Consider the following 284,052-nt stretch of genomic DNA (forward strand, 5'->3'; position numbering starts at 1 on the left):
GGTTTCATAAGAGGTAGCGTATTTTGTTTATTTTGGGGAAGAAGGACATTATTTCCCACATCTTTATAAAAGCTCTGCGTTTCCCAGTCCTGAGAGACTACTCTAACCATGAACTGCAAACAAATTAAATGACACAAGTACAGTATGCAGAAAATTGAAGTGTAGCTCAAGTGTAACACAATCCTTCTGAAATACAACCTATATATTGAATGGACACAAATATGCAGGGGAGCAGTGTTTCTCAAACTTGGCAACATTAAGATGCGAGGACTTTAACTCCCAGAATTCCCCCCCCAGCAGAATTCTGGGAGTTGAAGTCCATGCATCTTAAAGTTGCTGAGTTGAGAAACACTGCCTTAAGCATTTAAATACAGTGCTCTCAGGGCCCACAGCCAGATTTAACCTCAAGAAAGTCTAGATTTGCATAAATTCTACTATCTTAGAGACATCTCTTACTGTTTCCTCAGGTTTAGCCATAGAGGGATTTCATCTCTCGCTAAACCACGCTACTTTCCGGTGGCTTCCTCACCTCCACTCTTTTTCTTCAGAAATTGTTCTTTCTACCTCAGCGGTGTATCTTTTCCCCAATTTTTCTCCTTAGGTTTCTACAAATTCCCTACCTACAGCTTCCTTTTATTCAATTGTCCTTCCAAATCACCTCTAAGAAGTGGGACAATTTTGAGACTGAGCTGTATAATTGGCTCTTTGATCAACTATTTCCTTGGACCTTAAGCCCAGTAGGAGACCAACACTCACCCAACCTTAGTTTTCTGGAACTTCTTCCCCATGGCATGTTCAAATTTCACAATTTGTATGTCAAGGTAAATGCAAGGAGCCCTCTGCTCTGTCCTCTCCTTCTGCCGTAAGGACAACTCTCTCAGTGGACTGCCATTTGTACTAAATATTGGCTATTTTCACACAACTCAATTTACTGGAAATCTTGGACAGTCAGTATGCATGAGGAACTATTTTACTCTCTCCATGCCCAGCTCCTTAACTGACATTTTTTAAACCTAGATATTGTATCTTTGCTTCTTTAAAGTTAGGTTAAGATGATCCAAGATGGTGGCAATTTCAGGCTTGAATATCACCATCAACCGGCATTTCAGTTAAACAGCTGTGCATGGAGGTTGTAAAATGGTGGAATGTGTATCCTGTAATGGTATGTGGGAAAGACCTTGGGGGACTGGGTGAAGAGATGCTGCCAAGGGAATGGTCAGATAAGAGACAGCATAGCCGCAGCTGGATAGCGGGTGGGGCAAGAGGCTCAGAAGAGACCCTCCCTAGTTTCTCAGGCTGTAAAGGAGTTGGGGGGGGAGAATTGTAGTTTCAGACTTGTAAGATTCTGTCAATGTAGCTTTACAATAAAGTAGAATTAGCAAATCTGTTTTTTAAAAAATATTTTTATCCCACCTTTTTTTTCATATACAACTGATCCCTATCTGGTTTACCCCGCGAGGTGGACATCAATCTCGCAAACCTCTTGCCCCATCCACTATCCAGCTGCAAGCTATGCTGTCTCTTATCTGACCCTGGCAGTGTCTCTTGGCCCAATCTCCCAAGGTCATTCCCATATATTATTACACCCTCACAACATTTAGAGAGGAAATTCTTGCACTAATCACTAACTCTATAGAAGACAATCAAAGCTGAGACTGTCACACAGCCCACCTCCCAAACAGGTGACACACAATGGCAGAACTAGATAATCTGATACAGTATTTGATTGTTAGTCAACAAACCAATGCTGAATCATGATCTAAGATTAAATTGATGAATTCTTTTTTTTTTTTCACCCAGTGATATGCAGGGAGTCCAGTTTGGGGTGGGATCAACATATTTCCACATTCCTGTTAGAGAAGTTTTGACGGTTTTGGTATTTTGACTCCATCTGTGAGGTGATCTGATTTTTCAGATTCTCCTAGATGATTGCTAAAGTTGATATATGTTTTCAAAAAACTGTGTACTGTTTTTTAATAGTCAATAATTAACAGCATCCATCATTAACTAGATTTCCCCATTCTACAAAACTCTGATGTTAAAGTTGCAGTTTTGATTAAGGCACAGAAGGATAACGTATTTTGTTGTGAGCTAATTGGAGCATATTCTCAAATCTAATTGGAATGCATTCTGGGGTTGCCCGAGAAAAATAAAATCTTATGTTATTTCTGGTCAAACATTCTACACAAAGCACCAGTTTCATTAACTCAACTCTCTTCTTATATTATTATTTTTAATCCAAATGCTGTTGGGTTATCATTGTTTTCCAGTAGCTGGATAAATCAGTTAAATCCCTGTTGAAAGCATGATCTCTAATTGTGAGTACTGCAGATGAAGGTTTCTTTGTGCCCGATGCCATCTAAATATGTCTTAACCAAAAAAAAAATCCTGCCCCATTTTTCAGAAATTTGAGGTTTTTATGCAACAGTACTTGCAAAGATCAGCCATTAATCATGTTTCCAATTGGGGAAAAACCATAAGCTGGTGTTTCTTAACCTCAGCAACTTTAAGACATCTGGACTTCAACTCCCAGAATTCCCCAGCCAGCATGCTGGCTGGGGAATTCTGGGAGTTGAAGTCCACAGGTCTTAAAGTTGCTGAGTTGAGAAACACTGCCCTAAGTATTTAAATGCAAGGCTCTCAGGGCTGTACGCTAAGTCAAACATCCTGGGAAAAATAATTGGCAAATCTCAGTACTGTTTTTTTGCCAAGAAAACTCCATTAGGTCATAAGGAGCAGAGCCTGACTTAAAAGAAACCTGGCTTATACTGTATAGTAACTTCCTAAAATTTAAGCAATTCAATAGGCTAAGAAAACAGCAAAAGTATTAGCCAACATATTCTACTCCTAAGAACAAACACAAAACGTGTTCTTTTCTTTCTTTAAAAAAAACTGCTTCACTAAAAATAGCTTTGTCCATTTTACAAGGATTCCTAACATACCAAAAAATACATTTGACAATAATATATTCTCAACTAATCAAAAATGGTGTTCTCATTTTAAAGGTAAATTATTTTGGGGGAAAATAGCAACTGATTTCAGGTACCTAAGTAATCATTACAAGTGCTATTATGTGTCAAAAAAAGATTAGATTTTAATGAGCTCTCATTTCCTGCTGTTGTTTGAAAAAGTATGCCTTTATTCTAATAGTAGAAGCTTCACATTTTATAGTAAGTTCTTGATAAATTACTATTTTTTTAGTTGCAGTTCGTTAAAATACAGAAAAACTCAATACAAGTTTGCCATGTTTTAAGATATATACAGAATGTAGACTGTCCAAATATGTAAGGTAAGGGCCTATTAGTTCTTCGTAACAGGAAGAATATATTTTGATTAGAGCCATCTCTTAAGAAATGTGGCAGTTTGGCTCATGTTTGGAAAACATGCTAACCCCAGCAACCCATTTAACACAGGTCTTCACAGTGTCCTTACGCATCTCACATCCCTCTACAGCTCCAACAAAAATAATTTGCTTACATAAGGCTGTTATCTGGACCTGAAGCAACTACAGTCTCTAGTTAGGCATAATTTGAAACCCATGATAAATCCAAATACAGGTAATCCTCACTTAATAATGGCAACGGGGACTGGAATTTCTGTCACTAGGTGGCATGGTCGTAAAGCACGATGTCATTTGACTGCACTGCTTAGTGATGGAAATTCCAGCACTTCTGGTTGTCATTAAGCAATCACATGACTGCTGGGACGCTGAGACCAACATAAGTACGAGGATCAGTTGTACTATTCATTCAGCACTGTCATAAGTTTGAATGGTCGCTGAATGAGTTGTTGTTAAGCAATGATCACCTGTACAAATTCCACACAATGATCTAGCAAGACATTGGCTACATTGATATGGAATGATGGAAACTAAAGCCTAATGATTTATAGGATCTCTTGTATAGGAAAGGTTGGTCGGAAAAAACTGTCCACAACATTGAGCCACCTTGCTCTGAGAAGGTGAAGATATTTTCAATTTGCATGCTTTTTCCTGTGTAGTACTTTACATTTTATTTGAAGGTTGCATTCACCAAATCTGTGGACTCTGCTTCTACAGTATTTAATTGTATTTATTACTGAATCCAATTATTATCTATTTTATTATTTTACAGTCCAAGACTGAAGAAGACTATCATGGACAATAAAAGGGTGGAACAGAAGTTTTGAAACACTTGCAACAACAACAACAACGAACAAACAGAAAACATAAAAAAAAATTATCTGGTAAGATAAAAACATTCTGGAAAAGGTCTGTCTATGTGGTCCTTAAGAGAGCACATCAATTAAATAAATTAATCAATTAAAATATAAAAATCGACAGCCTTGCAATGCCCATTGCACAGAATAAAAGTGAAAAAGCAGCAAGAACAACTAATTCAGAGCAGAAATAATTCAGCTGACTCAGAACCTGAGCCAGATGAGGTCTTGCAGCTTGTCTGTCTTTTTGTGGCAATCAGTGTTCCACCCCACAACCACTTTTGGATTGTTTCTGACCTGGCATTTTGTCTCTCAGGAGTATCTTAAAGTATGCTTTTGTATTTTCATTGTCCCAGCAGACAGTTTGGAGTGAGTGAATGAGTGGGTGTATGTATATTTATGTATTTATTTTATTTATATGGCCACCCATCTAACATACTCTTGGTGGTGAACAGCAACCTACAAAAGCAATATAACTGTTAATACAGTTAAAGATTTGTAACTGCAACACATATGGTGGGTTTGTATCAGAAACTGGGTGTGCGTGTGTATAATTGGCAGCACCAAACAATGCCTAAATTCTGAACTTGAGGAAGGCCTCCAAGGCCAATGTCTAGTCAATTCAGAAAGGAAAGATGTAATTATCCACAGAATTACATCTGAACTATTAAAAGGTCCAAGAGAAACATAGGCTGCATTTAAATATTATGTCATAATTTCAGATTAGAAGTTCAGTAATGCTGGTAGACTAGCCACATAATGTATGTGTTGTCTACTTTTCTGAATCCTTTCTTTGTTGAAGAAACCTGAATTCGGAAGATTGATATAATTAAACAAAGTAAAATTATGGGAGTGGCAGAATGGATATCTGCAGTGGTATGCAGGAAAATACATGGTCTTTGTATAGCATTTACTCTAGAGTTCTGGGCATTAACTTACAGTTCTATGGCTGGAGTTAGGCATAAACCATAATGTGGTTTATCTGACTTTGGCTTAGCAAACCCAGCAATGGTGGTTTGTAAACCATGATTAATGCCTAGTGTGTTGTGTGAACCCAAGCATTTTTGGCTTTTTTACTAATCTGTGATTCAATAAATCATTAGTGCAGTGTAGGAACCTAATTAGCTCCATTGCTAATTTATATACTTAAATGAAACTGTATATTATGGCACATAAAGGAACTAATCCAAACAAAAAACAAGTATGTACATTCTGGAAGAAACTGTCTGCATTACTAGAAATAAGCATTTTTTAAATCTAAAAGCACCCCATTAGAATAAACTAAAGTCTTTTCTAACAAGTCTACATTTTACAAATTTGGATATCAATAAATAAAAGGGAATGATTTAGTTATATTGGGTGTATGTATAAATATTGCTAATCTACATCTTAGGCCCCTCAGCCAACAAAGCCAATGATGAGGGATGTTGGGAATGGCACTATAATCTATCTGAAAGGGACATATGTCTATTATCCCAACTATAATTACCAAATTAAATATAAACGCATCTGTACAACATGCTAGATTACTGCATTAATTCAGTTGATGGGGGGGGCAGGCTGAGACACCACAATTTAGCCATATATTATCTGGTGCAAGGGGTCTCAAACTGACTGCTTGGAGGTTCGTGAGCAACTTTTACTGCTAATAAGAGTTTGCAACATCCTATTTGAGTGAATCAGAGTTTTCTACAGTTGCTACTTTTGTCCTGTGTAGTTGCATGATCCACTTGTTTTTGCGTTATCCACACTTAGGTCTTATGGTGCATCTATCAACTGCGCAAAGCATTTCCTTTTTCAGCTGGCTTGCTGCAAAGTCCGGTACTGGTGAGGGTTGAGAGGACATGACTGACCCACAGCCACCTGGCAGGCTTCCCTGCTCCTAGTCCAGCACCTTAATTATCACACCACATCAATCCTCTTATAGTTGTAATTTTAGAACTCATTGCCTAGTGCAGGGGTCGGCAAAACACAGCTTGCAGGCCACATGTGGCCCGCTGCCTGTTTTGTATGGACCGCAGGCTAAGAATGGACAGGTGGGTGGGCGGTAGATCACTGGACTTGAGCCTCAGCCAAGCATCTCAGGCAAGGGGCGGGTGTCCTGGGCAGCAGTGGCAGCCTACAGGTAGTCCTCAGTTAACAATTGCTCTGTTTAGTGTCCGTTCAAACTTACGACAGTGCTGAAAAAGTAGGTTTACAACCGGTTCTTGGACTTATGATAGTTGCAGTGTCCCCATGGTCACATGATCACAATTTGGATGCTTGACAACTAGCATGCATTTATCACGGTCGCAGCATCCCGCAGTCACGCGATTTCCAACCCTTACAGCCAGCTTCCAACAAGCAAATTCAATGGAGAAGCTGGCAGGAAGTCGCAAGTTGTGGTCATGAGACGTCACACTTAATGACCCTGGGTGATTCGCTTAATGACTGCAGTGGAACTGATGTTGTAAGTTGGGTGTGGTCCCGTGATGTTTCACTTAACAACTGCATCACTTAGTAACAGAGTTGCTGATCCCAATTGTGGTCGTTAAGTGAGTACTACCTGTACTAGCAGCCTCCTTGCTGGCAGGCCTGCACTGTCCAATAGCTACTACACTCCTTGGCTGGCAGACCTGCTAGCTGCGCCCATGGAGGTGGGTCAGAACCTGACCCTTTACAGGAAGATCATCAACCTCTGGCCTAGTGCCTTGCATGAACCTATCCCATGCGCTTAGTTTCATGGTTCGGTGTCTGTAAGTATGGCGTGCCATAGCTAAGCCAACCATGGTTTATTCAATTAATTTGATAATTTATTAAATTTATATGCTGCCCATCTTCCAGTGATTCTTGGGTTTCTTGGTTCCAACAACACCCTGAACTATAAATTAATCACAAGCATTCCCATAGCACTAAAATAAAATATGGTTGTATAGGCATTTTTCTTTTTTAGCCTTACATTGTTTTTTCTAATCTCTGCCTTATCTGGAAAAGTCAATGGGGGTATTTATCAAATAGTGAACAACGGGCAAAACTTTATCCTTTTGACTGGTTGCCAAAAGGAGGGGTGCAATGCCATAAAAAATATCACATGTAAGTAGGTTGAGCTGTTAAAAAAATGGGGCTATGCCAAGCAAAAGGCCCATCAGTTCTTTCCAACTGACCAAACTGCAGTTGCTCAGTCACAATTAGAAGCTTCAAGAATTGGACTTGCACAATATATTCATTTAAAATATGGCTGGCAGGTTTGTAGATTAGCGTGCCATGTGAACACAACCAAGATGCACAACACACAGGGCAAAGAACATCACCCTTTTTCACACGCGTGCAAAACACCAGTTTAAAAAGGGCACCGTTTGCAAGATTGCACCGCCCTTCCTGACAATTAATGCCTGCGCTATTTAGACCACAATGAATAAAATTGGAGCCTTGGATGAAACACCGCAGATTTTTTTTCTGTTCTAGGGGGGCTACTTTAATATCAGGAACAGGAAGCGTGCTTCCCTCACAGACCGCACTACCAGCTAACTGACCATAGTTTAAACTAGCATGTTGGGCAAACGCGGCCTTCGCAGTTAGCAAAATGAGGTGGGGTGAGGATGTCGTGTGAATGCAGCCTGTCGCTGTACGAAGCAAGCAAAATACGAGTATGGAATCTGGGAGGCCAAGGTCGCTTCTACTCACCCCCTCACCGCTCTTTCTCTCCCTCATATCTGGGGACAACCTGAGGGGAGCCTCTTTGGCGCTCCGCCTTGAGCCTCCCACAGAAAAGGCGGGCTACAAACGCGCCCGATCAGCCCACCGCCTCGGACGGGGTCGCGGGCGCCGTGCGAACGCCACCCTCGGCCCGGGAGGCTGAGCTCCTTTCGCTCCCCGAAATGGTTCTCCTGCTATTTAGGAAATGATATTATTACTTAGGAGGCCCGAGATGTCCGACGGAGCCGGCATCTCCTAACGGTCCGCGGCTATTTATAGGAGCGGAATCGTTCGTGGCGCTGGACAGAAGCGTTCCCGAGGAAAGCCGGACCGCGGCCTCCCTCGGCTCCGCGCTTCTGCTCTCCCCCGCGGCGCTCCGGCCTCCGCTCCGGGGCAGGCGGCGGGCGGGCGCCCCTCTCCAGGGCGCTGGGAAGCGAAACCGCGGGGCCGCTGAACTGATTTCTCTCCGGCTTCTCCCGCTTCCTTCCTCCGCCTCCCCCCGACGCCGCGGGGAGGAAATGCCGGCGCCATCTAGGGGCTTCGGGCTTGCGCCGCGCGCCCGCCCGCCTTTCCTTCCCCGACCGGCTCTGGCGTCCCGAGGGGAGCGGGGCGGGCTCCCGACGCGGTCCCCGGGCGGCGTGGCTTCGGCTCGCCGGGCCCGGGTGGGGCAGGCGGCCCGAAGGGCAGGCGGGAGGCTCTTCGGGGCCGCGCAAGAGAGGAAATTCCCGCCTGCCCGGCGGGGATGAGCCGCCCGCGCCCTCGGCGGTCGCCTGCGCAGCCTTGCAGCCCGACGAGCGGACATGGCCAGCGGCGGACGCGCGACCACCGCCGGCCTCCCCTGCGGCGGCGCGGGGGACGGGGACGAGGAGAGGAGGGAAGCCGCGCTGCAGAAGCTGCTCGTCCGCCTGCGGAACGTGCAGGAGGGGAAGCAGCTCGAGAGCCTGGTCCAGACGCTGCAGGACCTGCTCGCCTTCGCCGCCCTGCCAAGCGGTAAAGCCCGGCGCCCCGTCCCCCCCTCCCCGACGCGCCTCAGAGGGCCTTGCTTGGGCCGGGCCGGGCCGGGCCGGGCCGAGCGCTCGCCTCACGGCGCGTTTGGCTTCTCTTTGCTCTCCTCAGGTGCCAAGTTATTCAGGGGCAAAAGCATCCACGTGCCTCTGCTGCTGGTGCTGGTGTCTTACATGAGAGTGGGGCGCGTGCAACAGGTAAACCAGCTCTCCTCCTCCTCCTCGTGCGTGTGCATTTGCTAGACTCACACCCGGACTTTCTCGCCGACTGCTAAGACGGCTCACTCCTTTCCCCCACAACAACAACCTCGCGGGGTAGGTCAGGCCGAGAGGGAACGGCCCAAAGTCGGGTACCCACTCAGCGTCCATGGGGGAGGATGGACTGGAAACAGGGTTTCTCAAACTTGGCGATTTTAAGGCAGGTGGACTTCAACTCCCAGAATCCCCTAGCCAGCAGATTTTCTGATAGATAAAAATGCATTGGAAAGCTTAAGAGAGGAGAGAGATCTGCTGCATCAAAAAAGTCTCCCAAAGTATCTCTCAGGATTTAATGGATATTCTGTTCTGAGCAAAAATTGTTACTGCTTTGAAATAGCTTTGACTGTGTAACAGAATTTCTGTTTTTTTAATTCTTATTTTCAAATAAGTTTGTCTCTTTCCCCCCCTTTTGAGGAGATACATAAAATAAAGATCTAACAGATGGCTTTTGGGCTGCAGTTTATTTCAGTTTCAAAAAAGTTTGATTAGAAGCATATTGCCGTAATAGTTACTTATCTATGGTGAAATAGTGTAAGGAAATGGTTTCGGTTTTAAACAAAACACTCAAATTTAATTATCTTTTTAAAAAAAATACTATCCAAGTAAGAATAGGTTGTGGGTGAAAAACTCCACTATAAATTCCATCTGAATAAAAACAGGCTAGAGTTGGACAGAATATTACAGAAAGGAAAGCCATTCGCTTGGGTATGTGTGTGTGTGTGTGTGTGTTTATATATATATATAATTTATTTGCTACTGAAACAGTAAACCATAAGTTTTGCCCAGATAAAATTGCTAGAAAGCATACGTATGAAATAGTTTGATATTTACCCTTTTCTATACAGAGATTCCATCAACTTATTTAAATAATTTCTATTTTAAGAATATATTTGCATGCTATACTGCATAATGAACAGGGAGTAGGCTGCCTCAAGCATTGTTTTTAACTGAGGAAGCAGCTGAAGCATAGAAATTAAAAATGTAATGAGAGCAACAAATGAACAGATTTCAAGACAGAAAGTAAGAGGTCGACATCCAGTATCCATTTTGTTCTGCCCAGAAGTCTGTGGGTGTTCTTCTTGTCCCTGTGAAAATCATTCCACTGTCAACAACAAACCCACATTTTTTCAGTTAAAAATAAAACTTTCCCACCTATTTATTATTGCAGCAATGATGAAACTGGAGGGTTTGAGTGAATTGATACTGCTATATACTTTACACTTTTGCACCTTTTTGGCTCTATTCCTGCATTACAAGCAGAGACTTATGCAGGAAGTCCAAAAGAGCATCTTGTATAAGGGAATTCAGCTATTCTTGCTTTAAAATTCCTGAATGTTTGGTGCAGTTTATTACATATCACTCGTTCAGCTGCAGGAAAATTTCACTTGCCAGCAGTCTCTGAGGGAGATGCAACGCACATAAAAAACAGAGCTTTGATTGCACCATCATGGCCACCATCTTGACTTTTTACCATATCTTGTAGACACCCTGATCCAGGAAAAGCTTCCTTTTATAATTTTATATAAAAAGTTTATAAACTAGCTCTCATTGTCACTTAGAAGACAACGCTGAATAGGCATTTGGGATAGCCCTCACATTCTCTTTGTGCCATTGTACTTTATAAATTGTTGGAATATAAGGCAGTCTGGCCATTTTAATGCCAGACTGCCAATCATTCCACTTTCAAAACCCTTATACTCACACTACTATATAGTAAGTGCAAGACACTTTGTACACTTTGTAGCTCAAAGCCCAAATTCACTCTATTTTTTTAACTTTTTAAACTTTAACTTAATATGTATGTTGTAGTGTAAGTTTAAGAGTGAGCAGGAAGAGAAAACCAACATTTTACAAAAAGTAGCGATAGTCTATTTTATTATTTGAAATTGATAAGAAACAACCCAAAAAAGGCCATATCTGGAATGCCATAGTTGTTTGAATTCTTTGAGAGTAGCTTTCCTCATCCTACCCAGGCTGGTTGTGGATTATGGTGGCTGTAGTCAAATAAATCAGAGGTTTCCTGATTGATACAGGCTGTCTTTAGGTAAACGGGAGGGAAGGTGTCTAACTCAGATGTTTCCTGAATATCTAGGGTGAAAAAAATATGTATACACATTGTGGATCAGTTGCAAATTATTTCCATAGGACCATTACCGTATTTATATATCAGGAAACCCAACTGTGCCACTTATATGAATGTTGTCATTAAATGGATATTCTTTGAACAAGTGATTTGGGAGTCATAGCCACTTTGTTTAGATTGACATTGCTTTAAAATGAGATTCTGCAGTCGTTCTCCATGTGGGGCTTACATCATTAATAAATTATAACTCTGAAACCTACAATATTAAATAAAAGTTGGAGAGTCCCTAAACAAAATAATTCACTTTCATTGTCATATAACAGCATGACAGTGATTATATTCTTTGGCTGTCAATCTGAATAAGAATTCAAAGGCAGATATAAACATCCAAATTATTCCATAGGATAATTAATTTGAGATTATATTTTGAGGGAGCTTTGATCTAAAAAAAAAGTTGAATTACTTTGCGTGATTGTGTGTGTAATATGTAATAATGTGTGTATAATATGCAATAATACTTAGAAAAATTAATTCAGGAATACTCAAATTGGTTCCTAGTTCAAAATTTCAAACTAGCATCAGTATAGACAATATAATGTTGGAAACCTGGACTAATCAGCCCATCTTAAAAATTTACTATTTGGGAAATCTTAAAGTTGGACATAAGGGAGATTGATGTATTCTTTAAAAACTATATGTATTTTCTGCTTTTAAGGTGGGCTGGTCACTTCTTTGCAAACTTATTAAAGTATGCCCAGAAACTCTGCATCATTTAGCAGCTCCTCAAGGTGTTGGAAAAGATTGGGAAGTACTTGGTGTTCATCAGTAAGTATATTGTGCACAATGCATATTATACAGACTCCAGCATACTCTGTTATTGCAGATATATGAAATATTATTTTGTGTGCCTTTGTTAAACTGTTTCAATTGCTGGACAAAAATGAATATTTAAGCTAAGGATTTTTTAGGTAGTATGTAATACACAAAACAAATAAACTAACAACTCACATTATTTAACATATATGAATTAAGTAGTCAGGTAGGTTTAGAGTTCTTTTTTGGCCCTAGAGCATTTTGAGCTTAATTTTTAGGTTTTCAGAAATGCACTATGATAAGAAATGTCCTGTATGACATGCCACTTAGTTATTTCTGCAGATGGTTTTAGGACACGCTCACTTTTTCGTGCTTTCGTGTTTACTTTTTGCTGCTTATAAAAGTAGTCAGTCTTTGGACAATCGGACTCATCTTCCCAGCTTTAGCTGGGCTGCAGGCAACCAACTAGGGGTGTGATTAATTGATTCAAACCATCAAGATTTATTTACAGTCCAAGACCAAACATGTTCTATTCAATTTTGTGGGAGACGTTTAACGGTGAGAAAGGAACAGGAGGCCTCTGGGAAGCAAACTATTCCTATTTACGCCTTTTTAAAAAGCCAAACTCTCAAAGATGGCTTGTCACTAAAAGTCAGTAGTAAAATGGCTGAACGACAGCACAGTTTCAGCTGTTTGGAGGAAAGCATTAAGGGTGGAAATGGAAGTGGATTGCCTCCCAGGGGCCTCCTGTCCCACACTTATTTTGGAAAAAGAACACATACACACCCCAAATAATGAACCCTAGCTGAAAATCTGTCATTTTGCTGTTGAAAACCTGTTGTGTAGAATTAGCTTTAATTTGCACAGAAGAGGTAACCAACTTTAACCATAGTAATAATATTCCAGAAGGCTCAAGAGAAGTGTTTTCAACACTTACTTTGTCACAGAGCTTTAAGAAAATAGGAGAAGTGAAAATGTCTAATTTTCAGAAGGTGGAGTAAAAGCTGGGACAGCTTCCGTTCTCTGAAAGTCTGTTGGTCTTGAGGAACTACAGTAGCTTGTTGAAATCTAAATGTGCCTCTTGCCTGACTGAAACAGGGTGGGGTGAGGGAGAAGGGTGACTAAACCAGTTAGCAAGTAAGACTGAGGATAAGTCTGTGTCTTTGGAGAAACTCCATAGTGAGCTCTATTCAGATGTTAGGCACCTATTCTAATAAAGAAAATACCTCCTCCCCCCTGAGTGTACATGGCATCACTGGCAATAAGTTGTAGTTACCACTAACATACAGTTAGCTTTTCCCTTTACCTTAGAATTATCAGGTAACTTATGAGTTTCACACTTCTTTTTTTTATTAATTAAACATTAATTAATGTATCTGAAAGCATGGTCTAAACATTCTTCAAAACATCTAATGCATCAAGCTATATAATGCTCTTTTTTTTAATCAGTGCTAATCTCTAGTTCTTTGCTGCTGCTACCTATCAGCTGCAATCAGTTTTATGTTTATTTATTTATACAATGTATATGGCTGCTGTAATGGTATGTGGGAAGGACCTTGGGAGACAGGAGGAAGAGCCACAGACTAGACAATGGTCAGACAAGCGGCAGCGGAAGCCACAGAAGGAATTGGGGCAAGGCAAACATCTCAGAAGAGACCCTCCCTGGTTTTTTGGGCTGTAAAGGCGAGGCGGTAGAGATGTACTTTCAGATTCACAAGATTCTGTTAATGTAACCATACAATAAAGATAGAGCTAGTACTCCTGGGTGTGCTTCTTGTCTGGACTACCTTGCAAGGCTGACACCCACCCAAATACATGACTGGGCTGACACCCACACTCAGATATATGACTGGGTAGCTAACGAGGAATAAAAACAGACAAAAACACTAACGAAAACAACAAATGACTTGCTTTAATGATAGTAATTGGGACTGCATCGCTTAGTGACGGCAATCCTAGTGGTCCTTGTTGCCGCTGTTAAGCGAGGATCGCGGCTCATTAAGCAAGGACCTCATATGACTACAAGTTGCGACTTCCTGCCAGCTTCCCATTAACAAAGACAGTGGGGAAGCTGGCAGGAAGTCACAAGTCCCCAGTGGCTTGCAAGCAGGCAGGCGGGCCATTGAGTACTGTGGAGTGAGGCAGGGTGGAGGGGTGCTGCGGCAAGTGCATGCAGGCTGGGGAGAGGATGCTACGGGGCTGCCCAAGTGCGTGCATGCTGGGAAGAGAATACTGTGATGCCATGCGAGTGTGCAGGCTGGGGAGAGGGTGCTGTGGTACAAGTGCATGTGTGTTGGGGAGAGGGTGCTGCAGCACTGCATGAATGCATCTGGGCTGAGCAGGAGGTTCTGCAGTGCCACACGAGTGCATATGCACTGGGGAGAGGGTGCTGCTGCAAGGTGGAAGTGTGTGTGCCCTCAGGAGCAGGTGGTGTGATGCCATGCAAGTGCGTGCGGGCTGGGGAGATGGTGCTGCTGCAAGGCACAAGTGTGGCTGGGCAGGGGAGCGGGTGCTGCAGCCCAAGTGTACACTATAGAGTATGAGACCCCCGGGATCTCGTACTCCATAGCAGAGCGCCTCGGGAGAAAAAGTGGTGGGAGTGACTTTGCTTGTGGGAAGCCAGCAGGGAAGATCGCAAATGGTGATCACATGACTGCAGGACGCTGCAAGTGTCCCAAGTGTGAGCCTGTTGCCAAGTGCCTGGGTCACGATCACGTGACCGCGAGAGTGCTGGGGTGGCCAGAACTTCAAGGACCAGTCGTAAGTGCCACTTGTTCAGCAGTGTTGTAATTTCAAATGGTCGCTGAATGAGTGCTTGTTAACTGAGGACTACCTGTAGCAGCTGAGATAAAACTAAGCAGCAAATCACTATAAATACGATACAGGCTCAACCCAGGCCCTGGGCTTGGTAACAGAACCCGGTGTTCAGGGCCTTACAGAAAGCCAGTAGGGCCGGGGTAAGTCTGATATCCAGGGGAATGGTGTTCCGGAGGGCAGGTGCCACGACACAAACGGCTCTCTTCCTGCGTCCTGCTAGAAGACGCTCCCTGACGGATGGGGCCTGGAGCGTTCCTCTCCTGCCAGATCCAACAGGAAGGATAGATACAGCCAGGGAGATACAGTCCCACAAGTAACCCGGTCCCGTGCCATGAAGGGCTTTATGGGTCACTACCAGTACCTTGAATTGAGCCTAGAAGCATACTGGTAACCAATACAGCTCACAGAGCAGAGGTGTCATACGCACCACATGAAAGTTACCCATAACTGTGCCTTACCTATTCATACACTTTTTTTACCACGTTCATTTATTATGTTTACTCTTCATTTAACATGTTGCAGCTCATTTACATGGATTGAAATTCGAAGCTAAGAATTAAATCCTTTGGGTAAATTTCATTCTAAAACATAACATGATTTTATGCTCTTTTAAAGTTTGCTTGGATTATCCCAGTATAGACAATGTAAAGAAACAAGCTGGCTGGATAAGCGACCGTTTTGCCCATGGAGTATGTTGTGCAACATAATAAATATTGACAATTCACCACAGCAACTTAAGAAGTACAAGCTTAACTAACAAGAGTTGCTGGGGTTTTCTTTTCTGTTGCAAACCTCTTTAGAGTATAAGGATAGGCCTGTTGGATCAGGCAAATGCCCAACTTAGCCCAGCATTTTATTTTTTATGATGGCCAACCTGATGCCAGTGGATGCTTCCAAGCTGCAGATGGAGACCTCTCTCTCCCAGTGTTGTTCCTTTGTAACTGGTATTTGGAGGCCTGCTTTCTCCAACCTGCAGGTAACATTGAGTCTTCAATATTAGTAGCCTGATAGACTTGTCCTCCACAAATTTATCCCATCCCCTCTTAAAGCCATCTAAGATACTGGCATCTCCACATTTTGTTTTAATATATTCCACAGATTAATTACGCCTTGTGTGAAGAAATGTTTCATTTTGTCTCCTCTGAATCTTCTTACAGTAGTTAAAGTGAATGCCTTAATGTTCTGACACAGGAAAAAAAAAACTTTTCCATGAAGATCTTTTTCATAGTTATAGACAGGTCAGACCCATTCTCTATATGTGAGATTTTTTGCTCTCGTGCATCACTTTACACACTCAAATAGAACTTGGATTTGCTTTGTTTTTTAAACCATCCAGTATAAAGAGATTCTGGAACTCTTCACAATCAGTTTCAGTTTTCCAGTGAATCATTTGGCATCATCTACAAACTTGGTCACCTCACCAGTTATTCCTAAATCCAAATAATTTGTGAACAAGCTAAAGAACCAGTCCAAACACAGTTCCTTGAGAGGCTCCACTTCTGATTTCTCTATGTGGAAAATTAAGATTAGCCATCTGTTCCCACTTTTTGCTTTCTGTTTTTTAACATGTTAATACTCTGTAAAAGGACAAGTCCTCATCCATTGATCACTAAGTTTACTTGAGCCCTGGTGGAGAAACTTTATCAAAGGCTTTTTAAAAATCCAAGCCAATGTTGAGATAACCTCTATGCATTTGCCTGTCAACGCTCTCAAAAAATTCTAGGTTTGTGAGGAAGGATTTCCAGAATCCATGCTGATTTTCCTTCAGCAAAACTTGTTCTTCTATTTGCATAGTTGGTTTTTCTCTAATTACAATTTCTGCTAGTTGGCCTGGAATAGATGCCAAGGCAATGTTTCTCAACCTTGGCTACTTTAAGATGTGTGGACTTCAACTCCCTGAAATCCCCAGACAGCTCTTCTGGCTAGAGAATTCTGGGAGTTGAAGTCCATACATCTTAAAGTTGCTAAGGTTGAGAAAAACTCTGTTAAGCTGATTGACCTAGGTCCCTTTTTAAAACTGTTCCTTTAAAAGAAATTTCAGTATCAACGATGACTAGATTACTTTTTCTCAACAACACACGGAGCCACTGATAACATGCTTCTACTGAAATTGGAAGGTGAATTTAAAGTGATTAAATCATTATGAAACAATATGTATGTGATGGCTGGTGTGGGTCTTCCGGGATGTGTGGCCGTGTTCTGGAAGTTTTGTTTCCTGACGTTTCAAACTGCTCCTGTCTGTGCTCCTGCACTCTGAAGATGCCGGTCACAGGTGCTGGCGAAACGTTAGGAAACAAAACTTCCAGAACACGGCCACACAGCCCGGAAGACCCACACCAGCCATCGTATGCCGGCCGTGAAAGCCTTCGACGATACAATATGTATGTGTCTTGTACTTTCAGATGCATTGTGTTTCACCAGTGTATCTTGGTAACTGAGAATTGTGATTTAATGAATATCGTGCTTTGTGGCCCCCTATTTGCATTAGTTGGGAAACATAAATTTTGGCTAAATGTGGCTAGGATAATGTTCACACAAAAAGCTAAGCCAAAAACAACAAACTACATTATAGTTTAGCATGATGTGTAAATCCAGCAATGGACTTTTAAAAAAAGAAAGAATGGTCAGTGATTGTGGCATAGAAATCAGGATTTGAACTGAGCTTGCTTGTTTGGAGGAAGATTATGTTTGCCTGTATCCATAAGTATGCCTATTCATTTATTGTTCTGTCTAACATTTTGGATTGCAATTCATATTTGTTCTACTTCTTTTCACTTTAGGCAAATACTTAAGATGCTTAAAACCCACAATGCAAACATACATCTTTCAAGAGTTGGCCTGAAAGCATTAAATCTACTTCTTTTGTCAGGTACTAACTTTTCTTAAAATATATAAGTACATGATATTGTTAGTGGTCCAGGAACTTCATTATTCTTAGCATGTTCATTGTTCGTAGAACCCTAGCATTTGAAATAATGGGCAAAAGATTGTTCTTTTTAGTTTGTACATTTGACTGGTTGATTAAATCCCATTAGGTCAGTATCGACTCTTAGGGACCACATAGATAAATTTTTCTCCAGGAGGATCTGTCCCCAACCTGGTCCTTCAGGTCCACCAACTGTGCATACTCATCTTCTTCCAATCGAGCTTCCCTCAACATATATTCCACATATACTGCATATTTGTACATTGGGCAGTACATAATCTCTTTGTCTCCTGACTCTTTTATGCTAGGTTTCAGAGGAGTCTAACACATAATATATGTATGACTCATTAAAGCAGCTGCATCCTTTTCCAGGCTTGTCCCTGGTTGTCACTGCAGGAATGTGTTTTTTTCCCAGTGAAGCAAAGTGATGGAGGCAGTTGGGAGCATTTTCCTCTGTTATAGGATATATTTTTATGTGCACTTCATATAATATAATTTTTTGAGTTGTTAGCTGCATTACAAGGTTTGGAAAAGCACTGGCTTGACTGTGGTTTACATATAGGTTCAGCAAGTACGGATTAGATTTAGACCCCAATCCCAAAAATTTCTCTAGCATGATCACAAATTGAGATGGTGCTTCCACTTTCCTTTCTGCAGAGAGCTGTCTCAGAACATACTGTACTTTACATGAGCTTTTTGATTCTCCCCCCCCCGCCCCGCTTAGATCTGAACTGTGCCTTGACAGATTATTTAGACATACAAAAAATTAGTCACAGCCTTTATGTTTCCAGTACTTTTGATATTAACGGTAGTGGTTTAATAGTGGAAGCTAAAGAAGAATTTGTTTAAAACACAGAGATGTCTGTTTTTCAGAAATGACATGAGTTTACCTATAAGATTTCCACTGTGCAATAATCTTGATTAATTCATGCAGTTCCTGATGATATTATCTTCACCTTGCAATGCTCCTGCATTTTCCCACTTGTCTTTTGCCCTTGTCTCTTCACAGGAAATTAGAGATTGCATAATGCATTTTGATTGGTAGCAGTAGGAAATGTCCTACATGGAAATATCCTTATTGGCTACTAAGTTATGCTGAATTCAACAGTATTTCTAAATAGAACGTACAAGAATAGTGTCATTTAGCCATCTTACATACCCTTCTCTGGAAGTAACACCTTTTATTTCAGAAAGACTGACTTACTGAGTAGATACATATAGATTTATATTGATGAAAATAGAATGAAAAGAATATTTGGTAAGCAAATGATCTGCAGAATTTTTCTTGTATTTTTAGATGAAATCACGCTTCTCCTCTTAGAAGAAGGGACTGATATATTTTTATTGATATTTGATGCCATGGATACATTTTCTGATAATGAAAAGATCCAGAAATATGGATGTAAAGCTTTGTACATGCTTTTAGAAAAAGGTAAGAAATGTAGTTGTATGTATTGATTTTCATAGTTTTGGTGTTGCCTAGTAAAGCAGGTAAGAAGCTTGTGTGACCTAGTGTCAAGAGGAAAAAATTGTAACTAAATTTTCAGTGGGACCCTTTAAATTTCAAATTTTCCAAGCACGATTTGTCTCATCAATTGAGAAATCAACATAAATGGTTTCTGAACCTGAGCATTTGCAATTTAAGTTAGTGTCAGAGTTAGTTCTCACCTGGTCAGAGAAAAACAACCTGCTATCAAATCTGGCCATTTCAAAAACAAGAAGCAGATAGAAACTGGGTCTCCTGTCCAAAAGAGAAGTATATTCAATCTTTTGCATAGGCCAGGGAGGAGAAAGAGAAGCAAGAATTTTAAACATTGAATTTACTATAAGTAGGACTGTCATTTAATACATAGCAGTCACTGGAATTATTTTATAATGGCTTCTTATTGATTTGTTTGATTTACATCTTGCCTTTTGTTCAGGAACTCAAGGCAGCATCATTGTGCACCCCTCTCTCATTTTTAGCCACAACAACCAACCTATGAGATAGCTTGAGCTGAGCAACAGTGACTAGTCGTAAATCACCTACAGGAGCTTCCATAGCTGAGGATGAACTAGAACCTGGGTCTCTCCATTGCATGTCTAGCACCTTAACCGCTGTAACACACACTGGCTCTCTTAATTTTTTAAAAATCAAATATATGTATCAAAAGTTCTTGGATTGTTTCAAGTCCAAGCTACCCAAGAAAAGCCTGTCAGCTTGTTTCAAGGAAGGGTAGATTCATAGCCAAAGTGACATTGATGAAAGAAATTGCCTGAGAGCATGGACTGAAAAATCCTTGAAATCATGTTAGAGCACACTTAAATATACAGTTCTCACTGTGTTAATAGATCATGCAAATATTAAAGACTGACCATTAATTAAGGTAGCAAATTCAAGATTACCTGCTATTAATTTAGATTCCACAGCAACGATCACCCTGCTTAATGTAAAAACAGGCTTCCCTTGTTTTCATTTCCAGCACATTTTTGTGCTGTGAGTACTGAAAAGCCCAAGCAACACGAAGCATATATTCTTTTATACATATGTATACACACAGACACACACACACAAACCATCCATCCATCCATCCATCCATCCATCCATCCATCCATCCATCCATCCATCCATCCATATAAATAATAATAAACTCTAATGGTTGAATCAGTGGTTTATTCGGTTTTGACTTAGTGCAATGTAGAATTGTGCAAAATTATTTGTTTTGAAATGTTCTGAGTGTAGAATTCCACAAAACGTCTTTCCCCAAGTGCAGGACTGCCTGCCTGAGTACCAAATGGTCTGCTTCAAGCATTTGGAAGTGTTCTGATCTAGAAACAGCTCTGTTCTGAGCTGGAAATGAGTTGGGCAACCCATTTTGCACTTGAAGCAGGAGAGGGATATTTTGGTGCTGAAAACCTTTCAAAATGAGCACTGTGTGCACCCCTAACCCTGTAACTGAAAAGTTTTGCTATTGCTATGAGCACTTGTAAAGCTTGCTGTGTTAATTGTGCTGTCTATACATGTTTTGGCTATGCTGGGACTTATTATAGCTTATTAAGCCTCTGCTCTGATCCTTCTCCATTGCTCTGCTTGGATAAATGTCTTTCTTAAAAATGCTGTTAGCCTGCATTTCCATGTGTCATTGAAAAGGGACTTCATTTCCTCAATGGCAGCATGGAAACACAGGCTATTAACAGAGTAAAAGTTACTTGCTAGAAATTAACTGTTGTGATCTTATTTGGTCAGCAACCTCTATACAATTGGTTTAGGTTTATTTAGCCTACTGTGATGAAACTCCAGTGTGCCTTAATGAAAACAATAATTTGCACAAAATTTCACACACGGGGCAGTAAACTCTGTTCAGCTGCAACACATGTATATTTCAGAGTTGTTAGTGCTTTGCTTAACTATAAATTCTTGGAAAGTTGAAGACACCATTCATTTTCTTCTGTCCTATCAATTGTATAAATTCAAATCCCCACAAAGTCACCTCACAAAAGGAAATAGGTAATGCTGTTTAAGAACTGTGATGTGTTAGAGATTCTTCTATTTCCCACCTGTTCATGTAGAGCCTAGGGCAAGGCCCAAAAGCAGCCCAGCCACAATTTTACAGTGTTGCAACCTTAACATGCATACCTAAAGGTCTTGACAGATATTTCACCCTGGACGAGAAATAACTTAAGAATTAAATGAATAGTTGTTCCCTAAGTATATTTGCATGATGATAAATGCACCCTCAAGGGAAGGCAGTTTCAAGAGATTCCCAAAACAGCCATGCAAAAGTTCCTGTTGTTGAGAGAAATGACTCAGCCCACACTATTAATCAGGCAAATAGTACCGTGCCTTGGGCCGAGGCAATACCTCTCTTGGTGCTCCACCTCTTTCTTTTTTTTTTAGCTTCTTTTGATTTAAAGGATACAATAAATCAGGATGTTTGGTATAAGAGCAGTTGCTGTGACACTAGGAATGTTCCTGAAACTGTCTTCCAGTGAGGAAGGAAAAATATTAAACTCAGTGAGTGTAAACACTCTGCAGTATTTAAGGGGAGTGAACTACTCAAGGTACCTTGCTGGTTTAGAATTTGAATCATTATTGCATACTACAATATTTGTGGAGCAGTTATCAGACTCTTTCTGTTATTAACATCTTCCAAACTTAGCTTTAGTGCAGCCTCTGCATTAACCCAGTTCTCTTAACAGTGGTTGAGAAACTGCATAGTGAAGCAACTTTTATTCAATCTCACAATTTCAAAGAGGATGTAAAATTGTCAACAAGTATTGAGTTAGGCCTTATGGAAAGAAAATCATTTTTGGACAGAAGTTGAAGATATTAATCTGTGCCCAGGTCTCAGCTCCCAGATATTTAAAGCACACCACAATATTAGAAGGCTGTACTCTAAAATATGAACAGGAAAATAATGTTACTGTTTTTCCTGGCTATAAAAGAGGAGAAACCTTTATATTATGTTGAGGATCAAAAAAGTGGGGAACTCAGAGGCCCTCTTGAGAACAAACAAAAGTCAATTATTTTTTCAGTGAAAGGGGGAAATAGGTAAAGAAAATAGGGGACGGATAGGGTGTAGGTAAAAACTATGGATTTTTCTTTGGATTTTTTTTCAGAGCCTCCTTTTCACTTCCTTGTTACTGGGTGAAGGCCTAGGGTCATCTTTCTCCACACCTTTACTCCAAAATATTCTTTCCTACACAACCAAGCTAGAATTGTATCTCTCCTTTCCTCCTTAAGTCTCAAAACACTCAGGTTATTTCAGGGCTGGCAAAACCTCATCTGGCTTATGTTCAAAAGAGAATATGGATAGCAAACAGGTGACAGTGAAGCAACTTTGACGTAGACTCCTTTTACCTTCTGAGTATTGAATTTGTTAATTACATTATCAGAGTGAGGTCTTTCCTTCATTTACGCCTTTGTCTTGTAATTCAGTTCCAGAGGAGCAACTGATTGAATTTGTCGAAGAGAAGGATTACATGATTATACTAAATGTGTTTAAAAAGTTCCCAGAGAAAGAAAATGTAGTCTGTTTTGCACTTCGGTCTTTGTATGTGTTAGCTGGGCCACGTAAGTATGGTTTTCTTAATAGAAGATGTTTGGGAGGGAATGAATACATTGGTCAGTAATCACTCCTATGTTGGCATTACAAATTGACCACTAGGGAATTCATTAAAGAGATGTCTTTAATGTACTATGAACTATGGTATGTGTTTGCAATTCTAAAATGATTTCTGTGCTTGGGGAAGGGTGCCACTAACACAAACCTACAAGTGTGTGTGTGTGTAGGCCCATTTCATTTGTGTGTGCACATATGCTCTGTATAGGTTAGGTTCACACCACAAGGACAGAGACATTGTTTGACAGGACATCTGATGTTCTTAATCGTCTTTCTGATTATTCTGTATCCTCTGCAAATCAGAATCTGAGAAGATAATTGAGTAAGCCACTTGCCTAATTTTAATAGATGACTTTCAGTTTCATTTTAAAGATAGGTGAGGTCTTGGCCGTATTGGCATATGGAAGTTCACTGATTGAGTGATGGATTATAAATAGTTTCCTGCAGAAGGATATATTCCAGTTCCCATCTTTATTAAAGAAGCATTCATTAGCCACTGTCATCTGTAGTGGAGTAGAAAATTCTTAGGCTGTCCCCCTCAAACTCTGATTCCTGGAGACCTCAGATTTGGAAGCCAAACACCAAAGTTTGACAGCTGATTTTTTTTGTTCCTGTTTTACATACGTAAGGAGCAAAATATTTTTGTTTCTGATATGCTCAATGCACCTACTTAAACAACTCCAAAAGTTAAAATTCTTAAAATTTAGTGAGTGGGGCACTAAAACAAATTAAAGAATAAAAATCCAGGCAGAAATGTGAGTTGCAGTTGCCTATGCTGATACAAATAGAACCTCATTTATAGTCTGATGGTTGTGGTTGTGGTTGTTTTAAACTCAGCTTCCAGATGCAGAAAATCTCCCACCCCCGATCTGATTACTGATGTCAGGCCTGGACAGGGTGATGGCTTCACAACTGCAGATTTCCTTGGAAGAATCTGATTATTGGGATGTTTCCCAGTCTGAGTTCATGCCTGTATAGGGAATAAAAGCATCTTTTATCATCTTGGTGGATTAATTATTCTGGAATCTCAACAAAGACAGCATATCACTGATAAATTTCATGGATTCTTAAGTAGCATTTATTACCTCTATTATGCCAGTCTTCCCCAATTCGATACTCTGTAGGTTCATAGGACTTAAACACTAATGAAGCTCCCAGGCTTCATTAGCTGGGTGCAATGTAAAATTAAAAGTGAGTGATAAACTAAGGCCTCAGTGGAACCAGAAGGAGGTCCTGTCCAGTTCAAAGATAGGGATATAACCTATTCAACATAGATTAGCATTTAGAATCAGGTATCTATCAGCTTAAGGCTTCTTCTTGGAAGCCAGCTTTGGCACTGACCAGACTGCATTAGCTCAGCTTTTACTAATGCACTAGGAATGTCGTTCTAGTGAAGGAGAATCAGTTCATTATGATATATGACTTATTTGTCTCTCCTTTTGACAATTACAATGCAGCCTACATAGAATTTCAAGTATTTCAAAACCACAAATGCAAAACAAGGCATGCAGATATCGTTGAGACACCTCGATATGCCTAATTATCTAAAGCAATTGGGTTGACAGCCACAGGGTCTTTTCTGAAACAGCAACTGGGCTAAGGAAATGCTTCCTTTGGGTAATCAAAGTAGCCTTTTTGTTATATTGTGATGGGCTGTCAAAGTATTATAAATAAATGAATGTTGTGCCTTCAAGTCAGTCTTCACTCTTGGTGACTGCCTGTTGCAGTTTTCTTGGCAACATTTTCAGAACCGCTTGCCATCTCCTCCTCCTCCCTAGGGCTGAGAGGGAGTGACTGGCCCAAATTTACCCAGCTGGCTTTCTGTCTAAGGCAGGATTAGAACTCAGTCTCTGACTTCTAGCCAGGTGCCTTTATCCAATATACCATTCTGTTAATGGTTTCTAACAGTTTATTTTATTTTATTTTATTTTGTTAATGCATATTGTCTCAGGGTATTCATTTTATTACCCTGCGGTGAAACGTAGCATAATTTGCAACTATTTCAATAATTATCATGATAATTTTAAAACTTCAGCATGCACATTTCAAATGGGACAGATGTTTTTCTTACTCAAGATATTTTTTTATGCTGTTTTTAGCTAGCAATGTGGAAGTTCTTATGTCTGGAAATGTGAGGTGTTACAATATCATAGTAGAGATTATGAAAGCATTCCCCACATGTGAGCCAATTCAGGAAGTCAGCTGCTGCCTGCTGCACAAACTTACACTGGGTGAGTCCTAAACAAGATTATTCTGCCTTTGGTTGGACAGGAACGTTATTATACTGGGGAAATGAATAATGCAAAAGAGGCTATAAGAAACTCTGTGCACTTAATGAAGCTTCTTTTTTAAACTCCTTTTTTAATTTATTTATATATACACACACACACACACATACATACATACATACATACACTGGTAGATCAGATTCCAATACTTTGGCATCCTGAATTGGATTGATGTCCCCTGAATTCAAAGCAAAATAAGTTGAAGTTAGAAAACCAATCTTCATGAAATTTCAGAGCATGCACAAAAGTGCTCTCTTTGACACATTCCTATGATTCTAGTACTTCTTCCAATATTTTATCCATAAAAGGAAATATGATAAACATGATAAAAACATTATTTTCAGGATTCCAGATTTGATTTTTTTTTTAAAGCTGCCAGCCTGTAGGCTATTCCTGGGTAAAGTCTAATTGACTCCAGTGTCCTTATTTCTGTGAAAAAACATGGAGGGGATTGTGGTATGAAATTGCATCTACTGCAAAACTCTTTTTTTAAAAAAGAAAACAAAACTTGTGTTTGCAGAAATCATGCTAAGTTTTAGGATGGGGTGGGCAATCTGTGACTGGCAGACCATATGCAGTCACCTAGCGTCCCAGGTTTAACACTTTGGGCATCTGCAGTACTCCTTAAGGGAGAAAGGCGGATTTGGGGGGCTCTGGGGATGGCTGGTTAAAGGTGCTTTAGACTTGTAAAAATTGGCTTCCTTCTCTGATGATATAACATAACCAAAAAATTACAGTGTGTTCCTGGCTGCAAGAAAGTCACCTTGCTTAGTGTCTTTGCTAGTTGATTTTTCTTTTCTGTTCATACTATTCTTTATCACTGCAAAGCATGTATCTCGTTTCTTACCCATTTGCACGAACACATTCTGAGAATAGTTTTGAGCTGAAAAAAAAAATTCCTTGTCAACTTTGTCTGTGTAAAATAATACATTCTGTTTTTATACATAGACTCAATCTATTTTTTTAAATCTCCTACAGAAAACTTTTTCAATATCCTAGTGTTGAATTATGTACATGAGGTTATTGTGAAGGCGGTGGAAAAGTACCCTGAAAATGAGAAGCTACAGGCAGCGGGCATCAGTTGCTTGGCTCTCCTCAGTAAGTAACTAAATTAAAAAAGATTAAAAGATTAAGTTTCTCAGATTAATTTGCCCTGATACCTTTTTTTATATGAACCCACAAAACAAGTACAGGCACACTTTGCTTTAAAACTTCTATTATTATTATTATTATTATTATTATTATTATTATTATTATTATTATTATTAAAAATAGGACTTGATAGGAGTGGGGGCCATCCTTATCTAGGGGAGAACCTCATTCCAGAGGGCAGGTGCTGCTACAGAGAAGGTACGCTTCCAGGATCCTGATAGGTGGCATTGTTTAATCAAAGGAACCCAGAATGCAACAACCCTGCTGGATTGAATCGGCCAGGCAGATGTTATGGGAGATGGGTGGTCCCTTGAGTAACCAGGCCCTATGTAGGGCTTTACAGATAGTCTTCATTTAGTGATTGCCTTGCACAGCAACCACAGTTATGACAGTGATGAAAAAGTAACTTTGCGACCAATCCTCGCATTTATGATCTTTGCAGATCTGTAAAGCAAAGGAAAGCTGAAGTAAGAACATAAGCACAATTGCAGTTTCACTTAGCGACCGCTTTGCTTAATGACTGAGTTACCAGTCCCAATTATGGTCGCTAAACAAGGACGATCTATATAGATAACAACCAGCACCTTGAATCACACCTGGAAGCAAAGTGGCAATCAGTACAGCTTGCAAACCAAAGGTGTTACCGAGGCTCGCACCACCACATTATGGACCAGTTGAATCTTCTGGGTTGTCTTCAAAGGCAGCCCCATGTAAAGAGCATTGCATTAGATAAGCCACAACAGGGCACGAGTGACTGTCTGAAGGGCCCCTTGATCTAGGAAAGGGCACAACTGGTGCACCAGATGGAGTTGTGCAAAGGTCTTCCTAGCCACAGCTGGCACCTGCTCTTCAAACAGGAGCTGCAAGTCCAGGAAGATCCCGAGATTGCATACCAACCTTGAAGGGAGAATTGCTACTGCATCCAAGGTGAAAGATGGAATATCCCCCAGATCTGATTCAGACACCCACAGCCACTGATGATACCAAATCCCAAATTCTCTTCTGCCGTGGCAACGATTCCCCCTTCTTTGGGGCCAGTGGGCAGATTTGAAATTTTGAGAACACATTATAGGTCTGCTCACAACATGGCTGCCCATCAGAAAGCAAATTATCTGTTCTAGCCTTCCAAGTTGCTTCCTGATATTTCATCTTACATTTTCTTCTTTTTTCCCCCTGGATAGATGGGCATGTTACCAGAGCACTGCGCTCAGGCATTCTCGGAAATGAAAGTGATGCTTGAGTCCGGTGCTTTGCTTTCAGTATCTTCCTTTGCTTTTTTAAATTAACGGAACCCTTTTCAAAAACTCCAGTGAGGCATGTATTTTGGCAGGTGTCAGAAAAGTATCACCAAGCATATTGGTGCTCCTGAGCGCTGTGCTGAGGATCCAGATTATGTGGTATACAAGCGTGTCCATAAGTTTATAAAACATATTTCTATCTAGACAGATTGAACACTAGTAATATCCTTGACTGAAAGACCATCATGATGTAACTTGTTTAAGATCACAATAATTGAGCAGCAAAAAAGTATCTGAGCTGGAAACTCTCCTAGTATATAGCCTGGATGGTTTCTGAGTTTGTTTTTCATTCTGATTGAAAGTAAAACAAAAGGTTGACTGTGGGAATGCAAGAGCTTAAATTAATAGCATTGTAACCAAGATACCAAATGTAACTTAGGTACTGTAGTTTAATTATGCAATGTTCTGTTACCTGTGAGGGAATTTCACTTTAAGAAAATTAATTTAGAATTTTAAAAATAACAAGTTAAAATGCTTGTTGGTCTTTTCTTTTGCTGATGACAAGTAACTGCTGAGAAAACAAATTGAATCATTTGTGTGTGAAGTTTAATGCGTTTTGTCGCGTTTGTTCATCTGTACTGTGAAAATAAATGGATCATTATGTTTTCAAAGTTCAATAAATGATAACTTTTCTCCAAAGCGGAAACAATCTTTTTAAATAGAGATTTGGAAGAAAAAAAGGAAGAAGAGGAAGAAGACAAATTATGTTGGCTAGAGGCCTGTTACAAAGCATTAAAATACCACAGAAAAAATAGAGATGTACAGGTACGAAATTGAAAGCATGGAACCAGGGCATTAAATATTACTTAAATTTTATTTAGAGGAAAAAGCTGTCAACGTTTATTTTATTTTATGTCATTCTTAAATACAGACTTCACTGAATATATCCACTTTAACTGGAAATAGATATTAGTTGATTTCTGTGCAGAAGCAATCTGGATTCTCGCTGCAGCAAAGAATTTTGTTTGCTGCAACTTTTAAAGCCAAAAGATTATATTAATTCCGTGTTTCTGAGAGTCCAGCATGTTTGCATCTCTACATATACGTAATTAACCTTAAAAACCTTAGAAAAAACTTTGTATAGATCTTGAAGCTTTCCTACTTAGCATCAGTCATACTAGTGCTTGTTGTTAGTATGCTTTGAAATTAGATGTGCTGGCCAGATAATTTCTTTTTCTGTTTTCATTTAGGAGGCTGCTTGCTGGGCTTTGAATAATCTGCTTATGTATCAGCCTACTCTTAATGAGAAGATTGGTGATGAAGAAGGAAGGTTAGTATTTTGAATGCAATTTTTTGCGATGTCTTTGTCAACTGTACATTTTTTTGTTTTTGTTGAAATTTCTTTTTCACATGTTTCACTTAATTAAGATGATCAGATTTGCTAGGAGAGAGAATAAATTGTGTACTCACTGTCACTTCATGGATTGTATTTTTGTGGTGGAATCTTTAATACTCATATTGGGAAAAGCAGAGAAAATTTTTAATCCATTAGGTGGCTTGTTCAGTGGATCCTTGGAACAAAACAGGTAGTTCTCACTAAGCAACCACAGTTGGGACTGACAACTCGGTTGTTAAGCAGAGCAGTTGCTAAGTGAAAAACCACAACTGTGCTTATGATCTTACTTCAGCTTTCCTTTGCTTTACAGACCTGCAAAAGTCGTAAATGCAAGGATTGGTTGTAAAGTTACTTTTTCATCACCATCGTAACTGCTAATGGTCACTAAATGAGGCAGTTGCTAAACGAGGACTACCTGTAATGATATAGGTGGCTCTTTCTGCTGTTATCTTTAGCAATATGGGTTCTCTGGTGCTTGTTCTTAAGATGGCAAAGGTGCTCTAGCTCAGTGGTGTTCAGTTCTGATCCAGCGGTGAACCTGAATAGAAGATCAGTGGGATTGCCATGGGAAGGTGGTGTGGCATGACATACAATTTTGGAGCATAGAGTGGTAGAGAATATCACAGAAATGAACTACCAAGTGTCTGTTTTCATGCTACAATGTTAGAAGAGGCCTGAGTGTGTTCCTCCTCCTCTTCTGTGGCCATTTGCACCTGCCTGCCACAACTCTCTTTGAAGGTACAAACAGTCCCCTACTTACAAACGTTCAAATTGCAAACTTTTGAAGTTGGGAGAAGGCGGGAAAGGGTTAGTTTCTGGCATGCCGCAAACTAGTCCTTACCCACCTTCTCGCATCTTCCAGGAGGTTGGAAGTTGGAGTTGGAGTTGGAGTTCCTGGAAGGGGTTAGCTTGCGCAGTGCGTTCTGCTGCCGGGTGAGGCAGGAGAGGCGGTGGTGGCTCCCTGGGCGAAGGGATGAGCCACGGTGCGCTCTGTTGCTCGTCCCTTTGCCCAGGGAGCCACTGCCACCTCTCCCGCTTCACCCAGTAATGAAGCACACCATGCCCCACCAGCTCCTCCCACTGCGCTCTCCACAGTCTGCAGGCTATCGCTCCTCACACTGGCAGCAGAAGGCAGGGCTCCTCTGCCCACACCACTGCCCTGCCTCCTCCTCTTTTTTTTACTTTTTATTTTTTACTTGATTGGACTTATGAACAAAACGGACTTACAAACAGCCTCTTGGAATGTAACCTGTTCAGAAGTAGGGGACTGTCTGTATCTCTTGAACAATTTGGGATGGGCACTATTTGCTCACATGTTAGTGAAGATATACCCAATTTTGAGTGATTCTGCCCTGCCTTTGCCACTCTGTGCCCAATCACACAATGTGGAGGAGTCGTCCTGACTATTTAGAGAGGTATTGTAGGAGGCCCAAATGGTTGCAGGATGTAAGAGAGGAAACAGTACTTCCAAGAACTTCCTTAAATTAGCTTGGTTAGGATCAGACCTATTATGTTTTATTTGCTTTCTCCACTATCAATTTTAATTACCATACCAGAAATGGTAACATTGAAAGGCAGCTCTTCAACATTCTAGATTATGCGGTTTTAGCAAATTGTTTTTTTTTAAACACAGTGCATTTTCATTATCAAATATAAAAGAGAGAAGCAGCTGGTAAGGCTGTACGTATGTTGAAATAAAACCTAGCCCATAAATTACTTTTATATTACCTTTAATTCCTAATCAAATAACTTAATAATAAAACATGTTGATATGAAGTTTCCATTGAAGTTACAGCTTGTAACTCTATTTTTCTCTTTGTGTTAGGTATCCAGCACACAGAGAAATGATGCTAGCCATGTTAATGTATTCTTCTTCCAAAGAAATATTTCAGGCTGCTGCAAATGCCTTATCTACTCTAGTGGAGCAAAATGGTAAAGAAACTGAATAATGCCTAAGTGAGGAAGGATGGGATTCCAAAATCTTGATACTTGAGTTTGTTCTAGACCCAAATGAGGCTTATCAATACATCAATTGGAGAATGAGTGAATGCCCTTTATGAATGAGACTAGGCTCAATTAAATTGTATTATAGCTAATTGTTTTCTCGACTTATATAAGTTGCAGCTCTTAATTAGGCAGCCCATAAGCCCAATAATTGCAAATAGCATTTTCGAGGTGCCATTGAAACTAAGACATTATTTTTAGTAAGTCATATTAATTTCAGTAGAAACTAGGTGCAATTAATTTAGAATGCAATCTCTATGCATACATAAGAAGAGCGTACAGAAATCAGGTCAGAACCCAGCATTTTGTGGCTGACTTTAGGAACCTGGGAAACTCATAAACAAGACATGTAGGTAAGGCATCAATGTTCTTTGTCTCCTGTTGCTTCTAGCAACTGGCATACCAACTCCAATTCTGTTAGTAATATATCAGGAATGCGAACCTCAGATTTCCAGATTTTCTGAAGTGCAGTTCCCAGCATCCTATACCATGGACTATCGTGGACTAGGAACTGTAGATCAGCATCTGGAAGCCACTGATCGCCTAGCCCTGCAGCTGGTAGTCATTCATAGCTCTATGTGGGGCATTTATAGGGTTGCCCAATTTATTTTATTTATTAATCAAATGTAAATGGCTGCCCATCTCACAAAAAGTGACTCTGGGCGGCGTACAACAAGCCTGTAAAACAATAAATATATAAAGCAAACATTGCCTAAAAACATTATATAATAATTATTAAAAACCATTAAAAGCTATAAAAGCAGAACTAGAATAGAAAAAGAAAATAGATGGAGGGATGTTAATAATACCAGAGCCACCTCACTAATTCACCCGTCCCCTGGGGTCCCCAGGCCAGCTGGCCTAGCCAAGTCTTGAGGGACCTTCAAAAGTTCAGAAGTGATGTAGCTGACCTCTACTCTGGGGGAATAAGATTCCACAATGGGGTACCACAGCAGAATTACTCTGGATCTACCCTCAAAGTGTCTGATTTGACATACAGCAATACTTGATTGTAAGAAAAGCACATTAAAGGTTAGGTGCCTGCATTTAGGGTATGTAATTTCTTTATTTTTTTTTTCTTACTATAGCAAGTGCTAGAGAAATTCTCTTGGCCAAAGGTATGCACATGAATGTGCTGGAGATAATGCGGAAACATTCGAATTCTCCTGAAGTTGCAGAAAGTGCTTGCAGATTGCTGAACTGTGCTTTTGAAGGAAGGTAACTAAACTTGGACTATGAGCAACTAGATCCCAAATCAACAGTCCTCTGTGTTGGTTGTTACCTACCTTCATGTTTTTCAGAGATCATTCCCACTTTCCTAAAATTAGGTCCTCACTGGCTAAATACTCAGTTGGGGTACCTCCAGGGAACACCAGGGCTGTGGCTTAGGCACCGGAAAGTTGAAAAGACATGCCAAAAAGAAGCAATGGGAAATCGCTTTTGTACTGTTGCCAAGAAGAACTGCATGTGTGTGCCCATGAAGTCACCAAGAGTCAGTCTCAACTTGAGGGAAGCTTGACCTTTAGGTAGCCAATGTAGCCAAATTGGTCCTGATGATCAGCTGATCAATGAGCTGTTTGAGTTTAAAGGACAATTAAGCTGGGGGCAGGGGGGAACACAACCTGGCAAATGCAGTGGGATTGAGTACAAGGGGACTAATGGACAGGTATGTGCAAGTGGGGGAAATAAATTGCTGATATCTGCAGTACTTTCAAAAAGCAAGAATAATGCAAAGGCATTATTAACAAATAGGTAACCAAGTATTTGGGCTTTGAGTATTTCCATGATTTATTTTCTAGTTTCCTCCCTCTGGATATCATGACTGTTGCTGCATCTGGAGTTGTAAAAGCTATGAGGAAACATAAAACCTTGCCATCGGTGCAGTTAGAAGCATTTAGAGTGATTCTACGTTTTACAGCTCCAGGTAAGAAAACTCACAGAAGATAGCAGCATACACTAATCCAAATTAGGTACTATGAATGAAGAATCTTGCCTATGTCCTTCTTTTTTATTTTTTTCTAATTATATATTTTGAAAGAATATAAGAAATTAGCAGTAAGATAGGAAAATCAGGTCCAGGCAAAGAAATACAGGCGGATAAGCAACAAATCTAAATATCATGAAACTAATATACTATACTAATGCATCATTAGAAGCTTATAGTGTTATAAGATGTTTTATATGCATTTTCTAATCAAAATCCATAAATTCCTGTTTAAGCTAAAAATGCTTGGTTAACACTATTCAATTCATTAAACTATAGGTAGTAAATAATACATTACAACAGTGTAGGTAGTTCTTGTTTAGTAGCTGCCTCATTTAGTGACCATTCACAGTTACGACATGATGAAAAAGTAACTTTACAACCAATCCTCACATTTACAACCTTCACAGGTGTGTAAAGCAAAGGAAAACTGATGTAAGAACATAAGCACAGTCGTGATTTTACTTAGTGACCACTTCACTTAACAACTGAGTTGCCAGTCCCATTTGTGGTCACTAAACGAGGACTACCTGTACTATGAATTATACATCAAGTTAAAATGTGAACTCTAAAACCAATATTTTGGATGTAGCATGATTCCATATGTAAGATTATAGTCCAAGAATGGTTTCCAGTTAACATTCAACTTGAGATCAGATTTACTTTTTAAGTAAATTTAAGTTATTCTAGACATCAGGCCATACTCGAACAATTTAGTTAGCCATTCTTCTGAAGAGGGAATAAAGGTATTTCCAGTAAGCATATAAAATTCTTGCAGCTGGTAACATATACAATGCTAGTTCAGGGTATTTTGTAGGGGTATATGCTTTAGTAAAATTCACTAAAAATATCTGAGGTTGCAACGGGATTGCAACTTTAAAAATTTGTTCTGCTCTATAGTAAATCATTTTCCAATATTGTTGGAGAACAATATTTACAGCATTGCCACCACGTATAAATGAATGATCCAACCTGTTCATTACATTTCCAACGTTTTTCAGGAAAAAAAATGCAGCTGTTAAAATGAATATCCAATCCAGATTAAACATTTTTTTCAAATGATTGCAGTACATATTGAAAATAAAAGTAATATTATATTTATTTATTTTTTGTGCCTTCAAGTAAATTTTTGACTCCTGGCGACTCCCTGAACACATCCCTGTAGTTTTCTTGGCGAGATTTTCAGAACTGGTTTGCCATTGCCTGCTTCCAAGGGCTGAGAGAGAGAGACTGGCCCAAGGTCACCCAGCTGGGTTCGTGCCTAAGGCAGGACTAGAATTCACAGTCTCCCTGTTTCTAGCCCGATGCCTTAGCCACTACACCAAACTGGCTTTCAGTGTGTTATATACAACCCAATAAAAGGCCAAGGATTAAATTAAAGTATTTGCACAATTCAAGAGAACTAGGTAGTCTGGCAGCTTTGAATTCAAGCTGTATTGTCATGATAGCTATTTAACATGGATTGTAGAATGTTTATATTTTCCTATGGTTCTATTACTTCCCTGGAAGGTGCAGGCCTTCCAGAGGGATTGCACAGATACATCTAGGCTAACACATAAAAATAAATAACCAATAAGAGTTCATGCAGTGCTAAGTAAGCTATTAAATATTTGGGATAACACAGGAAATGAATAAGTCAAGATTTTTCCCATCTTGCTTCATTGTTAAATGTCTGTTTTTACATAGATGAAGGCACTTAGAAATTTGTTCAGTAGAAAGATAATTTGTTTAGATTACAAGATTTTATTGACAATAGGACAAAGATAAAATCTTTGTATCTTGCCATACAGCGCCACTCTCCATTTAATTGGTTTCAGTATCTTCGGGAAAGCTGTGCATCGATAAAAAAAATTATGGAAACAAGGGAGAATATTGAGAAGCTTGACTGAATCTGAAAATCTTATAACATATTGATCATTTGTTAAGTATGATTTATAAATTACTAGTGAAGTGTGACTTAGAATCTGAACAAGTGAAAGACTGTATGACTAAACGGATGCAGAATATGAATATAGTCATTGAAATGCAACAATGGGATTTCAGTGGAAAAATATCATATTTACCTCTAGTTTTGCACTCAAAAGAAAATCTGTATAAGATATTTTACTGTTGGTATATCACTTCAGTCTTGATTGTTAAAATGAATAATTTTTTTTCTTTTTGAAATTTCCAATAACAACATTAAAAAGGAAGGATCGCTAGTTAATGAGATTGAAACCAAGTCCAGTCACTGTATGGCTTTCCACTAATTAAAGTGAAGGAAATTAAAAATTAATTATCCTCTACTAATGGAGGATAAGTTAATTAATTTGGGGAAAACGCTCTTTGGGGGTATACATAAAGTCCCATTGGATTGCAACCATTCAGTGACAAAAAGTTCTGTGCTTCAACAGAGGCCCCAATCATTGAAGAGGGAAATGGAATAGCATGAAAAGTGAAAAGAGAAGTTGTTTTTATTTAGTGATAAGAAAAACTGTCTTTTGGACATTTCTGTTTTGTTAGATAATGGCAAAAATTCATATTCTTCACCATTCCATTGACTGAAAGTTGGTGTAAGGGCACCCTTGCCATTGGGAAAAGTTTAGATGTCTAACTCTTCTACTGAAATTAACAGTACTTAATAGGTCATTGAATTTGGACTGATTAGATCTGTTAATTACATAGCTATCAGTGAATCCAATCAAGAAAAGCAGACCAGAATTATTTACAAATACAAATTAACATGCTATATAATATAATATCATATAATGTCATACAGTATAATATAATAGTAAATTAAACAGTTCCTTCTACAGCAACAGTGGGGAATTTGTCACCTTCCAGTGCTAAACTGATATTTTCATCATCCTTGAAGCTTGATCAGGCTGCTGAGGCTAATGAGAATTGGAAGGTCACATTTTCATTATTATAATGGACTGTGAGAATAATCTTGGAGGAGGAAGAGCCACAGCCTAGACAATAGTCTGATAAGAGAAATCTGAGTCCAAAGGAGGGATGGGGCGGAGAAACCGTCTCAGAAGGGACCCTCCTTAGTTTTGTGGAATGTAAAGGCAGCGGAGGGGGGAAGTTCTTTCAGACCTGCAAGATTCTGTTACTGTAACCTTAAAATAAAGGTAGGGCTAGTACTCGTGGTTTTGGTCTCCTGTCTGGACTACCTTGAAGGGCTGACACTTATCCTATTTCACGTCATACAATTGTCTATCTAGGAGATAGGCATGAACAACCACGTAACCATTTCATGACAATGTGATAGTAAAAGGTATCCCTCCATACACTTGTGAGCTGCCTTTACTACCAAATCTATGAGTACATGTGACTTGCTTAAAGTGCCCTTGTAAGAAAACATAGCAGGCTGAATTGATCCTGAGTGGAGATGTGGAAAAATCAGACAGGGACCATTGGCCCAGTAAACCAAATTGTTTATATTCACTCAAAGATCTTATAGCTGAAATTCTGGCCTAGTAGGAAGGGATGAATAATAAGATCACCCAGATGGGTTTATCAAAAACATCGCAGCATCATGCTGTAATTTACACCGTGTCTGCCTTTTTCTTTGTCTTGCAATGTGGTGGGCCAAAGGTAAAGCTGTGGTTCTGCTTTTCCTAACGTCTGCCTGGCAACCCGCCAATGCTTTACTGGGAGTCTGGTGTACACTGTTTTGTTGCTTGCATGCCTAACAAATTATGTTGTATCTTCAAAGCGGTTTGGTTGCTTTAGTGAGCCCGGTTTTGGCCACAACAGTTTGGTGCCGTGACTTGGATCAGGAGGAGGAGCAGGGAGGCGGTCAATCAGTTCTAGTGCACTCCTGCCACTTTGCAGGCTTATGGCTTCTGCTGCTTCCCTTTTCCTTTCCATTCCTGAACCCATTTGAAGAGACACCTGGGGGAATTCTAATTTAGTCAGGAAATGGTTTGTATGGGAGGCATCCTGCGAGGTGCGGGTTCCAGTTGAAAGCACCATGAGAGATTCTGCAGATGCAAGCCCAGGGTGGGTGCGGGTGTAAAGAAAACTCTTTGGGTGAGTTTGAATTTTTGCTGGCTGACTCTGTGAGTGGGTGCAGCGATGGTCAGGTTGACATATGTTTTGGATTCTGCTGACTGACTCTGGGAAGGGCGTGAATATGTGCAGTTTTCAAGTCTATATGAGTATATATGTAACCAATGTGTTTTCTGTTTGTAACCCTTTGTGTATATTTGTGTATTTGTCAAGGGAAGTGGGTGATGTGCAGCTTGCTTCAACTTTCTCTCAGCTGTATGTGGGGGAGATGGGTGGCATATAAATTTAATAAATTAAATAAATAAATAAGTATGTATGTATGTATGTGCACATGTATATAAAAAAATCAGGTTGAAAATCTGTTTCAACCACAACATGAAACCTGTTCCTGTGTTGATTTGCTGAAAATAAGACCCACTGTTTATTTGGAATGACTTGGAATAGTGTTTATAGAACAGAAGCCATAGGAACACTCATTTGAATGCATATTCTGTTGAACACAGTGGGACATTTATAATTAAGCGTGGTGAAGATCAAACTTCTCATCTGTTTTATCACCAAAACATAGTTTGCCATCAACTGTTATACAAATATGCAGTTTGCCCAGCATGGAACAACTTAAACAGAAATCACTGGTAGTAATTTATTTGTAATAACAGTTTCTATCTACCCTGCATTTTTAGCATGGTAGCAGTTTAATAAATTTATCTATTTCTCCTTTCTATTTTAGTGAGTACTTACCATGACTCTTCTCATTACTGAATCACAGGATACTTTTTTAAAACTATAGGATAGAAATGTACCATGTATTTTTGGTTTGTTATAGCTGGTGGTGCAGTTTGCTTTTTTCCTGTACAGTACTTATTTCATAAATCCATTCATAAACACCAAATGGTTGCCCAGCAACCTTCTTTGAGATAGCCTACCACCACAAAGTTAGAAATATGTTTAATAGTACTAAATAATTAAGAATTCATTACAGAGAGCTCCTTTATATTAATATTTCATAAGATTTAGAACTATGAAACTGAAACTCTGTGTGTGTGTGTGTGCGTATACACCATACACGTACATGCACACACCTTTGACATCTTTTAATTATAATAATTGCTTTTACAAATTAAGTGTTTCTGTATGTTGCAGGAATACTAAAAAATCAGCAACATGTTTGTTCGGGAGACGCTGACCTGGCATTAAAGTTAAAAGTTATTAAAAATCAATGTTTGCTGGAAGGGACTCATTCACTTGTCCTTGATGCTCTCAACATGGTAGGGCTAATTTCTTTTATGTCTGTTTTATCCTACGCAACATGCATTATAAGGTAACTGTTTAAATACTACAAGCTGGTGATAAGAGCTAAATAAGGACTGAGTTCCATATTCCTCCCTGAAATAGTCAGTCTTAAATGAATGAAATGCCTAATCCTAATTTTCTCTTCATTTTGCTCAAATTGGAATATTTGGTCCATGTTTTAAGATCTCATGTCACCTTGTGCATTGATACGGGACTTATTAAACTATATGCAACGTCTCATTTAATCATATTCTTGTTTAGAGAAGTCACTTGCTATTGGGAGTTGATGATGATGATGATGATGATGATGCTGTGGACGTCTTATCCTGGTGTCTGGAGGCTGTGAGGGTCTGGATGGGGAACAACAGGCTTCAGCTGAACCCTGGCAAGACTGAGCAGCTTTGGGGTTTGGGGCCTGCCAGTTCTAGGACTATGCCATCTTTGGTGCTGGGTGGGGTTGTGTGTCCCCAGCAGACCCAGTGCGCAGTCTGGGGGTCCTCCGGGATTCACGATTCCTCCTCGAAGAGCAGGTGGCAGTTGTAGCTAGGAGAGCCTTTGCACAGCTTCGTGTCATGCTCCAGTTATGCCCATTCCTGGATCGGGGGGCTCTGCTCATAGTTACTCATGCCCTAGTCACCTCCCGATTGGATTACTGTAATGCAGTCTACATGGGACTGCCCTTGAAGAGTATCTGGAAGTTTCAGCTAGTGCAAAATGCAGCGACACGGGCAGTTATGTGTGCTTCTAGAACAGCACATGTTACGCCTCTGCTCCGTGAGCTGCACTGGTTGCTAGTCTGCTTTTGGATCCAATTCAAGGTGCTGGTTTTGACCTTTAAAACCCTTCATGATATGGGACTGGGTTATTTGAGGGACTGCTTTTCCCCAATTACATCTGCTCGTCCATCAGATCTGGCAAGAGAGGCATGCTGTGGGTCCCGTCACTCAAGGAACTATGTATAGGGCTTGTTTTTGTAGTTTGACTTTTTAATTAATTAATTAATGGGGTATTTATTTTTTAACCGTTTGTGGGTTTTACTTTCATCGTGAGCCGCCCAGAGTTACCCACGGGGGGAGATGGGCAGCATACAAATTAAACAAACAAGCAAACAAACAAACAAACTACACTTGGCGGGCCCAAGAAGGTGGGCCTTCTCTGCCATGGTGCCCACCTTATGGAACATTCTCTCCACCAAAGTGAGGTCAGCTCCAGTCCCTCCTTACTTTCTGGAAGTCCCTCAAGACCTGGCTTTGTCATCAGGCCTGAGGGCTTCAGGGGACCGATGAGATCTTGAGGTGGCTCCATTGCTGATCGAATCTCTTGTGTGGTATTTTGTTTTTTGTTTTACTTTTTTAATACGACTGTGTTTGACAATTTATTGTTTTTGTACTTTTTTGCTGTACGTCGCCCAGAATCTCTTCTTGTGAGATGGGTGGCCATATCAATTTGATAGATAGATAGATAGATAGATAGATAGATAGATAGATAGATAGATAGATAGATAGATAGATAGAGTACAGTGGTACCTCGGGTTACGAACTTAATCCATTCCGTGACTCTGGTTGCAACCCGAATTGGTCACAACCCGAGGTAAATTTTTGCGGCCAGAGCTGGTCGTAACCCGAAAAGTTCGTTAACAGAGGCGTTCGTAACCCGAGGTACCACTGTAATCTGTTAGTTGGAATTCTCGGCTTTGCTTCAAATGGCTTCTGTGCACTTTTCACACCAGTGCAACTAGAACTCCAGTTCTGAAGGAAGTTAAAAGACTTGGCCTGTGTGCAAGGCTCTTTTAATTTTAAAGCACTGTATGCCTTGATTTTGCCAGTAGTTAACTGTCTGCAGTGATGCTGAGGAGCAAGGCAGAATTATAAATTGCAACCCAATTGTTGAAGAATTCATCTTGAAGAATAGACCCTTTCCTTTTTTTTTTTTAGTCAGTGTTCTCCATTGCATTCTGTTCTTACTCACATCTGTAAAAATAAATATAAAATCGCTTTCTTGTTTCTACTATTCAGTATATACAGTATAGTGAAACCTCATTTTAATGAAGTAATTGGGAGAAGGAGGAATATTTGTTATTAACAAACACGGGGAATACTTGTGATTTGCATAATGATATACATGCTGTTAATTGGTGCATAAAACTTGTCTGTTCCATGAAAACTCCATTGCATCAAGGTTCAGTAAATTGAGGATTTGCTATATAACCATTTGTTTTCTTTGCTTCTAGTTTATTGGAAATCCTAGCATTCAGAGATGTGGATTTCAAATACTTTCCTCTGTAATGGAATGTTCTGGTGCATTAGAAATGTTATCACAACAAGGGATGACAGATACTGTGCTCCATACACTACAGATGTATCCTGATGATCAAGGTAAGCAGAAAGTCATTTATTTTGAATCTGAAAATGTCCTGTCATCAAACAAACCTTTTGTCAACCTGGACAATCTGCAGACGTGTGAGCCAACTCCCAGAATTTTCTGTAATTGCCATGACGCATATGATGGATATCCATATTCCAGAAGGCTGATCTAGAATGTTTGCGTGCAATGCTTAGCCATATTTTAGATTTACGTGTATGACCTGTTGTTGGTTATTTTCAGCAAAAACTGAGTTCCTCACATTTCTCATTCTTCCACACATCTGAGAAAAGAATTTTGGTAGCGTTTAATTCAAGTAAATCCTATTTTTTGCTGCTGTACCAAAAGCTGTCAAGGTTTAAAACAAATTCTGGTTCATTAAGTGAGCTAACTTTGGAACATTATTTTGATGTTTAAAAACAGATCAGAGTTGGTCCTGACAACATGACAAACCAAGATTCTTTGAAGATGACTCCAGTGCTGGCAAAGGAGAGGAAGGGGAATATGTGCAGGCAGAAGTCTTTTTTCTGGCTCTCTCTAACTCAGTACATGTAATGCTAACCTATGGTTTAGGGTTATCTGTGAAAATAGAAATGTTTGTGAAAATGATATTAAATATAATCAATCAAAATTTATTTACAGTCCAAGACCAAACACAATAAAACACCAGCATACAATACAATAATTATAAAAAGACAGTTTAAAATTGCAAGAAGATCCTAAAGCAATTAGCAGCTAACAATTAATAGCATGAAGGAGGAACCAGGTGGTTTCTAACAGCTATAGCCATAGATGAGAATTTTGCAGCCTTCTTAGAGGTTTCTGAAGAGTGGTCACCCAGGAGAATGGTGGTAGCCTCCTGGTCACAGTGGCAATTAGAGTTATTAACAGTTGGAAGTATTAAACTTGATCGCCACTGGGTGTACAGTGGACATTTTAATAGCACGTGTGAAACAGATTCTGCCTCTGAGTCTGAACAGAAACAAGTTCAGCTATCATATGAGAGGCTTATATATCTACCAATTGTTACCCTAATAGGTAGCACCCAAATTTGGTCCAAAGTAAATAGTCAACTATGTGCAGCACGTAAGATGTTACAGATATTTCTAGGGACAGACCAGGGAGGAGGAGCGATTGTGCTGTAAAAGGGATGGGAGACTTTAGCTCTGTCATTTTGAACCCAAATCCTCTGCTTTTGTTCAGCCAGGGTTTTATCAAATCACAAAGCAGGTAGTACTGACAAGATAAGATCACAGTATGCCAAATTGTCATTAATTTATCTTCTTAGGTTGGAAGAGAACCTATCCAGCAAGGTGAGATGAACTAAAGAAGTTCCCCAGTAGACTTGCTTCAGCCAGAATCTAAGATGACAAATCTTAATTGGGCCACAAGGGAACTGCGGCCTAATTCTAGTCCTGTTATGACATTGGTAGTTGAATAAGGAACTCAGAGTAAGATTCTCAAGAATTTTGATTGGATTGCTTCTAAACTAGGAGACTCTATACATACACAACTGAGCACTATATATTATCAAACCCAGAACTTTGGATTAAATATAATTTTCCTGATCATTTTTTTTCCTGAAGAAAAATCATAAATTCAGCTTCAGCATATTGGCATGTTGACTTCTTCCTCCAGAAATTAAGCTATAAGTGGAAAAACTTAGAATATTGTCTTATGTTTCTTTTTGTATATATAATACAGGAAATATACTTTGCTTGAATAATGCTTTGTATTAACAAAACATACACATGAACATACAGATAATAGTTGGCACAGATGTGGAGTTAAGAAGAAACAGCAAATATTTTGTCCTTGAAAAATATTTCTACTGTAACATTCCTGACCATTTTTTTCTTTCTAGAAATACAATGCTTAGGTTTAAATCTTCTGGGATCCTCGATATCAAGAAAGAAGTTGTGTATTGCAACTGTCCATGTCCTGGCATCACTCTTGGTTTCGACTTTACGACGCTTTAAGGATGTTGTTGAAATACAGGCTCAGGTATATAGAAATGCAATACCTGTCTGGATATGAAGCTTCTTTGGGGATAGTTAAATTCAGATATTTGTTTCTTCTCCTTCACGTTGAACCAAAAGAATGTATGTGCCTTACTGCTGGCGTAACCACAGCACTAAATCATAAATTTTTATGGCTCTTGTTTACTTTAAATCTTACAAATAAACTCCTGTCATACTCCCTTTCTCTTACCCTTGTCTCAGGTTCAAGTTCAGTTTTCTTTCTGTATTCTGCCCTTGTCTTCCTGTTAAATGAGCAGTTCCAATTTTATATGCATTATAAACATATGTTAGAGATCCAGTTTGGTGTAGTGGTTAAGGCACCAGGCTAGAACCTGGGGGATGGTGAGTTCTAGTCCCGTCTTAGGCACAAAGCCAGCTGGGTGACCTTGGGCCAGTCCCTCTCTCTCGGCCCTAGGAAGAAGGAGGCAAGGGCAAGCTACTTCTGAAATCTTACCAAGAATACTGCGGTGACTTGTCCAGGCAGTCGCCAAGGGTCAACACTGACTTGAAGGCACCAAATATATATATGTACGTACGTATGTATGTAAGACAGTGTTGTCCAAACTTGGCCACTTTAAGATGAATTCTGGGAATTGAAGTCCACTCATCTTAAAGTGGCCAAGTTTGGACAACACTGATGTAAGATATTGGCTCAAATTTTTTTTACTAGAATCATCTCTGATTTGTATGTTTTGCCACTACATTTCTGCTCAAATGCAGCATAGATTATTGTTTCAAAGAAGCTTTTGGGGTGAATCTGCATAATTCCAGTTTGTTGTTTGGAGTAGGGTCATTTGAACTCAGCAGGTTTCTTCTGAATAGACTGTGTTGTAAGATGACCAAAATAATTTCACTCAATAGTGAGGACTGCTAGGAACTATGAATGCTTCAGCTTCAAGCTCTCCATTCCTGATTTATTAACTTAATGGTACATTTGAGCTGATGTCACATTTTCATTTAATTGTAGGGATTTCATATTATTATAATGGTACTTGACTCATCACCTTGGTTTGCAAAGCTGCTCATACAGGAATCATTTGACATGTCTATTTTCTACCAATTGTCCATGTGTTTTAATGAACAAAGAGATCAGCAGGTAACTTTCAGTATTTTCTCATTTGTGTCTTCTGATCAAGTCCCAGCCCCTGAACTCATTTATTTTAACAGTCTTGGGAAGGTGTTCACCCAAGTTTCAATCATCTGTCATTTCCATTTTAGTTTCAAAATCTTTGTTGTAAATGCTTTGCGAAAATAGCTGAACATGATGATTTAAAAAACCTGATGTTGGAGAAGGCCTGTGCTGAATACAACGGCATTATGGCAGAATGTTTGCTGCTGCTGGGAGCAGATGTGAATAAAAGGACAAAGGCAAAGTCTTTAATTTATCAAGTACGTAAGTTAAAAGCTCAAGTAAATATGCTAAAACATAAAATGTTACACATTTTAATACATTGATTTGAAAGATTTATATCTACACTTAAAGAGACAAGAACAACTTTATGATTAATCCAACATATTTGGCAAGATTGTATGGCATGTTTAAGCCATGATTTGCTGAATGAGCCATTGACCTGGTCCACACACAATGCTGAGCTATGAACTGTGGTTTACAGAATACAATGGCTCTATTTTCATATCCTGCTCTACCAGATCCAAACAAACAATATTAGTTTATCCCAGTGTGGAAAATCCAGGCTTTGACTATATTGAGCAGAAAAGTCTCCGTTTTTAGCTTCAAAGTTGCCCTTCCAAAAAAGCTTTTTTTAAAAAAAATTATCCACAACTCTGGGCAGCTTTATAAATTAAAAAGGCAGGAAATAACCCAGTATCAGAAAAGAACAATAGTCACCCACAGGGAACAACAAAACCCTCTTCTACATACAGTGCTTCATACAACGAACCTAAAGGGGCTTGATAACCACCCAAGACCTGGAGGAAGCAGTGTGGTTCTTTTCCCCCACTCCTCAAATACAAGCATCCTAGCTAGGTATGAGTGCCATCAGATATAAAAACAGAATTTCAGACATTCCATTTCTGTCCCCCCAGCATTCTGTTTTTTTCCCACATTGTGCTAAGCCATAGATTGCGTTAAGCATGCTTGTAGAATAAACCACACTGATTTGGTTCACAGACACTATTGGGAGGAATTCCCACCACTTATTAAAATTCTTCTTCTTTCTCCCATCATAGGTATGTGAGAAAGGAAGCAATCCAAAACTGGTAGAGCTACTGCTGAACAGTGGTGCCCGTGAACAGGATGTTCGGAATGCTTTAACAGTCAGCATCAAGAAAGGAGACAGTGAAGTCATTAGCCTGCTTTTAAAAAAACTTAGCCTGGATGTCACCAATAGCAGCATATGTCTGGGAAGCTTTGCAATTGGTAGAATTGAACCTTCGTGGCTGATCCCCTTGTTCCCAAATAAACATGCATCCTTCAGGAAGCAAACCAGTATGTGTTCGTAGAATGGATGTTAATATTAAAACATGTGCAATAGACACATTACCTCTATGCTATTTCAGAGCTAACTGCTGAATAGGATAAGCCATGGAATCTTTTATGGGCCATGGAGTTGATAGGACTATATTCTGGGAATTCTGAGTACAGGTAGTCCCTGGGTTAAGAATGCCCAGTTTACAGACAACCCATAGTTAAGAACAGAGTCTACTGTAGCAAAATTCGAGTTAAATACACAATGATTTGAGTTAAATACACAATGGTTTGAGTTAATTACACAATACGATTTATACAGTATTATACAATAATACTGTTTCGGCTTACATAAACATTCAACTTAAGGACAGACCTTGGGAATGGAACTTGTTCTTAAACTGGGGACTACCTGTATTTGATTATTAGATAAGGTAGTTTGGATTGTTCCCAGAACCTTTCATATAGAAAGGTAACCTTATAACTCTTGGCCATATGAAGATGTATAATGGTTGTATGTTATGCCATGCTTGATTTATACTGGTGCCAGTAGTTGTTTTGTTAACCCTGATGTAGCAGGGAGAGACTGTCAGGAAGCAAGAAGCTTCCAGCCTCTTCCTTATTTGTGGAATTCAGGAGTAAGTCCCATTCATTTACTCTGCGGTGGTCTTTCCCAGCACTTTGGTGCCACTTTGCAAATGTTGGAAATTCTTAGCAATGTTGGCATAACATTTTGAGAGTTGTAGTTCAATATGTTTGGCTAGAAAAGGCTACTCAAGAGTAAAGAAAAGAGGAGGTCATAATTTAAGGTAATTTAACCTTAGTTGCTAATGTGAATTATTACTGACTTCCTCTTTTGTATATCAGCTTGCAAAATGCAGAATTGCTTTTTTTAAAAAAATGTAAGAGACTGTTTTTCTGTTCTCTCAATGTGAACAGAATTTCCATTAAGACAAGAACTTCAATCCATAGTTTTACTATTGTGAGTTGTTTTGAAGCAGGTAATCAAAGCTTTCCAGTTGGTCTGAAATAGAAAACCATGACTGAGTAGGCTAATTTAAAAAATCTACTTATACAAACATTGCATGTATGTTCAAAATATGTATGGCTCCGAACACAGCCACTGTATACAGTATGTACTCTGTCCAGTATTTGTGAAATAGTATTACATTTCTTTCTTGTACATTAGATCCAGGTTCTGCATTGGCCATAATGGTCCTTCGATATCAGAGGACAAGTAGTTATGAAGATCGGTCAAGATCTAACATAAATAGCCATGATGATGAAATGGAGAAATGTGACGAATGGACATTCCTGCCTGACCCTTTAGTTGACAGTGTTTTCTCTTTGAGTGATGATGTAGAGAGCGAAGGTACATTTGCTTAATGAAATGAACAGATTTATCCCTCTGTTAATGTATTAGCATGCACATAAAAATATAGACAAGAGCACAGCCCATTGGGTGTATAAGCATGGGAATGATGCATCTATAGAGAAATAAATCAGGAGGATGTGTGGGAATCTGAAGTTTTCTACAGCATATTTTTTAAAACATTAAATATGATAATGTTACCTCTGTCACTGTTCCCCTAGTTGGAATATGCAATGTCATATTCATTCTTTTTTGTTCTGTTCTATGCATTATGGAAAAGGGACAACAGATTATTGTTTTAACTAACATCACTGCAACTCAGAATTTGTAAGTCAAATCTGGCAAGTAATTCTGTATTGCATAACAAGGGGTGACTTAGACGGCGGGTAATACATTTATATTTTTTGCACTTACCCTCTGTTGTCTGATGGTCTTTAGTAGGAGCAAAGAAGTCATAGTAAACTTTTAGCAAGGTACTTTATGGAAAGAGAGGTCAGGAGATGCAGCTCCTGCTATATGCACATGTAAGCTTTTCACTTTTAACTACATTTCCTGATTGTTTAATGTTAAATAGATTTCTAAAAAAAGGTTAAAAACCTTCAGATCATCACATATAATTGTGAGTTTTAATTATTGTTCATGTTCCCATGAGAGCTAATTTTTTTTTTATAAATAAATTGATTTGGAGCTACAGTATATTTTTGGGCTGTATCATGCTACATTTCTGACATGTGGATTGTTGTTATTAGTTGGAGTTTGGTGTGGGTTTTTAAATTTTTTTAGTTTCTTTCATTACTCGTTATGTACATATATGTGTAATTTATTTTATTTTATTTTATTTTATTTCTTTTACTTTTTGCCCCAGGGAGTGAAAGCTCATTTCTTGTGAAGCAAAAATCTTACTCTCTGGCAGTGGCAGATCTCCAGAAACCCTTTCAAAACTATTCTCCTCCCCTTCGAGAACATTCCAAATCTGTGGTGAGACAAATAATTTAAGTGGGCATAATTGTACAGGTAGTCCACATTTAACCACCACTAAGTCAGCAACTGTTTGAAGTTACAACAGCATTGAATAAGGGGGACTTATGATGAGTCCTCATAGTGGTGGCCGTTGCAGCATCCCCATGGTCACGTGATTGCAATTCGGGGACTTGGCAACTGGCTCGCAAATACAACATTGCAGCATCTTGTGGTGACGTGATTGCCATTTGTGACCTTCACTGCCGGTTTCTGACAAGCAAAGTCAATAGGAAAGCTGGCGGGAGGTCGCAAATGGTGTTTACGTGACTATGGGACCCTGTGACCGTGCAGGATTCACCTAATGACGGCAACTGGGATTGCTGGAACTGCCTTCATAAATCGGTGTGGTCATGTGACATCATGCTTTACAACTAAATCGTTTAGTGATGTAGTTCCCAGTCCCAGTTACCATTGGTAATCGAGGACTACATGTATTAAAATGTGTATTTGTATGTGATGAAGGAAACCAGTATTTTTCTCCTGTCTCCATAGCACATGGAACTAGTGCAGCATGCAGTATATATCAGTAGAACAGCTATGCAATAATCGGGCTTTACAGTTGAATTGTGTGGACGTGTAACGTTAGAAATGGCTTCTTATTTGAACTACAGGTAGTCGCTTAACAACCATTCATTTAGTGACTGTTCAAAGTTACAACAGTGCTCAAAAAGTGACTTACAACTGGTGCCCAAAGTTACAACTGTCCCAGCACCCCCGCAGTCATGTGATCGCAATCCAAGCACTTGGCAACCAGCTCACACTTAAAACAGTTGCAATTTGCATGATTGCCCAGTTGGCTTCTGGCAAGCAAAATCAATGGGGAACCATGTGATTCACTTAACAACTGCGTGATTTGCTTAACGATTATGGTGACTCGCTTAACAACTGCCACAAAAGGTCATAAAATCGGGTCCAGTTCACTTAACAACTGCCCCACTTAACAACCAGTTTTCTGATCCCTATTGTGGTTGTTAAGCAAGGACTACCTGTATAGGACTGCAGGCACAGTGTTTCATATGAGAACCATTTGTATGCATATTAGTCAGAATATCTGCCCTCTAGTTTCAAAGTGCACAGTATTCATGTATATCTTCCTTTTGTCAGTGGTGTCCTCTTCAGTTGGGGAGAACAAAAAATTCTCCACTCAGTTGAATTAGTTGGAGCACAGGTTTAGAGATTTAAGAGGTTTTTGCAATTGAGGAATCATGTCTTGAATGTAGAATATCCTTCAAATGTGTTTAGAAGTCCAGATTTTGATTTTTGGCATTGTTCAGGGAGCTGGATCATCTTATGAACAATTGAGGAGCCAAAGAAGAAAAATTGGGTCTTCTGAAGAATCATATAGTAAGTGGAAAATTACAATAGATTTTAAAGTTTAAAGTGTACTCTAATGTATCTTATAAAAGCGTACCTGATAAAAAATAGTTAAAAACAAAATGAAGCTTTTATGGTCAAGCATACTATAATGTGAGTAAGACTGCTAATAGTTTTACTATTATTGGGTTCATACAAGCGTAATGTGGTTTGGTTTTGGCTTAATGTGGTGAGCAATCCCCTGTACTGTGGTTTGCACATCATAATTTATTAGTTAGCTTATTTACTTCTTAATCCTTTATTTCTTAGTCCCTCTTGCAAATATTTAAATGTGTGAAAGTGTTATTTACTTTCAGTATTTTAAGGCAACTGTTAGATTTCTTCATTAGTGAACTTTTTCAGGCGTTTAATCAAAAGGTTTTTAAGTGTTTAGTCCTGCCAACAAATAATGGATGAAATCATAACAACAGATGTTGCTAATAACATTGAACATTTCTTCATTTATTTATTTTAAAATAGAAGGCACCTCTAAATTCCAATCAATCAAGTGCTCGGACAGTTGCTCTTCACTGGTCTCTGAAAGAGAATATATTAAGTCACTTGACCTATCGTCAAATGAGCTGGACAATATAGATCCCATCAGTCAAAGTTCTTCTTTAATTACTCATTTGGAACATCTTGAGAAATTAGAGCTGCATCAAAATGAGCTTTCTTGCATTCCAAAACAACTCTGTGAGGTGAGTCTCCATAACGTCAGAAGAATAGGATGAGAGAGTCTGAAAATACTTGATTTCAGTCCTAAAACAAATTAGACACAACCTGGAACAACTTTTCATTAGTCCCGTTAGTAGCATGATTTGTTACATTAAGGACATGGTTTATAAGAAAGCCACAGTTATCATGTATTAACAGCAGTTGGATTATGTTCTAATGGGAAGAATATTAACCCCCAATCTTGGACAAATTGTTTGAAAGAATATGGGAAATGATGTGTGTCATTAAACTCACCTTGTAAAAATTAGAGAAGGAAGACAATGAAAAAACAACCTTATAGAAAATTTGTGCTTGTTTCTTCTATAAAGGAATAAACTATTACTAAAAGTTCATGTTTTATTTGGTACAGTTAAAGTTATAAAGGACCTTTATAAAATAGAAACAATTCTAGATGTATGGTATTTATATACAGTGGTACTTTGGGTCACGAACGCTTCTGTTCACAACCAGTTCGGGTCACGAACAGCACCATTCGCAAAATTTTGCTTCCGTTCGCGAACTCCGCATCAGGTGACGAACAGGATCCGTGGCCATTTTCCCTGCTGACACACGTGGTTGTGGCTTCCTGTAGGGAGGGGGACTCTCCCTCCAAACAATAACCACCCACCTTCCTGTCCTCCACGCCTCAAGCAAGGTTAGCGTTCTCTCTCTTCATAGTGTACTGTACTGTACTTTGTGTCATATGGTTCAGAATGGATTAACCGTATTTACATTGAACCTTATGGGAAAATTTGATTCGGGTCGCGACCAGAGTCGCGGAACAAATTAGGTTTGTGACCCGAGGTACCACTGTATTAGTAACCATATTTGTTTAACAAAGAAAGTCTGTGTCCCCTTAAAGGGCCATGCTTCTTTGTATAATATAGAAAATATTTCCCTCTAGTGTTTGTAACTTTTCAGCTATAAGGTATTAATTGCATTCTTTAAGTCAGTGTTTCTCAACCTTGGCTACTTCAAACTGCATGGACTTCAACTCCCAGAATTCCCAGCCAGCATGCTGGCTGGGGAATTCTGGGAGTTAAAGTCCACACAGCTTAAAGTAGCCAAGGATGAGAAACACTGCTTTAAGTTAACCTGAAACTGTAAGGGAATGAGTGGCTTATATACTCCGAATAAATAAGTAAGTAAGAAAGTAAACATGGAACCATTTGTAAAAGAAAAGTGCTTTTTTAAAAATAATGTATTACTGGCTAGTAGACGTTTATATATAAGATGTCGGCTTTGTGTGAAAAATACATAAATATCAATGGTCCATGTAATGGAGGAATATCCCTGGGTTATCCTCCTCTGGATTTTGCTACTGTTATGGTCAAATCCAGATCACCCAGTGAGCAGACCCTTTGTAATTCACATTTCCTGGGTCAGAGAATTTCCTCCAGCCAGCGTGTGAGGGTGGCTAGCTTGCTCTCTCAGAATCCTGGGTCCTTGAGTTCTTAGCCTGGAGAGTCAATAACCAGACAAGAATTGGTCTAGCAAAAACTTTATTCTCTTAGGGCAAGACAATGGTACCTTCTCTCTTAAGGGAAGGCACTCCAAATGGTTACAAAAGCTATGTATTTATGCATTATCCAAGTTGTTCAATAATAGGATATGTCATTCTTTACAGCTCACGTCATAATCCATAGAAGGTAACAGTCTTGCTTCTTTCTATGCCATCACTTTGTAGCCATGTACACTGCCCACTACACCCCTTCTTTCTTCCTCTGAGTCTCAGTTACATTCCTAGACTTTGTTTAAATGCCTGTGTATCATTTTACTTAAAGCTCAGGAGTTCACTAATAGGGTAGTCAGTTAAACATTCAATAGCCGGTTATTCATGGCTACAGTATATACATGCAAAATGGCTGCTATCTAGACATTACATTTAGGCATATTTCCATCCATCCTTTATACTACCAAGTGAAGTGAGCTGGGCGACTACAGGAGGGAGAGGGGTCTTTTGGGCTGTGCAGTCCCTGCCGAGGCACACTTTCGGTGGTGGGGCCCTTCTTAGTCTCACCAGGATAGCACACTTCACCCTTATGTTAATGTTTTGCAGCATCAAGCAAAGAAAACACATTCATTCATTCATTCATTCGAGTAATTTAATTTTGCATAGTTTTAAGGGCCTGTTCTATGTTCAAATGGTGGCAGATCTTTTTTTGCTCCTTTCTGATTTATTAGTTGCATTTTATTATATAAATTATAAGGGCTACTCTCCACTTAACAGTATATAATCAAAATGAAATTAAATTGAATTGAATAAAAATAAGATATATTTAATTCCAAATGATTGGTTTTTACCCAATCTAATAGATAATTTGTAGAACCTGGACTGAGAAGAGATAAAGTGTTTGGGGTCAGTGAACAATCTGAAATTTCATGAAGGGGTCAGTGAAATGAAGAGTTTGGGGACCCCCAGACTATCATGTCTCACTAAGTTATAGTAAAACTGAGTTATGGTAAAACTGGGGAATCCATTTATGTTTTTTAGAGGAGTTCCCTGAGAGAATCGTGTCACACATATTTTACTGGATTTATCTTCCCAGATATGTATATCACTTTTAAGTGATACCTTAAATAATCTACTTTTTGTATCACCTTATCCATATATTTATTGTCTTATAATTTATTTACTTATTTATCCTAACTTTTTCTTTTAGACCTTGAAGTGTTTGACATATCTTGACCTACACAGTAACCGTTTGAAGTCTTTTCCACAATACCTCTTAGAAATGCCTCAGATTGCTCATCTCGATGTTTCACGAAATGATATCGGATCATCCTTATCTTTCAATCCGAACATCACCTGTCCAACTCTAAAGTTACTGAATTTATCATACAACCAATTGTCAATCATTCCTGAATATCTTGCCAATGTTTTAATAAAGTTGGAGCATCTTATATTGGAAGGGTGAGAACGATACACAGAGGTTTTTATATATGTTTCCCCAGAGTTGCTATCAATAGTGAACAGCAAGATGAGGAAAACGTGTCCTATGGCATAAATGCATCCAGTCTACATTCAACCATCTTTCTTCTGCCTGTCTTTTCATATGGACTTGGAGATAATCTTACAGGCATTTCCTCCTGTCCTGTCTTACTCAGTGGCATAGCTTTCAGAGTGCTCCCATTCTTTTTCATAAGCAGAATTCTAGTAGTAGCATTTTATACAATATGGTTCTGCTGTCTATATTATCAGAACCTATGACTGAACTGTGGGGATGTTGCAATAAAGAAAAATGTTATTTAAACAAATGCCTCTTCAGATCTTTGAACTGCATCAAAAGCTTCTACTTGTTGAGGATTAGAGTTAGGATTAATTGCATTCTTGGTTGCAGGAAATATTCCCATTTAGCTTTAGTGTGTCTAAGTCTGCTTTTCATTCCTTTTAGTCATTGTCCCTGATAAATTGTACAGCTGGGTGGCAGGTATGGGAGAAAAGTTCTGCAGGATGGTACTTAGCATTCAACACCTGACCTGTAAGAATACAGTTGTTTTCTTTTCCCTTTAATTCTCTTCTTTTCTTTTCTCCTAGTAACAAACTTTCGGGTATATTCTCACCAATATGTTTGAAAGAACTGATAGTTTTAAACATTAGCAAGAATTGCATATCGTTTTTGGTTGAGGAATTTCTGAAGGAGTGTTTGAAACTGGAAATGCTGAATGCAGGGGCAAATTTACTTGGTGAGTATGTAGTACTAGGTGGAATGGTGTTAAGAGTGGTAGCAGTATGAGGTAAAATTAAACATGTTGCTGAAACCTTAGCTAGCATAATCAATTATAAAAGTTCATGATATCTGTTTTTGTTTTATTTTATTAAAATCCAGTGTAACTTTGAGTGGCATACAGTATACAAAATTTAAATCAGTCCACACAATACTGCAATAATACAAAAAGAATGTTCAGAGAAAACAGCCACCATCGTACAGATCAGACAGCCTACAGGGGCCCACTGTCCACTCTAGCCCAAGGCCTGGGGAAAGAGCCGGGTCATAAAGGCTCATCTAATTAAAGTCATGGTGGGGACTGTACAGATCTCTCGGGGGATGTCATTCCAGAGGGCAGGCGCTATGGCAAGGCCCATTTCCTGGGCCCCATCAAGTGACACTGCTTAATGGATGGGACCTAGAACATGCCAACTCTGCCAGATCATATAGGGTAGCAGCAACTATGGAATACATGTGGTCTCTCAAGTAACAAGGCCCTATGCCATTAAGGGCTTTATTGGTCATAATCCACACCTTGAATTGCATCTAGAAGCCAACGGGTAACCAGTGCTGTTCCCAGAACAGAACACAGGCCTAACAAGATAGGCCATAATTGCCAATGCCACTGCTTTCTAACCAGCTGCAGCTTCTGAGTAGTTTGCAAGGGCAACCTCATGTAGAATGTATTGAAACATAGGTAGTCCTCGTTTTGTGACTGCCTTGTTTAGCAATTGTTTGCAGTTACAACGATGAAGAAAAAGTAACTTTACAACCAATCCTTGTAAGCTGAAGTAAGATTGTAAAATTGTGATGTTTCACTTAACAACTGCTTCACTTAACGACTAAGTTGCCAGTCCCAATTGCGGTCGCTAAACGAGGACTACCTATAGTCCAAATGTGAGTTGATCAAAGGCATATGGAAGGTCACCAATTTTCCCCTCCTGGTACAGAAAAACGACACGGGAAAATATCAAATATTCATGGTATGTTGGTACAATAGACCAGCTGAAGTATATTTATATGGGTAACAGCTTTAGCAATAGTACCTTTTAATTGGAGATTATTGTATTTCTAGTCTATGTATATTTAAAATCAAGTAAATTAAGTCTAAAAGCAGCCTGAAAAACAAGAAAGCTTTTAATAATTGGAATTGTGACCTGGAAAGGACCAAGACCCCATTTCTCTGTATTTTGAAAATAAGAGCTATAATTTTTGCAAAAATATTTGGAATTGTTTTAAATAACACAGATCTACTTATGCGTACAAAATGTGTTAGAAATGGCATTAAGTTCAACATATGAAAGTCTTCAGTGAAATTAATTTTATGCTGCCAATCTGACATATTATACCATGTATCACAGTTTCTATGGCTTCCCTTTCTAGAAGCCCCTTCTGTTCTGAGGATATCTCCCTGTTCTTTCAGTCAGTTTCATTTATGGTTGCTAGAAAAATTGGATTGTTTAGACTAAGGGAAAATGGATTTTCTGCAATGTAAATTTAATAAAGGAAACATATTTCAATGGTGAATCTTCTTCTCATGCACCACAATAATGGGGCATGACTATTCTATTCTCAACTGACCAGCTTTCACCCGTTTCTTTATATAAGAAATTTGGGTGGTCGATAAAATGTGATCATTGTACGGGCTTGTCTGTTTTTTAGGGGAAAAAATCTGTACTATAAGATATATGTTTGATAATTGCATTCTTAAGCTGTCTTATGACTCAGTAATTTTACAAACCAATTATGTGTTCATTTATATATGTTTTAGATACCATACCCGACTTGCCATTTAACATAACTACATTGAAACTATCTCAGAATGTTTTTTCTAGCGTTCCAAAAGCAATTCTTCTTCTACCACAGTAAGTTACTAGGCCATATAAGTTAAAATTTGCACCTGCTGTTCTTGTGACCTCCACAAATCCACTGTGTTCATTGCTTGGGGGAAAAAAACGTGCCTGTCATGTATCTTATTACTAATGAAAGATCTCTTAACCAGAATCCTTTTGGTTGGAGGTTTTTTTTTAAAATAAACCCTCCCCAAATGCATATAGTTGGTTCTGAACAGTTTATTATCCATGGTGGCAAACATTTCTAAAGCCACATATTTCATTTTGGGGAACATCTTTTCCTGTCCATCTCCAATATAAGCTTGGGCATAGCACAGAAAATTAAATGCCACTATAGTTTCTGCAAAGAAAGTTTTGCTGGCCGTGCTCTTCCTTCCTTTAACAATCTGAATTCCTTGAGACGGTGCCACTTTGAGTTGAGGACTGCATATCAAATAGCTTGCCTCTCTTGCTTTCTATCTGAGCAACTGCTATTTTTCCGCAGAGGCTGAATCTTTAACTGTCGTAATGATTTTTCTGGCAATGACATTTTACGCAGAATTCTTAAGATACGCTTGTCCTTTCTAATCTGGACAGAATCACAGTATGATCTTTATAAAGATTCTAACTGGTATCTGGCATTCTTAGGAATATAGAAACAAAGATGAATAGGGACTTGCAATCTCAGATAGTAAAGAATAACTAAGAAGTATCTATTCCAGAATGAATGTTTTATTTATTATTAAATAAATTATTTAATCATTTATTTTTTAAAAAGTCCTATTATAAAAAGTTTTGAGTTTGTAGTTCATCCTTTTTAAACATTTTCAGTGTGTTAGTAGTATGAATATCTACTACTGCTTCTCTTTTCTCTGTTTCTTGCCTTTAGACATGAATCAGAGCCAATCATGCTAGAATTATTTCAGTTTCCTCAGACATTTAATGTTGTGTAATGTTAAAAAAAAAAAAGTTTAATTTAGTAGCAATTGTGTTCATGTCTCTTTTTACCAGTTTGCGATCAGTGGATTTAAGCAGCAATAAAATTGTAACGTTACCTGGGCCTGTGCATTGGAAATCCTCCAATTTAAGAGAGCTGCTATTTAACCATAATCAAATAAGGATTCTAGACTTGAACAAAAAAGCTTTTTCATGGTCTCGGCTCGAAAAGCTACATCTGTCTAACAACAAATTAAAAGAGGTAATACATGACAAGATAGTGAATGTCTGGACATTATCATCATGCAGTGATACATAAATTTCTTCATTGGATCAAAATACTTCCAGGGGTGCCTGAAGCAATTGCTTTCTCCTGAAAATTACATTCCTTTAGCCTTGATTGTATTGGACTGGGACTGTAAATAAATTTAATAATAATCAGCCCTGATTTATTTTAAGACAGAGAAGCTAGATGGCCTCCCTCTAAATAACTGCTAGAGTATTTACCATAGAAGCAGATGAGAAAAATGTTTGATTTTCACATCTGTCTTAATGCAAAGCTTATGCTGTAAATAGAAGGTCAAGAGGCCAGAGAGGAAGGTCTCTCAAACTGTATTGCTAAACCTCAAGCATGCAGGTAGGTCTTCAGAAGAACCCATTAAGTGTGCAGAGGCATTGGGAATATAGAATGGACCTTACAATATTAGTGGAGCATGGGCCTCCAGAATAAACTTCCCTTCCAGATAAGCAGAGAGAACATACACTTAAGTGCCACAGAATGCTGAAACAATTCTTCATCAATCAACAAGAATTAAAAGCCAGTAATATTGGGTTGGAGATGGGGGTGGTAGGCAGACGCAGTTGGTAGAAGGGTATGCCGAAGGAAGGGAATTAGATGCAGGCTTCTTAGAAGAATTCATCCCCAAATAATGGATGGAACCCAGTATAGAATTCAAAATAATTACAAGAAGAACATTTGGATTCATTTACTATTTCTTTGATTAAATTTAATTCCTTCAGATTTCAGACACTTGCAAAGTTAAGTACAATTTTTTTTCTGAGAGAGAGATTTGAAAATGAAGGTTCTGTTTCTGACTACTGAAAGAATCATTCCATTAAAGAAGAGGCTACCCTGGAGAAAAATATGTGATAGAATTTTATGTAACACAGAACAGCATCAGATAAATTGCATTTAAAAAGGTTTCTTGGGGAATTTCCAGTAATTATGTTAAGGAAAATTATACAGAGAAACTGTGTGTTAAAAAAAGTAAGCAAAAATCCCAAGAAGATATTTCTTAATAGAATAGAAGGAATCTGTAAAGCAAAACTCCCAAAAGATAAACCAATATAGCTCTACTAACATGGCCAGCAAAATGGACAGGCTTTACTTTTTATATGTTGTAAATTGTTATATTCCCTGTAAGAATGATGAACTATAAACAGTGTAGAAAAGTGTGCTATTCTTATATAACTTGAACACTTAAAAAGAAGAAATGATTGGCATAGAATAACTGGCTACATTTTATTAGCTTGGCATTTAACTGATATTTAACTGATATTTATAACTGATAGATTAACAGTTCTGTTCTGAAAAAATATTCTTCTTTGTCTCTAGATTCCTCCTGAAATTGGGTTTCTTGATAACTTGACATCTTTTGATGTTAGCTACAATTCAGAGTTGCGATGTTTTCCAGATGAAATGGGAAAGTTGTTGAAAATATGGGACCTTCCTTTGGAAGGATTACATCTTAATTTAGATTTTAGACATGTGGGATGTAAAGCAAGGGATATTATCAGGTGAGTTTTCTGACAATTCTTTCTATAGCTTTTGGTGGCTATTTTCACTGGAAAAATACCAATAATAAATGGGTCAGTGTCTGGGCCTAATATGTACATTTTGGTTTGGACATGGGCTTTCCAAAATAGCTCATTCTGTGCATGGATCATTTTGCACATTCCTATTTAATTGAAACAAATCTGCTTTAAGTTGTGATTTACTTCAGCTAACCATAGTTAATCCTAACTATACTTGATCCTAGTTCAGATATATTTCTAAATTGGCTGGCCTAACATGAAGATTTTGGACTCCTTTTGTAGCTATTCCAGAAAAGACAAGGGAAACTCATCCTCCTAAGGCTCACTTGAGTTTATTTTTGTAATAATGAAATGACTACATCAAAACATCTAAATGCAGCTTTGTCTTTTTCAAGTTTTTGTCTTGGCTAAAAATATTACACAAATGTGATATTTTTTATTTTTATCAGTAGTTGTAATATTTGGATGGGTTCGCTTTTTCCACTTTTTTTTTCCTGTGGAGGATTATTTTTTTAAATGATTCTGTAATTAAAAAGGCTTTCCATCTCCTTATGCCAGGTTCCTTCAACAGCGTTTAAAGAAAGCTGTCCCATATAATAGAATGAAGCTCATGATTGTTGGAAATACTGGCAGTGGTAAAACGACCTTGTTACAACAACTAATGAAATGCAAGCGGCCAGACTTGGGGATGCAGAATGCTACAATTGGAATTGATGTGAATGACTGGAAGATTCCACTGAAGGGCAAAGTAAAGAAAGAAATAATTTTAAATGTCTGGGATTTTGCAGGTATTCTCTCTCACATGGGGTGAGACTGAGCAAATGCAAAAGCTATGTCCAGAATTTAGGAGAAGCAGCATGTATGTATCCCCTGACATTTTGGATAGCATTTAGCTGTCCATATATATGCAGAATGAATGAAGTGAGAGTAGCATTATGCATCATCGTGCTTTTATATTTGAAGACACTCAGGACTCTGTGCTTTTAGTGTTCCTGCTCAGAAAATGTCCCTGCACATGCAGCTATTTATGTAGTTGCTGCCTTTTGAATTCATTCATTTTGTCCAGGACAAAAGGTCATGTGACTTTGAGGGCCAAGGACTTAATATAACTCCCATCTCTATCTGTGTGTTACTGTTACATATGGTGAAGAAATGAGCTTATGATTGATCAACTATGCTTATTTTTCTTTTTATTCTAATTTGTATTACATTTTAAGACTTTGTGTGAATATATCCAGTCCATAGTGCATAACTATTTCCTGAATTTGATGGAAGTTAGTAAGTGCATGCTTGGGCCCTCTGTTGGACCACCGAGGAAGATTGAGAGACATACTTAGTAGTTACTTGAGATGTAAATGGTAACTCAGGCTGACCTTTCTTGGACTTGTTAGCTAAGCAGGTCAGGCTTGGTTAGTACTTGGAGAAATTCTCAGAATTTCCAAGGGCTATAGCAGGATTTCTCAACCTTGGAAATTTTAAGATGTGTGGACTTCAACTCCCAGAATTCCCTAGCTTGCATGCTGGCTAGGGAATTCTGGGAGTTGAAGACCACACATCTTAAAGTTGTCACGGTTGAGAAACACTGGGCTATAAGATGGATTGGGAGGTGGGATAATATCTTGGAAGAAGGCTGTGGCAAACTACTTCTATTCTATTGCCAAGAAAACTCTGTGGATGCATCCATGGAAGTTAGCATGTTTTGAGAGTGATTTGAAGATGGCTTGAACTCTCACCATGGAATGAACCACATTTCAGTCGTTCATTGAAACAATTGTAAAATGCATACGTTTGGTAATCTGAACTAACATCTATGAATGTAATGAATTAGTTTATGATATGAAAAATTCAAGAAGTCATTGAAAAATATAAGGAAAGGGTTGGCAGCCTTAATGTGTCTGGATTAGTATTCATGAGTAATGGACTATTAATTTAGTTTTAAAGATAATTTCCAGGGTCCCAAGAATGGATATGAGCTCACAAGAGAACTATGCAACCAGTTACCGTATTTTTCCGTCAATAAGACGCCCCCATGTACAAGATGACCCCCACTTTTCCAACCCAAAATTAAGAAATCAACATTTTAAAGATAGTGCAGAACACATTTTTATTTAGTAATTAGTTAACATTGACCTGATACACTCGGTGGGAGGAGGTCCAAACCGTCTCTCTGCAGCTCTATTTCCATGCTCTTTTGCATAACTGATTACATTCAAGCACGAGTGAAACTGCTGATAGCTTGTCTCTGCAAACAGACTTCCTCCAATTGGTTTGTTCAGCATCAGCTGACGTCAGTTACATAAGGCTCGTGATTGGAGGAAGTCTGTTTGGGAGACAAGCTATTTCACTCGTGATTGGAGGCTAGCAATAGGAGGAAGCCTCTTTGCAGAAACAAAGTATGGGCAGTTTTGCAACCGCGCGGTTCTCTCCTCGGCTGACTTCCTTGAATAAGACGCCCTTCAATTTTTAGGGTAAGGATTTTAGAAAAAAGTATCGTCTTATAGTCGGAAAAATATGGTAATTTCTCCTTTAACTTTGAGTTGATCCTGCTGTGAAATACACAGACTACTTTGCAGTTGTAGAAATTAATACTGCAGTGTGAATTGCTACAGAGGAAGGAAACCTGGAGCCCGTCTTTAGATCTACCATATATCTTCATGAGAATAGGGGAACACAGTTCAAGTTATTTTTCTAAACCTCCAAAACCTTCTGAGACATTTGGTTTTAAACCTTTCCTATGATGTCTATGTGTGTGTAGACACACGTAGTGTGAGAGAGCATATTTGAAAACACACTATTCCTTCATAATCTGTAACATTTTGTTGTTGCTTTTGATGGTCGCCTAACATGTTTTAAACTATGTTTAAATTCTCTTCTCACTTTTGTGAGAACTGGAGGTTGTGTAGGGCATACGTGGCATACACGGCCTCTGCCAATTACCGCTGTATTCACTGTTCTTTAGGTCAGGAAGAATTCTATAGTGCTCATCCCCACTTTATGACTCAGCGAGCTCTATACCTTGCTGTTTATGACCTTAGCAAAGGAGAGTCAGAAGTGGATGCTATGAAACCATGGCTGTTTAATATCAAGGTAACATACTTAACTGATCTTTAAAAAAACCTGATACAATAGAGAATTTGTGAGTCTGACTATGGCAGGAGAAATGACTTTGTGGCTCTCCTATGCTTGCGTAAAGACAAACTCCTGATAGCCCCAGTCAGCTAGTGGGGTTATCAGGGATGTGGGCTCCAATACCACTCATTAACCTTATACAATGTTTTAGATCTGGGAAATAACCCCCGCCAGCATTTCTTTTTTTCTTTTGAGATTTGGCTTTCAACCCATGTCTATAGGAATTTGTGAAAATCAGAAGTGTGTTGGGGGGATTGTTAAGTAAAAAGTTAGGAGTGTTTAATTTGGAGGAAAGATAATTAAGGGATTCCAAGAGACTATTTTTCCAATGTCTAAAGGGTTATCACACCTAATATGAAACAGACTTGTTCTCTGTTACTCCAAGAAAGAAAAATTTGGTTGAAAATTTATTTATTCACACACACACACACACACACACACACACACATATGTATGTATATGTATTTCTTCCTCCCCCATCTCTTTTTCCTATTGTGCCTTTTTTTTCTTTAAGTTCATAAACCTGAATGCAGTGACAACAAATTGTTGTTAAACTTTTAACTGTTCTTTGGGAACCTTTATGTCTGAATAGTGGGATATAGATGCTTTAAATAAATAATGAACTTAACAGTAAGTTGCGTTTAAGAGTGGAATAGACTGACTCTATTCGGTCTAGATAGGTGCTTTCCTTCATAGGAAGAAAGTCAACAAATTAGATTAGACAATTGTTGGAGGGGCTATAATCGCGTTCTTCATTGCCGTTATTGCATTAGACTAAATAATTTCCAAGACCACTTCCAACTTACTTAGAAGTAATGTAGGGCAAACTGTCTAAAATATGTCTGCAATTTCTCATCTTTTCTTGCTGTGAACATCTAAACGGAAATATATCCCTATTAAGTTTGGCTGGGACATCAGCATTCTAGTGCTCATAAAAACCCTTTGAATTCTTTGCAATGTATAAAAGATACCATAGTTAAGGATTTTTTGTGAAGTGTTAAAAACATGCCTTGAGAATAGGAACAGAACATTTTTCCTAATTTAGTAAGAAAAAATGTATTTCTGTTTGAGTTCTGTTACAGAAGTATATACTGTTCTGGTCAGTGATTGGTCAGTGACTGGCTCGTGAGAATAAGGAATTTGAGGACCTTTTGCTTAAGTAACTGAGACTCTACTTCCCATGTTGCCTAAAGATGGCACAGTGATTAGTGAGAACTCTAAACTGCATGACAAATCTAAAGTGGAATCCTGGTTCCAAGGTGGCTAGGAGGGATGCTAAGGTGGAATAAAAACAACTACAAATAAGAGGATGGTTATGGATAAGAGTCTTAACTGAGGACTTTGCAAATCCTGCTTTATAGGCCCGGGCATCATTGTCACCTGTGATTCTCATCGGTACTCATTTAGACATCTCTAATGAGAAACAGCGTAGAGTTTGCATCAGTAAAATTACCAAGGAACTGATGAATCAGAGGGGATTTCCGAAAATCCACGACTATCATTTTGTGAATGCTACAGAAGAATCTGAGACTATGATTAAACTTCGACAAATCATCATAAAAGAAAGTCTGAATTTCAAAGTAAGCCATTTCACTTTTATATAGAAGTATAAATACGTAAACTGTTGATACATTCTGTTAAAGCTGCACGTTCTCAGGTTTGCATATTTGTATCAAATCTTGCTCTATTAGCAATTGGAGAAGTTACTGCATAATTTGAGTGCAATTCTTTAATGTCATAAATATGGATTCGGTTTCTCCCAGATGGTTCAAAGAAGACATCTACACAGTGTCTGGGTTAACCACTGCAGAAAATATGGCTTATTTAACAATAGTTTGTTGACTAAGCTACAGCTGACCAGATTCACCCCACATTCTAAAGTCATGAATCATAGTTTAGAAGACACAATAGCTGGGTTTACACAGCACACTAAACCAAAACCAAATAAGCCACCTTATGGCTTAGTTTGAATGCCTGATCCTTCTTAATGGCTTAATCTCTTCACTGTTCAGGAAGGCAGAGAATATACAAGGTCTGGATTTTTGTCTGCTCTCCCTCTTTTTCATGTCATCACCTGCCTTTATTCAGGATGGTTCTGTTCTCTCAGTTCCTCCTTTCGTAATCTATATTTGTCTTCCTTCAAGGACTTCTTTAGTTCTTTGTTCTGACAAAGGCCACCTGCAGGGAATATCCAAGTTATTCCCCTTAGCATTATATCATCTAAGTTCAGCAGTCAGAGAAAAAAAATGAAGCCAGGTTTCTAAATAATGTATGATATCACTTGGGTTGTCTTGAGAGATTAGTAAAAAAAAAAAAAAAAAAGTGGTAATGCCCTCTCCTTTTTAGATGTGCCTTATTTCTGAGTACTTGATCAAATAGAAATGTGGGGTATAAATGGAATGAATGAATGAATGATTGAATGATTGAATGATTGAATGAGCGAGCAAACAAGCTGTATCTATTCCAATGAAGTGCAAAACAGTTAATCTAAGATATTTGGGAGATAGGGGAGCAGGAGAAATACTGCTGATTAGCATTTCAAAATTTAATAAACCGTGTCAAAAATAAATATCAGATAATAAAAGAATGCTATAACAATCCAGCTTTATAGCAAGTGTATTAACTCGGTTGGACACTGACACTTGTAAAAATGCTACACATGGTCTGAAAAATTTTTACAATCCAGAGTTTAGATTATAGATTGTTCCTCTGTAATTTTATAAGCTGTCCAGAGCCATTAGAAGAGTGACAAAACATACATATTCTAAATGAATGAATGATGAGTGCTGATGTGTTGGCTTCCCTAAAGTAAGATCCCTTCAAATTTCTTCCTTTTCCTACATGATACAATCTGATATACTTTTGAATCAAGAAAGTTGAAATCAGTGCATGGGTTATCTTGAACTATAATTAAGAGAATTGGAGTTTTATTCTTCCTAGTCCATTATACGTATCCATTCTATAGAGTCCCTGGGGCTCTCTGAGCTTGGTTGTTTTCTTGCAGATATTTCATTACCTGATTAGGTAACATCTTCAGTGCACTGATTCAGCACTGAAGATGTTCCTGGTTGGGTAATGAAATGTTTGCAAGAAAACAACCAAACTCAGAGAACCCCAGGAACTCTACAGTTCAACCCTGAGCTACATATATTCTCTTCTGTTGGTACATATCCATTCTTCTTTCTTCTCCCCATTGATAATAATATCAGTACCACTTTATCTCTGATTAACAGCCATGGAGGATGGTTTGGGATTTGCAAGCAAGAGTACAAACAGAAAAGAGGGAGTAGTGCAGTCCCATAGCCTGTAACTCTTTGATTGTCCTATGAGCATGGGCAAGAAAGAGGCAGCACATGCATCATGATGTCATCATGCAAATGACGCAGCTTATGTACTTACATGAGACATCATGACATAATTACATAATCATGTTGTTTGCATTTTGATGTCATGGCTTATTACAGAGAGTACTGTCTATGAAGTGTTAACCAGTGATCCTTAATTTTGTCTATCTGTACTACTAAATACTAATATTACAATACTTTATAGCAAATATAGCAACCATCAAATTTCTCAGGTTAGTCCTTTGCCCCACCTATGTACTTGCCAGTCTCAAAATTCTCTTTCTCATTATTGTAGCCCACTTACCTTTCTAAGTGCTTTGACAGTGGCAGCTACTGTGGTGTGGGACATCATTACTTTCCCAGTATCTTTGGGGGAACTATATATAATATGCAGCTTTTGCCCTTAATGCTGCAGCAATGGTTGGCTGAATTAATAGTGGACAGGCAGGTAGATTGGTAAAGACTCACAGGATAGCAATAAGCAGTAGACATAGTAAATTATGTTGCAGTAGTGGGAAATAGAGATTGAGTGTTAAAAAACACTCAATTTTTTATTCTCCCTTCCTTTCAGCTGTTGTCTGTCACTTATTACTATTAGAAACTGCTTGTTATGTGCTGGTAGAACACATTATGATTCCATAAGCTCCTTCACAGCTGCATTTAAAATTTACTTTTTCTTGCACTATTATACAAAAACGCTTCAGTCAGCTAACAGAACTTTCATTTGGAAGTTTCACTATATGTGTCTTCCCTATAGTTCTGGAAAGAGTAAATCTTTGCCAAAAAAAAAAGATGGATGTCTCATGATAAGAATGGACAAGGAATTGGATACCAAACTGTTTCTAGTGCTATAGGAAACATGATGGGGTTCAATTTGGCTTGAAATTATGGCCTGACTGATCCCATTGGGGTATAGACTGGACCAAACTCTAATCCATGTTTCAGGGGAAATTATTGACTAGGAAAGTGTGATACATTGCTAAGGTATTCATCAAAATACCTGAACAAAATGTGTTTTTTCTGCAGATCAGAGACCAGCCAGTGGTTGGCCAGTTAATTCCAGACAGCTATTTAGAACTTGAGAAGAGTATTCTAGAAGAACGCAAAAATGTGCCAGTTGAATTTCCTGTGATCGATCAGAAACGGCTGTATGAATTGGTGCAACAAAAGCAGTTGCAGTTGGATGAAAATGAACTCCCTCATGCTGTGCATTTTCTGAATGAATCAGGTAAAATGTGGCTATTAGACTGTTAGTGGGTCCACGATTATTTTTTTTCATTTAACAAAAAGATTACGCCAAGTTTGTAATTGCTTTCAACATTTTGTCATCCAGTGCACAGGGGAATTGCCTGGATTCTGTTGCCCTAAAACGATTTATCCCAACATGGTGCTCCCTAGAGGTGAATCCTTGGACTTGACAGAACTCAGCACCTCTGGAGTTCACCATGTTTGGGAAATGTTGCCTTTCTCTGAACCTGGTGGGTTGTCATCATGTTGGACTTGCTTTTTGAAAACATAATTTCAAAGGAGCTAGACATTCACTAAAATCTAGAGAGGAAGATGCTGATACCACTATTGTATACTTTGATGATATATGAGAGTGGTATGTATGCAGAACTCAATTTTGTTAAGTATTTATAGAGACAGACCATAAAAATGCCTCAAATAGTTTTATTCATCATAGAGTAATGACAAATGTATACATTATAGTATAAAAAATATGGCTTAAACTCATATATGCCAGTTAACCACATACATGCAGCCCTTTTCCCTAAAAAAAAAATCTGTATCATTTTTCCTCACACCTGAATTCTTGAGGTTTCATACCCTTATTAGGTGAAAGAATACTACGAAAGGGAAATTTGCAGGGAACAATGTGGTGATCAGCAAAAAGTAAAATTTCTACCAGCCTGTATCCCTTCAAATGCCTTTATCTTCCATTTGAATAGATTTAGTAAGTCTATTTTCTATTACAATATTCCTCTGTGATGATGCACAGGATTTGGTGTTAGAGATAAGCAAACCTTCAGATGGAAACCTTGGGGTCCTCCACTGAGCAAAGAGTAGTGAATTATAAAGTAATAAACCACACTGTTTTTAAATGTTCAGTATGCATTGATACGTACTAAGTAGACTATTTTTTATTTAGGTGTCCTCCTCCACTTTCAAGATCCAGCACTTCAGCTAAGAGATTTGTATTTTGTTGATCCCAAATGGCTATGTAAAATCATGGCCCAGGTCAGTTTCAAATGTTGTTCCAAACGGTTTTCTGGTTCACCCCATGTTTTCATCTTCTTATCCTCGGGTTATCTTCACTTATTGTCTGAATGATTATTTCTCTCTTACCTTCCAGGCTTGAGAAATTTCACAATAGCTTTTCATTTGGAATCTTGACAGGGGAGGGATAATAATGCTTTGGGTGTAATGTTATTTTAAAACTAAGGAAAAAAGCTTTGTGTGTGATGTTATTCTAAAACTAAGCAAATAATACTCATGTTTGTGAGACTGATTTCTTTTCCATAGATCTTGACAGTGAAAGTTGATGGCTTTACTAAATACCCCAAAGGAGTCATAAAGCGTTCTGATGTAGAAAAATTCCTGCTAAAGAAAAGTAAATTTCCTAAGATATACATGTCCCAGTACTTCAGGCTTCTAGAAAAATTTCAGATTGCCTTGCCACTAGGAGAAGATCAACTGCTTATTCCAAGCAGGTAAACAAACGTTAGAATTCATTGTTACATGAGCGTCTCCAGGGAGAGGGAGGGTGTGGGAATCAAATAACATCTCATACATTATGACTTCATTACAAATGATGTGGATTATTTAATTTGTATCTGTGGTCACTGAAGCAAATTATATATTTCCTGTCATTTGTGCAATGATACCATGGCACCCATGACATCAGTGGGGCTTCTTATAGATGCTTGTTCATTGTTATAGTGTCATCCATTAATTATAACTCAAAGAAGATATTCTACACATTTTGGCTGTAACCCCATCACCAACTTTGGGAAAAGTAAAGTCAGAAGAGGGAAAAACAGCTTTTTTTTTTTTTTCCTTTTCTTTTTTCTCTTTAAGCTTGTCGGATCATCGGCCTGTGATAGAATTACCCCACTGTGAAAACTCTGAAATTATTATAAGACTGTATGAGATGCCATATTTTCCTATGGGATTTTGGTCCAGGCTAATTAATAGACTGCTTGAAGTGTCTTCATATATGCTTTCTGGAAGAGGTACATGATTGGAAGGAAATTGGCTAAATCTGTACAAAGGGCCTTTGGGGAAAACTTTAGTTAGCTGATTTGCTACTGCTTTTGTCTCTTAGTTCAACTATTGGACTTTGGTTTTAAAGTCATCTAGGCACTTGCTTAATTCATGCTACGCTTTCAGCATGAGCTCTGCGAGGCTATAGGCTAAACTATATTTGATGCTAAAAACATTGCTTGGATTTGTATGTATTTTTAATTCAATGGGACCTACTTTCAGGTACAAAAGAGATAAAGATCAGGCTGTTACATGACATTTTTGGATTGCTATCCTGGTTTGTCACAAAGAATCTGCACGTAGAAAGTCACTGACATAGAGGTGTTGGGGAGGAGGTAGATAGACATGATTATGAATATCCATAAATGCAAAGAAGTTTAAGACAGGATAGCAAGGATAAGGGACTTCATTTAGGGAACTAGAACACATGTTTTATGAGTTATCGTGTGTTTTAGTACCTTCACAATATTAAGATTCCAAATGCTGTTAATTTATGACAGTAGAAGTATTCTCCTTGCAGATTTGCTAGACTCCTCTCACTACCTGATCCCTGACTTGTGAAGGGGTGTCTCCTGGAGCAAATGAATTTCTCCACTCCTTTTTGCACCAGCTGGTTTACATCTTTATCCAATCAAATGCATACCTTTGGTTTCTCTCCGGAATTCTTTTTAAAATCAAATTAATGCAAATAATAATCTATTATTTAAAAACAGGGTGCTGAATGTCTTTGCCCAAAGAAATTTGTTTAAATTATCACAAAATAAAATTGCCCCTTGGTACATACTTAATAAAACAAAATCGAACGCAGATGTTAACTGAGGTGTGTTACGATGCCATCCCTCCGAGAGGCACTTACAAGAACTTCTGCGGCTCCAGCAAATGACATCAGCAACTAGAGAGGGACACTTTCTGAACATCCCATATAATATGTGCTGCTGCCCTTGCTCCAAGGAAATTATGGAAGATTTTACCCATTATTTATTATACTGCCCTATTTCCGCTTCAGCATGTGGAAAATTTCTGGAGCTCCTCTTGGTAAGAAAATCATTTTGGCTTGATTGATATAAAATCGAATATCTAATGAATTTAGACAAGGAGACACTGCTATGGAAATTAGCAAGCTTTGCACAGGCTGCTGCTAAACAGAGAGAATATTTTATCAAAAGTTCCTAATGTTTTCTAATATTTTATTTGCTGTAATAACACTGTTTTAATGTTTTTACTGATTTCTGTACATTTTAATGTATTTTATTAATGTTTGGCCACTTCTGTGCAGGTTTAATCTTATTTGTTACAACTGGTGGTCAAAACAATAATAAAAGTGATTTTTTAAAAAGTGATAAATTTATCCTGTGCATAAAATGATGTCAAATAAAGGGATCATATGTGAATTTACATGGGAAAACAACATTACAGAGTTAACTTCCCTCCCTTTCTCCCTAGAACGAGCTCTTCGTCCTAACAGGATGTATTGGAGGCAAGGCATATATCTGAATTGGTCCCCGGAAGCTTACTCCTTGGTGGAATCTGCAGTTCTTGAAAACAATCTAAACAGCTTTCTAAAAATTACTGTGCCTTCTTGCAGAAAAGGTTAAATATGCATCAGAACCTTTTTGTGGGGGAGGAATTGAGACTTAGTTGGTTTTGCTCATAGGAAAACATTTTAGTGTGTTTCTAATTATAGATACAGCAAACCACTATTTTTGTAATCTTTTCTTGGCTTTCTGAAGGTTGCATCATTTTGGGACAAGTCGTTGATCACATTGATTCTCTTATGGAAGAATGGTTTCCGGGTTTATTAGAAGTAGATGTTTGTGGTGAAGGAGAAACACTGTTAAAAAAATGGGCATTATACAGTTTTGAGGATGGGGAAGAACATCAGAAAATATTACTTGATGACCTACTTAAAAAGGCAGAGGAAGGTAGGTCTAATATTTCAGCAAAGCAGTTCTTAAATACTTTTTTGGTATACAGTAATAAATATATATCTCTTATAGTCAATTTCATAGTATTTTTAAATCAAAATCATTTCCAGTATAACCTGGAGCCATTAGAGCTAAAAGTTTGTCTTTCTCATTGTAATGAATATACAATGAAATCTTTTTTAACAGACTAATTGGTTGGAGAAGATATCAGACATTCCCAAATGGACCATTGTAGCTATGCATCTTTCTGGTTGTGCAGATTACATCATTTGCATCATATATGGAATGGTATCATTATGTAAATGACATAAATTAGAGTGGGATTTGGTCTGTTGTATAGAGATTCGAAAATAGGTTTTACTGTACTACTTTATCTTTGCATTTAATCGATTACACTTCCATATGTATTCCTCTTTATCCATGAAGGTGACCTCTTGATAAATCCAGATCAACCAAAGTCTACTGTTCCAATAGCCCAGATTGCTCCCGATCTGATTTTGGCTGATTTACCTAGAAACATCATGTTAAACAATGATGAACTGGAATTTGACCAAGCTCCAGAGTTTCTTCTAGGTAAAGACAATCTTTTTGTTGCTTCCTATAGCTAAGACAGACTAACACTTTTAGTGTAGGAAAGATTAATAAATGATTTACAACAAAAGCTCTTGGGGTCAAAGGCTTTATTTAGATTAAATTAGGAATCCTAATGTATTAGTTGTTTATTAATACTGTTGGGGGGGAGGAATTCTTAAATACTTCATCTGTGCCTGGTAGTGATATTCCTTAATTATAATTGCTTAACCTTAAAAATAGCTATTGCAATATTTTAATATAAATGGTACTGTTACAAGTATGTTATGAAATTAGGAATTTCATTCAATAGGTAATGTATAATTGTTTTGGAATACACTCAATATGCACACTAAAGTCTTGGGCGTTTCCATCATATTGTTTCTTCTCAGTCTACTTTGTGTATGGTTGAATAAGATATCCAACATTTGTTCCATATTCACCGATTGATTAGGGTCAGTGCTAAGTGACAATTGCAACCTGTGCTTTGAATTGAGGATTCAGAGAATATTATTGGCTACATACTTGATGCTAGGGAGCAGTGTTGTGAAAAGTGGTGGCTTTAATGGTCAACCCCCCAGGCCCAGTTTTGAATGTTTTTTTTCCAAATAATTATACATTGCTTAAGATGTTCAATTCTTTTCATATGTGTAAGGCTGTCAATATCAGATATCTTTATGTAAATATAAGGAAAGTACTTTCACATCTAGACAGCATTTACTCATCAAACTAAGCCATGGTTAATTTTAATCGTGGTTTGTTGAATTAGCTAAAGCCAATCTTGCTAAATAAAGATAAGCTGTTTGCCAATTACTGATCGGTTGTCTTCCCCTTTTAACTGCTTTTCCACCATTGCAGACTGATCAGGAGCTTGGGTGGGCACCCAAAGTGTAAGCTACCTTAAGTACAGTAAAGGCATCTTTTGAAGATAAAGGCCACAAACAAATAAAATAAATAAGTAAAATATGACTTCTATTCACACATCCCATGCGCCAGCCACTGTTGCATTCAGTAAACCAATAATTAAACATTGTTCCCAGTTGTGATTGGTTGACCTGAAACAAACTAAAGTTTATAAACTATACTTTTTTCCCTGACTTTATTCACATATCATACTAGCATAATACAGTATGTTTTACAAATCCATTCTTTTTGGTTTGAGGTGAATTCTATTGAATTAAAAATTAATTATTTCAGATGTAATTGTCAGGCCTAGCCCAAGGAACTCCAAGAGACAATGCAAATTCAGTCCAGCTACAACCTCTAGCAAGAGTCTTCCCAGACTGAAACCCCAGTTCCCAAGTCAGCCAGCCACAACAGTGTGAATTCCTCAGGGAGGTGCCAGTCTCATCCTCTTGTTCCTCCCATGCTCTTCTGGGGAGCTAAGAAAATGTTTATCTCCCTGAGCCTGGCCTTCATAATTCCATTCCATCACAGTAATTTCTTAACTCAGAATATGCAGACACATGGAATTATACTTGCACAAATTCAGGAAGTGTTATCTATTTTTAATATTGTCTTATATTTTCTGTTGAAAAGGTGATGGTGGATTTGGATCTGTGTACCGTGCTTCTTATGGTGGGGAAGAAGTAGCTGTAAAGCTTTTTAATAAACATACATCTCTTAGGCTTCTAAGACAAGTAAGTCAATTCACAGTATGCTAATCAACCACAATGCCTCGTTTCACAAAGCCATAAACTACTATTTAGAAATCACAGTGGCTAGGTTAACCCATGTGAACCCAACCAGTCCGCGTAACTGGGGCTAACCAAATGGAACATGTAACTCCAGCTCTTCACTATGGAATGTCCTCTCCCAAGACAAGCCCTGTCTCCTGCATGTTTTTTTTTTCATAAGGCCTTTAAGGATTGCACAGCTTAATCAGCGGCTATGGATCTTATAGCAGAATACAGATTACTGATTATTTATTGCAAACATCCATATACTTCGTCTCGTACAAACAATTTTTGAAGTGGCCTGTACAGTAGTAGCATTATTTCAGAATAAAATTATGGTTTGCTTATTGGGGTTTTCCCTTTCTGATTTTGGGGATTGCTTGAGTCACTTATTTATTTTTAACTTTCACGTTTATGTCTACTTTTTAATTGTTGACTCTTAATCCAAAAGTCTTATCAGCTTCTCTGAAACTCTTTCTAACACTTTGGACATGTAAGGCAGAGATTTGTCTTGAAAATCTGCCCAATCTCCTTAGCATAAGCAAAAAAAAAAAATTAGAACTGCTGTCATTTCACTTTGATTTTGCTGTATCTAGGAACTTGTGGTGCTTTGTCATCTCCATCACCCTAGTTTGGTACTCTTGCTGGCTGCTGCAGTGCGTCCCCGGATGCTTGTCATGGAATTGGCACCAAAGGGTTCTTTAGATCGATTATTGCAGCAAGACAATGCATGTCTGACTAGAACCTTACAGCATAGGATAGCTCTACATGTTGCAGATGGCTTGAGGTAAAATGATATAAAATCCCTTCCTTTTTTAGTATAATTCTTAAAAACAAAGTAGGGTTCCTGCTATACCATGGTGAGCCACTGGAGAATTGTATAGCAATAGGTCCTACAGTAAGTAACTCTCTGATCAATAGTCATTATAACAACCTATTGCATTATCAATTCTTTATCTCTCTCACATGGTCTAATACAATGGAAAGTGTTATGCACTTGCAGGCCATAACATTTCCAAGCCCTTGCCAACGTATGATTGCCAATCAGTGTCTAAAAAGCAAATTTCCCAGCATCCAACAGCTTAAATCAGGGATATTTGCAAGTGTTTGTGTGTCAATGATGTCACAATGGGAGGTGCAACCCAGCATTGAAGTCCTGCCTCTTTTTACATGCATTCAATGCATGTTAGAAGGGGCAGGGCTTCAGTTACCTGATTGTGCAGTGCAACGCTGCTCCCCCTTTGGTATTATCTCTGTTTCTGGGGTGTGTGAGGCCACTCATAGCTTTTGTGGCATAGTCCATTTCTACCTTCACCTTTAAAGGCCCTGCCCGTTGTACGGCACACCTATTAATTCCTCAAAAGATCTGTTGTTCCCTTCAGGGTTACTTACTCAGTCAGTGCTTGACCTGTCTTCCAGATCAAGCCTTCCAGTTCTGTGCTGGGGTCATTTGCTATGTTGGGGCTTCCAACTGGCCATTTGCCCATTTCATCAGGCCAAAAGGCAGCTCACTGCTTGACTTGCTGATCTGTAAAATAATGGTCGCTGTACTTGGCTCGGACACATAAAAATAAATACAGTATTGTATGTAAGAGACAAACTTTAACCAGCGGTCAAAACGATCCCCAGATGTACAGGACACGTTTAATACAACAGATAGTTCTCATAAGCAAAACAATACTTCCTGTCTGCTGGTATCAGATTTGCCTGTAAAATATATCACAATTGTTGATTCATGTCTACTAAGTGCAGATATCACTGGGAAGACAAGGGTTGGTGTATTACATTGAGAACATGATATTTGGAGAAATATACCTTGTAAAGCATTATTCTGCAAAGCCTATAGCTGCCAAGGTTTGTCTTGTTCATAGTGTTACTGATTGAGATATTATCTTATAGTTTACTTGTACAATTGATCTTATCTCATCATCTTTAACTTGAACAATATACCCCTTATTGTATAGAGTAGCAGGCAAACTTTGACTGAGAACATCAGATGAGGGAAGGTAGCTCTACATTCTCTGCTTCTTTATTTTATTTCCACAATTTATATTCTTGGGGGGGGGGTGCCAATAGAAGGCTTTTTGGTACCACTAGTACTAGTTCATATTCCACTTGTAGTCCATATTGCACAGTGACTTCTTTCTGCGCAAAGAAAAAGATTAGCAGATCACACTTCCAGAAACGCAAAACCACCTACATTCAGTAGCTCCATATCTGGCCCACTTTGAAGTTGCTTCAATACACTCTAAATCTTTGGGATGTAAGCTCCCATAATATGTATGTTATGTTATCTCTACTATTCTCAGTGCATCTATTTTTTTTCATAATAGGTATCTACATTCTGCAATGATCATCTATCGTGATTTAAAGCCCCACAATGTGTTGCTCTTTACTCTGTATCCCAATTCAGCGGTCATTGCAAAGATTGCTGATTATGGCATTTCCCAATATTGTTGCAGAATGGGAATAAAAACTTCAGAGGGCACACCAGGTATAAACAACTCAGTAGCTCTTATATCTAGGTAACAGGGACTCTCCAAGATACTGAAGTTAAAATTGCAAGTTGCTTAGTTAGTTGAATAAACATGAATGGATTCCTCGATGTGACCAATGAAGAGAAATGCAAGTTCCTGAGCCATTTTCCATCCTGGTACAGTCCTTTAATAAATGATTTAGTAAATTTTAGTAAATTATTTTCTTCATATTCTGATAGACCTACATGTTAGGGCTGTGTAGCAATCCAGATTCAAAAAGAAAAAGGTTATTGGAGTGTGTGGGAGTGTTCCTGTGACACCTACTGGCACCTCTTTATAACAAACACATGGTTGGCTGAAGGAAGGGGGTCATAAAAGTCAAGATGGTAGCCACAACCATGTGTTTGAAGCCATAACCAATTCAATCATGTGGCTACGGTCACCCTCTTTACCTTTTGGCCACCCCTTCCCCCTACTGCCCCCCCCAAAAAAACACACATTTTCTTGGGCTCAGCCATGGGAGCCCAGGAAAAGATGCTTGTTTTTTAATCAATGGGTATGAGGTGATCAACCGTATATACTGTACTTCAAATCACTTTTTCTCCTTTGAATCCAGCTTGATGTGTAGCCCTACCGGACAGTTTCTGCTTTGTGGAACCTTGCCAAAGTTGGTGGTAATTGATTGGTTTCATAAGCATCCCTGTTAAGCAGAATTGTGTAGAGGTAGTTCTGGAATGCAGATCACACTAAGGAGAAATTTTTAGACCTGTTCAACAAGTCATAGTGATTTGGTTCACGTGTAACATGAAGCTATTACACTAAATTTGCACATAAAATGCAAAGCCATGACAAATCCTTTGTGCATAATGCTAAGTTAAAAGCAAACAAACTACATTGTGATTTAAACTTATGCGAGCAGCAGTCTGTCTTCATAAATTGGTTAAAACATTTTAATTGTAAAGACATAGCTCACAGAATGTTACATTCTCTTACGTTTATTGTTTCATTTGAGTATACTGATCTGGACTCCACATTTGTAGGTGAAGGATAATATGTTACTGTTGTTTCAAAATAAATACGTCTTATGACCTACAATTTCCAATCTATAATTTTGGCCATTGCTTATAGCTATTTCATGCATTAGGATTTGAAGGAAACAGATGATTGCCAACATACAAGATTTCTGAATCACTTGGGTATATTAGGGAGAAAGCACGTACTTACCGTTATTAACTTGTCCACAGTTTTCTTTTCATAATTACCTTCTGGAGAATTATGTATCTTTTAAACCATAAATAATATTTTGATATTCTTGTTTATGTGTTCCTAAGGCATTTAATATTATTTAAGGTTCTTAAATTAAAACAAGAACAGCATCTGCCTAGTAAAGAACATAACAATTAATGATTCGTGGATTTTTTTTTTTTTTTTTTTTTTTTTTTTAGGATTTAGAGCACCAGAAGTTGCAAGGGGAAATGTTATTTACAATCAGCAAGCTGATGTTTATTCATTTGGCTTGCTCCTGTATGACATTTTAACAGCTGGTGGGAGAATATTAGAAGGCATGAAATTTCCTAATGAATTTGATGAATTAGCTATCCATGGAAAATTGCCAGGTATGTTCCATTTTCTTTGTGCCTGGTTATTACATGCACAATGCATTTGTACCTTTGTAATAATCTATCTTATGTTAGTCTGTCTGGCAAATGTAAAAAGAAAATCCAGTTTCTTTATATTATGAAACATGTGAATTCTCAGTTCTAATTCAACTGTATTTGAATCTGATTTGTTGTTTAAAGTAAATGCAAAAGATTATAATGCAAAAACCAAAAACCCCAAACCCAGATTGCAAGGAAACTAGTATCTTAAGTCCTAAGCATTAACAGTTTAGGAACAGTTAAGTTACTGAATTTAAATACTGTGCTAAACTATGTTTTGTTTCAGTTTGCTTTCTTGAACAAACCACAGTTGACTCGTTTCACACAACATGCTAATTAAAAACCATGTTTTACAAAGCACAGTGAGTGGGTTTAACAGCCTTTTAAGCGAAGCTTAGCAAAATGTGAACCCAAATATTACAAAGTATTTTTCTTTTGAAAAGAAGAGAAATAGAATTCAAATATAATTGAATGTTTTCAGAACTGTGCCTGCTAAGCTTTGATGATTTTTTTGTTTCAAAGTATTTTTCACAATGCTTTTATAATATCTTGATTTTTAAAATATAATACTGTTTAATATTAATATAATATGGCAATTGCCTTCTGGAATAGCATTCTCCCAGAGCTCCCACCCTGATGTGTTCTAAACATCATTGAAATCTTGGCTTTGCTTCACGCCTGGGAGGAAGGCAGCTGCTGAGCCTGTCATTTCTGGGGCACTGTGTTTGTTCCATCTGGACACTGAAGGTTTTTTCATGATTTTTCTTTCTGTTTTTACTTTCTTTTATTTTGTAAGCCGTCCAGAGTTGTCTGGAGTCAGGCAGCCTCTAAAGTTAGTAAAATTTAAAATTTTGTAAGTTGCCCAGAGTCACTGTGTGTGAGTTGAGCGGCCATATAAATTTTCTGAATGAATGAATGAATGAATGAATGAATGAATGAATGAATGAATGAATGAATGAATGGCCTAGGGCCATTCTGTTATTGTTCCTCCTTGAGTTCAATAGCCTGTAACCTATTCGTTTTGAAGTTCTGCATTTTATATACCCAAAACTAATAGACACTGAGGCAATATTTTGGTTGTTCAAAATCTAATAATAAAATAGTCTTTTAGTTTTGGTAGGGTTGTGCTGTGCTTAGGGCATCAGTTGGCCTTAATCCAGCCCTGATGGTAGGGCTAAATTGTCAGAATTCTGTACTAGAGCGAAAGCTAAATTCTGAAAATATGGTTGAACTAAAATTCATTCCTCTTCTCACCCTCTGAACTGACATTGTATTTTCTCAGTGTACAGTAATACTCTGTATGGTCATTTCTCTTTATAAAGACTACATAATAAGCTATATAGTTGAAGGCATTAGTAGGAACCTCCCTTTATGAATGGTGTACAGTTCCATTGTGGTCTGATAATGAATAGCCAGATGAATCAAAACCCCTCACATTTTAATCGTATATGAACATTTTTAAAACAGTTTGTCCTTTTGCAAGACAAGTGTTGGTCTCTGTAGTGTGTTTCTTCAAATTAAGTTCAGAAATATACATTCTAGATCCTGTCAGAGAGTATGGCTGTGCCCCCTGGCCAGGAGTTGAAGATTTAATTAAGAAGTGTTTGAAAGAAAATCCTCAGGAAAGACCTACATCTGCCCAGGTAGGCTCAGTCGATATTTTCCGACAAGTGTGCAAGTATAATATTTTGTCTTGCCTCTCAACTGTGCCAGGATTTTCCAGGTTACAAGGATTCTACCAGATCGATCAAATCTGATATATGGATAAATTAATTAAATCATGGCACTTTTGCTTTCAGTCTTAAATGTGATGTTTCCAAAAGCCCTAAGATGAATTCAGGGTAATATTATTCAGCAGGTTAAATCATTTAAACATCTAGGATTTGTATAACATGCCTCAGGTTAGAAAAGGATCCAAGCTGAAAAAGTGTGTTAATAGGACAGAAAAATTCCTCTTCTTTTACTGGGGAGGTGGCAGTTTTATGCCTGCTGCCTTTAAACTGTTCAGGGTTAAGTTACTGCCTTAGCTTCGATATGGAGTTAAACAAAACGTACTCCAGTTATTTCCCTTTAGGAACAGCACAATCTAAATTCTGAGGACAAGGCTTCAGATTCTCAAGTGTGTTCCTAGCATTGCCTTGCAGTTGGAGAATGAACTACACAAAGGGGAGATTGTGCTGGTAATCTTTAATTTCTGGCTAAAGCTTAATAGTGGATCTCTTAACAATTCTGAATGAATCTTACTCAGTCTGGAGGAAGGATTTATTGGATAAACTGTTGACCCATGGTCTCTCCCTAAAATCTTTGCCATCCATAAAATATGATAAATCTGATGCACTTCTTAAGCAGCATGTTTTAGGCACTGAACTGCAAAGTGATGTTAGTCTCTGGAGTTTGAATCTGATTCTACAGCTGGATAAACGCCTCCACTGGCTTGGGATAAACACCTTACCATCTTAGTAACAGGATCAATATTTTGCTTTATTTTGAATTTTATAGACATAGGAAGAATATTATGCCCCTCTGTAATTTTGTTCAGGTACCCAGGTAAATTTCTTGACTCTTTTTTACTTCACATAGACTTGAACTTGGTTGGTTGTCTACTGGGTAAAGCAGCCAGCTAATTAGCAGCTGTACATCTGATTACAGCTGTTAAGACAAATACTTTCAAATTTTTCAAACATTATTCCATACTATTTATAAAAATGGGGGGGAAACTATAATACTTTGGGAAAAAATGTTACAAGGTGTTGCATAGCAAGCTATTCAATAAATACATATTTCATCCTAATCAATAAATGTCTTCCTAAATAAACTAATGTTATATGATATGAGATACAGATGTTCCTTACACTACGTATTTTAGTGCTAGGAACTTTTGCATGTAAAAGCATTTAGCAAAAGCTATTAGACACTGTTGTTATTTACTAACGTGGTATTTCTGCAGGTTTATGAAATGTTGAACTCTGCAGAACTCGTTTGTTTGATGAGATACATTTCAGTGCCCTGTCCTTCCGCATCAGAATGCATGGTGGCCACAAATCAAAGTAGCAAGAAGACAGGCATCTGGATTGGGAGTGGGAGCAGAGAAGGAGCCCACCTCTCATTTGTTGACTTAAATACCGATGAACACACCTGTCAAGTAGGTTTCAACGTAGACATTCAAACTGATGCTTCATTATTTGTCTCACTCCTTCTGCAATAAAGTGAATCCTTTAATTATGATTGCTGGGAAGTTCAATGGCACTGTCCTAAGTCTTATTAGTTTTCCTCTTCCTCTTGCTGGGAATTTTAGACTTGTACCCAGCACTATGGAGAGAACCAGGGTGTAGATGGGTGATATGTGTCATACATGCATATTGTAGAACTACCATTTTCTAATGAACCAGACAAGGTCAGGTGAGACTAGATGTCTGTTCTTCAGCATACATACTAGTTAGGTTTCAGCAACTGAATTACTTCTTAACAAACCGAAGAGAGAAACTATTTTAACCATATTAGTCTACCAAAAAGTAGATATAATGGATGCTGATTCATTAAGGGTTTTGTTGTTGTTATCTTGTATATAATGACCTGCAGGGCTGAGAATGTTTGACTTTTAGACGCAGAATGGGAAAAGTGAAGATTCTGCTTAAGTTTTTTTTTTCTTTCAGTGTTGCTCCTGTTGCAAGTTTTCAGAATTGTAATGAGCATGCTGGGGAAGTGGAAAATGCAGCTTAGCAGCTTTGGAGAGTAAATACATCCTCATGCCACATGCATTGGTTGGGTTCACACATTGTGCTAGTGATGCCATGGGCCATTTTAATAGTTTGTTGACTAATGGCTATGTCCACATTTAATGCTAAGTCTTAAACCATGGTTTACAAATCACAGCAGCGGCTTCACATATCACACTAAGCCAAAACTCAGCAAACATCTGTGGTCCTAGCCATTGTATGGCTGAATGATACTGAATCTCCTAGATACTTTAATTAAAAGAACCATTGTGGGTAAAAGCCATTGAATGCCTGTTAGGATTCATATTTCTGTTTTTATTTTTTATGAAGTCTTTATGAAGTTTCCTCTTTTTTCCTCCCTCCCCTCCCCTTCCCCCTACAGGACATTGAAGATAGTAGAATATTGTGTTTGGTCTTGGTGACTTTTCCTGCAGAGAAGGAGAAATGGGTTATAGCAGGAACCCAGTCAGGTTCCCTCTGGGCCTTTCACACTCAAGATAAAGATCGCAGGCATCAGTTTCACAAGATGTCAGATTCTGTCACCTGCCTTTACTGCAGTCCCTTGTCAAAACATAAGTACGGCTGAATTTAGATTCAACTTCATAATGTATTTTGCTTCAGGATGGTCTTAAAAAATGCAAAACTTTATTTAAAAGAAATGAGTTACCTGTTCATCAATATCTAGACATTACTGTATGATTTGAGCAGTGTGTGGCCAGAATTGTTGCTTCCTTTTGGCACAGGGCTAATTGTAGGTTTTGAGGTTACCATATTTAGCTTGTTTTTTTAGTACATGGGTGCTCAACTTCAACTTTCTTATCTCCGGGATTACACTTTAACTGCTTGGCAACAATGCTGCATGTCCTGAGGCCAGCTTATTTCACTGATAAGTTTGTATATTTTCTCCTTCAATTTCAGCAAGCACAGGAATTTCTTTTTGGTGGGTACAGCTGATGGACAGTTAGCCGTTTTTGAGGACAGAGCAGTAAAGGTATATATTCACTACTGTCTTCCAAAAAATATGCAATAATGAAGAACATATATTTGTAATAAACATTTCCTTTGCATTAATATAGAAAGTTTTCTAAAATCTTGACAGATGCTACTCAAATAACCAGGAATAGAGGAACCTGTAAAACAAAGTGGAATTGTATGTAATGTCCTTGAATTAGTAGTGTTATAGATTTCAGTATTATCATCATATTCCCTCTTTTTTCTCATTCATTTAATTCACTTTTTAAAAGAAAATATGGGCTAGTTTAACAATTACGTTGCCTTTTATTAAGAGACTACGAGCAAATTTTTTTTTAGGACCACCACATCAGTTCTTGCAAGTTACATTTTTCATTTTATAGTTACAGAGTTATGCTATGGATTACAATGTCTAGTTCTGATTATATTTGACGGTCTTCTGTGTCTATAGATCTGCATGGGTTATGAAGAAACCTAGCCTAGATTCCAAGAACTTTGCCATTAGTTTCATAAACTCATGGAATCATGTCAAACTATTCTTTCTGTTACAGAAAATTGTAGAAAACAGGGAAAGATAGCTAGGAGCAAGGCAGATCAATATTTGGTATGTAAGAGCAAGCCAGAAATTCTAACACATATGACATGTGCAAAAATGGGTTCAGCTTAGAAAGCCAGCATCTCTTCTACTTTAGGAATTACTTGGGATTTGGGGGTCAATTATTTTCAACCTACATGGTTGTAAGGAAAGCCTTCACTCTGTATTCAACTACCTATATGCATCTACCACCACTCTTAGGGTTCAATGCATCATTTCGGATAAAGATGGAAAAGCTACATTTATCCAAATTAGGTAATTGGTGGACATAACTTGCCTTATCATGGTCTGAGCAACCATGGCTGGATAGTTAACATGAAATGGCTAGTGGGATGTTGCACAAATGCAAACATTTTCTTAATTTCAGAATTGCTTTCCTAAAGCATAATACATCTTTTCCATCCCTCTTAATTTTGTAAATAATGTAGAAATTGCACTTAAGTCACATATTAAATCAACTTTGATTTTAATATGATTTTAATATATCTTAATATAACACATTCACAGTGTTATATTAAACTCACTGAAATAATTGTAGATCATGCATAGTAAATATCCTTCCTTGACTATTCACATTGCTCTGTTCAACAATTATTTTCATATTTGTCTCAATAAACGCATGTTGATTTATATTTAAGTGGTTTCAGCTGCATTTCTGTATTTATGAGTAAGTCCCATTAGTCTAATGAGACTTTTCTAAATAGACATGCACTGCATTGCACTGATCTTCTAAATTCTGTGTAGCATATAAATAATGTTACAATAAATGTGAAAGTGAGATTATTTGCAAGGGCATTCCAAGTTTAAAAGTGCTGAGTACATTTTTCTATACTAGCAATATCCAGTGCTTGGAGAAAATAATGCTTTGCTTATTTTCCTTTGTTGTGTTATCTCTGCTTACAGGCCAAAGGTGCTGCACCTTTAAAGATTATTCCAGTTGGAAACGTCAGCACTCCACTGATGTGTTTAAGTGAATCAAATTATTCATCTGAAAAAAATACAATCTGGGGAGGCTGTGGGACAAAGATATTATCATTGTCCAGTGATTTGTCTATCCACAAACTCATTGAGACCAAGACAAGTCAGCTGTATGTTTGTTTTACTTATGTTTTTAAAGTAATTTTGTCTCCTAAATTCCTACATTCCTAAAAATGCAATTTATTTTTAATAGCTTTGCTTTTCATTCTGTCTGAAAATCTGCTCTACAATGATCTTATTTATATGTTTCCCATGGAATTTTGAGGGTTCTTAAATTTATTTTATTGACTTAATATATAAAAAGAAAAAAAAATCCTAGACAAACAGAAATAAAGAAGCAATAACAAAAATATTTATGTTTAATCCTTTATTTAATTACAGGTTGTCCTTGCTTAATGATGGTAATTAGGACCAGCAACTCTGTCGCTAAGCAACATGGTCGTAAAGCATGATGTCATGTGACCACGCTGACTTAGAACGACAGTTGCAGCAGTTCCGGTTGCCGTCATTATGTGAATCCTGCACAGTCACAGCATCCGACGGTCACATGATCGCCATTTGCAACCTCCTGTCAGTTTCCCCATTGACTTTGCTTGTCAGAAGCTGGCAGTGAAGGTCGCAAATGGAGATCCCGTGACACAGGATGCTGCGACTATCATAATTGCAAGCCAGTTACCAAGTGCCTGAATCACAATCACATGACCGTGGGGATATATAGTTGTCAGTGGCCGCAACTATGAGGGCCAGTCATAATTCCCCTTGTTCAGTGCCGTCGTAACTTCAAATGGTCACTGAATGAGTGGTCATTGAACAAGGACTACTTGTAATCCCTAACCCTATTTCCATCCTTGTTAGATATTACTGCCAATATTTAATGGTGAATCTGCGATCTAGCACGGTAGAGGGAGAAACACAAAGGCTTTCCATCAAAAGGAAACTATTTTAGTGTAACTTTCAAACTAAGCTAGCAGATACCATTGATTTTTTTCTACCTAAATGAGGTTTATCTGAAACTGGAGCAAAATCTAGTGTAATCCCACAGTTCTGCTGAGCTTGTGAGCTTCTCCATCCCTGCTAATTGATATCCCCCCTTCCTCTTTTTAATGCTTCGTATTATAGCAACATGGAAGGTAGGCGCTGGGACAATATGCTATTTCCTTTTGAAATGTTGAGATTAGCTGATGCATATTCTCAGTGTCGTGCAAACAGCTAGAGTGAAAACGATTGCAGGTTGGCTTCAAACTATTTTGTGAAGGATTAACAGATAGAAGTATTGTAGTTCGGAAGTGGGCAGTTTGAGAAATGTTTGGGGAGAAATCATCACTTTTGTAGTTTCACAACTGATATGTTGCAACACAATTCCGTGTAACTCTAAGGTACCCTGTCTTTTAGGGCAGATTATCAGGGCAAGTGAGAAGAGTACAAGTCCCTTGTACAAGTGTCGCTTTGAAACCCAGCTACTAAAAAAGCAAACAAGAGAGAGAATTGCATTATACTGTCACAGGATGTTGTTTTTCTCATAAACTCAATCAGTTTATGCAATGGAGCCTGTGCTGTAAATGCCATAATATCATTTTCTGATTTTCTTTTTTGCGTTTCAGATTATGTCACAAGGCATACTGCGATGCCAATATTATTTCTATAGCAGTAGACAAATTCATCTACTTGGCAAAGAAGAATAGCTATTTTATTGAAATTTGGGACAAAAAGGCAGAGAAACTTTGTGAACTGATTGACTGTGTGCATCTTCTAAAGTGAGTATCAGATATCCTGCAGAGTCAGCAATATTGTGGGTGGCCAAGTTGATTAGGTCAAATAATGAGCCTGGTTTTCTGTGTCTTTTTTAATTAGGTAAGTTAAATTTCTAATAAAGTTAAGAAAAGCCTTAACTGCAAAAAAATAAGAAAAAGGGGTGTCAGATATCCTGGCTCTGCCCCTTCCAGTGATGTCATCACATCAGCATTTCTCCCCACCCCCACCCTCTGGTTACTCTTGGCTGGCTGTTTAAAATGAATATATCCCCCATGCATTCATGGAAATGTTTCGTGTCTTTGTTTTATAATATAATAAGGATGGATTGGTGGAGGAGATAAAGCATCATGGTTGTAGTAACTATCAGTTTATTATGCTCATGTATGCAGTAGAGATGTCCCCGCTTCAAAAATAATTCAGGAAAAGGGCTTTGGAAACTCTGGAAGTGCATCATCTCCGGGCTGCCCATTAAAGCAGCCATATCTTTATCAGGTTTCTGTGCAAGCATTCAAAATGATCTGGCTGCTTTAAGAGATGCATTAGTAAATTAAACCAGCTGTGTCATTTTTCAGACTTACACCTTTGACCTACAATTATTTTCATTTTCACTTGCACAGAGAGTGTCATATTCTTTACATCCACAGGGCTTCTGTTTATCTTTGCATTGCTAAGTGACTGCTTTTTGTCCAGATAGAAGGGTGACAAACAAATCCAATTGATAATAAGAAAAATAGCATTTGTATGTAAAGGAGGTGCATGGTTGCTAGTTCAGGAGCAAAGCATGTGATCACTATATCACATGGTTTGTTGAGCTGCAACTAAAGTTTACAAAGAATATGGAACCAATGTTAAAAGTGGAAAGTCCATGTTATTAAAGAATCATAAAATGTAAGGGAAGAAACCTTGGAAATCATACAGTCCAAATGTCAGCTGCAGTATATGTTGCATTGTGAAAACCCAAGTTGTGACATTGTATTTCACTTCATTTTACATCACTGGCTTTGCGAGGAGGAGAGTCGTAGAATGATGGTATTTCCAATACTGAGTAAATGTCAGAGGACAAACCATTTGATAAAACTTAAGCATGTTTAATAGTAGCTCTACAGTCTTCATTGTCTGTAGTTATGCCATTAAAAATTAGTTCCACAAATTAATGGAGCTGTGCAGAGCTTTAGATTTAAAGAGGAAGAGGTACCACTATATCACATTGGCTGATAAATACATGAGGAAGCTCATGTACCTGCCTAGAACTCCTTAAATCAGCTGCATCTTTCCCTAGGATTGTGTAGCTGCACAGCCCTACAAACTGAACTCTGGTAACAAAGCAGTCTTCTTGATGTTTGTGTATAACACTTTTAAGTATTTATCAGCCAATGTGATATAGTGGTTAAGATGTTGGATTAGGACTGGGGAGACCCTGGTTTAAGTTGCCTTGAGCCATGGAGATTCATGGGGTGCTTTTGACCCAACTGCTTATTTTCAGTCCAATCTGCCTCACAGGGTGGTGGTTGTGGGAAAAATTGGAGGTGGAAATCCTACGTATGATGTAACGTATAATACAACTGTATAATAAATGGTGGAAAAGGAATGGATGGAATCAGAAGAGTTCAAAGCATGACTATCCCTTAGCGAAACAATGGGTTTTTAAATCAGACCTTACATATGTTGCAAACCAAATGGTAGAACATTATCTGTTGCGCTTTCGATGTAACATGCTCTCATATTTTTCCAGAGAGGAGGTACCAAAACTGAATAAAGAATCAAAACAAAAACTTGCTTATCCTGGAAGAGTGAAGAGCATCTGTCTTCAGAAAAATACTGCACTGTGGATAGGCACAGGGGGAGGCCACATCTTACTACTTGACCTCTCCACACGCCTCCCCATACGGATAATACATGATTTCTGCCATTCGGTGAGACTCATGATGACAACCCAGCTAGGTAAATAGTGAAGCATGTATACAGAAAAACACTTTTGGTTTTAGGAACAAGAGGTTTTACTTTATTTTTTATTTGTTTGTTCTGTCTTTTCTTTAAGTGACATGTAGAAGTACAGTACATATTAGAAGTCTGTTAAGCAAGCAATACGTTAAGGTTACATTTTGGAGATATGTGTTTAAAAGTAGACAGGTTGTGTATAGGGGTGGGAGTGCCTGACATGTGCTTCTGCTTGACTTTCAGGAACAATACTTTTTCCCACGTCACAGTCTATCCTGTTTCCCAACTCCATGTGTAGCACTTTAGAGGGACTGGCAAGGGACTCTGCTATTCAGCAGGGCACATACAATACATTATTAAATGCAGCAAATCATTTTTAAAATCCTCAGTCCTTCTTTAATATGCCAGAGGAAAAAAAATACTGATCTTGTGTTGAACCATTTCAGTTACTGTTGTGGATAACAGCAACACGGGTCTAATTTTGCTTTATAGTTCAAAAATAAAATGTGAGGCAACCTTCTTTTGATTCCTTCAGGCCTTAATAAAAAAGTTTTAAGGAAGAGCATCGCACAGCATGTGTTCCTGCTAAAGGTTTTAATTAGCCACCTTTTAAACAGACAAGGCCAATTCATCTCTCTGTGTTTTGCTTTTATCCATCTGTGTAATGAAGTAGTGAAGAAAGAACAGCTTGAGACTTTTTTTAGGCTCCTCCAGTAATGGTGGAATTAGAGTGACTAAGGACTTCAGCAGCAGAAGATGCAAGAAGCTGTTTCATCTTCAGATCAAAATGGTTTTGATGTGTTTTCATAATACTGAAACATGTTTTCAAGCAAGATGGTTCAGCTAGGGGGGATTCACCAACTCACCCCTTGCTGATTTTAGACTATTGTTCTTAATGTCATTTTCATTATTTCAAGGGTCACACACATGGTTTGGAAACTTATTAATAAAGCATAGTGAAATTGTAGAAGCAAAATTATCTTTTAGAAGAAATGTTATATGAAATATATAGTCAGCATCATGTTTGGAAGGGTTTTGCTTTATGTGAAATTATTCTGTTTTTCTTTGCCTGCCACAGTTCATGGTTCCAACTATAGGCTATGGGTCATTTTGAAGTTCTTTTGGAATCAGTAGTGTATTTTAGTCTCCCTAATTTGTAGATTTCAGTCCCCAGAATTCACAGCCAGCATGGCCATTGCTGAGAAATGGTCTACACATCTAGTAGGGAAAGGCTGGTATACACACACACATATATATATGTACATATCATTCAGCCTTTTACATTGCAAATTCCCACAGTGATGGGAATTGAAGAAGAAAAAAAAAATGAAGAAAAAAATAAAATGAAAGTCTTTTAAAACCAAGTTAACAGCAGCAGAATTTACACGTTTCTCCATTTGGAACTCTTTGCCCATGGATGAGGAAGAAAGCTCCATCGCATTCAGCTGGATCCGCTGCCAACTGTAGACACCTCTGTTATAAAGGAAAGTTTAAGATGACTGTGCATTTTTTTAGTGGTTTTTTTTTTTTACATTATCCCACCTTTATCATTTTTATATAACTCAAGGCAGCGAAACATAGCTAATACTCCTTCCTCCTCTTATTTTCCCTACAACAACAACCCTGTGAGGTGAGTTGGGCTGAGAGATGGGGGCTGGCCCAAAGTCACCCAGCCAGCTTTCCTGCCTAAGGTGAGACTAGAACTGAGTTTCCTGCTTTCTAGCCTGGAGCCTTAACCACTGTTATTTCGGTCACAGAAGTAGTGACCAAATGTTTCTCTTGTCTTCCCTAGCTGTTTCTCCAAAACCAAAATCTTAAGTCATACTTTGCTAAAATGTAAAGCTGGATATACAGGTAGTCCCCAGTTTAAGACCGAGTTCTGTTCCCAAGACCTGTCCTTAAGTCGAATTTGTATGTAAGCCGGAACAGTATTATTGCATACAGTATAAGTAGTACTGTGTAATGAACTCGAACCATTGTATATTTAACTTGAATTCTGCTACAATAGGCTCCGTTCTTAACTATGAGTCGTCCTTAAACCGGGTGTTATTAACCCGGGGATTACCCGTATGTTAGGCTTGATAGTTTTTGAAGATAAAACTAGATCCAAGCTCTTACTTAAAAGGGGTGTATTAACCAAGAATTGGAGTAAAGAGCCAATTGTTTCCTTGGCTTTGAAATGAATCATGCCTCACTTCCAGTGGGAGGACATTTCAAATTAAGGTGCCATAGTTGAGAACGGTTCTCCCTTGATCTCCACCTGTTGCTCCCAAATTTTAAACACAGAAGAGCGCTCTCAGCTGATGATATGCTGGGGCTGGTATAAGCAAGATTTTCCTGCTTTCTCCAAAATGAGGAAAAGGACCTGCAAAATCTCCCCCTCTTCTGGTGCACGCATAGAAGCATTTCTGCTTTTACAGCGTATTTCCGTGAAGAATAAAGGATGGTATTTTAATTTGCTTTTCTTTTGACCAAAGGCACCCTCAAGAATGTTGTTCTGGTGTTGAGTTATAGCCATACAGATGATGATGAAGATAAATATGCTAAAGGTAAGGATTAGTCAGTTCTGCACCTGTTCCAATTCTGCAACTGCCTCAGTAGCACTTGTAGGGATGTCTGCAGGATGTGGTTAAAAAAAGGCGGAGCTTCCATCACACTGTCACGGCCGCCATTTTGAATATTTACCACTCTCTGCAGACACTCCTGAACACATGCCTTACCTTACTGCCCCCTTCATTGCGTTTGGCATGAAGATCTCTGATCCCCACTTCTTACTCATTGCAAGTTCCTGGCTTTTTACTTGCTGATTCTTCATCTGAATAAACTTGTTTTTTTCCTGCTGCTAATAAAATCTTGAAGTCTCCTTTGAATTGAGCTTGATTCCTGGTGATTTCCATGCAACAGTAGCATGGATGTGCTTTGCCCTCATCGTCATCTAGGTTTAGTTTTGTTTTGTTTACTTCCCAGTTTAACTTTAGCCATGGCGTTTCCTGGTGGTTTCCCATCCAGGTCCTAACCACATCTGGTCCTGCTTAGCTTTTTGAGACTAATCTTTTGGAGCAGAGAAATGGTCCTTTTTGCCTACATCAGAAATAATGCAAGAATATGTGAGAGAGAAAAGGTGTACAACAGGTAGTGGGAGAGGGGGGCGAAATAGAGCGTGTATTTGTAGGTCCTGGCCTACCTCAGCCATCAGCTCTCTATTTTGGGTCCTGCTTTTAAATACAGTTAATGCAGCAATTGAGAAATGTGCCCAATATTTATTTTTTTTTTGTCTGTAATATCTTCAGTCGTTATTTTTAAATGAATTTGTTCACAGGAATACCATCTTCTGTGTCTGTCTGGGACGTTAATCTGCCACATGAAGTGCAAAACTTGAGAAAACATATTGAGATGAGAGAAGAGCTAGCAGAGAAAATGAAGAATTTTTCTTTGGATTAACTCACAGCTAGGTGTTTAACTCACTAGACTTATATGGGACTGTTGTGGGGAGTCTCACTGAAGGACAGGTGAAATACTTAAAATGCAGCATCACCACTGGTTTTCTTTAAAATGAAAAGAATATTAATCATACAAAAGTGTTTAATATTCTAGCCGCACAGATTAAAAGGACAAACAACTGTAGCACTGAAATTTATTTCTTCTGGATTCTGATGTCATCAGGTTTGAATTAATTCTGTTGTCCTACTTTGCATATCATATTTATATCTTTATGCATGTATGTATAATTCAATATAATTTAACTGTTTTACGTACTGTATATTAATAAAGATATGGTATAGAGCTATACCACTATTTAAATGCCAGGAAATTAAATACATCATACGTATAATTTTTGGCAACAACAACTAACCCATGCACACCAGGTCCGTGCATGTTCGAAAATAATTTGGATGAAATGCTTAGGACCTCACACCAGCGTAGTGCTTTTCTCTGTTTGTTTTTTCAGCTCACTTTATTTTTTTAAGGGTGCTGCTTTAAGGATTCAACTTGTTAAAGTTAATGTGACCTTTAATGAAACCCCAACATTTTCTCAGGCTTGGATGGAAGCCAGAAAGAGGAGGGCTGCTTTAATGAATTGAGGGAAGCGCTGTGCTCACAGGAGGTCTGAAACACACCGCTTCCAAATTGTTTTCACAGTGGAGAAATAGGTTCACTGTTACTGCTGTTACGAATTTACATAGCTGAATGCTGCATTCTTGATCCTGCTATAAAGAGAAGAGTCTCTGTCAATATATTGGTTTTGATGTCTGGTATTATCCAGTTATTTATAATCAGTGTGCAAAACCTGGCTGTTTTATTTTTCCTAAATATATACCTTTACATGCTTTTGTGAAACCAACCATGATTCGGTTACTAGTGACCTGAATCTTTGTTGCATGTGACAACCATGGGGATCCTTTTCTGATATTCACTGCTTGTAAACTCTCTTTAATCCTGATGCTTCCAGAATCAGGGACTGATAATTGGAATTATCGGCGGAGGGAAGAAGAATGTGAAAGTCCCAACTCCTTTGATTTTAGTGATACAGCCTGAAGAGTGGGGTGTGCCCACAAGACATTCTGCACATTTAAATGCCTATCTGGAAGTACAGAAAAAAAAAACTATTGTCTGCAATGGCTGTGTGGTTGCAGATTAATAATTGTGAAGCTCTTGAGACATTCTTGCTTTTCCATAAATGTTTTATTTACATGGAAAAGTGTAATTTAAAACCATGTATGAACAGTATGTATTAAAATGTTATAAGCATTTCTATATCTTAAACAAACCAGCTCGTTGTATAAATTATTTGGGATATAATCTGTGCAGTTAACAAATTTTTATTATGCATGATTATTTTGAATCAAATAAAATATTTTGATACCAATACAACATTCTCAGTTACTCAGTTCACTGAGATGACATATGCCTGGCTATCTCAGCTCTAATAATAAGTGCTTAATACATCATATCATCCTCCCCATTCTGTCAGTTTTCCTAACAGAAAAGAAGACTATTAAGTGGTTCTGGAGAGGGAATGTTAGACTAATTTGGATGGATGCAGTTGCTGGTTTCGGTTTTGAAAGCAAGGGGTGCCTCAGAAAATCCACTGGAAATCAATAAAGGTTTTTCTCAAGCTTAAAATCCCTGCAGAAAAAGCAGGGAAGTCATAATCTAAGTGGGAGAGAGATTCAGGCCTCTCTGAATCTTCACTGGGTTCATTTGGATTTGAAGATATTTTTGAATGATGAGAGGTAGCGTATCCTTTTAAAGATAATTCAGTAGGCATCTCCAGGGTATTGAGCAGAACAGTCTGTTGTGTTCTTGCCTTTTTAAGAACAGAAGTAGGTATTTCTTTCCTGCATGTACTTTCCGCAGATCACATTGCTTACAGTAGCACAAACTTCTTGTGTCAATAACACAAAAACAGTAAATTACTGTTATTTTGCCACAAAGGATGAGTCTAAAAGATGCCATAAGTCACTAGTTGGGATCCTATCTATCTAGACCAAAGAGGGACAACTAAGTTGGTGTCTTCATCCATAAGCTGAAACTTTGAATGGCGTTAGATATTAGAAAAAGGGATTCCCATTTGGAGAATTAATCAGTGCAAGTTACCTTTCACAGGCTTGGTTTGAAAACCTGAAGATCTAGCAAACACGTACAGAATGCCTTTAAGCAAGCACACACTTCATCCTGCTCTTCTTTATGAAGTGACCAGTCCCATTGTCTTAGCAAATATGTATTTATGCTTTTGCTGTTTATTTCCATTTTTTTTCTTTTAAGTTCTTAAATTTACATGAAACTTCCTTCACTGAGGATTGAAGGAAAATCACCAAGTGAAGTAGAACTTGTCTTTCTGAAGGTTCTTAGTATCCAAAAAGCAATTTAGAAGCCATTTACAAAAGTGGTTAAGAAATGAAGTGGAGGAACCCAGTACCTCTTTGAAGGCTCCAGACCGCAGCTTGGGCAAGCCGACTCTCCCAGCTCCCAGAGCTCTAAAACCTGCCAGAGACTGCTGTTTAATGGTCTTCTCATGGGGAGCCTCTGAAAGGAGCCCTATGGGCGGTCCCAAGTCCTCCCATTTGTCTGGGGAGGAATTTTGAGGCACCAGTCCGTCAGCTCCTCGTTCTGCCGCGGTCATCAGCTCTGCTGGAAGTGAAGCCATCTTCAGTTCGCCCTTGTTTCTCCAGAAGTCAGCGGATGGGGTTTCTGTTGTGTGGTCCTGGCACCAACTTGACCCCCTGTGCAGATATCCCTATTCCAATTAAAAATCTAGAAAATCATATCCCATTCCTCATTCACAGTACATCCTCCAGCGCTTTGCATCCAGGTTTGGCAAACTAAGTAGCAAATTAAAGTGAGCAAGTTTTGAGGGGAGTGGGCAAGGATGATGGTACTGATTGAATTGGTAGCCAAGGGCACCACTTGCTGGCAGCTAGTCTAGGCCCACCACTTTCTACCTCTTGATCCATTATGGTCTTCGTCCTTGCTATAAAATACGTACTTATTACATGCAGAAAAATTACAGACTTGACTAGTCCTGAACCTGCTGTTGAATAGGGTTTGCACTGTGATGAGGGAAGAAAGATGAGAATAAGGTTTGTTGCCTTTGCAATTTATGACAAATTGTTCCTCTTCACAGTCAAATCCAACACGATTCAGGGCAGTATTTTATGCTCAGAGGCCCCTTTGGATCCTTGTTTGAGGAAGTGCCAGCCTTACTAGGCAGACCAGACAGGAAACACAACCAGATGGGCTAATTTTACTTTATTGTAAAGCTACATTAACAGAATCTTGCAAATCTGAAAGTACAGTTCTCCTGCCTTCACAGCCTGAGAAACTAGGGAGGGTCCCTTCTGAGCCTCTTTCTCTACCCATTATGCAGCTGTGGGCTAATTCTTCTCTTATCTGACCATTCCCTAGGCAGCATCTCTTTGCCCTGTTTCTCAAGGTCTTTCTCACATACCATTACAGGAAGGGCCAATTTTCAGCCTTCAGGGAGCAAAATTCCTGATGGCAACAGGAGATGCACAGGACAGGCATATGTTTTAACACAAAAACTAATGCTGTAATGAAATTGGGGATCTAATCCCAGCGTTCCACACGTGGTAAAAGCAGTTACACGTGTTCTCCTTTTTTATAGGGATTGCCTATTTAGATGAAGAACACAATTCTTCGGAGGATGAAACATTTCTATTATACTGAAGATCAGTGATCTTGACAGAACAGTTGGTAACGAGCCCTGTTTTAATCAGTGACTCTGGAGCAGGAATATTTTCAAGCAACCCTTCCGTTTGTATTACTGCTTCCCTAAATCTTATTAATCTATGAACTATTGGTTTACATTTATTGGAAGCTGCTGGTGAAATGTGCAGTATCTCGATCTGGGTGCAGTAGAAAAATATAAAGTTGAGCAGCCTGAAGAATTCTTTACAATAAGTAGAACAAACATCTGACATGCGTGACAGAGAAGTTCACCTTAGTCGTTTCAGAGTATTCACAGATTTTTTCTCTCTCAACAAGCCTGAGACTTGCCTACCATCATGTAAAATGGCATAATGGCGAGATGGTATAATATACAGAAGAAATGCAAATACATAGAGACATATAGGCCTCCTCCCTCCACACTACCTCTGTGCACATTCTCAGCACAGCCATGCTCTCTTCCACAACCCTGTGGCACAATAGCAGCCTGTTGTTTAACTGGCTCACAGCCATGCCCATTTCCTTGTTGCACTGGAGACATAATAAATATTAAACAAAGCCAGGATAGCCTTATTAGCCAACTTTTTACCATCTTATCTTTCGAAATGACGCACAATGGATAACGTATAAATTAAACCGAAATGAAAGATTTGCTCTGTGCTCAAACTATTTTATCTGAATTGCCCAGTGAGAAAAAACCAGGTTTCGTTAGGAGATACAGTAAGATAGGCACATTATACCAAACAAAACCATAATTTATACAGCAACCAAAATTAGTCATCTGTAAAAGAGTGTATTTTGAAAGCTTTGAAGATTCTTCACCTTGGAAGTTCCATTATTTGATTAATTTTGGACATGATTCAAAACAAGGCCATGTTCCTCAAGCTGGATGATAATTGCTTTCATAATGATTAGGAATAGACAAATCTGTTTGACAATCAAATCCTATCATAACGCTACACTAGCCATGAATAAATGTGGTGAAGGCTTGGCTCTTTTCAGGTTTAGAAGTAATTTTTATTATAAGAAGATTTTACATAGGTTTAAAAAACCACAGAAACATAAAAGGAAAAGGAGGGGAAAAAAGAAGATACAAAAGAGTAAAAGAAAAAATGAAGGATAACAACAACAAAAAAGAAATCTAAAGACTTCCAATCTTTGCAGCAGTTACAAGCATAGTAATTACCATCTCCGCTCATCCAAATTACGCATCATAGTTCCCTTCTTCCCATAAACAAACCTTTTTCATCAATAAATCCCCAAATCTCCAATTCATTTTTATCCATTCTTCGGCAAAAAGTCCACAAAGGGTTTCCAGTCTTTTATAAAAGTAATTGTAGTTCCCTCCTTAATCAGGCAACTCAGTTTAGCCATTTCTGCAAATTCAACCATCTTCACAATCCATTCTTCCATTATGGTATTTCTGTAGTCTTCCATCTTTGTGCATTCAGTATAATAGCCTCGCTGCAGTTACCTTATATAAAATCAGTTGTCCATGAACCTTTTCTAGTTGACTGTCCATAAGTCCTAATAAGAAAAATTCCAGTGTCATCTGAATGTTAATTTTTTTAAAGTTCTCTGCATCACCATAAGCATTTGTGTCCAGTATCGTTCTGCTCCTTCACAAGCCCACCCTGCATGATAAAATATCCCTTCATGTTTTTCACATTTCCAGCAGGGATTAGAAGTATCTTTATACATCTTAGACAATTTCTCTGGTGTCACATACCAATGGTACATCATTTTTAAAAAGTTCTATTCTAAATTGTAAGACATTGTGAGTTTCAAACCTTTTAACCACATTCTCTCTCACTGTTCCATTTGAATATTATAACTAAAGTCCTTGGCGCATTTTACCATACATTCTTTAACTTGCTCTTCTTCCATTTCAAATCTCAGCAAAAGTTCATACATTTTAGCAATCACATGTTCATCATTTGTAGATAATTCATTTTTAAATTCCATTTTATCATATTCTATTCCTAGTACTTTTTTATCTATATTAAATCTTCCTGTTAACTGTGCGTATGAGAACCATTGAAAATTATATCCCTCTACAGTCAATTGTTCTTTTGATTTCATCTTAAGCTCCCTGTTTTCTTGTACTAAAGGCCTGGGTATTTTCATGATACATTTTTTTTTTAAATATGCTGTAAATGTAGGTTACTTTTTCTAGCATGTCCAGGAATTGTATTGATCCTTCTCCATTTTTTCTTACTTTCAATCAGAAGCTGAAACTGTGTAAAAACTTGCTTTTCCTTACAGCAGTCTCCTTATTTCATAAAGAAATAATGGATTAGAAGAGGAGTTGGGCATCAGCTTTCTAGCTCAGACTGAATTGCAAGGTCCTTGTTTTTCCACTTCCGCTGCAGCCTAAAAAACAGCAGCAGGATGTGATACACAAAAACACACATGCCAACTTTTCTTTTAGCTGTTATATACTGAGCCTGTCCCTGATTGCGGGAGGTGGGGTGGGGGGGAGGCTAATACTGTATATGTCTGATGCACTGCAAAATTGAGTCTTACCAACCTAAATAACAGATTCCTATCTTTTCAAAGCAACCAGTTCCCTGAAAATAGATAGAGAAATTAAACTTCTCCTAGAGGTGAGCTGTTTGTAACCTCCTGTTTCCATTTCAGTAGCTCTTGCCAGAAAGCAAAAGGACATGTACAGAATCTTTATGCCCTGGGAGATGTGAAATGGAAGGAGCTTCCATCACCAACTTTGATGGCAGCTCTTACAGCGATGCCAGAGGCTGCCACTTTATAGCAATCCAGGTTGTTAAATTTGTGGCTTACATAAGCCATCTTTTCTTCTTGCAGTACATCCTCAACTTTGACTTCTGTCTGTATTTCTCAGCTAAATTTGTTCCCCAAACTACGACAGTATGATGCAGATGTTGGGTGAAAAGAAAGAAGATAATTTGTCAGGCCACAATTATTTAATATTAATTGGATTTAACTCAGAGGAGCAACCCCATCTGACATATTTTTTTAATCAGAACTGTGTCCTACATTCAGTGGGATTAGTTACAAAGTAGTATGTATGGGCACTGCAGCTTTTACCGTGCAATCCTCTATAAATTAACTCAGAAGAAAACTACTGGAATTGATGGGACTTTAGAAGAGAATATGCGTAGCTCATGGTTGAACTGTGGAGTCCTTGGGGTTCTCTGAGCTTGGTCGTTTTCTTGCAAACGTTTCTATGTAACATTTGCAAGAAAACAACCAAGCTCAGAGAACCCCAAGGACTCCACAGCGATGGGACTTTCTCTCAGAGGCATGGATATTATGGATGTATGGTGCTTTGGAAATAATTTGGACAAAGTGCTTTGGAACACATAACAGCATTAATTTAGCACCTGTCTGCAACTCTTTAAAGCAGCTGTGCCTTTTTCAAGGCTTGTGCAGTAGCTGCAGAGGGTAGCTGCATGATGCCATTAAAAGATGCAGCTGCTTTTAATAGGTGCTAGACTTACACTTCTGCACACCCTAAAGTACTGCTCTGGAATCAAACTGAAAGCATAGCTCAGCTCTAAGGAGCATATATTTGCAGCTACATTGCAATTTTCTGCCAACTTGCCCTGAAGCAAATCCTAATCTGTATTTAAGGACTGCAGCCTTTATCTCATTGAGTAATTAGGACTAGCCTACAGACCCTAGCATTTCATCTGTGTGCAATGCTAATGGAGCATTACATGGTTTCCCTGAAGCAATCTAAAATGTGTTTCATTATGTAGGATGTTATGTAGACCTGGCACATTGTTAGGATGGGAAGAAGACTGAGATATCTCCAAAAAGTATATCCTTAAACTTAATCTGGCTTTCAAGTCATGTAAAGTGCTCCTTAGTATATTTGGTTTCAAGTTCAGACATAAATATCACTATGCATGTTTCGATAGTTTTACATAAGTAAGATTTGAAATAGGGATTGTGCCATACCAGAACTTCCAAGATTGGCAACCATGTATCATATCAATTAAAAATGTAGATAAACTCATTATACTGACTATCTTGTTACAGTATTAGGTAAGAAAGATCTGGTCCATTTTTTTTTTCCTGCTAGAACTGTCTCTCTGCTTTGTGAAAAAGCCAAATTTCACACCTCCTCTTTGTTTGCTCATTGCATTGTAAAAGCCAATATTGTCGAACTGTTTTTCTCTGGATTCATGACCTTCTTAGCTGCCTGTGCTGGAACTGTTTTCCCAAACAGCAATTCCCATGTGACCTGATGTGCTTTTCTTGAACAACTGCCTACGCTTAACATTTCTATCCATTGGGCTGTTGAATATTTGTACCTTCGTGTGCATTTACGGCAGCCTACAGATGTTCGTGCCATTTCATCTCCCCCAAAATGTGAGAATAGAATCTTTATTGTCATTGTACTACTTGTACAACGAAATTAAATGCCACCCCAGTGCAGCTTTAAAAATATAAAAACCATAAGACACATAAAACACATAACACACATAAAACACTGGGGCAACCAGTGATCCTCTGGGCAGTGGTGGTAACCCTCTGGAGCGCTTTCCTATCTGCCACTGTGCAGTTAGCAAACCATTCACAGGTGCAGTAGGTTAAAATGCTCTCAATGGTACAGCGGTAGAAGGTCACCAGCAGTTTTCCATTCAGTTGTTGCTTCCTGAGAAGTCTCAGGTAATATAATCTCTGCTGGGCCTCTTAACCAAGGCTGCAATATGAGCGCCCCAGGTCAAGTCCTCCTTTATAGTAACACCCAGAAACTTAAAACTGGCCACCCGCTCCACTCGGTCTCCATTGATAACCAGGGGCTGGACATCTAATCTATTCCTCCTATAGTCCACTATAAGCTCCTTGGTCTTACTGATATTAAGAGCCAAATTATTGTCTCCGCACCACGAAAGCAGCCGGTCCACCTCATCCCGGTAGGCAGAGTCATCTCCTTTGGAGATAAGCCCCACCACTGTTGTATCATCTGCGAATTTAATGATAATATTGCTGAAGTGAGTGGGGGTACAGTCATATGTATAAAGAGTGTAAAGTAAGGGACTCAACACGCAGCCCTGTGGTGAACCAGTGTTGAGAGTAAGAGCTGAGGAGTTATAATTGCCTAATCTAACCCTCTGGGAGCGGCCAGACAGGAAGTCCAAAATGAAATTAGTTTGTCAATGAGCTGCTTTTTTTCTAGAAGATGGTAGGCTTTCATTGCCCTACCTTATAGAACTTATAAGAAATAGATGCTACTATTGTCTGCCTCTACTACATTATACACACTTTAACCATTCTTAAGAAATCTTCCTACATCCAAATCTGAAGTTGAAACATTTCCTCCTAGAACATATAAACAATGGTAGTGAGCTAACTTTGGTCAGCCTTATCTCAGTTTTTGCAATGTTATTTTGCAAATGCTAAATCCTAGTTCCTTCAAGTCTTTTGAGTATCACCAAGAACGTGTGTTCACAAAAAAGGAACAGCATAGATCATCTTTCCCTTAACTCTTCAACCCTAACCCCTAATCTCTATTCTTTCTATTCTTTCAAATTCATCTGGGTTTTGGACAAGGGCAACCACAGCAAGATTTGTATCTTCCATGTTCCATGTTTGTTCTCCCAGTCTTTTCAGCATCTCAGTTGAAAAGAGAATTTCATCAGAGTTGCCTGTCCACAATAGGAAGAGGGAATGGAGAAAGAGAGCTTGCTATCACTATAGTCAGAGCCCACATCCTACTATTGAATATGCTTAGGGTGGGGCGGGGGGGAGAAGTTTGAAGGACAGAGCAATATGAGCTTAGGTCTAAATCTGGAAAAGTCTATACTCATCTTAAATAAAGATAATACATTCTGAAGTAGAGACACTCACTTTCAGAACTTCCCAATTCAAACTTCACCTCCTTCTTCTACCTACTGTATGCTGTGAATACCTCTACTTCCAAAACTCATGATTAAATAAATATACACACCATGTAAATAAGACTGTTAAATGTTTATCTATTAATCTACAGTTTTAATTTACAACATTTGGTACCAATATGGGATTTCAATCTCACTATCATAAGCTACTTAAACACAACTATGTGTTATCCCACCCTTTTGAGCAATTAATATCAAACCAAACATCCTAGTTTATTTTTTTCAACCATTCATATCCCTGTTATGATTATTTATTCTTCTATAGATCATCTTTTTTTGATGAAGCACAAAGATTTCCATGATATGATTGTGTGGATATCATTTGGAGTCTCTCTGATCTACAAGAACGAGCTGTATGACTCTAATTAGTTGCATATTTTGTGTACATGATGAAAATATACATAGATAATTTTCCTTTCATAGAGCTTAACCTCTTGTGAGGTTGGAGCTCAAAATTATGTGCTGCATATTTTATCTTTAGCTTTGTTTTCTAATTAGGACAAAAGTTGGTCTCTGTGAACTGTGATCATGTTTCACAGTCTGCGTGAGATGTCCCTAAAGACTTTGTGACTTTGAATGTTGTGTTGGTGACCCTTCAAAGTCTGTTACAGTTTAAAACAGATAATCTCTTACTATAACAACTAATGGATAAATCAGCTAAAATCTTAGATGATCAGTCATTATGATCAATTTGAATAAAGACAAATTTTAATGAGTGGGAATGTAACCTTATTCTTGATCGTTGCTATAGTTTGTCTTACAGTACTAACTGAAATTTTACCTTTAAAATGTTATTTTTCTTTTAATTTCTCTTGTTTATTTTTTATATGTAACTTTATATGTTACATCACACTATTAGAATAATGTACTTGTAAGTACTGAAGTTTGCTAAGATTCAGATCATATAGTTGATTAAAATAGGAATGGATAACCCTAGGGCTGTCGGCAGTGGGCCCTTGACCTCATTTCCAAAAGCCCCTAATGTGGGTTAGTCCTTGGTGTTGGGGACACGTGTCTCACCTCCAGGTTGGTTTGAAGATTCTGCACCAGTCTGAAAGCAGCTGCAGATTTCTGTGTTTACAGACAATGTCAGCAGCATCAATGGGATTGGAGAACTCTTTATCTCCAGCTCAGATGCAATGTAGTTGAAACTGGTTTATTATTGTGGGTTTGTTTTAAGATATTGGGGCTCAGTTTCCTTATTGGGAAGAAACCTTTGCCTCATACCACCTCCTGGAGCTTCAGACCTTCTGTTCTATACAGTAAGGGAAATGCAAGATTGATGGCTTTGCATCTCCTCAGTGAGCCAGATCAAATTAGCATCGGCAGAATTGGCAAGCGCGGGTCTTTTTCCTTTCTTTTTTTACTGGAATGGAGATAAGAGAGTTGAGGGCATTTTCGTCACTGTAAGCCTGCAGCAGTTTGCTACGGAGCAGTGATTTTCATTTTGTATTTATTAGGCTTATATGCAAATCTGATTATACCTGGCTGGACAGCTTACAGACCTACCACTGGTTATAAGATTAAAACAATATTTTAAGTATCCATTATAATGATAGGAACAGAATCCCCAACTCCAAGGACTAACCCACAATGCAACATTCATCCTCAGGAAGAAACAAAGCCAAACCCAAAAATTCTTAGACCCCAAAGGCTCATTGAAAAAGCTTAATAGCTTTATAAGAGGCCAAGAAATGTTATAATGGTATGTGGGAATGACCTTGGGAGGCAGAACAAAGACATGCAGCCTAGGCAATCAGCTAATAAGAGGCAGCTCAGTCCACAGGTGGGGGAAACAAATGGAAAGCATTTCAGAAGGGACCCTCCAGAACCTAAGGCCAGGGAGAAAGTAGTTGGTTGTGTAGGCAGGTGAACGCAAAAGCTAAGGCTGGAATGAGATTTGGAAGGGGCAATTTTATCCTTAGAGGCACTTCCAGATCCTCATTTCAGGATGGGGCCATTTTTGATCCTCCAAGAAAAACATTCCTGACATCAGCAGTAAGCACACAGCCTGTAGGGGTTGGTTGGGCAGATTCTCAAACACAAAAATGAAGACCAGGTTGAGTTTCAAGGTACAATTTTATGGTTAGAAGCAATTTTGGATCCTTGTTTCAGGACAACCCGATTTATAGTCCTTGGGGAAAAAAAATTCCTGAAGCTGGCAGTAGGCGCATGGGCCAGAACTGTCGGTCGGGCAGGTTCTCAAATGCAAAAACAAGACCGGCACAAGATTCAGGGCACAATTTTATGCTTAGAGATGACTTCGGATCCTCATTCCTGGACAGGCTGAATTTTGGTTCTAGGAAAAAAAAAATCCTAATGCTGGGGGTAGGTGCACGTGCAGGTAAGGTCGATTGGGCAGGTTCTTGAATGCAAAAACAAAGGCCACAATGAGATTTGGTGTGCAGTGTTGTGGTTAGAGGTGAATTTGGATCCTCATTTCAGGATGGGCCGATTTTTGGTCCTAGGAAAAAAATTCCTGAAGCTTGTGGTAGGTGTACATGTGGGAAAGTTTGGCTAGGCAGGTCTTCAAACACAAAAATGAAGGCTGGGATGAGAGTTGGGGCACAATTTTATGGTTAGAAGTGATTTCAGATCCTCGTTTTGGGACAGGCCCATTTTCAGTCCTCAGGGAAAAAATTCCTGATTCTGGTGGCAGGCACCAGGCCAGAGGGATCGGTTGGGCAGGCTTTCAAATGCAAAAACCAAGACCGGGATGAGATTCAGTGTGCAATGTTATGGTTAGAGGGGGGACTTTGGATCCTTGTTTTGGGACGGGATGATATTTGGCCCTCGAGGGAAAAATTCCTGATGCTGGCGGTAGGCGCATGGGCCAGAGGGGAAGAAACTGCTGGAAACTGGTAGTACTGTAGATAAGCCCTTCTTGAACCGTCAATAACTGAAAAAGTTACAACCCAACCTTTAAGTTGCTTCTAGAAGCACACCAGCAACCAGCTCAGTGTCGAAGCAGAGTTTTTACCTGCACAAATTGAGCTCCCTCAGCCACTCCTTTCCTTGGACCACTTGGAGTCTGAGGTTCCAAGTGGTCCAAGGGCAAATCCAGTCACCGTAGCCCCATGTAGAGCCGTGCCGTGACTTTTGCTCCTTGTTCTCACCAAGTCAAGTAAGCAGACATGAAAGCAGTCATGGGTCACTTTCAGACTGTTCTGAGAGCTGGGGGGCTGAAATAGAAGTGCTCTTAAAGCAAGGAAATGTAGATGGCAGATGGGGAAAAAAGAATTGTGGATGATAGGGAAAAAATGGGAGAAAAAAAGGAACTCTATACCTCAACAGAGAAAAGGTTGTTCGCACCTTGTTTAGAAGACCAAAACATCATTTAATCAATTTACATTCATTCATCTGTCCAAAGTTACTGAACAAAAGTGTGCAATTCAGATGTGGCCTCTAATGTCATTTTTACAACATCCAGAGCCCTTTTGGCCACTAGAGCTGAAAATAGGTAACACAACTTCCTTTTGTGACAGGAAGGACACACACAGCAATTATAGTGTTAAGTCCTCAAACGGTTTAATACAGATTTAAAACAAACCAAAAACTCGCAAAAGTTCTCACCCCAGACTTCAGAAAAGAAACAGTAGATCTTGCTCCTACCTTTTTAAGTATGCCTCAGCAATAAAGAGTGCCCATTACTTCTGTAAACCATAGTTAGTTAATGTACGTTTGTACTGATAATGGTTGTGGCTATAAGAGTTCTTCAGCAGAGAAAGATTCTATAGCAATGGCAGCTTTTTGGACGTGATCAAGCAGAATTATTACATTTCAGGTGAGCGAAAATCTTTGGTCTACAAAATGATAAAAAAAGAACCTTGTAATCCAAACGAATACTGGTTTTTGGCAGATCTGGTGTAACTATTATAGAGAATTCAGATAAGGCATTGCATGACTCAAGATTTTATCCTTAAGGACTGAATCAAAATAACGCATCTCTTTGTCAGTTTGGAACATGATAATATATATGGAGAGGCCATTTTCAGACCTACAGGTAGCCCTCAGTTAACGACCACTCATTCAGCGACCATTCGAAGTTGCATCCGTCCCAGCACCCCTGCGATCATGTGATCACAATCTGGATGCTTGGCAACCGGGTCACAATTAGGCCGAAGTCGCACAATTGCCCTTGTGCAACTTCATGTGCCCTCCCCCACCCAGCAGCAGCAACCCCCAGCCCCATCGCACACATACTGCATTGTGCCAGCCCCCCATGCACCCTTGCGCACCCTCCCCCACCCAGCAGCCGCCCCTGCAACCCTCACACTGCAATGGCCACCCACACAACCTCCCCATCTGGCAGCAGCCCCTTACCTGCCCACCAGCCTGCTTGCGAGCCACCTGGGACTCTCAACTTCCTGCTGGCTTCCCCACTGACTCTGGTTGCTTAACGACTTCGCCTAGCGACCCACAGTCCTCACTTAACTGTGGCAACCAAGACTGCCAGGATTGTTGTCACTAAGCGATACAGTCATGTGATGTCACGTTTTACAACCGCATTGCTTTAGCAATGAAAATTCCGGTCCCAATTACCATGGTTAACTGAGGACTACCTGTATCAAAATGATGGCTGTCAGACTTCACGCCAGGTGTGATAATAATGGACTGGTCTTCTATATGACATAGAGACATTCTCAGTTACTTGGAGAGCGATCAGAGCAACCTCAACCATCTTTTCTCAAGGCTAAACTGTACACAAGTAGTTTAGTTTCTATTGCCCTGATTGTATTTATTGCTTCTTGTCCTTACTCCAGTTTGTTGAATCTTTAAGATTGGTGCCCAGAAATTAAAAAAAAAAAGTCTGACCAATGTAAGAGGAAATCATTGAGCTATTATTTCCCATTATTTTAGTTCCTTCTAAAAGAAGTCTTTAATTCAGCCATTCCCAATTTAGGACCATCCAAATATGTTTGAACTATATTTTCCAGAATTCCTAGCCAGCACAGCTATTGATCATAGTGACTGGGAATTCTGGGAGCCGCAGTTTCAGTACACCAGATTGGAGAAAACTGCTCTAACCTCTATCTGCTGTAACAATGCTGTATATATGATGTAGGTAGTGCCTTGTTTCCTCAAAGCAGAGAGCAGAGGATCCATGGGATTAACAGATGAGCATTTTCAGACATCATCAGCCATGCATTTATGTGAATAATGTACTGCTTGAACTGGGCTGACATCCTAAAAATCCTCTGAAACCTATTTTTCCAAAAAACTATAAATGAAGCTAATTCCTGAATCCTGGAAACTATTGCCAGGATATGCCAGTGGGACCCATATGTATCCAGTTCAAACATTATTTATCAGTACTAATATGTATCTGGATTGATGCTGCAACCCGTAGTTGACTCAACAGTGTTATCAACTAGCATGAAAATAGGATGATGGAAACATCAACAACAATGATTAATTGACCTGTGGAATATGTTGTCTTACATTATGGTGGAATCACCATTACCCGAAAATTTCAAAGCAAGATTAAATTAATATTAACCCCTATAGAGAATATGATTTCATACTGTGTGACATAAAGAACATCCTTCTTGGCAGCCCAGGAATTATGGAGAGCTGTGGCCAGAGCCACCGGGGGCATATGAAGGTCAGCAATGTGATGTATGAGTCATCCATTTCGTAGGCATCCAGTAGAAGCCATTTTGGGGTCAAAAGGTCCTGTGTGTCATGATGGCATTGTCCAACTGATGAGAATGATGTACTTGCATTATTTGCATAATGATGCACACAATCTCATTTGCCAACCCTGTGAACACCCATGATCTGTTGTCATTGCTGGTTGGATTAGATTAGCAGATTCCACCTCTGATGGAGAATGGGGAACCACTTGTGGGCAATTTCAGTTGTATATCGAAATGGTATTGAGGTACATGATCATTTATTTTGCTAAGATTACTGGCTGAAGAATTCTGGGAGTTGAAGTCCACACATCTTAAAGTTGCCAAGTTTGAAAAACACTGCCATAGATTTTGGTGAGAAGTTGAGTAATGTTGTTAGCAGCAACAACATTCTCCCTTTCTGTCCCCTGAACATCCGAGAATCCTTTATCAGAACATGATTGTGTAAAGCAATTACCAAGCTTCTAATACATAATGTCTGAATTATTCTTGCCTAGGAACAATATCTTTAACTACCTTGGTTTATTTATTTCTGGGACTTTTGTTTCTGGGACTCCATCATGAATCAGGAAATGGTGAGCTTTTTTTTTAAATAAAAAGCTTAATAAGAATGAATTATGTAAGAACCTGGTGCTGTTCCTCAAGCAATGAGAAATGGAAAGTCCACTCATTTCAATAGACGGGATTTATGTTTCATGGATTTCATGGGTCAACTCTCAAGTATCACTGAATATAGCTACAAATTGTACTACAATGCTGCGTGTATAAAATTTCATTTTACTTGCAGCTGGAATATGACTCCGCATGAGAACATTTAATGAATTCCAGAAAACTTCATATTCCTAAGTCCAGTCCAGTCCTGCTGTTTTCTGCATTATTGAGTAATATTGTAAATATACCTGAAAATTTATAAGCCACTTTTTGATCTACACACGCCTTTAAAATAGAAATAATATTTTAAATAATTCATACTCAAAATGCACGTGCCCCAGAATATAATTGTGGAGTAGGGATGGCATCTAGTGACTAGTAAGGCAAATGACAGCAGATAACAATGTTTAAAGAATACTTAATTTCCAGAGATCATTCTTCCAAAGCAAAGAATATGCCAAATTTCCCTACAATCTCAGCTATTGCCACATATTTAAAACTATGAATCATAGTTTCTAGATGAGTCAGTATGGCTTTTAAACAAGGGTATTTGGAGTGTTTCTTCTCAGATAATATCTGCTTGTACCGATAAAATAGGAACAGCAGAAATTTACCTAACTGGGATGTCAGAGGGACCAAAACTAAAACTGAGTTTTTCCTGATAACAATATACTATATAAAGGGGTTTCAAACTTTGTGATGCCTTGACCCCGTAAGATAATAAATGAATTTTTCTACGTCCATCTGCCATGAATAAAACCTAGCTTTATTAATTGATACTACACTGGAGGATCATCTCTCCCCAAAAGAAACCGTGACAGAGAAAAAAAGCTACAGACCAAAATCCTTTGCCATGTCCACCTCATCAACCTAGGATTGCTAACTCTAATTGAAACCAGTCCTGGAGATACCTTCTTCGCCATAATTGTCTGCATGGGACATACTTGCCAAATCCACATTCCAGAAAATAGCAAGACCTGGATTGCGACCGTCCCACACTTCCAACGCTGCCTGTACTGCTCAAATGACAAATCAGAAGTTTTGCTATTTGAGGGCCCACTGAGTTGGAAGGAAATCAGCTTGGCTATCCATCAGGGATGCTTAGATGAGAGCAGCGCCAAACCATTGTCTTCTATTTGCTTAGAAACTCTTCCTTGTTTTCACATTCTGCTTTGGCCCCTTGCCCTGTGTGGCCCCTCAGGTGATAAGTGTGGGTGTTCTCAGCCTTGGACCAAGGCGGGCTTAGCCTCTCCTCGTCACCCTTTTCCAGATGATGTTGCCAAGGCTAGTTTTAGCCCAACTCAGTTGAAGAAAAGGAAAGAGGCAGGAGTTCAGCTGCTGGAATAACCAGGCACCATCTTTGTGGGGCAAGCAGGTACCATCTTTGTGGCCAAGAGCTCAAGGACGAAGCTGTTCAAATCCCATCTGAGACCTGCTCATGACTCTCTAGGGGATTCAGACTCATTATGTGAGAAACCCTGCGCATCTGCATGTATTTCTTTTAAAAATAATTTCTAATCAATGTCCTTTTAAACAGAAATTGGTATGACAATTCTAAAACAGTGTACGGAAATGAGTTGATTTTTCCTCCCACTTCTTCAGTAAAATGATTGATGCTTAATTCTTCAGACCCCCACGGGCCAGCAGTTTACCACTCTGTCAGAAGCTAGGACTTCATCGGTTGAGATAATTTATTGGCTGAAGTGCCAGTAATTTGATCCAGTCATTGGTCTCTGCAACTTTAATTTTAACTTTAATGTTTAAACTTTAATTCACCAAATCATTACCTAAGTCAGCAGTATGTTTTCCTGAGAGTAAGTGTTTCCAGGCTAAGCGGGGCTTGCTTTTAAGATCAATAGGATTGTGCTGTTAACTGCTCCTTCTCTCAAACAATACTTCATGGGAACCTACCTTTTGAACAAAGGATGGGAAATCTGCTGCTCCCAGGGTCACAGGCAACCAAGAAATTTATTTTGCAGATCCTGCAAACATCTCTGACCCCGCTGCCAAAAAGTAGTGGCATGCCTTCCTGCTTTTTTGAGATGGAAAGACACAAAAGAGCAGTGAACATTCTATTATGACTTAGCTTGATTTATTAAAACACGCCCACACACCTTTCAGATCCTCCAACAGTGCATTCATCGCCACTCTGAGTCTAACCACTTTGCTGCTGAACATCCTCTTCTTCCCTTTCCTTCCACCTTTCCCAGCATTAGAGCCTTCTCCAGAGGTAGGTCTTTGTATAACATATCCAAAGTAAGATCATTTGAACTTGGTCATTTGTGCCTTGAGTAACACCTTGGATTGATTTGTTCTATGATCCATGTGTTTGTTTTCTTGGCTACCCATAGTATTCTCAGTCTTCTCCAACACCAAAATTCAAAAGCATCAATACTTTTTATGTCCTGCTTCCTCAAAATCCAACTTTTGGCTTCCATAAAGTGTCACAGGGAACACCACTGCCTGCATGATTCTGATCTTGTAGATATAGACACATCACAGCATCTGAGAATTTCCAGCAAAAATTCTTGGCTGATCTTTTCTTGGGAGGTACATAAGGTATGTTTGCCTTTTGAGAAAACTTTCGACTGGGTCCAGCTGTCGAATGTGTCTTTATCAGCAACAGCGTTTTTCTTTTTTATATGTTGCTTTTGATCCTGAGATTTTTAACATGTCCTTGTTCTAAATTTTGTCTTATTATTTACATAGTGTTTGCAAAGCTGAAGAAGGGTTTGCTCAGGTGAGTATCCAAGTGACATGTCTAAAGCTCATTTACAATATTAGCATTGCTGATCCTCTCTAAGTTTCTAAGTCTCCAACTTATTGTTCTTCCAGATGTGTTGGACTGTATTTCTCATTATTTCCAGAAAGCATGGTGATTATGGATATTGTAGCTCAATATTGCCAAAGGACAGCAGCTGGAGGAATTTTTGCTCTAAGAGAACAATTACAAAGAACCCAGTTCATATAACAAATTCTCAAAAGATTCCTGTCACAATGATCTCTTCAGGTTCTAACCCTATATCTGTTTCCCCAATGTAAGTTCCACTGAATTCAGTGAAATTGACTTCAAACAGATAGGGCTATAGATTGACTTATGAATTGATTGTATGAACGGATTTTTGGAAACAAAGTTAATAATTAATGTGTTAATGTATTTATATATATTATTTATTAGTGTATTCGTTATTTTGAGATGAATCTCACCTTGCACAACTTGGATGGATTTCACATTAGGTTATATTTGCATGTGTATATACGTAGGTGTATATAGGTAGGTAGGTATTCTCCTGTGTTCCTTCTCACTCTGATTATTGTGCATTTTCCACTTCTATTTTCTTTTGCATTTAAATACTTTTATTCCTGTCCCCCATTTTATGTGATGCTTTCTCATTTTACTCAGAATTTGTAGGCATTCCAATATTAGCTATGATACCAAGCTTGAAAACAATCAGATACAATCACCACTCTGAAACATTGGGTTCGACAAACATTACAGTAACTGGCAGGAAAGAGTCTGAAAAACAAATCTCTGGTTTCCATGGTGAAGCAGGCTGATTTTGGGAAGCAGGAGGAATCACTAAAAGTATTAGAGGTAGCACAGCTGATGAGAAGACAGGTGTCACCAGAAGAGTTACTGAATATAAAAAAAGTGGAAGCTGATGTGCCACTACAAAAGCAGTTAGCAGTTCCACTGATGCTCCTCATAAACTCACCACTAGGATTATCAATAGTGCTGCCACCACATAGATCACTGAAAATAGCAGTTTTGGAAGTTTGTCTAGAAGCAGAGAGAATGTCACTAGATATTCCAAGCTGACCACCAGAAGAAGCCATCAGGAGACAATTGTAGATGTCACCAGAAGAAGCAGAACCACTAAAGGCATACATAATCTTGCCAAAAGTCAGAGGGAACTTACCATCAAAGCATATATGAATAGGAGGACGTTGAGCACAGCCTTCCTCTTAGGACTGAAGTTATTCCCAAAGATGTTGGAGGACTATTCACTGAAGGCATGTCCCAAGAAGCCATGGGTACAGTTACTAATACCATGGTGAAGAGAAGATCAAGAGGTAGAGTATATAATATAGGACAGAGTTTCTCAACCTTGACAGCTTGAAAATGTGTGGACTTCAACTCCCAGAATTCCCCATCCAGCATGCTGGCTGGGGAATTCTGGGAGCTGAAGTCCACACATCAAGTTGCCAAGGTTGAGAAACACTGATATAGGATATTAGAAGCACTGGGCCAAGTCGTCCATATAGCCTGAAGATTAATAGAGTAGACATTGCAAAAAGAATCTCTGGAGATGAAAGGGAAACTTGAAAGATCCCCCAAAGCTAGGAAACTTTCATAAGTATGGAAGTAAAGGGTAAACATTCTTCCTCTGCATTTTATCTCTTTCCATATTCTGTTATACTTTTCCTATAACCTGTCAAGCTATAGCATGATGAAAATTGAGAGCCCAGCCTTCGAGTATCATTATGTAGGCATGGGGCTTCCAGATACATTGGGCAGCAGCTTCCGTCATGCCTCATTACTGGCTCTGCTAGCTAAGACTGATGGGATATAGCATCTGTTGTGCCACAGATTGCTCATCTCTGATTTAGGTGCTGGCTTAGTACACAGAAAGTCCAAAGTTTCCTTGAATCCTCTGAAGCTGATTGAACAGGCTTCAGCTTCGAACATGCAAAGTGGTGAAAACTACTGTATTCTTTAAGGTCCACAAGCAAATGACACGGCATCATCAAGGGAGGAGGCAGGTTTAGCAGGCATCACCCATTACCACCCCCAGTTTGAACAAGTACGTCTTGACTTTTCCCATTCATTCCTAACATTACAGTATGTACACTGTTCCTAAAATCAGACCTGGGAGCAGATATTATTCCTTTCTTGCCTAGAAGAATGTAGGTTAGGGTAGATGGAAACCCTGGAAAACTTTGCCTCTTCTATCTTGAGCAATGCAATTGGCTTTGTCCAACCATAGCTGTATGGCTAGTAGTTATACTTATTCCACCGTTTTGCCCTTTTCAGTCCTGTTAAAAAGCTTCCTCTCTTCAGAGGAAGACAAGGATGTAGAAAATTTCCTTGGTTGTTTAATGCTTTAGTGGATAAATGTATGAGGAATGTTTCTGGTAATGTTAGATTTATATGCTGATAATGCCATGCAGTCGGCTGAAAATCTCAGTAATTTGCAATGGATGTTAGATTGTATGATGAAATGAAGTGTACAGATTTGAAAATTAATGTACTGTAGTCCAAGACAGTTGTGTTTGACAAGGAAACAGAAAAATTACATTCATAGTGAAATAGTAGAGCAAGTACTATTACTAAAGCTGAGAAAATGGAGTCATTTTAAGACATGTAAATGCTGACTTAAAAGTAGTGGGTTATATGTGGCCTCCTGTTGCAAAGAAAGTTTGTTGAAAGAAGTGAAAACAGCTGTGTACAAGAATATGCTTATTTTGTTATATGGAAGAGACAGTTGGGTATGCCAGGGGAAACATAAAGATGAAATAGGTATTTAAGAAGTGTGTGCTTCTGTGTGTGTTAAAACAAAGAAAGGGTTGAGAACGAATGGTTGCTGAATGGAGGTGGCTACAAACATGAGTCACCAGTATGAGAAAGGAGAACTTTGAGATGGTTTGGCCTAAAGAAGGACTGATTTGCAAGACAACTACATGAAGGAAGAATGGAGGAGGAGGAAGAGTGTGACTGGATAGAATTCATGAGATCTTGAAAGAAGTGAGAATTATGAAGAACAAAAGGCACTCTATGAAGAGGTATAGAGTCATGGTGGAACCAGGGAAGATTTGTAAGGATAAAATGAACTTAATTCAAAAGGTCAACAATTCCCTAGTAATGCAGAGGCAAAGGGAAACTTCACAGTTTGATCACAAGAAGCGGAAACTACATCTTTGAAATCGCAGAAGCAATAACTAAGGGATTATAGTGAATTTAATTTCAGACAAATCTGTGTCCCAAGATCACCCCTTTAAACAGTCACAGGAATTGTGAATAGTGGGCTTACAGAAACTATGCTGGGCTTTTAAAAAAAAAAAATTAGCATGAATATAGAGGGATAATTGTTATGATTCTCACAGAAATATATACTGCAGGTATTTACCGAGTTTTAGGCTAATAAATGTTGTGAAAGCATCTGTGACGTTCCTTGTGGAAAAAACCACTTTGCACCGTGGAACCTAATACATATTATTTATTTATTTATTTATTCCATATTTGTCTTCTAAAATGAGAGGCCACAAGCGGCAAAAATCTCCACTGTGTAACACATTAAAATCACCCATGTAGTCTTGCTAATACCCTTTCGATATTAACAGCAATGTGAATGCTCTCAGACCATGTCCTCAGAGCCTGTCCCTGATAACTGGACAAAGCATTGGTCCCTCCCCGACAGCAGTGGTGAACTTGTCCCTTTCTTCCCACTTCATTTTGACAAGCGATGAATTCATTGCTTGGCTTCCTGAAAAGCATTCTTGCAACATGGAATTGTTGGCCAAGGTAATAGTGCCTGAAAGGCTTCCTACTCACTCTGCAGATCTCGGAAGTATACTCTGTACGGATCAGAGCCAGTACGTCACAATCCCAGCAGAGTTCTACATTCCCAGGAATTACAAGCACAAATACCCACCCTAACTCATAAGGAGGGAAAGCCAAACATTTTGGCCAAAAAAGGAAGACCACTTTTTGTTACAAAACCTACTGATTAATCTTTCTTAGCGTAATGCTTGCCACCAGCCTGTGAGTTAGGTACGTCAAAAATGGTTTCTGCAAGACAGTTTAAACCTATTAGTTTAGTGCCTGAAAACTATGGTGTACCTGATCTAACCATCAGAATGAGACACGTTCATCTCCCACAACACCACGTTGCTGGAATATGACAATTTTCATTGGCATCAGATTCTCACTATCTCTTCCACTGGCATTAAGTTCAGATCTTTCCTTCCACTCTGGTCCTTCCAGCTAGCAGCCATGGCTTTTTACTGTTCATAAAGCACCAAGCTGGTATGTTTTAAGTGTCATTACTGCATTTTCCATTCTTCAACACAGGGAACATTTTTGGAAGCTATGATGGAACCAACTGTGCATTCTACATTTTTCCTATATTAAGCTTCCCAAATAAATAATTGACATCCAGTTCTTATTGGTTACAGATGACTGTGGACCTTGAATGAAATTCACTGGCAACCAGAAAACATAGTGACTACCTCCAATATCAGCTAGATACACAAGACTCAGGATTTAGACTATGGTCCTGTAGCTACTTACATAGTATGGAATTAATAGCCACTGAATTCAATAAGATTCATAGAATTGCATTAATGTCCACTAATTTCAGTATTCCTCTCTTCCACTGTCTGCCAACAGAGTTCCCATAAATTCAAGAAAATTTTAATGCAGGGCACAAGGACATATGCACCAGCCTACAAAAACATGGAGATCAGCTTCATAATCCAATTGGATGGTACCTTAAACTCAAGAAATATTACAATTACCATGATGGATCCTTCAGGTTGTTGAGCCCCTAGAAAAAAAGGCTATCAATTACTCTCATCAAGTTACAATATGAAAAGCCCATAATTTTTTGACCACTCCATTTTCTTTTGAGGAAGAGTTTGTTTGAAAATAAGTGATATACCAAATGTTTTCCACATTTGTTTAAACAGCCAATTCATAAATCTGCATACATGCTATGCTTCCAGTACAAGATTTTAATTTTCTTTCTTGTGCTATGAATTCTCCATTTCCTGGAATTTCCATATTCTTATTACAGCAGTGACATTTTAAAAGATGTAGTAGGGAAAAAATAACATCTTGCATCCTGTTTTAAAAACAAAACTATACAACTTCTGGGTTTAAGCTGCAAATTTTCCTGCTATGCTACATACTGAAAATGCATTTCTTTCCAATTTCATTCCTTTGAATGTTAGCTTTCATGAGAATCTGTAATGCTTTGGAATCTAGAGTTGATAGTTTCATGGTGAACCGCAATTTCTGAATTACAGTCTCATCTAAACAACAATCCTGTTCATTCAGGAAGTAGGACTTAATTCATGGATCATCTTGGCCTCTTTTTGAATGCTTGAAAGGATAGACAAGTCACACAAAGAAGTTAATTGTTTTCCCTTTTTCTTTTTTTTTTTTGCAAAAGGCTTGTTTTCCTCCATCAGCACTGTATTTAACATATTGCACAATGTTTTGCTATAAAAGTGTCTTCTGCATCCGACAGAAAGAAAACAGTTTCTGAAGAAGGTGCTAATGGGTAGCATTGTCCGTCATTAGAGGTATGTGGTTGTTTAGGTGACCATCTTGAAGTTGGACCTGTCAGAAAAAAAGAGAAGTCATTTTTTCCTCATTCATGCATTTTGGCTTATTGTTGCTCAACTCCACCTATTCCTCTTCTTAAGAAAAATCATAAAACAGCTTTATTTGGAAGTGTTAAGAAGATGTATCACGGACTTTGTCATCATCTCGATATTGCTCCTGATGTTTATACTGACTTTAATTTATGCTATAAGAGCGCTGCTACTGGTTCCAGTGCTCCCTACAAACTCTATCATTTTATAAATGTCCCAATGTCAACTCTTGCAACCCTTCCACAAAGGCTACGGAGATGGTTAGGGAAGCACGAGATCCCTGAAAATTGGGATGCACTACCTTCCATGAGCAGAGCTGTGCTCCAAAAACGGCACCACTAGATTTTCAGGGATCCTTCCCTTCCTCTGGATTATAACCATATTCTGCTCTGCTGGCCCTCTGGGTAGCATTTCTGAGTGGGGCAGAAGGGAAAGTGGAGTCTTGCATAAAGCGAGATACAAACAAAGCCCTACGTGTTACTCAGAAGACACTTACAGATGTAGATTTATAAGACCCCAGTCGGAAACGGCAGCACATAATTTCCACTATGAATCTTCCAATGCTGTGTAAAATGCCTATAGTAAGAGAAGAAATTGAATATTTGGTGATGCTGTTTATTAAAAGGAAGCTTTTTGGGCACACGATTTATAGACCCAAAGAATATATCTATAATCTTGATGTGCTTTCCCCACTCCAGTGCCTTCTGGTTGCCTTTCAGACTCCAGTTCCTGTAATCCCAAACACTGTCTCCTTTTGGTTGGCTTGGAAATGGGGGAGCTTTTGATTAGACAAGACTGCTCTGTATTTTGAGCCATACATTGAAAACATCTTTAAAATACAGCTAAAATGTATATTTAGGAACTAGCCCTTAGAAATCTCTGAAATTCTCTGTGCTAGAATAGTGCTCCAAAAAGGAGTAGGAAACATGATCCCAGTGAAATCTTTATGATGTAGCATCTTTCAACTACAAATGGAAAGGAACTTAGAAAGAGTAACGATTACACTGATTACATTAGAGTGATAAGGGAAATGTAGTGGCTCAACTACACTGTGTAAGAAATACTATGGGGGGAGTGCAGTGGAATAGGGAACAGCAGGGAGGTGAAGTAAGGCAAATCTTAGACCGTTAGGATATGATGGGGGAGAGAAGTTGTGTGCTACACTGGATATTATGTTGGACTGCATTCTTTAAAAATTTCTGTCCTACCACAATGTCTCAAAATACAGGTAGTCCCCAAGTTATGTCCATTCGTTCAGTGACTGTTCAAAGTTACGATGGCCCTGAAAAAATGGACTTACGACTGGTCCTCAAACTTTCGGCCAACACAGTGCCCCCCCCAGTCACGTGATATTCAGGCCTAAATGCATTTATGACTACCTCCCCACCGCCCCACCGCTGGTATTTGTCATCTTCTTCACCTGGGAAGAGGCAGGATCCCAGGCAAGCAGGCCAGCGGGTGAGAGCTACAGATAGGGCGGTGGGTGAAGGCCACTGCCAAGGAGTGCTGCCTCAAGCCCCATGCCGTGGCAAGCCCCATGCTCCCTAGGGTCCACCCATGGCACTTGCCACCTGGCCCGTAACTCTCACCTGTCAGCCTGCCTTTTCCCATGTTGTAGTCACATGAGGTCCTCGCTTAACGACCTGCACGGTCCTGGGATTAGAACAGCAACTGGGACTGCCAAGATTTCACTCATTAAGTGATGTGGTCACGTGACATTGCACTTTACAACTGCATTGCTTAGCGACAAAAATCCCAATCCCAATTGCCATTGTAACCTGAGGACTACCTGTAAATTGTACAGGTATCATTGCTTAACAACTGCCCTGTTTAGTGACCATTCAAAACTACAACAGTGCTGAAAAAGTAACTTTATGACTGATCCTCACACGACCATTGTGTCCCCAAGGTCATGTGATCACCATTTGCACATTTCACAGCCGGCTTCCGATAAGCAGATTCATTGGAGAAGCAAGCACAAAATCACAATTTGTGGTCTTGTAATGTCTTGCTCAATGACCAAGTGGCGTAGTGACTTAGTTGCTGGTCCCAACTGTGGTTGTTAAGCGAGGACTACCTGTATTTAGATTTTGTGTTACTTTTGTAGCCAATGGTTTACAGACTTGCAGAACATGAGATTGGTTCCTCTTTAGAACTAAATAGCCAGAAAAAGGGTAGAAAGTGAGAGCAAGGAGGAAAGAGAGAGATACAAAGCGTGAATTCAAAGCACAAAGTGTACTTTGCTCTTTTGGAAATATAAGATGCTACAGACAGGGTTACAAATGCATATGGGTTTGGAATGGATCTTCTACGTCAGGGTTCCTCAACCTCAGCATGGCTGGCTGGGGAATTCTGGGAGTTGAAGTCCACCCATCTTAAAGTCGCTGAGGTTGAGGAAGCCTGTTCTAGGTCGTGCCCAGTCTTTGATTAAGGAGAACTTTTCTGTAAAATTAGTCCAGCTGACTTTGAACCGCAAAGAATTCAGACTGCAATGAAAAAAGATGCTTGTGCATTAGACAGTGATCACTGGTAGTACAAAGAGGCACAAACTATAACCTTTAGGTCCACTAACAAGTGTCTCATCCCTCTTGTTTTTATATTCTTGCACTCTAGTGTTTCATATTTGTAATAGATCAGAATATATGTACCTGTAGTAGAAAAAATTCCTCCAACTATGCCACAGAGTCTCACTAAAAACTGCCAGAAGGGCATGTGTTCCTCGGTCACGGTCACCATAAGGGAACTGATATCATATTTCATGAAAATTCCGGAAACCCCATGACTTCCGGCTGCATGGTTGATCACGCGTTCCTAGAAAAAGCAGCAGTAGGGAAAAATGAATCAGGTACAGTTTTGCAATATTAGATCCAAGACAAATGAAAATTCTGATCTACTTACACAAGGCAGAAAAGAAGAGTAACAGTCTGAATGGAAAAGGCATCAACGTGAACAATGAAATGTTGTCTACTTAAGATTAAAATGAAGACCTAAGTGAACTTTGCTTAAAATTTATTTTGGAAGAGCTGGCCTATATTAATGAATTTTAGGAAAAAGAAAAATCGGAAAGAAATTTAACCATGGACATAGATGTGCATCTGTTTATTGTAAGAGCACATATTTTATTTTTTTTATCATAGATAAAGGAAAACAGAACAGGAGAAAATAATGTCTATATTTCACATACCCAAAATATATTTCTAAAAAACAAACAAAAATTCATAGCCTTCCACTAATTGCTCTTTTTTAAGCAAGGACTTACCCTTTCTGTTACTGAAAACTGATGAGTTTCTGCTGAAATTTTGTGTGTTTGAAGTTTTGTTGGCACAACTGTAACAAAGTACTGGAACATCTGATTATCTGCAGAAAAAAACCCCAAAAAGGTATCAATTTAGACAAAATTCATCACACAGGAAAACAACAGTCTCAGCATAAGCCTACATTGTTGGTTTTATTCCATGTCAGACATTAAGTTTTAAAGCATGTCTAAAAATGGGATAAACTCATGTCTGATACAGCTGAAGTGGAATCACTGCTTCATAAGTTTCTCATGCCTTCATGTTCAGTTGTGTGAAAAAGTGAGTGAGCAACACATGACATATTATACCATGTCATCATTTATTTTACAAAAAGAAAGCCAAAATGGAGAAGCCATGTGTGAAAAACTAAGTACACCCTATGATTCAATAGCTTGTAGAACCACCTTTAGCAGCAATAACTTGAAGTAATTGTTTTCTGTATGACTTCTGTATGTCAGTCTCTCACATCATTGTGGAGGGGTTTTGGCCCACTCTTCTTGACAACATTGCTTCAGTTCATTGTTTATGCACAGCTCTCTTGAGGTCCCGCTACAGCATTTCAATCAGGTTGAGATCTGGACTTTGACTGGGCCATTGCAACACCTTCTTTTCTTTTTCAGCCATTCTGTTGTAGATTTGCTGGTGTGCTTGGGATCATTGTCCTGTTGCATGACCCAATGTCGGCCAAGCTTTAGCTGTCGGACAGATGGCCTCACATTTGACTCTAGAACACTTTGGTATACAGAGGAGTTCATGGTCGACTCAATGACTACGAGGTGGCCAGGTCCTGTGGCTGCAAAAGTAGCCCAAATCATCACCCTTCCACCACCGTGCTTGACGGTTGGTATGAGATGTTTGTGCTGATATGCTGTGTTTCGTTTTCGCCAAACATGGTGCTGTGCATTATGGCCAAACATCTCCGTTTTGGTCTTGTCTGTCCAAAGGACAGTGTTCCAGAAGTCTTGTGATTTGTTCAGATGCAACTTTGCAAACCTAAGCCGTGCTGCCATGTTCTTTTTAGAGAGAAGAGGCTTTCTCCTGGTAACCCTTCCAAACAAACCATACTTGTTCAGTCTTTTTCTAATTGTACTGTCATGAACATTAAGATTTAACATGCTAACTGAGGCCTGTAGAGTTTGAGATGTAACTTGGATTTTTTGCAATTTCTCTGAGCATTGCATGGTCTGACCTTGGGGTGAATTTGCTGGGACGTCCATTCCTGGGAAGATTGGCAACTGTCTTGAATGTTTTCCACTTGTGAATAATTTTCTTCAATGTAGAATGATGGACTTTAAATTGTTTGGACACGGCCTTATAACCCTTCCCAGACTGATGGGCAGCAACAGTTGCTTCTCTAAGATCATTGCTGATGTCTTTACTCTTTGACATTGTGTTAATACACACTTCAATGCTCAAGACCAGCAAACTCCTAAAACTTTGGATGTTATAGAGGTAATCACGCTTGCTGATGATCAACTGATCAAGGACATTTGATTAGCACCACCTGGCTGCTACTTAGCCTCTTCATACCCATGTAAGCAGTAAGGGTGCACTTAGTTTTTCACACATGGTTCCTCCATTTTGGCTTTCTTTTTGTAAAATAAATGATGACATGGTGTAATATGTCATGTGTTGTTGTTCATCTGAAGTTGTATTTACCTACTTTTGAGAACTGCTAAGGACCAGATAATTTTTATTATGTCCTGATACGTAAAACTATAGAACTCAAAGAGGGTGTACTTTCTTTGTCACACGACTGTAATTCCTTATGCTTATAGAAAAAGCTCACCACACCACAAAAGCTAAATAAATCTTTATGTAAATGTATTAATAATTTGGGGAAAGAGAAAGATATTCTACATAAAAATGTACCACCATTCTAGAGGCAAGGTTCCATATAAATGACATATTTATTTATTAAACATATTACACTACTGATTAAGATCTCAATGAAGGTGTGATTAACACCACAGTGGAGTTGTTAAAAATGCAACTGAAATGCTACAATAAATCCAATCCGATGAAAAGGAATCAAGATGAAAATTGTAATCCAAAAGCAACAACAAACTCAAAACTGTTATGCTTTTTCTGCCAAATAGAACCCACTTACGATCTGATGCAATCTTTTCAGTACCATCTAAAGGATTAATAATCCCCGGGATGAGCTCTCCAAAAGACAAATGATCTATCCTATGGGAAAAGTTGTATGCTAGAAAACACAACAGAAGTCACCAGGTTAATACTGTGATTTAGCTATAGGGACAATATGTATATAGGTAGTCCTTGATTTACGACCATTTGTTTAGCGACTGTTCGAAGTTATGATGGTGCTGAAAAAAATGACTTACAACTGGTCCTCACACTTACGACCGTCTCCACGGTCACATGATCAAAATTCTGGTGTTTGACAACCAGTATCTATTTACGATGGTTGCAGCTTCCTGGGGTCACATGATCGCCATTTGCGACCTTCCCAGCTAGTTTCCAACAAGCAAAATCAATGGGGAACTGTATGATTCATTTAATAACCATGTGATTCACTTAACGACCACTGCAAAAAATGTGGTAAAGTTGGGCACGGTCATGGTGCCTCGCTTAATGACTGCACTGCTTAATGATGAATTTTCTGAACCCTAATGTCCTAAGTCAAGGACTACCTGTAATTCAGTTTCAACTCAAGGCAAACTAAAAGCTTCACTCTTGTACACCAATCAAGCTGTATTACTTCGCAAGGCTTGTAGATTAAATTACTATGTCTTTTAACAACTTCAATTACTTTTTAAATGGCAAATCAAAATAGAGAATGAAATCTAATCATCTATGTCCATTGCATCCCATTTTCCTTCTAACACCCTAATGGCACTTTGAAATCTGCTCCAGGGGATCAGAGCTCTTGGAGCACATCTGGGAGAGGGGGCAGAAGATATTATAGGAGGAAGAAGATATGAAACATCTGTTGTATGACTGGAAGTCTGCTCATGCAATGCTGGAAACAGCCTGTGGAGTAGGAATGATAACAACAACAAGAAGAAGTTGGCTATCTTTTGCAAGCTAGCTTATAAAATTGTGAAGAGTCATAGCCTATTATCTTGTACAGCAGCAGTTATCAGAAACACTGGGGGAAATTCTTTATAAACGTTGCCAATCAATTTCATAAAAATAGAAGCACTCCAGTCACCACATTTCTGGATATTCTGTGGGGCACTTCAGTCCCATGATAGCAGCAGCAGGACTGCAACTGTAAAATGCCTGCAACCACCTCTTTATTTCTCTGATCCTTTTCTCTCGCTCCCCACTCTATCCGGTATCAGGCTTCTGGATGACTGCCTTCAAAGCAGACTCAAGAACTGAAGAGAAGACTTTGCACTTTTTTAACCCAGTGAACAGCAGTTGCACCCACAAGATAGTGGGGCCAGGTTCTACCTAACACTCGGTCATGCTGTGTTGCATTCTCTGTTTTTTGCTTTGGATCTAGCATGGAAACCCTCAATGGCTTGTTAAGATCTACAATCCAAGCCGCTAAGATTGGCTCAACAAAATACCATGCTCCAGCATTTTGTGAGAAAGCAGACAGTTGCTGGAGAAAAAACATCCTGGAAAACATTTACACGTGAGCCAGAGATAAGGAGAAGGGTGTTGTTCTCCTTCGGCTCAACCACACTGCAAAATCTAGTTGCAGCTATAGGGGCAAATTGCTTTAAACACACATTCAGAGGCAGGCTGCTCTTTCCAAATATCTCACACGCTGGACAAATTATTTTGGCAAGGGGAAAAGAATATGTCTAGATATATTTGTCCCAAACACCCTGCAACAGATAACCCTTCGGGGCAAAGAATCAGAGATGGCTTACATTCATGACTCACAAGGGCTGCCAAATGCGCGTGGCCCCTTGGGTGGGGAATTGCCCTAGAAAGAAAGAAAGGAAGGGAGAGAGAAAGAAAGAAAAGGGTTGTTTCAGAATTCAAGAATGCTGTAAAAGAGCAGACTTAAACAAGGAATGTATACATTTTTCCAAGGATACCACGGATTACAAGAATGCCCACTTTTACAGGCAGACTCCCAAATAAGCATACACAGGGTTGGGTTATTGGTCTGAGACTTGAGAAAAGGGCATCCAGCAACTGGGAAGAAAGGGTGTGTTGGTTTATAGTGTTTCAGTAAATGAAAGGAACATACTTGCCCACTGTAACGTGAAAGTTGCCTGCGACTTTATTCACATAGAGATGCCCGTGAATTCTGCAGGCATCTGCAGATTGGACAGGCTTGTCTTCCCTGTGCAGAGAAAAAAAAAAGTACAATTCTTGAAAGCAGTACTTCACACGACTGACATGGCATCACCTGACAGGCCATTCTAAGTACCGTAAAGTACAAGCTCTTGGAAAACGTAGATTATTTATTGCCCACAGGCTGATTTGTAATGGTCTCCAAAGACCACAGAAGTAAATACAAGCTTACAATGAACCCTTAGCACATTATATTGTTCCATTTCAGTAAGAAGCAGTTACATGCATTAACTCAACTTTGAAATTTAGTATTTTCAGTTCTGGATAAAGAAAATGGACTTAAAGTTAAGAGACTTACTGTTCAGTATTGGAAAGACAAACATATGGCCCCAACTATTCAGCAGTTTGTAGAATTAATATAGATCAGCTATAATAAATCATGGCTTCGGTGTATTGATGTCTGTAAATACAGGTAGTCCTTGGGTTATGACGGCAATTGAGACCGGGACTGCTATTGCTAAGCAATGCAGTCATAAAGTGTGACATCATGTGACCACATAGCTTAGCGATGGCAATCCCAGGGAGTCCCAGTTGCCATCAAAACCCCAAGACACGTGGGTCATTAAGCGGGAAGTGGAGGGAGTTCCAGGCAAGGAACGCGGGGGTGCCACAGTGGGGGGAGGACCTGGGAGGGCCAGCGGAGGCTGCGTGCAGGCAGGGGAGGTGTTGCTGTAGGCGGGAGAAAAAGTGGCAGCAACTTACCAGAGTGACTTGCAACCTTCCCTGCCGGCTTCCCCATTGGCTTTGCTTGTGGGAAGCTGGTAGGGAAGGTCGCAAATGGTGATCATGTGACTTTGGCTCTCTGTGATGCCATAATTGCGAGCTGGGCACCTGAGTGCCTGGATAGTGATGACATGACTGCAGGGTGCTGTGATGGCCAGACTTTTGAGGACCAGTCGTACATACATTTTTTCAGTGTTGCCGTAACTCTGAATGGTCACTGAACAAATGGACGTAAGCCGAGGACTACCTGTATATGTCTTGTATGCTTTTTTTCCCAGCTTTTTTTTCTTGTTTTATAATTTTGTGTATTAAAAACTCTCACAAAAAAGAGAAAGCTTAGCATGTTGATTCTAAAAATATGTTCATTTATGGCCTTTATTTCTGAATTGGCATGTTTTGGATTACATTAATTTTTTTTCATTAATATTTTTTTCCCTCACATGTCAAGGAGACACGGAAGGCACTCTCTCACCTTGGTGGCAGTGCTGTTGAAGCACTTTTAAAAGCACTTTTGAATATTATGTCTTGAAGAGAGTGTTCTTCCTGCAGCCGAGTCTGAATATTTTGCAGCATCCTAGAAGTAAAGCGAATGACGAAGAGTCAGCGCAGCACTTCCAACAACAGGGAAACATCTCCACAATAAAACAGTGTTAGTAGTCAATACTGCAGAGCTAAGGCTCATCAAGGGGCAGAGGATGATTTAAACCAGGGTTTCTCAACCTTGGCAACTTTAAGACGTGTGGATTTCAATTCCCAGAATTCTCCAGCCGGCATGCTGGAGAATTCTGGGAATTGAAGTCCACATGTCTTACAGTCACCAAGGTTGAGAAACACTGATATAAGTACTTGGTCAGTTTAATGTTGGAATAAAGTGGTCCTGGATGGACAGTCCAAAACAACCAAGCCTGTTAAGAGCAGCACCTCAAAACAGACTTAGAAATAGACTGCAAAACCCCCTAACACCCAATAGGGACCAATCAATCACTTAGAACCCGTACCATGGACCAGCAGAATCTTCTAAGTAGTTTACAGAACTGTGAAAACTAGGCCTCTGACAAGAAGCTTGTGGAGAAAATCTAAAATATGTTCTATGGGGTTAAAATAGGTTCTAGCGATCTTGCCTATCCCATCTTTCTTCACGTGTTGCTACTACTTCCTTGAAAATCCCTTTGGAATATAGCAAGAAGACTGTATATTCCTCCAAATTAACTGTGGAAAACCAAGTCCCACTTGTGTCTCTGCCTCTATAGATTAAGCTTCAGAGAGCTTCAGGACTTTGGCGATTAGCCCTAATTTGTTAAGATAAGAAGAAAGGAAGCAATAGGCAAGTTATATGGATGGGATCAAACAGATTATAGGGCTGTCTGGCCCTTTCCAACCTCCAGGCATTGGGACAGGACATCAACAGCATCTCTCTTAAAGCTGAAGTGGCAATAAAGGTGGGTGTCATTAGCAAACTGATAACTGCTGTCCCTCCCAACTGCTGGATGGCCTCTCCCAATAGTTTCATATGTGTGTTAAAGAGCAGAGGGACAGAGGACGCATCCTGGCATCATCCTATATATCTGGGGCCACTGGGCTGACCTCTCATCCCCACCAAGACAAACTGAAACCACCCACTGAGTAAGCAAACAGTGCCTCCAATCCCAACTTCTGTAGGCAAGTCAGTAGTATTGAAAACCACTGAAATGTCTAAAAGTATAGTACCCTCATCCTTGTCTTGACACAGATCATCCAAAAAACCATGCAATGCTGCCTCAGTCCCATGTCTGGGCATGAACCCTGACTGAGAAGAGTCCAGATAATCCACTCTTTCTAGGGTACTGTGAAATTGGTCCTCCACTACTGACTCAACAAATTTCCCCCAAAAGGTGAAGTTGGAGACTGGACAATAATTATTTAAGACCCCTGGATTTAGTGACCAGAAGTAACACAATTTGAATGTCACTAAATTATCCACTTTTTGTCCCGATCCTACCCCGTTTTGGAGGGCAACCTTGTTTGAACTCCAAATGAACTTGACAATCCATAGCTAAGAATTGACTTTCAGAATGAGTCACACAGAAAAAAGGATTGTGATATTTATCTTATGTAACTACAAAACTAGCTAAAAAGTCTGAACACTAAAAAGCCACAAGTGAGGTAGTTTACATCACCATTTATTCAGCAATGAGTTTATAACACTGAAAATGCAGAAATAAAGTACCTGCATCAGTGCTTCAGTTTTATATAGATACCAAATTGAACAAATATGGAAGCATACACAAATTATCCACATTAGTTTATATTACTTTTGAATTATTACCTTTGCCACTCTCTTTGCATGGGACTGAGTTCAAATATTACCTAAAACAAAAATAAATGATCAAAGTTTAGACAAATACTGTGTTTCTCAAAAACATTCTTTACCTCCAAGTCTAAGAAAGCTGCACAAAAAGATAATTCAGTATGTTAACCAGTTTGGTGTAGTGGTTAAGGCACCAACGTGTAGTGGTTAAGGTACCAGACTAGAACCCGGGTGACCATGAGTCCTAGTCCTGCCTGATGCACAAAGCCAACTGGGTGGCCTTGGGCCAGTCACTCTCTCTCAGCCCTAGGATGGAGGTAATGGCAAACCACTTCCAAATCTTGCCAAGCAAACTGCAGGGACTTGCCCAGGTAGTCACCAGGAGTCAGGACTGATTTGAAGGCATAAAATAATAATAATACTCATCCCAACTGGTTTTGATACTGCTGGTTACTGTGGACAGAAATGCCATAGATGATACAAAGGAGCTACTTGAAACTGAAGAAATAATTTAGCAATTGAGCACCTATTAACTGATAAACCTAAATGATTCAAAAATTATTTTATGCTTTGTCCTTTTGTTTATTTTCCATTTATGTTCGGCTGGAGAAGTGAAACTTGATTAACCATCACTGCAACACCATTTATTTTGGGTGCTAACCGTTGTCCTATCATCACTATACTGTGACAACTTTGGCAACAGAAGCCACTGCGGTTAGATAAGTGTGAAGTGGACACAGCAGTTTGGATTCCATGTTATTTCATAGAAGAAAAGTGTCTTGCTTCCTTCATGGCAGAATACAGAAAATATTAGGTTCCATATCTAGGGCTTGAAAGGAAAGTGGCATTCACCTACTTGCCTCCACTCTTTGCTACTCTTGATCTTCCCTTTGCTCCCCCACTTGGACTGTAAGATCTTTGGAACAGAAATCCATCTTCTGCTTATGTTGCTCGCTAGAGATACCATTTGCTCACAACTCTACATGGCATTTCATAGATATCATGATTATTGGTGTGAACTCCAGTCCTATCTTCTGCTACAGTGGATACCCAGCCAGGTCCAGGGTGGGATGAATAGTTTTGATGTTCTCCACCATTGGAATACATAGCAAGCCAGGGGTAATTGGACCTTTCACAAAGAAAATGAAGTCCACTTACTGGTTCGTAGACTAATCCATCTGCCGCAGCAACCATAGTTTCTGCTAAATCCAGCACATCAGCACCAATGTCTGTTTCAAAAGTTGAAAAGGACAGATAAGAAGTTTGTAAAATGCGATGTAACCTGTTTTTTTAACATCAGTCATAAAAAAAATGGAACTGGTTGATTCCATCTGTTCCTTTTATCAAGGTCTAATTTATTACAGCAGCCTTCATCTCTACACAGGTGGAAACCTGTGAAACATGAGTGTTTTAACCCAACCAACCGCAGCACCTCAAAAACACACGGAATTTACAAATCACATTTTCTTCCTAATGAGGACTACAGAAATATTGCAGCTTCTTCTGACACAGCAACAAGTTCTACCGCTTGTTAAAACACTGATGATTAGTACTGTAAATAAGGATGGTAATTTTCAAGATGCGTTAGTTGGTAAAAGGACTGGCAGAGACTAATGGATGCCATTATTTCAAAGCCTTTTGCTGAATATTCGTTCCAATTTGCATCTTGCTTCTCTCTTTTTTTCCCTTGTCTTTTTTGTACTATCCAATGTGATTTAAAAAAAAAAAAGACAAAAAGGAATGTGGCCATCTCACTTTCCAGCTTTAAAATAAATATCACAGTAACGACAGCATGAAGAAAAGAATTTGCAATACTGTTTTCCAAAGAGATAAACATGTTTATCTTTTCCAGAGCGAGAGGGAGTGAGAAAGAGAAAGCAAAGGTGGGGAGAGAGAGATCTGTGGTTTTCTTGGGATTAATCAATTTTAATTTAAACAAGCCCAAATCAGATAAACGGAGTAAACACCCATACAACTGTATAAACTTATACATCTTGTTCAAAGGAATTTACATCATCTGCTTCACAAAACAGAGCCAATCTCCAAAAACTTGTGCTACTATAACATTGGTCTTAAAGATGCTACAAATTCTTATTTTACTTTGCCATAGTTATTACCTGGTTACCAAAAGAAGTTGTATGCGTCCTGCAAGGCTCATGATTACCTAGCAAAAGTGACTTTAATGCCCAATACAAGTGAAGAAAGATTTACACTACTGAGAAAGCAAATACAGTGGTACCTCGGTTCATGAACACTTCTGTTCACGAACAATTCGGTTCACGAACAGCTCCGGCCACAAAATTTTGCCTCCGTTCGCGAACGCCGGATCGGGTTACGAACAGGATCCGCGGCCATTTTCCCTCCCGTGACACGTGGTCGCGGCTTCCTGTAGGGAGGGGGACTCTCCTTCCAAGCAATATCCGCCTCCCCACCCGCCTTCTTGTCCTCCATGCCAGAAGTCGCGTCGAGCAAGGTTAGCTTTCTCTCTCTTCGTGCTGTACTTTGTGTCATATTTTTGCGGTTTTTAAAAAAAAGCCCATATGGTTCAGAAAGGATTAACCGTAATTACATTGAACCTTATGGGGAAATTTGATTCGGGATGCGATCAAAAATCGGTTGGCGACCAAATTCGGAGGGGTCAGAACGGATTAACCATATTTACATTGAACCTTATGGGAAAATTTGATTCAGTTCACGACCAATTCGGTTCGCGACCAGAGTCACGGAACGAATTAAGTTCGTGAACCGAGGTACCACTGTAATTATATTTAACAATTTGGTGCAAATTAAGTTTCCTCCTCTGTACACTATAAAGACATTGACTTATTCATTCTTCCAACCACAAGTCAACCGTGTCAGTAACCCAAATACAGTGGAACCTCGGTTTACGAACTTAATTCGTTCCGTGACTCTGGTCACACCCCGAATTGGTCGCAACCCGAAGGAAATTTCCCCATAAGGTTCAATGGCGTGGAGGACAGGGAGGCGGCTATTGCTTGGAGGGAGAGTCCCCCTCCCTACGACCACGTGTCAGGGGCGGAAAATGGTGCGGACTACGTGCCAGGGGCGGAAAAATGGCCGCAGACCACGTCTCAGGGGCAGAAAAATGGCCGCAGACCACGTGTCAGGGGTGGAAAATGGCTGCGGACCACGTGTCAGGGGCGGAAAAATGGCTGCGGACCGTGTCACGGGAGGGAAAATGGCCGCGTATCCTGTTCGTACCCCAAGGCAGAGTTCACAAACCGAGGTAAATTTTTGCGGCCGGAGCTGGTCGTAACCCAAAAAGTTTGTTAACAGAGGTGTTCGTAACCTGAGGTACCACTGTAATTATTGAACTTATAAAAATCCAAAACATATGTTTTGTGTGAGTCACCCAGAGTCCCCCATTGGAGGGAGATGGGCAGGGGAGTAAATAAATAAATAAATAAATAAATGTAAATAAATAAATATTTTTCAGAGTCACTGATTGTACCAGCATTCAGACTTCTCCTTGAAAGCTGAATTGAAACCAGTTAAATAGGTATATGACAATCCAGGAACTTCTGATAAGTAATTCATTGTAGAAAATCTAAGAAGTCATTATGAAAGAATTTCAGTGGCTGCTGTATATCAAAAGCGAGTCTTATTTAAACTAAAATCAAAATTCATATTTTGCAACTCTTTCTCCTGCTCAAGCTATGCAACGGGCAGGATGGCCCTGTTGCCAACTGACTCTTGTTCTGGCAACAGACAAATCTTGTATCAGATTGTGTTCCTCTGACCATGTAAGAATGAACTCACACCAGCAATGAAACTATGTTGGAGAAAAAGAACAGTATGAGACAGTGATTACATGGATGTTACTGCTAAACATTTAGGAATCAAAGACATGTCCCAATTTGAGGTAAAGCCATCAAGGATCTACTAGCAGAAGATCTATCTTCTGCCGAAGCCTGGGGCAAGGAACCTGACATACCACTCTTTGATTTCAATCTTGTTTTCATAAGTAATATGTCAGTTTAGCCTAAATAACTACTGTAGTATAATAAAGATCTGGATCAGAATACTTACGTTGACACTTCATTGCAACTGTAATGTCTATATTTATTCTTAATTTACTAGAAAAGGGAAAACACAAATATGTTAATTTCATCATAGCACCATTATCATTCTACTTCGTCCTGACGTGCAATACAATTGTTCATAAATATTTAAGCTACAACTGTGTAACATTTACTAAGAGCAGCAGGCACTAAAATTTGAAAGAAGTGAAGCCGGGAAGACTAAAGCAGGTTCTGAAAAATGCCTCCACAATGCTTTTAGAGATCTGGTATAAGGAAGAGAAAAAGAAGCTCCTCCAACATTTACAATGTGGAGGCATTTTTCAGAACCTGCTTTAGTCTTCCCGGCTTCACTTCTTTCAAATTCTGAACAGCATATAATGGCAGTGCTTTTAGGCACTGGAGTTTAGCCCAAATAGTTGAAATCTCGTAAGGTTGCCAAATCTCAAGATACTGGTTTTTGTTTATTTTGCACTCTTTCACAAAAAAGTAAGACCTTGCCAAGTTATGTACAAGAACAAGGCAGATTTCAGCCATGATATTGTAACTATAGGTGCTGGGGCAGTGAAATAGAAAGCTATTTTTAAAAAAACAATAGCATGGCTGTTCAAGGCATGTGGAATGCTTCAGGCATCTACCCTTAAAGTATCATACGAGATGGTCTGGACTTCGTTAACTTGCACTGCAATGTGAAAACCTTAACAACATCCCCGATTCTTCAGAGTAAGGTTTGGAAAACTGGAAATGGGATGTTCAAACTATCCGAGATATCGTTTTTGCCTTAGCTATGTGCTGAATACCCTAGATTGCCTTAGCACTGCTTTTCTTTAGAGAAGCTCCCCAAACCAAATAGATCTGGATCCCAAATCTTTATGAACCTTTGCTAGGCCCGTATTCTCCAGCCTAGTATCTTCTAGATGTGCTATTGATGAAAACTAACATCTGGAAAGCAACAGGTCGGGATTTAATTAGATATGAATGTCAGCTTTTTCCTCAGAGGCCAATTAGAACTACAAAAGTCAACCTTGTTGAAAGCCTCAATTTGGCAACAGAGCGTGAAGCCTGTTGGACTTCTGCTTGTATTCGGAGAGAGAAAAATAAAGTAAGGAATGAAGCTTACATTTCCATTTAAAGAAAGATTTATACCTCTACAATATAAGTCTGCCTTGAGTCCCCATTCTATTTTTTTTTTGAAGAGAACAGAGAACTTCCGGTTTGAAGAAACCCTGTCTGGAGAATAATGTCTCAACTATTGTTTTAGTCTAAAGCAAGATATAAAGTGATTGCATAGAGCAGTGTTTCTCAACCAATGCTGGCTGGGGAATTCTGGGAGTTGAAGTCCACACATCTTAAAGTTGCCAAAGTTGAGAAACACCGGTGTAGAGACATGCTGAACTTTCCCTGTGTCTTTCTGAAGACACACTGGAATATTCAAAGCATTGCTTAAGGATGCAAATCAAAATATTGCATCCTTCAATATGCAATGCAATGTGGGATGAGAGCAGCATAATCATATTCAACTGTTAAAGGCAAAGAAGAGGAAAAAAACAATAAAAACAATGCTTTTCACTGGAACCTCTTACCAATGAATACTGTATCTTGAAATTTGCAAGCACTGACTATATGTTCCAGGTCGAAGCAGACATTGCCTAGTTATCTCCATGACAACAACACAGAGAATCCAAACAAACAACTATTATTTCCAAATGTGTTAAAATCACATCAGCTTCCAGCAGAGAAGGAAGGCATTCCTGATGCCCCGAAGCCACATATATAGCAGACCAGCATGAGACCAAGAAATGCACTGGTATGCATGTAAACTCCCAGCTTGAAAGATGAAAAATAGACTTAGGAACCAGACACGGATTGTATTTTCTAGCATGAATCTCTGTGAGACTTTTTGTAAGTTTAAATCATGGTTAAGGATCATGAAGATATCTATACCAACCAGAGATACTGCTAAATTAGGTTTGCCCTTTATCGGAACCATGTTTAAACCAAAGGCCTAAGAAGGCAAGGTTTCCACACAATGACCAAAAAAAACAAACCACAATCTAAGGTAGATACTAGACAAATGACTTTGGACAGATCATTTCATAGCTAAAGCACTACCATTGAACAGGCCCTTTCCCCATAGAAATTCTTCTGAGATGAATGTAAAGAAAAGTATCTGGAGATCTTCAGGTTCAGGCAGATATGTATAAGAATATAAGTGATCCCACTGATCTTCTGGGTCCAATCTATCTAAATATCCTTGACAATGGTTAATGTTGACTCCAGTGCGACCCCTACGTATGATTCGAACTCACAGAAAGGGCCCAGAGAATCCATATTTGAAAAGAAGGGCTTCATAATCCCATACCTGATTTCTAATTCTTCAGCAATGACTATGGAATAAGTGGGACTGGCCCCTGGCTTTGGCAGCAAAATCAGATGCAGCTGTTAGGCCATAAAAACCCTCCCTCCCAAAAAATCAAACGGTATTCCAGTGAAACAGAAGTTGCTCCCTTACTATCTAGGCAGCATATCAATGGATTTCAGAAGAACTGATGAAATGAGCCTGGGAATAGGAATGAGTGTTTCCAAAACACTGTCAAAGAACAGACGGACTTTCTATTTGTATCTTCTAAAAGGGCAGTAACTTCCCCCTTAAATCAAGAGGGGGAGAAGTTAGAAGGAAGATCATAGACATCAAGGAGGTCCTGCCTTAATGTACTCACTGATAAATGGGGGCTAAAGTACACACATAACCAGTTCCAAGACTCTGTAACCTAACTCCTTTCTTTTCCTTTCACTAAATCTCTCTAATGAGCTTCTGGAGAATCTAATTTTCTTGGTTGTAAGTGGCTTGACTGTGCCAATACTCTCTTTTAACTGCTTTGTTCCTAAACAAATCTGTTTGGATCCACCCTACCTCACTGCCTTCTAGGGTATAGCAAGCATGTTTCTTCCTCATGTCCCAGAAGACATATAATAATTTTGTTTTTGCTTTTCTCGAGCACCTGGTGTTCCTGTTACCAAGACCTCACAGATTAATATAGGAATTTTGAAACTGTGGCCTTAAGGCAGTCAAGATTTTTTAAAAAACAAATTAAGTCATAAACAATCAATATAAGTTTAAAAAGTATTACCTAGTAAAATCCTTATCTACTTCATACTCATATTTCATCCAGGTATCTCGATATACCGTAAACTCCATTATGGTTAACAGAGCCATAGTTGTAAAAGCTATTAGAGAAACTGAAAAAAAGAAGAAAATAATGGTTTAAAATGGCATTGATTGAGAGAAACTATACATTGTAAAGTATACATTAATAGATTAAGTGATTCTATTTGAACACTTTTTCATTTTGTCCTCTATATCAGCACTGCAAGTTACTCTTTTGGCTGTTTGGAAAATCCTTCCCAAAGCTGGACAATCTTCTGGACGCAGAAAGATACATATCACATGCAAAGGAGGAAAAGCTAGACTTAACCAAGATGTTTGCTGGCAGGATAAAGATAAAAACTTTATTATGTCCAGAAGCTAGCAAAACAGACAAACAAACAAACAAACAAACAAACAGAGAAATACAAAGACAAGCAAGGTTTATATGAGTAGAACATGATCTTTAAGAAGCATCTTGTCACATTCTTGAAGCTAAGTAATAAAACTTAGCAACATTATAGGTGACCTGGAAGTTTGTACTGCCTAAAGGGAAAGCTACATACAATAGTAATCATCTAACTGCCAGAAAAGGAAGAATTAAATTTTGGAGTAAATCCAAATAAAAACTGCAGTGTAGTGGCACATGTGTGATAGGTTCAACTTCTTCCATGATTTCCTGGGTGATCTTGGCCCAGTTCACACTCTGCAGTAAGCTATGGTTTATTTTAAACATTCTGTTGGGAAAAAAGCCTCATGCTGGGCCATAAATCATGACTGACAAAAAAAAATGTAACATGCTTTTACCATGTGATAATCCTGAACACATCTGCCCTCAAAAGAGTTGTTTATACTTCCTTTATTTTAAAAAGGAGCAAGGTACAGAGAGGAAAGCACAATCTGATGTCCTCCAGGTATACATGGATTATAATTCTCCAAATCTCAACCAGCAGGGCTATTCTAATTTGCCAAAGTCTGGAGGTATCTGGTTCAAGAAAGTTGCTCTTAACGGTATATGTAGAAACCAAACATTTCATTAAGGTTTGTATAATCACACATAGATAAGCAAAGTATGGTGGTCTGGTTATCTGGCCCATAAAGATCCTTCAGTGAGATATTTTTCTGCTCACAAAGTTCCAAAGCAACCGCAGCTATACAAAATTTCAGCAGAGCTATTCTGAGTCTTTCTCCAAATTCTCTGACTAGCTATGTGTACATATTTACAGAAGAGAACATACAGAAGAGAAGCCAGGTGGTGAGGTGGCAAAAGCTCAGAAGACCTCAGAAGGACCTCAAAGTAGCCATGCCTCCAAGCATCTGCTGCACGACTCCAAGGAGTAACTCCCAAAAGGTGCTTCTCTCACAAGGGCATGACACATTGGATGATATAACACAAGCCTAAAAACTAAGCAAAGTCAGACCTGAGGCTCCAGATTCTTACTGAGAAAAAGGTATACTCAGTAAGCATTCCACCGTGGTCCAGCTTCCTGTTTTCTCCCCACCGATACTTGTTGAATACAGTCTTTACATGCAACAGCTACTAGTCCCAAAGCAGAAAGCAAACTATCAGCCAGGCTTACCTGTTCCTCCACTTGCTGAAGTCTCTATGTAGCTTTCTGGAACCTTTGGAAAGGCATCCAACTCTTTCACTAAATTCAAGGTCTTCTTCCGATTCAGCCGCCTCATCTTCAGCAGATCCCTCAATGCCTTCCTTCATATATACACTGCCTTTACAGGAGCATCACGCAAGTGAAAAAAGTGACAAATGTTCATTTTCAGCACAACAACTGAACAGCTTTATGGCACATGAAGCTGAGCAAGATTTATTTTCAACAAAAAATACGATCAGTTTTCAACATTTTAGCTCTGTCTAAACTCTACCTTGCCCCCAAGAATATCAGAACATCAGCATTAACTATTACTTCAGCAGCAGCAGAAGATATTAATATTTATAGTATGAAATTAAATCAAGATTAAATCTGGAAGAAGGAGAGTCAGTTTGGTGTAGTGGTTAAGGCACCAGGCTAAAAACTGGGAGACCACGAGTTCTAGTCCCATGAAGCCAGCTGGGTGACCTTGGGATAGATAGATAGATAGATGTATCCATATTTATATAACAATCTGGAAGAGAGAGCCAATGTGATGTAGTGGTTAAATGATGGACTCACCCTGGGAGACCCAAGTTCTAGACCACCCTCAGCCATGGGAACCCACTGGGTGACTTGGGGCCACTCTCTCTCAGCCTAGCCTACTCTACAGCAATGTTTCTCAACCTTAGCAACTTTAATATGTCTAGACTTCAACTCCCAGAATTCCCCACCCAGTATGTTGGGTGGGGAATTCTGGGGGTTGAAGTCCAGACATTTTAAAGTTGCCAAGGTTGAGAAATACTGCTTTACAGGGTTGCTCTTGTTGTGGGGATAAAAAGGGAGAAGGTATATGTCACCTTGAGCTTCTGAATGAAAGGTAGGATATCAATCTAACAAATAAACTCAGGAATGGGAAACATTCTAAAATTATGGTCTACCACATAATAATAAACATATCCAAAAAAATAAATATTTGCCAAAATAGGAAAGATTCAATTGGATAGCCAGAAGAGGATCTTAAGAAAAGTATAGGATCCCCCCTCCTTAAGCCAATGTGTCACTGCCCAAGATCAAGTAACCGTGTTATCTGGAGAAAAAATGTAGCTGCTTTTATTTATTTGGTGCCTTCAAGTCAGTTTTTGACTCCTGGCAACTGCTTGGACTAGTCCCTGCAGTTTTCTTGGCAAGATTTGAGAAGTGGTTTGTCATTGCCTCCTTCCTAGGGCTAAGAGAGAATGACTGGTCACCCAGCTGGCTTTGTGCCTAAGGTAGGGCTAGAACTCATGGTCTCCTGGTTTCTAGCCTGGTGCCTTAACCATAACACCAAACTGGTTCTTTGTAGCTGTTTAAAGGAGCTGTAAATAGGATTTACATTTGCACCCCCATGTACTCCAAAGCATGGTTTTGCCTTTGGATTCAGAGTGCTGCAAACTCTTATTAATTAATCTTAATCTACGCTAAATCTCTGTCCTTGCAGACAATTTTATTCTTAATCTGAAATCCACCGGGGGTGGAAGTGGGAGGGGGAAGAACCTAAGCACTCCTTCTCCATCTGCTAATTTTCTCTTCCAAATGTTCACACTTCACTACAGCTCTAGTACTACTTGACAAACATGGATTTAGTAATGCCTGACTCTGCCTAGAATATTATAATTTTACCAGAACACTGATAAATGATTTCTACAATCCAGGTTTTTCAGACTATAATAAAGCAGTTAAAAAACTATCCCACAGACCATAACAATATTTGGATTGTGGACTGGCTTTCTTCCCTTTCTTTTTTCAACATGTGCCATGAATTATGCAAATTCCCCTCTTGGCTTTTTCCATTTACGGATGCCAAGCTGCGCTTAAAAGCACTTTATTTGAAATTTCACTGGAAAGTCAAACCCATTAAAACACAAGACAATTTCACTCATGAAAGCACAGGTTTGAAACGAAACAAAAAAAAATCAGAGTACTCAAATAATATTACCTCGATTCTCTGCTTCTTTTGTGTTAGCAAAGAGGGCGGAATCGGACTGGAGTGTAGGCAGAGATTCTGAAGCAAGAGAATACATACATTAATGGGTGAACCTACAGAAGGTCAGAAAAATTCTAAAGAAACAGGCACCCAGGCTAGACCCTCAACCTTTTCCAGCCTTGAGTTACTATCATGAGGCACCCAACATCTATTTTCAAAACAAAACAAAACACCATCAAATCTTGCAATATATTGCCGAGTCTTATGAGATTTCAGCAATTCGAGAAAGACCTCACCTAAGAATTTATCAGCACTAGTGCAAAGGGGCAGACATTTTGTAAAGTTTGCATGTTCTAAGGGGAGATTTTGCAAAATCATTCTTGTAAGATCTGTCATCTTTCAGCTCATTTCATTTCATTTTTAATTATTCTGATTTTAACTGAATTTAGGAGAGGTTACCGGTATCGTGGGAGGGGGTAAGGTAGGCCCTTTGCTAGCCTAATGGATTATGTTGCCAACTCCCACCTTAGGGTATGGGGAAAAACATTTTCCTAAAAGCACTGTCCCTCTGCTTTCAGACACTTCATTTTGACTACAAAGGATTTAGAACAAAGTTTACAAATTGATGGAAATAAGGATGTCAAAGTCAAAACAACCAGCCCAACAAGAAGAAGCTGAAACAAGCCAAGGGCGAAAAGATGGGAAAAGATTTCAAGACTTCACGAAGTGAGTGAAAGAAAGCAAATGTGTTAAATAACATGCAGTAAAAAGAGAGCATTAAAAAAAAGAACCCACAATAATGAAGAGTGATGCTTACACTGGAAGTCTGTGTGATGCCTTTCTCTACATTTCTTTCTATATTTAAGAAGCATTGTTCAAACTACTCAGCATGCAAAAGAAAGAAAGGGTGTGCCTGTGGGGAATGAGAGGGAAAGATGCTGTATTAATGCACTCAACTAGAGAGATTCAGATTAAAATCTCCATTTAGTTCTGAATCTCACTGGTAACTTTGAGTAGTCATTCTCCTCTTAACCTGCTCACAGGTTTGGTGTGAGGATAAAATGGCACAGGGACGTAATGGTGTGTCTACAGGGAGGGGCTAAAAAAAGTTACATCCCATGCAAAAGACATGGGGCTTTGACTGCATGGTTCTGGCCACCATCTTGACACTTTTGACTCCTCTGTAAACACCCCTGTGAGTTATAAACATTATAAACAAAGGGGTGGAAATCATTTCTGGTCCCCAGCACCATCATGTGATCTCTTGCCAGGGCACCACTCTCCCCAAAAGTAGAATTCCTGTAACAATCTGGAACAACTACAGCTTCCTTACACACAGTTTCATGAGATATCAATGCCTACAGGAGGTACACTGTTCACCATTATCAAAATAAACGAAAACCCAATAAAAAGAATTCAAGAGTTCGAACTAGATATGAGCTTGGCAAACTGATATCAATCACGGCATGGGGTAAATACAAATAATAGCAGTGAAAAAAATACACTTTTGCATAGATTCTAATTACAATCTGCACTAAATGCATATCACCTAAGTATTCTCTTTACTATGTAACAAATAACTTGAAATTGCATGCATTTAAATATTTGTCATTTTACCCAGATAACTCAATCTCACCAAAGCATTTTGAGTATGAATCTGTGCTAAATGATTCTCTCATGTTTTAGGCAGTGAATTTCTACTGAAGCCATAACATTTCTTTGAATAGATTTATCTTGGAGTACAGAATAAAGCCCACAACATTTTATACCTACTTTACAGCTAGAAACCTCTACCTTCTGAACCTCACTGAAGTTGAGATTAACTTCTGAATGTATAAGAATGTGCTGTGAACGTTAAACACAAATCAGTTTCTTTATTACCAGAAGTGGGCTGTGCCAGACTGCATCCCAACAAATATTTTTAAGTGTGGGTGAGGTTCAGATAAGGTCACTTTCAGACAACTCTGCCTCCAACAAAGGTGTGAGCAGATGCACTGTCAACGTTGCCACACTGAATGGATATGCTTTTGTTGGCAATTGCATGTTATTCTTCTAAAAATCGGAACCCCGCCTCTGATCTGAGATGTTTGTTTGCATTAGAGAAGAAAGGATTCTAAGGCTAGAAAATACTGTTAGATTTCCAAAATAAAATCTGAAACTCCAGTTAAAAGGCAGCCAGATCAAGACATTATTTACTCAGAAGACAACTGAACCTTTCACACAAATGAGTCTAGGGTGGTGAAGGGAAAAGATAACGTACGTCTTGCAAAGAGATGAAGAGGTAGGAGTAGTTTAAATTTGTCCTAGTTCCTAAAAGCTTTGGCAAGGTTTATAAAAACATAACAATAAGAAACCAATAGAATGGTTGGGGTTTGAAGAATCCAGACTCTCCTTCAGTCAAGTCACAACTTTTGCTCAAAAGCAACGGGATTTCAATCAATTCTGAGTCACTCGACTAACCACACTGAGATTTAGTCACTACTAACCCAGAAAGATTTATACTAACTACTTATTAAGGAACAAGTCACAACCACAGATCACACTTCCCACACAAGAAACTAAATCTACTTAAAGGTTGATTTGACTTGACATGTCCTACTCTGTACCGACAGCAGAACATGATATTGTATGCTCAATTTCCTGTACAATTGCAAAGTTTCAGCTAGTTTCCTTATAACCTGAGCCCATATCTTGTTACTACAAGATCAGGCATAGATGGTCCTGGGAAATATGACAATGAAGTTTATGCAGTAAGCAACAGAACTGAGATGGGGGTAATTTAAGGATTTTGATCTTAATACTGGTTTATTTCATAACATAGCTACAGAAAGGCCCATTAGGATCTAAGTTCGGGAGATAATTTTTGACCAATTCAACAGTTGCGTCAGGAGCATAACATTGCAGCAATAAAGAAATGGCCTGCACATTCCTACCAACCCTAGGGATTTTCATCCCTCTCTAATCCCCCTTTTGTAATGGATGAGTGAAGCACCTGGCACATTGCAACACTCTTTAAAAAGCAGTAGATAACTGTGATAGTTACAGAAGTGAAAAAGAGAGATTATGCCAACCTGTACAGCCATAAAGTTGCAACATAACACTCAGGTGTTAACCATGCTGGATATTGACTTTTCCCGTTCTGCAACAATACCTGTGTCTCTTTCTAATGTGCACCTCTATCAGAGCAGCCTATCAGCAACTGCCAGATTGCCTTTAGCAACCTATTAAATGAAAACGAGGAAAGAACTCTTACTGCTGGACACATCTAGGGATTCTTATAATTTTTTCCCCTGTGTATGATTCTCTCCCTGACACAGTATACAAGTCATTCTCCATATCTGAGATTCCAATATTTAAAGATGACTTGACTGTTCTTTCTTTTTTAATCTGCTTCATGAGAATAGGGAAGAAAACATTTGGATCCTACGCAAACCTCTTCGACAGTAAATCCCACTCCTTGATCAGCGCAGTCCAAAGTAAACACATTGAAAAAAGATGCCTTGAGTTGAAGGCCGGCAAACACCCTCACACAAGCGTCCCACAATTATATATTCGTTGTATTATTACACTGCCAACAGCTGTTCATGGAGAGCGTTGTCTGAGCACATTGCTTCCACATCAGAACTACAACTGAAAGAGAACAGCATATAAAAAACATCTCAGAGAAGACTACAAGTTTCCTTGGTAATCAGCAACTACACACGGGCTGCAGGTTGCCAATACTAAAGATCGTTACAGGATTTTGGGTGCTTCTGCACAGAGGGTTCCCAATGCTGCTAACCAACATGTGCTGCGCCACTCATCTCCCCTTCTCTTCATACGGAACGTAGCGCAAAAACTGCATCAGCCCCAGTCAACCAGGCAATTGCTCCTAAGTCTGGAAAGGACATTTTCACCCGGGATAACCGCGGCAACTATTAATCTCTCGGGCCTTCTTTGTAGATTCGTGAGAACGGCGTTACTGGAAGGCAGGAGAAATGACAACACCTGAAACACGCGGCTCCAGCTGACAGGTTTCAAGACCTGGAAATGCAAACCGGTTTCAGAGCCTTGCGGGAGTTTTGACATCCAAAATCCAGCCGAAGCGCGTGGCCGTCGCCGCGACCGCTTCAGCCCCTTGCGCGGGCCTCAAGGCGCAAGCCCGGGTCGCTTTGCGTCCTGCCCTGCCGGGGCAGCGCCAGGGGAGGGTTCAAGGCGCCGGCAGGTAAAGGGGGCTGAGGGCCTTCCGCACACCGGACGCAGCGCCCCGCTTCTGCCTGCCGGATCCAAACTCCGCCTGACGGGGGAGCCCCCTGAAAGCGCGCATTCTCCGCGGACAACATTCACACGTGCCGCGCACAAAGAGGGGTCCTCTCGGCGTCACGTGCGCGGCGCGGCTCCCGAAGCCGGGAAGGGGGCGACGGCCGTCCCAGCGCCCCGAGCGGCGGCCGGGCCAGAAGGGACAGCGGCGCGCGGGGTCCGGACCGGCCGGGAAGAGGGGCCGCGGCGGGGAGGGGGGGCGCCTCGGCCGCCCGCTGCGCTCACCTACCTTCCCGGCCGCATCTCCGCCGCCTTCCCCCCCGCCGGCTTCGGGTCCGATCGGGCGGCGAGCCGAGCGGGCAGCGGCGCCCCGGGACGCTCGGAACCAAGAGGCGCGGCGCGCGCGCGAAGGGGAACGATCCGATGTCAGGAGCCCGGGCCAATGAGAAAGCCGCTCCACGCCCGAGAGCCCCGCCCCCTCGCTTCCAGGAAGCGGCCGGGGAGAAAACTCAGACGATCGGAAATGCAGGCCGTTCTACCCTCCCCGGACCTCTATGGTCGACCTGGCTCCAGCTTTCCTCCTCGCCCTTTTCCGCCCCCGGCGGTGTACTTGGCCTCTCCGCAACGCTGCGGAGCCATTCCCCGGTAGGGGGCGCTGCTGCTCTTCCCGGCGGTGCTGCGAGGGCGAGAATCGGTGTCTTTCCTTTTGGCAGCGCTGCCCGTTGTTTTGTTTCGCTTCGTTTTTTAATGCTCTGTTTGCAGATGTCGGGACAAAATCCTGTTAGCGTTTTAAATTTTAAAATTTAGATGGCCCTGTTTTGGGGGGGCAAGCTAGGGTGCAATCTTTGGGCAGCTTCCGTAGTGCAAAAAGCAGGGAGATGCGACTTGATGCAACCCTGTTCTCAACCTTGGCAACTTTAAGAGGGGTGGACTTCAACTCCCAGAATTCCCCAGCCAGCCATGCTGGCTGGGGAATTCTGGGAGTTGAAGTCCACCCTCTTAAAGTTGCCACGGTTGAGAAACCCTGCCTTAGAAATTCCCTCTTGTAATTCAAAGGGAGAAATAGAGGGAGAAGTCTCAAGTTAGCTTCCTCTTTCTCCCCCACCACTTTCCTCTTCCAGCAGCTGTGTGAAGTTTGGGGACTCACAAACCCTTGTGCACAGCAAAGTAAGGGCTCCTTTTGCTGAGCTCAGGTCGTGGTGACGTCCGGTCATCTCCAGGCAATGTTCCTGGTTGCAGTACGGAAATCACCGTTTTTGCCTCCCCCCCCCCCCCGGACTACATTTCCTGTTCAACTACGAACTGGGCCTAGGTTAGGTTTTTGCCACTCGTGGAAGCTTGTGTCAACAGCTAATGACCCAAAAAGCCAGCGTTTTTTTCAATCCCCTTTGAGAGTTGCCGAACATCCCAGGATTTGGCTGCTGTCCAATTTAAAGCAATCATACAGCACGCCCAGTTTGCACAGGAGGACTGATTTTTGTACCCTGTATCAAGCCTTTGATTTTTCAGATATCGGCACACGCCACGCTCTACACAGACTCCAAAGCTCTCTGTTTGCTAAGAGCCTTTGTATTTTGGTTACTCGTGCCTGATGAATCATTTCGCTTTTGACTTTAGGGGTGATTTCAAGAGCCTGCCAAAGGAAAGCGACCCCACCTTCTTTTTCCTGAGTTGCGATGTTGCTGCTTTTTAACCAAATCCAATTTGACATTCACTACTCTGTTTATCAGCTGTTGAAAAACAAAACGTATGGCCAAGTGCTAAGGTTTTCCAGGAAACAGCCAACCATTAGAGCAGTGTTTCTCAAACTTGGCAAGTTTCAGCTGTGTGGACTTCAACTCCCAGAATTCCCCAGCCAGCTATGCTGGCTGGGGAATTCTGGGAGTTGAAGTCCACACAGCTGAAACTTGCCAAGTTTGAGAAACACTCCATTAGAGGATAAATCAGTGGTTTTGAAACTTGGCAACTTTAAGATGTGTGGACTTCAACTCCCAGAATTCCCCACCCTCATGGACCCTCCCCATGGATGGCCCTGCTGCTATTTCTGAGAGTTTTCAAACACCTCACTGCAACTCAACAATTTTTCCAAATAAAGAGATTCGACTGTTTATTTTAGAAAATGTTTTAATTGACACATAGAGGTTTACATGCAGTTACACTCCATACATGCTCCAAGTTATTAAGAAAATCCATATAGGATTGCTTGGTGTCTTTGACTGTGCTCCAGTTTATACAAACGGAGAAAGATCGATGAATCAAAAGAGTCATACACATGGAGTTAAAATGAGCTCTTATTTCAAAGACAACAAACCATCAGAACAGAAGAAGATATAACTTAGTTCCTTAAATATGGTATTTACAAAAATATTACTTTATGCAATTATGGATCAGACTGAATGCCACAATGAGGGGGATGGATAGATACATAGAGTTATACAAAGGAGATTCTGTTAAGAAACAAATATTAATCGCAGAATTTTAAAAAAAACCATAAATATAATAATACGAGGATGAACAAAACTTTAGCACTGTAGTGCAAAAGGAAAAGAATTACACTTGTTAGATATTAGTAAAATCCTGATAGTTTTGCAAAATGTGTATTAAACATTTTACAATTTTGATGACAAGACCCCTAGAATTGGGGGGAAATAGCCAACGATAGAGTGAATTCAGTTTAAAATACTGAAGGGGAAACTGTATAAAAATGAGATGTCTGAACAACTCAAAATACTATCCCATGAGTCTCAATATATAATGTACTCATAGCCACCCACAAAAAAAGAAATCTAAAATCATTTACATGTTGGACCGTGACCTGCTAACCTCGGAGGCTGTTTTTTTCAGACTTATTTTCCTGATATTGGGAAGAGAGAGAAAAAGACATGATACAGACTAGACAAGGAGCCTCCACTGGCCTTTTGGACCTTGTAAGCTGGGAGAAAATTTAAGCCAGCCATTGACTTAGCGGTGGAAAACATGGAAGGGAAAGTAATGTCTGCAAGGTGAATGCAGACTTACAATTCATATCCTGGAAAATAGATGAAAAAAAAAATTACAGGGATTTGATTTTTGAATTTGTCACAAAACAGGCAGGTACTTAAAAGAGCAACTAGGCCAGGGGTGTCCGTAGTAGGGGGATGTCAAAAAAGTCAAGATGGTGGCCGAGACCTTGCCATTGAAGTCCCACCCCTGTTCACATACATAAACTCCAACCCTCTGTGCATATGTAAAAAGAGGTGGGGCTTTAATCGCCCACCCACACGTGTTTAATGTTGTTGACCGTCTCCACAGACCCTCCTTTTAGTATTTAAGACATTTTCATTTTCTTGATTTCAAGAGGGCAACTCACATAATATTTGAAAGCGTGTGTCCAAAAGATATTTAATGAGAAGGTCTTCTTTATTAATCCTATATAGCAGTGTTGTCCAAACTTGGCCACTTTAAGATGAGTGGACTTCAACTCCCAGAATTCCCTAGCCAGCCATGCTGGCTGGGGAATTCTGGGAGTTGAAGTCCACTCATCTTAAAGTGGCCAAGTTTGGACAACACTGCTGTATAGGTACTAGGCATGTATGTTGTGTGTGTATGTATGTGTGCGTCTATTTCTGTTGTTAGAAAACCTTTCTTAAGAAAGAAAATTAAGAGTTATGTACTCCAGGTGTCTGTGGCCTAGGTTCATGCTTAACACTAACCCACAATCTCAGCATTTTGATGGTTAGACAAAATTGTGTTCCTTCTGTCTTTGCACCCTTTCAAATCTATTCTATTTATTCTTAAATTCTAAGCATTTCTCGTGTACCTTTTTTTCAGGCATAGCAAAAATTTGACAAACTCCCTCCCACACATTGCTGAGATCAGACGATTCAAGAAGATGGAACTTTTCAAAGGGAATTATATTTTTAATAAATTGTTTTTCGATGAAATCCTTTCCTTCCCAGTCAACATTGTTAAAGGAATTTAAACTCTAAAGAAACGTAGTTTCGTTCTGTCTTCTTTTTGCTACCCTACGAAGAGTCTTGTCCTGAAATGTTTCCATCAGTGCAAATTGTGGAGTAGGGCTTGTCCTAGCAGATTATGTTGAGGAATTTTGCCCATACAAAGTTTTGTAAGCAAGTCTACTCCTGCACAGCAGGTGTGAAATCTGTTTGGGAAACTTCAAAAGGGACGTTGTGTTCCATTTTTCAGTATTAAATATTTTATTTGCTGAGTTAGGAAAAAAAATCGAATACATGTTTTAAGATTAGATATGCAATTGTGCTTGATTTTTTATCTTATTTTATTTTATATGCAGTATATATATATAGAGAGAGAGAGCCAGTTTGCTGTAGTGGTTAAGGCACCAGGCTAGAGACCAGGAGAGAGACCACGAGTTCTAGTTCCACCTTAGGCATGAAGCCAGCTGGGTGACCTTGGGCCAGTCGCTTTCTTGCAGATTGTCAGCCTTGCGAGGTAGTCCAGACAAGCACACCCAGAAATACTAGCTGTATCTTTATTGTAAGGTTAGATTAACAAAGTCTTGCAAGTCTGAAAGTACATCTCTTCCCCCTCGCCTTTACAGTCCAAGAAACTAGGGAGGGTCCCTTCTGAAACGTTTGCCACATCCCCACTGCTTCTGCGGGCTCAGCTGCCTCTTATCTGACCATTGTCTAGTCTGCGGCTCTTCCTCCTGTCTCCCAAGGTCCTTCCCACAGACCATTACACAGCTCTAGAAAGCAGGCAATGGCAAACTACTTCCGAAATTTTATCAAGAAGATTGTAGGGATTAGTCACCAGAAATGAACAATAACTTGAACAAATATGCATACAGACATGCACACACACGCATAATATGTTATGATGTATCTTTATTAGGTATATTATGTATATCTTATATATATTATACCTTTCCCAACACAATTAGTGAACTCAAGATACTCTTGCATAAATAAAACATGGATGTGTGTGGGAGGCAATGCTTGGAATGCAAGTTATGACTTTCACAAAATCTGTACGGTATCTCTGGGTTCCAGTGAGAGATGTCTCTTCTTCCTATATATTTCTATAACAGTGTGAGATGCAAATATTTTTTAAAAATGTGCATAAGAGGTTCTCTCTTATCTTTCGAGGTCCAACAGACCCTTGGTTCTTATTACACCAGAAATCTGTCCACTGTCAATATTTTGAAATAAATTACTTTTGCTGCAAAGAAAAAAAAAAACCTGAGCATAATGTTGACATTATTTTTTATTTGTCAGGAACCAGCAAAGTTCTACAAACAGAAGTCTGGATCCTCCAGTTTTGCCTAATGTGCTGCCGTTGGTTTATTGTCTTAATGTGTTGGCGTGCTTTCGTGCTTTAATTTTTCACTTGTTAACAAGTAAGGACCTGCGTTTGTACGTAACGTAGAGCTGCTATTGGTCCTTCCAAAGTAGCTCACGGTTCAGATCCCAATTAAAGATATTGCTGCTTCTAATAACATGCTATTGTCTTCTGTTAATTACAGTAATTGTGTCAAGTAGTTCAGCTCCTCCTAACGTTTAACGTAGTCATGCACTGTGGAAGTTGACGTGAGCAACCTTCCGTGTTTCTTTGCAATGGTCACCTCGGAATAGACCGAGAGAAGACATTGCTGGCCTAGCCTGGGAAAGTTTTTTTTAAAGCACCCCCTATTGGAATCCTGAGGTAGTGCATTAAAGATGGAAGCTTGTTTACACGGTGGCAGAGACTGAGATGGCGGCTGATGCTCTAGGGTGGCATTTCAGGCCACGTTGCCCCCTCCCGCCCCTTCTGCTCCCTATTTTTAGCTTCTTTATTTATTTTTAGCTTCTCTAGTTAAAAGAGATCTGCAGCTGGCTGAATGGAGGGGGTGGAGAGAGAGGCTGGGAACCTCAGTGCAAAAAAGGGAAGGGAAGGGAAGGGAAGGGAAGGGAAGGGAAGGGAAGGGAAGGGAAGGGAAGGGAAGGGAAGAGAAGAGAAGAGAAGAGAAGAGAAGAGAAGAGAAGAGAAGAGAAGAGGGAAGGGAAGGGAAGGGAAGGGAAGGGAAGGGAAGGGAAGAGAAGAGAAGAGAAGAGAAGAGAAGAGAAGAGAAGAGAAGAGAAAAGAGAAGAGAAGAGAAGAGAAGAGAAGAGAAGAGGGAAGGGAAGGGAAGAGGGAAGGGAAGGGAAGGGAAGGGAAGGGAAGAGGAGAGGAGAGGAGAGGAGAGGGGAGGGGAGGGGAGGGGAGAGGGGAGAGGAGAGGAGAGAAGAGAAGAGAAGAGAAGAGAAGAGAAGAGAAGAGAAGAGAAGAGAAGAGGGAAGGGAAGAGGAGAGAAGAGGAGAGAAGAGGAGAGACGAGAAAAGAGAAGAGAAGAGAAGAGAAGAGAAGAGAAGAGGGAAGGGAAGGGAAGAGGGAAGGGAAGGGAAGGGAAGGGAAGGGAAGGGAAGGGAAGGGAAGGGAAGGGAAGGTGATATGACAAAGATTAAATTAAAATATTTTTGTTAAGTAAAGGCATTTAATACATTTGACACAGTCACGTATTTAATGTTTCCCTTAATACATAAATTTGCTCAGGGCTTGTTGCAGGTGAAGGTTATAGTGGGCCCCAAAATAGTGTGCATGTGCACGTGCGCGCACGCACACACACACACACACAGAGATCACACAGAGGCCTATGTATTAATCCAGAGAATAAAGATGCAGTGATGCATTGCAATAAATATAGGGATACTGTTGAAATGCTCCATTTATCTTCTCTGAATGGTTAATTCGCTTGTTCCACAACTTTAGATCAATATAGTGTAGCGTACAATAAGTACCGTTTTCAAATAAGCAATAATTAATAAAATGGAGCAGAGTTGGAGAAACGCAATATGCCACTGTGGAGATACGGAGGACGCCTATTATGGTAGCTTTCCCAGATTTGGTGTCTTCCATATGAAGGCCCAGCAATTCAGAAGGTTTCACATTGGAGAAGGCATGATTTATTTATTTGTTGCTTTTATTGTAAACTGCCTGGAGTCACTTCCTCGTGAGATGGGTGGTGTCCAAATTTGAAATATAGATAAATGAATGAATAAATAAATAAATAAATAAATGGGTGATTTTCATGCAATGTCTGCAGTTTTATCATAATATCCTTTTCCATTCAAGACATGGATTAGCGCTCTTTGTTTCAGAGCAAAGTACAAACATTGATGGATTTCCCCTCTCGTGTTTTTTGGCAACCTAGGAGCAACGTCAGGTTCTGTTGCAACTCCAAATGCATCTAAAGCCGCCAGCGTCAGGCAGCACGGCTTAACAAATCACCTTTTGGCAGATCTTAAACTCATTTTCATCTACACCCCAGGGCCTGAAGGGAAACACTCTCCTTGTTTCCTTCCAACTCCGAGGTACAACTTTCCTTTGCTGCTTTCATTTGGCTGTGTCTGTTTCAAGAATCGCTTATAATTGAAAGGTCAGGTAAGACCTTTTAGGTGCTTCAGAATTCTTCATCGATAGTAAGAATAAGGGCTGTCTGATGATCTCTGCATGATGGCTATATCTCTGGACAACCTTTTCATTGTATCTGCTGTGTTCTGTGTATTGGTAAACATAGATCTCAATGTAAATCTTAGCTCACAGTACTGAAATAATAACTGGTTTTTACAATTGATAGATTTAGCTTCCTAAGGTTGTGGTGGAAATCTAGATGGACCTGTGTCACACAGATTTGTGCCATGCTTTGCAATCTTTTGCTCCATTGAGAACTCCTATTTGTTAGACATATAACTGCTAACCCTTGATAACTGCAGTAGCTAGAGCTGCTGTAAGCCTTCTTTCAAAATCATGTTCTCTGTGTTCTTCTACCAAAAACATTAAACATGTCATTTCAAACTGGACTGTGAACTTCAAAAGTGATTGAAGATCATGTCCTTATTGGGTCTGAAGCAATGAAGCATCAGTTTCTGATGCAGATTCCCCACGGTGGTGCCTTCCCATTTGTTTTGGACTTCAATTACCACGCTAGCAGGAAATTTTAGGAGTTAGCCCAACGTATGTAGAAGGCACCAAGTTACAGAAGGCTAGTCTATTGCAAAGGATTTATGTCATTTGATATTGAATTCTCTCTCTCCCCAATACCTACAGTATATCAAAAAAAAGCTAGAAACTTACTTCTCTAAATGATTGTCCTTAGAAGATGGTTATTAATAAAATCACATAATTATTTTCTCATCATCTCACATGTATACATGCCTGAAGATACTTTCACTTCCTTATGAGTTCAAGTGTATCTCTTAATGCATCAGATGTTTTCAAAAAACTGTATGTTGTACTCAATTTAATAATTAATAAATAAGTGAAATAGGAATATAATTTAGCTAGAAATGCCTAATACTTAGGTCACATGAGACAGTTTTCCAAAACTGCAGTTCTGTTATGGCATATCCTCAGCTAATCCTTTTGGGAATGGAATTGTTTTCATGGAATATTAGGTTACCAAAAATTGAAATTTAAATGTTTGTTTCTTTTTCTGTTTGTCTATAATTACATCACCTTAAACTAAGTTTGAGTAGAATGTAAACATCATTTTGATCTTGGGAAGCATTAAATAAAGGGATTTTTTCTTTTCTTCCTTGAAGCTCAGACAAAGCCAAGGCAGACTTTACAAATATCTCAGTATATCTACATGATGTGTGTAAATATGTGGTATCCATTGGTAATTCTTCTGAAACTTGGTAAGTTCAAGAACTTGAAATATGCTCAAACATATTCCATATATTTTATTTTAGATACTCTGCCAATGGGTGACCAGTCTATACTATGGATGCTATAGCTAACAAACTTGGACATGAGTCTAGTTGAGGTCTAGCCAGATGTACATCTTTCACTACATGCCCTATACTATGCGATTGTCCATCTCTAACTCATTGTAGGAGAAGAGCTGGGTTAGTCTATGATGACAAAAAATCAGAAGGAGCCTTGTAGCACCTCCTCTGACTCACAAATTTTATTAAAAGGCATCAGCTGGACCATAGCATCAAATGCCTGTTCATATTTGCATGTCTAATACTTTGGATGTAGACCTATGCTTGCCATAAAGGTTGGTTCTTATTATCTGGAGTCATAATGAAATACTTTTTTTAATATTTTAATTTCCCCAGAAAACATTTCTTAAGAGTTTCATACCGAAATTCTGTAGCCCAGAATCTGGTTGTATACAGCATATGAACCTCAACAGGAGGCAGAAACCAACCAGGTTCACAGCCTAAACAGGCTGAGTAGATGGGTGGAAAACATACAGGTAGTGCCAAAGCTCTTGGCTAGACTGGGAAGTCGAAAAACATCCGAAGGCAATAGCAAGACACTTCTGTAACACTGCCAAGAAAACTGTGTGGGTGTAGTCACCTGGAGTTAGGCTGGACTTGTGTTTGGGGTGCCTGGAAGGGTTTTGCTGGTTTTTATGTTTTTTTACTGTTTTTATTGTTTTGTTATTGTTTGTGAGCTGCCCAGGTTTATGATACATAAGATGAGCACTATAAATATCTTTTAAAAAATAAAATAAGATAAAATAAAATGGGACTCAAGGCAGCATGGAAAGATAAAAACAAGACATAGCAACAAGGGGGAAAATGTACACGAGGGAGTTTCATCCAGCCAAACAAGTCAAAGACAACCAAGATGAGCTCAACACCTCCCAACCCACAGCCTGGAGAAAGCGCCAAGTCTTAAGAGTCTTCCAAAGGCAGGCAGGGCCAGGGCCATCTGGATCTTGGGTGGGTGGGGAATGCTGTTCCGTAGGGTAGGTGTGATGACGGAGAAGGCACTTTTCCTGGGTTCTGCCAGATGGCACTCCATGAGTGACAGGACCTGGAGCGTGCCTACCCTGTCAGTTTGTACTGGATGGACAGAAATAATTGGAGACAGGCAGTCCCACAAATGTCCTGTACCTCAGTCAGCTCAACTGGACCTACATAGCTGGAGTCCAACTTGAGCAAATCCAAGCAATTTTAGCTAACAGATCCTTTGAATAATCCTCACAGCTGCCCTTCAGATGCTTATCTGACCCATCCCTCCCCAAGAGAGATCCAGTCGTCTTAAACAGGGCTGTCAGACGACAGCAATCCATGGTCACAATAACAGCAGAAAAAGAGCTACGTTGTACTGTTCTTATTGCCATGGTCTAACCCTTAATACAGACTTTTGCCCATGTTCAGTCAGTTTCATTCCTATCTATCTATCTATCTATCTATCTATCTATCTATCTATCTATCCATCCATCCATCCATCCATCCATCCATCCATCCATCCATCCATCCTCTGCGTGCCTGTGTGTGTGTGTGTATAATATATGACCCTAAGTTCTGTTTTCTTGGTGTTTGTGTCCCCTTAGCTTCCTGGCATACCATTGGTTTGCCTTTCGGGCTCAGCAGAGAATAAACGTTCCTTATCCTTACTGCTTCAATAACTCATCCTTTCCTTTCACCAAAATATATGAGAAAATTGCTTTGAAGTTTTATAAATACCTGACTATTTCCGTTCAAAAGGTAGACTATATCTGGAGGGCAGATTTCAGAGAGTAGCCCAGAGAGGTCTGCAAGATGAAAGATGTCTCTCCTCATGATGAAAACAGCATCATATTGTTGCAGCTCGAGTTCTGCCCCTTGTGTGCATGTGTGCAAAGGGGGGGGGGGTCTGCTCGTGTTGTGATGGTATGACACTGCTTTTGTTCTTTTCCCCTGTGGACCCCTGTGAAACAGCTCTAGGGCCTGGAATTGCTAGCTATTGCCTTCCCTTGTTGTATCTCACTTTGCAACTCACTCACATGTTCCTGAAGAACTGAACATTGCTCCATGTACATCTTTACCTACCTGCATTCCCTGCCCTGCATTCTATGGCTAGGTTGACACTTAAGTGCAATAACCCACTTGAGCCAGTTTTGATTCTTGGCTTAATGGCCTTACCAAGACAGAAAGAGGGGCTTTGAGATGCTAAAGTGTATTAACTCAAATGGTCTTAGGGCATCTTCTTTTTCACTGATAATATGTGCTCCATACCATACTAAAAATGTGGAGCTGAGAGTTCCTCCATTCATTGTCCTATGAAGGAATCATAGATGAAAAAGGAAAGGAGCTTGAAGATCATCAAGTCCACCCAATACAGGATCCTATTACGACAGCAGGAGAACAGCACTGCCCTTGGAACTGATGTTCAAAGTATATGCCAAGTTTCAGTCTTCTCTTTCTTATTTCGATCCCGTTACATCTTTATTAAATCAATTTGCAATCATATCACCCTTTCCCAAACTTAGGGTGAAATTCAGCCTTAGCTCTGAATAAATGTACGTGGGATGAAATAAGTGCACAGTGATTCATTTAAATCCTCATGATTTTCATCAGTCTACTCTAACTGGAGCTAAGTCTGAAGTTCAGCTTTAGTCTCACATATGGGGTTTAGCTACCACATCTGGTCTGCAAAACTCCGGACAACCAGTTGATGACCGCAAATATTTTTTGCATCCTTTTGCTGCTATCTTGTGGGCATCCAGATTTTTGCACTCCAGATATTGTCGCTCTGCTATGGGGTAAAATGAGGCCATGACTTAATATAACATCTGTCCCTCCGTGTCTGAGAGCTTGTGAAAAGGAAGATGGAGTCTATCAACTCTTCTAAAGATAGTATGGAATAGAAAGTCAGCTTGCAAATTCATTTGTTCAACCAGAAGTTATGTGGCCTTAGGAAAATTAAAAGTAGGAGTCTTTAAATATGGAGGCTCTGCTCATGAAATAGGGAAGGGGGGGGACTTTTATGAGTACCTGGGGCAATAAATAGAAAGTGTGCAACTTCAGTGCTTCTCATGTCCTAAGCATTAAGCATTTGCATCTTAAATTATATGGAAAAGCACGTCTGGAGTCCTTCCCAACCAGAAGAAAAAAGAATCGCAAGACGTTCAGCTAAAGTAGGACTAAGCAGATGAAACCTCTAAAAGCGCTTTGCCTGTTTACAAAATGTCAGGCGAAAGCATATTTCAGTAGGTGAAAATCCTGCATGGAAAATTAACTTAGTGGACCAAGAAGGGGTTTATATGAAGTCATTTCAGGCAAAGGCTTTCCCCAGAGTTACTGGATTCTAATCTTCTGCCTCTCACAACGACCGTTCTTACATGGAAAATGGATGATATTGACATCAATCAGTTTTAGTGATGACTTAGATTTTCTTTCTCTTACGTTCCCTTTTTTGCAGAATTCCTAGCTGAAATCTTCAGATGTGTTTTTGGCTGCCTTATAAATAAATTCTTCTGTTTTTTACTTTGGTGTCCGGTTGCCAAACTGAGTAGCAACTAAAGCATAAAAATAGTGGAAGAAAAATATGGAGCTACTTGAGCAGGTAGCAGGCTTACAGCAGCTACACGTTGACCATGGCCATCACCATGCTGATGACCTTTTAGTTCTTCTCCCAGGTACAATCTGCCGTGCCTAATTCTACTGGGATTTGTAAAAGTGTTTTCATGGGTTAAAAGCTCCAAAAGTTCTTCTTTTCCATCTGGTAAGTCAAGAATTGCTAGCTTGAGGAAATATTCTCACAGCTCTAACTTGACTTTCCAGTGAGGGAAAAAACAATGAGGTTGTCCAATTTTCTGCTCTTGTACTGACTTGTACTTGTCCATCTAAAAGTTAGAGAATCTCATAATAAAAAAAAGTAGAAAAAAAAGTTAGAGAATCTTACCTTAATTTCACCTGCATCTGGGCATAGCTTGATAAGGAGGTATTCATCAAGAGTCGAATGGTAGGAAGAGGAAAGTGACAGAGCAGGCACTGAGCAAAAATCACCTTCAAACTTTTGAGATTTCCTCTTATAGCATGTTTATCTCATTTTAGAATGATTAATCCTTAACCAGAGGGAAAATCTTCCTATTTCCATCCATCAATGAAAGCATGGGCATAGAACACGGTATTATTTGAAATACCACTGAAGTTGTATCTTGTTTATTTACTTTCTTCAGGTTACTAAGTCAAAGTGACAAATTGGTCTCAGATTTTCCATGAGCTAAGAACCTGCTGGTTAAATGGTGGGTTCTCATCTACATATGAGCTATTAAGAGAGATGGTATAAGTAATAAGAGAAATATAAGTAATTTAATGGAAAATGCAGGGTTGGTCAACTTAAACTTTCAACAAGTAACCTAGACCAGCCTTCCCCTATCTAGTATTTTCCAGTTACGTTGGACATTAACTTTCAAAATTCCCAGATGATTGAGAATTAACATCAAGATGTTTGGAGTTATCAGTTCAGAGAAGCCTGTCATTCAACAAACTGTATTTCATCTTTGTTTTGTGCTCAGTACTACTAATAGACTTCCTGAGCAGTCAGAATAGCTGTCAGTACGGATCTTGTCATCCATCAGTTGGAGACCTGCTCGTGGGCCGCAGCCAACAGCTAACTGCTTCATCTACATGTGGACTGTTTGGTCCTCAGAAGTATTGCATTGTTGGATACCTTGAGGTGAGTTTACTGTAATGCCAAGAAGATATTTGGAACATCTATAAAACAGCCAGTTCTCCCAAATCTATCTATCTATCTATCTATCTATCTATCTATCTATCTATCTATCTATCCATCGATCTATTGTCTACCTCAGCAGATGGGTAGTCTTTGGAGATCTTTGGAGCTCCTTCAAACCATGATTGCTGAAAATTGATGATGCAGTTGCTTTAACATCATTTTGAAGCAGAAGCACATAACATTAGTATAAATTGTAAACTAAAGCTTGATATAATTTAAAAATAGTGCGTGAGAGAGAATTTAAAAACTGAAAACCTGGAAAACATTGAAAATCCTGGCCCCACTCATATGCATCATTAACCTACCTACCTACGATGATCCTCAGTTCCACAAAAATATTGAGTGCAGCCCCAAGTCATCTGAAGGTTACCCACACCTCATTTATATATTTTCTACATTTTTGTCCTGCTTATTGTTCCCCACTTCTTTTAAGTTATGCCTCCTGTCTTAAAATGGCTTTCTGTCTAACTCTGAGAACCATTCTGAGTTTCATAGACTGATTTGGCTATATCCTCAGTGCTTCCACTCTCTGCAACCTGACTCAACTAAGTGTCTTGTGCCATTTGTTTCCAATTTTTTAGGTCTTTCATCTTAAATTGCTCAAAGGTAGATGACTGATAACTCAATTATGTGTCAGGATCCCATTTCTGATGAAGGAGAACTTTTAGTGATGCAGATGTTTACTCAGAAGTCCATCTCTTTGGAAAGATGCCACTGGACTCAGATGGCATTTTTATAAAATAAGCTTTATTCACACATATGTAAAGGGTGAATATGAGGGATCATAGTGTTATCTGTTCTCATTAGATTTCTGAGAAATCCATCCAGCTTTCTGTTTGGTTTTCTCCCTTTCGGTATAATAAAGGTAAATATTCCCTTGAGTTGATCTCAACTCCTGGTGACCTCATGAATAAATCTACATAGGGTTTTTTTTGGAATATGGAAGTAGTTTGCCCATTGCCACTTTCCTTTTTTCAGTTTCCTGATCTAACCCACAGCTATGGTATTTTGTGATAATATTAACCAGATTTAGCCCTGATTAACTTCCTGAAAACAGCCAAAGTCAGCTAGGTGCTATTTAAGTCAATTAGCTGGACTTTATCATGGTTCAGCTAAGATGCTAGGCAAGCCTTCTCCCCTTTATTTTTGGAGGAGGGAGATAAAGTAATCACCATCTCTTTTGGCCCCATCTTGGCCCTTAAAACAACTGTCAATCTTCCTTTGTCAGGTCTGAAAAATCATTGCCTCAGGGCACCTCCTCAAATACTGAGGCAAGCGTTATAAAATATTTAGAACAATATTTGCAAGAAGAAAAACACCTTGGGGGTCATGTAGATCAATCTCCCCAGACCTATAACAGTAGTGTGGTAGTGGCCATTTGCCATTAGGGTTGGTAGGCCAATTGATGAAAAATAATAGGACTGTCTGGGACCATTAATGAGAGAGCTACATGGAAATGTTGGATTTATTTTCGGCTCTCATATTAACCATCACGTTCACAGTTTACAAAGGAATCCATTGCAACTCATCTCAGAGTGGATGTTATTTTCCACGTACTTCCTCACCGGTGACTTTTTTAAAGCCTGTCATGATATCTTTAGCTCCTTTATCTTGACAACTTCGTTTTGACCCCAAGGACCAAATGCAGAACTTGGTAATGAATCAAGGATTGTATAGGCATGTATTGCCAGACACATGCCATACATACATGTACACTTACCTATTCACAGTCCACACATACTGTTCTCTCTCTCTCTCTCTCTCTCTCTCTCTATTACACACACACACACACACACACACACAATACCATATTGAACACAGTTGCTGCTCTGAGATATCAGGAGTGGGGTTGTCTCCTTCTTTCCCGGGACCCTGGGACAGATTAACCAGCAGAAGAAGAAAAACATGGGACCATGCTCAGCTACTGGACAGAAAGAGGACCTAGGGCTGTGGGCATTTTGAAAGTGATTTGAAAGAAGGGCTTTGGATCTCATACAAGCAGAACACTTCTCTGCTATTCAAAGAAATGTTCTTCAGGCTTCTTCACAAGCCTGATCTATAGATATCATTTGGTAACGTGTCCTGAGACAGTGGGCTACTGGAGAAAAGTCTCTTAGCCCCACACCTGCCAACCTAGGAAGCACTTTCATGACAGATCTTAAGTTATAGGCTGGTTGGTGTGAATGATAACATAGTCTTTCTAATGACTTGGCCTTAAACTGCATTTTAAATTGAGCTTGGTTAGGAACTGATGCAAGGCAGAGCAGCTGAAACAATCTAGGACTTGAGTGAATCAACTGCTTAACGCCCTCAAATTTTGAAGAATCACAATTTTGCACCAGTTTCTACATCCAGTGATCAGTGAGATCTTTATTCCACCCTAAGGTCTAATTCTAAGGAATAGTCAATTGTCATAAGAATGTTAACCACTAAATCTGAACTTCACTCATAAATCAGAAATTACTAATATACGTTTGCAGGATTAAAACAATTACCTGAGAAGTAGTTCACAATCCAAGTCTAAACTTCTTAAATAGTTTTTCATTCCTTTGTCCCTAAAGAATCCATACATTTAAATGACAACGCATTCCATTCATCATTCATGAATACTTTGAATTTGTCATAAAGGAATTTCTTCTTTAAGCCCTGCCTGATCTGAAGTCAAAGCTGCTTCTTAGCTCTGTCCTATATTCAGACATTTGTCATCACTTTAAACTTTTTACTCTTCCAGAAAGAGAGAGAGAACAAGAGAAGAAAAGTGGGAGATCAGAACATTTGCTTTTAGGGCATTCAGTTTGTTCTCACGTTAGAGCTAGAAACTTTGCTGTATCATTTTCACATAAAGGGTTATCTTACTTGCTTGGGTCCACATGGACAGAAACTGTTCTGGATCACAGCTGGATCTGTTCCTGTTGCCTATCAAGTTAGTCCCATTGAGTTAAGCAGCATTGAGTCCCAAGGAAGCCTTCAGAGGATTTTAGGCTAATTTGAGAATAAACCTTTGTGACTGAGTTCAGACATCGTGCAAAATCATGGATTTCTTAAACTGTGCTTTCTTGAGTAAACCACAATTGCTGAATTTACACAATCTACTAAGCTAAAGTAAAGAGACCACAATAGCTAAATTCATGCCACGTGGTAAGCCTAACCATATTTTGGCTTAGTGTGATGCGTAGAGTGCCATACCCAGGCACTTCTTTCTTAGTAAAAATGCATAGGATTGCATCTTCAGACATGATTGTCTACAGAGAGAGGCAAATGAAGCTTCACCTCTTTTGTACATGGGTCATGACATTGCACCCACGTATATAAGTAGCACAGCCCATTTCACCATTTTGATAGAAATGTCAGATGCTACTGACTTCCAATCACTAAAAGTCTTGGCATCCAGTTTGCCCTGGGTTAATGTCTATAAAGGCCCCTAATTTGGAAAAAATGTAAGAAAGCAACCCCATTCTTACGGAGCTACCATTGACTAATCCCAATCATGCAGCCTTGAATTATGGAGCTAGTCTGTTTCCTCCATCCTTGGTGGGATTTTTCTGTAAAGAGAAAAGACAGAAATGTGGGAAAACACAGGAGGATTACAAATGTGGAGTCCTTGGGGTTCTCTGAGCTTGGTTCTTTTCTTGCAAACGTTTCATTACCCAGCTAGGTAACATCTTCAGTGCATGAAAAGAACCAAGCTCAGAGAACCCCAAGGACTCCACAGTTCAACCCTGAGCTACACATATTCGCCCCCATTGATTACAAATGTAAGATGACAACATCTGTCACCTCCATCAAAGTCCACAAATGAGGCCATTGTTTCCTTCCCACTTCCGAGGGCAAACAAACAGTTAAGTGTGGAAAGCCCAGGGTGTGTACAAATAATGCCTTTTTCCAAATTCATATCCTGATTCACAACATTTGGCACTTGCAGAAACCTTGAGTGGTTTCTGCAAGAGGGGGAAAATTGAAATCCATCGGTCCAATAAGAAATCATCCCTGCTGAACCCCCAAATCGGATCCGGAAAAAGATTTATGTTTGCGTCTACTGTTTTCTAGGATAAGCAGAAATGTTTCACCTGCGATTCCAGATATCCATATCATCCACTTTTCCAAACCAACAGTCACTCCATTGAAAACGTGATCACGCATTTTGAGCTTGATCGGAAGAAGTGGTGGCAATCGGAAAACGGTGAGTGGTTTCTGCTGGCTTTATTGCTAAAGCCAATTTGATTTGGCTGTTATCTGTCCAATTCCATTTTACAGTCTCGTTAGCTTAGCGGCAAAGCTCTCTCTCTCACTGTCTCTTGATGGTATCGCCAGGAATATTAATATTGGTTTGTAACAATGCCAGGTTATGAGATTATCCGACTCAACCAATTTATGGCTTGAAGCCTAACGTCAAGCAGAGCAACAGCACTTCCCTGCAGCAAATTTCACATCACGAACTACAGGAGATTTCAATTGTTCGCAGCAGGAATGCATATTTTATATTTAAAGACGCTATGGTGGCATTTGCCCATACAGTTGCATTGGAGTGCCAACGTGCCTGAGAAACCCTTATTTTAGAGTGAATCTGGGGGCGGGGGGTGTCTTAGGAGATTTGCCATTTCAGACAGATAAGATTCTGGGCCTCCAATATAAATCATTTCCAGAAAATAAAATATCTTTTCTGTTATTTGTGTATTACAAACTCCTTTTATGTCACCGAAGAGGCAAAATATTCAATAAAATGTTCAATTTTTTCCAAATATGTGCATTAAGTACAAGATTAAAGGGGTGCCTTATTTAATATCATCTCGGTTTTATCTTCTGTGATGCTATCACCATGGGGATCTGTGGTGAGTGGGTCAAAAAAGTCAAGATGATGGCCGTGACTGTGAAGTTGAAATCCTCCTCCTTTCACGCACATGTATAAAGGGTGAGGCTTCAATTGCACAGTCATGGCCACCATCTTGATTTTTTTGACACACACACACACACACACTGCAGATGCCACTGGCTGTCACAATGACTTCCTTTTGCTGTACATTTTCATCCTTAAGGGATGGAGTGTTTGAATTATGCACCGAATAATTGAAATAGCCTCACTGTACTATCTTATGTGAAAATTAGATCAAAATTATGACCAGGGATGTTTTTTAAATTCCCCAGAACCAGGTGGGAAATTGGTGTTTTCTGGTGATTTCCCACCAGTATTAAACAAGTCTTTGACTGCCAAACTTTAAAGATGCTGGCTATTTTATTGCTTTAATTCTCACATTTTAAACATGTTTTATTATGTTAATCTTATTTTAATAATATTACTTATTTAAAATTTCTCTGCTCCCTTGAATGCTATTCATGAGGAGAAATGCAATAAGCAGGAAAAAATCAGGATCAAAGAAATGTTGATTTGAATGTTTGTAATTTTTATTTCAATTATCTGTTTAGGACCCTAATACATCAATTCATTTTTATCCAAAATTAATGGAATCAGATATAGAAAGAATGTGTGCTTTGTAGGAGTTACACATTTGGGGATATTCCTTATAAAATCATGTGATCATTTTTATGTTAATTGTATTATGCTAAACAAATTAACAAAAGGGAACAATATAACTTCAGAATTAATAATCAAGATAATAATAAAAGTTGATTATTAAATTAATGGAGATAGTCGGAAGTCACTTTCCGTTTCATCTTTCTAACTATTCTCACTATTTTAGTTTTTGTCTTTTTCTTTTAGTTCTATCTTCTTTTCTTTTCTATACTTTTTGATTTGTATTTTAACTGTACTTTTTATATATCTTAATAAAAGTTTTAATAAAAAAAAGATAATAATAAAAATTGTTTGAGAGTTGGAAGCATAAGGCAACAAGCTGGAGTTAGGAACTTTGCTGTGCCCCTGAAAATTAACCTCAGAGGTACCACAAAATGTCAATCCCCTAGCATCAGTTTTGAAATTAAACTATATCCTTGAAGTGGCTTTCTATAAGATAAGCACTAAATGTAATTAATTCATCAGATAGAGGAAACGATCAATATCTGCTGTTCCTGTTTTTGTTCATTTCATATTATCTACATCTTGCTTATTCATTTTCAGGTGTTGACCATGTCAGTATTCAGCTGGACTTGGAAACCATGTTTCAGTTCAGCCACCTTATCCTGACTTTCAAGGTACTTTATACAAAACCACAAAATACAGTATTTAAATTATTTAATAGCCTAGTACTTATTGAGAGTAGGAAACATTAATTTAATTTTTGCTTTTGTGTTGTTGAAGATGGGTACTGTGTCTTTCAGAATCACTTAGCACTTGTTGACTAGGATCTGTGATCACCTGGAAACTAGTCTACCTTTTGCAGAAAGGACGTACGCTTCTTATAGTTCACTAGGAAAAAAAGGGGGACCTCTTTCAGCATTCCTTCATATGCCAATTTAAGATTTCAAAAGATGCACTTTAGCCTGACTTCATGATGCCAAGATCTGCAACAGATCCCCGAAACCTTTCATGCTTCAGCTAACATTTATAGCAGCAATTCAATGAAATGTATCATCTCCTGAATACGTTTTTTAATCTGATTAGGTATATATACACATGAGACCTCTGGCAACAGGTAATGGAGAGATTTGTAGTATATGTTTTAGCAGGGATGTCCAGACCTGAGTGTGTTTTACTAATGGCTTAGGGTGTATACCAATATTTGCAGCACTCGGTCAATCTATCTGCTCAGCCCAGAGTATCAGACGGGTCTATTTTTTGCTACCAGACAGGAATGTTTCTATATCAGACCCCAAATGAATATATATATATACAGTAGAATGTGAATGTTAGGATTCATTTTTTTATCATCATCATCATCATCATCATCATCATCATCATCATCATCATCATCAACGGCTTTACTGAAACTCTGGCTTAATTTATCTTTTGGTTCCCACTATGATATTAGATTCCACTGTGCATATTTGGTAAGGGTGCACCTATAAAAGAGTCTTAAAAGGTAATCCCGTTGAGTCTGGATACTTGAACTATTTCACCTTTCCTGATCATCTATCAGTGTAAAACTAGCCCTGGGCTATATCCTCTTTGTGGTGGATCTCTGGGAACCCAGGCTGGACTGTCTTAGGAAAAGACTTTGCCCATTTCTTGTTATGATTCTCATGCTTGGGTGTTCACCATGAAAAGCAGAAGTGGGAATGCTTAAGCCATCCTGAAAATCCACAGTTAAACTAATCCTGTACTAAACCTCTTTTGGAGAATTAAGTAACTTACATTTTATTTGGTTGCATCATATGCTCTCTATGTATTGTGGATAGAATTTTGGACTTGGGTATAAAATGACATTCATCCATAGGTTCATGTTTGTAACCCTAGAGTTTAGGGAAACTTTCTCCAGTTTGGTACCACCAGATGTCTTGGAACTACAACTCACAGAATTTACAACCAGCAAGGTGACAGAGGGTACCACATTGGAGAAAATATTTCTGATGGAAAGATGGCTTATAGTTGTGATAGATATGTAAGAGGAAAAGAAACAGGCTGGAGACAATGAGATAAATAAATATTGGGCACTGAATGTTCATTCTTAGTTAACTGTCACAAAATCTTCTAGGTAAAGGCTCAGTTGCAGAACAGTCTAGTGTTATCTGTGGTTAAAACTTTATTCCGACTGAGATCCAGTCATGTCACTTTCTGTCAAACAGATGTCAGTTTCATATTAGCCCATTGTAAATCTTTGAAAAGCAACTTTTATAGGGGCTTGCTGAAAGCTGATTAGTTCACAATAATAAATAGACAATATTTTAAGTAACATAGGGGTCTCAGATGCTGAAGTGTTCATAACACAAGTTCTTAAATTGGTAGCAATCTGAAGTTGCATCCTTTGTAGACTTTTCGTCCTGCCTCCATGTTGGTGGAACGCTCTGCAGATTATGGTCAAACCTGGAAGGTGTACAGATATTTTGCACAAGATTGTGCTGCTTCTTTTCCTGACATTCCTTCAAGACCAGCCAGAGCAGTTGGAGATGTCGTTTGTGACTCCAAATATTCAGATATTGAACCGTCAACTGAAGGGGAAGTACGTATATTATTTCACCTTAATGAGTTTGATTCTCAGTGCAATTACAAAGTCATTATGTACAAATCTTTTCAGAACTAAGTTTCCTTGAAATCAGAATGCTGCCAGACACTTTTAATGGTCCAGTCTGCAGTTAAGCATTGGCAAGGAATGTATTTCAGATCAATGTGTTGTTTTCATGTGCTTAACATTATAAATATTGTTTTGGATGTTGACAGGTTATTTTCAAAGTTCTGGATCCCAGTTTTGAAATAGAAAATTCTTATGGCCCATACATCCAAGGTAGGAATAGCTGGGATTTTAACAGTGTTTTAGCAATTCTTCTTTGCTTTGATACAATGTTTGGTGGCTCAGTGGTAGAACACAGTTGGTAAAGTGTTAGAAATTCTACCTTCATCATCTGGTAAAAGAAAAAAAGTTATTGGGTGGAATGGCTGAATAATGATTTGAAGAGCATTGCAGTTTGAATTAAGTCACTTTCTATATCTGGTATCTTCCTCATGTGATTCACTACATATTTCCTATTCTTCAACTAGAGGGAATGATTGTGGGGTTACAGTAATTATAGTCTAGCATATCTATAGAATATCAGTTGAGGAAGGATGGAATAGCTAATGTTTTGTGACATGAGGCCATTGTATTTCCTTGGCTTATAAGGTAGCTTGCCAAAGTTACGAACATAACTTTGAGCTACATTCATCCAACATTTCCTTACATTTTCATCATAGAGCTGGTTGCATTTACAAATCTGAGAATCAACTTTACAAAGCTTCACATGTTGGGAGACACTTTATTAGGAGAAAAGCAACACGATTCTCTGGAAAAATACTATTATGCGCTTTATGAAATGATTGTTCGTGGAAGCTGCATTTGCAATGGTCACGCCAGCCACTGTGGCCCGGGGCAAAATCTGCGAGGAGATGTTTTCCATGAGGCTGGGATGGTGAGTTGCAAGAGTTCTCTTTTCCAAGAAGACTTCATTTGAACACAAAGTCTGTTGCCTTGAAACATTGCAGCAATATTCCTAAATACAACCAGCAAATAGATACAGTATTTGGGTGCCAATAACGCTATCATGATATGTGTAGTTTTTTATAATGGATAAATCTAATAGTATTTACATTGTCAAGGAACAATATGTAAGAGGGAGAGAAAAGGAGTTACCCAAGATTATGGAAATAGAAAAGCATTAATGTATAAATGGGGTATGCAAGAAAGTCTTGCAAAGTAGAAAGTTCCCAATGTTGCAGTGTGGAACCAAGACATTTGACTAGCTTTACACAACTGGATAGGTCCTCAAATGCATTGCCTTTGCAATTTCCAGTCTGCAGTTGATGCTTGCTGGAAATCTTGTCTTGGGTGTTGGAGTGCCAACAAAGCTGGAGGATGCTAAGTTAGGGAAGGCTGCATTAGATCACTTAAAAGCAACATCTTTACATGGTCTGGGGTATGCCCAAGTCAAGTGTCTTTTCAAGATGTGCCCCAATAAATGTGCATCTTAGGTATCCTACTAGCAATATACAGTGGTACCTCGGGTTACGAACACCTCTACTAACGAACATTTCGGGTTACGACCAGCTTCGGCAGGAAAATTTTACCTCGGGTTACGACCAACTCGGGATACGCCCAGAGTCACGGAACGGAATAAGTTCGTATCCCGAGGTACCACTGTATATTATTATGGGTTTATGCTTCGATCAAGGTGATCACAGAGAAACATTATTACCTGTGTAGATCTTGTGTCCAAAATTTCTGCAAGTTGGGTGCTCTGAGATGATGCCTTTGAAGATAGCAGAGGGTCATAATGATGGGTAATGGTGTACACACTTTTACTGTGGAAATGCTGTTAATTTCTGTGGCCCTTACCCAAGATTCATGTCTAGCGGGTCACATCAAAGAAATGCAAGGCACTGATTCCAAAATGCACTTTCATAGTCTTCATTGATGTATTTCAGGTCCATGGAAACTGCCTCTGTGAGCACAACACAGATGGTTTGTCCTGTGAAAGATGCAAAGATTTCTACAATGATATTCCCTGGAGGCCAGCTGATGGATCCCAGGAAAATGCTTGCCAAAGTATTCCAGTGATTGGCTTAATTTTTACCAGATTTGTGAATAATAATTGGCCATTACACTGCAGTGGCTAAATGTGCATTGGAATGACAGACTGAAATTTTATTTTACAGGTAGTCCTTGATTAACAACCATTCATTCAGTGACCGTTTGAAGTTACGACGGTGCTGAACAAGGAGACTTACAGTCAATCCTTGACGTTGCAACCATCACAGTGTCCCTTGGTCACATGATCACCATTTGCAACCTTCACTGCTGGCTTCTGACAAGTAAAATCAATGGGGATCACAAATGGGGATCACATGACATCACGCCTAACAACTGCAACTGGAACTGCGGTTGTAAGTCACTGCGGTCACACATCATTGCAGTTTACATCATTTAGTGATGGAGTTTCCGGCCCCAATTTCTGTCGTTAACTGAGGACTACCTGTATTTTATTTTAATTATTTATATTGGTGCCTATCTCACAACCATGACTCTGGGTGGCGTAAAAGTATTAAAACCACAGCTGCCACATATAACTTAAGATGCCCAAGGTTAAAACAATAAACCCCGATCACAAAACCACGTCAGCAATACAGCTTACCTCATTCCCTGGCCCAAACACTTGGGGGAACTGCCAAGTCTTCAAAGCCTTGCAAAAGGCTAACAGGGTTGGGGTCATCTGGATTTTGGGGAGGATGCTGTTCCACAGGTTGGCACTGCCACAGAGAAGGCATGATTCCTGGGTCCAACAAGAGGACATGGTTTGACGGAAGGGTCCTGGAAGATGCCTTCCCTGCTAGATCTGGTGGGACAGGCAGAAACGCTGGGAGAGAGACTTTCCTGTAAATGGCCTGGCCCTGTGCCACGTAGGGCTCTATAGGTGAAAACCAGCACTTTGAACCATACTCAGAAGCCCACTGGAAGCCAGCACAGCCCTTGGAGCAGCTGTCTTCCATGAGTGTCATGAGAAATGCCAACAAGTGCCCATGTCTCTGGACTAGCTTTATGTGGTGTGTTTCTACTATGACTACAGAAAAGAACATTTCACTGTATGCAGACTCTGCTTTGGAACCTGGATTTATCTGGTTCCTGTTTGTGTGTGACTGTACCATTACGTTTGCTTTCTGTTCCAGAATGTGAATGCAACGGTCATTCTGAAAGTTGCCACTTTGACATGGCAGTGTACCTTTCTAATAATCGTATCAGTGGTGGAGTTTGCGAAGACTGTCAGCATAACACAGCGGGGCAACACTGTGATCGGTGCAAGCCTTTCTTTTATCAGGATCCCCAAAAGACAATGGCAGATCCTCATGCGTGTGTCCGTAAGTGTGAAGCTCTTGTTCTATGACCCACTGGATTAGAATTCTATGACTTTTCTCCTGAATTTCTGTGGGATGTAACTTCAGCTAATTTAGTCTGGCTCCATTTCACAGTGTTTATTTATCAGTCGAGAATTCATGCACAGAACAGGGAGCCAGCTGTACAGACTGTACGTAGAAGCAGATGTTGATTGAGATCTGGCATGAATTAGAAACAAATGGGTAGATACAGAAGTCTCAGACCCCTAAGCCAGGCTCCAGACCAGTCTCACAAAAAGGCCCAGCTGCTTGTACCCCCATTTTGCAGATCAGGTCCAAAGTGCAGCATAGCCCTATTGCAAAGTACAACAGACAACTTCTAGGGAATGTAAAATAACCCTTTTAAATTTGCGGATAGGACTTTATATAATATCCCTCATTCAAGTAAAGGGAACCCTGGTCTGTATGTACCACCCTGCAACCAAGCACATGCTTTTATTGTCATACACTCTATACATGATGGCTTATTCCTGTTGAATTACTCCTACTATTTCTTTGGTACACCAGGATATAAAACAAGGTGCAACTAATACTGCCTCTGTCTCACTCCGAGTAAGTACTTTATATTCTGCATAGTCTCCTTTAATAAAGAAATCAATGATATAGTAAGATTGCAGCATTCCACACAACGAACTTCACCCTCAGTCTTTCATTAACTGATTCACAAGATCCCGCTGCCACGAACTGCTCATACCCCAACCAGTGACCAATAATGGAGTGCAGTGGTTGGCAGCCAATCAGTCAACAACATTGATCCCCTCCCCGCAAATCCTTATCCTAACTTTGTGTTGCATTTGTTTTTTGAGTGATTGGAAAGCAAATGACTACTCAGTGGACAGGAGGCAGTAAAGCTGCCCATCTTGCTCAGTTTAGACTGGCAGAACATGACTGTGGCACCACTGTCTTTATAAACCCTGGGGGGAGGAGGGAGTGCCAAGGGGTCAGGAGGCGGGATAAGGCAAGAGTCCCCACCAATGGGAAACCACTCATCTCAAAGCTCCAATGCATCAGCTACATCAGCTGTTCAATCACTGCTGCCTTCTGGGAATACCCTGTGATCATGTCATTGCAGAGACAATCCAGAAATATGTGATGGTTTAAATCAGGGTTACCTGAGATGGTCAATATCAACCCCCAAAGGTCAATGGGACTATCCAAGGGTTAGGGTTGGGGGTCAAAAGGGGGTCAGAAAATGTCTGGGGATCAATAGGTGGTTGATAGGTTGATGTGATGGAATGGAATTATGAAGGCCAGGCTCGGGGAGATAAGCATTTTCTTAGCTCACCGAGCCTGGCCTTCATAATTCCATTCCATCACAGTTGATTAGATTCAATTCATCTTTTGGGGTCTCTGTAGAGCTCCATGCCAGCCCCTAGTCCTGAAGGTGAGGTGGCTAGCAGAGAGACAGTGGTACCCAGGGTTGGATAGTCAGCCACTAGCTAGAGCAGCCTTGACTTATCTTTATTATTATTATGGTTGATTGCACAGTCAGCCAGATGTTTAGACTGGATTTGGCATTTTTATGGACCTGGGACAGGCAGTTGTTTGATGGTGTTAAAGGTATCACTGCAGGTTATAAGCTGTTCCAAGTAAAGCTGCCTTTTGCAATTGACTGATGGTGATTTTGTCAATGTCGATGGTCTTCAAGTGCTGCTCTCCATATAATAAATGTTTGGGGGTCAAAGAACAATCTGAAACTTCATGAAGGGGTCGATGAGCTGAAGAGTTTGGGGATCCCTAGTTTAAATGAATGTTACAATAATGTAGCTGAATTTTTCTCCAGGAAGTTATTATACTCGGTTGTGCAAATTGTGGCACCAAAAGTACTACTAAAAGTTTGACTCATATTAGTTTGGATAATAATTCCAAGCTGTTACACTGCTCCCGTGTGACCTAATATGTCTGTCTTTGTCTGTCTGTCCCTAGCCTGTGACTGTGATCCAGAAGGCACTCTGTATAATGGGCTGTGTGAGAGTCATTCAGACCCTCCTCTTGGAACCGTTGCTGGCCAATGTCCTTGCAAGAACAACGTCGAAGGAGTCCGTTGTGACAAGTGCAAGCCACACTACTATGGAATAAGTGGAAGCAATCCCCTTGGCTGTCAGCGTATGGGTTTTTCTTTCATTTTCTTGCTGTTCAGATCTTGAAGACCTATGCCAGTGTGAAAAACTGAGTATTTCAAAATACTCAGTTGCCTGCCTTCAACCTCTATCATTTTACTGGTTCTGCACTGCAGTGAGAGGAATGTAAAGGAAACATTTACACTGCTCACGTGTGAATGAATATTTATGTTAACTTCAGTTACATACTGTACTTAAATGAAGTTAAACAAACATTTGACATTTTTTTAAGGGGAAAAGGAAATCTTCATGCTTCTAGGTTGTATCCTTAACCCATGTGTTACAGAATTGTTCTGAATGGTTACACTCTGTCCCTCAGCTCCTTCAACACTAAATATCAGTATCCTTATTGCTATTTATTTAGCCCAGTCAGACTTTCTTGTACTTAATGTCCAAGTGTGTTTGTTCTCTCATTTAGTCTGTGCTACCCTTTAAATCCATGTAGTAGCACTTCATTATTATGGGATCTGCAAAGGGATTGTAAAGGTCTCCAGGCTAAGCCTTCAGTTCTCTGAAGGTTTCAGACTTCAGAAGCAGTTGATCAGCTTGTAAATAATCAATGATCAATCAATCCAGGGGAGTCCACAGGAGGAGGTCCAAAACATGAAGGTGGCACCACGACTGTGTAATCGAGGCCTCTTCCTTTTTTTTACATGCATCACAGTCATGGCTATCACCTTGATCATGCAGTGACAGCTGCCATCTTGACTTTTTGATCACCCCATGCAGATATCCCCGAATCAATCAATAAACAATAACGGTCAATCAATAATTCATCAACAATAGTAATCAATGAGCTAATACAATGTTAATCGCACTGCTCATTTTGCAAATCTCTTTCCTTTTTCTCGTTCCATTTTAAGCTTAAGGTGTCAGTATCTCCGCATGAAATAATCATTAGTAGCAATAGATACTACTAGGTTTTTTAAAAAAATAATTCAGCAGTAAATTGGTTGCTGTGTGGTTGGCCAAGATCTGTTCAAGTAGTCCACTTACTTGTTTGTACTTTGCAACTATCAGCGCCTCCCGCACTGGAGGTGGGGTTGGCCTATGAAAAGTAGTTCCTCCCATCTAGGAATGTCCATGGGGGAACCAAATAACAAAACAAGCATTTCACTGTTACAACACAAGCTCTGGCCCTTTGGCATGTGCACAGTGATGTTGCACACAGGTACATACGGGATGGAGCTTGTGTGGCAACATCACAACTCTTATTACATTATTCTGACAAAACCATCAGGTTCTGCAGATGTTCTCCTCCCACCACTTCTCACACAGATGGTGACCCGGTGTTCTATCTTTTCAGCCTGCAGTTGTGACCCAGCTGGGAGTTTGCCTTTCTCTGTCTGCGACCCAGTGTCTGGAGAGTGTCTATGCCAGGAATTTGTCACTGGACAGCATTGTGAACACTGTCTTGTATGTACTGAGGAGTTTTTCAAACAAGGTTTCCTGCTTAGGACTTTTCTCGGTGGCCTTCCCTTTGTTTTCCCTGCCTTTTAATCCAAATATCCGGATCAATATATACGTATGCATGTATGTATGTATGTATATTGAACTTTCACACTGGGGTAATCCCTCCCCATTTCTTTTCTATTGTAGCAGGGATACTGGGGCCTTGGAAGTCACGTCTATGGATGTTCCCCTTGTGACTGTGACATTGGTGGTGCCCACAATAATTTGTAAGTTTGGAATTTGTAAGTTTCCATTTCAGCTCTTTCACTTAATATCTAGGAAAAAATCTAAAGCAAGCAAAGAACGGGACTATTATATTGCCCAAAGCAGAATGGCCCCGGAAGCCAGTATTCAGGGGTCAGAGGAGAAGAGGTTGCCTGCACCACCCAAAAGTAGCTGACAGATGCTGGACAGATCACGTCCTCTAAGGATTCCTGACTGTGCTACCAAGAGATTAGCCAACAAATTGAATATTAGATTGAATCCACAGCAATACTTGTGTTGGGACAAGGGGAGAAACACCGCTTTTAATACCAGGACAGCTAAGGACAACTTAAAGGGGTCTCAGGAATAGGGAAGGATTAGATGGCAACGTCTTGAGAACGCAACAGGAAAGAAGACATGCGTACGCCATAGTTCGATACAAGTGCGGAAAGGCTCATGATGTTATAGTTTTGGTTTCATGTGATCTGTAACCCTTGGGGTTATATGGAATCTTGGCCGCTATGAATCGGGCAGAAAACTATTTAAAAACTGTGGCTTAGTCTTCTGTAGCTTTTTTGCATTGTTTTCTCTTCCTGTCCCTGCCTCCAGGTGCACACCAACCGATGGACAGTGTGACTGCCGACCTAATATAGTAGGCCGTCAGTGTACTCAACCAGCTGCAGGCTACTTTTTCTTACCTTTGGACTATTACATATATGAAGCAGAAGATTCAACACCACTCCTTGGAGCTCTACCCTTGGTATTTTAATTAATTTGCACTGGATTGCAAAAAATTAGTACAGATTAATATGCAGGATAGTCCATTTCAGACCAGCAGGAAGCAGAGGACAAAATGGAAAACTAAAATTACAGGAAAAAGATATTAGTGCCTTTTATTTACTTGCTGCGGCCACATTGAGAATATTATTTCCCAACCTGGCCAACTTCCAGATGTGTGGACTTCGATTCCCAGAATTCCTTTAGCAGAGTGGCCATTGCTCTGAATTCAAGTCCATTCATCTGGAAGTTGCTCAAGCTGGAAGAATGGCTTTAGAGGGAAAAGATCTTGGGATTTGCGTCAAGAGGGAATAGCATGATGGGTATCTGAGCAAAGGTCTGGTTCAGTTCAGTGTATGCTGTATGAGAATACTGGCCAAGTGGCATGGACCGACTGTGCTCAGAACCAAGAAATAAGCCACGATCTAAACTGACTTGGCTGTATTTTAATTTCAATGAAAATTGGGTCCATTGTAATTTAATGACTTCCACATATAGGAGACAAGGGAATTAGTTCCCACAAGTTTATCAAGTTTTCAAGTTTTGAAGCAGCTCTGAAACTCTATTCTCTGCTTTTGGGGAAGAAAGGATGACATACTTTGCCTGTGACTGTAATGTTGTACCTAGAAGTTTGTAGTGTAACTGGGGGGGAAAAACTTTTGTTGGGGTTTCTTAATAGGGCTTTAGTTTCCTGTTTGCCCTCTGTGCTATTTCCATTCCCTGTACCAGTGTTTCTCAACCTTGGCTGCTTTAACCTTGGCTGTCTGGTCGATTCTCGGAGTTGAAGTCCACACAACTTAAAGTGGCCAAAGTTGAGAAACACTGCCCTATACCAATAAAACCAAAATAAATTATACAAAATATTCAACTTAGGCAATAACTAATTATGTAAATTATAGTTTTTCTTGAGTGTAATATGTAGGTTGGAAGTATGCAAATTTTTACAATGTTATATGCATGATCCTGGATTTAAAGAGTCCTTTCTGGTCTCTAGTAATTAATCCCCACATAGTTCCTCATGTAAGAACTTCCTTGAATGATTTTTTTGTAATGTTACTACATATAATTAATGAAGTTTATCTTCCTTCTCTTTTTCCTGATTTTTACTTCCCTTCATTAGCATGATTACTTCTGAAAATGGAAGTTTGATTTTCCTCAATTTGGATTTGTTTTTCAAAATGGCAGAAAGTTCCATTTCAACGTGGAAACCGAGATGCAGTTTAAATGCTGCCATTTCCATATTTGCCTAATTATTCATAGCATGATTGCATGTAATGTATTTCTAACAAGAACTCGCAGATTCTGATACTATTATCATTTCAATGTATTTATAAGGTTCAACCCACCACCATGCCACGCTGCGATGTCTATTTTCAGCAACGAGGCTATGATTTCACAATTGAAAATGGAAAAATCATCCTGAAGAGGAATAAGAAAAAGGGCATCAGGAAACAAACAGTTGGACAAGTAAATCTAATATTTTATTTAAAATTAAATAAATAAATGCCCCACACCCCTAGCATTGTCATCAGCAGTTTTCTTCCCAGGGACCCAAAATCAGCTGTTCTGGACATGACAATCCAGAACAGGTTCTAAGCACAAAATTCCACCCCAAAACTTAGGCTGCCCTCCATTTTTGCATTTGTGTTCAAACAGTTTTCACCCCCCTGCCCCGTGTCCTTATCGTCAGCAGCAGGAATGTTTTTCCTGGCAACCCAAAATCAGCCATTCTGAAAATGACAACCTTAACCCTAAGTCTTACCCTAATGAGAACTGGTTCTTAGGAGGCTCTTATACTTTTTTTCTTTCAGGAGACCACCTGTTTCTTCTTAAAATTCTCAGTGGGCATAAATTGACTCAAAGACACACAAATGGGAATCTGTTCACTAACAACGTATTTCAGAGTTGGTGTGATATTCTCTGGCACTTGCCTGAACCAAAATTGATTCTTTTCCAAGCACAATTCTTACTAAGGTTTTAACAATATTTATTGAGATGAATGGGATTGAGTTACAGGAATTCTGGCAACTGAACTGCTTCCCATCTAAAGATCGGTATATCCCCAAATACATTAGGGCAGAGACTTCTTCATATGTTGTAACTGCCTTATTGTGAGTCAGCAAAGGGGCAAAACTCTTCACCAGTAACACAGGATCTTGCAGTTGGTTATTTGTATAACCATCTCCTTTATTGGTCTGAGAAACAACTGCTATAGTTGGTCTAAAATATGGACACATCAAGAGTACAAAATAAATATATATTGATCTTCTTAGTTTGCCTATATTCTTGATTATATATGAATGAGTTCAGCTTAGATACAAAACATAAAGCTGAAAAGTGCCTAAAATATTTGCAAAGCTTAAATATCAGCTATGTCTTTAACTTACGGAATCCACATATGGGGGTATACTTCACCGAGGGCATCCCTAAGGGACATCAACAAAGTTAAGATAGTGGGCCCAACATTTTAACGTGCCCTGCATGCACAATAAAAATGGGTGGAGTTTTGATCATGTGGTCACCCTAACCCATCATATATAATGTTTTTGAATACCCCCCAACAGATGCCCCCATACTTGGGGGCACACCACATGATCAAAAGTGTGGCAACTAACAAATGTAGGGTCTACGTTGGTTATCAATTTAAGTGTCAACAGAGATTGTCCTGACTTGTTTTGTCTACTCAGACTAAAACTGAGGTTGCTAGCATCTTAATCCATTCTGGGTTTTTAAAAAGGATAAGAGAAGCAGAAGACACAGACTTTTTATTCCAAAGCGGTCCCTGAAGGTGATAGAAGAGAGAATAAAAAACGTGCTTATTCTGGGGAGGTATTTTGCTATTTGAATAGCGTTATTTTAAAATATTCTTTCAGAATTCAGTCCCATTTGGCAGAAACCCTGCTCTGAATATTGTTATTAAAGAGGCCATTCCTGGAAAACCTGTGACGTGGTCAGGACTGGGTTTTGCACGGGTGCAGAGCAGAGCAGGATTACGTTTTCTGATCAACAACATTCCGTTCCTGATGGAGTTTAATATCATAATTCGCTATCAGCCAGAGGTAATTATTATATACTTAATTATGTCAGTATTTTAATGGAAACGCAGACAAAAGCAAGGCCTCTGAAATAAAGTATGTGGGATTTATAAAATGTTTTCAAAAAACTAAACTGAATCCTGCCAAATTTACCTTGATTATCATGTTTATTCAATTTTCAACCATCAGTGTTATGGGAATCAAAGTTCTTTCCACAGAGTACAATCCAAGAATGACCACCATCAAAACAAAAGGCTTTCAGATGTGATACATATAAATAGCGTGATTTTGTACAACCATTGATTAGAGTGTGGACATTCATCCCAATGGAATGAGAACTCTAGCAGTATACATATCTCAGTGCTGAGAGAGAGAGGAGTATGTAATGCCCAGTCCCATAGCAAGTTTGTATCACTTACTTAAGGTGTTTTATATATTGCTCAATGGTCAACAGTGTCCACCAGGAAGAAGTGTCAAAAAAGACAAGACCGTGGCTGCAGAATCACCATTTTGCTTTTTGGACACACACTCCTGTGGATGCTAATGTCAATGAGGTTGGTTGTCTTGCAAAAAAAATTATTTTCTTTTGGGATAGCATTAACTGACCTGGAGAACAATTATTTGTAAAGGAAAGGTGTATCATATTTGAATCTCTGTAGAACAGCTGTTTCATTTCCTGGTCAAATAACTCAGTATGCTCTTGTTTACATGTCTCATAAAATCAGAAATATTTACACTTTGAATCTTATTTTTGTCTCACCCAAACATCCAGGCTTCAGCTGACTGGACAGCAACCATTGTTGTTAAGTCTTCTGGTCCTGTAGGAAGTGAACATTGCAAGAACCAAATTGCCCTGGAAGAACCACAGTTCCTTGTTCTACCATCCACAATGAGGTCTGGTATTCACTTAAAAAAATGAATATAAAATAAAATAAATATGGGAATCAACATACCAACATACATGCAAAGAAAGTCTAAAATGTGAGTCACTGTATAATATGAATACAGTATCAAAGATATATAAGACTCAATGTTCATTAAACTCCAGATTACAGATTACTCCAGATTGAAGGAGGGAACCGCTCACAGCAGTCCCACAACCCCAAGGCTTGTTTAAAAAGCCAGAGATACTATATTGGAGAACAAAATTCCAAGGGTGAAGGCCTCTTCTGTCTGATTACATCTCGGTCACTTCCTACTCCACCAGTCTATCCCATTTCTCATGCACACTAATATTTGCAGTGCATGAACAGGCACACCTCACATTAATTCATTAATGCTAAAACCACGATAACTATATTTTAAAATTCATGTTGACGTATTTCTTCTGTTAAACAGAATGCAGTTGCTATCCACTCCTATATGCTTAGAACCCAGGGCAGAATATTTTGTAGATGTCTATTTTTCCAAGACTTCAGACCCTGAACCAAAGTCTCAATCATCCATACTGGTTGATTCAGTAAGTTGCAGTGATATATAACAATTTGTCTTTTCTGTCTGATCTAATTTACTTGGGTGATCTATTGATCATATTATCTATCAATTCATTTTAATATTTATATAGTTTATTTCACACCAGAGAAAAATGGGCAATAAAATATATATTAAAAAGGAAAGTAGATTATATTTTATCTTCTTGTTCACATCCCGTTTTTTCCTATCTGCTCTTAATTTGCTCTTTTGTCTTGTTTTCTTTCTTTTTTGCTGAATCCCCAATCTTGAACAATTTAATTGTCTTCCATACTTTTATTTCTCGTTACATTTTTATGTTGTCTTTCCTCACAGCAATTTTAAATGTAACTGGCTAAACAGAATTCGTTTTACAAACTTCTAGATAGGCTCAGGATGGTTTTTTTGTTTAATTTATTGATGTAACTTGGTACTGAATCACCATGGATGATAGCCTATTAATTATTGTATCAATGGCATTGTTACCTTTGTATGATTGGTCAGAAATATGGAGGGAAGATGCATTGGGGGGGCATCTGTGCAGCAGTCAATGATGTTAAAATGGCAGGCGCAACCAGGCAATCAAAGTCTCTCCACTTTTAACATGCATTGCATGTATCGCATGCACATCAAGAGACAGGGCTTTGATCTCCCAGTCATGCCTGCCATTTTGAAATTGTTGATTGTCACTGCAGACATTCCTGTACCCAGACATGACTTATTGGAGAACACCCAATGTTGCCTTTAATACGAAAAAAAAAATTGGTGCTTTATCAACTTAAGCTGTGGGACCCAGGACCGGAAAATAAACATTCACCTGGAGCCATGCAGGTGGCTCAGACGGACACCCATCAGCCCCTTAGAGCAGTGTTTCTCAACCTTGGACATTTTAAGATGTGTGGACTTCAATTCCCAGAATTCCCCAGCCAGCAAAGCTGAGTTGAAGTCCACACATCTTAAAGTGGCCAAGGTTGAGAAACACTGCCCAAGAGGATGTAGGCAGAGACAGGAGAGAGTCACTAACCTGACTCATCCACATTAGCTAGTTTCAGCAAGAGTCTTCATTGATCATTTGCAATAATGATGCATTTATGTGGATTGTCAGGCAATAATCTTACCATCATTCCTTTCTTTCATCTGCTAAAAACTATACTATTCAATGTTTTGTGGTTTGTACTAATGTTACAGATTGGACTCATTCCTGTAATCGCTTCTGTGGAAAACTTTTGTGATCAAAATGATTTAGAGGAGTACCAGCAGTACCATTGCATTGAACGTGCCTCAGAAATCGGGCCACACATCTTACCAGAATCGTGCAGAAAACTAATAGCAAGTTTGTCTGCCCGTATTCACAACGGTGCAGTCCGTAAGTGCTTCTCTTTGCATGGTCTCCATGTTACAATTTCTTCCCTTCTAATTTAACTTAAAGGAAACTTCCAAAATGTGATGTCCTGTTTTTTTTCTTTCCTTTTGCATATGATGAGTCAGTTTTCCGAAGAGCTCTAGAAAACAGTTCACAATGCAACAGCCCTTCCATGTGAAGACACATTCTGCAGCTATATAATATTGACTTGCAGAATTCTGTACTGGCTTCCAGTTTTAGAAGGTGGTTTCAGTTGGTAACTGGCTTAGATCTAATGTATTTTAGAGAATATCCTCCCAAGGCAAAATGCCTTAGTATTGTAACACAATTAATCAATTCTCTTGCTAAATAGCAAGCTGGGGTCACTGTTTTTCCACTTGTTGCTACATTTATATATTAGGAGCAGAGAAGAAATCTCTTCTGGTTTTGATTTCTTCCAGTTTTGGGTTCTGAGGTTTTCTTTTTCTTTTACCTTGCAACCAGATACAAAATGTTGCAGATCTGGAAGAAAAAAACTGTCTGGATCAAAAATTGTGTTACCTGGTGGCAGAAGTAACAGATAACAATGTGAAAGTTTAAACTGCAGGTCTTGAAGATTGTCTTGTTCCGGAGGAAAAATGTGTTAATTAGCTGGCAGATGTGGAATGGCCCCCAAATACAATTAGGAGATGAGAACTTTGTAAGATAAGATCCACATGGATAAGAAGCAGAGTGGTTGTAGTAATGACTCTCCTCTCTACTCCTACTCCAGTGAACCTCAGTATCATTTAACCCTTCTTGGTAAAGAAAGTGGGACAGTACATGTTTGGTTTCCCATAAAAGCAGAAATATTTGGGTTGCTTTTTGGCTTTACTAGTTATGAATCAGGGCATCCACAGGAAGGAGTGTATGTCCAAAAAGTCAAGGTGATGTCTGTGACCATGCAATCAAAGCCCCACCCCCTTTTTACATGTTTCTCAGTGCACATTAAAAAGAGTTGGAATTTCAGTGTTAAAGACTTAGGGGTAGAGGACATATGGAATGGCCTTGAAGGACAGGAGGAAGAGATGCTACCAATTCAATGGTCAAGTAAGAGAGACTTGAGTCTGGGCCAAGAAAATAACTTGAGAAAACATCTAAGGCAAGCCCCTCCCTAGTTCACACAAAGATAAAGTGAGAGAGGGGGAGGCACATTCAGACTTGCAAGATTCTGTAACTATGGCTGTTACAATAAAAGTAGTCCTGACCTATATGGCATTAGTTTCTTAGTCTGGTCTATCTTGTTGGGCTGACACTATAACATAACTAAATAAACCTGGAATTTGATTCTTCTCCCTTTTTCTATGATTCTTTGGCTTCATAAATCAAGTGTATTTCTCCTGAAAGCCTGCAGGTGTCACCCACAAGGTTCTCTAAATTCTCACTGCACAAAACTTGGAGGCCAGTGCCAATGCAAACCTAATGTGGTAGGACACTGTTGTGATAAATGTGCAGCTGGAAGCCACAGCTTTGGACCCCAAGGTTGTCTTGGTAAGTAATGGTCTACATATGGTTCTACAATTATGGCATCTTTTTACTGAATATACACACAGATACAAAATGAAGATACTGAACATTTTCTATAGCAGAAGCAGGGCATCAGAGAGTGGGTCTCTCCTTACCACTTGCTCAGAAGGCTAGGATAATCCTGACCCTAATCCTAACCCAAACATTCATGTGGCCAAAACCACCTAGGATTTAGATTCCCTTCCCTCTTCCCTTTACCAACGCACCATTTTGTACTATATGTTTGGTGGACAGACCTAATTTTTCTTAAACTCATGAATCCTGAATATATTAGGTGCCTTCAGCAAGCAATACTTTATAGTCTGTGTTCCCCTCAGTCTTTGTACAATGAGCAACAGACGAGCATCAGCAACCATATAGACATGTGGATAATTTCATCTTGAGGGATTGCAGTAAATTAAATAAACAATATGCCATCTGAAACCATTATCTTTTCTTTTTCAATCAAGCATGTGAATGTCATCCTCAAGGATCAGTAAGTGCCCTGTGTGACCAGCTGACTGGGCAGTGTTCTTGCCGCCCGGAAGTCGATGGCCAGCGGTGCAATCAATGTCTAGCTGGATATTTTGGGTTTCCTCATTGTCGTCCTTGTCCTTGCAATGGCTTTGCAGAACTTTGTCATCCACAGACTGGATCATGTTTGAACTGTACAAGGTTTACCACTGGATCTAACTGTGAAAGGTAGGGGTAGACAGATATTTAGCAAGTGCAAAACTCATGAAATGTGATAGTGACTGACTTGAAAAAATAAACAAAATGGGGAACTGAGTTGAGGAAAAAATATACTTTAAGGGATATTGTAGTAGAGATGCATGAAAATCTGTGCTTTACCATTGTAAAGCCTTTGTGCTGTGATTGTGCATTCCCACATGCTCATATATGAAGAGGCAGTGAAGAGGAGACTATTGAAATGTGGCTGCATTGATTCCTCTGGAAATTTTCCCGAAGCAGATATCATACCAGGACTGCATTGGCTATTAGCAAATACATGGAAAGGGTGAAAATCATAGGCCATATCCCCTGTGCATCTAGCCACAAGAGAAGCATGACCTGACAACCTCTTTTTTCTGCTGTTTCCCCAGTGTGTTGTATTTGTCTCATTCCCAACCCATGCGGGAGGCAGCCTTAAGTCAGCCTTAGCACCATGCTGATGTTTACACAGTGTTTCCTCCTTACGGTAGCTGTAGGCCATGGCTTATACAAAATCTAGCAAGCTTTACTAACCAATGTGGTGGTGGTGCAGTTAAGTCATCTGTAAGGGATGGGAACAGACCAGTACCTTTGGGCCATTTGGGATGACCCTGCCCCCTCCATCCAGTTCCTGCGTACTCTCTTTTTCCTTTTTTTCCCAGTGGAAATTGCTGATCCTAGCTTCTCAAAACCCAAGCTCGAAGGAATGTGGGTCCTTCAAAGCCCAGCACCCGAGAACTACTAGATTTTGACAAAGCTGCATTTTTTCACTGTATCCCCCATAAACCTACTGAACAGTTGACTAGTTAGCTGGGTTCTAAGCACTCTACAATCCCACAGATAATGACAGTGATTGTTATCGAAATGTGAGCCAACACTAAATCTTAAAATAATGGTGTCAGGTTGGGATTCAACCTATCTATTACTACCCAGCTGGGTCCCAAAATGGTATTTCTAGAGTATCAATAAAAAAATCTTGTTTACACCAATAGGACAAAACATGTAAACACTTCCATGTTTCTTCTAGGAGGCAGGGGTCCTAATCTTTTGATCTACAGAGTGTTTTCACCATATATATTTATATGTTCTGTCTTTATTTAGATACTTATTCTTCAAGTATCTTGATTACATTTCTAAGAGGATGTTTTAGATATTTTATGTGATGTTATTTTTAAAAATATTAACTATGTTTGGTGCAGGTGTTTAGATGGATATTATGGAAATCCTCTCAAAAGAGATCCTTGTCGTCCTTGTATGTGCCCAGATTCCCCAACCAGCAAGAGATATTTTGCACATTCCTGTTACCAAGACTCTTGGACCAAGCTATTAATTTGCAAATGTTTTGTGGGCTATTCAGGTAGGAAATCTGCCATCTTTAGAGAATTTAATGTTCTTTGTTGTTAGATTGACAAAAATCCAAAATCATTCCATCTGTAGTCTGGGAAGCTATACCACAAATTATTCTAGCAGGCTTTTCATTTTCCATCATTTACTTTGTTCCACAAAATTCAGTACGTCTTAGTGGTACTAGGCTTAGAAGCAGTTATGACTCAAACTTTCCCAAAACCAAGGATTGTGGAAAATGAGGAGTGATCTCAGATGTTCCCTAGAATGAAAGATGAAAATAGGATGCTCTGAGATCTGAGAAGTAGCATGGGTGGAAATGGGAACTGAGAAAGCAAGAGAAAGTAGGAGGTAGAAAAGTCTGATCCAGTGAGTTTTTACTAGGAATTAACAGGTTTGTTTGTTTTGAAAAAAATAGTCTTGTAATGACCAACATCACTAAATTTAATTGGTTGTAATTGTGTGTGACTTTCACATTTGTAGGTGATCACTGTGATGAATGCCTCAGTGGGTTCTTTGGGAATCCAAGGGTAACAGCAGGTCAATGTCTTCCTTGTTCCTGTAATAACAACAGTGACTTGGCAGACCCAGCCTCTTGCAACAAGGACACTGGAGAGTGTTTAAAATGCTTATACAACAGTCATGGACCAAACTGCCAATTCTGTAAACCTGGTTATTTTGGATCAGCACTTCTGAGGAACTGTAGAAGTAAGCAAACAGGTTCTAGTAAATGCCTGGATAGCAAGGTTCAGTAAAAATAAATCTTGTGGCCGAATAAATTATGCAATTAATAATGCTATCACATATTCTCCTAATTGCTTAGAGTATTTCTGGGTAGGGTGAAATGTTTTGTTGGAATTAGTATAAGGAATGGGAAGGACTAAGAGTTTAGGGAGCTGGAGATGTACTCTATTGATTGTAACAGTCTCTAGAAAAAAATACACATCTTAAATAACATTAGAACTGTATATATTTGTAAGATATTTATTTATTAGATTTACATCCCATCTTTTGTAAAGGAGCTCAAGGCAGCAAACATAGTGCTCTCATCTCCTATTTTTCCCCATAACAGCAACCCTCTGCAGTAAATTGGGTTGAAAGTGATGGCCATAATCACCCAGTGAGTTTCCATGGCTGAGGGTTAAGAATTTAATTATTTTAATTTAATTTAATTTAATTTAATTTAATTAAGAATTAGTCTAAGATCCTAGTCCAACAGCTTCACCACTAAACCACACTGGCTCCTAGGCCTAGTTAATTCACACTAGATTGACAGGGTAGGTAATACCAGAGCGGAGGAACCTTCAAGACCAGAAGGTATGAAGGTGCCTAGGTGAGAGGATAACGAAGCTTTCTTCTATTCACCTGCTCTACATTCAGTTTTATAAGCACAGTAAGCATGATCTAGGCCAGGGATTTTTCAGACCACGGAATCTGTAAATTAAAAAAAAAAAAATCCCAGAACCCCAGATCAAGAGGCAAACCTCTAGTGACAGACAATTGGCTGGATTTCAGTGAACTTTTCTGGCCCTTAATCTCTCATGGAACCCCATCAACGTCTCGCAGAATCCTTGGGTTCCCTAGAACACAGTTTGAAACCCTGGTCTAGGCAATGGGAAGAACCATCCTAATCTATATATTAGCCTACCAATTTAATTATAACTGAATTAAAGATTTTAAAAAAGGATAGAGGAGAAAAGTAGTAAGGTACACAATGGTAAACAAAATCCTGCAACAAACCTTGGTACCAAACACTGTAGCTACTCTAGCAGTATCAAATCCATCTTAGAAGGTTCAGTTAGTCTGAGACTTCAGACAGAGCAGGAACATCAGGAACGAGACTGCAGGTAATTTGGCCAGGTTTTATGCTACTAGGATGAGATGACTTAGATGGACAGTTGCTGTTTGGGGCAGTGGGCAACTATGCAGATAGACAGCTGAACTACCATCAGTGGACAATTATTCTCAGTGTTGAGCAAAAGATGTGAGAATGAGTAAAGAAGAGGCACTCTTCGGGTCAAATTGTTTGGCATACTGGCAAAGGAATATGGAACAGAGTAGTTCTCTCAGCCAATTCAAAGGTGGTTTTTAAGAGGGCATGCCAATCAGGGCCAGATTTTGTCACATAGGTTTATCCATGATTGGGCCAAAATGCAAAGATCAAAGGTTTATAAAGAAAATAGCAGGAGTTGAAGGACAGAGCCTCATTCAAAATGTGTACAAACAGAGGATGATCCACCTTGAATGAAAGTATACAACAAGTAATGAGCAAGCTCAGGAACCAACTGGAACAGCACCAGGGATAAATGTCAATTAATTCAACATGGTAGTAGAATGTTATTTGCTAAAAACGATAATCAATCATTCCATCGCTATGTCTGGTATCTTTTCAGAATGTAACTGCAACCTTTTGGGTGTGAACCCAACAAAATGCCTGTCAGGAAATGACTTTTGCCCATGTGACCAGACCACTGGCAAGTGCCCTTGTTCACCTAACGTGATAGGCAAGAAGTGTGACCGATGTGCTCCTGGCTACTGGAACATGGTCCAGGGAATAGGATGTCTCCCCTGCAACTGCAATCCAAAACATTCCCCAAATAACATTTGTGATCAGGCAAGATTCTTGATCTAATTACATTATTTTTAAAAATTAAAGGATAAACTGGAATTCCAGGGGCCAAAATTTATTAAACTGAATCATCTTATAATATGTAATGGTATGTGGGAATGACCTTGGGAGACAGGGAGAAGAGCCACAGACTGGACAAACCAGCATGTAAAGGGTATGTCAGCCCGCAGAAGGAAGGGGGATGTGGGAAGCATTTCAGAAGGGACCCTCCCTAGTTTTCTGGAGAGTAAAAGGAAAGGTGGGAGGAAATACTTTCAGACTTGCAAGATTCTGTTAATGTAACCTTACAATAGAGTTAGTACTCACGGTTGTGCTTCTTGTCTGGATTACCTCGAAGGGCTAATGGGCGGCATACAAATTTGAAAACAAAATAAAATAAATAAATAATATTAGTGTTCCTTGGTTTGTAACAATGAAATAAGCTATTGTTTGCAACCATAGGTATCTAGTTCAAGCACAATGACCTCACTTGTTCCCCCCTTGCCAGGTTCTAACTACAGACTCTTTTTACAGCTTACAGGTCAGTGTCCATGTAAGTTAGGTTATACAGGAAGACATTGTGATATCTGTGCTGAAAATTATTATGGCATCCATTGCATTGGTAAGTGGAATGCAGTTTGTTAGACTTATGTGGTAATACAGGACAAAAGTCCTAGAATTTTTGCGTTAATTATGGCATAACACATAGCCCCCTGCTCCAGTCTGATGCCCTCCAGGTTTGTGGGATTGCAACACCCATCATCCCACAGTCAGTTAATTATTTATGCCTAGAAATTACGGGCATTGTACTCCAACACATCTGGAAAGCACCAAGTAAGAGAGGCCAATGTATGGTGCATTCACATAACAAACAACCTTAAACTATGGCTTTAATTTTTCCCCCATCTTTTCCCTTTCACAGCTTAACATTATTGCTTCTGTCCCCATCAGAATGTAAGTGTAACAAGGATGGAAGTCTGATACCTGCATGTGATAAAGACACGGGCGTGTGCCACTGCCGGCGTGGGGTCTCTGGAAAACTCTGTGATCAATGTGCTCGCAGTCACCACCAGGAATTTCCGTCCTGTTCCCGCTGTCATGTTTGCTTTGATCAGTGGGATAACATGATGATTTCTTTATCTCGGAGAATCCAAAAATTGCTGAAATTTACTGTAGCACTAGCAGATAAGAGGAAAGCGATGCCTGGCTGTGATTTAAACATTAAAGGCTATGAAAATAAAATTTCTGAAATGGAAAAAATCTTGAAAAGCCCACTCCTGTCATCCAAGGCACTCTTGAATATCGAAAAAGAGCATGACAATATTAGGTAAGTTGTGTTTCCTACTTTCTTTATTTAAGTAATTTCTTAATAGGAAATTTATAAAAAAAACTACATTGGATAGGAGAATCACACTCTGGACTTGCAGATTTTTCCAGCCACTTGACCTTTTCTTTACACAGATTCCGTAAAGCAATGTTTCTCAATCTTGGCAACTTTAACGCGTGGACTTCAACTCCCAGAATTCCCCAGCCAGCCTGGCTGGGGAATTCTGGGAGTTGAAGTCCACACGTCTTAAAGTTGCCAAGTCTGAGAAATACTGTCCTAAAGGAATGACTGATTTTAAACTCTGCTGAGTTCAACCGCAGTTTTGAGAGTTTCTGGGTCTTTAGCCCAGCTTAAGGAAAAAAGTAAAAATAATGTATTTTCTTGCCTCAGAGTTAAAAAGTCACAAAATATAAGACAATGTTGTGAAATATTCAAAATAGTAGCTTAGTAGCTATTCAATTCTGTTCATACAAAAGCTTCAGGTTCTTTTTCTTTTAAAAACATGCAGCCAAATATCCAGATATTTTTTTAAAAAATGACTTGGATAAAGAGAAAAAGAGAAAGTTTGAAGGGAAGCAACAATCACATATCCCAGATTCTATATAACAGTCAATAAACTGAATTTAACTGCTAGTAATGTGTTAACTATATTTAATTTCAGAGTAGATTTGTGTTCTACAAAGAGAGGGTAAGCTTGAGAGAAAAGGAAAACGTGTATTTTTAACTTCCTCTTTAGATGTTACTAGGAAGACTCAAATTGAGAACGAAATTGTGTGTTTGTGTGAAGCTGAGATCAGTGAAAGCTATTCTGTGAATGGAGCCCAGCTGTTTTGTCTCACAGGGCGATGAGCTGTGTTCTGATTTCAGTGGTCTTGCCAACAACTCAGAAAATTATTGAACTTTTCTCCTTAAAGACTCTAAACTTATTTGACCAACAAGCAGACTTGTTCCAAGTAAAGAAAGCTTTATGCAAAGGAGTTCAAATTTTTGATGTGTATGCAGTAGGAAACATAATGTAGGCTTCCCAGCGTAGATCCAAATTCCCAGATACTCTGGGGGATGCTAATGAACTAAATCAAAATGTATGGGTGTATGCATTAAATGTTTCCATCTTCTAAACATCTAGAAGGATCTGAAATGGTTGTGGTTCAGGTTCGCACTCCTTGCAAATCTATCATCTGTCTCTACGAAATTTGTTTTTAAATTCTGAATACATCATTTGTAAATATTGTTCATTAAATGTTCATGTCTATGTGTCTACACTCAAGTGCCACTCCTGAAAAACAGACAGAAATAAGATGGATCCAATTCCAAGTTAAGTACTAGAGGTCAAGAGCTAATCTTAACATTAAATCTAATGTAATAGTCAATTTGTTGTTCTTTTTAGACAAACAGTTTCTCACATGTTTATGCAATCTGGCTCTCTGGATCAGTTTCCTGATCTCCATGGTATAACTGAAAACTTACACAAAGATGTTGACAATCTCTCCGAAACCCTGCAGAAGAGAACAGAACTGCATCACAGGATGGAATACTTGCAATTGCAGGGTAAGAAGGCCGTGCATTTAAAAATTAAAGTTTTTACCAACTGGAAAGTAACATTTCAAACTACCTTCCCCAAATAGCTTGAAACAGAACTCTTTTGTAGACTGTTTGGGGACTCATGCATTTCACTGTTATTTTTGTTACTGTTGTTATACTATCTTCCATTCCATTTTTTAAATTTTTAGTGTGGATGTTTTAGTTGTATGCCTATCTGTGAACTGCTGAGAGTCCTTGATTGCAGGAAAATATAAAAGTAAATAATAAGTGTAAATAATAATGCATTGTTTATTACTACTACTACTACTACATACATAGGTTTAAATTTGCTCGATGTTTTGTGAAGTGCTATGTTTAAATGATATTGTCCTTTGATTTAGATTTTTTCAGCAAAATAAAGAATTATTATCAAATAATGTTGTCTGCTGAAGAGAGAATCAATGAAACAAAATCTATCATAGCTCATGGAGGAAAAACAAGGAACAATGTGTTTGCCATGCTAGATGATCTGGACATAAAGGAAAACATTACACTGAACCAACTGAAGAAGTTCACGATTTCAGATATTCAAAATCTAAATGAAAAAGTAAGATGATTCATTTCTTGGAGAAAGTGGGGCACCATCACATTCACTGGAAAAGGATATATCAGGAGTATAGCTAATGAGAAATCCTATATATTGTTCTTATATTAAGCTGTCCTAAGACATATTACGTCAATCATTTTAGAAGGTTCTAGCCAGAGATTTTAACTAATATACAATATTTTTAAAATTGTATATTAAAACTAATGAAGTAGTTAAGTATGAGCTAGTCTTGATCATCCCCAGTAAATTTGGGATGGAGAGTGAAAACATACTTAGCAATGTTTTTACTGATCGCTGCAGTATGAATGCCTCTCTTGTGTTTTGATGCAGGTGTGTGGAATGCCAGGAAACTTGTCGTGTGCCGTGGCAGAGTGTGGCGGGGCTTTATGTCGCAACAGGCAGGGCAACAAACATTGCGGCGGTCCAAACTGTAATGGAGCGCTCCCTCTTTCTATCAACGCCTTTAGAAAGGTTGATCAAACAGCCCTGCTGCTAAGTAACCTAACCAATCAGACGCAAAGATCTCAGAATAAGGTACCGTATGTTCAACAATCAAGCTTCTGAGCTTCATAAAGTTTTCGTTTTTAACATGCTCAAAAGATAGGTCACATTAATCCCAGTTAATAGATGGGGAGCTAATTGTGAAAGATTGTTAGGAGGCTGAAGAAGAAACCAGAGGCGCTCCAGACATAAACCATCAACAAATGGAAGATTTTGTTAATGGCTTATCTAATAAATGGCAATTCAGTCCAGCTCAAGTTATAGAAAGCCTGTGAAGAAGACATCCAGAACTTTCAAACATGCTCTACCTTAATGATCTCAGAGGGCTGGAGGTTCCTATCCTAGTTTCTGTACCTTTCCCCTAATTCTTGCATTAAACTCCTTATTGAAGTCTGTGTGATTCTTACTTCCTTGATTGTAAGGGTGTTGACACTAAGAGACAGGATGTGTGTTAGTAACTAGGAACTCAATGACTGAAGTTGGATTTGGACTCTAATGCATGCCCTGATGATTTTTGTCTTAAAATAGCAGAGAAGCTTTCAGGGGAATTTTGCATTTTGTACAATCTCCTTTCATTTTTGCTGTTGTTGAGGAAGATTTATTGCATTATTTTTTATTTATAACATATGGCTCCTGCATTTTTATTATCAAGGACAATGACCTAATTAATAAAGTATGCCATTTGCATAGTGTTTAGGAATATGTCTCCAACTTGTATAGTTGGCCTGCACCAGAAGACCAACTGTTTCTGGTTGAGTGTCTAAATTGCCTTCCTGCTCTATCCCTGGAGAATACTAATCCTTATATTACAGTATTAAATATTCTCAGATCTGAAATAATTCCGGGTCCAACACAAAGAATCTGTTTTTTTAATTACAGAAACAACATGGCAACTAGTTCCATGCTATACCCACAAATCAGGAATGTAGGGATCATGTGGGAAGAGAACCATGCTAGCTTTATTGATCCCCATTTATCTTTCCCTGATTAGCTCCATGTGTGGTTTCCCCCACTTCTATATTTTTCCTACAGTAATGAAGCTAACAACAGTTCATGGTGGACTAGTTTGGGAATTGGCTGTGCTCAGAATAATTCAGATTGTAAAAATAGATACTAGACATATCATGATTCAGATTCTGTGTAGGTCTAGCACTTGGGTACCAAAAACGATTTGCCCCAGGAAAAGGCATCGGGTGGGGGTGGGGTTAAAAAAGACAAGATAGTGGGTTCACTTGTGCACCATCTTGGCTTTTTGACAACCCCTCCCAAAGTGTACCTCTGCCCTCAGGATGAGTTCAGTCAGTTGCTAAAAAGAGAGAGAGAGAGAGAAAGAGAGAGCCTAAGACCTTCTTTTCCTTTAATCCAGGCTTAGGGTTAGAACTGAAAATGGATCTAGAAATTATGGGGGAAATACTATCATAATCCTTGGTTCTTTTAATCAATAAAACTGATAATGAAAAAAATCAGATTGTTATCTAAATGTACACTCACAGATCAAAAATATAAGAAAAATGACTGACGATACTAAGAAGAAAGCCTTGGAGATACACGGAAAACTGGAGAAACATAAATATCAAATAGAAAACAAAGGAGAAAACATCAAAGACCTTATCAAGAAACTGAGAAACTTTTTGTTAGGTAAATGTGCTATTCTTTCTCTTCCATTTTCAGTATATGTCATGCAAAATAAATTCAACATAGCACACATTTTAACAAAATAAAAATATTATTTATTTATATTAATTTTAGCCCACTTTTAATTAAAAATAATCCAATTTAGCTGATATTTAAGCAGCTGATCTTCATACTAAGAACTCTGTTTTTTCAAAGTAATTCAGGTATGTTATATCACTATAAAAATGTGTGTGTATACACAAACAGAATACAAATAATAAATAATAATGTCCCCAACTTTTAGGTATCCATAATATTGATTTTAGCAGTAAACAAAACAAGACTGTATTAATGAATCCATTAAATATTACCTGTTTAATAAATCCGTTTCTTTTATAACCACCATATAAAGCTTCCAGATGATATTTGGAAGCCAAGCCAATGAGAATATTAAAAATCTCACTGGATAATCAGATATTCTAAGTATCTGATCACTTTCTCTTGTTGCTTTGCCTAATTTAATGCCACACAAGATCTAATATTGACAATTAGCAAGGTTTTTTTTAGGGCTGATTATAGTAGGAAAAAAATGGATCGGGATTGGGGGCTAGGCCAACCTTTTCATTTGATAAAATGAGGCCATCACTTCTGACAACAGATTCTGAGAGATGACCTCAGCTTTTTGGAATTATTTTTCACATGCTCTGTCTACCTATAGACTAACTGGTTCCCTTCAGGAATAGTGAAGGGTGCTATCCTGTTGTCACTGCATTTTTATTTTATATTGCTTTATTTTATGCTGCTCTTCCTCCCAGAAGAATCTAGAGCCAGATGCATGGACTTCAATTCCCAGAATTCCCCAGCCAGCCATGCTGGCTGGGGAATTCTGGAAGTTGAAGTCCATACATCTTAAAGTTGCTGAGGTTGAGAAATGTTGGTCTACGGGAAGGGGAGGGGAAGTCCAAAACTGCAAAACAGTGGGTATGACGCTACAATCCAAACGCTGCCTCTTTTGTACGTGTGTCAACAGCAGGAAATCTCTTTCATTGTTAGTGTCATTGTATTTATACTGAGGGTGCAAAAGCAGTGATCCTACATGGTTCTCTCCTCACTTTTATAAGAGGAGAGTGCCCCACCTGAGGATATAGAGAAAGTTGCAAATTATGTTCTGGGCATCAAGATGCATGAAGTTCCTCAGGAGCTCCCGGACGTGCTCAACAACCTCAAGAATTTCATGACACATTGTGAGGACTCCACAGTATATACAAAAAACTTAATGAAACAAAAGGAAGAGGCCCAGAGTCTTTTGATGAAAGCACAAGAAACTGAGTAAGTACAGTATTTTCTTATTTGTATTTGTGATAATCCAACGCAAATCCCTGAAAATGAATTTTCTGGGCATTATTTTTAATATAAACAAATGTAACTGTATATCTGTGGACTGCATTTTGGTTAATCTTATCATAAGGTAACTTTTCAATCATTCTGTGGGAAAACCAAGGTCAACTGAGCTATCCAAATAATCATGATTAAGTCTTTTGTTACACTAATGTTATGTTCTATCCTCATCCATCTTCCTAAATGGCTTGCGGTAAAGATTTTTTTGTTTGTTTGCTCATTGCACTCTCTTTCTTTCTCTAATAAATATACATTATTGTACTATACTTCCAATTAATAATCCTAGAATACAGTAGATTTCTTGCATTTCTGAAGATCTGGCCTATTTTTTTAAAATTCAGGGAGAGAACAAAAGCTCTCGCAAAGCCCGATGAAATAATAAGCGACTTGAAAGAAGTGGGAGATGTTCAGCGGCAAACCCAAGACGCCTTGGCAATTCTAAATGAGAAACTAGAACAAACTAAAACAAGTATTTCAGAGGTATCATCCCTTAAATCAGAGACTGTAAATTAGAGCATTTCAGTGATACTTAATTTTAATATTCTCATTTCTTGGTTCAGGTGCCTTCACTCCAATATCGATGCATTCAGCTTTCTTTAAATGTTATGGATGTACTGTTTCCTCCCATATTAATTTCTGAACATAACAGAACTGCTTTGTCTGTTGTGCATTTTTACGCTTTCTATTTCTCCATCTAATGTTGAAATCCTACATTTATCCCAAGGGTTGTTTTAACGAAGCACTGGGAGGAACTGGACACCATCTTACCCAAAGCTTCTCTTTGTAGAATGCCATCCTGTATTACCTGATTCAGACCTAAGACATTTTGCTACTTGGGGCAAAGGACAAGATGGTGTTTGTTCTCTCCGTTCCATATACAGAACCTGACTGTCTTTGATGCTGGTGAAAAGAGAGCATCTTTTGTTAGGACCTGGACACAACCAGCTAACTTATGGGATATAGGCAAGGAAGGCAGCAGGATGCACATATTGTCTTCCACATTGTCCAGTGCTGCTCCTCCACTCCCTACAGTGAATATTATATATGCCTTGTCATATGAAATCTCTCTTGCCTCCCTGACTTCTCTCAGCTTTGTGGACCATGTCAGCATGGCCTCAGGTAGATGGAAAAGGCCTAGCTGACAAAATTCCTTCCACACCCACACAACAGGAATGCAGCTGTATGTCCCTAAGCCATACTTTTTCAACTATAATGGCTGCATTTTAGACAAATTATATTGATGAAATGTTGGGTTGATATCATATAGTGATCAACTACCTATCCTATGGTCAATGAAATCTTTCAGGAAACTAAAAGTGTACCTGCAAACCCCCAGGATGTTCCTCAGGAGATGATCTGCATGATTTCTGCTGTACCATTGAGCAAAATATAATCTACAGTATAAACTTTTAGAACTCCAAATTTTAATAGAAATTTCCTCCTTTCATGTCCTAATTAGTTCTCATCGTACTCTACCACCTAGGTATACTTATTTATTGGACAGTCTTTATAGAACACTCCAGTCAGAGCAACTCTGAGCACAATCAACAGAATATATCAATTAAAACCAAAATCATATTCAACTTAATAACAATGAAAACAGATGTGTCCTACAGTCCAAAGGCCAACTGCGTTTCTCCTGAATATGTGGAGAGGCCATTGGCATCTCCAGGGAAAGCGTGTTCTATAATGAGGGTCTACCACAGAGAAGGCCTGCCTCCTAGTCCAAACACCCTTAAACTTCCACAGGGGAAGAACCTGGAGCAGACCTTCTCTCAGGGTTTGAAGTGGATGGGCAGAATCACAATCACACTTGGCAAAGCAGTTCCTGCTGTAACCCAGTGCCATGCCACGCCATGCAAGGATTTTTAGGTGATAAGTATCACACTGGACCCAGAAGCCTACCAGCAGCCTATGAGGCAACTGCAAGACAGATATTATTTTACAATAACCAGTCTTCCCAGCGAGTACCCTGCCATTGTGTTCTGCATCAGATGTGGCTTAAGGGTCACTTCCAATGGCCGCCTACATACTTTGTGTTGCAGTAATCAAATAGCATGGTGATCAAGATCATCTCCTTCACCAGGATGTCCTATTGTTTTTTAACTGAGATTCCTTCCAAATGTGTCAGACTACAGTACCTAGCATCATCTATCAGCAGTGCCAAAGTGTATGTTATAGTCTAATACAGCATTTCTCAACCTTGGCCACTTTGAGACAGGTGGACTTCAATTCCCAGAATTCCCCAGCCAGCCATGCTGGCTGGGGAATTCTGGGAGTTGAAGTCCACCTGTCTTAAAGTGGCCAAGGTTGAGAAACACTGGTCTAATAAATCAAGAGAATCAGGCTGGGAAAGGTAAACTTGTATTTCAATAGAAGAGAACATACATAGTTCAGGGTTGAACTAATCCCGCAGGGATTAACACCAACAAACAATCAATCAAAACCAATACCCTAATCAAGGAATTACCACACCCTCGCCAACATGAGGGTATATAAACAGGGAGCAAACCCCGCACTCACTAGCACTGATGATGTTACCTAGTCAGATAATGAAACGTCTGCAAGCAAATAACCAAGCTCAGAGAGCACCAAGGACTCCATACTTCTGTTTTTCCCATAGTACAATGGAAAATATTATTGTATAAACTTTTGGACAAATAGCTTGTTCATTAAAATAGCTAATGCTACAATACCAATATGCCCATTAGTTTCTAAGATTTGATCCTGCACCCCTTGTCTTTTTCATTAATTGTCCTCTAAGAATGAGTTGCAAACCTTTTATTAGTTATATTTCTTGGTATGCAGACTGAGAACCAAATGAACAGGACTGCTACTGAGTTGCAGGCCTTTCCAGAAAAACTGTCCGTGCTGGCAGATGAAATAAATTCCCTGAAGACCAAAATGAAGATGAATAGAATCCAAGCAACAAATGCAAGAGCAAAGGCAGAAGAAGCACAAAATCAAGCAACAGCAAGTAATAAGGTAATATACCAATTAAATGTCCTTGTTCATCCCTCTGGAGCTTTCATTTACAGATTCCTAATTTCTGAACTTTGGTGTTGGAAAAGACTCCTGAGTATACCATGAATAGCTAAGAAAACAAATGGATCATTGAACAAATCAACCCAGAGTTCTCAGTTGAGGCACAAATGGCTAGACTTAAATTATATTTTGGACACATTAATGCAAAGACCTAGCTCCTTTGAGAAGTCCACAATGCTGAGAAATGTGGGAGGAAAGAGAAGATGAGGACAACCAGATTGACTATTACAATGGTGAATTACACTGTTGGAAGAGCTGAAGGGCCAGATTGGGGACAGTTCATCCTGGAGAAGATCTATGTATGTGGTTGCTAAGAGTCAACATTGACTTGATGGGGCATAATTAATCAATCAATTGTGTTTAAGGCTGCAATCCTATACTGCTTACTTGACAGCTAGTGTCATTGAATTCATTTGAATTTACTTAAGAACACCATAGAATTGCAAAAAAAAAAAAAAGGAAAAAATTACATTCCTTGTTTTTTAGGAATCTGCTAATCTTAAAAAAGAATACAGCAGCTTGCAAGAAAAACTCCAGACCAGTGGACTTCCATTAGAAACCTTGCAGAAACTGAACTGGTTGAAAAAAGAGGCAGAAGAATTGGCCAAGGAGACTGCAGAGAAAGCAAAAAGAATCACAGGTAGTGTACGTGCCTTGCTTATACGTACATTTACCAAAAATTTACATGGTGTGAATATTTTTATGTTGTAATAGTCTAAGGCCATAAAGTTTCTCTGTCTTGTTCCTATAGAAGACTTTGGAAATATTGGGGGGGGGGGGGGAGGGACAGGAAGGGAGGCAACCCCTTTTTAAATATTTACTGGCTAGGGAGGACAAACAGTCAGATACTTAATTCCTATGCAAGAAATATGGCAGAATGGACCAGGGCAGACACTTACCTGTTCGAAGAATAGAACTGGAAAGGAATCCTACTGATTTTCTAATCCAGTCCTAATTCCATAACAGAGTTAATGGTCCTTCCCTACTTGGGGAAGGGCCAAGAGTGTAATTCAGCCTTGGAATTTCCTACACCTCTTTGCTGCTCTTGAATGGCTCTCTGGATTTTTGCAACCCAAATATAGTCTGACAGCTGTCAATGCAAATTCCTGCAACTGGATTGGGCACAGATCCCTTTCAGTTCCAAAACTGTAACCTTAACACAGCTAAGCAGATAATATAGCTTGACCTCAAGTCAGATAACTGGGGATTAACTAAGTTTTATATAACTGATTGGTTCAGATTTACTGTACATACCTAACAATGTATACTTTTTACTTTTGTTATTTCAGATTTAGAAAAGAAGATACAAGGTCTGAACCAGATCAAACGAAAAAAAGCTGATCAGCTGAAGCAACTGGAGGATCAAGTTATAGCTATTAAAAATGAGATATCTGAGCAATCGAAGAGATACGCTGTTTGTAAAAGTTAGACTCTAAGAATTTAACGGATCAGTTGGGAATCACTGAACGCCTCTCTGTAAATGTAATAATGATTAACATTATATAAGTTGCATTGTTAATTATAATATAAAGGTGGTACAGTATACTGTGTTGTTATTATATGGTGGAAAATAGTCTTCAGTGTCCTTTAATTCTAAGGGTATATTCACACTTACTGTTTAAGCTGCTGCTATCAGGGGCTCATGCCAGCTTAACTCTAGGCCAGTTTAAGAAAATCTTTTCTAGGCTGAAACCTTTGGCAACAGCTTGTAAGGTACTGGACAATAGACCATCACATCCTCCCCTGCTGATGAGTCTCCCACCTTTCTGTTCCAGTGAAGCAATTGCCCGACTCTTTCCTTCTTGTGAGCAGCTCCTCCTGGACATATACTTTCATTTTATACATCTGCTAATTTGTCTATAAATATATGTATATGATTTAACAAAGTTAAAACATCAAAATGCACATATGTAAGCACAACAGGCAGCTTAAAAATCCTTTCTTACTGCCCTCCTTCTTTTTAATCTCTTATAAACCTATCCTTTATCAAGAGAGGTCTAGTAGCACAATGACACACGGAAAAGTAGGAAGTTTAGGGAGAGAAAAAGGCAATTAAATATTCTGCAGGGGTTTAAAACTAGCAACCTTCTATTTGCAAGGCAAGAATAATGGTAATCATGCTATCACAGCACTCATGGTTAAAGAGGCAGCTTTGAAAGAGTTCAAAGATCATGGTAAAATAATGATTTACTTTAAGGGAGATCCCTTCCTCTGCATAATAGCCAATAAACTGCTGGGGTTAGCTTGCAACTGACTAAACTGGACTCTCTGGAATGAGCAGGAGCCTCAAAATGACATAGTGCTTTGAAGTGTTCTCCGGAAGCAGAACAGAAAGATGTGATCTAAGGTCACAGAGGTAGTAACAGCTATTCTCAGACAAAATTGTTGCCATTTCTACTGTTAAACTGAAAGAGATTAGTCAAATTTATGTCTATATTTCAAGTTATGCTCCTTGTTCAACTAAGTGGGAAATGATATGGAAAAATATTAAAAGTGTGTAAATTATTTGAAAAAGGTACTTTGCCACTTGCCTCTCTTTGTTTGTTTTTTTTTTTTTAAGATTCTTAAAGCAGTTGGGTCAAATCAGGTAGCTGCTTTCACTGTTCAAAAGAGGTATGTCAAACATACTTCCACACTTTGCAAATTCTTCTCCTGAAATGTTTTGAATGAAGAGCTGAAATGCATGCATGCACAGACGTAAAAGTTTTCTTCTCTGTAAGATTCCAGGTGTGTATACATAAAGCATTGTTCAACACTCCCCAAAATCTGCTAAAACTATGCTAATACTTCTTTGCACATAATAACTTAAAGTTAAATAAAGATTAAAATGACTGGGACTGTTGTTTTAATAACCTAAGATATTAGGTAGATAGATAGAATTTGTTACCGTCACAGACCACAGTTAAACTTTTATTCGAACTGCAAGTTATAACAGCACCACATACAGGATTTATACACACACACTTACATCCAATAATATAAACTATATCAGTTTACTTTTGTTGAGTCTGTTGTTTATTGGATCGTTTTAGTCTGGGCTGTCTGTCTGATTTAATGTAGTTAGCTGTTTTAATGGGTTTTTTTACAGTTTTGTATGCTGCCCAGAGGCTACTAAGGTAGGCCAGCCAATAAATTTAAAATAATAATATTTCATAAGATATTCATTAACATGCTCCTTTGATGGGTGCCACAAAGAATGGAAGCTTACCGCAAGGTCTGATGTTCCATACCTCTTCAATCTTAATAGCAAGCAGAGCTGGGATGTGGGATAGTTAAGAACCCAGTAGATTAAGTTTGTATCCACTTTGGTATCTAGCACCAATTTAGACTGAATCTAAACACCCTTTTCCATCCAGATCAGGAGTGATTTACTTTGAAAGGAGCTTAGAGTAGGTTGACGCCAACTCGGAGTGACGCAATTTATGGGGCAGATCACGTTGCTTGCATGACTCAAGTGAAATCGGGTGTATTGCCTTGGGACATAAAGTGCCTTAGGGGACAAATAACAGTGGCCTCAGTTATTAGGAGTTGAATAACAAAATCTGAATCAGTGCTTTGCAGGTAAGGAGGTACGGGGCTAGAGCAGTATTTAAAACACTAGGTGGCAGCAATAACTTTCTCAATGCTTCCTTCATATCAATGTGTTCCAAAGGTATGACATTATTCATATTTTAATGAACAAATCAAATAAAATATTTTGGAATTTGGAACTAGTTACTCTTACCATTAATTGATGGAATCAGGGGGCTGAAACCAAGGAGATGGCTACTGAGGAAGATAGCAGTTATTAAAATCGCCTGTACAATTATTCCATCATATTACAGAAGGCTGAGTAAAATTTGTAAGCCATCACAAAAAGTAGGTTTCTATTTGCTAGGAAAATGTGATGGGTCTAAATCAATTATGGGAAGAGATTTTTTTTTTTCATCGCTTTGCAACAGCTCAAGTATAGCTTAGTTTATTTTTTATTTGCAACACTTCAAAGACCAGCTCACACATAGCATAGGAGAAACCAAACAAGTCACAGTTACTGTAATGTAGGAAGTTAATCTGTTTGTCCAGTTAGCCCACCATAGACCATTCTGATCAACAGTGACCTTCCAGGGGTCAGCAGAGACCATATGCTACCTGATTTAAAAAAAAAAAAAACTACCAGAGACTAAGAGTAGTTCCCCAATAATACAATTTTTACTCCCTGAAAAAGTTTGCAGCCTACAATAAATTTCAAAGTTTTTCTTGCAATGCTGAGAAAAAGGAACCCCTAGTTACTTTAAGTTCTATAGTAACAAAAGCCATCTTTTTCCTCCCCGACATTCCACACAAAAGGAAATATGTACCTTGTGTCCACCTCCAATTCATGTTCTTATTAGAGTAGTATGAGTTTTTCTGGACATGTGCAAAGAAAATCCAAGCAGTGCCCAGGAGGGGAGCTGAATGGGTGTCAAGCCACCTTTCCCCTTGGAAGATCTGAGGCCCAGCAGCTAGGAACTAGAAGGCATGGTGTGGCAGAAGTTCCTGCAAGTGGGGAATTGGAGCCCATAAGCTCCATGAAACACTGCAGTTTAGCCAGAAATAAGTCAGCTTCATTTTCAAACACAGCAAACACTTGGATTTACAGAGGTCTGGAGCTGCTTTCAAATTGGTACAGAGTCCTTGTGTGAAATTTCTTGAATATAACCTTTTGTACATTGAAAAAAAACAATGTTTGGTTTTCATATTGTTTCATAGGCCATTGTTAAAGGAATCATTTAAATTTTCACAGAAGAAAATGAAGCAGTTAGCCCTTCAAGGAATCTGAAACATCCAATTCCAGAATGTTATTAAAATTACAAATATCCGACTTGTTTATACCTCAACTCACAATAATTTATGACACTAAGAAGTTGGAATTTCCTTTCAGATGGGAATATAACTTCTGCCCTAACTCTTGTTCTGACTTGGCTGATAACGCAAAATCATTGTAGCTTTAGACTTTGTCACTAATGACTTTCCCATTGGCAGTAATCCTTTTTAACAAACAGATTTCATTCTTAGATTATTCCAATCACCAGATGTAGAAAAAAAAAAGTTATAAGGCTTTCCTTCCTCCTACAAGTTGTAACACTGGGAAAGTTGTCTAGAGTATTTCTAAATAGCCAGTAAGCCAAGATTTTTATCCAGTAAAGATAAAACATTCTCAGCCTGGAATTTTATCTTGTTGTGGCATCCATTATCATTCAATAGAGGATTTATAGCAGGATTTTATAAATACATATGTTAAAACAGATGAAAAGAATGCTATAGTGTCCCCATAGTGAAAACAATGCATGATATATTTGATCACATCTAACACAGCACTCTTATAGGAATGTAAAATAGGAAGGGGTATAAGTTTTACTGCAGATTTCCTGTCTTTTAAAATTATTAGTACATAGATGACTCCCTTACATGTTTCTACACTGAAACACAGAAAGAAACAAGACCAGCAATGCGGATCACGTGGTACCTTAGCACTGATTACAGCCTTTATCAGCATATTAATAGATATAAAATATACTTGATTAACCAGATATGTCCAATTTTAATCTATAGAGCTTTAAATTAAGAGTTGGTTTAAGAGATAGACATCTTTGTTTTGAAATTATGACGCCAAATTCCATTATTTGGAGAAAATGAGAAAATGTTAAGTTTACACATGGAGTGATTTTACATTATAGGGACATTATGCATAGCTTTTTAAAGTACTAATGGAAATTAGAAGATAAGAATATATGCCTGCAGCTTTACTGTATTCCATATGGAAACAAATGGATGAAACTGGAATAAATGAAAAGAGTACATTAAAGAATATATTGCAATACAGAATGCAAACCAGGTATTTTCTACACTTGTTGAAGATGGCTAAATCTGTTGAGGTAGTCCTCATTTAGCAACTGTCTTGGTTAGTGACTATTCGCAGTCACGACGGTGATGAAAAAGTAACTTTGCAACCAATCCTTGCATGTGCGACCTTTGCAGGTCTGTAAAGCAAAGGAGAACTGAAGTAAGATCATAAGCACAGTTGCAGTTTCACTTAGTGACCGCTTTGCTTAATTGGGAGCTGCCAGTCCCAATGGTGGTCGTTAAACGAGAACTACCTGTAAGTATAAAATTGCAACATTATAGGTGCAATGTGTTTACCCATTAGTAAGCTTACTAAGTTCTACTGGTCTTTCTCCAGGAAAATGTACATATGTGTGTTGTGCAATATGCAGTAGAATGTATAAGACTGCATTCTAATGTACTTAACTTTCAATAAGTGTGAATAAGAATTTAGGAAACTTCTATTTCTATTACATTTCTATTTCATTTTTTTAAAGATCGATGGAGTAATCCTAAAGCTTTCGGCTGCAATTCTCTGAACCTTTCCCCACTAATGACTCTTAGCGTGTGGGGTGGGGGGTCCTCTCCCCTTATGTTTAGCTTTCTTTAATCATTGTAATATATGCAGGTTTTCTTAATTGTACAGCCACTGATGTATTATTTGTGATTGCTTATTATGGTTCACTAATAAAAAATACTTTTGTATAAAGTAACTTTTTTATGCAAGTAAAAATATTTTTCTGCTCTAATAGTGGATATTCTGGTTCCAGTGAGACACTCTTATTTCATTTCTTTTCTTTTGATAGAAAAAAGACAGGAGAAAAGGTGGGAAAACACAGGGAGTGTTGTTTGGAAAATTCCATGCATAAACAGGTTAACTGGAAAATTCCATGTTAGAAGAGAGGAATGCTATGGAATCCGTTTCACCTGGAAGCAGATGTAGAAGGAAAAATATATTTATTGTATTCTGAGCTGCTCAACTCCTTGCTGAATTTGGAATTTGCAATATGGATAGGCATATTGCAAGGTTCAAGATTCAGAATGGCCAATATTTTTAACGAACTACAATTGAATCTTTCCAGGTGCTAACAGAGCAACACAGAGCAGTGTTTCTCAGCCTTGACAACCTGAAGATGGGTGGACTTCAACTTCCCGCTGGCGCAGAGTATTCCTTTATGGAAATCTTGAGGGCCTTTTATAAAAGTGAAGGTGAATAACGTACTCCTTTTCCGTTATCGTGCTGTTGCACTGCTCACCCTCATTTTGGCCATGAGACCAATTTTCTATCCACAAAGCATGGGAGTCACCGAGGAGCTGGAACAGACCAGAATCAACGGTTGGGAAACAAGTCGGTTTCCCATTTGCTATTAATCTCCTCCTCCTTGCAGGAGTGGGCCTATTTTGTGGATTGTTATCCTCGTGGTATAGGTGCTGAAGATTTGGTATCAGAATGGTTTAAGGAGTGAATGATTTAAGGCAGTGTTTCTCAACCTTAGCAACTCTTAAAGTTGCTAAGGTTGAGAAACACTGATTTAAGGATCATCCTTAGCTGAGGAAACTGACACGGGCAGCTTTCTGGCAGATCCATTTCAGCTCCTGCACCCACAGGCCCCTTTGCAAGGCCAGTGCCCCCCTCCTGGAGTTCCAGCAACTTTTTAAAAACAAGAGCAGAAACGAAACTATCGCCTTCTCTTAAGCCAAGACGGAGTCTACATCTGTGCATGCTGCAACTGGTTTTCAAATAGGCCACAATGAGGCTGAAGTCCTTAAATGTTACTGAGTCCTTTTCTGGATGGGATCACCAATTCTCAATGGACAAAAATTGGGTGTGTGTGTGTGTTCCTGCCTGTGGTGTCTTAAAAAGAGTGCGTTGTTGGACAAAGCATTCTCATGACCTTTCAGGTGCCCCAAAGCTTTGGAGACCTCCCTGCTCATGATTTTCTGAACACCTGGTGTTAGTTATCTTGGTCTTCTTTCACTCAAAGGATCCACAACTTTTTTTTCCCAATTATAAATCTTTCTCCCCCTGCTAATTCCCAGAAAACATCAATAATCCCAGCAGGAGGGAAATGCTTTCATCTTGCCTTCCAGTCTACTCACCAACATTTATTTACCGGTGTGCCATTTCTCCCTTGCAAATATTTTAACCTCATTGCCTAATAATTAAACTGCTGGGCCTGTTTTAGGAGCCCGGAGAGTTTAATAATTAGGTCAGGAGAAGCAGCAGCCTTCATGCCTTTGCCCGCCCAACCCACGGCCTCTGTTCCCCAGCTGATTGATGAAGAAACCAGACCCTGTTTCGCCCTGCGGTAATAAATTGACTTTTTCCTCCGCCTCACTTTTCTCCCCTTCCCCAAAGTCCAGAGAAGAGGATCAAGGGAGCAGGCAACTTTTGGGAATCATGTGCAAAGTGGTCTGTTCTGCCTCCAGAGACCTTCAGCATCCCATATTTCTGCAGCCCACAACCACAGATGATGCGCAGGTTGGAAATGCTCCAGGAAGAGGAGCGGCAAGGGGGAGGCAGGCCAGAGGCTCACCTTAGCCCATTCAACAAGGGTGCCCATGGGGGTCAAAAAAGTCAGTATGGCAGCCACACTCGTACAGCTGGAGCCTGCCCCTTTTTTATATTGCATGCAGAAAAAGGGTGGGCTTCAATCGCAGGGTTGTGGCCCTCATCTTGACCTTTTTGACCATCACCCCCCACAGACACTCTTGCCAGCTTGTGAGTTTTACCAGACTGCACAGTTGGCACCTCTCACACTAAGCTGTGCAAGCAGAGCCAGCAGGAAGGCAAGCTTGGCCAGGCAAGATGGGGGGCTGGGGCTGGCCAACCATGGGAAGAACAAGGCGGCTGCGAAGAACAGCCAGGGCTGGACAATCTGCCACCAGAGCGTCTCTGCTGGGCTGACTGTCATAATGTGGACTCTAGTTCACAAAAGGTTAAACCCTATGTTGTACTGTTTTTCTTATTTGCACTCATTTTTCTTATCTTTCTCTTTTCTTTTATCAAACTCTGATAATCCTCACTGAAAGAACTTGGGCTGGATTCTTTTTATACCCATTATAAATATATATGCAGTCCCAACTTGTACAGGTAGTCCTCGGATTACGACCACTTGTTCAGTGACCATTCAAAGTTATGACAGTGCTGAACGAGGAGGACTTATGACTGGTCCACGAACTTGCAGCTGTTACAGTGTCCCCATGGTCATGTGATTGCGATTCAGGTGCTTGGCAACTGGCTCACAATTATGATGGCTGCAACGTCCTGCGGTCACATGATCACCACTCCTGACCTTCTCTGCCGGCTTCCCACAAGCAAAGACAATGGGAAAGCCGGCAGGAGGTTGCAAGTCGCTCCCACTCCTGCTGCTATTTCACCCACCCACCCTCCATAGCACCTGCCATGGCACCCACCCACCCATAGCTCTCACCCGCTAACCTGGTTGCCTGGGACTCCCGCCTCTTCCCACATCGTGGTCACGTGAGGTCCTCACTTAACAACCCACACGGTCCTGGGGTAACAATGACAACCAGTACTGCCAGGATTGTTGTCGCTAAGCAATGCAGTCACATGACATTGTGCTCTATGACATCACTTAGCGATGGAAATTCCAGTCCCAATTGCCATCGTAACCCGAGGACTAGCTGTATATGTCATCTTTCGGGTGTCTGAACATTTAACAAGGAATAAAATTAATAATACTACACTTATTTATAAACTAGTGTGCCACCTAATTCTAATTGTTACAAAAATACATATTGCGTTTATAAAATTGTAAAGCCATTTCCAAACGCTAAAATGTACATTCAAATTAACTCTGAACAGTCTGCCCGTAATTTGGAGAGGGCTGACCAGAACACTGACCAGTTTAAAGTCCCATTAGACTTACTTTTGCAGCGAAGGTTAATGTGGCGTCCCCTTGACATGCCCAAGAATTGTGCGCTGTTGGACTTTGTTACGCTGCTTTGGCCACAGAGAAACCAAACTGAACCATTTTTATGCTGGGTTTTACTGACCCTTTAAAAATAGTGCAGGCTTAGGGCGGGTAATGCTCCTTTTCTATGCAATCCTTAAGAATGCCGTCTGTTAGCTTCTGTTGTTTTGCTGTCTGTGAGCGGTTTAAGAGCCTTCTGTGTTTTCTCGTGACTCACCTCTTACAAATGTTGTGACCAAGGCAGTGGGTGATCACCTTCCCCCAGACACCTCCTGGAGTCGGTGTACCTAACGAGCTGAGTATGTTCCAAGGAGTCATTATCTTACCACAGTGTTTCTCAACCTTGGCAACTTTAAGATCTTACTTAACACTGTCTTACTATATCGGGCAGCCGAAGATGGTAAAGATAATGGGGTCCTAGTATCAAGCCAGGGAGAAGTCAGTACACTGGAGATGGTGGCTGCAACCATGTGATCGAAGTCTCACCCTGTGTGGTAAAAGGGGATGGGGTTTTGACTGCATGGTTGGGGCTGCCATCTTGAATTTTTTCATCCCCTCCCTGCAGACACCCTGAGTCAAGCTTTGCTCTTGGTGTCTACATAAGCACAGCTATGTAGGTGTTTTGGTAGCAGTATGGAGGAGGTTCACAACTGCTTCTTCCAGGATATTGTTTTTCCTATCTGGGATTTTCTTAGAATCCAAGCTCAACGTTGGTTTTTAAAAGGATTTTGGCCAATCTGCTAAATCACATGCCTATCACCAAGACAGCGGGAGTCAAAACATTTGTTACTTAAGACTGTTTACTTGATAGATTATTTTATGGAATACCATCTACCTTATTCTACCTAAAAATGTTAGTTTCATTTCTCACAATATACCTAGATGGATGTAGTCTTATCTTTAGGCAGAGAGAGGATTCCCACCCAACCCTCAAAGTGAGATTAATGACAATCAAATGCAAATAAAATCCATGATTAAACGTTATGCAACATAAACAGTGGGCATTCACAACAGCAGCAAATATGATTTCAGCATAGTTGAATAAATGAATAGATATCCCATGACTCAATTATGTGTTAAAATGACAAACATGCCTATTTGCACACACACAGAGAACATTTAATGTGCTAACGTTATCCTGCCTTGCTACTCGCTGCTTTTAATACAACCAACTACCAGAAGCTTTTTTTGTGCTGTAATGTTTTATATAAAAATCCCCTTCTTCATGATTATCTGTGACATATAACAAATTAGACAAGGACATGACCTACAACTCTGAATGCGTTTTAGTATGCTAGGACTGGGACGTAATATACAAACAGCAACGTGATGTATACCAAGAGTAAGGTCACCATCGCTCAGAATTTTGCTTGGCACTGTGCAATTAAAAGGAAAAGTAAGATGTTGTCAAAGTTCTCCAGACATGTAGGGGTGGACCTACCATCCAAGGATGCACTTCCAGATGGCCAAAAAACATGCTTTGAGTCCAAGATTCACAAAAAGGAACGGAGTCACATCATACATGTAGGTAGAACTGGCCTAAGGAAGGGTTCTTCAATGTTTCTCTCTTTAAAACGACATTTTAAGTTTTAAGTTGAAGTGTTCGCACATTCCTATCTTCAAATCATGCTCCAAACCATGGTGGCAATCACGGCGAGAGGACGTTTGTGGGTCACAAAAAGAGAACTTAGGGATTGCTGGCTGGCCACCCTGTTCTAAAGAAGTAACTCTCCTTTAGTTGCTTTTGATGTCCACTGTTTAGATCAGTTTCTCAACCTCGGCAACTTGAAGATGTGTGGACTTCAACTCCCAGAATTCCCCAGCCAGCCAATTCCCCATGCTGGCTGGGGAATTCTGGGAGTTGAAGTCCACACATCTTCAAGTTGCCGAGGTTGAGAAACACCGGCTTAGACAGCCAGAAGAAATGCATTTAGCATTGAGCAGAGTAGTAGAGCTACCCTATCTGGGCTGCCATATCCAGATGGCCATTAGAGGGCAGCAAAGACGATACCCGCCGCTCTCACTCCTTGCCGCCCCCTATTGGTCCAGGGGAATTGGCAGCCCAGACTGGCTAACCCTCACAGCTGCTCATTTTCCTCACGCCAAGCGCCACGGACCGAACACGCGCGCACTTTATGGAGATGCGCAACAGCGACGTCCCACCGGGGAAGCGTACCTCCCCTCTCCAGAGCTTCCACCGCCCCATTCTGGCGCCCCCAAAGGTTGGCTCACCCTACCTCACCTTGCGGAAGCGCCCCCTTCGCCGCCATCCCACCCCTCGAAGCGAAGCCCGGCTCCGGGCCCCAGAGGTAACCTCAGGATGCTACCCTTCGGGGCCAACGGGAAGGTAAACATCCGTGTTCCGCAGCCTCCGCGCGAGACAAAGGACGGGGGCGCCCGCGGGCGCGTCTCCCACTCGCTCAGCCCCGGATCGCAGGCGCCTCGCTCCACTCCCCCCGCCCAGCGTTGGCGCTTGCGTGGTGGAGCCTCTCCCCCACCCCCGAGCGCGAGGGCAAGGCTCCTTTCTCTCCGTCGGTGGCCGCCTCGCCGTCGCGCTGCGAGGGGAGCGAGCGGGGCTCGCGGGTCGGTCAGGAGCGTCCGCGCGGTCCCCGGGGGTGGCCGTGAGAAGCCTCGGCGCGCAACGCGCTCGTCTCCTTCGCCCTGCCTAGGAAAGGGACGCGAAGCTCGGGGGCGCCGTTTCTCTCCTCCCCGTCCTGAAGAAGTGGGGAGATGGGAGTCCTCCAGGTGTCTCTTTGCTGTTTCCTAGGTAATTAAGCGTGCTTTAAAAAGTAATTTCCTGCCCTGTTGTTTTAGGCAACTCGCGGCGATTCTCCATGGAAGATCCCTGGCTGAAAAGAATGGGGTTGTACAGGATGGGGATTTTTTCCCCTTCGCTCAAAACTTTTGGGGGGTTGGGGGAGGACGGATTTCAGGCAGGAGCAGCAGCAAATGCGGGAGCAGGAACTTGGGGGGACCGGGTTCAACCGGGTTTAGCCTACCCCTCTCTTGAGATTGCAAGCTCCTTGGGGCGCAGACCAGCGGTCCCTTTGCCTCTTACCAGCCTCGGGTTGGGCGATTTCTAGAAATCGTTATTGCTCGTGTTGATCGAAGATGAGCGCTGGAGGCACTCGGGGCTTGTTAAACCCAGCAGTTCCGCTCAGTGCAAAGTTTGTGATTGGGGCGGTCTTGCACGGTCGGATGGTTTCCACGTCTGAATAGACGTGGGATCCGCAAGACGAATGTACTTCTATGGGGGAGAAAGTCTTCTCAGGCCTAATGGACTTCCTTCTGAGGGGCTGGTTGTAAAACTGCAAACGTTTCGTAACGCATCGCCCCGAAGGATACCGTCGCAGTCTAACAAAAGGCCGTCGAAGACAGGGAAAGACCCGACGGGGTCTGAGACCAGATCTCCACGTTCAGAATTCGTCAGTTCTGCTGGCGCTCTCAGATCTGGCCTGCGAACATCTGGATGGCCGCTAGAGGGCAGCAGGCAGTCACACAGGGCCCCCTAGTGGTCGTTTGGGGTTTTGCAGCCCAGGGCTGATAGCTTTACTTCTGGGCCTTTTGCACCAGGCTGGGGTCGGTGGATCTCGGGCTGAGAATACGATTTCGAGCTCATCCCCTTGAGTTCTGCTAAATGCGTGAAACGATCGTTTATGTGCGAGTCCGTTTTTGAATATAGCGGACTTATTTTTGAGTTAATGATAGGATCGGGTTGCAAAGGATTGAAAATTCAGGCTGCAAGTCCTGTGCGCCGTCCCCATGGAACGCTCTCGATCGTATGCATGCTTCATGTGGGGTGAAGAAAAAGTATTTTGGAAGTGATACTAAGAGCCTTTTTCATCAGAAAGCTATCGCTTCTGAATGTTTAAGGGGTAGACGTCCAAGCAGATCAGAACCGTAAAAAGCCACAGCGCCGCAAAACAGGTCGGGTTTATAATGGATTTACCGGTCTGGGTTGCGAAGACAGAAGTTCCGATGGACTCAGTGGGGTTTTCGCCCGAGTCGGCGTGCGAAGGATCGCTGTCAAGCGCTCTTCGTGGAAGCAGCAAGTTCTTTTGCGCTTCGCAGAGGTGGATGAGAAAGTAACCGATCTGAACCCTATTCGGAGAGGCGCCTCCCCGGGGCTACCCATCGCTTGCAGCTGCCAGTGAATGGAAAAGACCCGTCCGCGTTTCTTAGCCTCCGTGTCCGCCCCTTCGAAGCGCGACGGCCCATCCTCGGAAAGTGCCTCTTTCTTTTTCATTGCGCGGCTTCTTCCAGTGCAGGGCAGGCAGTACGCGAGGGGGGTCCGCTGAATCCAATCGCAAGGAGCGCCCAGCGCGGCCAGGAGCCCGGAGCGGCTGGGACCGGCTGGCCGGATTCCTGCGCTCGCTCCGCGCTGGATGCGGGCGCGCAACTTCCGCGGGCTGCCCTGTCCGCCTCTCCGGGGCGCTTGGGGACAGGGGCTGGTCCGGCGCCGCCATCGCCTGCCTGCGCTCGGCTGGGTCGTCTCCCTCTCGCGGGCGGGAAGGGGGCCGGCTTGATGGAGGTCCAGCTGGAGTTCATCGCAGGGTCGGTGAACCCTGAAGCTATCGAGGTGGCTTCCCTCTTAGCAAGACGTATCCCCCCCCCCCGCTTTACTGTACTGGGAGATGCAGACGGCTGGGTCCAACATGCTTATTGAGTCAGAGAACGCTGGACTGAACAATGGGCAAAGCTTGGTTAGGATTAACTTCGGTCTGGTTTGTGATTGACTTGGCATCGGTGCAAGCCTGTTTGATGTGGGGCCAGGGGACGGTGCACACTTGAGATATGGTGTAATCCAGTAACCAGGTTAAGTGCGTGGTGCAAAGGCAGCCTCTGTGTCTAGCTGGAAGTAAACCTCATTGATCCGAGGAAGAGTTTACACCCAGCTAGGTGGGTAAAGGATTGCAGTTTTAAGATTAATTTGGGAACAATTTTTTTTTTTTTTACATTCAGTGGGGTTTATTCTGCATAGACACCTCCTTGTACTATAATCAATTAAACACATGTATTCTATGGTCGTCCAGTGATCAGTACCAAATTGGAATACCTTCCCAGTCTGTTTTCATAGGAACATATTCTTTTATTTATATTTTTTTCTTACTTTTCCTTCAAGGAGGGAAAGGCAGCACATTGAGCTCTTCTATCTCCCACTCTTTATTTTATCCTCTGGACACACTTTGGATGCCGGTGAGGCCAGACAGGAAGAGGGTTTAGCCCACCAAAGTGCAGATCAGGGCTGCAGGAAATCAGATCCTCACTAGAAGCAGCAAAGAGATACCAAACTCACATTCTCTCTCTATTGCCATCTGGTGGCCATCGGTACGTTAGCATTGATATCTGGGGTAGTCCTACATCAAGGTTGCCAAAAGAATTTTGGGACTGGAGTGGGGATTCAAATCTAATTTCTCAGCTCCTAGTCTAAGGCAGACATTATAGGAAGGGAGCCCTGTCAGTCTATGGTGGCAAAATAAGAAAATAAAAATCGGGAGTTTGGTAGCACCTAACAAATTTTATTGGTTAGTTGGAAAAGGCATCACTATACTCCTTATTTTTAGACTAAGGTAGCTAATTGGATGCTGTCCAGATATGTGGAATATCACCTCTTATCTGCCCTGGCCAGCATGACAATGGTAAAGCATTGGGGGGGAGGAGATCACACCAGCTGGGGGCCTCGCTTGCCTGCCCCCATTCTGATTCTAAAATCAGTTCCAAGTAGGAAATGGAGTAAAAGAAAAGTAACAACTCTCCACACCCTGTAGTCACATATCAAATGAAGGGTGCGATCCAATTCTTTTCTGATAACAAGATGAAACTTAACTGGAGTTTAATTGGATTACTGGATGAAAGACAAAAAGTGTTTGCTGTTACTAACCCTCTGCTTCAAGAGAAGTGTCCTCTATTGAATTTATGCCTTTCATGCATTTTTTAAAGACTTAGGAGCCTTCCCAGAAGGAAATATGGCAACTCAACTTTTTTTTTTTTTGAGTCTTCTGGTGCTATCCTTTGCTGAGAAATGATACAAAGCTCACATTCTTGAGTATATATGGCAAGTAATTAATAAGAGAGAAAAACATGGAAAATTGTGGGAAAAATGTGTCTACTGCCTTGCCTTTAACTTTTAAGCATCTTCAGGTATATGAAATTCAAGCAGATAATAACAGATAATAAGAATAGATACTTTTCATTTTTAATTCTCATCCTAAAATACAGATGTGTGTGTGTTTTAGCCTGCTGTTATGGTTTATTGATGTTTATTCAACTTGCCATACGGAGTGGAAGTTTGCAGGTCTCATCTTAGAACTGTTGCTTAAAACAGCTTTGTAGCACATGTACAACGGGCCTACGGGGTTGGATTAACTATCTTGAGATGATGGTGCCATAGACTATAGACTTTAGAAGAATTTGATTCCACCCTAGGATAGCATCTTAACAGTATAAAAATGTTTCCCTAAACAGAAGAACATTACTCAACTGTCTTTCCTTAGTTTTTCAAAGTAGCATCTTGAGTATTGAGCGATGTTGATCACAGAGTTGCATTTCCCCTAATGAATTGCTTTCTTCTCTTGGTTCTTCTATTGACACTCTTTGTTTTAGGTCTCTGGGCTGTTGTAGTAGCTCAAGGACCAGAATATAGTTACGGATGCGCGGAGGGAAGCTGCTATCCGGCTACAGGAGACTTGCTGATTGGCCGAGCCAACAAGCTCACGGTGACCTCCACCTGTGGTCTTCAGAAGCCTGAACCATTCTGCATCGTGAGCCATCTCCAGGTAAGCCTGAACTGAAAGAGGCTGCTTGAGGGAACATCTACTAGGAAATAATCATTTTGCCTTCTCCTGCTTTCTTTGTTCTCTTGGCTGGCTAGGCAGCGCCACCTCCTCTCTAGATAAGCAGAAACATCTGCTGCTGTCTAGAAGTTGAGAGGAAGCAGACTCCATCCTTCAGACTCAGATTTGTTTGTGCAGTTGCCTGTGTCCTGCTGTTTCCTACCCTTATTTGTTTTTTTTGCTTCCTGAATGCAATGAACTAAGGTCTCCCAGGATTTTTCGTCCTGGCTGTGATACAGCAAAAACTCTTTATCTCAGCCTCCTGTGAGTTCTGTCTGAGCTCAGACCATCTCTGGGAAAAGATCAGATTTGATTTCAGAGGTTCTTCCTGCAGAAAAAAAATCTTCTCCCTTCCTTCATGCCTTATTTAGGTGGTGGCTGTGGTTGATATGCCAAAGTGAAGACATGTGAAAAAGGAAGGTATGGAAAAAGTTTTGTAGCGCAATTATGCATCATGGGGGACCAAGGTGGTAGGAGACCCAATATGGGGGAAGACTGCAGTCCAAGCACTTCAGCACTTGTGATGCCAAAGAGGGATCCTAAGGTTCAATTCTTGACGTGCCTATTAGCTCAATGGAGTTTCTAAAAGGATTCCTGCCTGTGCATTTTAATGAGTGGGCCAGAAATGCTGTGTTTGCACATGAATATACCTAGGGCATCAGAGAATTTGGAGGAATGATGCATAATTGGGAATAAAGATCTGCTTTTCTTTAACATGATGCATTTGTACTATATGTATGGCCTAAGGACCCAAATGATTCATTCTGTAACAATTCTGCTGATATCTCTGAAGTATTCTCTAATGGGTGTGGACAATATGTGCCCCCAGAGGTTGATCATCTACAGTTCTAGGCAACTTTCTCAGTGCTGCTTTGAAACTTCTCCAAATGGCTCAATCCTTGTTTCCACTACCACCAAGTGGAATTGAAAGCAATAAACTAAAAGTTGTCTGGCACTTCACCCAACAAAATACCACTCAGTGCATATATTATTTGACGGTGAATGATTTTGAAGGTCTTTACTTTGAAAGTAGATTTAGCCTGTTGTGAAATTCTGCAAGAGAACTATGAATTCTAATGTACCAGTGTCCGGTTTTTGTTTAAAAATAGTTTGCGCCTATGTTTGATAAGTAATATTAGAATCGTATTTCAGAAAGAAGATCCATTATATGATCAGATGTGTGAAGACAGAGTAACTGTGATTGCAGTAATCATTAAAAGCTGCTCTTCAGTAGATAATTCTCTCCTGTCAGCTCTCCAGATCAACAGTTTAGATACAAATGGTGATGTCATCAAATTGGTCAAACCATGGGGGCGATTTGATTTTGAAGACATTTCTCTGGTATTTGGGCTATGTCTATGTTGTCATGTTCTTGACATTTGAAACAGAGAGGTCATGCCACTGTTTCTCAGCGCTTTGCTGCTAAAACTAGCATTCAGGTTTCTTGGAATCTGAATGCCATAAAAATGTACATTGCACATTGATTGTCCTGCTGGACATGCTTACAAGTGGAGTAAGTCCTGTAATTTACCTCTGAGTAAACCAAATAGCCTTGAGTTGTCTGTCTGCTCACTCAGAAATTCATACAGTAAGACCTTGATTTAGAGATCCCCATTTAGAAGAATTTGAATGCAGCAGGCAAAATTTCTACCTGGATATCCTCTGATTGCTTTTGAAATATTAAATTTATATTAGTTTTGTCTTAATTTTGCAGCATACATGGCAATTTATGTGATTTGTACAATGTCATTGTCTTGCAAATTAAATAATGATCTTATTCCGTAGTCTAAGAGTAACAGCTGCTCATTGTCTTTAGCACAGCACTTATATTTACATTTCTTGTAATGAGGAATAATTTCTACAGTTAGGAATCCTTTGTATAAGACAAGGGAAGGGCATCCTGTCAGCCTGCAGCCTCTAAGCACTCCTTCTGTGGTCCTCCTTTGCTGAAAACTGACAGCATGGTTTCTCGCCAGTTTGAAGTAGACAACAGAATACAGGTAGTTCTCGCTTAGCGAGCACAATTGGGACTGGCAACTCCATCACTAAGCAATGTGATTGTTAAGCAAAACATCACGTGACTGCTACAGATTTACGAAGTCACTTCCCATTTGGTCATTAAGCGGGTCACTGCAGGTCATTAAGTGAGACATCATGTGACCACAACTTGCAATTTCATTGCTGGCTTCTCCATTCACTCTATTTGTCAGAAGCCAATCGTGAAATGTGCAAAAGGCAATCACATGATTGCGGGATGCTGCGACGGCCATGAACACCCACTGGTTGTGAAATACCCAAATGTCGATCACATGACTGCAGGGACGCTGCAGTGGTTGTAAATGTGAGGATTGGTCATAAGGTTACTTTTTCAGCACTGTTGTAATTTTGAACAATCACTAAACAGGGCAGTCGTTAGGCAAAGTCTACCTGTACATCCTAAAATAGCCATATCACCACAAAGAAAATCATCTAAAGCCCAGTTCCACCCACTAGATTCCCAAAATTTTAAATGTGGCCTCTGACCTTCAAAAGGTTATCCATCTGTGTGAAATACAAAAGTTCAGTGTAGTTATGAGTACTGTTACATTAGAATTGTTCATGTAGGAATGTAACAAGGATGCTTTTATGATGCAATGTTTTTAGCTATATTAATAAGAAATGTCCTGTTGATTTTTTGCACTCAAGCATAACCTACAAGAGCTGTCTAGACCACTTCCTCATCTACAGTCTATATCAAAATATATAACTATGGGGGTAAATCTAAGCAAGCCTTTCTTTTTCTAGAGCATCCTTGTAAAAGAAAAGGCATTTCTTTAACCAAGAAGGAAGTATATATTTCTAATCCAACAGAAAGACGTATGAATACATATGTTTGTAATAAAAACCTTGAGAAGGTTGCAGAACGGTTTTTAAAATTGAAGGAACATGGGGAGCAATTCCTCAGCTGTTTCACATCATTTTAGGGTAGGCAAGGGAAAACTTGGCAATGAGTGTATGGAAAGAAATGAAAGTTATTTAAAGAGACCGGAGAGTAACAGAAGAAAATAATACACAAGCAGGATGTTTTGAAAAGAATCTTGACATAGAGGTAGGACAGCACAGTTAAGAGGAAAGGGTTATACTAAAAAGTGTCTTCAAGAGCACTGCAAAGCATTTGACATGGATGCTCCTCGAAGAATGCTGGAATAAGCAAGCTTCAATCCCTCTTCAGAGCATTAAAGCAGCTACATCCTTTAGAAGGTTTAGCATGGCTGCTTCCTAGGCTTGTGCATGCAAATGGACACACAGGCAATACTTAATGCCGCAGGATAGCCAGCAATAAAATGCCGTTCTGCTTAGCATTCTTTAAAGCAACAAGATTTGTCCAGTTGAAGATTGGATATCCAGCTGAAGATAGAAACACGATATATTATATTTTCAAACAACAGAAGAATCCTTTTTTTTCCCCCACTTGGTCTAAGCACCCTTCAGTGATCTTTCAACTAATAATACAATAAAAGGCTCCTACATTCTTTCCCAGATCATACAGATATTGGGGAGAAATCTCACACTCAACCTTTCTCTGACTCCATGCTGATTTGGCTGAACATGCAGCCTGGTCCAAAGTTCTGAAGAACTTGAAAACTTAGCTTCAACTTTCTGACAGTTCAACTGATCCTATACAAGCATTACCACTTAGATTTTTTTCAAAGCAATGTATAGTTCCTCAGGCAATTCATGAGGATAATCCAAACAGTTCACTGAACAGTTCACCTTCTATGTTAAAAGCCCTGATCCCAGTTCAATATCCATTTAAAGCTGGGAATTAGCAGAATTCAGTAGTTGAACCAAGTCAACAACAAAGTATTACCACCTCACATGAAAATGTGACTTCGTTTTTTGTCTGCAACACGGCGAATTAGTTCTAGTACTTAAATTCTTGATGTGTGTCTTTTGTGCTTGGTTCCTGTTGGTGGATCTCTGGTTTCTGAATAAAAAGAGGGGGAAAACCAAGCTCTTGCAAGGCCAAAATTTGCATTTGCCTTCTCGAGGGTAGTAAAAGTTTCTGGCATCTTACTTGGAGAGCTGATTGAATAAAATAGGATAACAATGAAGAAAAGTATGCATAAAGGTTTGGTGTAATTTATTTTTCCAGGAATGCTCCTGGGGACTAGAGAGATTCAAAGTACGTGTGGACTGGCTTGATAAGGATACCTTAGCTTCCGTGACCTCCAGATTTGTTGAACTGCCATTACAAGAATTTCCAAGCAGGCATTGTCTACTCTGGCTAGGAATTCTGGAAATAGTAGTCCAACCTGCTTGAAGGTGATCAGGCCTCGATTCTCAATGGCCTACTCTTACATGTACAAATCGATCTGAATAAGGATCCTCCCTGCTCCATCTCAGAAGTAACCCCGCATTTCTCCTTATAATGGTTCTGGTACAAGCCGCGTGTGGTATTATTTAACACCGTGACTGTAGCTCTTCTCCAATTCCTCAAGTCAAAGTTCCCCTGAAAGTGCAGCGTCATCTCTTGTTTAACTTCAAAGGTAGAAATGTTTATTTTAAAAAATGAGAGGGATTAATACATGTTTCAGGAGAGAGTCAGAGCTCTAAACTGCTCACAAAGCTTATAGGTTGTCGGATAGAAAGGTACCAGCAAGTCCAACAACATGACTGATGAGCGCAAGTAAGTAAAGCATAAAAAGAAAGAAGTCCTATTTCCAAAAATGGAAGTCGTCTGTTGGAGGAAAGCAGTTGCAGAGAAAAGTGACAAACTCTTGGAGCCAATGAAGATCATAATCATGACTTCTAACTGGGATTATGCTGTTTTGCAGAATAGAAGAGGCTAGATAGCTCTCTGGTCTCCAGAGTTTGCAATCTGAAATTTAGCATGGGGGGAGCAGTGACAAAAGGAAAAGAAAGCGAGTGCAGGCGTGTGGTTGTTTTCAATCATGCAGGCTTGGGAGAAAATCATGCAACTTTGCCTTTGCATCCTGGGTCGAAATCGCCAAGCAAAATATAGGAAGAGTGGAGCAGTTAATAACAGTTGCATTAAAAATATGCCAGGAAATGTGTCATTGTCCAGGAACTTGTGTTAACATCCTTGCACGGCAGTGCATTAATTCTGAGAGTGCTTCCTGGAAATAGATCACATGCCCATTATGCTTAGATCTACAATTTTAAGAACTGAAATTTAATTCAACAGCTAAATATATGTTGCCATATACTTTGTTTGGTGCCAGTGGGCGTTAACCCATTGTACAAAAAATGATATAGCACCCACATACAATACATTCAGGAAACTGATGTTATAGGAAGCATGCGGCCATTTTTTAATTTTAGCCTTAAATTTACTGAGTTGCATACAGTAAAAGATGAGTGTGTGTTTAAATGAAAACATGAGCTTGGTTAGAGGATTCTTGGGAGATGTCAACCACAAAAGTTCATGTGGAGTCCTTGGTGCTCCCTGAGCTTGGTTTGCTTGCAGACGTTTCATTACCCAACTAAGTAACATCATCAGTGCTAGTGAGTGTGGGGTTTGCTCCCTTTTTATATACAGTAGCGTGCCCGGCCAATGTTGGTGGGGTTGTGGTTTTCTCCTTGGTAGTTCCTTATTGTTTTCTGCTTCATTGTTTGTCTGGGGTTAATTGCTGCTTATCTGGGATAAATACCCAGATAAGTACCTGGGATAGGTACCTGGGATAAGCACCCAGGAATGGAGGTCCTTAGAGTTGTATTTGATGGAGAAGGACTGTGAAAACCTCTCTTGGATGACGGTATTGTCTCTGGATTCTAAGAGAAGCAAGTTAGACTGGCTGCCCATATTTGGGGGCCCAGTCCGTAGGACATTATCCTGGGCTTGAAGGGTTCTAGAAGAGTGGGAGTTTGAGTGCCAGCCCTTAGAAACAATCGCTGCAAGATTGATTTGTCTTGTTTTTTTCAGGAGGACAAAAAATGTTTCACATGTGATTCGCGAGATCCGTTCCATGAGACCCTTAATCCTGACAGCCATCGTATTGAAAATGTGGTCACTGCTTTCGCCCCAAATCGCCTCAAGCTGTGGTGGCAGTCAGAAAACGGTAGGCTGTGCCAGGCTGTGCGTTTGATGGCCCCAAAACAGTCCTGGGAAGACTATATATGCATCGCTTATAATAACAGCTTCTGCTTCCTTGAGGTTTAATTTTTTTGAACAAGGTTTGGTGTGGGTTATTTTTAAACTAGTGCTTTCCATGGGATTTTTCTTCCTAGCTAAAGTTTTCAAAGCTCAGAATTTTACCCAGAAAATTCAAAGTTCTTAGTTCTTAAAAAACAAAAACAAAAACCGTAAAGCATTGGAGATCTACAACTGTTCAGATGTTGCTGAACTGCATCTCCCAAATAGCCTGAATTAAAGAATCCAATGCTAAGATTATGGGACTTGTAGTTTAACAGTAACTGAAAGTTATCTTCCCTTATACTAAACCAGTGTTTTTCAAACTTGGCAACTTTAAGGTGTGTGGACTTCAACTCCCAGAATTCCCTAGCCAGCATGCTGGCTGGGGAATTCTGGGAGTTGAAGTCCACACACCTTAAAGTTGCCAAGTCTGAAAACACTGCACTAAACCATGTTATTTTTTAATGATGGGCAGATGGGCTACTGTGGTTTGTTTGTGCCATGGCTTCTATTATGCAGAAATCAGAGCCACTTCTGAAGGGTGTTCGCTAGAGTAGGAAGGTAGGACACTGGAGCAGTTAGATTTTGTTGATTTCATCAACGATGGATTATAATTAGACTTTGTTGATTGTACTGTTCTTATACTGTTGTTATTACAAATACTAATTGAGCTCTTTGGGTTATAAAACACACAACATCCATAGAAGATATGATTTAAACATATAACTTTGTATAAACTTTGAGAAGATAGGGATCTATGCAGAATTACCAGTTCTATGGACATGTGACATGAAAATGCATAGGAATGGCATACTCTCACTTTTTCGAGCATACTATCATCTGCCAGCAATTCAGACATCACCATTAGTTACAAATATTTTCATTCAGGGAATTGTAATAATGAAAAAGGAACTACTTTTCCTTTTAGTTTCATCCGTATATTCTATATAAAACCATTTCTAGATAGCTAGCAAATGATCTCTGTTGTGCATTTTTATAGCAGATCATTTTTTCTAGTAATGGTTTTCATCCATTTGATTCTTGTTCATGGTATGGGAAAGAAAAAGAAAAAGAAAAAGAAAAAGAAAGAGAGAGAGAGAGGAAGGAAGGAAGGAAGGAAGGAAGGAAGGAAGGAAGGAAGGAAGGAAGGAAGGAAGGAAAAGAAAGAAAGAGAGAGAGAGAGAGAAAGAAAAGAGAGAGAGAGAGAAAGGAAAGAAAGAAAGAAAGAAAGAAAGAAAGAAAGAAAGAAAGAAAGAAAGAAAGAAAGAAAGAAAGAAAGAAAGAAAGAAAGAAAGAAAGAAAGAAAGAAAGAAAGAAAGAAAGAAAGAAAGAAAGGGTTTGGTTTGAAGCCCTGCCTATTTCCCTCAAGGGAATGGAAGAGATGGAATTCAGCTTTTAACAAATGTTCTTGTTTACAATGCAACTTCCTCTCTTTTTTTCCTTTCGGTCCTGTAGGAGTAGAAAATGTGACCGTCCAATTGGATCTAGAGGCGGAATTCCATTTCACTCATCTCATTATGACCTTCAAGGTAAAGAATCCATAACATTTCTCTCAAGTTGCAAAGAGCCCTATGTCCTGCTCATAGATGCCAGTTAGAGGCTTAACTAGCGTTTTAGAATAAGATAAGTGTATTAAAGGATTTTAAAAACTATTCATCCTGGAATTCAAGAGGAAAGACAGACTACAAATTCCTTAGTTTTATGGTGCAATTTAATTGGCTTGTTCTGTATTTTTAGATAAGAACTGCTTTGAATAAATCCCAAAACACTCATAAAGTAGAAAAAGATTTAGTGTTTCTTCTTCATATCTATCCTCCTGTAATTGGCCTTTTTGGAAAATTCTGATCACTGAATTTCTGTTGCTGCAGAGGTGAGAATTGTGTGCGCTTTGTAAGGCTATCTCATTTGCTCTGTATTAATTCTTAATACCTGTGTGAAAATTTGCCCAATCCCCACAATGCAATTATTTAAGACAACAGATATATTGACTTTAGAATTCCTTCACTTTTGGCAGTTGAAATAATCTTCAGGGGGAGGGGAAGGAAAACATCTGTATACAAAATGTTGTTTTCCTTCTGAACAGATGTCCTGGCAGGATAGTCGTAACATATGGTTTAAAATACATTTTTATTGGAAAGATATGCAATAGTTTGATCCTCTTGAGATTTGCAGTCAGACCATACATGCTGATAATTGCAATCGTAAAAGCACAGCTTATAGGAACATTCAAAAACATAATTTTTGTTACCGTTCTGAACAGGGTGTTGTTGTTTTTCCCCCCATCAAGTGGGTTACAGCATTTACAGTTAAAAGGTGTTAAGTGCAGGTGGAAAGATTTTAATGATATTTGTTTGGCTTTTAAAACTCCAGCGTAGGTACTTTTTCAGATAGAAAAGTGTGGGTTAAATTTCAATTTAATAAAATAAACCTTCTACACAATGTCTTCTTGTTATTCTTTCTAACCCCAAAGAATGCTGGAAATAAGTTATGTAAGGGAGCCCAGGACTCTGTTAGTCCATCTCTGTATCTGGCAGCAGGATAGCTCTGTGAAAGCAGCGCAGATCAGCAGAGAACGATCAAATTCAAGAGTCTGCTGGACGGCCCCGAGGCAATAGGGCAGTAGCTGAGAATGCTGCTGACTGCCACATCCCTGAGCCCCGCCCACCTCTCCCCTGATCATGTGACCCAGAATGGAGCGGATGCAGCTTGCCCGCGTGTGTCTGTGTATGCGCGTGCGCACACACACGCACGCAGATGCAACATGAGAGCAGAACCAAAACACACTCAGAGGCAGCACATTTGCGCCCTCCCTGATTAGACGCTCTCTCTTATTCACACACATGCACACAGACACACACACACACACAGAGGCAGGATATGTGTGAGGACGTGCATTAAAAAAGCATGAAAAGAGGGGAAAAAAGGAAAATTAACTTTCCAATATCAACATAAACAATTTGCAGCTCCAGATGACCTGAAATCGACTTCTCTTTTTGCTTTTTCAGACCTTCCGCCCCTCTGCAATGTTGATTGAAAGATCCTCAGATTTTGGGAAAACTTGGCAAGTATATCGATATTTTGCCTACGACTGTGAGAATTCGTTCCCAGGCATTTCCACTGGACCAATGAAGAAAGTAGATGACATTATTTGTGATTCTCGGTATTCTGATATTGAACCTTCAACTGAGGGAGAGGTTGGTTGTTTGTATATGACTGAAGACCTTATTTGCAAAGTAGAAATCTCTTTTATATTGAGTTGTTCCCATGTTACTTTCAGGTAATTTATCGTGTCCTGGATCCTGCTTTTAGAATAGAAGACCCGTATAGCCCAAGGATTCAAAGTATGTGCATAGTCCTTTATCCTCCTTTACGTTCTACGTCAAATGCATGCTAGCTTTGTCTGGTAGGTCAAAGTTACTCAATAATTCTGAAACAGCTAGCATTAGTCTCTCCAGTTTAGTGCCCTGAATTGCGCAACTTGCTTTCTGTTGCAAGTTGAAAAGAAGAACACATGGCTGCAATAAAAAAGATCTCAAAATGCACCCATGTGGTGAACAATACATTCTCTTCAGGAAGACAGTTTGATTGTGCCCAGAGCTCAGTAGGCCTCAGATGAATTTCATGTCAACCCTGTAGCGTATCTTCTTGCAGAAGAATTTTCATTAACGCCAAACCTGCGTTCCCACAGAGATCAAAGAAGCTGATAAACAAGGATGCTTATAAGTTCATGAAAGAGTGCTAAAATGTTCTGGGATACCCATCCGGCAGACAGATTAATGGAAGCATAATGAAGTTTTCAGAGCCCACACTATGCATAAATCCAGGCTGTTTCATTGCAGCAGTATTTTTTCTTTTGTATCTTTAGTATTAGTGAGTGATGTTTAAAAGCACCTAGGTTGAATTATCTCTATTCTTTCAACTTATTTATTTATGTAAGTATTTGAGCTTATTTTCCCCCTATCTCAAGTCCCTAGGATTAGCGAAATGAGGGAAGAACCAAGTTACAGTCTCGCATGTATTATGCAGTAACTTTGATGAAGCTAAGCAAGTTTCAATATGGTCAAATGATTGGAAGGGAGTCTAGCTGGGACCCATGTTTGTGCCTGTTTGAAGTCTGTGAAGAAAGAAAAACTAGTTGTAAATATAATAAAATGAATACATTTAACGTAGTTAGACAATTATTTGATGATCCAGTACTTAGTTACAGACTACCTGAATATATGTTTAGATTAGTATTTTGCTGACTTTCAAAAACAGCAGAACAGTTGCATTTCTATGCACTACTGATATTTGAATATGGTATAAAAATAAGGTTTATCTGATTAAAAAATGTAAATGATATCAGGTATGATTTTCAATACAGGAAATCTTTTTTAGCTTAATAAAACTATCAAAATTGCCTAATACATAATATAATGTGAAAACCTGGCTTGGCTGGAAATCATCAGATAAAATCTGATTTAAATAGTAAGATTAATTTTAAAAGGAAGAGAGGACAGAACCCTCCATTTTTCATACTCTCCAGCCACAAAATGGCATGAGCTAATGCAACATCAGAAGGGGATCGGCAACATTTTGGCAGGGGAATTCACTTTCTGAGCGGGTGGTCAAGGGCTTTAGGAACAGCTTCTTTATGAAGCTAAGAATAGATCTCTTGTATTTTGAAGTAGCTTTGTACTTGTTCTCCATTGGCTTGTAGATTGTAGAAGCTGATGCCATATGAGTCAAATTATAATTCTTTATGAACAATATACTTTTTCCCAAAAAGGGTCAGAATTGTCTGTTATATTTATGATCATGGGTCCCTAATCATTTGGTTTCTTAAGCCTTTAGTGGCAACAGATCTTGGGAGATCAGATCAGCCAAGAGCTTATGACCTTCATTTACATAAATATCAACTTCAGTTCTCTACTCCAAATGTGTAAACATTTTGAGTCAACCATGGTCACTAAAGAATTGGTCTTGCATGTTCTTCCCATGTAATGATGCTTAGGGGGATAAATTCTTTATGTTTAAGTTCATGAAAGGTTCAAAGGGGTTGGTATTTATTAGCACATCCCAGCTGGAATATCCGTTTTGTTACTATATAGAATTAGCTCCAGTGACGTTTTTAAGACTTCCTGTCTCTGCAATTAATGAATGCAGTGTAGAAAACAAGCTGCATGCATTTTGTTAAGAGTTTCTTATTGCCTGGAAGTCTGGATCAGAAACAGTAATATGATATGTACTGTATGTTGAAGAAAGTGATCCAAAACAGACACTGAGGGACACAATACTGCTTCATAAATGTTCACATCTTCAAAGCTTTAAGCTTCCTTTCTCCCGCCCTTCCTTCCCACAATGCTGTCTAATTCTAGAAATTGAATTAAATCTATTTCAGAGGATTTTAATAAGTATCAAAACAAAATATCTGTTTCTACATGTGTTCTGCCCAGATGATACTTCATCATCTAGCATCTTATGGGTACTCAGTCCAAATCCTTGCATTTTATCAGTGAAACTAGTGGTTGGTGGCCTTTCTGTAGCTAAAAGGATTCCAGTCTATAGTGATATTTTGAAATAATCCATGTGTCCACCCTGCTGAAAAAAAATATTTCTTTATTCGGCAATGCCACTTTTTGGACCCATGGATTTTCTGGAATAGTAGGCTATTGGCTTCATCCTTTCTTCATTATCTTGAAGTTACTGACATCAGCAATCACAGTAATGTATCCGCTAACCTCACAGATAGCCAGTATTAGGGTTTAAGTTGAGAGTTTTTCAACATTCCCAAAAGCTCCGCATTAAATGTGTTTCCACTGCCAAATTGTACCTGTTTTGAGTCATTCATTTAAAGGTTCCTCTAGCACCTCTGACAGTTGTGATACAAATCTTCCAAGCTCCCCAAAATCTATTTGCTACAGATTCTGGAAGTGTAAATCCTAAAATAGTTTCCATGTGCACTGGATCTGGGCTCAGGCCATGTTTACTTATGGAAAAACAGGTGAGATCTTTCATTTGTTCTGTTCAGTTTAAGGTCTGCAGCTTATAATTACTAGGACCATGTGCCATTTCTGGTCATGTTCATCTTCAGTAAAGCCATCAGCCAAGAAGTAGTACATGAACACCAAATTCTCCAGGGGCTTGCCATTTCCCTCTGAAACAACTTGTGAATGGTAAAAACCATAAGACATCTTCTAAAGAAACATCTGTCAAGTGGGGTTATCTAACATAGTTTGCACAATCTGGGTCTGTATAGCTGTGTCAAAAATCCACTGGCAACATCAAGCAGGAAGGATCTGCAAGGCTTGGATGAGTGTCATCATAGCAATGGGGATGTTCTTCTCTCTTTCCACAGTTTCATTTAGCCCTTTCAGGCCCCCACAGATGTGAATGATGTCATTGTTCTTGCACAGATGTACCAGATCATGGGCTCAGGGATTGTTTCAATCCTTCCACAAGGGGATCATCTTGTAATTCCGCTTTTACTCTTGAAAATAGTGGGGTCGATCCCGTTCTGGCTATTTAGAGTGCGTCAGAACAGCTTCTTTCTTCAGCTGTTACTGGAGGAGTCTTTAAGGTTCCTATTTCCATGTTAGGCTGCGTGGAGTTTTTTCATATGTCACACTAGATCTATTGCAAGGGATACCTAACATGGCATTGTTTATCTGACCACACAGTGCATATACTTTGAGCTCGTAATCGCTGACTCTTTTCTGAGAACCGGCTATAAAATACTTTAGGCAATATAAATTCTGACTGCCAAGGGCTGCGAGGAATGCAGATGTCCCCCAAAGAGAAGACAGCCTCCGCAAGCTTCTGTAGATGGCTTCTGAGGTCACAGTCCCTCCTATATTAAATGTAAAGTATTGGCTCCTCACTGTTTTTACTATTCACTGTTTAGGGCCATGTTTTACTACATCGGTAGCAATATTATTAAAGTCAGCAAAGATGGAATTTCTAGTGGGATTGGGAGTTTTGGTTTTTTGTTCGTTTTGGAGACCAAAGACACGGAATTGTCCTCTCTGTTGATGTGTTAAACCTACATGAAGGTAATACATATATTACACACATACACACACACTGACAAGGGAAAGGGAGACGCTTCACTTCATCATGCTTGCTATCTTTTATTTTATTATTATGGTTGGTCGCTCAGTCAGCCAAATGTTTAGACTGGGTTTGGCATCTTTATCCTCCTAGCAAGTCCTTCCCAAGGACCTGGGATAGGCAGATGTTGTTGTTTGATGGTGTTAAAGATATTGTCGCAGAATATAAGCAGCTCCAAGTAAAGCTGCGTTTTGCAATTGGTGATTTTGTCAATGCCAATGGTGTTCAAGGGGTGCTCCAGATGTTTTGGGATTGCACCCAAGGCGCCTATAACTCTTGGGACTACCTTTGCTTTCTTTTGCCACAGTCGCTCTACTTCTATTTGCAGGTCTTTATCTTGTGTGATTTTCTCCATATTAGTAGTAGTAATAGACACACACATACACACACACCCACACACATATACACACATGCATATTTTAATTTTTGACTGAAAAAATGTTAGAAAATCGCAATTCTGTTTTTTGGTGTTCGCCAGCACAATTCAGTAGCATTTGGGGGTTCTTCAGGCAGCAAAATAGGAGTTCATTGCCTCACAGAATCCTAAGACTGAACTGCCTGTCGTTAAGTAGTCTGTAAGATCTATCAGCATGTGGAGTAGGGGCAGGATCCTGTATTCCAACTTAGGACACTCAATGATTGCTATGCTCATTCAGATAGCTATCTTTCTTAGAAAGATTAATGTATCCAAGTTGTTTCTTGTTTTGTTTTAGACATGTTAAAAATTACAAATTTAAGAATCAGATTTGCCAAGCTGCACACACTGGGAGACAACCTTCTTGATTCAAGAATGGAAATCAGAGAAAAATACTACTATGCCATTTATGACATGGTAGTCCGTGGGAACTGCTTCTGTTACGGGCACGCCAGTGAATGCGCGCCAGTGCACGGATATGAGGAGGAGGTAGAAGGAATGGTAAATGTCTACGTTGCTTTCCTGCTGTCACTTCGTTGTGATTCTGCCGCTGCTGTTGAAAGGCATTGCCCTTGATGGACAACAGAAAAACAACTAGATTTCATCTAAAATGAAATCTGGTTATTGTAATTTATTAGAAAACTTTATCTGCAGTCGAAGACCAGCTGCCAGTATTTGTTACACGGAGCAAGAAGGCACAGTGGAAGGACGAACCATAAATGCACAGGCAACACACTGAATTATCTGATCCCTGGTGTAGTTTAAACACATACACACAGGCATTATATATATATATATATATGATTTTTAGCTCCTGAATAGCAGTGGCTATTTAAAAAGTGTAACGGCCTTCCTAGAGTTGTTTGAAGACAAGATGGCTAAGAGGAGAACTTTCTCTTAATCTGGTCGGCCAAGGCTACTAAGCAGCAAGGGAGTTATTTAGCCTATGTGTAAATGTAGAGAGACTGTGTAAATGTACAGAGCCATACACAATAGGCTCTGTGTCCCCCATTGGGCAGGGTCTTAATCAGTCCTATATCTCTCCTTTCCACTAGCACAGATGGTGGGTGGGTGTATGTGTGTATGTATTATGTATATTAAATATTGTAGGTCAACAGAAATGAGGTGGAAGTAGATGTATTTATAATCTCATCAAGAATAACAGATTGCATCTCATGGTTTTTGAGGTTTAGTACAAACATAGCTCCCTCTTTCAGTGTAAAACCTGGAGAGCGTAAAACTGTAACTGCTTATTCAGTATAATTGGGGCAGATTCTGGATTCAGAGAGCCGACTGTATCTCAGTTTTACTCTGTCTTGGCCATACGGTACACAGTTCCTTTCTAAGAAGGGGTGTTTCATGGTGGTTCGGTGGCTCTGATTGGTCGACAAACCGTCATCACCATTCCATTCCTAGAGAGACCAGTCGCATCCCCTGTTCCATTGCCACCTGTCCTCTGGGATGGAGAAAAGACCTACCAAATTTTTAAGCATTCTTCCTTTGGACTTTCCAAAGCAACTGCTTCCATATGTCCGTGTTTCCCAACCTCAGCAACTTTATGAAGTGTAGACTTCAACTCCCAGAATTCCCCAGCCATCTGGCTGGGGAATTCTGGGAGTTGAAGTCCACACATCTTAAAGTTGCTGAGGTTGGGAAACACGGACATGTGGGAATGTTTTGTTTGTGTTCCTTGTTTGCAAAGGGGAGGAAATTGCTTGTCTTTCTAAACATGTTCAATTGCTATGAATTTGTACTCTGCTGTCTCTTTGTGTGAAAGGTCCACGGGCATTGCATGTGTCGGCACAACACCAAAGGTTTAAACTGCGAGCAGTGTTTGGATTTTTACCATGATTTGCCATGGCGTCCCGCCGAAGGTCGCCACAGCAACGCCTGCAAAAGTAAGTGTCCCTGTATTAAGCGCTGCTTGTGAAGTCCACAGCGTTGCAGGGTGATCTTTGCTGGAGGCGTTTTGTCCTTTGACACACAGCCCAAAGGGTGCAAATTAATTTGGCTAAAAATGTTCTGTCGTGAGCCCTCTGTTTTTGAAGTACAGAAAGTGGAATTGCCAAACTTTGGCAAATCAAAGATTAGAATTCAAAATTACTGGAGGGCTCCTTGTTGCTTTGCAAAACAGAGCTTTGCCCTAATATTTGAGAAGAGGGTCCTCTCTTTCCCCCTGCCCTGGTGTTACACTAGAAGGTGCTTTTTAATTTAAGACAGGTTTGTATTATCCGTAAAGAGATTGGAGGCTATCAGTCAACTGGGCTGTTTAAGGCTAGGCTATCGCTTGAATTTTTTCTTATTCTCCTAGAGTGCAATTGCAACGAACATTCGGCACAGTGCCATTTTGATATGGCTGTTTACATAGCAACTGGAAATAGCAGCGGTGGAGTGTGTGATGATTGTCAGCATAACACTGTGGGGCATAATTGTGAGCAGTGTAAGCCCTTCTACTTCCAACACCCAGAGAGAGATATCCGCGATCCCAACATTTGTGAACGTAAGTGCATCAGCTTTTCCTCGGGAAATAGTTTGCTAACTCTTACCGGTCTCAGCTGGTTAACGGTGTACCTCTGGTCAGGCCCTCTCCTTCCACCAATTCTGTGTCTACATGAGTCAGCTTAAAATCTACAAATGGAACATTTCATAGAATTATTCCATGTTTCAGAAACAGAATATATTTATTCTCCATATGTGCTGCAGTGCAATTCCCATAATTTCCAGCATATCCTTTGGCTGTATACATGTATGTGTTGATACAATTTCTGATTTCCTTACTTTCACCTTAAAAATTATCCCAGTGCGATCTCTATATAGAATACTTTTAAAATCCAGTAGAGCATGCTCACTGTGGTCAATGACCAAGATGGAAAGCAGCCTTTCAACTAACAAATGTAGGCCTAATTATGCAAAAGGTATAATGGGGGAAAAAATCATAGAATCAGAATTATGGAGTTGGAAGGGATCACAAGGATCATCTGGTCAAGCCTTCTGCAATGTGCAGGACAACCAGTTGAACCAACCTCAAAAGTGGACCTTCAGTCTCTTCTTAGAAACCTTCAGAGGTGGAGAACCCACAGCCTCTGCCTACATTAATCTTCACCTGGCATCAGTATCTAGCTAATGGCCACACCAACTCAGCCTACAGAGAAAGGATACTCCATAACTCAAGTGCCACTATTAAAGCAATCAATACCGTTGTGGCTGCAGTTTGCAAACCATATTCAAGAGTACTCAACATGTGGTGCATTGAATAGTCAAACTGGATGGAAAGGCAAAGCTGTGAAAAAGGAGAATCAGGCATTGCAACCTGTTACATCAGAAAGACCGTAATTGTCCATCTGCTCCTTTAGAAGAAATGTAACATCACCTGAGCAAAACATCACTTTAATACCTAAATCCAGAAACCATGAACCTGGACTTCCTTCTTGTTGGGATGCCCTTATTTTTCCTTAGCCAACTCATGATTGCCTGCAATCATTGAACAAACACCAGCCCACTTCACCTGATTCTGATGGGAAAGAGACGAAACATCATGAGGAGGTTGATAGCTGAGCCCCCGGCTTTCCTGCCACCAGTGGCAGGAGAGAGACGCTATCGAAGCATTTTAAGTTCTTGAAAAGGGCTAGTTTTTTGGTAGTGGAACCAACACCTTTGGACCGTAAGAGATTCAGATCGCTGAACAGTGCAAGTAATGATTTATTTGGCTATGTGCGTTTGTACAGCTGTATTGATGCATGAGAAAATGTGTTTGTTCATTTAGCATGTAACTGTGACCCAGTTGGCTCCCAGAATGATGGAGTCTGTGATCGTTACACTGACTACTCTACTGGCCTCATTGCTGGACAGTGCCGTTGTAAATTATTTGTCGAAGGGGAACGTTGTGATTTCTGCAAAGAAGGATTTTATGGATTAAGCTCAGACAATCCTCTTGGCTGTCAGTGTAAGTATAGCATGATATTTAGCTAACTTCTGAAAAATGAATTCTATTGATTAGGGGCCTATGAATCATTTCTTTTTAAAAGCCTGGAGTCCCCGCCATGATGCTATTTAATTTTGCTGCTATAAAGATACAAACTCAAATTGGATTGTGTAGTTTGAAAGATGGTTAAGACAGGGTGTGTTTCTTTCGTGAATATGCAGTTGTGCATATTTTAGAGTGAAATTGTTCAATTCATTTGTTTCTGAAGTAGCAATACCTCTAATTCTATTCCTTGTGGAGATACTGTGAATACTGTGAAAATGCCTATACTTAGTTGTGCTAAACTTTCCAGTACACCATTCAGTTGTTCAACCGCATATATTTCTGATTGTCAGACTAGTGTAGTTTGAACGCACTTTGGATGCCCTTCCTTCTGTCTTTGGTGCTTTTATTTAAGCTTGGAGAGATTTCACTGATTGTGCATTACTACTGGTTGTAATTGTTGTATTGTTTATTGCAACCTCGCCCTGCAGTTAAATACACATAAGCAAAAATAAGCCAAACCAAGGAACTGGGATCGCAAAGGAAAGGAGGGGGAAGCAATTTGTCATTAAGTCTCCAGTGAAAAATGAGTGATAGGTGTTGAGATAAGTATTTGTCAGAAGTACTGTGCAAACAATAATCAAAACACATCAATCCTGATTTATTTACTTGCTCTTCCTAATACAGCTTGTGCATGCAATCCTTTGGGCACGCATTCCGGAGGGAATCCTTGTGACTCTGAGACAGGAAACTGTTACTGTAAACGTCTCGTTACAGGAAGGCACTGTGATCAGTGTCTGGTAAGTTGCCTTGCTTATAATAACATTTACGCCAAAAAAAGGAAAAGAAAGAAACCTTTTAGTAACATCTGATTAACTTTATTTCAAAGGTCCAAACAATTAATCTTCATGGCATGCCACAGAAGTTGCAGATAGTATATTCTGGGACAGTTCTCCTAATCTTGCTATCTTCCAGATGGGGACTACAGTTCCCAGAAATCCCAGCCAGGGTCATCTTTGGGTACAGGTAGTTCTCACTTAATGACCACAATTGGGACCGGAATTTAGGTCGCTAAGCAATGTGGTTGTTAAATGAAACATCGCGTGACTGGACCCAATTTTATGACCTTTTGTGAGGAGGTCATTAAGCAAATCACCGTGGTAGTTAAGTGAATCACATGGTTCCCCATTGATTTTGCTTGCCAGAAGCTGGCTGGGAAGGTCACAAATGGTAATCACATGACCCTGGGACACTGCAACTGTCATAAGTGTGAGCTGGTTGTCAAGCACCGGGATATTGCCCCTTTCTCACATTGACTAATCTCTTCCTGGTTATTTCTTTTTTTTTAATTAATTACACTTTTATCCCATCCTTTTTTCAAAGAGTTTAAGGTAACATACATAATTCTCCCCATGGACTTTTATCTTCATGACTCTCTTATCTATTAGAAATAGCAAATGACTCAAAGTCATCCAGTAAGATTTCTGGATCACTAGGAATCTGAATCTGGCTTTTGTTAGGCCTAATCCCAAGATTTTATCTAGATAATCCCTGCATAAAGAAAATATTAATTCTTTTTTTCCCCATGTAAGTTATCAGTATCCTAAAAGGTTCATAGGACATAATTTTTCTATTTCCTGTTTTATCTTAGGAGTGGGTTGTAGCTAGTGCATTAATACAAGTGGTCCTCGCTTAACAACCACTCGTTCAGTGACTGTTTAAACTTACAGTGGTGCTGAACGAACGGTAGTTACGACCAGCCCTCATACTTAATGTCAGTTTCAGCATCCCCGTGGTCACGTGATCACCATTTGCAACCTTCTTTGCCAGCTTCCTACAAGCAGACTCAATGGGGAAGCCGGCAGGAGGTCACAAATGGCAACCACATGATGTTGTGTTTAACAGTGGCACAGGATTTGCTTAACGACAGCAACCGGAAGTGCCAGAACTGCTTTTGCTAAGGAGTGCGGTCACTGCTTAGCAATGGAAATTCTGGTCCCAGTTACCATTGTTAAGTGAGGACTACCTGTACGGTACTGATAGAACCATGGGAGGACAGCAGTTGTAGAGGAAAGTGATTGTTCTTTATGCCTGAGAATAATAAAAGCAAATCAAAGAGTGATGGCTTTGCTATTAATACTGAACATTTGTCCTGACCTTTTTGTTCTGCCTCCGATGCCTGCTTGTGACTCAAAGCATGTTGTTGCACCAGTAATGTCCTGAACCTTCCCTTGCAGCCTGAACACTGGGGACTGAGCAATGATATGGATGGGTGTCGACCTTGTGATTGTGACCAAGGAGGTTCACTCAACAATAAGTAAGTCAAATTCCTGCTGTCACGCCTATGAGCTTTGTAAATGCATCTTTTTAGCTGGCTAATAGTTCAGAAGCAAACAGCACTCTAGAATTTTCCAGAATGTTCTATTCCCAGATTGATAAATTTTGCAAACCTCTAAATTAAAGACAGGATGTAAGAGAACAGGAAAAGAAATCTAACTAAATCTAGTTGATACCAACACATTCACTATACTTCTCCAAACCTTGCAAATTATCCTTGTTATGTCCATACATTGATTCATACACTGCCTTTTATTATTTAAACTTCTCACCTCTTTCTTTCTGAGAATCTCAACTCCATCCAACATTGACTTTCCCGGCCTTCCCCTTTCCTCTTGGTCCATTCACTCTTCCTTCCTACATAAATTTGGATTTCAGTTCCCATCATCTTCAGCCAGCATGGTCGTTAGCTTTTTGCTTGAGTAGACTAGAAATCCATCTCGCTGGATTTCGCTTCCAAGAATGACCAACTGGGGGAAGCCACCAAGCAGCAGCCTTCACTTGTAGTATGTAGGTGTATCATGCTCTAGTTCTTTTCTTAATTGGCTCAGCTACTTTGTTTATACTTAATAATTTATTAAATTTATATGCCGCCTGGCTCCCAGTGATTCTGGGCAGTTGAGATAACTATTACACAATCTGATTACTTTGGCAAAGCTCTTTGCTGCATTTTAGATTTACTGTCCCAGGAAATTAAGATGTAACATGTTTGATCCAGCTCATATTTTTATTCTGATCATTTTTCATGAGTTGTTTCTCACGCAGGCAGTAGCTATTCTCAGTAGTCCTGTTAAAATTATACGGTGGAACCACGAAGCTGCCTAACCTTTGAACATACTGATGCATTGATTGCAAAAACATCTGTAAATGGGTGTCATTCGCTAAAAGAACTTGACCTAACGTGCATTTCCATTTCCTTTTCTGCTCTCCCAAGAAAATGATCTCATTCATCCGGACTTAAGATGAAGAACTTCAGTTCATATGCCTATTTTTACAACCTTACTTTCTAATTAGGCAACAACTGTCTGAAAGGATGAATGTTCCTAACGGAAACTCCTTCCCATATAAACCATGCTGGGTTCAGACAGCACCCGAGCTGCACAGCTGCGCTGAAAAGCTAAGTTGTGGTTTTGAATGAAGGAAAACAACCATAAGAAGGATGGAGTCATTGTGCCAAGTAAAGGAAACATCTAATTTTGACAAAATCTATCTGGGATGGATACAATAATTTCACAAGAATGTTTCTCCCTGCTTCCATGGGATATTTTTCACCCCAGAGTTTTGAACTGGATGTTATGCAAGTCACTTACTTGATCTGAACCTAAGCATCTGTGTTGGGGTGTCTGCCTATGAAGCAATAGTTAAATGTACAATTCATGATGGATGTGTGGCTTCGTTCGTTGATAGATCAGTGAAACTTGTTCTAAACTTTTCTTTAATTATGCAGAGAGGTGTATGCTTGAGTTATAGACTCTTGTCATTGTCTACTCTTAGATGACTTGATTTTTTTTTTTTCGGTGTATAATAGAAAGAGGCATATAACATTTCCTGAAGATGTGCAATAGAAACTCACTCTGTTTTTCAGCTGCTCAAGTGAATCTGGTCAGTGCCAGTGCAGGCCTCATCTGATTGGCCGCCAGTGCCATGAAGTGGAACCTGGATATTTTTTCATATCTTTAGATCATTATGTCTATGAAGCAGAAGATGCCAACTTTGGCCCTGTGAGTACCTATAGCTAGCAACCAAAATACATCAAAATCACTACGATGAGTCCTTTTAGTTCCAGTTTTCAGTTTTGTTTCTGCCCTGCTAGCCTTACCCCCCTCCCCATCAGAAACATCAAAAATAATAAGAATTATTGAAATGGCTGGCTTAGGAAAGATACTACAAAAAAATTAAAAGAAAATAAAACCAGAGGTCCGGTAAAGAGTTGGTCACTAAAATTTAATGATGTCACGCAACAGTATTTATAGGCTATGAAGAGAATGGTGCGATTTTCTATGAAATTTAGGATATAATTTAAAAATTCTGAATGCCTGCATATAGATTAAATCATTTTTTTTCCTTTGAATGTGTTATATCTGAGTTTGTAGAAATCAGTGCTAAACTAAAACACTGAAGTTTGTGGAGTTCACATGCCTTGAATTACTGTATTCTCACACACAATTAGACAATCAGCTGCTTTTATAATCTTAGTTGGGGAGGACAGAAAGAAAGAGAGAGGTCAAGCAGTGAAAATCACAGAGAAAATAGCTATAGAGATAGTTATACATAGCATAAAATAACAAATATATAAATTTTATTTATTTATTTATTTATTAAAACCAAAATGGAAAATGGATTTTTAGGGCCTGTTGTTAATAGTAATCTATATTAAGTGTTAAATTAACAGTTAAAATAATGGTGAGTGAGGTGAACCTTCAAAGACTTTCTAAGTGCTGTTGGGTGTAGGTGTGCTAAATACAGCTTGACAGTGTGTTTCAAATGCAAAATGATCACATTAGGACGTTTATTCCATTGATTAATTGTTCAGGTAATAGAAAAGCTGAGTCTGCTCTTCAGATATTATATACAGATACATATGTAAATTTATATATAGTCTTCATCATTCTGGGAACATTTGATTTCTCTCATTTCTTCTATTTCTAATTAATACATTGATTGAGAAACGTATTTGACATTTTGGTCTACTTTACAATAAAGTTATAGGTACAATATTATTTCATTTCAAATCTCACCTGAAATAGTTTGTCCAAGTGTAGGAAAAAATACAAAGACCATTTGTCAAGTAATAGATACAAACAACGCATGCATGTGAACTGGATCAGTCCCTAGTCACCGTTTGTAAGTATCTATGAATAAGAGTGTGAATGTGAGATCTGGGATTTAAAGTCCCAACACATCTGGAGAAGGCTTCTGGAATACTGTCCTCATAGTATTTCTTTGTCTATATTTTCCTTGGAACATGCGTGAGACATCTTAAAATAGCCGAATCATTTGTTTCTCTTCTGAAGGGCGTGAGTTTAGTTGAGCGCCTGTATTCTCAAGATCGTGTACCTTCGTGGACTGGAATAGGATTTGTGAGAGTTCCTGAAGGAGCATATTTGGAATTCTACATTGACAATATTCCATTCTCTATGGAATATGATGTTCTGATTCGATATGAGCCACAGGTAAATGGCTGCTTATAGAACCATGCTGTTTCTGAATGAGGAATACTGATGTTTTAAAGAAGTTTAAAATCTGCTGATCTAAACATCTAGGCATCTAGTGGTCTGAACAGATATGTGCTTTTTATAGCAAGGGCAGTTTGACGATGTGTGTGATGATTCTCACAGTTGTCCCATTGCCTTCAATTATGCTTACTCCAAAGCAAGGGTGCATAGGAATTCTTCATTGTTCGTATAGTCCTAATTTCTCCATTAGACAACATTGATTGATATCCACATGGTGTTGTCAAGTCCACAAAGTCCAAACCCCGATTCAGAAGAATTCTCATGAAACCAGACCCGGTTCAGATAAATGCTCCTTTATTAGGTGGTACATGCAGCTTGAAACAAAGCATTGCTAAAACTAAAGCCTGGGTAAACTTCCCTCTATTTAACCCCCCTCCCCTTGTTGCCCTGGCGCCTCAATTCCTTTTCACCTGGTGGTGACCTCTTTCCTTCCTCCCACGGATACATAGCTCCTTCCTGGCCATCAGGCCCCCACTGGCCTTGCCTGCAATCAGGTCCGGCCTCATTATCCATATAAGGTTAAGCTCCTCACCATCTCCCATTACTACTCCAATTACAACCATTAACTACTAGCCCCCCTCCCTAGTCACAATTGGCAGAAGCAAATCAATCAAGCTCCCATTGACTGCTATGCTTTGTAAATTAACAATTGTTGATTGATGCAGGTTCTGACAGGTGTATTTTGAGTTTTGAAATTAACGTGGGTCATTTTTCCTAGTTACCAGATCAGTGGGAAAAAGCTAGCATCAGTGTATTTCGCCCAGGCAAAATTCCTGCTAGTAGTAGATGTGGCAATACTGTTCCTGATGATGACAATCAAGAGGTATCGTTATCTCCGGGTTCCAGGTGAGTCTCAAAATGGAAGTATAAAACAAAGGAACAATAAAGAGAAAGGGGTCAGTGTCATCTAACCAAAGGAACCAAAAACATCCGGTGCTTTTTTATATATGTCTTGGGATCTCCCACATTATTTTTCCTTCATGGATGTCCTATTACTAATGTAGGTATGCAGTCCTTCCACGCCCGGTATGCTTTGAAAAGGGTCTGAATTACACTGTTCGGTTGGAGCTACCGCAGTACTCCTTAAACTCAGAGGTGGAAAATCCATACACGCTCATTGATTCAGTAAGTGGATGCTAATACCAGCTCTTTGGTTGTAACATAGCCACCGAGGGATGAACTGCTGAAAGCGTTCCTATGAACATAGCTTTTAGCACAAATGGCTAGAGGGATTTTAAAGACCTGCAGACACAGTAGCACCATGAGATTTGAGGGACCTTAAGTAACAGCCCCACCTTCTGATTGCTTCTCTACAATCTAGAATTATTTGCTTTTTTTTTTTTTTTAATGTGGAGGCCATGGCTTTCCCCACCATCATCTCAACCTTACCAGCTGATTCTAGAAGCTGGAGTCAAAGGATTATTTAAAAACAGAAGCAGCATGTAGCTGAACCAAGGAGGAAACTGAAATGCAAGTGGGTGGTTCTATCATTAACTCCATTGCCTTCATTGACTTGGTGCCCAGAAGGCAACCCTTGATTGGTTTAGCTGCCTGCTTCTTTTCTTTAGAGGACTACTGTCTTTTTGGAAGGCCACTTTAGGACCATACTGTTTGGAAGCCACTCTGACTAAATTCTCTAGTGAAGTGACTCTAGATACCTCCTTATGATATACTGTATGGGAAAATTGTTCTTGATAATAGTTGATAATAGCCAAGGTTGCTCACCTGGGTGCCCCAAAGCAAGAGAGGAAAGAAAGAATGAGCTGTCTTACATCTTAATTACAAAGCTGTACATGGAACATGAGTTCTGCTTTTTATTTTTTCTGTGATTCTTGCTGAAATTTACAGAAGGGTGCAGATATCAAGGGGAACTTGGGAACTGCTTCTGCCACACAAGATGAGGTTGAGGAAACAGGCAAAGCCCTACCACATAGGGAGTGTTTCTTGTGGCACCTTTGAAGTGTGTCCTTGGAAGATACAACATTTGGATTGCACACCTTAAAATATAGTAATACGGCTTGGTTAAAATCATTTCACAGCTTGTTCTCATGCCATATTGCAAGTCACTGGACTTATTCACGGTTGGAGGCAGAGGTGATGATGTGACAACTAACAGTGCCTGGGAAACCTTTCAAAGATACCGCTGCCTGGAGAACAGCAGGAGCGTTGTTAAAACCCCCATGACTGATGTTTGCCGAAATATAATTTTTAGCATCTCAGCCCTGTTGCACGAAACAGCACTCGGTAAGTAGGTTTCACTGGTTTAGAACATGATTTCCCAAACTGGAAGAGAACGTGATTTGGAGAACGTTCAATAATCCCATAGACTGAATATTTGTATGGAGCACATAGAGAAAGGAATTAATGCTGCGTCCTGCTAAAACATGGGCACGTTTGCAGTAAAATCCAAATCATCAACTTGTTTCAACTATAATGTGGAAAATAACCAACATTATACATGCAGCCTTCCAATACATTGGGAGTTTTTCTCCCTCATCTTTCCCTTCTAATTTCTTATGTATTCCAAATCTACTCTGGAGTTACTCCAAACCTCTAGAGCAGATCTGAAAAATCTGTAGAAGGATAGACGAATCCAAACCATCCGAAGTATTCATTTGTCTGGCAAACAGACACAATTGGACAAAAGCACGTATTGCTGCTTCATCCAAAATTAGTTCTTAGTTCTCCTAAATCAGTGTTTCTCAACCTCAGCAACTTGAAGAAGTGTGGACTTAGCTCCCCCATACTGGCTGGAGGAATTCTGGGAGTTGAAGTCCACACAACTTAAAATTGCTAAAACTGCTCTAAATACAGGCAACATTTCTAATCATTAATATTTGTCTTAAAAAATGAAGACGGGGGCTAAAGTCACCTAATGAATCAGATTGCATCACTGATACTTACATATATCAATCCATTTGAGCAAGTTACTTGCCATTTCCTTGGCTGCTGTGTGTTCTAATGGTCGTATTTGTGGTGTAATCCTTTTATTTTTACTTGATATTGTTTGCTGCCAGAGTCACTTGTTGAGATGGGAGGCTATACAAACTGAATACATAAATAAAAAATAAATAAATTCCTCCAACTGTCTATCTTTCCCTTTTTTTAGCTTGCCAGTGTGACCCACAAGGTTCATTGAGTTCCGTATGTGATCCCAGTGGAGGCCATTGTCAATGTCGGCCAAATGTCGTGGGAAGGAGATGCGACAAATGTGCCCCTGGCACTTTCGGATTTGGACCCACTGGATGCAAATGTACGTTCTTTCTTCATTTCAAAGGCCCTGTTACTACTCTGTAATGTTACTTAGTAAGAAATAAGAAAAAAAACTTTTGGTTTCTCTCTTCTAGCACATCTGTACAGATCCTCATGAACTAAGATAACTAAGATGAAAAAAACTAATATTTCTAATGCTGGTAATTAACTAGCTGGAGATTTTAAAATCCACAACTACATGATTATGGGTGGTGTTGACTTCCCATTTCATCCAGATGTTGTGTTTTTTTCAGCCTGTGAGTGTCATGTCCAAGCTTCCGTTAATGCCTTCTGCCATCCGGAGACCGGGCAGTGCCATTGTTTCCACGGAATATATGGTCGCCAGTGTGACAGATGCTTGCCTGGATATTGGGGATTTCCAAGCTGCCAACCCTGCCAGTGCAATGGTCATGCGGATGAATGTGACCCGTACAGTGGACAGTGCTTGAATTGCCGTGATCACACCTCAGGCGCCAATTGTGAAAGGTATTGCTTCTGTTTGGCATAAGGAGAACTTGGTTTCAAAAAGTGGTGTGTGAGCAAGTGTTTAGATTAAATGCATCGCCTCTACAACGTATCATTTTAGCAAGAGTGATGGCCCTGAATTCTGAAAGCTTAGTCTCAAAACTCTTCCTTGCAGTTTCCAAGATCCTTAGAAATGTAGAAGCACAGTTTCACAAAGTATACCAAACCAGAGTTTACAAAGTATACCAAACATGGGTTATGTTGTATTTTAATTGGGTTTCACAAATATGCAACTTTCTAGAGCAGTGTTCCTCAACCTTACCAACCTTAAGATGTGTGGACTTCACCAATTCTGGGAGTTGAAGTCCATGCATCTTAAAGTTGCTCAGGTTGGAAAACGCTGTTCTAGAGATACACATTGGCCTGTGAATTGAAGCAGATCCATATGACACGTGAAATGTCAGATGTGAAATGTCATTTGGTATGGAAATCTGTCTGCTGACATTAAAAAGAAAAAAAATCCTTGACCTAGGAGGTCCTTCATGGCTTGGCGCCTGGTTATCTATGGGGCTGCCTCCTTCAACTGGATTTAGGTCATGCAGGGAGGGGCTCCTTGTTGCCCCACATGTCTGGGATGTCAGAGGAGTCCAAGATAGAAAGTGCTGCTTCTCTGAAGCAGCCCCAACACTGTGGAATTGGCTCCCTACTGAGATCAGACTGGCTTCCCCTGGTAGCTTTTAGGAAGTTATTAAAAAGAGAGCTTTTTCAAAGCACCTTTCAGGAACATCACTAGTACCTCTTTTTATTGTGACACCAAGAGTTGTAAGATTGCAATGGGATAAAAATCAAATAAACAAATAAACAGCATTTTTTTTAAGGCCTAGCAAAAACAGCTTTAGGCTGTGGTCTTCACACTGTTCTTAGAGAAAAACGTTAAGTTCTTAACAAGCCTAGTTTCAGTGGGTCAGTATGTATAATATGCTTTGGCTATTTATGATAAACCTTGTCCTATAAAATTAGGTGCCTTGCTGGTTATTATGGAGATCCAATCCTGGGATCAGGAGATCACTGTCGTCCTTGCCCTTGCCCTGATGGACCAGAAAGTGGGCGCCAGTTTGCCAGTGGCTGTTATCAAGACCGGACTACGTTGCAAGTGGTGTGTCTTTGTGAGAATGGATATAAAGGTAAACTGGGTTGTGAAATTTAACTAATGTCCTGAAATAGCATTGGTTGTCTGCAACTGTTTGGATGTTGCTTCCAGACATCACTGGTGTCCTTCTGAACCTGGTGCAGCTTTTTCAGAGTTATGGCCCCACCTGAATAAACCTCACATCTGGCAGGATCATTGCGTTTTATGAGATTTTCATGATCTCCTTTGCAATGTCATGCAATATCGGCCAAATCTCCTAGAATATATTTGGGCCATTGGAAAAAAAAATAAGAAAACCTACTAATATTTAAGTTCAGTTTGTTTGTCTGCAGGTGCAGCCTCACCAGCCTTCAGCGTATAACATTTATTTATTTTTTGTACAGCTGCTCCTTAATGATCCATTCATGTTAATAATTATTTGAATTCAGTGCCGCTATATGAACGCTGATGCTTTGCAAAGAGTTAAAGATGGGTCCTGTTTCTTAACGCACCCAGAGGACTTTTTCTCCCATACTTTGGTTTGTGGCATGATTTCCTGAAGATTTTTCTTTCTTTGATTGCTGGCTGAACAGGAAGCAGATGTGATGAATGTGCTTCTGGCTTCTTTGGAAACCCTGAAGAGGTCGCTGGGACTTGTCAGCCCTGCCAGTGTAACAACAACATTGATTCCTCTGACCCAGAGGCTTGTGACAGAAAGACAGGATTGTGCCTCAGGTGTTTGTATCACACACAAGGTGAACACTGCCAAGAGTGTAAACCTGGCTACTATGGATGGGCTCTTCAGCAGGATTGCAGAAGTAAGTGGACAGGGATCTCTGCTTTTGACTGTTCAGATGTCATTTGGCACTTGGGTATCTGCAAAGATACAGGCTTCTGGCTTGCAAGTTCTATTCATTGTTTTCTACAATCACCACACCCCCAGTTGGAGTTTTTTGCACAAAGGCATACCTTACAAATTAAGGAATTCTGAGTTAAAAAGTTTCTTTTCTTTATTCCCTTCAAAAATCCAAATTACATCCATTTCACTAATGTGATTTGGGAAGGATGAGGGAACAAAGTAATTTCCCCAGCGCTGTGGTGAACTGGAAGTCAGAAATCCTTTTTAATCTTCTGGGAATCTACCCATAGGTTGCCCTCTATCTCCTCTCCCATTCTAGGGTGTTTATTTAGTGGAGCAAATACTGGAAATTCTTACGTCGGAAAGATAAGACTCTTAAAAGGTCAAGAGATGACTCTACTGTAGCATGAATAGGCTTTTGTGGATAACAAGGCTCTCCGTTTTAACCCCAACATCTAATTATGCAGGGGTTATCTTGAAAATGCAGAAGCCATATGTTTTGAAATGGGTTTGCTTAATTCGGTAACTTTTGCATACCCTGAAAAGAAGCTTTGAAGAGTGGGAAGTCTTTCTTATTAACATTCATTGTTTCCCTTTATGAATGAAAGACATCCAACCTGATGTGTATAGGAACAATGGATTTCTTTAAAAATTCAGTGGGAAGGGGGTGTGAGAACAGGAAAAACATCAATACCTTTAACGTGGCATAAGTTTTCATGCTTATTATAGAGAGATAACTTATCCAAACTTATATATACCAATCATACATTAATAGACTGTAGTCCATTAAGGAATGGACATTTAAAAAGCATGTATGGGTATTGAAATCAGTCTTTTATAGCTTCGTTTCCCCTGTTCTTTTGAACTATAAATCTCATTATCTCTGCTCAGAATGACTGATAGGATTGCCTTATCATGTCAATAATTTCAAAACAGCCCACTTGAATAGATGAAAAGAAATCATATTTAAATAATACTTGCTCGGATCTCATTAATCCACTTAATGCAAGTGTCAGAGTGTCCAACTGCTGGCAGGGAAACGGTGCTGCCTTCAGGAAGGTTGCTCTAATACCTTCTCTTTTTTCTTGATATAACTCCTCCTCCCCACGAGCATTGCTTTTGCGACTCTTCCATTCCAGAGTGCGTCTGCAATTACCTGGGAACCGTTCGTCAGCGTTGCAACAGCTCTGAAGACTGTGAGTGTGAGAAAGAAACGGGTCAGTGCCAGTGTCTTCCTAATGTGGTTGGACAGAATTGTGACCACTGTGCCCCAAACACGTGGCAACTGAGCAGTGGGACCGGATGTGAACCATGTGCCTGTGATCCTGAGCATTCCTTTGGCACATCTTGCAATGAGGTGAGAAGGCTTTATCAGAGCTAGAGATGGCGGATTGAGACTAGCTTCCCTCCAGAAGAGAGCCAGTTTGGTGTAGTGGTTAAGGCACCGGGCTAGAAGCCAGGAGACACTGAGTTCTAATCCTGCCTTAGGCACAGAGCCAGCTAGGTAACCTTGAGCCAGTCCTTCTCTCTCAGCCCTAGGAAGGAGGCAATGGCAACCCACTTCTGAAAAACCTTGCCAAGAAAACTGCAGGGACTAGTCCAGACAATTGCCAGGAGTCAAGACTGACTTGAAGACACACACATGTTCCCTCCAGAAGTGTCTGTAGAGGACGTTTTGGGGGACAAATGACAAAAGGGTCGTTCCGCTATTGTGTGCGTTCCTCTTTTATGTGTGTCATGATGTCACACGTGTATTTGAAAGGGACGGGGTTTGCATTGCATTGGGGCAACACAGCCTTTGTTATTTTGACAAAAGTCTCCAATCTGGTGGATACTCTTGCTTTAGTTTATCTTCTGTGGGGTTGCTTGATAAGCTACCTGTTTTATACTCGGCAACCCATGTTTATATTAGTTTACATGGGACAATCTGATTGATTGAATGATTGTGTTAGCTGGATTAACATCTCACCTTTATCTCTAAGGAGCTTAATGTGGGGTACGTGGCATTCCCTCCCTCAATTTTTCCCCCAACCACCACTCTGTAAGGGAGGTTAGGCTGCAAGAGAGGGACTGGCCCAAAGAAAGTAATTTGAACCTGGCCTTAATCTAAGACCTTGAATTCAATAACACCCAATTGTTTTATCCATCTCTGCATCATACTGTAATAAAGGAGTAAATACTTTTTCTGAAGATTTGTGTAAAGACAAAAGCGATACAAAGGAATTGGGAGGCTCATTGTGACAATTCATGGTGTGTGCCACCAAAACGTTAAAATAAGCTATAGTTTGAAAAATCTTTAGGTACTAAATTGAATGAGATTTCTGTGCATAGAAGGTTTGTTTTAATAAGGAGACAGCATTCAGTCACAAGCTTTTTGCAAAAAAAATGGCAGGGGTCTGCAGGGTGTGGTCATGAATGTCAATATGGTGGCCACAATCATGTGATCTAAGCTCTGCCTGTTTTTTACGTGGCTGCACTATTATGGCTGCCATCTTGGCTTTTTTTAATCCATGCCTTGCAGACACCCTGAGTAAGTGACAACAAGCATTTGGCGAATAGGTATATATTGGTATTGCAGAAGGATAGTTTAGCCGGTGACTTTGGTGGTGCCATTTAAGCTTGCTTGCATAAGTAATAGTTCTTGCATAATATCTGCCATGATTTAGAAGGAATGCAGTTAACAGAAGAAGACGGGGTGGGTGAATTGCCCATATTAAAATGAGAGTTCCTAATTATGGATCCTTATTATGTCTGGCATTAGTACTGATCAATCAGTGGGTTAAAGTTGTGTGGTGGAATGCATCTACGAGGAGGAGAGTGATGGGGGAGATCAAGGCTATCAGGGGGAGGGGGTGCATCCCAGGAGGGGAACAAGGGACAACACAGTCCACAGGGGGAGCATGAGAAGAGTAAGAGATTCGGGATAGCCACTCCCTAGAATCTCCCAGGGTAGATCCACTAGTTGCTGTAGTATAGATTTAGTTGGGCAAGATTCTGTCTATATGGCGTAAGCAAATAGAGGAACTTTACTCAACTGGACTGTTTCACTCTTGTTCCTGGGCTAGGTCTAATAAGTTGTTTCCCCCCCCCCTTTAAATTAATAGTTCACTGGGCAATGCCAGTGCATGCCAGGATTCGGAGGACGCATGTGTACTGAATGTCAGGAGCTTTTCTGGGGTGATCCTAGTGTGGGCTGTCAAGGTGAGTATATTATTCAGTGTTTACTCTTCCTGTTTTCAAGGAGTACATTCAAATATTCAAATAGCCAGCATCTGTATGGTTCTGACATAATGGGACAATCCAAGATAGCTGATGACGATTTGTTTTGTGATGGTGCATGCGGAAAGAACAAAGCATCATTCATATTGGCTCCATTTTGCTTGGATGCAAGAAATTAGATCCAAGACAGAAAAAGATAAGAGCGCCTTCGTTAGTCTCTTAATGCTGCAATATTTGTTACTTACACAGGACTTGCTAACAAGGCTTAGTCTCTTAATGTTGCAATATATGTTACTGTAAAGGACTTGAAAGGATCTTGGCTGCCTTATCTGGTGTTCTGTTTTAGTGCAGCTAAATTTAACATAGCTGAATTTAAATATTAGTTTATTAATAACATACTTAAATAAAAAAATTAAAATAAGATTTTGCAGAGTTGTATGAAAGTGTAATCTTAATTTAGATACACATTTTTTCATTGTTTAATTAAAACTATAACAAATATGAACTCATGCAGAAGAAAAAGGAAACAGAACATGTTAAAAGCATAGAAATAATTGAAAACACCAAAAAGGTACAGACTGTAAATTCAGTTACATATAAAAAGTAAAAAAAAGAAGAAGCAAGAATCAGTGAAATCAGTTCATCAAATTATATGCAGCAGTTTTATTTGTTCCACTGAAGCAATTTGGCAAATGAATATGTTGCTTTCTTTCCATTGATCAGTTCTCAGTGGATCATACACATTTTAAATTATCAGTAACATGAATAATTGGAGATTTTTTTTGGCAAGTAGTTTTATCGTACTTAGTAAATAATGTTTTCATGACTTGCAGATCTAATCCAGTCAAATATTTTTGAAAAATTGTTATTGATCAAATACCGATTAGTACTTTCCAAATATTGTCAACACTTGGCCTTGTAAATTGTTGGCCTTGTGTATTATACAGCTTTTCCAGGCATCAGATAACATTGAAATGCTGTCTTTAAATGCACATCCCTGATACCAAAATGTACCATCACACTTTTACCACTTCTTAATGTTTTTCATGATAGGAGTATATTTTCTTTCTCAATTTGTTTTAAAAAGTATTGGCTATTTTCACACATGAAGTTAACGGGTTTAGACATACATGCCTCTGTGATGTTGGCTACTGAATTCTTCCCTGTCATCTGAGATCTTTCAGTTTTTTCTTTAAAAGCTATGATTTTTTCATTATATTTGAACTGGGGGATGGGGGTGGGAGGTAGAATCCTGATATAGTAGGTGGAGGGAATGGCCTTGAGGGACAGGAGGAAGAGCCACTACCAAGACAACAGTCAGATAAAAGACACCTGAGTCTGGGGCAGAACTGTAACCTGAGAAAATGTCTCAGACAAGCAACTCCCTAGTTCATGTGAAGATAAAGGGAGGGAGGGGGGGAAGCACATTCAGACTTGCAAGATTCTGTTACTATATCTTCATAATAAAAGTAATATTGGCTTGCATGACTTTGATTTCACAGTCTGGTCCACCTTGAAGGGCTGACACCTAATGAGTTTTAATTAAGAATGGAGAACCCATGACTCTTGTCTAATTCCTAAAGCCCCTTTGCAAGGAACCAGTTCAGACCTTTGGATAAAGGAATCTCTCTCTTCTTTGGCCATCTAGCATGCGTGGGAGATGTAGAAAAGAGAATGCCAGGGAGAGGGAGTGTTAACAAGGAGAATAATGCTTTGGTCACTGCCCACCATTTTCTGGCGCTGTCTCCCCATGACCACCACGAGTATGGGGAGGCCCACAGTCTGCTACAGAAGTTGGCCTGCATCCCTCAACAGAATTGTCCAGTTGTGATTTAAAATACCATTTCCTAAAACAAGCCTAATTCAAACTTTAAACCAAAAATTTAAACAAACTGTATTCCCAACTAACACAGATTAACAGAGGACACTCCAGATTTGTTCATTAAAATCCATATACAGCCCAGTCCCCAGCTCTCATTTGAGGATCCCTATTACCCCATGATCATGTAGTTCATTCTGCCACAAAATGGCAGTATTTGGGTGGTGTTTGTTTTTAATTTTTTACAAACTAAGGAAATGAGTGACTAGCCTCCAGAAGGCAAACCAGCCCCATTTCAAGCTTTTTTTTTTAATGCTTTAAGAGTAGGAGTGAAAACTGTTTTCTTCCCAGAGACCACCCAATCCCATTCCTGTTCTTAAAACTCCAATAAGGGGCAAAACATTTTGGCTCCATCTCTTTCCAAGATGTTCCACATCACTGAACAGATTATGCCAACTCCAGGAAAGTTAGGAGGCTGAATTGCAGCCCCAAGCTCTCAAATGTTGTTAATCTCAGTTTAAACAAACTAGTATTCTTCATAGTTTCATTATAACAGTGAACATAGTTGTTGTCCTGGAAGAGGAATGGGAATGGGGACACATGAGCCAAAAATTTGTGGATGGTTAAATATAGAATACTAAACCATACTGTCATTTTGTTATAAACCAGGTCACATTTTAGGAGTACTGTCTAGGCTACAAAAATCCAGAGAACCATTAATTCAGTGTTTCTCAAACATGGCAACTTTAAGATGCATGGATCTCAACTCCCAGAATTCCCCAGCCTGTGCTGCCTGGGGAATTCTGGGAGTTGAAGTCCACACATCTTAAAGTTGCTGAGGTTGAGAAACACTGCCTTAGAGAGTGTCAACAACCAAAGTTGGCTGTATCCTTTTGCTGCCCTCAAGTGGTCATCTGGATTACTGCACCCCAAATATGGTGGTCCTGCATACCTATTAGGTATAAGTGTCCAGGTGATAAAATTTCAACCTTGCCAGATACTTAAAAGCAATTCAAATAAACACGTTTCACTGATTGAAGACATACTTGGGATAGTAGTGTTAGTATGTATCATGCATGTGTATCATGTATGAACATTATATAAATATATGTTGTGTTGTATGTATGTAACTGCCCCGTACTATGGCAGAGAAATTGCCACTGGTGGTCGACATGTTCTCTTTCAGTTGCCAAAGCTAAAATGGATTAATTGTTTGGAAAATTAGCCTGACTCTGCCAGGTTGTAATTATAAACATATGTAGTTATGGAATGAACCTTCAAAGCTGCCCAGACTACTACAATTTGTTACTGATGATTTTCTCTTAACATTTGACCAGGTTATTTTGCCTCTTTGATGAAAACAGTTAAGCTTTCTGATCTGCCTTGGGGTATAAGCAAGGAATGTGTTTTTGGTGACTTGTGCTGCTTGATCATTTACTATTTTACAGTTGATGTAGTTGGGCTGTTCTTAAATAAACATGATCTCCTGTGTCATGGAAGGTGAGATAACAGATTAGATTTCCCCTCCTGTGAGAAGCAGTTACTCAACTTGTTTGTTTAGGCATTTGTAGTCCTGGTGTTATCTTCTGCTTGTGGAAGGAAATGGCCTATCTTTCTTTCAAACTTGGTTGGGATAATATGGCAAATACCAACTTTTGTCTGTATGATCACATCAGAGATCATTCATTCATTCATCCATTCATCCATTCATCCACATCTACACCCACGCCTAGCTTATTACCCACGTAGCTCTTCTCTTCCCATTAGGTGTCACCCTTTGCTATTCACACGTAATGTATAATGCAGTGACTTCCAAAGCAGGAGTGTTAGTAAAGAGATTATATATTTCTATAGGGATTTCAAACAAAGAATTGTAAAGTTGGAAAGGACAATTTAGGCCATCAAATCCAACGCTCTGTTCTGTACAGAAATTTATATTGAAGCAATCCCTGGTATATGGGTGTCTAGCCTTTACTTTAACATATTTAAAGAAGGTGAACTCACTGTATCTCTGGATAATTAGTTCCAAAGTCAGCGAATTTGATCTTACTGGTAGGAAGTTTGTCCTTACTTTCAGTCAGAATCTGCCTTCCTGTAACTTAAACCCATTATTTCATGTCCAGCATTCTGGAATGGTAACTTACATGAATTGACCTTGTTCTGCCAGATGTCCTTTTAGGTATTTGAAGAATGTTATCCTATCCCCTCTTGGTCTTCTCTTTTCAAGGTTAAATGTTCCAGCTTGTTCAACCCTTCTTTACAGGACATAGTTTTTAGTTCTCAGGCCTTAGCTTTCTCCTATGAACATGTTCCAGTTTTTCTGAATCCTTCTTAATTTATTATGCCCAGAATTGGGCACAACACTCAGGGTGGGGCCTTTCCAGCAAATGATGAAGTTTCCATGATTTGGAAACTGTACTTCTGTTGATGCCCCCTAGAACTGCATGTGTTTCCTTTACAGGCATATCACACTGTTGAGTCATCTCTAGCCACTATTGTACGATCTTTTTCATTAGTGCTACTTTCAAGCCAGATGCCTCTCATCCTATATGTGTACATTTGATTTCTACCTTCTAAATGAAATCTTTTGAACACCCAGTTCTTCATCTGTCAGCTGCAGATTAGTTACTACACTTCCCTTATCTTTTAATTCAAGTCATTACTCAAAATATTGAAGTTGAAGTATACAGGGCCCAGGACCAAATCTTGTGGCATCGGATCGGTACCTCATTTTACTATTTATGAGCAGTCTTGGAGTACAGTTTTTGAGCCAGCTATGTATCCACTTGATTATTATTTAACTAATAATAATTAATTAGTTAATAATTAATTAGCCCATGTTTAACTAACTTGCTAAGCAGAATACTATGGGGTATTTTGTCAGATACCTTTATGGAATCAAAATATATATTTCTTCATTATTTGCACAACCTAAGTCAATTATCCAGTTAAAAATGAGATAAGGTTAGTTTGGCAACACTGTTCTAAACAAATCCATGGCCTTCTATTTTCAAGTGTTTACAAACCAATCTCTTTGTATCTCTAGAGTCTTCCTGGGTATCACTCTCAGACAGACTAGTCTATAGATACCTAGATTCTCCTATTTTGAATACAGAGACCAAATTTGCTCTTCTCCAGTCATCTGGTGGTTCACCATGATTTCTCAAACAGAATACATAAAATTTCCTTCAGTATTCTAGGGTGCATTTCATTGGCCACTGGATTTTTAAATTCTGAGTGTAAAAGGTACTCCTGGATTATTTTTCTGACTCAACCTTTGACCTTACTCCTTCACTGTAGTCTTCATAGTTGCCTGGTGGAAAGTATACTTTCTTTTTGGAGAAGCACAATGAAAATATAACTTGAGTAGCTCTGTCTTTTCTTTGTTCTTGTTTTTCCATTGTCATTTTCAGTAGTACATTCTTTTCTCATTTTTATTTTGAATACACCTGAAAAAGCCCTTTTTGGTTTGTAGAAGATTATATTGTTGTAATTATATTATGATTATATTAACATGGTAGAATATTAGTTTATAGAAGATTATGAGGGTTTTTTAAACCTTGTATTCATTCTATTTTGATCTGAAAGATATTTTCCTGTTTGTTTTCAGATGCAACGTATTCTGAGTCTTTCTCTCTACTTTTGAATAAAACTCAGGGAAGATTTGGTATTGAAATATTTGCCATTCATTCTCACTGCCTTTTTTATGTGTCTTCAGCTAATCTTGCAATCATTGCTTGTAGAGCAGGTGAAGATAAGAGACCCAGTCCAGACATACTTGACCTTTTTTTTTTTTTTAGAAAGAGTAATAACATTGAATTTGCTTACTTCACCTATTATTGAGTTGGTGACCAACTTGTCCTCCTAGGGAACAGGGTATAATCAAAGTGCACAAGATTACGCAATGGTATCTCTTGAACTAAAGGTTTTATAGTTTTCCCTTTAAAATCTAATCAACACAACTTTACAATACTTCTTATTGTAGCAGTAGATCCAGGATTCATCATGTCGAGAATAGATGTACTGAAATTGGTGGGATAAATTAGTCAAAAGTAACTTCCTCATGACTCTATTGAAATCAAAGTCTGTTGAGTTCACTGAGTCTACAGATCTAGATATTGGGTATTACCCACTATAGATGATGGTATTAAACACTCCCAAGCTCTAGCAAGTACTCAAAGTCCAAGTCTCAATCTTGGTCAGGAAAATACTACACATTCTTGCCTTAAGATAAACATTATCTGGCAAGTCCATGTTATATATATTATGATATCATTATGAAGTATCTGAGAGTTGATTTCTAATTCGTAGGGATGTTTATTCATTTACAGTAAAACACATTTACATTCCCTGTGTGTTTTGTTCTGCTCTAATATTAATGGTGTATGGGGTACGTTTGGAATACAAGGCCTGGTCAGTCTCATCAAATAGCTACATGGTGGTCGCCTATTCTTCAAATGGTTGCTATGGTGGGCCTGGCCAGTCATAAAATAGATCTGGAAGCTCCCAGCTTGAATAAAGAAAATGCACATGGTAGTTTACGAAATGTCACCTTTGTCAGGATGGTATACACGCTCCAAAACTAGTAACTTGATATACTAAAATGGACAAAAGGCATAACCTGAAGAACTTTGGGATCTTCAAAAGAAAGCAGTCATCTGCTGATGGCTCCAATGTTTGTTAGACCCATGTCCGGAATTTGAATAATTAGTCATTAACCTGAGTGAGTTATTTCTCCAAAACTAACTTTTGTGGTAGAAAGGGTTAAGTAAGTCCTTCCCCCCATGCCCCTCCATGCCCCCCATGCCCCCCCCCCCATGCCTAGTGTTCAAAGCAAAATGAATTGCCTGAGGGGAGACACATTCCATAGCAAGCAATTCACAGTGGGAATGCTGAAGTGGCTTTGAAGAAAATAAAGGACTATGTGTTGGCCTTTATTTCTGAGAACAAAAAGGCCACTTTGTTAAATTGCACCAACATAAGTTGAACGGCAGGACTTTTTTCTTCCTCTCTCTTTTGCATTCTTCCATCTATTGATCAAGTTCTCTACAAGAGAACTGGCTTTGTTTAAGGTAATTTACTCCTTTAAATGGCCTTTTAGAAATCTGGCTAAAGAATGTGAAAATGTTTAAATAAATGCACATACAACGTGATTTTTCCTTCCCTAATTATGTCACATTCTTATGGGAAGTTTGACTATTTGGGGAAGAACCCTTAACAGTAAAGTACTTGCAAACCAGAATCTTGAAAATAATATTCTGAAGGATTCTTGTATGATAAACCTGTATGAGCCACTTGTATGATAAACGTATAGCAGCTAGTTGAACAATGCAATACATTTCTAATAGCTTTAATTTGCCCCATGTCAAAAAACCCCCCTGTCATCTGAATATTGACATATAAGGCTTTGATCTCATTTGGATTCCATTGTACAACAATGGGATTTCTCACAGTGGTGGAAAGGACATTCACATTTGTTCTGATCTTTGTTTAAACAGAGTTTTTCAACAGTAGCATTTCCCAGTTTTGTTTTATCCTATCTGGCTAATTGTGGGTAGAGTAACAAAAAACGTAAATTGCTGTTGATTGCAGGTTCTGTTTCTGGGTCAGTGATGAATGTGATCTAAAGCCATTGGTATGAATGGAAATTTTGTCATTGACCTGAGCGGACCATGCACTGTGCTCATAACTGAGGACCTAGATTAAACGTTGTGTGAGAAAAAGAAATGTTAACAAAACCAATTTAACATGATGATGATAAGTTCTGATTTTCCATGCAGAAAGTATGGGGAGAGAAAACATTTATACCAATCTTTAAGTCCAACATAAAAGAGATTTTAAAGTCTTAATTTGAGGATTGAACACTAGAAGGGCTACCAAATGAGGGCATCACAGCCTATATCTGATGTCCTTCTTTCATATCCACAAGAAGGATGTGGGGATGAGGAGTGGGGATGAGAATGCATTTTCAGCATTTTAAAAATTGTATTTATTTATTAAACAAGTTCCCGTGGCCACCCATCTCACCAGTGGAACTTTGGGCAGCAAACAAAGTTAAAAACTTAGCAGATGATCCAAATCAATTACAAAACTTAAGTCGAGGCCTTTATAAAACAAAATCTCATCACCAGCATATCACATGCCCACATGGTAGACCTCCATTGATATGGGGAAAAGCCAGGTCTTCAAGGCCATCTGGAAGGCCAACAGGGTCAGGACCATCCAAATCTCCAGGGCAAGGCTGTTCCATAAGGCAGCTACCATGACAGAGAAGGCATGCTTCTTATAATGTATTAGGGTTGCACTGCTTTACCAAGTGGACCCAGAGCATGCTCACTTTACTAGATATGGTGGGTTTGGCAGAAATAATCAAGATAGATGGTCCTTCAATGACTCATGTTTGAAGAATTGAGGCATCACAGATCCTTCCTGATATGCCTTTAGGAAAGCTGGAGTTATTCCCTTGCTTCCTCTTGCTTTCCTCTAAAAGGAGTTAATTGAATGAAGACCTTCATAGTTTGAGGCTTCTCAGCAGGTATGTAGGCTTCACAGCATGTACATATGTGCAGCGAAGAACTATGTTTTGATTTTCACCTATTTGTAGAAGGAATGGAAGATACCTGAGTTTTGAAGGAATATCCAGGTGGCCCAGACATTCACTTTAGGAAAATTGCCACTTCTTGTATTCATTCTGGGTTGACAGTGGTGGGTTCTACTCCCAGATCTCAAGTGATAAAATTTATTTTTATTTTCCAGCTTGTGACTGTGATTTACGAGGCATCCAGACTCTTCAGTGTAACCGTTCAACTGGCCAATGCATCTGCAATGAAGGTGTTGAAGGTTCCCGTTGTGATAAATGCACCCGAGGCTACTCTGGCAACTTCCCAGACTGTGCTCCTTGTCATCAGTGTTTTGCCCTCTGGGATATCATCATTAGTGAACTGAATAATAGGACACAGAGATTCCTGGAAAGAGCCAAAGTCCTGAAAATCACAGGGGTGAGTGGCCCCTACCAAGAGACTCTCAACTCTGTGGAGGAAAAATTGAATGAGATTAAAAGTATCATTGCTCAAAATCCTGCTACTGAGCCACTTAAAAACATCGGGGACCTCTTTGAGGAAGCAGAGTAAGTATGGCATAGAACATAAATAACGTTGCTTGCCGTTAGCTCAACCATGGAGAACTGGGTATCTCGTTGTTGAGTTATTTTAATAAGAACTACAGAGAGGAGGGGAGAAAAGGTGGAAGCATTGTGGCAAACAACATTTATAATGAATTTGAATGGAAATGGTGAGGGTATCTAAAAATTAGCAAGGAAATATCCTTATTGATTCTGTATATAGTCTTCCTTGTTGTTCCTCTTTTCAGTGTGGGAGGCAAAATGGCAAGGCTGATAAATTTGTTGATGCATCAGTTGTTAACTGCAGTTCAGCTGTCACATGAGAGATATGTTAGGTAGCTTAATCACACCATTGCCTGTTGATTGACAGCCAAATAATCTCTTCAGATTTTCAGTGTAATCCAATAAATTGTCTTCTTTTCCAACAGACCTTGGTCCTACTGAAAAATAATCTATTTCACCATTTAATATTGATTTAGCTTCAATAGTTGCTAGACACTGTATTTCCAGTATACATTTTCCATGTCATACATTTAGTCCATAGGTCTGGTTTCACTTCCATAACAGCATCTTCTCTTTGCTCTTTGATTTGGGACACAGCTGGGATCCTATTGGTAATACTGGTTACATGAACTAATGTTCAAAGTAGGCATGGCTGTACAACCACCTTGCAAATTGTATCTGTGTATTTATTTTGCACAGGGAAATGCCAGTTTATGGAATTAGCACTTCTATATGATCTCAGACAGTTGGCAGATTTGGTGGCTCCTACAAACAAGGGTTTGGGGACTACCAAGCTTATGAACCTTATTAATTGAAGGTAAAATAAAAACACTAAAAATTGGGGTGGGATGATGTTCTCACATTCTAGAAAGGTGATTTCAGTCAAGGAAACGTGTCCAGTATCTGCCCAGAACCCATAGTATACATTCGTGTCTTGCAGGCCAAGGAAAGGTCCTGTTGCAATGGCCTCCTTTGGTCTTTGGTTGTCAGCTTGATCACATTACATAGTAGTCTCCCTTGCAGGGTTGCCTATTTGCACCAAGGAACCTTGGATAAACATCCAAGGAAATCAGGGTTTCCTGGTGTACTGCACAGACTTTTGTTCCTGACAATACAAATGCCAAAATGAAATCCCGTTGAAAGGTATTTGGGCATCAGTCGTATTCATTCTGACATATTTTTTGTTAGAAGTTAAGAATTGCTGTGATTTATTTGCAGCTTTTAAACATGGTTCCAAACCTAAGGCTTTCCATCTTGATTAAGTGTTCCTCCATAGGACTTGTAGTTCCTTTTGGATTTATTCTTTTATTTTTCAAGTAAAGCTCAAGTTAAGTTCTATATAGATTAGTCTGTGTGAAGCAACTACCTGCTGCTATTTTCATGTTTCTGTAGGATGGACCTATGGAAATATATTATTTTCACAAATAATTTGCCTATCCAAGGAGCAGTTCTCCAGTTTGGGGCCCCATACTCTAACATTACTCATACACATTATTAGAAATCTGTCCAACTCCCCTTTGAGTAAATCTGCTTCACAGCCATTTCTCTCATATTTCTGTTATTGCATATTTTTCAGACTTCATGGAGACTTTAAAAGACTGTATTGTGCAACTTTTCCTTTCACAGAATATGTTTGTCTTGTAGCCTATAAAGAAAGTTCTTAACACAGATGGTTTATTATGTGGGGGTATGAAAAAAATTAGATATGCTTTCTATGAGCCAATGTTCTGACATATGTCGTTGGCAATATTCAAGTTCATTACAGCAGACTTTTGGAATCCAGATGGTTAAATCTCATACAAGAGTGCTGTTTTCCTGAACTCTTTTCCGCTTTGTGTTCATGGAGTCATGATAATGCAAAAAAAAAAAAAAGATAAACCCATCTCTTAGGAAAGAATGTTATAACAAAATAATTTACACTGATAGGGAAGAAAGGAAATAATTTGAAATGTGTATTTATTTAGATTCACGGCTAATAGGGTTTTAGTTCCATTACAGTAAATGGACGTTTTCTTGGGTTCACAGGAAGTTAAAAACAGATGTGGCAAAAAAGATAACTGAAGTCGAAGAAAAGGTATCTAAAGTAGCAAATGAGAGCACCAGTGCAGACAGTGAACTGACGGCCTTAGAAGCAGATGCCAAGAGCTTACACAATGCCGTGAAAGAACTTGCCGAACAGCTGGAGTTCATAAAAATCTCTGACATTCGAGGTTTGTATTTTATACGTCGAGGAATTTTGGTGGGATAGCTCTGGCTTTTAATAAGAAAGGAGACAGTACGAGGAATCCTAAGCAGATATATTTCATGTACATTTAACATAATCTAACCCAAACTAAAGGCTTTAAGGAGGATCTGCCTTGAAAAGCAGAGTGAAAATATTGTAAATAATTAAAGTCAAATGGATTTCAGTGGAACAAACAACTGGGCTTAATCGTCCCTCGGCCATGCTTAATTATGACTACATCATGCATTTCATTTCATAGACAGCTTCTCCAAACTGAATCATTGGAAAGGCTTGGCCCACAGGTCCCATAATTCCTTATGTGCCAATTAAGGCTGAGGGAAGTTGTAGCCCAGTTGGAGAGATCCAGGTTAGTGAAGGCTGTTTCAGAAGAACAATGCCATGATAATCCTGGTGATGTTTTGTTGACATCAGTGGAATTTCATTAATAGGATGAGCTTCTCAGGGCAAGTGCATCAGAGAGTTATTAAAACTAGGTGGTTTCCCAAATCTTCTGCAGAGAATGAGAGTTGCACACAATGCTGGTTTAGGGGGAAGATAAGCTGGAGGGAACATAATGCTACATATGTTTAAGGAAACCAATTTCTGCAAAGTAAAGTAACTATGCGTAGGGAGGGGATAAAACCATTCCATACACAGCAAATGAATGAAAACAGGACTGACCCTCAGACAGTGGATAGGAATGGGGCTCCTAAAGGACCTCAGTTAGCACCAGGAGGAGCAGCAGTTGTAGCTAAGTATCTCCTGTAAAATGTACCTGGTGCCTTGCTTTGAGAGATGCTCTGCTCCAGTCTAGTGTTCCCCATGTCTAGAATCAGAGAGTGATGGGAATAAATACTCAAGACAGACCACTGTGCCTAAGTGGATGGAATGTCTTGGACTGCCACCAGAAACAAGCGTACTGTGTCATGCAACCTTTACACTAACGATGTTGGCCTTGCTTTATGGAAGAAACAATTCTCCTTGCTTTCTCATCAGCTTGTTCTTGAGCATATATTTTCTTTGGATTGCTGTAAGACCAGACAAACATGGATGTTCAACCATGTTCACATCTGAATGTTTCAGGAGCCTTGGACAGTATCACTAAATATTTCCAAATGTCCCTGGATGCAGAAAAAAGAGCCAATGCTTCAGTTTTGCTTCCTGGCAGTGTTGTTGAGCAGTCAGCAGAAATGCGTCTCGAAGTGGAAAGCTTGATCAATGATACCGAGGCCAAGTTCAAGGCTACACAAGAAGAGCAGTCGCGTCTCTTGGATGAACTTGCAGGAAAGCTGCAGAGTCTGGATCTGGCAGAAGTGTCTGAAAAGGTATGTATCCTGTGAATGCTGTATCAGAGCAGCGAGGACAGAAAGGCTAAGAGTTTAGGGGGCAAAATTAACAAGGACTGAAGTCAGGAATGAAGGGAAACCTGTTGCATATAAATGAGATTTGAGATAAATTAGATTTCATATAAATGAAATGCCAGATAGAGTGCCATGGATTAGACAGGTCATTGTACCAGTGAAAACATAAAAATGAAATGCACACATAGAAAACTTTAAGTAATTCCAGATGCATAAAGTCCGCATTATAGGAGACAGTTTATTGACAAAGACCATCTTATGCATCTGTAAAATCAAAGAATCATTGAGACATGTAACCCAACAGGTGCAGGTAGTCCTTGCTTAATGTCCACTCATTCAGTGACCATTCAAAGTTACGACAGTGCTGAATGAGGACTTACAATGGATCCTTGTAGTTGTGGCTGCCACAGCATCCCCACAGTCATGTGATCACAACTCGGGGGCTCAGCAACCAGCTCACCATTAAGACATTGCAACACCTCGTGGTCATGTGATCGCCATTTGTGACTTTCACTGCCAGCTTCTGACTGACAAAGTCAGCGGGGAAGACAGAAGGAGGTCGCAAATGGTGATCATGTGACTGCGGGACGCTGAGATCGCATGAGATTTGCCTAACAACAGCAACTGGAACTCCCACAACTGCCGTTATAAGTTGGTGCTGTCACATGACATCATGCTTTACGACTGTGTCACTTAGCGACAGGCTTCCCAGTCTCAAATACCATTGGTAAGCGATGACTATCTGTCATATGGTCCAAGCTTTTCTTCTTTAAATAATCCAAGTCCTGTAAACCTTTTCATTCCCAGATCAGAATTTTGCATACCCCAAAAATGGAAATTTCACAATTTGTATGAATGGCAAAAGTAGGCATTCTTCGGTTTAGCTTTACATGTCTTACCTATTAACAGTATTGGTGCCTTGCTATACTGGTCTGAGAGTTTTTGGGGTGTCTCATAATTTTATTTTAACAGCAAGAATTGTTTGTAAGGATAAAACAGTGCGTATTGAAGAGCAAAGCCAGGAGCTGAACCACCAAGCATACGTAAAATCCTAGGATTACGCTGAAAAGCCTGATCAGACAAAGAATATCTCCTCTTGGTGCCAAAATACATTCCACTGTCGCGACACTTCAGCAGGGAAGACCTTTTTCCTAATTACCACCCACCTTGTTGCAGAAGATAGGAAACTTAGAAGGGCCCACCCAGGATTATTTATTTATTTCGGTATTTCTATCCTCTTATCACTGAAGATCTCTAAGAGGTGGAAAAGATCAAGCTTCCGTCCACCCAGCATAAAAACAAAGCAAAAATATAAAGGAACCTGAACTGAGCAATAGAATAATAAAACTAGTGTGAAATAAAAGTTGTTCCAGGATGTAAACAGAGTTTTGAAAAGTGGATGGATTAAAACGCCATGGAAGATGAAAATGGAGAGGCCTTTTGCTGGCAAGGAAAAGACTGCATTGTAGGCTCCTGGGAGGATTAAAACATACTATAGACTCACGACAACTAGAGTTCTGCTCTTTTCGAAATTTTGCCTCCTGCAGCACTTCCTGAAAATTCACACTTTTCCCCCTAGATCTCATCTTGCTTTAATTGAAAGAGAAGATGGTAATCCACCTCAAACCCCTCGGATTGAGTCCTCTAATTTGGAGGGATGGATTTTTCATTTTAAAAGGGGTGGGGGAATCTTTAGGCAAGATAACCACCCACCAAACGGGAACAGGGAAACAGGATGTGATTTGCACATCCCTACCTAGGAACAATATTTTGTCTAGTTCAGTGTTTCTTAACCATGGCAACTTTAAGGTGTGTGCTGGGGAATTCTGGGAGTTGAAGTCCACAAGTCTTAAAGTTGCCAAGCTTGAGAAACACTGATTTATAGAATGAAAAGGGCACCACGTATCATCGTGCTGTGCTCTAACCTGGATTGGCGTGGCCTCTGAGAGGAGAAGAAGTCACCGGTATGAACGGGGCTATAGACATACAGGATAATAAGGTGAATTCAATTCATCTGTATTTTTTGTTGTGAAGTGGGAAAGAAGAAATGCTGGCTGGGGAATTCTGGGAATTGAAGTCCACACATCTTAAAGTTGCTAAGGTTGAGAATCACTGGTCTAGTTTCAACTGAGCATTGTTTTACTACCTCCATCCAGACACGGCTTCATAGTGCTCACTGTCTCATTTAATTCTGTTGAAAATGAGGAAGCAAATTGACTGACCCTTTTCTCTCTATTTCTCCATAGATTCTCTCAGTGGTTTCAGATAAATTTTAAATGCCCTGGGGATGAAATAGAGATCATAGCATGGCTGCAAACAGAGAAAAATAATCTCATACACCACATTGGTTATCCATGTAATTGATAATTCAGGAAGCCACAGAACCAAGATAACTTCCATAAAAATTATAGTGAAAAAAAAAAAAGAATTGCATCAATCTAAGGAATTCTGTATGTTCAAAATGCTTCCATGTATCTTTGAGGTTGCCATTTCCAACATTCAGTTGTGTGGATATACAACATCCATTTTGTGTATTGTCTCCTACATAAAACAAGAAAAATTGGCCTAGAGATTTATTTTCCCAAAGGGAAGAATTCTAATAAAATCCTTTAAAAAAATTCTAGGCATTTTTCTTACAGGCAACACCCTGTGTTTGACGGGTATTAGAAGTGCATAATATCATTCTACGTACCCAAATGTTGTCTTGGTTCACAAAAACAATCCACTGTTTAAGTGGGCATAAACAATGTGCGACAATTGTATTCTGTGGGTTTAATCTGACGGAGTGGAAGCAGTTCTTCTTTAAGGAAAAATGGCACGACTTGGGACTTTGCTGAGGAAAGAAAGACAGGTTGGGTGTGTAAAATAAGCACGAGGTGGGGAAAGTGGAAAACAGATTTTCTTCCTGTAATACAACGGAGGGTCAGTTGATTTAGTTGAATAATATGGGGGGTTCAAAAGGAGGTTGTGGCATGATTCAGCTAAGGCACCCTCTAATCCAGGATCTGAAGATGGATTTAAGATCAGACCAAACAAATGAGTTGAGAGTAAAGGTTATCGGCAGCTGTTAATCATGACAGAGCGATGTGGTACCTCTTAATACCAGCCATAGGGGGACAAGAGGGGACCGTGGCCTGTTTTGTTTGTGAACTTCCCATTGCCATTTTGATTGGTCACTCTGCTGGGATAGGTAGTCCTTTAGTCTGATCCAGGCCCAGTCTTACGTCAGCAACTACCTAGACAGCTAGGCTCCATTGCCGATAAGAAATGCCTGATTGCATTTCTGTCCTTTTGAATGTTTTAAAGCAAATAACAAGCAAAGGGACAGGCACCGTGAATTAGGCAGGGGAGAACTTAACTGTGGTCCGGTTTCGGTTTTGTTTGCTAGTTTTTGCCTCCAGTTTTCCCCTTCCAGAAGCAGAGGTTTGCTTTAGGGGAAAAACGGATGCCAAAATTTGTTTTCTTGCTGGAGCAAACCGCTTGGGAAGACAGTGTTAATTCCACCAAATGCCAACAAACCAACCCACTGTTGTTCTTATCTGGTTTAAGAGCCTCCATGGCTTTTCTTCTTTCGAAAGTTCAAAAATGTGGAATGGTTATCATATGTTTCTCAGTCTCATCTTATGGATCCTGGGGAGACCAAAATGTTTATCTAAGCCCCTCTCTGAGGCTCCACTGTGTTTCAGCTTCCTGCTATCTTGATGGATTGTGAGCTGGTCCAACAGGGTTGTGTGAAAGACATCCAGCCGGCTGACCTACCACAATAACATTGTTCCTGTAATGAGCTCTAGAACAGCTAAGATTATAACGATGGAGCTCTGATCCTTTGTGTTCTTGGGAATAAAGCATTTCACAATTGCCTTTGCTTTGGGGGGGTGGGGAGGGCAGGCAGGGAGGGTTTGAAAGTTGCAAAAGTTTCAAAAGTTGCTTTAGCGCATTGCCCTGGGGTGTTGTAGTGCTTTAAGGAGCTGGCTCTTCACTGTTTTGAAAGTGTGATAACCTTTGACTCTTTCCTCTGTTTAATCCTTTCAATTGCAGATGTGCGGAACGCCCCTGGGGGCTTCCTGTGCTGATTCCAAATGTGGTGGGTTGAGCTGCCGAACTGAAGATGGGAAAAAGAAATGTGGAGGGCCAGGATGTGAGGGCTTGGTGACCGTGGCCCACACCGCCTGGCAGAAAGCGATAGATTTTGACAGAGACATCCTGAGTGCTTTGGCAGAGGTGGAACAGCTCTCCAAGATGGTAATTATTTCAACCGCTCAGCCCTTAATGACTAGAAAATAAGTTTATGGACAACTCAAGGCAAGAACAAGCACGTTTTAACGTTTCACATGATATGATTTCAGTAAGTGCTTTCGAACAATACGTAGCTTACATAGATTTGCCTGTGTGAAGAAGAGGTAAAAAGATACCTGTATTGTTTTGAGAGGATTCTGTTTTATGCGAGTCACTCTTACAGCTTCAGAATCAGTTAATGTCTCTGTCAGTATTTATTTTCAGTTAGAAATGGGCTTTGTTAGCAGTTGTAAATAGAGGCCTGCTTACATCACTTAGGTTTCAGAAGCAAAACAAAGAGCGGATGAAGCGAAGCAGAACGCGCAAGATGTTCTGCTGAAAACCAATGCCACCAAGGAGCAAGTAGATAGGAGCAACAAGGATCTGAGAAATCTCATTAAGCAGATCAGAGAATTTCTAATGAGTAAGTATTGTTTTAATGTGGCTAAGGCTGCTGGCATGCATCTGTCTGGAGAGCGACTTCCTCTTTTTGACTCATTAATTCAAAGCACTGACAGCCTTCCTAGAGTCAAAAATTGGCTGTTTCAAGTTGGTTGGTGAACGCTGGTTTTCCTTAGCCCTCTGTGTCTAGCTATTCAGTCTCTGCTTTCATGAGTTCCTCAGCAACTTCATCTGCATGGCCTTTTTCTAGGCGAGAGCATGCACGTGCTCTCCTTTATATACACCACTGGGTATCCTTTAGATATGTTGGATTTCAGTTCCCATACTCTCCGCCAGAAAGTCCTGGTTTTGAATTATGAGAGCTGACCCAACCTTTCTGGAGGTTACCAGGAGAGATGGTTGCACAACTCTTGATAGACATCTGCTTTTGATGGCTGAAAAAGCACAATATTTACCCAGCACTTGAAGAATTCTGGTTTGCTCACCCTTTGTGGAAAACGTTCACTACTACTTTTATTCAAATTATAGAAATAGAGTATATCTCTATAAACATTAATTAATCAGAGATTGGATATATGGACACAGACAGCTAATACCAAGTCAGATTATTGGTTTTCCAGCTTGAATGGAAACTTCTGCATAAAAAGCATGCTCACTGAATAATCATTCCTCACCATGACCATTATTTTCTGTCACTGGTCATTAATTGAAAATTAGTCACATTTAATTTTTGATGAGGCTTTTACCTACATCTGCCATGCGATGAGCTTGTCTTCTGAATACTCTGTCACTTGATGACATATAAGGTTCCTTTCACTTTTGGATATCTGTCAAAGATGGAGCTTTAAGCTCTAAAAAGAGTGGATTTTTTCACTTTAAAGTAGTGCTGTTAAGTTTCTGTTTCGAGCCCATGAGATTCTGTCAGCAATTTGACATTTCAGTATGAAAAATTAAGGGAACCATCTTCCATTACCTCATTCATTGCTTTCTGCTCATCTTCCTAACAGAAGACAGTGCTGATCTTGAGAGCATTGAAGCAGTTGCTAATGAAGTACTCAACATGGAGATGCCTAGCACACCTGAGCAATTGCAAACCCTGGCAGATAACATTCGTGACCGTGTGGAAAGTCTTTCTGATGTGGAGACGGTCCTTCAGCAGAGTGCTGGAGATATCGCAAGGGCAAAGACACTGTTAGATGAAGCTAAAAAAGCCAGGTACAAAAAAAATGCCTCGTTCTTTCTGTAGTAGACTTTCTTTTGCACCAGCAGAAATCTAAGATTGTTCTTCCATGGATATAATTAAACTTGGAAGTGGCAGATCTCCCTGGAGGAGACAGATGAATCCAATCTTCAGTGCTTCTCCAAAGAGAAAGATTCACCTATTCACTCAGTCTGATTGAAATTCTGAAAAGCGCAATCATTTGTAGTGTTTTTACATTTTTGTCCTTACTGCTGCTGTTAACGGGTACTAGAGACACCCTTGAGAGTGTAAGAAAGAATGTGGATTGGGACATTTTATTCTGTACTGTACCTATTCTGGGGAAGATGTCCTCACAGAGCTGAGGAATACATGTGAACATCTTTCACTATCTAAAATGTTCACAAATAACGTTAGGACATAAATACAAAGAGCAAATTGAAATATATGTTCTCTGATACAGGAACAAATCCTTGTTTTAAAAGAATCTCTTTAACATTGTTCATGTCCATTAATCAGTAAAAGTGCAACAGATGTTAAAGTCACAGCGGATATGGTCAAAGAAGCTCTGGAAGAAGCTGGAAAAGCCCAAACTACAGCTGAAAAGGCTATCAGACTAGCAAATGAAGATATTCAAGGAACGCAAAACTTAATTACCTCTGTAAGTTTAGATTTCCTAAATAATTTGGAAATAGTGAGTTAAGGAGATTACTACCAAGATGTCAGAGGAAAATGCACAGTTGATATATATCTCCTTTTGCTTGTTTCTATCTTATGCATGAAGCCCACTTGTAATGTGATTCTGTAGGTAGAACACACAGTGAACTGCTCTCATTATAGTAAAAATGTCATAGTAGATTGTCAATACTGGAAGATAACGTTTCCTCTTTGCAAAATTGTATGGGGTGTGCACTAAACATTATTATGAGCTAATTTCAACATTGCTTCTTCAAGCAAGTCCCAGTTCTGACTAAATTATGGAAACTGGGGGTGGGGGGGAATACACAACCTGGAACAGATTAGCAGAAAAACAGTGACGTTGGAGTGGAATAAAGCTTCTGTTGCTATTATATTGTCCTTTGAGTGAGCTTGACATCATCTTCCAAAACATATGATGGGAGCATTTAGCCCTTGCTCTCTTCCTTGCTATTGCTGCTGCTTAAGTATCACTGAGACTTTAGGAGTGGGCAACAGACAGCTGTTATGTCAGTGACCTAGGTTAAGGCTTGATTCTGTTAGCCACATGGCCAGTATCTGGGCTAATCACTGGCATCAACGGTACCTTTTCCACATTAACTGTGAAAAAAGTATCTCAGTAGGTAGCGTTATGATAACCATCACTCCTCTGAATTAGATTGAGGGCCAGCCTTGTCTCTACATCAGTCTTCCCTACCTAGGACTCAGCAGACATGCTACATTACAACTTGTAGCACTCCTAATCAGCTATTTCACCGGTTTCTGATCTTTTCATTATCTATTTCTAACACCATTCTCTTGCTAGTGATTTATAATGTATTCTAGATTCATCCATTATCATTATGCTGATGCAACAATAATAAGAATAGGCTTTAAATTGCCTCAATGATAACTGGGTGTAGCTATAAGTTGCTATAAGTATAATAAGGAAATGGGCTAAGAGGTACACAGAACAAAGGATGTGTAACCACGCAAATGCAACTAACTTCAGAAAAAAAGCCCCAAACACCTACAATTTCATTTTCAGAAGTGGTTTGCCCTTGTCTTATTCTTCCAAGGGCTGAGAAACAGCGTGATGGGCCCAAAGTCACCCAGCTGGCTTTGTGCCTAAAGCAGGAATAGAGTTTATGGTTCCTTAGTTTCTCGCCCAGCCCCTATAACCATTATACCAAATTGGCTCTTAGTGTGTATTAGTGGACTCCAAACTGACTCCTTCAGTTCCAGCAAAAAACTCACATAAGACTTTTCAGACTCAATAAATTGCAATCCTATTTACCAGTCCTTTATAGATAACATTAGATTTTGTATCCAAATCCACACCAGAATTAGTCTGTTTTTATTCACTAAATCAATGTTTCTCCACCTCAGCCACTTTAAGATGTATGGTCTTCAACTCTCAGAATTCCCCAGCCAACATGGTGGCTGGGGAATTCTGGGGGTTGAATTCTACATATCTTAAAGTGGCTGAGATGGAGAAACACTAAATCATGGCTATATATATATGCAGTAGATTAATAGCCTCATCAAGATTCAAATCATGGGGAGTTTCCTTTTCTCTCTTTAGACTGGTTCTAGTGATTAGCAAGCCAAAGGTAGAGGAACCAGCAGCACTGAATTTGAGTTGAGGCTTGGTTATCCACTATCTCTTTTGGAACAATCTTTTTTTCTATGATTATACTTCTCTTTCTTCTTTCTTCTATTACATGCAACATAGCAAGAGTTGTCCTAGCAGTGAAAATTAATCTCACTAAAGCATATCATCAACACCATTTCTCTGGTGCCATATTAGACATAATCATTTCATCCTATATGGAATCTGTTTGCAACACAGTATATGCTTGAAATTCCACATCATACATATTATTGACACAACCGTAATGAATAGCAAATTATGAAGAGTGGGTACATCACACTGTATACTAATAAATCTGGGAACAAGGGAAGGATTTCATATGAAATCCTGCTTAAAATTTCCAAGAAATTTACCATGAGATTGAAGTGTCCTATAGAACTGTAATGTTACCCGTCAGAATATTCTATCCCATTGACTCCAAAAAGAATGTCTCAACTTTAACTATGAGAAGAGAGTCAAGAAGTGACAATGAAAGTAAAAGGAGAAAAGGCGTGTTGCAATATAGGTAGAAGTTGTACTCTAGAAAACTAACTGCACTAATCTGAAAACCCAGCACTTTGAGAAGAAATTCATGCATGTTTTTATGTCTGCCATTCATAATCTCTTAGATTGAATCTGAAGCAGTCACAGCAGAAGACAATTTGGGCAATGCGACACTGCGCATTGCAGAACTAGAGAAGAACGTGGAAATGCTTCGACAAAAGGCTGCCACAAACGCGGAGGAGATAAAAGGAGCAGAAGAAAATATTGCTGCTGTTAGTCGAACAACCACAGATGTTCAAAAAGTAAGATTTTACATTGCAGTCTTTCAGTGGTTTCTGACAGGAATATCCTGGGGTGCTGTAGTTCATCTGAAGATACTGCTTTTCCTGTGAGAAGCTCTTCCAAGTTCAATGTTTTCAGGCAGTGGATATGGATAATGCAAGGCAGCACTGTCAAAGGTGCAGAATGAGGAAAGGAGCATTGTGGCATTACAACACAAGCCCCAGCCCTTTGGGGTATGTGGTGTGACGTCCCATGCAGTTACAAAAGGGGTGGATCTTACGGTGCGATGGCACAACGCTGCTTCTGTCATTTTGATGAGAGCAGCACCATCCTGCGGATGCCCACAATGCAAAGCAACAACTCATAAGAAGACCTAGTTGTTATATTGGATGTCTCCCAAATAAGGCAGATTTGGAAACTAGCACGGTTGGCCGTGCTCTTCTTTAAATAAATAACTAAATAGACTAGAATAGCCTTCCCCAATCTGGTATCTCCCAGGTAGGTTGGAGCTATGTTGGTTATGATGTTTGGGACCTGCAATCTAAGCAGACCTGGAAGGCATTAGGTTTGGGAAAAGCATATTAAAATGTACTTTTAAACCCTTTTCCATATCACAAGCTACGTTTTTCTTCTTAACATCTGAAAAGTGATGATCAGTGTTATTTTCTTAAGGGTTCAGTTCAGTTATTTATAAAGCGAACCATTAAGCTAGCCTATTGCTGCTTAAAAGCAGTGATGTCAAGGGGAATTCCTTGAAGGAAATTTTATTACACAACCTACTCAGTCAAGAACATCACAGCAGTGCTCTTTTCAGTGCTAAATATGCGAACCTCCAGTCTTGTTCTGTTGTGATTCAGTTGAACAGGCCCTAACATTCAACCACAACTGATAATATTTTTCCTCTCCTGTCCTACAGTATATGCCTTCCTTTATCCCATATCTGGATGGCATAATGGAAGTAGCAAGATAAAGTTGATTTTTTTTTTTAAGAATCTCTTTGTAAACTCTGTTTTGGATGCTTGTGGGTTCTGCATCTGATAGATCCAAACTGCACTGTAGCTGTATTAAAGGCAAGGATGTTAAGCAAAAGGAATGGACACTGACAATTGTTTTGAGTAATATTATCACCTTGCACATCTGTCTGTCTCTCTCTCAAATTATAGATACTAGATGACAGTGTGAATGAGAAATACAAAACAGTAGAAAACTTAATTGCCAAGAAAACAGGGGAGTCTGCAAATGCCAGGAAGAAAGCAGAAGAACTGCAAAATGAAGCTAAAATTTTGTTAGATCAAGCAAACAGCAAACTTCAGCTTCTCAGAGGTATGCAATATGGGGGAAGACTGTTGACATTTTTTTAGAAAAAAACTTGTTTTCAATTACAGGAAAGCATTCTTTTCTGTCCTCTGGCATTTCTAGAGATGCAAAACATTCATCATCAAACAGAGCTGTTTCTCTCTTTAATGAAGCCAAAGCACTGGTAGAATGAAACTTGGTTTGTTCCCAATTGCATCTTAGTGCATTTCTCAAACTACCCCCTCTGTGTTGCTGCTAAAATGCCAATGTTCCATGTTCTTTCTTCTTGCAGAATTGGAAGACACATATGAAAAGAATCAAAAAATTCTGGAAGAGAAAGCTAAACAAGTAATGGAATTGGAAGAAACTGTCCGGGGCCTCTTGCAAGCCATTAGTCAAAGAGTTGCAATTTATAGCACTTGCTAGGAATTGGAAAAGGAAACAAAGGGCTTAGGGGAAAAAAACCCAAAAAACTTTCATTTGAAGACAGGTCTTAAATTGATACGGAACCTGTCATAATCTGACCAGATGCCAGCAATTTTTTTTTCTTGCTTTCTAAAATAAAATACTACTTTGTAACCAAGTATATGCCTCATTTAACCCAAGTTAGTCTCATTCCAATGTTACTTTTATTATCCCAAATAGTAATTAACCCTTTGATTCTGCTAATAAAATCCTAGCATTAAACATGGGGTTTTTAACCACTTAATTTTGACTTGAGGAAGCCAAATGTTCCAATATACAATTCAGCACATAAACTGAACAGTCTCATGCCAACTTTCTTTGAAAAGAGGGGAGCTGAGAGCTTCTGATCAGAGCAAGCAAACAAGAGAACAAACAGAAACACACATTTTACAACGAGCTGGTAACGTTGTGGAGCTTATCAGCTATGTTTCCAGAAGGTTGATCGGCTAATTGGGTAAGGCTGTGAGTTTGCTAACCAGAGAGTCTGCGAGGGAGGGTTTTAAAGCTACAACTGATTCATAAATTAGTAAGAGGAACTATAATCCTTAACCATCAGCTTAGTCCCAGCCAGCACTAGAAAAACAATGGCAGTTCAGCATTGTGATGAAAGTGAGTGAGCAAGGAGGGTGAACAGGAACCAAAGTTTTGGGAGAGAATATTGCAAGGGGATGAAAGCTACTGATCTCCCACTGCCAGAGAATGAGCATCAAGGTAAATTTACCGGGTTTATGAATGAACTCCAGTCTCTGTAAAACTTTAGATAGGGGCTATCCTTTAATTCAAACAGTTCCTAAAGAAGAAAAACAAACCTACCAAAAAGAACTAGTAAGATGGTAGACAGCTGGGAAGGGAGCAGGATGCTCTCCAGTTTATTCTAGAGTGTTAAATGTACAACTCTCTGCATGTCAAATGGTTTGTGCATTTTGCTGTTGGCTCTCAGTTAACAAGTCTGTTCCATGAAAACTAACACAGCTGAACTGGGGACTCAGGCAGACAGGTATATAAATGAGATCTTCTAGATGTGATGATTTTGTCCCACTTCTAAGATAACACCTCCTTTGTTCTCAAGGAGAAATAGGATCTTGGGGAAGGAGGACATCACTCTGAGGATGAGATGTTCCTGTAGGAAATATTGTATCTTTAGATCAAGAACCCAGATCCTCTTATACCAATGATGGTTGTGGGTTATTAGAAACATGGGTAATTGGGTTTATGCCAGGTATGTAGATAATATGGTGACTTGCCTTCCTGGAAGAAAAATTCTGGACATCATATATCTAGGTAAGTTGTTGGATAGCGCTAAGACGAGGCAGTGCTTGTGGTCCATGTTGGCACCAACATTGGAAAATTTCGTTGACAATCTTGGAATCCAAATTTAGACCACTAGAATGAAGTTCAAGAGCATCAAGATAGCATTCTCACAACTGTTACCTGTTCTGTATGTTGGACCAGCTAGACAGCCTATTGTCCCAACACATGGACAGGGAGGTTATGCCAGGCAGGGGGGTTGAGATTTGTTGACACTGGGGAACTTTTAGGTTTCGGTCAAATCTGTTCAGAGAGATGAGCGCCACTTGACCTGATATGGAGCCAGGCTACTGGTACATAACAGAAGTGACAGAGCAGCTTTTAAACTGATCCTGGAGGATATACAACAGGTGCTGAGCCTGTTTGGAAGGATAGATCTTTTAGAAAATACAAGAATAAGACCAATGTTACTAGAAGGTAAACAGACATGACAAACTAAAGATCAATTGGAGTGTATTCCACAGTATGAGAGGCCACCATAGCTTTCTGATACAATCAGAAGCTGTAAACATTAAGACTGCTCCTTCAGGAAAACGAAAGCCTGCCTGAACAAGAAGACTGAAAAGGAACACAAAGTGTAGATTGATAATAATAAACCAAGTAAAAGATGAGTCAGAGTGATAGAAATTATAATTAAAAACAAAATCCATAGAGGGAGTAAAAGCAGTCCTCAAGAAATACATGAATATTGCAGAGAAACCAAATGAATTCTTTGGTTTTACCTTCACAACAGAAGATAGAGACAGGTACCTGAGCCTATACTGACTTTGAAAAGATTATTGGAACTAAAACATACTAAGGTAGCAAAAGATGTTCTAGGTCATTTCTTAAAGAACTCAAATAGGAAACTGCTGATCTCCTGGTTCATTCAATTTGTCCCTCAAATGGCAAAGTCCAAATGACTTTGCCCCAAATTTTAAATAGGGACTCAGGGGATCCAGGAAGTTGTAGGCATTGAATATAGACATGTATCAGCATAGTTGTGATCTATATTCTTGGATTTTCAAAAAGCTGAGTACCTCATCAAAAGTGCTTGAGTAAATTTAGCAGTCATGGGATGTCTTTCTGTGGATTGCAAAAAAGTAAAGCAAAGCAAAGCAAAAAGTAGGATAATTTTCTCAGAGGGAATTCCTTTCAGTGGAATTCCTCCAGAATCTATGTTGGGACTGGTGTTTTTTAACTTGTTCATAAAGATCCTGATTTAGGGATAAGTAACAAGCTGGCCAAACTTGCAGATGATGTCAAAATATTAAGGGTAATAAAACCCAACATGATTGTGAAGAGCTCCAGAATGCTCCCTTTAAACTGGATAAAAGGTCCATCAAATGGCAAAAAGTCCATTTCAGGAAGTGTAAAGAAATTTGCATTAAGAGAAAAAAAAACCCTTCACTTATTAATGGGGATCCAAGTGGTCTAACCAGGCAAAGTGTGTGACAGCTGTTAACAGGGACTGAAAATAAAACTGCCAGTTTTGTAATGCCCTTCTACCAATCTACAATGCATCCATCTCTAGAATACCTTTGAAAAAGGATATGATTGAGATGGGAAAATCTCATACATCTTCCCAATAAGGAGAGGCTAGAATGTTTGGGAATCTTTAGCTTGAAAAAAAAAAGGCAACTGAGCAAAGACTTGATCAAGAGGTGTAGCATCACGAATCGCATGGAGAAAATAGAGTTTTTTCCCCTCTCCCAAAACACTATGACTAGGGGTCATCCAATGAAGCTGACTGGAAGATTCAGAAGCACTTCTGTACAAAGCACATACTTAACCCATAAAATACACTTCTACAAAATGTGGCAATGGCCACTAATTTGGAGAACAGGTCAAAAAAGGAGCTATTGTTTACAACTGCTTTTTCCCAAGTTAGGAATCTCCAACCCTCCACTCAATGCAGAACAATGGCTGGAGTTGAATAGGTCTCCATTTCTAGCTTGCAAGCTCCCAGCTGTGATTACCATGAGAATCAAAAAGTAGGACTAAGATGGACTTGCCATCTATCTTTTATTGATTTCACTGCAATTTCTTTGATTGTTGTGAGCCGCCCAGAGTTGTTGAGAGTTGGGTGGCATACAAATTTAATATATTATTTCTTATGTTTTAGTACCACATTGTTTTAACAGCAATCTTTCTAGAATGCAAAAAAAAATCTGTACTTCACCACAGTAGACACAGATGGGCAATGCCAGATAGAAAGCAGAGAATGAAAAAAGGAAATGGACTTTGGAATCTCTGGGCACAATCAAACTCTGCAGTTCTGAAGGTCACCTATTTACACCTCATTCTAGAGCTCCAAATAATAAAAATGATATGCATTCAAAATACACTAGCTTGTCTGTGTATCAGTCTGACACGAACGTGACAATTGCAAAATACCCAGTAACTGTCTTAGTGTTGAGATACACAAGTAGTCCTCAGGTTACAATGGCAATTGGGACCGGAACTGCCGTTGTTAAGTGATGCGGTCGTAAACCGCAATGTCACATGACCATGTCACTTAGCAATGGCAATTCTGGCAGTCCTGGTTGCCGTTGTTAAGTGAGATCCACACATGATCGCAACTTCCTGCTGGCTTCCCCATTGACTTTGCTTGTGGGAAGCTGGCAGGGAATGTTGGAAATTGCAATCACATGACTGTCTTGGACATTGCAATCATGTGATTGCAGGCGCGCTTCAATGGCTGGAACTCCAAAGACCGGTTAAGTCCCCCTCGCTCAGCGCCATCACAGGTTTGAACAGTTGCTGAACCAGTGGTTGTAACCCAAGGACCACCTGTAATTCAATTAACTCTCTCCTTTCATTTCTCTTCTCAGACAAATAGCTAAAGAAAACAGCCCTATAATTTGCTTAGTGCTATATGGAAACCAGAAAATCTGCCCTGTCCCTGTCTTAATATAAATTATTTTGGATTATTTTCATGATCCTCCATATCACATATGCATAGACAATTACCTGTGTGAAGGAAAGTGGGATTTTACAAGATGATTTTAAAAAGTATAGTCTTAAATATATTGGGTACGCTTTACATTCAAAAAGAGGCATACAGCCCATATGGTATTTATATCCTTTTTTTGAACACTGAAAAGTTTTTCTTCTATTGCCAACATCAGCCCAGAGTTCTGAATAATTCCTTCTTTTATACAAGAACCAAGCAAATATATCTAACTCTTGCATATTTCTATCCCAAAATTAAAGCTTTGTTGAAAACAAGGCAGGGGCAGTTATGAGTAAAAGATCTCTAGTCATCTTACTATAACACTTTATCATCAGGAAAAAAACCAAACTATCACAGACCACCACCCCAGGGAATAATAAAATACAGAACTATTTTGTATTGTGTAGCCAACATAATTTAAACTTTTGGCTCTGGATTTTTCACTCTCAAGATATAGTTTTAAAATTTTGCAACTAAGAAGCTTCACAAAAAAATTTATTAAGCACAGATGTATACTGATTGCTTTGTGAGTCCTTTGTTTTTCTCTTTTGCAAAATGTCAGTAAAACAAAAGGGTTCTCTATTATTAAAAATGCTTGAAAGTGATTATTGATACAGCAATCACAGTTCCATTATTTTTTTAAAAGTCCCTTTGCATTGTGACCAAGGATAACAGCTTAGAATAAATCAAGTTTCAATTTTTTTTTAAAATATATAAAGCAGATTTAAGTCTATTACGCTCTTTCACTCCAGTTATAACCGTATTGTGCGAAGGTGACAATGGCTTATTTTAAATAATCAGGATGCACCATTTCCTCAGCAATGACAGAGCAACAACATGAGATAGTATCAGACACTATATTTGAATGAAATGCATGATGGCATCTTTAAGCTCCCTCCAACTGTAAGCTGATATTGCTGCCATTTTTCTTCTGTGAAACTGAGAATGTACAATCAGTAATGCAAATAAAGTATTGGTAATATAATATACAGCTGTTGTTTAATTAATTCCAAACCCCTATTTGTTTAAATATTTTAGTTTTTAAACAAAAGTTCACTTAATTAAGGCCTGGGAGTATTCCAAAGATCCAGTTTTCCACCAAGTCTTCAGTCAGTTTCACAGGAAAATGTGCTTTTCATATTATGGATGTTCTTTCACTTTAGAAGTTGATTGCCTTGCCAAATGATGCTGCTAAGTTTGCTTCTCTGAAGGCTTCAGATACAGTCTGTTGGGAACACAGAAAAAATGAGAAAATGAATGGGGGAGGATATAAGAAAGAAAAATGATGCAATTATGTAGAATCTTCATAAATCTCCATAATGCCAACATGTCTGACCAAGTCACAGGAACTTACTGGATGGGCATGGCAAACTCTGGCTACATCCTCACATGATGCACCATATTCCATTGCCAGAGCAGCTTCGTTAACCATTTCACCAGCACCCTAGAAAAATAATAATCACAGCGATTCATGAGAATGGCGCAAATGAGAGTAAATCTGTGAAAAAATACAACAGCTGTGTATATTCAGTTTTTTAAAAACAGCAAAATGTAAAAAAAAAAAATCTGGCTACACTACAGCTTATATACAAATGTGGCCAAAAGTAGTGGTACACCTCCACTTTTACCCCAAGAATCCCAATTTGTCATGAAATAAGTTGAAACTGACAGAAGTAAATGGCATTCAACATTCTTTATTGCAGTGTTTCTCAGCCTTGTCAATTTTAAGCTGTGTGGACTTCAACTCCCAGAATTCCCCAGCCAGCATGGTTTTTGGGAATTCTGGGAGTTGACATCTGACATCTTAAAGCTGACAAGGTTGACAAACACTGCTTTATTCCACAGAGTAGACGTTTTGTTTTTGATGTATGACTTAACACATTCTTGTAAATAATACAAATGAAAGTGGCATGGACGTAACTATTGGTACCTCTTAGAAGTTAAAAGATGTGATTGGATTTTTACTGATTTCTCAGGCAGACTATTCACTTTGGTTAGTATCATTGGTATCTTCAATCTCATAATCAGTCACTCTCTGCCTATCTGAATGGAGAAAAGTACTCAGGTGTTTTATGTCATTGTGCCTAGCACAGTGAACATGGACAAGAGAAAGAAAGGCAGAGAGTTGTCTGAGGAGCAAAGGAAGAAGGTAATAGCCAGGCATGCTAAAGGTTTAGGCTACAAAACCATCTGCAAAGAGCTTCAAGCTCCCATGACCATGGCTGCTAATATTATCAAGAAGTGTAATGTTTGTGGGACTATAGCCACCCTCCCTAGAGGAAAATTGATCCCAGATTGAATGGAAGGATAGTTCGAATGGTGAAGAAAAAACCAAGGTAAACTTTACAAGAGATCCCAGCTGACCTCCAAGATCAGGGGACAACAATATCAAGTCACACCATCCAGTGGATGCTATTTACTTGTGTCAGTTTCAACTTTTCACAGCAAATTAGGATTCCTTGGGAAAAAGTGGAGGGGTATCAATACTTTTGGCCAGGTCTGTAAATGCATCAAGAACACTGTTTAAAGGTTCTCAACTAAGGAAACAACCACAAGCATCTGCCGGGGGTGGGTGGGTAAAAAAAGATGGCAGCACTAAAAGACCCCCCCCCCCAGCCTTTGCAAAACAGATGCAGGACTTTTTTGGTGGATGTCTCTGAAAACAACCAAATTGTCACGTAATTGTTTTAGATAGGCCCATTCATCCATCACCTTCCAAAAGAAAAACTTCCAGATGAGAGTGAATAGGAAGAAGCATCTGTGTTAAAAGACGGAGCCTGCTTCTCATTTCCTTCTGTACTTTCCTTTAAAGTGTACTTTCATACGTGTAGCACCAAATTAAAAATAGGCTCTTCTTTAATTGCTCAAAGGATTTTGTTCAATTTATCTAATCTAATCTAATCATACAACATCTCTATATATTTTGATGGTACTGATGTGTTATACAAGGAAATAAGGCATTGGGCTTAACTTCCAGAAATCTGGAAGTCTTATTTTTATGTACCTTCAAGCATATATTCATAGCTTTAAGTGTAGAAACATGCTCTAAAAATCAAAACATGAACATTACATTTCTAAATATGCAAAGGTTTAAGCCCAAAACTATGTCCTCCTTCTACACACAGTTCTGAATAGTGTACGCAGACTCGCATTGTTTCCATTTTACCTTCTTTTATTTTTTTATTTTGGGGGGAATTATATTGCTAGCTCTGACAAAGCTATGGAGAGAAAATACTACCACATTAATGAGGGCTAGATTTCTTAAGTGGTATTATTCACTTTCCGTGGGACATGATCATGGCACACCACCACCACAGGTAGTCCTTGACTTACAACCATTTGTTTAGCAACTGTTTGAAGTTACGATGGTGCTGGAAAAAGTGACTTACAACCAGTCCTCGCACTTATGACCACTGCAGTGCCCCTGTGGTCACATGATCAAAATTTGGGTTCTTGGCAACCAGCATGTATTTATGATGGTTGCAGCATCTGGGGTCATGTGATCGCTATTTAAAACCTTTCCGGTTGGCTTCCAACAAGCAAAATCAATGGGGAACCGTGTGGTTCACTTAATGACTACGTGATTCACTTAACAATGTGATTCACTTAACGACCACAGTGATTTGCTTAACCACCACAAAAAAATGTCATAAAATTGGGTGTGGTCACGTGATGCCTTGCTTAACGACCACACTACTTAATGACAAATTTTCCAGTCCCTATTTTGTGCTAAAAACTAGAAGTGTATAGCATTCAGATCTGAAACAGGCAAAAAGTGCTTTGGATGCAGCATGGGCATACTTGGGGGAGTTGTTGGCAACTCCCTAAAGGAGCCACTCTTTTCCTGGGCTCACAGAATAGCCACACCTTCTCAGAATAATACCCATTTGTGTTCAGGCGGTACAGACCCGGCAAGAGGATGTAGCTATTAATCTTAATCCTAACCTTCAAATTCTGCAATAGATTAAGTTACACAAAACACTATGTGTTTCCTTAAATTGCTAACAATACCTAGTTTGTAGTGATTATTCTGATTTCCTCCTAACCTGTGGAAATATATAAAATACTAAGAGTCTTTTGATAGGGTCAACTGACTAATCAATAAAGTTATACTACTACTAAAAGTCATAGAAGAGAAGAAATGAAAAGCTGCTAGATGGAAAGAATTTTATAACAGTAAGAACTAGATGTAGCCAATTACCTGTCTGAATTTCTACAAGACATCAGCCACTGCTTTATAGTCAGTATTAGCTGTCAGTACATATTTCCTATTCTAAAGCTTCAGAAGCAAAGTCACTCAACCTTGTGCAACCTTACAACACGGGAGGATCTTTCAGTGTACTCACAGCGCCTAGAATATGTGCTCCCAGCATCCGGTCTGTTGTTTTGTGACTCAAGATCTTCACCAAACCATCTGTGTCAGCATTGGTCTTGGCTCTGCTGTTAGCAGCAAAAGGAAACTTACCAACCTTGTATTCTGTCCCCTGAAAACAAAGAGAGACTTATCCTTTGCTCTTATACAAAATGGATACAGCCACTGTCTGGTTTAAGTAGCCAAAAATCTGATCATACACTCAGATGTGATGACAAACACAGCTAAGTCTTCAAACAATAAATAATAATAATTTTTTAAAATCCTACATGTTAGAGGACTCATATTAATTTCCCATATGCAAAGGGTTTTTTTTTTAACATTTGCATTTTACTTGATTTCATATGTATCTAGAATGACTCTGGAAGGAGGGTGAGCAATCTTTTTGTGGCTGGGCCCTGCCATTTCTTTCCAACTATTCTGGAAGCTACAGGGAGTGTAGAGGTGCATCGACAGAGGCCATCAGAACGTTTGATCCTTTTTTGTGTTTTAGGACTTCAGTAAATTAGGTGCATTAATGCTAGCTGAGGCATCACATATCTATTTTAGGGCTTACTGTTAAAGAAGTAAGTGAACACTGAAGCACCTGATTTATTGTGTGATTTTGGCAGTGCCAAAATTCAGGGAGTTAGGTGGATAGGTAATCTTCAGGGAGTTACGTGTAATCTACAAATTGGTGTGTGTGTGGGGGTGTGTGTACATTTATTCCCCCTTTAAATAGTCTGGAGCCAATCAGATCCATGACTGGAATGAATCCGTATTACTTTCTCCCACCGACTTCTATAAGACAAAAGCACAGCTAATCAAACCTGGATCCAAACCACGCTTCCCTCCTTAACTCAGAAGAGAGGCGCAGGGTCCCCCTGCTGGTGTAATATGGGACAGCTCAGAATGCACATCAGTTTCCCATGAAGCTTGAATTTAAAATGGAAAAAGTAGGAGGCCTCTTAAGGAGACCTACAAGCCCTTTCTGACATCTCTCCCCCACTCCCACCATATTATTCAAATCACGCTCCTTCTTGTAACTTTTCAAACCACCAGCTATTCACTAAAGCAGAGGTCACAAAAGAGGAGGCCAGCCCCATGGCTACGGTGAACTCTGGTAACATCAGCAACTATTCTTTTGTTTTTTTAATGAACACCCACCCACCCCACTACCGAGAGCAGAATGAAAAATGACGAGGAGCACCTCTTCTTTCAGCTGTTCTTCTGATTTGCCAACCCAGGCAACTTCAGGGTGTGTGTAAATTACCGATGGCACACAGTTGTAGTCAATGTGAACTGCACCTCCAGCTATTCCTTCGACACACAAAATGCCTTCATCTTCGGCTTTGTGAGCAAGCATTGGTCCAGCCACTACATCGCCAATTGCATAAATGCTGCCGGGTAAAAGAAAAATCAGGAAAATGTTGCATATGATCATGTATATGAGGAGCAGTGTTAGCTCCTTAAATGGCCTTTGTAGACTATATTAAGAAAAAATAGCCAACTGTCTTTTAGATAATGGTGATTGAATTTGAAACATGTTGTCTTTTAAGGTACAGCAATTTAAACCAAAATCATGTTTAATCCAAAGGTTGGGAAATCAAAACAACTCTTTTTAACTATATGTTTCCTGACTTGAGCAATGCTTATTATACTGATCTATAACTACTTTGGTAAAATGACAGGTTAAGTCCCATTTCATACAGAATTTGCTTTTTTGTTTTGTTTTGTTCAGGAGTTCTAATAGGCCAAAAAAAAAATCGAATTATTTCACTTACTTTGGAATTTTGGTTTGGAACCTGTTGTTGATTGGGATTCTTCCCCGATTATCTAGTTCAATTCCCACATCTTCCAGACCGAGATTGCTAGTGAAGGGGCGCCGACCAATACAAACCAGAAGGACATCACAAGTAATCACTTCTGCCTTGCCACCAGCTGCAGCTTCAATCCTAAAGAAAAAGGGTAAAACTCAGTAATTGGGGAGGGGGCATATCTACACGGGGCTGCCCTTGAAGAGTATCCGGAAGCTTCAACTGGTGCAGAAGGTAGCGGTGTGTGCTGGGCAGTTATGTGCGCTCCTAGAAGAGCACATATTACACCTCTGCTTTGCGAGCTGCACCGGTTGCTAGTTTGCTTCCGGGTCCAATTCAAGGTGCTGGTTTTGGCCTTTAAAGCCCTTCATAGCACGGAGCCGGGTTAGCTGAAGGATCACCTCTCCCTGATTACATCAGCCCGTCCCATTAGATCTGCCAGGGAAGGTATGCTACGTGTTCCATCGGCCATGGACTTGCATTTGGTGGGTCCCAGGAGGCAGACCTTCTCTGCCGTGGCTCCCTCCTTGTGGAACATTCTCCCCCCTGACGTGAGGCTCGCCCCTCCCCTGCTGTCATTTAGGAAGTCCTCAAGACCTGGTTATGTCATCAGGCCTTTGGGAACCAGAGACATTATTAGATGGCTCCGCTATGATTGATATGCTGCTCTCTCTGTGGGGTTTGTAAATTTTAAACGTTTTTAAATTTTTGATAATCTGTGCATTTTAATAATCACTTTTTATCTTTTATGATGATTTGTTATTGTATTTAATTGTTGTATGCTGCCCAGAGTCACTTTGTGTGAGATGGACGGCTATATAAATGTGATATATATATAAGCTAATATAATTGAATCCTGGTAACTCCCATTCGTTCATTCCATTCCATTGATTTTATAACCAGCCCAAACCCACAGAGTCTGGTGGTGTACAAGAGAGTCAAAATACAGAATAGAAAGAAAAAAGACATATAATTAATAGAAATTCCCTGATTGTCACCAGAAGCCTTCAGTCTTGGTTAAAAGCTTGGTGAAATAGGCTTTATGAAATGCCAGTAAGGAAGGGCTGTTTGAAATTCTGAAGGCAAGGAGCTGCATACAGCAGCCATAACAGAAGTGGTCTACCTTTTTCAGACATATAAAAATAATAGGCCAAAGGATGACAAAAGAAGCTGAACAAGCTGTATGTTGCCATAGTCATACTATAAAATCAAGTTATATCATTGCTTCAAATGTCCAGTCTGAAGCAGTTTAGAACAAAAAGCATATTACGACCCAATACCATTGCCTCACTGGTAACAGGTGAATGATGGGCGAATGATCCTTGAATATCCTCTTAAGCAACTCTAACCATCACTCATTCAGGCTTTTTTTTTAAAGCTTATTATCTATTTCACAAACAAGGCTCCTATGCTCAGCATCTGCTTTATGTTTTATTCAAGCTTACGTCTAAGGGAGCAAAACTTACGCATGGTGAGAAAGAAGGATTATGCCCTCTCTACAGTTTGGGGAATCTACATCAATACTTTGGATGCAATATTTGGTACAAAGTTTACCTGTATATAGTCTAAATTATATACATTGAATTCATGTTCATTCTTACCCAAATACTTTTATTTTGATGGAGAACCACCATACAATGTTCTGAACACTTTGATGTTAGTATGAGCAGTGGGCCAAGTAATGGGTTTTATTCAGGAATGAATTCTCCTTTGTACAATGTAAGTGACACAATTCCTAGGCAATATCAACTTCGGCCATTTTAACTGAGTTTTATTCTGAGTGTTACAATCACAATATATTTGGAAAATACATATTAAGGAAGTCTGGTAGAAGCAGCAGACATCACTAATCAAAAGTAGCATTTATCTACATAAATATCCTTGATGCTCAGAAAAAGATGAGGATTCTTTGTTACTTAAAAAAAAAAATAGAATTTGTCTTACAGCATCCCTCTATCATATTGAATGAATTCAAATTACCCAACATCTACTTGAAATGTACCATTCCAATTTTAATACTAAAGAGGCTAATTAAGATTTTACAGGAGAAGGTGATTTAAAGTTCAGGTATTTACCTACTGAATACTTACGAAACATCAATCTTTCCATCCGGTTTCTTAGTGGCGCCAGTTACTTTAGTATTTAGTTTAAATTTAAGTCCTTGTTTCTGGAGAATACGCTGGAAGTTCTTGGATATCTCCATATCAATGCCCAATCCACCAACATGGCCCAAGAATTCCACAGCTGTCACATCTGCACCTAAACGCTGCCAAACTGAACCCTATGATCAACAACAATCACATTTTCAAAACACCTTTCCAAAGGCAGACAAGGAACTTCACACTAAGCAAGCTAAGATCCACAACAACATGGAATAAAACATTCTTCAAACTTGAAATGCAGTCTTTTTACATTATGTGACACAATCCACATGACGGAAGAGATTACCTTCTCACTTGATCGCATTAATTCATTTTCTATTTTTCCCACCTTATGATACCAGACAATTTATGCCAGACAAGTTAGTTGCCTAACCAAGAAGGCCTCTTCCACCTTCTTGTACAGCATACAAAGCAAAGTATGCATATAAAGTGCATTTGCAAAACATAAACCCCAAAGGCCTCTAGAAGCATGAATTCAAATATTACCCATTCTTTAACTTCCCACCAAATGAAACCGATTTCTACAGTACTATACTATTTCTGCATCATGTATTTGCAATCACTTATACCAGTGTTTCTCAACCGTGGCAACTTTAAGATGAGTGGACTTCAGCTCCCAGAATTCCCCAGCCAGCATCATTGGCTGGGGAATTCTGGGAGTTGAAGTCCACTCGTCTCAAAGTTGCTAAGGTTGAGAAACACTGACCTATACTGCAGCTGACTCACTGCAGTAGAGAAGCTAAAACCAAGGAAAGATAAAAACCCAATTTACAGACCCTCTTTTTTTTCTACTCAACACCTTAGCTCTGGTTCTCGTTCCTGACTTCCCTTTCCCATTAGATCCCCGTTCAAATATTCACTGGACTACCTGATAGGAAATGTCCCCCATTTGGGACAGGTTGCAGCCTGCGGCAGGGCTATAATCCAGGGCTACATGGAAATATGAGTGGTATGAATTGGTACCTTCGTGCACAAAGGAGACAAACAGTAAGTTCCATTTACGCAACTGTGGTCCTTTGAAACACACCTCCCATGGTTGTAAGAGTTGTAGAAATGTAACAGAAAACCGCATGTGAAGCACTGGGTTCCCCAACCAGGGGTGCTAATTTGCAAGACTATAGGACAGCCTCTCAGGAAAACGGTAAGGAAGAAGGAAAGAATCTGCAGGAAATTGCCAGCAATCTGTTTATTTATTTACAATATTTGCAATCCATCCCAGTCCAAAGTCCTGGGAGGCGTACAATAAAGCCCATAAACCATGGGTAAAAAACACAGTAGCATAAAGTTGTTTTAACCATGTTATGGAAAGCCCAGGAGGGAGGGAGCCAGAGGAATTAAGTTCCAAAGCATGGGGCCATTACAGGAAAGGCCATGTCCTTCTAGGGGTGAGGGAGGAGAGACTCCCAGAAGGTCTTCTTGAGATATTCATGACTTAATTTGGGGCAAATTTAATTTTGGGAAGGCAGTGTCTGATATATTTTGGTGCTGTGCCATATGGGGCTTTGTAGATAATAAACATCACTTTGAATCTAGCCCAAAGGTCTGCTGGTAACCAGTGCTGCAATTTCAAAACCGATGCTATCCTAAAATAGTGGGCCTGTCCCACCAGCAATCTAGCCACTGCATCACATTAGAGCAGTGTTTCTCAACCCTGGCAAGTTTAAGACGTGTGGACTTCAACTCCCAGAATTCCCCAGCCAGCATTAGGGACACTGAAAAACAGAGAGAGCCCATTTCTCACCAGTTCTACACCGATGACTCCTGCACCAATGACCACCATTTTTTCAGGGACTTGTTTCAAAGACAATGCGCCCGTGGATGATACAACTGTGTCTTCATCAATCTAAATAAATTTAAGAGAGAAAAAGGTCCTCTTTAGATGGACAGAGCTCGTACCCAAGAAAACTATCTAAAATGTCCCCCATAACTTTCACATAGGAACACATTTAAAAAATATTTTCTCATCAACAAACTTCTGGGCAAATATTATGTTTTATTAAATAAACTTCAAAGTCAAGCCATACCGTAATTCCTGGAAAAGGCGTTACTTCAGAACCTGTAGCTATGAGGATGTTCTTCGTATTAATAACCTGACTGCTGCCATCATCTTTCGTTGCTGTGACCTGGTTTTTGCCAGTTATTTTTCCAAAGCCAGACACATGTGTTACCTTACCCAAAAGGAAAAAAAAAATCCTTTTTTAAAACAAGGGAACAATCACCTGTTGCAACAACTCATAATTTAAATAACAATAGCAGTAACAATAGTAATAACATTTTGAAATACATTATGGCTGAATGGCATTTGGGATTCTCAAGGCCTTAAGAATAGGATAACTATCCAACTGATTTTAGAAGTCAGATTAATTAATGGATCAACTGAGGAAGCTAAACCCAACATGATGAGATGACCTGAGCTATGGGAACTTCTTACGTACAGATTCTTGAAAATCAGAAGACAAACCAAGACTATTTGTCTGAGCTCATCATTTAACACAGAAAAACAAGTCCACACCTAACTTCTAGCAATGGAATTTATATACTTTCTCTGGTGAGTGAGGGATCTGGGAGGTTAATTTGCTTTTTTGATGGAAAATCAAAGAAGAGGACTTTTAAGCAATCTGGTTAATTTTTCTAAGATGTTCTCTTAATAAATATTTTCTAGAAATCTCCCTTTTTCTTTTATTATTTATACAGTATGTATTGTGCAAATATATATTATTTAATATATTTAATGGCAATTCAACCGATATACTGAATTTGTAAATGTATTAAATCTGAATTTTTTTGTTTAACCTAGATAATGTTTACATAATTAATTTACTGAAGCTGAGATATATGATGCTTTTACAAATTTCATAAAGGGGAAAAAAAATATAAACAGACCATTTTGAGCTGGTGGAGTTTATCCTTGCCTTGGTTTCCTTATGGGTTTGTCATAAACCATCATTTCACACTTGAAAAGGAATCTCTGTGTGCTGAACAGCAAAGTGAATCGCTGTCTAAGCCAATTATGCAACAAAAACCATATATACAGCACCAATTATTATATAAGTCACATCCTCCCCAACAGATTAAAGAGTGTTATTGTTACTCCTAATATCTAGGAATAACACAAACAAACACCAGTGTGATTTTGTCAAAAGCATACCTTATTCTGTTTAAACAAGTGAGCAATTCCCCCTGTTAAAGACTTCACTGCGCCACTCTTCTGTTCCATCATTTTCTCTAAATTCAACCGAAGACCTGTAACTGTTTAATACAAGTTTTGGATGGCAAAGAGTTTGTAGTCTTGGGCATTCAGCATTCTTAAAGGCAATTCACAGATCGATTAAACATCGCAATCCGAACTTAGCTTAGAGGGAGGGAGGGAGCCAGTGAAATCACCCCCAACCCTGCCCAGATGGACTTTTCTCTCTTCCAGGGGCCTTTACCACTATCTGCCCAGTGGGAGGTGTTTTTGTTTTTTGGGTGCCTTCAAATCAGTATTGACTCCTGGCAACTGCCTGGAAGAGTCCCTGCAGTTTTCTTGGCAAGGTTTTTTGGAAGTGTTTGCTACTGTCTTCTTCGTAGGGCTGGGAGAGAATGACTGGCTCAAGGTCACCCAACTGGCTTTGTGCCTAAGAACTCAGAGTTTCCTTGTTTCTAGCTTGGTGCCTTAACCACTACACCAAACTGTTTCTCTTGTTTTTAAATAATATTTGTCTTTTTATTGACAATTGTTTATATAGCTTGTTAGTCACTTGGAGAGATTAGTCATTACCCAAAGCAGGATATTAACAACAATAATAAAAGCTAACACATTAAAAGATGATTGGTGTCCTTCCTATTGTAGCAAATGCACCCGCCCATTCCTTGAGACGTTTTGCCCTGGTGCTTCAGACAAGCAGCAGCCGATGCCTTGCAGCAGGGCCCTAACTACTCAGCAACATTCACACAATCCTGACACTGTGGAGTTCTAGGTGTTCTACATCAACATTTTTAAAACTTGGCAACTCTAAGATGTGTGGACTTCAACTCCCAGAATTCCTCAGCCAGCAGCCTTCCTTGTTTGCATTGTTGTTTTTAATCTTATGTCATTGGTAATTCAACTTGTTGAAGAACTATTTTCTTTTAGTCCTCTGTTAATTACCCTGAAGGCACCATTAAAAGGGTCTCTAATATAAAGGAAACCATAAGGAATGCAATGTTTGGTGAATCAATTATTTAATTTATCAGAAAGGTCCTTCTAATTAACTAGATACCAGATTTTTAAAAAATAGGAACAGGTCACACAGATCAGTAAGACATAACACTAAACTACCTGGATGAACCTAAATGGGTTTCCCCTTCCTTCCTTCCACTCACTTAAAAAAAAATCCAATTTTATGCCATCCCCATATTAGAAATCCTGAGTAGATGCTAACAAAGCCCATTTCAAATTAGGAGTTCAAAAGCCTGGTTTTTAATCAAAAACTGATTAAATCAGAATTCCTCATTTGAATGTAATGTCAAACTGAGATTTAAAAAAAAACAAAAAACTAAACTCTCTCTCTTCCTCTGGCCATAGTTGGCCAATGGTTCAGTTTTCAATCAAAAATAAAAACAAGGTGGAATTCCAAAGATCTTTCTGTCGATGTGTACTGAAATCATTACATTCTTGGCTGGGTCCCTATCTAGCAGAATTTGGGCTATGTAGTTGCCTGGCATACTCACTTTCAATTCCCCTGCTAGCAAAGTCTTTTCCATGAGCCAAATGATACAGATGTGAATTGTTTAACAAGGCCTGTAATATAAAGCAGACTTAAATTAAACACACAATCTACCCAGAAAATGCTGCATTAAAACATCAGTGTATTTAAAATAACTACCTTACTGATAAGGTCAGGTAAAGTACTTAAACTCTGGTTATCACTACAGCTTCAGGACTACTCCTCCTCAGTGTTTAGCACTTGAGGTCTCTTGTCTTATCTTAAGTAGTCGTTCAATCTACTCAACACTGTCTCTGTACCAGGCTTCTCCACCTCCCATATATTTGGGACTGTACCTCCAAGAAGTCTAGCTAATACAACCCCAGTGCAACTCATAAACTACAATCTGCAGCTTCTAAAAGTACCATTTTAACTATCATTTCCAAGTAGCAAAATTTAGCCCCCGAAATAATGGGGAAAGCTAAATCCTGAACCTACCTTAGAAGGTATGCACCCAACATTCAAACAGGTTCCACCCAGCGTTTCATTTTTCTCCACACAGACAGTCTAAGATTTAAAAGCAAGAGTTATTTTTATAAACTCAAGGCCACACCTGTTTTGCTGCAGAAAATGTATTCCTGGGTTTTTAGGAGGCAGTAGCAGCATTTTTCCAACTAGAAAAGCTTAATTTTAAGCTCTGCAGCTCTTATAAGTTACGAACACATTTCATGGAGAGTTAAAAATAAGATTAATGACAAAGGGTGGTTATAAAAACACAATTATTTTCTCCACTTCTATCTCATACTTTTGAACAAGCCTGCTTTCAAACATATCAATAATTTGGCTAGATTTTTCCTACAGAAACCCAGCATCTAGATTCTAGGCTCACCTCCTGAGGACAATCCTGTTATAACCTGTTCAGAAGCCATCTCCTTTCAAGATACGATACGATACAACAAAAACTGTACCGTAGTGGCAGAATTAGACAGGCATTACTGAGGAACTAATTCTCAAAGGGAAAACAGTGGTCAAGCTGAGTTTGATTCTGCCATTTTCCTGGGGAGAGAATGGGCTTGCCCTACTCTTCTTCTGGCATGCTTTTTCCAATTTCTCACTCTAGTCTACAGCCTTGGAATCCCCTGGTAGTCTCTCATCCTAATGGTTGCAGGCAATGACAAGCCAAGGAAACCATAGGCATACACTAGAACTCAAACTCAACTGAGGGAGAATTTACATTACTTAATTCTCAGAGTTTCTATTTCAAACAGCCGTCTTGTAATCTGCATGTTCTAGTCACTGAATGTCCATCATAGTTAACCACTGTTTACCTACGCCCAAAATACAGAAGACCGAACTTCAACTTTGTTGCTCGCTGAGAAGAGCTTTGGCAATATTTTCCAAATTATTGGTATATTACCTGATGATCTTACCATGTTTGCTCACCTTAAAGCCAAGTTGAGCAGCTTTGATAGCAGCAACATAGCCCCCTGGGCCAGATCCAACGACAGTAACATCAGCATCAACTGACAAAAAGACACAAATGTAATTAAAAAAAAAAAAGAATTGGGGAAAATGTTGTTTTTTAATTACATGTTTAAGGATTGCTAGGAAAAAGAACTCTACCTAAACGGTTATACCTCCATTGCTATAGAATATATTGTTCATTATTTTAGTACAGGTATCATCTACAGTAAACAAGTGAATAGCCATAGCAATATTCAACTTTTTTAAATAACAGAGCAACTGAGAAGAGCCAGTTCCAAAGCTCTGGTGGCTTTCTTAGGATGCTTCACTATGCAATCATCAGAATATGTAGTATAAATGCATAAATACCAGACGCAGTTTCTGATAGAAGTCAAAGAGCTAGATCAGGATTTAATAAACACATAAATAGTAATGCAGATAAACACCATCCAGGAAGGAACTATGGATTCCATGTAATTCAAAGCTATATAATATTTACCTTGATCAGCATAAGTTCTCACAGGGCCTGCTGAAATGCTCTGCAAGCCATGCTGGATCCGGCTAAAATGGCCTCTCTGATTTGAGGAAAAGAAAGGAAGGGGAAATAATAAGTTTATATTCTTTTATAAAAATGCTATATATTGATTACAGTAATGCTTAACAGAATGATCTGTCACTCAGAGTCTTACTGGTATGTTTGCTGCATCTTAAGTAGCATTTCTGTTTATTACACCCTGCTAAGACAAAGGTTTGAAGATAAAAACTGAAGGTCCTTTTCAAGTGAGTAGCCATTCTTAAGACTGCTTCCGACTGCAGATTGCAAACAGCAAAGTCTATTACATGCAAATAAGCTTACAAGCTAATAAACCTTGACATTTAGTCCTTGGAATTAATCTCAAGGCCAAATTCAAATCTGTTTACACAGCAGAAAAAATGACTAAAGAGGCTATGGTGGCTAATTACTTCCGACTACCTCACACTTCAGGGAAGCAAATGAAGGTTCTTACGGAGAACTAGTTTAGTCTTATCACATTATGAAACAATATACTGTATTGGAAAACACCAAACAGGCCCTTCATTTTAGAAAACTGCAAAAGAACAGTCAAATTCTCATAGTTTTACCTGGAAAAGCCAAAATTCCAGTTACCCTAATTCCCAAGAGGTAAGGAACACGTGATCTAGAATTATAGGGTGTACCATAGACAACGTCAGGCTCCCGAGACCGTTTATTGTATAAATTACATTAGATGTTCAAACTGATTGTCATTTTCTTCTGAACTCTTCAGTACACATTTGACACATGATCTCTAAGTACAGTAACATTTTCTCTGAAAAAAATAAAACATGTTGTGATTGGCCTATGGGGCCTGATTTTTGGTACACCCCGTACTGAAGTGATGCCTGGCTTGCTTATTTATTTATAAATCAAATTTATATCACCGCCCAACTCCCCCACAAGGAGGGACTCTGGGCGGTTCACAACTTATACAGAACAAAGTGATGCCTGGCTGATTTATTTATTTATAAATCAAATTTATATCATGATTCAACATGGGATAGACTCTTCCTTTTTTACAGTCTATGTGTAGGAAATCTGGCTTCCTCCAGATGTTTAGGCCTAAAGTTGCAGTAAGGTTCAGCCAGCTTGACCAGCGGTAACCAAGATTGTTGGGGACTCCTGCCTACCTAAAATATGCAAAAGAAGGCACCAGGATGCCTCTTCTTGCTAACTCCTTAGACTTGCAGTACTTGTCAACCTTGGCCGCTTGAAGATGTGTGGACTTCAACTCCCAGAATTCCCCAGCCAGCAAGGCTGGCTGGGGAATTCTGGGAGTTGAAGTCCACACAACTTCAAGCGGCCAAGGTTGACAAGCACTGCCTTGCAGAGCGTGCACTGTATGCCTGTGTCCTGTCTCTATGCAAAAGACACACTCGAATGACCCTCGCTGCCCTTGCACACGTATCCACCCTCAATGATAGTTGACTCCCGATCTGAACGCCACACTAATCCCAGTCTGGACTAGGCCGCCATCCAGACTAAAACGTAGCTGGCCAGCCGGGGTTCAGGAAAGCTCCGCGCGCGTCCTCCCAGCGCGCTTCGCAGAGCAACCGGAGACAGCCCCGCCGCGCGCGCGCGCTCGCCCTCCCGGGGCCCGAGGGCCCGGATGGCAGCCGGCGGAGCTCCCGCCCACGGGCGGGCCCGCCTCTCCCAGGCCGCGGCCCGCAGCTCCTCCTCGCCTCGTCCCGCGCCCCGCCGAGCCCCTGCGCCCCGCCGGCGGTACCTGCGCGAGGGCGCAGCACAGGCGGCTCCAGCTCTGCATGTCGGCGTCGCTTCCTCACGACCGCCGCCCCTCCACCGCCAAGGACGCCGCTGCGGAGGATTCGCGCAGGCGCGGCGGCGGGCGCGGGCGGGGCCGGGGCGGCCGCCGCGCGGGCCCGGCCTCTCCTCAGGCCGGCGGAGGCGCGTGGCCTTCTCGCGCGGCCGCCCGGGCAGAGCGGGCGTCCTGAGGGGGCGGCGGGCGAGGGTTTGCCGGCGCTTGCTGAGGGCGCGGGCCGCTCCCTCAGCAAGGGAGGGAAGGAGGAAAAGCCGCGCTTCTTTTCCCTCATCCTTCCCTCCTCGGCCGCCTCCGTTCTTGTTCCCCTCGCTTTGGGAAAAGTGGCTTCCCAGGCCTCGGAAAGGGCGCCTCAGACCTGCCGCTCGGTCCCCACCTTCTGCTTCTC

The 284,052-nt window shown here is 39.6% G+C and overlaps 5 protein-coding genes across 9 annotated transcripts; 3 read left to right on the plus strand and 2 right to left on the minus strand.

Annotated features, from left to right (window-relative positions):
• The first annotated feature begins 8,045 nt into the window (after positions 1-8,045).
• Positions 8,046-90,645, plus strand: LRRK2 (leucine rich repeat kinase 2). The gene is made up of 51 exons (XM_088152554.1): positions 8,046-8,862; positions 8,989-9,074; positions 11,933-12,042; positions 17,628-17,716; positions 19,071-19,205; positions 22,692-22,826; positions 24,975-25,106; positions 26,142-26,261; positions 28,254-28,378; positions 28,804-28,883; positions 30,775-30,881; positions 32,042-32,171; positions 32,753-32,877; positions 38,077-38,201; positions 40,457-40,601; positions 42,452-42,591; positions 43,576-43,704; positions 43,827-43,997; positions 44,799-45,057; positions 46,226-46,408; positions 47,274-47,386; positions 48,703-48,772; positions 49,262-49,479; positions 52,159-52,409; positions 53,034-53,182; positions 54,977-55,070; positions 56,049-56,235; positions 57,589-57,770; positions 58,347-58,576; positions 60,748-60,875; positions 62,279-62,497; positions 65,288-65,489; positions 66,411-66,499; positions 66,785-66,972; positions 67,340-67,494; positions 68,969-69,115; positions 69,256-69,447; positions 69,877-70,023; positions 71,560-71,660; positions 72,293-72,483; positions 74,030-74,190; positions 75,619-75,789; positions 77,374-77,474; positions 78,779-78,973; positions 79,930-80,123; positions 80,466-80,538; positions 82,018-82,202; positions 83,694-83,846; positions 85,577-85,785; positions 88,260-88,331; positions 89,102-90,645. Exons 1-51 carry the CDS (start codon positions 8,673-8,675, stop codon positions 89,221-89,223), a joined length of 7,605 nt encoding a protein of 2,534 aa, XP_088008680.1. The 5' UTR covers positions 8,046-8,672; the 3' UTR covers positions 89,224-90,645.
• Positions 90,646-111,346: 20,701 nt separating this feature from the next.
• Positions 111,347-139,536, minus strand: ERGIC2 (ERGIC and golgi 2). 5 transcript variants are annotated; one of them, XM_088152706.1, is made up of 16 exons: positions 139,380-139,519; positions 135,669-135,764; positions 134,864-134,929; positions 132,880-133,027; positions 131,286-131,394; positions 128,165-128,211; positions 125,273-125,343; positions 124,133-124,173; positions 122,300-122,401; positions 120,998-121,093; positions 120,672-120,727; positions 118,931-119,029; positions 116,784-116,881; positions 116,173-116,335; positions 114,021-114,100; positions 111,347-113,489 (listed from the first exon to the last, which is right to left on the minus strand). In XM_088152706.1, exons 4-16 carry the CDS (start codon positions 132,983-132,985, stop codon positions 113,424-113,426), a joined length of 1,134 nt encoding a protein of 377 aa, XP_088008832.1. In that variant the 5' UTR covers positions 132,986-133,027; positions 134,864-134,929; positions 135,669-135,764; positions 139,380-139,519; the 3' UTR covers positions 111,347-113,423. The 5 variants fall into 5 exon arrangements, with proteins under 5 accessions (XP_088008832.1, XP_088008894.1, XP_088008761.1 ...); XM_088152768.1 differs by lacking the exon at positions 139,380-139,519 and adding an exon at positions 136,625-136,639; XM_088152635.1 differs by lacking the exon at positions 135,669-135,764 and having other exon boundaries at positions 139,380-139,536.
• Positions 139,537-151,393: 11,857 nt separating this feature from the next.
• LOC103061084 (laminin subunit beta-4) lies at positions 151,394-192,086 on the plus strand. The gene is made up of 24 exons (XM_088143368.1): positions 151,394-151,484; positions 152,367-152,527; positions 156,635-156,767; positions 158,661-158,734; positions 160,450-160,638; positions 160,857-160,920; positions 161,367-161,581; positions 162,594-162,714; positions 163,833-164,021; positions 165,984-166,110; positions 168,443-168,593; positions 169,946-170,077; positions 171,484-171,669; positions 174,283-174,460; positions 181,596-181,971; positions 183,359-183,519; positions 183,894-184,099; positions 184,430-184,633; positions 186,094-186,238; positions 187,336-187,543; positions 187,954-188,092; positions 190,421-190,597; positions 191,144-191,297; positions 191,947-192,086. Exons 1-24 carry the CDS (start codon positions 151,394-151,396, stop codon positions 192,084-192,086), a joined length of 3,921 nt encoding a protein of 1,306 aa, XP_087999494.1.
• A 10,747-nt stretch (positions 192,087-202,833) lies between these two features.
• LAMB1 (laminin subunit beta 1) lies at positions 202,834-265,564 on the plus strand. The gene is made up of 33 exons (XM_007422108.4): positions 202,834-203,203; positions 207,040-207,212; positions 213,196-213,331; positions 214,861-214,934; positions 216,411-216,599; positions 216,683-216,746; positions 221,208-221,410; positions 222,687-222,807; positions 223,221-223,409; positions 224,673-224,852; positions 225,561-225,673; positions 227,111-227,190; positions 228,796-228,931; positions 230,225-230,383; positions 231,165-231,292; positions 231,451-231,571; positions 232,486-232,690; positions 233,556-233,699; positions 233,953-234,184; positions 235,184-235,347; positions 235,886-236,110; positions 237,291-237,508; positions 239,256-239,352; positions 247,946-248,315; positions 250,338-250,522; positions 251,620-251,861; positions 255,936-256,139; positions 256,452-256,596; positions 257,582-257,789; positions 258,292-258,433; positions 260,710-260,886; positions 262,030-262,189; positions 262,455-265,564. The coding sequence occupies exons 1-33, from the start codon at positions 203,167-203,169 to the stop codon at positions 262,586-262,588; spliced, it is 5,355 nt and encodes a 1,784-aa protein (XP_007422170.2). The 5' UTR covers positions 202,834-203,166; the 3' UTR covers positions 262,589-265,564.
• A 1,784-nt stretch (positions 265,565-267,348) lies between these two features.
• Positions 267,349-283,770, minus strand: DLD (dihydrolipoamide dehydrogenase). The gene is made up of 14 exons (XM_088153039.1): positions 283,614-283,770; positions 281,831-281,906; positions 281,311-281,390; positions 280,366-280,434; positions 279,893-279,962; positions 278,349-278,449; positions 277,225-277,368; positions 276,942-277,043; positions 275,129-275,319; positions 273,006-273,176; positions 272,432-272,621; positions 271,217-271,354; positions 268,225-268,314; positions 267,349-268,095 (listed from the first exon to the last, which is right to left on the minus strand). The coding sequence occupies exons 1-14, from the start codon at positions 283,650-283,652 to the stop codon at positions 268,030-268,032; spliced, it is 1,527 nt and encodes a 508-aa protein (XP_088009165.1). The 5' UTR covers positions 283,653-283,770; the 3' UTR covers positions 267,349-268,029.
• Positions 283,771-284,052: the final 282 nt, after the last annotated feature.

Source organism: Python bivittatus, unplaced genomic scaffold (assembly GCF_059951505.1).
Source record: "Python bivittatus isolate LINGU-HERP-01145 unplaced genomic scaffold, Pbiv_v1 ctg000010_np1212, whole genome shotgun sequence".
NCBI lineage: Eukaryota > Metazoa > Chordata > Lepidosauria > Squamata > Pythonidae > Python > Python bivittatus.

Coding starts and splice junctions, on each gene's coding strand:
- ERGIC2 (XM_088152635.1), bottom strand. CDS start 132,985: ATGAGGCGGCTGAATCGGAAGAAGACCTTGAATTTAGTGAAAGAGTTG. Junction 122,402..124,132: donor ATGCAAAGAGAGTGGCAAAG/GTAATAATTCAA, acceptor CTTTACTTCTAG/GATGCTGCAAAATATTCAGA. Junction 121,094..122,299: donor TCAACAGCACTGCCACCAAG/GTGAGAGAGTGC, acceptor TTCTCTGCACAG/GGAAGACAAGCCTGTCCAAT.
- LRRK2 (XM_088152554.1), top strand. CDS start 8,673: ATGGCCAGCGGCGGACGCGCGACCACCGCCGGCCTCCCCTGCGGCGGC. Junction 30,882..32,041: donor TACTCTAGTGGAGCAAAATG/GTAAAGAAACTG, acceptor TTCTTACTATAG/CAAGTGCTAGAGAAATTCTC. Junction 62,498..65,287: donor AAGAAAGTCTGAATTTCAAA/GTAAGCCATTTC, acceptor TTTTTTCTGCAG/ATCAGAGACCAGCCAGTGGT.
- LAMB1 (XM_007422108.4), top strand. CDS start 203,167: ATGGGAGTCCTCCAGGTGTCTCTTTGCTGTTTCCTAG. Junction 224,853..225,560: donor CAATCCTCTTGGCTGTCAGT/GTAAGTATAGCA, acceptor TTCCTAATACAG/CTTGTGCATGCAATCCTTTG. Junction 235,348..235,885: donor TTGTGAGAATGGATATAAAG/GTAAACTGGGTT, acceptor CTGGCTGAACAG/GAAGCAGATGTGATGAATGT.
- DLD (XM_088153039.1), bottom strand. CDS start 283,652: ATGCAGAGCTGGAGCCGCCTGTGCTGCGCCCTCGCGCAG. Junction 279,963..280,365: donor TTGGGTGCATACCTTCTAAG/GTAGGTTCAGGA, acceptor TTTATATTACAG/GCCTTGTTAAACAATTCACA. Junction 278,450..279,892: donor TGCTAGCAGGGGAATTGAAA/GTGAGTATGCCA, acceptor TGTATTAAACAG/TTACAGGTCTTCGGTTGAAT.
- LOC103061084 (XM_088143368.1), top strand. CDS start 151,394: ATGGAGCTACTTGAGCAGGTAGCAGGCTTACAGCAGCTACACGTTGAC. Junction 183,520..183,893: donor GGAATACTTGCAATTGCAGG/GTAAGAAGGCCG, acceptor CCTTTGATTTAG/ATTTTTTCAGCAAAATAAAG. Junction 191,298..191,946: donor GAAAGCAAAAAGAATCACAG/GTAGTGTACGTG, acceptor TTGTTATTTCAG/ATTTAGAAAAGAAGATACAA.